General features: G+C 39.3%; 2 protein-coding genes and 1 pseudogene across 7 annotated transcripts in view; 2 read left to right on the top strand and 1 right to left on the bottom strand.

Moving 5' to 3' along the window:
• ascc3 (activating signal cointegrator 1 complex subunit 3) overlaps positions 1-66,157 on the bottom strand; it is a 105,194-nt gene extending 39,037 nt beyond the window's left edge. For all 3 annotated transcript variants that reach the window (XR_014116799.1, XR_014116800.1, XM_027015427.3), the window contains exons 1-14: positions 66,053-66,157; positions 62,220-62,366; positions 60,234-60,384; positions 56,311-56,894; positions 51,506-51,626; positions 43,577-43,775; positions 41,969-42,104; positions 41,209-41,334; positions 27,219-27,422; positions 26,711-26,851; positions 17,654-17,818; positions 8,719-8,895; positions 8,554-8,625; positions 585-719 (exon numbers count right to left, since the gene is read on the bottom strand). Coding sequence is in view for 1 of the 3 variants with exons in the window: in XM_027015427.3 (XP_026871228.2) it covers positions 585-719; positions 8,554-8,625; positions 8,719-8,895; positions 17,654-17,818; positions 26,711-26,851; positions 27,219-27,422; positions 41,209-41,334; positions 41,969-42,104; positions 43,577-43,775; positions 51,506-51,626; positions 56,311-56,894; positions 60,234-60,384; positions 62,220-62,309 (2,301 nt within the window). In the remaining 2 variants the exon portion in view is untranslated. The remainder of the gene's footprint in view (positions 1-584; positions 720-8,553; positions 8,626-8,718; positions 8,896-17,653; positions 17,819-26,710; positions 26,852-27,218; positions 27,423-41,208; positions 41,335-41,968; positions 42,105-43,576; positions 43,776-51,505; positions 51,627-56,310; positions 56,895-60,233; positions 60,385-62,219; positions 62,367-66,052) is intronic.
• Positions 66,158-87,338: 21,181 nt separating this feature from the next.
• On the top strand, positions 87,339-208,237 carry grik2 (glutamate receptor, ionotropic, kainate 2). Of its 4 annotated transcripts, none has more exons than XM_027015447.3 (17): positions 87,345-87,462; positions 90,266-90,642; positions 125,623-125,790; positions 126,316-126,573; positions 131,923-132,104; positions 134,554-134,607; positions 136,467-136,640; positions 153,081-153,224; positions 155,186-155,293; positions 156,070-156,183; positions 162,243-162,449; positions 164,197-164,420; positions 169,194-169,312; positions 171,426-171,643; positions 186,653-186,878; positions 194,407-194,657; positions 206,074-208,237. In XM_027015447.3, the coding sequence occupies exons 2-17, from the start codon at positions 90,525-90,527 to the stop codon at positions 206,236-206,238; spliced, it is 2,730 nt and encodes a 909-aa protein (XP_026871248.1). In that variant the 5' UTR covers positions 87,345-87,462; positions 90,266-90,524; the 3' UTR covers positions 206,239-208,237. The 4 variants fall into 4 exon arrangements, with proteins under 4 accessions (XP_081552345.1, XP_026871248.1, XP_081552344.1 ...); XM_027015464.3 differs by lacking the exon at positions 206,074-208,237 and adding an exon at positions 195,035-195,650 and having other exon boundaries at positions 87,346-87,462; XM_081696218.1 differs by lacking the exon at positions 136,467-136,640.
• A 22,143-nt stretch (positions 208,238-230,380) lies between these two features.
• Positions 230,381-240,536, top strand: LOC145651164 (uncharacterized; annotated as a pseudogene).
• The last annotated feature ends 47,822 nt before the right edge of the window (positions 240,537-288,358 follow it).

Below are 288,358 nucleotides of genomic sequence, written 5' to 3'. Positions count from 1 at the left end.
TTGCACTCTCTGACATCAAGTGCCACTCTCGGCACACTTGGGAGCTCTCTCCCTATGCCACTGCACCTGAATGTTGCCCTCTGCGCATTTCTAATTGGCTGAGCTGGTTGGTGTGTGCACATCCAACAGGGCCAGGACTGATTGGTACTTGCCGCCTATCCCTGCACCTCCCTTGGCCTATGCTTCGCTCTCCTGCGAAAACCACATGGAAGCATGACGCACATTTAGTGGAGGAACAATGTGGCCATGTAGTGGGATGGAGGGAGAGGGGGACACATTGAATATTCAAACCGCACAAGGGACAATGTTAGGAATAAATGCACACTTTGCCTGGCCACTATATGCTCAAAATAAAGGATCTGTAATTCTCAGTCTGGGGGAAAAAAACAACAACAAAAAAAACCTTTTTTTTTTTTTGTACTACAGTTTATGACATTATATGTGCCAGACAACATTCTCCCAAACACACACTCACAAATCCCACATCATGCTACCTCATACATACTTTGCTATTGGAATGGATAGTTTACATTGCATAATGTTTAGGCTTCTCGGTTTAGGCATCCATTTATAAATCACCTCACCTGTTTCTCACACTGGCCATAATCTGGGCCATGCTCTGGCTGGAAGAACAATGACTCGCCTCGATTCTTGGCCATCTCAATCAGGCACATGGCAGTACGCACAGTAGAGTTTCGGGCGTGGACAAACACCATCACCTGAAACAAACGACCAGAAACACATTGCGGGGGGTTACAAAATAGGTCAATTTGCCTCATCAAGTCTGCTGATTGTTTCTGCTTCTTTACTGGCAACATGTACTAATGAGTAAACCAATTATTAGGTACAAGGTAAGAAGGAAGAAACAGTGGGCAAAATGAGAAAATACAGAGCAAAAACGGTGACCTAGACCTTCAAAATGTGATCATTGGCGATATGTTGAAGGTCTCTTATCACTTATTTATAATAATAAAAAAAAAAGAATAAGTGCCTGTGAACCCCACTGTGCTAATGAGAGGTGTCTTGTTAGGTGGACTAACAAACCATGTTGCTCTCTGTGACAGCTGGCTACCCATTTCCTTACAAAAATACAGCAACACTCTGGAGCTTCACTAGTCTAATCAATGAAACAAGCAATAAAATGACCGTCCTGTCTCAGAGAAGCAGTTAAGGCTGGGCTGAGCACAATCTCCTGTAATAATCATGTGATTACCCAGCCAGGCAATTAACATTTGACAAACTAGTAAAAACTGGCCTTTGCCAATGAAATCAAACTACAAACTGCCGCAACTCCTGTGTGTCAGAAGGACAGGAGATGACAAGATGCATGAATCTAGTAACTAACTACAGACTGCACTAAGTAACTACAGACCAAGACCTTTGCCCCCTTCTGTTCACCAATGCAGAAGCCTCCATCCCGTGTGACGTACACAGCTGGAGAAGGGCACAGAAGCAAACAGCCTTTGTTAAAGGACAAAGGAGGAGTGTAATTTTCCTATTATACTTCGGCTGCCCTTGCAAAAACAGTCAATACCCCAGACAAAAACAATCAATAACAGAAATACAAGACAGTTATGAGATGGTAGCCAAAGAGTTCTCTACTCCTCTTCTCCTGCTTGTCCTTTGAGGACATCATAAAGTACTGAAGCAGGGGGTGGGGTGGGGTGGGGTGTTTTGACAGTAAGAAAAAGTGAGAGATTATGTGAGAGCAAGAGAGGGAATAAGAACGGATGAGACAGAGAGAAAATATGGAAAGATAGTGAGAGTCACGTTTATTCTTATGAATCATTTCTCTCTCTCTCTCTCGCAGCACATACAGACTATCTCTGCACCACACAGAACTGTGTAGCTATGAATTCTGAGCTATCGAGTTTTCGATCTGAAGATAAAATGATTGCATTCCGCTCCTTTAAGACTTACCCCAACCATTCCACTTCTAGGTTCTGCTTTTATTAAAATAAATATCAATATAATTTTTTGTAATGTATAATCTCAAATGACATTGCGCAATACCACTAATAAAAGCGATCAAGAATCAGCTAAACTGTGGTTTTGTTTTGACCAGCTAGTTGCTCATTAGATCAGCATTTACCGAATGCACATGAATCCCTGTTCTCTCCAGATATGTGTATATACAAAATACACAATAATGCTAATATTGTGTATGTAAAATTGGTTATATAATGTATAAATTATCCAACAGACCATGCAAAACACATTGAGCTAACCAAGCTTAATTTTAGGTTATTTTTGCCTGCACCCCCCCCACAGAAGCCAAACCAAGAGAAACACAAGTGGATACACAGTGGGGACCAAGCAGTGCTCTGTAATTTTATAGAAAACCCATGTGTTTGTTTTGGGTTTGTTCCCCTTTGTCAGTACCTGGAAACAGACCCAGCACTTTTGTGTTCATCACAATAATTAAGGCCTGCAGATAATTGTTAGCTAATTAATTCATGATTACTAATTTAAGGACTGCTTTAAAAAAAATAAAATAAAATAAAAACCAACCCAAACACATCCTTGAACACCTGCCAACACAGTTCTCACCAATGCCCACAGCAATCTCTATTTTTTCATTGTACTAGGAAGAAAAAGGGAGAGCGAAGGAAAGGAGCTCAAATGAAGAGAGGATCTTGAAGAGATTCTAGCAGCTGTTCAACAAGCTGCTTTGCTAGGACTAACAACTGTGACAAGGTCTGAGGGCAAAAAGTGGGGCATTGATGGTTATAAAATTTTGTGAGGCTTTTTGTGATATTCTGCATCACATCCATGAACAATTCTGCCATCAATGATGTTTAATTGTTCCATAGCCCCGAAGAGCAGGTATTTTCTGGCCTTCAGGCTTGAGTAAATAGACAGCTTGTCAAATAATCCCTTCCTTTTTAGTGCTATTGCTACTACAAAGAGACATACTTTCAGGGAAGGGACAAGAAAACATCCCAGCTGATGAGCCATTTGACAAAACTCTATTATTTGGATAGCTACTCATCATTACTAACCTTGTACCGAAGTACTAAAGAGAGCTGTGCCATGGAACTGAGGCTTGGCATGTCTCTCCAGTAAAGCATGGCAGTGAGACTGCGAGCTCTAGTCTTAGTTTAGGTTAAGCTCAATTCTGAAAATTTAAAAGAGCAAAGCAGACTGAAAAGCACAGAGAAAAAGGCCTCAGACATGAGAGACATTCTGCGGGCATAAGTCTGAGACAGCGCTGCATGTGCTTGAGACAACAGATGCGCAGAGGTACAGTTTAGCTCATAACGAGCACCCACGCTATGAAAGACCACACACACAGCATGACCTTCACTGCAAGTGTGCGGATCTATTCAGGCCAATTAAAAGATGACATGCTGCTCAAGTTGCTTAGAACTCCGGGCTGACATCAGATGCCATGCATGCAACTTAATGCTAGTGACCTGTAAATTTTTCCTTCAGAGTTACCAAAGTCCATCATTGCATTCATCAAGATGTGCATTGTAGTTTAACATATTAGAATCTGTACAACCATAAAATGTGTATGGCATGGTTAAGCAACTAAAATCGGCAAAGTTGAACAGAACCATTGTAATTATAAGATTCAACACTTCTACCATTCTACCGGTTCTAATGGTTTTTAAATGGTTTTACATACAGTGTTTTGCCATAATCACCCTGTCTTGAAACGGTGTGGGCAAAATTCAGACTTGTAGAAATGTTCATGTTTAAAATAAGCACCAAAGATCTGGTTGTGTGAGGAAGACAAGCATGTATGATGGATGATATTTTCATTCATATGTTTATCATAGAATTAGTGTAATTACTAATAAAAGCACACCTAATAACTCCAGTACTCAACAACTCTCACTTATTATCCCTAGACTACATGTTTTCAGGAGTGTACAAAGCAACACAATTTATAGCTCAGATCATCATGTTTCCCATGTCTCTGGAGAGGATTTCCTATATCTTCATATAGCCTCATGAGCAGGACATTAATCTGATGAATCAGCTGAGCTGTGTCTTTGTTGATGAAGAGGTGTAAGGACATCGGAAGCCCAGTCGAGTGTATCGGTGGGACTGGGCCTGTCTGCTGCAGGACGCGTGGTGCTTTGCTGGGCAAATGAACACCCAGTTGAATCAACTGCACAACCCCAGGCTCAAAGGCAACCTTATGAACACTTCATGGCTAGAGAGCTAGGTCAACAGCGATGAATGATGCTGAACCACACTCCCTCTCTGTGGCAATAGCAATGTGAAGCTCCTGGACTCCAAGTCAATTCAATTAAACATTATTCAATTAAACGTTCAGATTTAGACTGATCTTGTTGTGCTGATTAGTTCTCCATGGAGTATAGTATCCATCTGATGAAAGACAGATGGGTGGATGACAGAACAAATTTTGATGATGCTGAGAAAACTCACACATGTCAAAGTTACAAAAAATGGCTTTACCACCACAGGCTTGAAGAAAACACAAGCAGTTTACACATCTGAAAATGAACCACCATGAGTTCTCTGGTTAAAAATGTAGAAATAGTAAAAAGCATCACCACTAAACTGTTTTCCAAATAAAAGTAGTTGACACAGGAAAATATTTGGAGAGATACAGTAATGTAAATACATTTGAGAAACAAACTCTACTTGCACAACTATTTACCTCTTTCTACGACTCATGTTATTTCTTCCTCTTACTCTTTTGCGGGAATAGAAAGGAATGGTTGCAAAAGTCCACAGACGTCTGTAGCATTATTTATTGGATCTTTCTTTTTTTCCCCCCTTTGGTTGTAACATAACTTAGAGGAGCCACAGGCTAGAGCTGCTGCCGGATTCTTCCTAAAGCTTATTAAAGTTCTGCCTGCCTTCTGTCTGCCGGCCCAGGTCCCAACAGGGGGACTAAAGGGGCTATTTCATAAAGAAAATTCTATCCATCATGCTCCCAGATGAAATTAATATATGTCACAGGCAGTTCTGACAATTTAATATCAAGCTGAGAGAGAAGAGGCCCTCCACAGAGCTATGGTACAGATATACTGGAGGCATACATACAGAGTCTAAACACTAAGATTTCCTCAAATGCTTGAACATGCATGAACAAATTGATAATACATATTGAATATTTATGCATAGAAATTACTTTCGGAATTATGTGATGTTAATACTGCATAACCACTATAAAAAGATACAGTTTTAGATGCGTGAGTAAAAGCCCAGAGAACATGAACATTCTCTTTTGAGGTTAACTTGATAGCAACCACAGCTGTCAACCAGAACCAACTGAGATGTACAGCATATAAAATACTCATGCATTATGATATAGTTTCTCCTACTACACCTTAGAGTGGTTCTATATTACACCATTTCCAGGTATGATTTTAGAGTTGCTGTTGGACACTGCAGAATTTCCCTGTCATTCATTCTCATATTATATATATATATATATATATATATATATATATATATATATATATATATATATATATATATATATATATACACACACACACACACATACATACATACACACACACACACACACACACACACACACACACACACACACACACACACACACACACACACACACACACACACACACACACACACAGTGTGCACAATTATTAGGCAAGAGAGTATTTTGACCATATCATCATTTTTATGCATATTTTCCAACTGCAACCTTTATAAACTTGAATGCTTTTTGGATTTAAGCATGTCAGGTGATGTGTATTTGTGTAATGAGAGAGGGTGTGGCCTAAGCAGATCAACACCCTATATCAATTATTAGGCAGCTTCTTTTCCTCAGACAAAATGGGCCAAAAAAGATTTAACTGATGCTGAAAAGTCAAAAATTGGTCGTCTTTCAGAGGGATGCAGCACTGTAAAAACTGCTAAGATATTGGAGTGTGATCACAGAATCATCAAACATTTTGTTGCAAATAGTCAACATGGTCACAAGAAACATGTTGAGAAAAAAAAAAGACGCAAATTAACTGGTAAAGATTTGAGAAGAATCAAACGTAAAGCGAGCAGGAACTCATTATCCTCAAGTGCTGTCATATTCCAAAACTTCAGCCTACCTGGAGTGCCCAGTAGTACAATGTGTTATGTACTCAGAGACATGGCCAAAGTAAGGAAGGCTGAAACCCAACCACCACTGAACAAGACACATAAGGTGAAATGTCAAGACTGGGTCGAGAAATATCTGAAGATTTTTCAAAGGTTTTATGGTCTGATGAGACGAGAGTGACTCTTGACGGATCAGACGGATGGGCCCATGGCTGGGTCAGTAACAGGCACAGAGCTCCTCTTCGACTAATGCGCCAGCAAGGTGGAGGTGGGGTACTGCTATGGGATGGTATTATTAAAGGTGAGCTAGTTCTTGGGTTGAAGATGGACTCAAACTCAACTCCCAAACTTACTGCCAGTTTTTAGAAGACACTTTCTTTAAGCAGTGGTACAGGAAAAAGTCTGTATCTTTCAAGAAGACCATGGCTTTTATGCAAAACAATGCTTCATTGCATGCATCGAAGTAGTTCACTGTGTGGCTAGCCAGTAAAGGTATGGCCCCTTTCCTCACCCGACCTAAACCCTATTGGGAACTTGTGGGCCCTTCCTAAATGGGAGATTTATGGTGAAGGAAAACAGTACAGCTCTATGAACAGTGTCTGGAAGGCTGTGGTTGTTGCTATACAAAAAGTTGATTGTCAACATATTAATAAACTGACAGACTGCATGAATGGAAGGCTTATTGAAAAGAAGGGTGGCTATATTGGTCAATGATTTTTTTTTAATGTCAAATGTTTATTTGTAAATTTTGGGTTATTTTTTATTATTCTCATGGAAAATTTCCATTTTTCATTTAGTTGCATAATAATTCTGCACACGAATAGTTGCCCAATAATTATGCGCACACAGATATTATCCTAATAAAGCCAAAACTTCACTTTTACTTTCTTAAATATTCAGGTTTGTGGTTTATTAACATTTTGGATTGCCCGAGAGCACTGTAGTTGTTCAATAATAAAATGAAGCCTCAAAAATACAACTTGCCTAACAATTGTACACATAGTGTATAGGCCAGAGGTAGCACATGAAATGGGATTCAGAAGACCAGTAGTCTGCTCACATTCTAAATGCACTGTTCAGGTGAATCATCCATTTTAATATGGTATTTTAATATTTCCAAAATTTGAAAATGAAAACTAATCTACCATTTATTTGGTGACTAATATATTCTGTATAATCCATGTGTGGTAGTGAAGTCATGTAAGAAACAGAAGGACACAGGAAGCTCTTTACTCAGAGCAGATGGGCAGAGGAAGAGAGGGCTGAATCCACAGCTTTGCCCCTCCGTTCTGGGCATGTGGGAGATGAAAGGGCATGAAGGGCAAGCAGACATGCAAGTACACACAAGCAACCCACCCCAAACACACAAGCATACACATGTGCATGCACACACACGTGACTAAGTCTAACATAATATAACTATACTGTATGCTACAAATTTTGGAACAGATTTTTTTTTTATATGCAGCAGCTAAAATATGACCAGCAACTAGAAAACAAAGCATAAGAGGATTCTTGAATGGTTAGATTAGGCTGCATCCTGTTGCCGGGACCAAATGATGCCCCAATCACCTGAGAGTCCAAGAGACTCTATCCGTACTCTCACTGGGTGGGAGAGATGCCATAAGTTACTCATTCAATACAGTGAACCTAACCAATCATGAGTGTCTGTCAAGCCACATCTGCCAAATTGGGTGATAAGCTCTCCTATGCTACAGGAACAGCAGCTCAGTTTTGTTCATTGGTTACATGCTTTGTGCTGGAGGCATAAGTTAGCCAGTACCCCTGCGTTCAACAGCTACCATACATTAGGGAAGATAAACTGGCACACTTATAAAAATAAACAAAAGAAAAATAAATTAAAAAAATGGAAAAAAGGGTGTGGTATAACACAAGTTCTTAAAAAAGTGAGTGAGTGAACTTGTAGGGTGAAATTGTGGCAGGGAAACATCGTCTTGCTCAGTGATTTGTACGATTTCAAAATTGAGTTCAGCAAGAAACACATGCCACAAATTGTCCTAGTGCAGTGAGGCTGCTCCAGTTCTGCACACCCTCAGTGGCAAGATTCCAGGGGTAAAAACAGACTGAGCCACTCTGGGTCTGATTAATAAGCCATCACCAGCCTTTGGCGTTTAATACTTTTCAATAAAACCTCATAAAGCCACCAAGAGATGCCCTTTCTTGTCACTTTTTATGACAGTCCTAAGGACACATGACTTAAATTATTGGTGAGTGATGACACACAACAAGAATAATTTATGTTCATCACTGAATGCTAAAGTTGGGCCTACTGGGCTGAGGACATCTGAGAGGTTCTTGGTTTTTCTTTATTTCTATCATCATTTACACAGAACAAAAAAAAAAATTATAATACTACTTTAGTATTACTAGTCTCGAAGGCTGAGAGTTTTTAAACTTGAGAAACTTGTGGTCTGAAGTACAAAGAAGAAAAACATAATACAATAAACAGACACATTACTAAAGGCTCTTAGTTTCCATAAAAATTACCTGGTGTCCAGCTTTAATCTGCTTCAGAACTTTGTCATAGCAAACCTCTTCCATGTCATGAAGCTGTTGAATCTGTAGAAGACACAGAGCACAGAAATCACAGCATGGTAACATGGCTTTATGCCACATTCAGTTAGAATGCAATATGTGGGATGGGCAGGTTACCTTATTTGTGGTCTTAATGCCCACAAAGGTTTGACCAAGGGGAACAGGCCGAAAGCGGCTGTCAAAGAAGAACAGGCCAATATAGGGGTTCACGTGCAGGAAAGAGGTCACGTCCAAGTAATTGGGCAGAGTGGCTGAGAGCCCCAGGATACGAATCATACTCTGAGTTGATTCCACCTGTGCACATGGACAAACATGCACACATGTACACACATGCACACACACACACGAACACAAAATGTAACACCAAGCTCTCAAAACAATTGGAAAACAATGCTTGGGATAAATAAGGTGGAGAACTAGATGTTACTCGAAACAGCCTGAGAATTGTCACTCAAAACAATTAAATAGTTGAAGCCTAATTCTGACTGATAAGGGCACCATTTCACATACTATGTCAATCAAAAATATTTACAAATATTTATCGGACAGTCAGATTATAAATCTCGAAGTCTGATACTAATACCATGCACACACAAATTAACTCATGCCTTGTTAAAAATCATTCTCTCCTAACCCTGTACCAACACACTCACTCACTGACTCAAATTTTTACATGCAAGCTACTTATCCATTGCTTCTCTGTTTCAATCAGTGAATGAGTGATTAAGAGAAAGTCACAGAGAGACATAACTGATTCTTATGTTGTGTGGATAACAGAAGACATTGGTAAGGCTTTTCCTATGATATAGTAGTTGTCTGGACAATCTGGATATCACAGTCACTCTTCGCCAGTAGGTACAAAGGAAAGCTAAAACACTCATTCCAGCAAAAGACAGTCTCAACACCAGTGTAACAGGAGAGCTCAGACCACTTCTGCACCAGGATAACCTAGATGGTGGCAACTGAGGGTCAAGATCTTTTGGAAAAAAATTAATTAGCTATTTCCCTAATCTGCACATCAGCTATGGCTTTCAGTATGATCTGATTTAAGTGTATTCATGTTGGACTATAACAGTTAAAAAAGTTTTATTAGGACAGATGCAATGTAATAAAACATAGCATAACCCACAAAGATGATGATACCTTTATGTTTTCAAACTGGTCCTTTCCTTCTGATGGAGGTTAATAATTACACTATTAACTCACTATTAAGTGTAAACATAAAACTTATTTCCTATGGATCTTCTTTTTTCTCGCGACAGGCCATGAAAGGCTTTCGATCACATTCCATAGACATTTAGCACCATGTGATGGGTTTTACCTAGGCGTGAAATGCAGGGCACTTTTACAGGTTGCCCTCTTTAAACAGCATGTACCCTGCTTTCCTAAAGAGCGCTGCTGAGTGCACTTTTACATATGAATGTAAGCAATAATGATCCTCAGAGGATATTTGTGATTTTACACAAATTGAGGATTCAAAAGAGAGCAAATACCTTATATAAAATAAAACATATTTATTACTTGATAAATACTGTGCAATGCTTTAATATCATTACTATCTGGGTTTTTATCAGCTTCTGTGTAAGCACCGAGACACACTGCAACATGACAGCAGGTTCACTTTAGGAGGGAATTTAATCTTTCCTCTCTTAGGTGCTAGGCATCACATTAAATTCAGTAACAGCTACTTACATATCCCAGCATGAACAATGCTTCTATGCCTGTGATCAGATTGATTAGGAAGCAAACCTAAACTGTAGCATTCCAAGCTTTAAATCAGTCTCCAGCAAAATACCTATGGCAAAGTACCTACTATCCTTTCTCAAAATATTCAGACAGATGCAAAACATGTGAATAATGTAAATATAATACATTGTAATATTTACATGACTGAACTTGATTTCATATTTCAATACATAAATTATTCAGTTTTTCACATATCTGTTAATTTCAAGATACAAATACTGTGTGTTCAGCTAAACTTAGCCATAAAGGTCAAACATTTATGTCACGTTTTTCTTTATTATTAGTATGTTTTTCAGAAGAACAAAGGGGTTGCAAATTAACCACAACTCAAACTTACATAAGAAGTATTCCATGATTAAAATTTGGTTTAAAATGTTTTTTATTTTTATTTTTTTTGTTTTATTAGCTGAGGTGTGGGGGTCAATGCATACCCTTTTGTTAGCATCCACCAATGTAAAGGATTCTTTTCATTGACAAAGAAAAGTTTGGAAGATCACTTCCAAAGTTATAACTCTTATTCTGTCATTGGAAGACCACAGGATTACCTACATGCTAGACAGAATATAGCAATAGAAATCATTTTGCTTCAAAGGCACTGGGAACATTTGCACACACATGCATGTGTTACAACTGAGAAAACTCAGAATGACCTTATAACACAGCTTCAGCAAGCGTAGTCAAAATATCTGCTATGCTTCACTGACTGCAGATTGCACAGAAATATATATGAAATGGATCTGAGGACAGGGGATTGCCTAGACAGCAAAAGATTCTATGAGCATTACATGTGAGCCTTGTTTTTGTTCCTTTCCTTGCAGGTGTAAAGTTATTCTTTGGATAGTTCAGCTTCCCCTCCTCCATCTCTTATTGATAATGCTACTCATTTCTCTACTACCTAAGGCATCAGTCTTGCTTACTATGCATGATCTCAATAATTCAAACTTTGTTGGATCTCCATGCACACGCACACACACACAAAATGGAGAACATAGGGAAGTCAATTTATGCACTGTTGTGGGCAGCCATGGTTCTAGACTGCTTTTGGGGGGGGGGGGGGGGGGGGAAGTAAAATATAATGGGTGGACATGCCTTTAGTCATATTTTGAAAGTCTGAACTATATTCAGATCTTGATTTGAAGAGGTACGCGAGGAGATGCCAATCCCCCAGTTAAAACGGGGACAACCACCTCCTTGTAAAACCTATCATCTCCCTTCCATCTTTTTTTGGATAAATGTGATGTCATTCAAGATGTCATCATTCTTTTCACTGCAACCATTTGTGCGATTTACACAATTTACAAGTTGCCTTGGGCATATCAGGAATTCTTTATGTGAAATATGAGGTGATTCCGTAGTGGGCAATGACCACCCCAGCACCTCCCAGCTCTGGCCCTGGCTGTGTGAGGCAGTATACGTCTGATGTACTTACTAAGCACTCCATCATTTAGGGCCATCTTCCTGTTATACACCTGGATCTTGGTTAGTTTCATTCTGGAGAGTGGCTCTGACGTTCACTAGTCCTCAGACCCCCTCCTTCCACTAGACTAGTGTATAGTCTCAGAGTGCTAGATTCAGGATGAAAACCTCCATGCATTATGAGGAGTTCCTTGTCTTGATGTGGCTTCTATCTCCACCTTTGGGCAGCCTTTGGCATTTCTGATGACTGGTAGAGCATAGGTTTTGATAGCCCAAATCTTGTTCTTTACATTCAGGTTACTTCTCAGGACTTGTCTTACTTGTTGTAGGCATTTGGCTATAGCTGCTTCGTGATTCCCATTTGCCTGTGGGATTCCAAGGAATGTTACCTTCTGGAAGTACAATTCCCTATGTTCTTGCTATCTTACCTCTCTTTGTAACCATCAGAATACACCTATCCAATATGAATGACATTCCAATTATATTGCTGTATCTCCTGGATGGATTAGTGAGTTGATGTCTTGTTCTCTTCTGGCATACAGTTTGATGCCAACCATGTAAAGGAGATCACTGATGGTTGTTCCATTTTATAACCAGTATCCATAGACACTCTTGGAAATTTTCACTGAAGGATTCAGGCCTATGTAGAACAGCAGCAGTGACAGGGCATCTGCTTGGTAAAACCAAGTGAATGATGACTCGTGCTATTGGTCTGAATTTGGGCACATCATAATTGAGTTCATGATGAAGGCTCTTAAGAGTCCTGTTAATGTTATTCAGTATCCATGTGTGGGGCACTGAATCATAGGTTTACTTGAAATCCAGGCAGTGGTGTTTGGTTCCTCTGGTGTCAGTGTCAATGTTCTTGCCCCGCTCATGTAACGAGCCATGTGCCTACTAATCTTAGCCACAATGATGCCTGTACAGCCAGTATTTGGAACGTCCATGGAATTGCCCCTTTCTCTGCGTTCTTCAGAAATGTTTGGCCATTCAGGGTTGGTTCCATTATCAGCTGCTTCATTTATGCCATGCTGTTCTTAGAGTGCAGTTAGCTTTTACAGTCAGTAGGGTCTTCATACTTTAGACCCTTTCTTGGACATCTGCTAGCATGCTCCTGGCTACTTGGTTCTGTTCAAGGAGGATGCAGTATTGTTGATGTTCATCTTGCTTATAGCCACATGGAATGAACCCGAGGACATTTTCAATCAAAATCTGTCTGCCTCTACCAAAAAACTAAAAATGTGGTGTCACTGGATCTTGCAGGAGAACAAGGATGCAAAACATATGACCAAATCAACATGGTTTACTGAACATAAAAACAAGTTCAGCCATAGATCAGTCCCGTGTTCTAAACCCCACAGAAAACCTGTGGGCTAAAATAAAGAGGAGAATGCACATGAGAGGACCTGGATGATCTTGAGTATGTAAAAAGGAAGGGTCTAAAATTCTATGCTTTGTATTCTTATTCCTTATAAGATATAATAGGAGATGACTATACTGTTTTATTGGTAAAGGAAGGCTGTAATAATTGTGACAGATGCAGTTTTGTTAAAAATAATTATTTCTTGATGAGAAATCAAATTCACACACCACATACTCTCACACACATGGTCATGCTGCCTCCTGGTTCTACAGATCAGGATTTCAGTTCCCAGAATCCCCTGGGTAATCAAGGAGAGGTCACCTTACCATCCACCTATCAGGGACCACTCTCCAGATCACCCTCAGAATACCGAACTGTTACATCTGTTTCAAATTCCACATCCCATATATAAAATGTTCACTCCCTTTGCCTTATTGTAAAGTATTGCCCCTGTTTATTCAGTGCATTGAGTAATCAATTCATTATTATTTTCTCATGTTTTTTACCCTGCTGTTAATTTACTTTTTGTATTTTCCATTTTGCCTGGTTTTCTCTCTTCTGGTTCTGATCTGGCTTGGCTCTGTTTTTTCTGTCACTGGATGTCCCCCTGGTTTGTCTGTCACTCTGTGCTGGTTTTGTCCCTCAACTGTGTTGTCCTGTTAAATGCCCTCTCTCACACACACACCTTAACCCTCAACTATTGCCTATATCGCACAGAAGCTTTCAGGCTGCTAGGAAGGAATTTCCAAATTTAAAACCATAGTAAGAAAACGCTTGTGAATTTTTAATCAGGTCTGTGGACCCGAAAGCTCTTTTAGGAACATAATTAATATTTCACAATAAGGCAAAACCATGAAGTCATTTGAAGGTCAAAAGTTGTCAGTGCAGATGTCTTAGATCAGGTAAAATCATGCATGTCAAAATTTTCACTGCAATCTAAAGATCAAGTTCTTTGATAGGCCAGGAAGAAGATCAGTACAATAGTCCATAAGGGTTGACACAAAAGTATGTACAAGTTTTTTTTTTGTTTTTTTTTTACTGTCAGCTGAAAATGTCATGAACCTTGGATATATTTATCATGTGACAATGTATTTATAACATTACTTATATAATTATTAAAACAATGATCAATGTCAAAAGTAACACCCATCTTTTTAAAACCTTTTTAGCCTTCACAGATTGACTAAGTGTGGCAGTGCAAGATTTCTGTTTGCCAATCCAAGTAACAAGGAATTCGGTTTTCTCTTTCTTTAACCACAGAAAAATTATGACATATCTAGGATTTGATGTCCTCCAAATGATCAAACAAGACACTGATAGACCTCCGAGGATCAGTAGCTAGGTTAATAAACAGCTATGCATTATCTGTAAATGTAAATGTATTTATTTATTCTGAATAGTGCTGGTCTCAAGAACAAGCCTTGAAGGACTCCACAAGACAAAGTTTGGCTCAATCATGATGTGTAACAATATTCACAGCCACTCGGGTAGGTCTGAAGACAAATTAGAACCGAGCTGAAGAGTCCAATCCAGGTCTGTAGCCAATGAAGTTGTATCTTTTAGTCATATCTAAAATAACTAATACAGATAGGTTACCTGCATTTTGAGTCACTCTAAGATCATTAATAACAAATAATTTATGTTATAATGTTAGAATGAACCTGTGTTATAATGAACTTGAAATCATTTAAGATGTGTAAATGAACAGAAAACACATTTTTGATGAGGAAAGGAATATTGGAAATTTATCTAGTTTCTTAAAATAGAAATGTTGAGATTACAGGATTTGAGGTTATAGGAGAGGCTTGATATTTTTCCATATTGGTGACTGATGATGCTCACAATGGAAAAAAAAAGAATGCAAAGGATCCAGAGGGCAGCTGGTGGTGGTGAGAAGTGAAAAAAAGTATTTTATGAATAATTGCTAAGAATGCTGACTTTGAGCTTCTAGCCTTACTGTGCACTGGGAGGACTATGACAAGTGAGAATCATTTGCAACACTGTCCCTAGTTGAAAGTATTTTACTACTTAAAAAGACAGCGAAGTAATCAAACGTGTCATTTAGGAGATCAGACTGGATATGGACACTATTAACCAGGCTGTCGATAGTGAACATGAAGAATTACATGATGTCTTTATGACTGTCAAAGAGGCTTGAAAAGTTTCTAGCCATTTTTACTTGGTTGTTAAGTAATTTTAGTTATTTTTCATAAAAGTTAATGTGCCTTGAAAGTAAGAAAGTTTACTTGCGAAAGTAAATTGTCAGTAAAATAGCACTTGCTAATGACTGCCAGTACATTTGCTGGAGGGCATTAGTAATCTGAAATTCCTACAAGAAAAATATTAGATACCTTGGTATCTAAAACAAAGTATCTAATATAATCAGATCTATTCTTGGCTTAGTTTATGTGTAGGGCCTGCAAAATGCTGGTTAAGCTCAAAAGAGCTCACTCAAATTGTAAAATCCTTAATAAGAGGTTCTTGAGGTTTAGGCAAATGTCCCCAGCAAGTAGTAAGTGGTGAGATTCAAAAAGTAAAAAGGGGAGCTGCTTCACGGATGGTACAGTGATCATTATTACCAAGCCAGGTTTCTGTTAAGAAAATTAAATCTAGTTCATAGATTTCAACTATCATACTATAAATGATGCATTGGTTCATGACCTTACATTAAGTACAGGAGGTTTTAGTGCACCAGATAGAGGTTTTTTTTTTTTTTTTGTTCTTGAGATTTTGATTTGCTAAGTTTAAGGGTAATGCATACAACCAGGATATTAAACTGTCATACAGCATAGTTTCAAGGTCGTCAGATCTGTGTGTTATCTCTTTGAGTGCAGTGAAGGAAGGGTCTGACACTGTCCAATGTTCATTAATCTCCTCAGTTTTGTTTCTCAAAATGTTGACAATCGATCTGAACAGATTACAGGCTCTTTCAGTGAACATTGCCATTGTTTGAGTGTGTCATAAGCACATGCATGATGTCCTAAAGCAGATTTGTTGTAAGCAAATCAGGTCCTGATTGATTTAGGATAAAAAATGTATTGAAACAAAGTAAGAAAGCTCTATTAATTTGTGAACTTGCTTTACTATATTGCTGACCACTAAGCAACTTAATTCCAGGGTTCTGAATTAATTTGGCTAGACATTGAAACTTGTTCTATGTTTTGAAATAAACAATAATGGAATACCAGGGGTGACTATAAATGTATTTATATAAGAAATACTGTTGACTGGGGGGGGAGGGGGAGGGGAGGGCATATGCATAGCTCTCTAAGTTTTGCACTGTTGACCTGATGCAAAAGTAGAAGACTTTGATACTGCCTACATAACTGAATTTATTTTACTACGCTAATGTTAGGCATTCAGAAAGCATGTGTGAAAAACATGTAACATTCACTAACAATCACTATCTAGGCAAGATGGGTCAGGATTATTCTTAATCTGGTGTTTGTTCTTAGCCCAAATATAATGACATATGGAGATGAACCCTGGCAAAGCACAGGGGCTGCTGGGCAACAGCACTGCATTGCATCTCTGACACCGTGTCCATCTTAATGAAAGTACGCAGAGTATACAACATTTCAGTTAAAAAAAACAAACAAAAAAAACCCACACAGACAATTTCATGCATATAAAGAGAGTCGATTATAATGACTTAGTATTTTGGTCTTAATAACCTTTCCAATTTTCAGGCATGGAGAAGAATAATATAATGGCATCGTGGCACCCTGATTACAGTCGAATGGAATCACAGGGTGTCTAGAGATTCCCCCCTCTACTGGAATATTATGACTTATCCAACTGGAAGTAATGGTAGAAATATAGATTTTATATGTTTTTGATTTCTATTACTTAGATTTATGGGGTTGCAATCTACATGAAAAAAAGCACTACATCTTGAACTAAATAGAGCACATGAAACATTTGAAGTGATGCTGTATGTCCCTGTTAAACTGTCCAGTAATATCTGGCTGTTGCTGTGGACAGCTTTCATCAAGCTTCATGTTAGAAGTACGTGAAAACATAAGAATATGAAAACACAAATAATGGTCAGATATACAGATTGCTAACCCCACTGAGAAATCCCAAAATCTTCTAGATAAGAATAAAAAATCTGACACTGTCCCAACATACTTTTCTCTCCTTGCTTTGCAACAAAGAGTACGGACACTTCCCACAATGCACCAGTTTAAGCTTATTTATTAATTTCCTCCTTGAGACTGACACTGAAGTGCAGCTTGAAAGAATGGAACATGAACATGGGACTCTCTGGAATGCAGACTCACATCTCTCTGCCTGTCAGGATTTGCATAATCACACTAATATCCCAAACGGCCAGACTGATTCCTGTAAGGCACGGTGCCAATCATCATCACCAGGTCTCTGTCACTCACAAAGCACACAAATGCAGATGTGTATGTGCATGCTCTCATACACACAAATACACACGCATGTACAAGGGCATTCGTGCACACATGAACACATATACATATGCATGTAAATTAGAGAATGTGGGGTGGGGTGTCTAACCTGACGCAGTGTGCGCGCCACCAGGCTCTCCAGGACGGGCCCTCTGTCCTCATGCAGTAGGTGCACCTCGTCCAGGATGAGCAGGCGCACCAGCTGAGACAGTGCCACGTCTCCCACACTCTTCCTTGTCACCACGTCCCACTTCTCCGGGGTAGTCACCAGCATCTGCAGGACACAAGCACATCAACTAGACAGAAAGACAGGGCTTGACCAGTGCTCTGGAGAATGCTTCAGAAAACATGTAAATACTGTAAGTGTAAAACAGGTGTAAATGATGCATGCAGATTGGGTGTGCGGAGCACTTTAGAAAAAAAAATGCATTAGGTCCATTGAGGATGCTTATATTTATATTTATGGCATTTGGCTGATGCTTTTATCCAAAATGACCTACAATTATGATTGAATACAACTTGAGCAATTGAGGGTTAAAGGCCTTGCTCAGGGGCCCAACAGTGGCAACTTGGCAGTGGTGGAGCTTGACCTTGCAACCCTCTTAATTCTAGTCAAGTACCTTAACCACTGCCCAAGCTTTTATCTTTTTATTTCAGATCTGCCTCTCCAAGATGAACACTATGATGGTGGAGTTAAACATGGTCTTTATTAAACACCTTACAGACTTGTGTCTCCCCACAAGGCTTTTTTAGTAGTGCTGTTTGGGAAATGGGCTCCGAATTAGTGACACACAAATCACGCATGACAATTGATATGAATTCTCCAGAACTGTTCTTCAGTAAATTAATCAGAATCCATCTTTATCTCAACAGTTTGGATACTTCTACCATGGCTTCACACTAATGTCAAGTATCTTAGACAGGCATATGCATTTAAGACTCATCTAATGCAGTTATTGCCATGCAATTAAAAAACATTTTAACCAGAAATACACAATAATATATAATTAATAGCCCAAGAGCTGTTTGCCAACATGTCTGAGAGTGTGGAAATTCCTATTAAACACTTTCAGTAAAAGCAGTTCATTAAATCCTTTCTAGTTTGCATTTAAATCAATCTGCCTGGCCATTAGAGACTGGTGCCAGAACAGAAACCGCGCCTCCACTGTTAATTAGACTGCCGCTAATCTAAATGGAAGCCCTGGCAAACAGGTAGCAGGGCCAAAGTGCTTACTTTAATTACAGTACAAAGCAAAGGGGGGGAAGAAAGAAAAATAAAAAAAAATAAAAAACCCTATAGGACTTCAAAGAGGCCAATGCAGTTTTTACCCCTTGTGATGATAACGCCACCCTCACAAGCTAGTATCACAGTGGCTTGCCCGAACATGGTGTGTTTCTTTGGCACGGGGAAATCCGCACAGTTCTAAAAGTATGCAGCGGTTGGGTCTGCAGGCCCTCACCGAACAGCACCTCCAGAGAGAGACAGAACGTGTGTCAGTAAGTGGGCCTGGCGCAGGCGATGCAAGGTGTTGGGTTGCTGGGTGATGTAGAGAGGGACTCCTGTGGAGGCACTGATGTGTGCAGGCGTGTAAAAAAAAAAAAAAAAAAAAAAAAAAAAAAAAAAAAAAAAGCCACTGGTGGCTAGGCATCCCTCCCCAGCACCAAGACTTATCTCTTAATTAAGGCTCTGTCTGTAGAGCTGTCTCGGCATCAAGACGCCTGCCACTCTGTTATTACGCAAGCAGCAAATATTTACCCACTTCCCCTGGGCCAGGGAAGATGTAAATGCGCATGCACATGCACTTACACACACACACAGTCACACACAGACACACACAGACACACAGACACACACAGACACACAGTCACACAGACACACACAGAGAGACAGACACTGCTGCCAAATGCTTTCCTGGCCTGCCCACTGTTTCCATGGTAACCACAATCCGTCTTTAGAGTGGGCAGAGAGCAAGAGAGCTGGGAGATCTTTCACTGGTAGTGATGTGCTGATGGTTTGTAAAGACAATGTATGACCGAAAAAAAATCTTTTTAAACTATGGATCATGTCCTAGTGAAAAAGAAGGCTCCAACATCAGCAAGACGGTAGATGAAGAGAAGGGAGATGAAGGCAGAGGAGATCCAAACACGTCAAATTCCAAACCTGACCTGCACGTTGGTATATTGTAATCGCTCTGTTGTTTTTGCCTGAAAGTATCAATAACTGCTCTATGTCAGAAATAGCTGCATGGTAATCCTTGTTTGTTCACTAAAAGCTCTGTGATGAGACCAGGCAAGACTGCAGGACCTCCACTCCAGTGACGCTTTAAGGAACTTGTCAAGCTGTCAAATGTAGGATGACAATTCAGCGTCACAGACGACAAGCATTCAGTGGCTAACTCCATGTCCGTCATTCTAAACTCACAACTCTTCAACCTGACTTCATCTCACCATGCCCTCATTATAGTAGCCTGATTTTGAGGTCTTTTTTCTTTTTTAGCAAACCTATAATCAACAACATTTTACTCGCAAGCACAGCAAGTCTGAAAAGCTGAACTACTCCCTGGTTAGCATGAAAGAAAATAAATATGGAAAGAATGAATGAATTAATTATTACAGAGGAGTCACGTACAGTTCGGCTCTAAAGCAGGGCAGTGGCCTCCAGGTCAGAGAACTGAACATGCATTCCAAGGTCAGCTTGCCTAGCGTTTTAGCGCTGCCTAACTTCAAACAAATGCAGTCCAAGAAAACACACACCACTACAGAGAGCTACTGTCTAAGTGCATGCAAGCTGGCCTGCTGGTGGAGCCATGCAGCTCAGTGGGACCAGACACCTCACACCTGCCACCAGTGTAGAGTGCACATGCACGTGGGTGTGCATGTGCTTGCATGCACTGGTGGCACATGTGGAGTGCCTATTCCTATCGCTGCTTTTGTGCCTCATCAAATTTGACATGAAAACCATGTCCAATTGCCTCCATCGGAAAGGGCTGACGCAAGACCCCAAGCATTGCATCTGGCCTCTTTAAAAACAGCGAGGCATTGTTTACTGGCTTGCCAGTGCGGATGGGGGAGGGAGCCGGGCTCAGGAGGAGAGCAGCAGCTAAAGGAAACAGAAGGTTACTGTTCGTGCCCTCGCGCTGAGCCTCATTACAGAAGTAGTGTACGAAACACAGGAAAAGAGCCTTGCTTGGCAGGGTCTAACCAGTCTAACCATAGGCTGGCTACTTTTTCTACACAACAAAACAGACAGCAGCTTTCATCAGTCTTGCTAGTTCAGGAGACTAACCCCCCACCCCCAAGTACAGAGCTCGTATTAAGTTAAATGCACTTCCCCAGAGATTAAGAGGAATTGGCCCAATTTCTGAGATTCACATCTCTCTGCATTTTAATACTTAAATGAGCTCTGGGATTAGAAAATATCCTCCCGAGTCTCAGATATGGAATCTGCATTCAGATTTTGGAGATAATATACATCTTATGGATATTTAAATACTTGCAGAGATACTATCTTCAGCTTCTCTGTCATTCACCCATTAATTTTTGTTGTTTCATTCATATGACCTAAAAGTTAAAGTATTTTTCAGTTCTTGAATTTCTAACTACTCAGCATAACATAAAAACAGAAGACTATACATACTGAAATTACAATGCTTTCTATATGTACATACATATGTGGTTAAGAAAATAAAGCTAATACAATAAAAAAAGCGGGGTCTTTCTTAAGCAAACTGCATTTTTTTTAGGCTTTATTTGCTGTGTTTCCTCTGAGCTAAAGGAGCAAACACAAGGCCAATCCCTCTATAGTGTCCAAACATGCAGACCTTGATCTGCTCGTTAGTAAGGCACAATTTGCAATGTTTTGTTAGCATTGCTTATTTTTATATCTAAATGCAAGCACAAATTCAGTGATCAATAAGGACGATATTTGTATAGCTGTGTGTACACTGTAACAGGCATTTTACAGTACAGCAGTTTCTATGGCAACAACTAAATGAGAGAAAAGGAGATATGCTGAAATCCAAGAGCTACAGACTGACAGGCTCGTGGACGGGAGAAAGAAAGGGACACAGAGAAAATACCAGAGAGAGAGAGAGAGAGAGAGAGAGAGAGAAAGAGAGAGAGAGAGAGAGAGAGAGAGAGAGATGGGCAGATAAAAAAAGGAGAGTGAAAGTAAAAGGAAGGACACAATAGATGAAAGAGGTGTTAAGCTGTAACCTGCTGCTTGTCCTCAGCAAGGCAGAGAGAGATGGTGCTCTGATGATCTCCACTGATCAATATCTAATGACCACCTTCAGGCGCTCAATAACGCACAACTCACTCCTGATGCTTCCGATGCCCTTCGGTGTAATTAACCAAAGTGACACAAGATGCCATTTGACAAAGGGGAAAACAGAGTTTAAACCAGATCTGGACCTGAACCTGTGTTTTCTCCTATAGCAACAGCACGGATAAAAGTACACCCGAGCCCCACCGATTACACACTCACATGCGCAAGTCAGGTACAGAAATCGCATACAACTGCAAGCAATAAAATTTCATGTGATGAACCATGAAATTTTAGTCCATTAAAAAATATTTAACACCGCTCCAATTAATGGACTAGTAAACGAAATACTTAATGGACACACCCAATAAACATTATTTGTATTTCAAATCCTTTTTGGCAGAATGTTGGCTAGAAGGTCTATTATTACACCACACATGTCACTGTGTGACATTTCACTTTTCAAACAGTGCAATTGACTGTTTTACTATTAATCTTAAAAATAAACAAACATGAATAGTTGTGTGTTTTGATAGAATAATCAGTGTTTAAAACAATAATGTGAAGGGAGGAGTGACCCACCTCTTTACCCTACCCATATAGACTGGTCAAATAGAGTGACCATGATGTCCATTTCTTAACTGCTTGCTTTGTCATCAACCCTTCATAACTCCTACACGCATTTTCTTTTACCTTGCACATGCAATAGGCTTGACTTCATCAAAATATCTGGGGGTGGGGTGTACTGATGAGAATAAAAGCCCAGCCCTTCTGTGCCAACAACAGTTTCTTATGTATTTCACACTACCTGTGGAGCCCTGAAGCTCTCTAGCACCTCCCCTGGGTTTGGGAAATGGCAGATTAGATAACATTCTGTGTCTGGGCTCCACAACAACCATCACTAGGCTGTGTGTCAGGACCTGGTGCCCCAGCTGCTTCTCCAGGCTCCTCAGAGCACTCTCCAGCACAGAATCGCTCTGTATTCTCTCCGCTACTCACTGCAGAGGCACCAGCCTCATTCTTTACAGAGCCTTTCGCCCCATCCCTGTCACATTCAGCTATGCAGGACTGGGGCTTAGATAAGGGGCTGATTAAGACTGCTCCCCATCGCATATGATGCATCAGTTCAAGCATTCAAGGGTGTGGCAGGGAGGGAGAGTGAGTGAGTAGATGAAAGAGTGAGTGAGGGAATGAAAACAAGGGGAAGGGGCCATCACATTTGGTTGCTTGTAAGGTGCACTAAAGGGTGTAGGTATTTCTTTCATCTTAATACTTCATTGGACATTTTCTGTAATTATATGCCAATTGTTGTAAACAAATTGATAACAGGTAGTAGCCAGTATACAACGGGTTTTATAAACTTGACGGATTGCCTTAAGCAGCTAGAAACATTTTAAAATAAATTCAATAATTTGGTCAATAACATTTACTTGCAAACCTCCCAGACTCCTGAAAAATGTGGATTATGATGCGTTTCAGACACATTATGATAAGTTTGACACCATTGCTGTAACTCAAGACTTAATTATCTTTTTCAGAATGTTCAGTCTGCACTGATGCACAGGGCAATCCTGATTACATGGACTCAACTTGCTAGTGATTTTGTTAAAGTAAAACAAAATGTACCAAGCAGAGAAGAGCAGTCATGCAAGACTGCAAGCATTCGCTCATAAAACCATTAGCAAATCTGACCAAACAAGAGCACACTGAGGAATTTAAGGATAAGGCTCTCAACAGCATAGATCAGAAAAGAAGACAATCATTACCCAAGGGCACTGTAGCCAATTCTTCATTTTAAATTGAAAGCCTACAGTCTTCTAGGTTACAGAGACCTGGAATGATTTCAGGATTAAAGCCAAAAGAAAGAAGCAAACTAGAGGCATATCCAGCAGGGCACATACTTCAGTAAGACTAGAGGCACCACTTCTGTAAGGAGGGGGACACTTTAATAAGAAATCTTTTGCAAAACTTGCCACACACAAGCAAAGAGCAAGCAAATTGAGAAATGAATTAAATCTGCCATGAAGAAAAGGAAGCATCCATCTAGGCATTCACTCATGAGGCAAAGTTTGCTCCGATTAAAAAAAAAAAAAAAAAAAAAAAAAAAAAAAAAAAATAGTAATGATGGCAAAAATTCTGTTTACCTGGTAATAATGGTTTTATGAAATATTTGGATACAAGAGGTGCAATTAAAATCAGTCTCCCCCATCCATACAGTTTTTAACATCATGTGGATGTTAAAAAGCCAGAAATTAAATTATCTGATGTTAGCCTACTCACATGGCGTGAAATCTGGGTTTTGAACACTAGTAAGTGTTATTCATGGTTATACAGGTAATTCAAAAGAACTCTGTGTTATCAGTGTGCTTTCTTCCCCAGACAAATGCAAAAAGAAAAAGGTTTTTGTAGTTAAAAAACAATTCCATTCTTCTAGATCGTTCTCCTAGATTCAAGCAGCTAAGCCATTTTTAATGCAAGGCATCCATAGATCAGTGTACTTCTACAACATTTTTCTCAATTGGAATGATGAGACAGAGATCAAGAGACAGAGACAGAGAGAAAGAGAGAATACAATTTTCAAGAGACAATGAACAGCAGAGCTAATATTTGGCTGAAGCCTGTGCTCAGTGTGTGTGGAGACTGAGCGATTTTTCTGGGTCTGTGTTTAAGAGGCCTGGTTATCTGGCCCTTGATCATGAGAGTGTCTGAACCCAGACTGATCTCTTTACCAGCCTGCCGCTTCTGTCTTCTCTTATCTGAGGAGCTATGCTGTGATGAAAACAACCGCAGCCTCAGCTCATTACGAGCCAAACCCAGTCTGACAGCAGGCGTCCGTCAGCACATACACATTCCCATTCCCGCTTACACACCTACATCCATCCAAACACTCATCTCGCCGTCTCCCTCATTCATCCACGCTAGGGTGTGGAATTGTTTGTTTATTCTGGGGTCAATACCAATTTTGTAAATCGATTACAATTCCTAAACAATGCAGAAGCCCCACCATGAATGAAAGAAAAAAAAAAAATCTAAGCAAAAATATCCACCAGGTGAATAATCATAGTTTTACATTACTGAAGGAAAAAAAATAGTTTTAAAGAACATTTTCCAACTCCACTAATAACGCAGCTCTCCCCTCACCTGCATAGAAAGCAGCTGTGTAAGTGCTGAGTGGAGAGCGGCAGCAGGTGGCAGTGAGACCTCTGTTTCATATGAATCTGAACCAACATGGTTTCCAGTTTTCTGCTAGGTTTTAACAACTGAAGACTCCTTTGTCACAACTCACATAATAAAAGTAACCCATCTTGGCATAATATGTATAAATGAAAATAGCCAATCTTAGACTTATGCCCTTTACATGATTAATATATAAACCAGTATAAATGGCTACATCATGCTGCTGAACAAAGAGGATAGGACACACTGTTACAGTGGATGAGCATGCCTTACAGCATACAAGAAGGAGAACATTAAGGTCACTGTGTAATTTAAAACATTTGATAGGACTGGATATTTTTCCTGAATCACAACAGAAGTATTCTAGATATTTGTATTCTCTCACAAAGTTTGGAAGAGCCATTTTGGTCAGATTCACAACGAATGTGAATGGCATTTATTTTACAAAATGTAATTTGCAAAGCCACTTTTTTACGAGCTGATTGATGTCACACAATACAGTGCCCAGATTAAAAAATAAAAATAAAAAATTAGTTCTTGCACTAATCCTTCCAAATTCTAATGTTATATTGCTTTAATCATGCTGGTACCATTATTGATAATGAAGCATACTGGTTTCTCCACTCTTGGTTTCTAAAAACGCAAGTGCCTGAAGTAATCCCTCTGCTATGAATTCATCTGTGTTATCTGTGGTAGCTTGTTTGAAGACAAGCTGACTTCAGCTGCTAGTCTTCCAAGAGATGTATAGTAATGCTGATTTAGGACTTAAAGTATCTGCTTGACCAAAGATCAGTTGTGGTTGCAAACTAAGTGATTTTGGAGAGCCTGACAGACAGTTGTTCACAAACCCAAACATACAGCTTTGGAAGAGTTTCCTCTGCAAAGAATGTATGGCTTGGTAAATTGTGTCTATAGTCAATTGTCTTAAGCAGCTGTTTGAACCCTCTTTTCACTACAGCTCTGAAAAGAAACAGATCGTTGGCTATTAAATGTGTAAGTACAGCGGTTTCTTCTTCTCACCCACTTCCCACTCTTTTTACATTGCTCTGGAGAAAAGCTCTTTTAGCTTGGCAGTGCAGTGATGTGGCTGTGTTCATGGTGGTGGGAGAGGCCCACATAGTCTGCCGCATCCCTCGTATTGCACACTGCACTGTGTGAAGTGATGCAACATGCTGGTCATGCTGCTAGACTTGGCAGCTATCTTATTTGAGCGTACACAATGTACAAAACACCGCGCTTTGTTCTGTGTATGACCTCAATGCCAAACCATGTCCAGATCAACGGGTGCAATTTCCTTTTAGAGACTGAATCACATTCTCCTTCTTCCTGCCTATCTTTGGTTCCTGAACATCTGGCTGTATTAACAACAAAGTATGCACAGCATGATATTCTCGATGTAGTCTCATTTGGTCTTTTCTACAAAATTATTAGGAATATAAGCGCCAGCATCTAATGGCTCGGTCAGCTGTATGCTCAGCTAGATATAACGTCTCATCACACTGAGTGCTGCAAAAATTAATTCTGCGAACTATTCAGCACAAGAACAACCGAAGGGAGATAAATATCTTCTTTACTAAATGCTTACATTTCAACAATTATAATCAAGGTAAATTAGATCTTATAAGTCACCCTGCATTATGGTCTAATTTCCACAAAAGTGCAAAATATTCCATTTGCCAGTACTGAAATACGACTGAACAAAATGACTGTGTTTGCATGTGTTACCTGCGTGCGGAGAATCTCCACTTTGCTTAGCTGCATGTCCCCAGTGAGCTCTCTGACAGTGATGCCCAGTGGCTCCAAACGCTTACTGAAGTAATTAGTCATTTCAGCAGCCAAGGCCTTCATCGGAGCTACATATACTATCTATAGTTTCAAGGGGAGGGGAGAAAGTGGGGGAGGAAGGAATAGAGAGCGAGCACATGATAAATGAATGAACATCACAGTATCATTTGTTCCTTGGCAACCAGCACAATATAACATGCAGTGAAATATGATGTCGTCCACTAAGTCTGAGAAAGTTTAATGGTGATGTATGAAGACTGCCTATCATCATTCCACTTGGCATTGTTTGTGTGCGCACATGCAATTTACAGGACGCTGCCTGTTTATACCCTCCCATCTATCCAAAAAATCCCAAGGAAGCAGTCAGGCACTGGTTTAGTGAGGAGGCGTGGGATGCAGTGGGGAACAACTCTTGACCTGTGGGCATTAGGAAAGAACACTGGTATACCTTGAACTGGTCCTTGCGTATGACCCCACCGGGCTGCAGGTGCTGGCGGATCTCATGCAGAACTGTCAGCATGGCGATGTTGGTCTTGCCAGCACCAGTTGGTGCACAGATCAGCATGTTCTCATTGGTATTGTAGGCTGTCTCAAACACAATGGACTGAATCCTGTTCAGCTTCTTCATACCCTTAAATACCAGCTGCCCAATCTAGAAAGAAAGAAAGAAAGAAAGAAAGAAGTATGGTATTACAATTTTAATTTACTGGATAAAGCAGACAACTAAGGATACATATATGCACCAAACAAATAATACAGACCAGAAAAAGAAGAAACAATAAATTGACAACATGGCTAGTTTAAACTGAAAGTCTGAAAGAGGCTCTTGGGGAAACTGAAAATCTTCCACATTTTACCAAACTTGTTCACTCCACACCAGCTGGGGTGCAGCTACAAGTGTGAGACACATATGATACAAGGGAGAAAGGAACAGGCCAAGAAGAGTGTTAGCCAAAACGTAAGTACCGTACTACAGTCCAGAGCTAATTAGGCTTCTATCTGGCTAGCATCAGAGGAGTCCAGCCCCTCTCCATTTGCACTCAAAGCAAACAAGTTTGCAAATCTTTACACACAAACAAATCATCTTCTCAACTATTAAACCAGCTACACTCTCAGTTCAAGTATAAGCATGATCCAAAAGCAACATTGGCCTGCACAGAGACAGTTCCATGTCTCATGTCAGACCAATTAATCTCCAGCTAGCATTTCCAAGCCTGCAGCCGGGAGGACATGCGGCACTGGAGTAAGCAGCTGCGTGTCAAAAGACCATCGAGCCTGTGGAGGAGGGAGCAGTTCCGAGCAGCGTCACAAGCTGTCAATCAATCTGCCTACACTGGCCAGGTTCGCCATGACAACACTCTGGGGGTGACAGCCTTCAATCTCACCAAATGCCTGATAAGGAATGAAGGGGCTTTTCTGAAGGCTGCTGCCATGGGGAGCGCACTTAAGCTACTGCTGAGAGCAGATATTTTTCACTGCTTTTCTCCTTCTTGGAGTCTAAGAGTGGGCTGAGATCAGCAGTGACCAAGAGAACCAACATATGTAATTAATAACTCATAAATCCACTCGTACAACCACTGAGACCTGCCTGTACCAGCTCCTAAGGAAGGAGCCGGCAAGAGGACTGTCGAAAGTGTCTATGCTCAACGATTTATGAAGATAGCATGAATAGCACTTCAAAGTACTAACTTGCTCTTTAAGCAACACCCTCTGTCTTCCTCTTTCATGCATCTGGTCAGGAATGTCAATGGCTCAGGCAACAGAGTCATTTATTTAAGGATTCATTAAAAATATCTGATTGCTCTCTTCGCGCCCATGTTTCACTCCAGTGCTCATTTAAAAAGTGTGTGTGTCTTTTTGAGGTTATAAGACAGGAAGAAATAGATACTGAAAGGGAAAAATATTAATGCACCAAAGAGCAACTTTATTAGAGTCCACCTTATCCAGGGAAAGATGAAGGATGCTTGTGAAGTGAGTAAATGAGGGAGCGTGGGTTTTTGACAGGCAGGCAGGGCCACTGAGGAGTATCTCTACTGAGCCTGTGGGGAAAACCTAAAGTGGTCCACTTCAGTGTTAGTGAGGGGGTGTTCTCATCTGCGCTAGATAAAGTCATTGAGTTTTGCAGCTATTATGACAGTCATGCCATCATAATCATCACCACCACCAGCAACAGCAGCACTCTTGGGAGAATAGTGAATAATTACAAAGTGTGACAAATATATTGAAATTTACTCGTCTCAACTGACCTGTCTTTTACTTATTTGTTAATTTTTTTCTCCTTTAAACAGAATAATTTGCTGAGCTGCAGAAAACATTTTAGTAAACAAATATTCTGTTAAACCAAATAGTTTGTCATAGGTTATGTTTTAAGATTTAAAAACTAAAAGATGAATTTTGCATGGGCTCTACTGTGGTAAAACTTGCATAATTGTTTTATATAATATTGCTTTGGCTTCTTTTTTAATGAATACAGAGTGATAATATATATTATGGTTATTACTAAGTAATACAAGGGTTTTTTGGATTACTGATTCAAGTCCACACATGTGAAGCCAGTTGAAGCTTTCCTTTAGTGTTAGAGAGATAAATGTTGGTCTTATTCAGAAAGCAGTCAGGCAGGATTGCTAAGGGATACCACGACTGAAAGAAAAGGTTTCAAAATGTTTTGTTGTACAATCACAGTATTTATTTTATACCAAAAGGAACACTGCTAAAAAGGCACACTTAGTCCCATTAGCCCCAAACTGGCAGCGGGTGTTCTTGCATTTATAAAACTGCTCTTAGTGTGGTATTAGCTGAAGGCTTTTCATTGCCCTTCTCTGTAAACAAATGAAGAGGGTGAATCCTTGTACTGCTCTCAGCAGCCTGGCAATGCCAGCCTCTGCCTGTCCAACCAATTATTTCTCTAAGGGGCAGGTCCTTAGAGCATGGACTTATAAATATTCATACCTGAATTAGGAGCCTGATGCTCTCATCTTCTCTCCTTCACTTCCTGCACAGGACTGTGTCACTGTGCCGACTAAGCAGGCACACTAATTTTAACAGCATCCATCGTTTTGATTTATTGACTTCGTCCGTTTGTAACGAACAGTTGTGGTCCCTGCACTCTTTAATCATTCAAATACATGCAAATGCATGCATGCCCCAATGTTCAACTTGAGGTAATGCAAAAGTGTTGTAAATACAGACTTAGCATCATGTAATGATCACCAAAAAAAAACAAACAAACAAAAAAAAAAAACAGTTTGCGCTTTCCCCTCCTTCTGTTATGTATCCTTTGCATTATTATGCAAATATATGTGAACTGCCACTTAAAAAGTAGAGGCAAACTGGGCTGTTTTTCAGTAGTGCTCCTGTAGCTGCCAATGTAAACTCTGCAAGGTAGTGTAGCCCCCATGTAAGCCATCTGCTGACACATATATAGTGCAACAAACAAAAAGCAGATAGGAAATCTGCCAAAAGTAGTCTTTAAAACTCAAATCATGGCAGGCTTGTTCTGGCTGGTCGAACTTTGGTAATCATTGTACTAAGCAGGCTTTTGATCAAGCCCCTCCTGAATGAGGATACTGTCACGTTGGCGGCCTATTAACATTTGTTCAGATTTAAACCTAACATCACCAGGTAAGACTCCAATTCAATTAAAGCAACAGCAAAGTGTCAAACATACTTTCAGTGTCTGATGTTTCGAAGAGTACCTCTTTTCTCGGGGTGGGGAACGACACCTTACACTTGAAAGCACAAACTTAACTTTATCCATCAGGCTTCACAAGTCACATGTGTTTCACCATACTTCTACAAGTCTTCACTTGGAGAAGTTCACAAATATAAAAAGCAATGCAAAAGAGTATGGATATATATTGTAGTGTGTAACTATTTGGCTAGTGACAATATTTGTCATTTTAGTCATGTACTGTACACTGGATTTGAAAGGAAACAGTAAACATTAAATACAGTACAGAACATCAGCTTTAAGTGGAATTCACATCAACATTGGGTGAAACCGTACAGGAATGACAGCTCGAGTAGATAAATACAAGGTGACTACATTACCTAAAAGCCCAGACAACTTTAAACTACCATATATATGGTGTTATAAGACATATGTACCATATATCCATGGTATATAGTAATATGTACCATATAACCATACTGTCAAATTTAAGGATCTATGGTAAAATACATGTTTAAACATTAGGAATGTTTAAAAATACACCACTATCATTTTTATTAAATTGCATAGCTTGAAACTGCACCTGTTTGTATGTGAATAAGAGGACGCATATGAGTAGGAGAGGGGGAAGAAGGTGTGGTTCCATTCAACCCAAAGCAGTCTTCTGTAAGTCCAGCAGAACCTGACAGTCTAATTAGCTATGTGGTGCACAGGCATCCGACCATATGTGCTGAGTGGGGGAAGAAGGAATACATCCTCAAACCCCGAGTGACTTTAAACACACTAATTGGAGCTTCATAGATAGTAGGAATGATTTTATAGCAACATTCAAAGCCCAGTCAATGGGGCCTCTCTTCCCAAGTATTCTAGTCTTAAAAAGCAAATGAAAATCAGAAAAAAATGTACCAGTAAGTTGGATGCTTATCCTCACAAACTATATATATAGTGCAAATTTCTGTAAGGGTGGGGGTGTGTTGTGTGTGTCTTAGTGTATGAAATTGAGAGGATGCACAGCCATGTATATGTTTAAGCTGTTACAAATAATTAAATTCTCAGCACTGGTAATAGAAAGCTAAGAGATATCATTGTTGTTGTTTGCATGCTATCCATTTAATTACTTTTCGGTTCCATTTCATTCCATTTGAACTGCAGGCTTGATCAAGTTTTAATTGCTAGTCTTAGCAAACAGCTTATCTGCCTCTCTCAAACCCACACAGCACAAAATGACCTGTCTGAGCCACGCATACATACCCACACAGACACACACAAACACAGGAAAATGAATACACACTAGTGCATAAATAAAACTGACATTTTTTTTTATTGAAACACACAAACAACCACCCACCCACCCACCCACAGAAAAACCCGAGACCTAGACAGCAGATGCACCGTATCTGACAGACTGTGAGATGCAGATGCAGCAAACAGGAGACCCATTCATTTCCCTTCAGCACAACTGCAGGAAGCGAGGGAGAGAGGGGAAAAAAAGCAGAGGAAGAGAGGAGTAATTTATCACCCCATCCTCAGGCAACTGTCCAAGAGGAGCCCAAATCCTGCACAAAAACAGGAGCACACGAGCAGCCCAGTGCCACCCAGCAAACGGGCCCACTGCCCCCACCCCCCACAACTGCATAAAGAAAAGAAAAACAACTTTTTGTGCTGAAATAACCCATGTATCTAAAATATTAATAGTGGACCAGACTGTCAAACCCAACTTCAAAAAACAAAAATATGACTGAAAATCAACAAAGGCTAACTTTGGCTGAAAGGCAAGGTCTCTCATCTCTCTCCTACTCGAAACGGAAGCTGCCGGAACAGGAGATTGTTGTAGTGTTCCTCCATATTCAAATATGCATGAATGTTAATTACATTCAGTTCCTTCACACCATCCTCCATGTGAGACTGCCAACACACTCAGATCTAAGAAATAAGTAGAATTCTTCAGAAACTGCATGCTTGGAGGGAAACTGTTAGAAAAAGACTGCACAGTGCCCTCAAGCACACCTGTTGAATAATCTCACTGAACTCTCTCTGTAAGTTACCAGGCACCCTAGCTGGATCCAAGCATCTTTTCGAAACTGCAAGGAGAGCCAGCGATACATTTAATCTCTTCTGGTTGTGGCCAAAAAAAAAAAAAAAAAAGAAAAAGTAAAATAAACAAAAAGAAAAGTAAAAGAAAAAAAATAAAAAGAATTGGCATGGCCTTTCCATCCAACAGCACTTCTCTGGAACTCTGAACTACCAAGGATGCCAGGCACAAACATTTTTTAACCAGAAAAATGTTTGGAGCAAGTGTGAAACTGAAGGTTCAATTGTTCCATGCATTTGGACCAAGTACTGCCCAAGCCTAGGAAACTCTGGTTTCTGAAAGCAATACTTCTGAAATCCTACACATCCTATATCTTACAAGCAGCAAAGCCAGCTCAAACTGGACAATACACTTCCATGTAAGAGAGCAGCTGTCGCAAGCCAACAAGCTTTGTTAGTAGATACCATCTTGAAGTGTAGTGGTTGTAGTGGTGTATCTCTTAGAGCCTTAAAGGTACCATATGTGAGGAATTCCATGGGCATTTTTTAGATGTCTTTTCCCAACTTTGCGATACAAACAAAAATACACTTTTTTGGATCATCATTTGTGTGTTGTGTCGTGGCTTAACCTGAGCGTAAAAATAATGGTGAAGGAACAGTGATGTGCCAAACTCAGTGGACTCTGCAGGAGGTCTCTGTGTGTGTCCATTGCTGGGGGAGATGAATGTGCTCTTTATTCTCACACCTGCTTTGCAAGACTGACCAAAAATACTAAACACACATTTGCTAAGGAACTGTTGTATATACTTGTATATCAAATATCTATCTATCTATCTATCTATCTATATATATATATATCTATCCATATATATATATCTATCCATATATATATATATATATATATATATATATATATATATATATATATATATATATATATATATATATATATATATATATATCTGTGTGTGTGTGTATATATTTGTGTATACACACACACACACACCCACATGCATCTTCCACACTGTAAGAAGTGGAACTATGTAGATAGTTTGCACTACTGTGAGGAACAAGACTTGGCGAGGATATTTGACTCTTTCAACCATCTGTGTCCTTCAAGTACTTGCAAGCTTTTTTTAAAAAGACCTTGGAGTTTCATGTAGAGTGCTTTGTTTGCAGGCTGTTACACAGTACAAAATTGCAGTTAATGACTCTTGCAACTTAAAAACACGAGATATAGTGCATTCTCCTGATGCATGTGGTTTAAGGTTGGAGCCACTTGTTTGCAAAATTTATATGTGCTTTTTGAAATGCATTAAGGTCATTAAACTTCAATACAGTAGGCACAGTGCCTGTGTCTGTTGTGCTGAAAAAGACCCTTATCGGTATCCAACAAATGTGGAACTTTAAGTATTATCATCTAGGAAGGTATTAAAAAAGAGCATAGTGAAACAGTACAAGTGACGGGACATATGTGCTCACAAAGTGGCTTCCAAAAGTGTTTGGCCAGTATAGTCAAAGGTGTTATTTTTATTGTATAATCAAAAAGTTCAGAATAAGGACAATTTAAGACTACTGTTCTAATACCTTTGGAATACACTGTGATAGTACTGTGAACAAATGTTTTACTGCTCCAGATAAATTACCAGATTATAAAAAAATATTATGTAGTGATTATCAAAAGATTATCTTTGCTGCCACAATTAATCCCATTTGGTGTGTGTTTGAGAGTTTATGGACAGATGTGTATGTAGAATTCTGCATTCATCCCAAAATAAGCTCTTCCACATATTTATTGACAAAAATTAAGAAGGCTTTTAGCAATGTGATGAGAGCAAGACGGTAGGCCTCATGATTCATTAGTTAAAAGGGTCCCTAATAAATTCTCCACTTTTAATGTTTCGCAGAGCTATTAAAAGCATGCCGAATTGCTATGTCCCTGTTGCCCATTATAGCTTTCAATAAATGACAATCACACAGTGCTTAAAAAGAAAAACAGACAGGCTTCTTGGCCTGCCTTCGAAAGTAAAGACTTATTAGCCACTCCGCCATGCCGGTTTAGAAGAAGGCAGCACTCTGTTGCAGCGTTCCAGGAGCTTTGCTAAGTGAATAGAGCTGTTCCTCCACTTCCGTTAATTCGCAGAACTCATCTTAAGAGCCTCCATATCAATCTCCATCAAGCCCACAGTAAAGCAGAAGTCTGCTCTGGCTGTAGGAGGATACCTCACAGAAAAGGATTCTTTCATTTACAAATATTTCAGACGTGTTAGTCTTTTTGGCACTCAACTGAACACGACTTCCATATCAATGAGTTCAGTGCAAAAGGCACATCATGAATTGTGCTATAGAAAAACGGCGCTCACTCATTGGTGTAATTAATGGCTTCCTGAGGAGGTGGAAAACACAAAGCTCAAAATTAAGTGCCAGGGGCAGGAGTATAAATCAGTCTTGTCCATTTTTTTCCCCTCACAAAAATAAGGGAGGTTCTGCCTTTATGCTGTCTTCCCCCCCTCTTAACGTATATTCTTTTAGCCTCAGTGCAAACACTGGCCACTTGTGGCAGGTCTGAATAACCCCCACCTTCCATTAGGGAGACTGGGCAACACCTCCCCTACTTTACCTGCTTCTTCAGGCCACTTATTATGTTTGATGCCAGTGTCAGCTCCTAAAAGCTACTGCTTCAAGCTTCACTTGCTCATTCAGTTGTGTCTGCCATTCACACCTGCTCGCTCAAGCGTTTGGGCGGCTAAAAGCCGAGGGGATTGGGGATGGGTGGGTAGAGGGGTGCTAAGGTCTCAATTAAGGGGAAGAAAGAAAGCAGAAGCGACCACTCACTGTGATGATGCTAAAGGCTGAGAGCTTAACATGGATTTACAGTGACTTACACCAGCTTGACATCCCACTGCCAACAATATGTGTATTTATGGGACAGGAAACGGCTGCTGCTCAGGCATGGCTAAGGCGGAGGTTTGGGGGCATATTGTACATGACAGCCTGCTTGGTGAACTGTGCCTTCTCTCTCTCACACACACACACACACACACACACACACACACACACACACACACACACGAGCCTCAGCCAGCAAACAAAAATACAACGAGCATGTCAGAAGCATGACTAATTAATCCGCTCAGACCCTCAGACTCTGCCGGTTGTTGCGTCACACTCTCTGATCCTGAGAATTAGGATGCACTCTGTAAGCCATCCATGATCACATGCCTGTCATTAAGATTGAGGAATCAAAGAAGACTACAGCACTGAGGGGGAATAAGCATAGGAGAATCCAGAGAGGAGGTGGAGCCTCCTATAGCCAGAGGTCTGCTATTGGCTAAGTAGACTGATGTGACCCTGTCCGTTAGCTTATGAGTTTGGTTAAGAGCACACAATAAGGCTAAAATAGGATCCATTAAGAGCAAAACATTTTACACCAATACCACTTCAATAAAACAACATGCTGTAGGCCTCGTACTCTACAGACAACTATTTGCAAACCCCTGAACATACTAATACAATCTCTGCAAAGTAGGGCTATAAATTAAAACAAGAAAAATCTGAGTGCTATAAGTACATGGTACTAAACACTAAATTCACCCAGCAGAAATCTAAGGTGTTTCCGATATGTATGGGAAGAAAACATTACAGAGAGGTTTGATGGGTATCAAACATATGGGTATAGTGGGAAGATGGATATTGGCATGGAAATCACTACAGAGGCAAAATGGTAAAAGTAGCACTGCTGCACAAGTCAGAAAATGCACACACACCCAATTTTGGTGTTAAATGTGTATAATCATGGTAAAAAATACCTGCAGGGTGTGTGATGCGATTGAGATGAGTTGGTATAGTGCAGTGAAGTCTCGCTCGATGTGTGAAAAATGAGTAGCAAAAAAGTAGTTAATGATTGGCAAAAAGGAGTGCTTGCATTTCGGCATGCCAAAGGCCATAGTGTGAAGAAAGTAGCTGAATTTGCAGGTGTACCGAAGCGCACGGTCATACGGGTCTACCTGCAGCGGCAAAAATCCCGTTTCACGGCTTGTGAATAAAAATCGCTTCGCTTTCAGGCAAGAATTGCTTCTAGAAGTCAATGCAGGTCCTTCACAATTTCTGAGCAGAGGGACACGCAACAGGCCTTTACTCAATTCTGTTCACAAAGTTGCCTGGTAAAATGGGCAAAGAGACGCAAAATTGGACTGTTCATGACTGGAAACATTATCTGGTCAGATGAATCTGATTTCTGCCTGTATGTGAATGATGCTAGGCATTGTGTTCATCATAGACTGCATTAAGCCTTCAATAAGACCTGGATCCAAGGTGTGGTTCAAGCTGGAGGAGGCTCTGTGATTTTTTTTTTTGGGGGGGGGGGGGGGGTTAATTACACAGAGATGGGTCTTTTTGTTGCGCTGCTGGAGAAAAAAGTTTTGCCTTTTGCTCTTCATTTTGCCAAGGAACATAATATTCCAATCCCTGTATTCCAAGATGACAATTTTCACATTCCCAGGGCTGACTGACTGGCCTAATAAACATTCAGGAGCATGCACCCATCTGGACTGGCCCGCAAAATCCCCAGATGCCCAGATTCTTCTTGAAAATATGTGGATACTACCTGGAACGACAAATAAGATGCCATAAAATCAGTCCATATTGTGCAATGTCACCTGCATCCAGAAATGCCAGTCCACATCAATCCAGTCCACATCAGTCCACACCAAATCGAATCGCAGCTGTTATTCATGCTCGCTGAGGTAGAACACGCTATTAGGTATGTTTCAGCTACAGCTGACCAGAGATTTTCCTCTCATCTGTCACTGGGATCTGTCACTATGGCTGTCTTCTGCTGTTTATCCACCACTACTTTATCCGGTTGGTTAGCCATTACCATTTTGGTCTGTATCTGGAAGTCCCACAGGATCTTAGCATAGTCATTCTCCATCACCTTTGGGGGTGTATCCCACTTTGACCTTGGAACTTCCAGTCCATACTCAGCACAGATTTTTCGGTGTACTATGCCAGCCATTTGGTTATGGTGTTCTATGTATGCTCTGCCTGCTAGCATCTTGCATCCCACTGTTATGTGCTGTGTTGTCTTAGGGGCATCTGGTTGCTGCCTGGTGTGGTAGATTCCAGATCTCTATTAGTCTTGTATTCAGAGCTTTTTCTTAAGCTGCCATGATTAGTGTCTCTGTGCTGTCTTTCAACCGAACTTTTTCCAGCCATTGGTAGGACTTCTCCATATCAGCCACTTCCACTTTGTGCAGGAGTCTATTCTCCCATGATGGTTCCTGCTCCTCCTCATTCCCATCCTCCTTGGGGTTCTCCTGTTTGAGGTACCCGATAAGCTTGTTGAGCTATTTGTTGAGGTACTTGGTCACTTGGGACCATCATTTACATTTATGGCATTTAGCTGATGCAACGTTTATGACGGTACAATTTGAGCATTTGAGGGTTAAGGGTCTTGCTTAGGGACCCAACATCTTGGTTGTTTCATCCTGGATAGTGGCTCTGATGCTCACTAGTCCTCACCCTACCCCCGCCATGCGGGGGTACAATCGTAGCCAAAGTTTTGAGGCGGACACAAATTTTGGATTTCACAAAGTTTACTGCCTCTGTTTCTTTTAATTCCTTTTGTCAGGTGTTTATATGGTATAGTGAAGTACAATTATAAGTATTTCATAAGTTTTTTTTTTTTTTTGTTTTTTTTTTTTACTTTTTATTGACATATACATCCAGTTCAAGCAGACTTCATATTTGCACTGTTGACCCTTCTTCTTTTAAGACTTCTGCAATTCACCTTGCATGCTGGATATCAGCTTCTGGGCAAAATCTTGACTGATAGCCACCCATTCTAATAAGTGCTTGGAGTTGATCACAGTTTCTGTTTTTGTCTGTCTACCCTCTTTTCTTAGGATTGACCACAGGTTATCTTTGAGATTGAGATCTGGGGAGCTTCCTGGCCATTGATCCAAGATTTCAATGTTTTATTCACTGAGCCACTTGGTTATCACTTTTACCTTGTGACATGGTGCTCCATCATGCTGTAAAAAGCACTGTTCATCACCAAACTGCTCCTGGATCATTGGGAGAAGTTGCTCTTGGAGGATGTTTTGATACCATTCCTCATTCATGACAGTGTTCTTAGGCAAAATTCTGAGCAAACTCAGGGCGTTTTGGCATGACACAGGGCACATGATTGTCCATTGAAGAAAAGGTGAGTGCTACCATTTGTCCAGATGTCCCAAACAGTCTGAAGGGGGCTTCATTAGAGAAAATAACTTTACCCCATTCCTCCGCAGTCAAATCCCTATACTTCCTGCAAAATGTCAGTCTGTCCTTGATGTTTTTATTGGAGAGAAGTGGCTTCATTGCTGCCCTTCTTGACACCAAGCCATTCTCCAAAATCCTTAGCCTCATTGTACATACAGATGCACTCACACCTGCCTTCTGCCATGCCTGAGCAAGCTCTGCACTGGTGGTGACCAGATCCCATAGCTGCATCCTCTTTAGGAGACGGTCCTGGCACTTGCTTGACTTTCCTGGGCACGCTGAAGCCTTCTTCACTGCAACTGAACCTCTCTCCTTGAACTTCTTGATGATTCGATAAATGGTTGATTTAGGTGCTCTCTTACAAGCAGCAATGTCCTTGTTTGTGAAGCCCTTTTGATGCAATGCAATGAGGACTGCACGTGTTTCCTTGGAGGTAACCATGGTTAACAGAAAAAGATTTCAAGCACCACCACCCTTTTAAAGCTCTTCTAATCAGCATGACAGAGTGATAATTAATTGCAATTCATCTGATCACTCTTCACAATCTAGAGTTAATGCAAATTTCCACCATAAAAACTGAGGCAGCAAACTTTATGAAAACCAAAATTTGTGCTAGTCTCAAAACTTTTGGCCATTACTGTATAATCTCAGATTTTTGGATTTGGGATGAAACCCTCCATGCATGGTAAGGAGTTTCCTTGCCTTGATGTCAGTGTCTTTTAGCTCCTCCTGAGGCCAGTTTATTATTCCATTGGGGTATCTGAAGCCTGGTAGAGCACAGGTGTTGATAGCCCAAATCTTGTTCTTCGAACTCAGCTAACTTCTCAGGATTTGCGTAACTCTTTGTAGGTATTTAGCTATAACTGCTTTCCTTGTGGCCTTGTAGCTGCCCTCAACATTTGTATGATCCCTTCTGTTCTAGCTACCTTGCCTCTCTTTGTAACACTTATCAAGTCCAAATGACGATCCAATGTTGCTGCTGTATAACCTGGTGAGATGGATTAGTGAGTCAATGTCTTGTACACTTCTGGCATACAGCTTGATGTCATCCATGTAGAGGAGGTTGCTCCATTCCGTAGCTCACTGAGGGGGGTTCAGCTCTATGAAGAACAGCAGCAGGGACAGGGCATCTCCTTGGTAAAACCCACACTTAATGGTGACTTGTGCTATTGGCTTGAAGTTGGCCTCTAGGGTCGTCTTCAACAGCCCCATTGATTTCTTGATGAAAGCTCTTAAAGACTGTTATACAGCCTCAAGCATTCATGTGTGGGGCACTGAATCATAGGCTTTCTTGTAATCAATCCAGGCAGAGCACAGTTTTACAGTCTTGAGTTACTATTTGGATCCTGTTCAGGGAGGTTGTTGTGGTCTGCTCTCAGTTTCACTAACCACTGGGCATTGTTGATGCGTGTTACCTCCTTCTCTTTTATGCCTTTCCAGTATTTTACAGTTTCCAGCTTTGGTGGCTCTATTGTTATGCTATTAACCTGCCTCTGAGAAATCCTGTTTCTTTTCCTGGCTTCTACTTCTCTTGTTTGCATCTTCAGGTTGGCTCCCAGAACTGTTAATATTTGCTTGGCAGTCTCCAAGGCCTCAGGTATGGACAGCATGTCATACTTCTCACTGTGCTGCACTTATCTTGGCCTCCAACCTACTTCTCCATCTCAATACTGCTCCTTGATGAAGTTCATGTAGCCAAGCATCTCAGGTATCACTGTTGCCGTGGCATATATCAGCTGGTTGGTCTGTGGTAGTAGTCTTGGTAGTCTGTCTAGCACTTGTGTTGCGCTTAGTGCATGGACCCATTGTCTCTTGGTTCCCACTTTTGGGGTGTGGGGATAAGATCTCCCCTCTGACATTTGTGCTGCACCCCATTGATCTCTAGTTGTAACAGCAGTTGCCACTTGTGGATGTTTGAAAACTGAGCTACTAGTTGTTTCTGGGTTAGTATAGATGTTGAGTTTCAATGCATGCATAGTTTCCACATTCTCACACTAGGATTACTTGTGTAGTAGCATTCCAACAGTCCTCTATTCTCCACTCTTGTTCACGAATGTCTTGTATATGTTCCAGTAGCACACTATCAGATTGCCCTGGTCTTCCAGCATCTGACACGAACCTTATTTGCCCCTATTTGTACTGGAAAGTGGGGCATTACCTCAAAACTGTATTACTGTACAAGAATTAACACTACCCAGTTCTAGACACAACTATTTCATAAAACATATTGTTACTCAGTCATTTATAGTACCAACACAAAGTAAGGAATGCCAAAAAGAACTGGAGGACTACAGAGTACAGCATGACAGATTCTCACACAACCAACTGAAGCGTTGTAATCTAGCGGCTACAGCAAATCCCAATTTTAGCATGTAAGTCTGTCTATCGATTGTGAATACAAGCAGTGTACACCATCAGTGTGATGTAGAGAGGAGTGAGATAAGCAGCATGAGACAGAGGATGCACCACAAACCTCATCCAGCTCTGAGATGTAGACTGGCTTCTCCTGGAATCCAATCGGCATGGGCTCATTTGGGGGGATATCAACCTGCTCAAACATCTTATTATTCTCTCTCTGGATGCCCTCAGGCAACAGCATCTGCAAAAAAATAAACACATACACACCACAAAAAAACACACACATTAGCAGGCTGCATTAGCCAAACCCAGTTACAATTTACCACCTGGCAAAGAGACAGAACCATTACCATCCATTAGCTCCCCACAACCCCAATGAACTCAAACACTCACAATCGCAGCCAAGGTCAGTCACCAGTATTCAAAATGACTGGTGCTGGCTGTGTAATACTGTCCTGGGCTGTGTTATGCATTCCTTTTACATATGTAAAACTGAGCTGATGGGTGCTACTGTGAGGAAAATTTCCATCTTTAACTAGGCAGCTAATGCATTCATCTTGAAACACAAACCCATAGCCACACCGCCACATCCTCATACTCTCAGTGCTACTCCAGTTAAAAGCACCAATTAAAACTTGGGTTTTATCCAGATCATTTGTGATCCACTAAGAATTAAAATAAAGCTACTATAAAACTAGCAATCTAGTGGGAGATAATGGGTGATAAATAAGCAAGATGACTTTTTTGAGTAAATGAATGAGTGGAAAACCTTAGAGGTATACAGCAGATTGTCCGTCTATTAAACAATTAAGCAGGTATGAAACTGTCCCTGTAGAGTACAGACTCAGCATGTTTAGCTTATAATAATGTCTCACCTTGCAGCCCCCAATGAAAGCAGAGGTTTTGCTTGCTTCAGCATATGCGTCATACACATGAGGGTAGTGGATGCGTTCATAGTCTCTCTGGCGACCCAACACTGGAGATCGACGAGCAGTCAACAAGGCCTGTTCCCTGCATATGCGCATACGCACACGCACGCACGCACACACACACAAGCATGAGGCCCATCAAACATGGTACAGAAGATAATCTCTACTCTCCTGTATTAGACTTGAAACTGTCAAACACACAGAAACTGTGAAGTACAGTGAACCCACACCAGCAACTACATGCACCACTGAGTGGTTAGTAGCCTTGATTTCTTCACAGTGCCACCCCACTGAAAGGGAGAGGCGATATATAGATGATGTGGCTGTGACTGTGACAAATGGGCAGACATTACACAACAACTGGAAGACTAGCACTGCCTCTAAATCTGACAATTCCTGTTTAATAGGATACATTACCCAATCACTGTGGAAAGGGTTCTATTTAGAGAATGATGTACCTCTATAAAAGCAGCAAAAAAAAACAAACAAAAAAAGTAGTTCACCTCAGGTGACACTGTAAAACTGAAAATTAAACCATTATGCAATGACTAGCTCTGTACAACAAAGCTGGAAATGTTACCACCTCAGGTTCCTTACTCAACCAATCTGTAAACAGGAATGCAATCCAATCCGCCACTGGGAAGCTCATCCAGCTGGTATTCGATACATGATGCTACTGTATTCAGAGATGCATGTCAACACCAAGGCTCAGCTTGGACAGAGCTGAGGGGTGCTGTGGATCAATGTCTAATCTCTCCAGTTACTTTAGGTATCTCTTAGAACAAGGCCACCCATGTTATTTGCTAAGGTGTAAGGACCTCAGTAGGGTCTTGTTTAAGTCATTACCTTAAGGAAATAAGGAAAGGGCTAGTTTAAGATTCTCAGGCATCACAGTGAATAGTTGCATATCTAATGACTATGCAAACATACCAAGCAAAACAATAACACAAAAACTTCAAATTACAATGATGCTTGTGTAAGAGTGGGGAATTTCTCAGTGATGATTAGATATGCAGCTGCTGCATGTTCTATTATTTTGTAGAGAGGCAGTACTAGGATCAGGGGCAAATGGAAAGGATGAAAGGATTTGGAGAAAGGATGAAGAGACAGGAGAGGTGTGAGGTACATCAGTGAGTGTCAGCAAGCCTTACCTCACCACTAAGCTTTCCCTTTATGTTCCAGCAGATTTGGCCAGGCAACATTTTTAATTAACCAGATCGCTGCACTTTTTATCTTCTGAAATTAAACTTTTAGTACAAAGCTCCAGAAGAAAAAAAAATACATGGTAAAAGTTTGGAATGCACATTCATCAGAGAATTATTTTTTTTTTCGCTCTTCAATGCAACACACTGATGAAATATGTAGAGGGGTGCCTGTTCAGTAATGAAAAGGAGGATCAGAGGGACCTATAGAGTAAAAGAGAGCAAGAGAGAGGGAGAATGAGAGAAGTAGGGAGTGCAATAGGAAGAGAGCAAGAGGGAAACAGAGAGGCAGAGCACAAGAGAGAGACAGGGAGAGAAAGAGAGAGAGAGAGAATGGGCCGGGGGGGGTTACCTCTGCAGTCTCAGTTCCTTTGGGTCAAAATGGAACGATGTTTCAGAGGAATCTCCGTCCTCTCCACGTTTCTCCCTCTTTCTCTCCCTCTTCTCTTCCCGCCGGTAAAGCTTCATCATTTGCCTCTCCTGCTCTGACTGAATGGTCACTTGACAACCATAAATGGGCTTTACAGACTCGCCACTTTTAAGCATTCCATCTGGAAAACAAAGTGCCATTCCAGCCACAGTAAGAAAGACGTCAACTCTCAATTTTTTCCTTAAGCACCCTCTCTCCCAAGTTGCTAATTATTTTATTTGTGCAAATCTATTACAAATGAACTGCTTTTATACATTACCATTTCCTTCGCATTCACAAAATAATGCAAATATAATGCATGTCAGCTTTACCGAATTTAATATTTAAACTTAGCATACAAGGGAGCACTTCTACCAAAATTAACAACATACTTCAAACAAGGACCTACTGCAACATTTAGGAACCCACTTGTAAAAATTATGTCCATCAGTTGAGCCAGGTTGAACTGGAATGTTAATAACAAAGAACACAGTGCAATAGGGTTCACCTTAAATATTGTGACCATTTATTTAAGATATAAAATCTTGTCTAAAACAAGGTCACAGCAGCCTATTATGACATGATACAGTCTAGACAAAACCACACAGTTGGGGAAAATGTTTAGGGGTTGTGCAGTTTTTTCTTTTCTCATAATATTTGCATATTTGCACTAGTAAATATGTAACATAATAAATATCACCCAGAAGGCCACTACCAGCCTCTTAAAACAAGTTATGATTGATGTTTTGTAAAATCCAGTAAGGAAATATTAGCAAACAGACCATCAACAGCATTATTACCACATGAGAACATGTCTTAAACAGAGGCTACAGTACTGGCCTTGATGGGCTTACAGAGGCATGCAGAATAAGATCTGAATTATCCATTAGTTCACGTTAGTGTTTAAACTCATCCACTCTTAGGAGCAAAAGAAAAGACATGATTGCACTGGGGCTTCAGCTGGCTGTCTAAATGATCGCTTCTTTGTCTCCTGCAAAGACTGCAGCTTTAAGTAGTTGTTCCTGTCTCTTAGTGAGACTTGCTTATCTTACAATGACAAGAAGGGGATTTCTAATCAGGCACATGTACGCAGGCACTCACCTATGCAGACCACTCGGGTGGCAGACATACTCTTGCCACCACCAAAAAGAACTCATTAATTAGAACAATACTACTAAATCACTTAAGTTTTTTTTTTTTTTTTGCTCAACAATGGTGCACACTCACCAGCCCTTTATTAGAAACACCTACCTTCAACTCACATTCAATGGCCACTTCATTTCCTTTAATTTTAAAAACATCAATTTTCACTGAATGCAATGATGGCAAAGCATGGAAAACCACTTGATCCACATCACCATTACAAATGAAAGGCAGACTGTCAGATTGGCTATTCTCCCCAAGGTGTCACCCTCATTGGCAACCAGCATGGGAACCAAAGTTGCACACTAGCCACTCCACTTACACAGACAGAGGAGGCTCTGCTTTCCACACACATTATTACTGATCTGGCTGATCTAACAAGACACGTTCTATTCACCACAACATTGTTAATTATGCAAAGGTTTGGGTTTCACTGACACTTTTAACTTGAAGCCAGACGTCTTTGTTCCATCTACTTAAAATCTCTTCCAGAATCTTCACAGACTACACTGACAGAAGTCACTGGATTTTATTTATACCAGGTGTAAGTAAAGAGACTTTTATTACATGCACAAACACAACTGAATATTTATGTTGGAAGCAAAATAACAAATAGTACCTCTATTTATAGCACCTGTAGTTTAAGATAGTACCACTATTTATAGAACATAAATAGTACCAATAGTACCTCTCCTCCTTGACAAATGTGTTTCTGGAAAGAATGCATCCAACAATATGGAACTATAACAGGATTGGTGAGAGTGTGAAATTACCCAGGTTTGCAGGTGCAGAGCCCACTTATTTCTCATTAAATTAGCAAATCTGGCACTGATATGCTGCCATTGCTCAAATGGAAGGCTTGAGAACTGTAATCCCTAATCTCATTGACTCTCTAGGAGTGTCAGGTGAAGCAATTTGCCCCAGAGAGTAAGAAAGAACTACAACAGCACAGCACTGAGTTGTAATAACAGCAACAGAATGAAATATACTTTTAGCTGCTCAGTCAAATAAACACCTGAATACACTATCAGAAATTCAAAGAAAAGATTGTGTGAATTTAAAAGAAGCAGGGCTATTATACATGCCCATACACAAGTTAAATTACAAGCAAATTAGGTTTGAAGTCTCCCTAAACATACTCATCAGACTGGATCAATCAATACTACATCACAAAAGTTATATAAATGTATTACTAGTGAGGAGGCCTGATGCATCACCATTCAGGGTAGTAAGAAAGTACCATTTCAAAGACACACAGTGAAATGAAAAGAGACAGATAATAGATAACACTTTCAATATAAGACAAAAGTGTAGAGCCAAAAGCTTAATTATGAAGTCCACAGAGAATAGACAGGTTTGGTATAGCATTCTAGAACATGCAGAAAAGATGAATTAAAAGAAATGTTTCAAAATAATGCTGTCTAATTAATATAGTTCAAAGCAAAAAGGCAACAAAAAAGGCAAAAATGGCAACACATCCCAATAATACTACCCTGAAGAGCCATAGGCTAACAGGAATTAATTAAGAATTAACTTGAGAGTTAGATCATAATTCAAACCTCTACATGCTATGATGCCTTTGACAGACCTGGAAGAGAAATTAAATGAATGGAACAATTTTTAAAATAATTCCACTAAAGATAAATAGAGAATATGTGGATATATGCAGCTTCAGTTTATTTAACAACATGGTTAATTAACCATAGTACTAAGGAAAACTGCATTTTTACATGCTGTTGGCTATAAACAGCCTTTTACTCTACTTGATCCAAAGCTACTGTTTTATTACTGCCATCTTTATGCAATCTACATTACCCAGGGTCACATAACTACATTATGCACACAGCTGTTCAACAAAAGGTCTAACTGACGTGATACAAATTAATTAAAACTTTAATGGCATCTGAGACTGAATCTCAAAGCCTTGCACAGGTTTATGTTCTTATGTAATTGGTGGCTACATATACAATTCTAACAAACATGTCTAACAAAATGTATTGTGAATAGGCACTGATTTGTAGTGGTAATTTAATAATTTAATTTTATTGAAACTGAATTTGTAAATGCATGCTTCTTAAATTATATATAATTTATGCTGCTATCATTCCATCTTGACCACTGACAACCCAGTACATTTTTATCAAAATTTGGTGCTCGGTATCATATTGTACCATAAATTCAGATCCCCATCTGGTTATAATTTACATCTGCAGTTACCCGTAGAGACACCTATTCTCGACAAGCAATCTTTCCCCCCAATAATCTTTCTGGACGAAACATCTCATTCTGAGCATTGCAGTTCTAGGCTTGTTCATTCGTTCGCTCACAGCAATTGCCCATCAAGACTCAAAAGGTTCTTTTAAATTTTTCATACTGTCTCCGACACCCTCTCTACCTCCTTGTGATTTCCATCTCAAAGGTGACTCTTCTCTTTTCTTGGGTGCTGCATTTGGGATACAGTCATGTCTGTATGCCCGCCCACCCCTGGTATGGAACTGCACCTTTTTATTACTTCCACTCTTTGATGTGCCTCTTGCCCACACTTCACACTTTGGCTTCATAGCACAGGAACATGTGCTGGCCATTACACTGCGTGTGACTGATGCTATTTTCACATCACTGTGTTTCTCTTACTACATGCATAATGTTCAGCCACTAAAATCCCTGCAGAGCAATTACCAAACAAAAGCAATAAAATAACATTTTAAAAAATGTAAAAGCAATACAAATTTGTAGCAATTTGTAGCATTCTAACTCTCTCTTTTCATTGGAAGTTACAAAAGGGCAATCTCCCCTTGAAAGCAATCTATCATTCAATCAATAGTTTCATGTGAAAAGCTACAACAAGCATTTGCAATCCTGCTATATTCACTAACAGTGGTGCTATATTAGATATGCTATATCAGATTCCTTATAATTGATACACTGAAAATCAGTTTGTGCACTTATTGACCAGATTTCCCAATCTTCAAGAGTAGCTGCTGAATGACAGCTCCCAGGTTTTATGAGTTCTTCTTGCAAATTGCAAATGCACAACTATATCATCTAACTACCAGGCAATAATGTTGTTGGGTGGTAATATTCATGATATTGTTGTTGACTGTGACAAAGGCTCCTGCAGAAAAATCAATAGGAAGCAAAAATGATACAGGGACAAGGCTGTTACTCCAAAAAAGGGAGCCTTTAGAAGCTACTGAATGTGTCTGTTCAACAACTTGAAAAATTTTTCAAGATTAGTCTTTTCGAGTTTGAACTGTTAAAGTCAAAGCCATGGCCATAGCATGGGATTGTTTCTGATGACTCTTTAGGTTTTGAATGAGCTTAACTGTGTGAAGACTGTGTAAATACTACCACTTTGAAAAGCAGGTACAGTAACAATACAAAATAGGTAAAAAACATTATGGACCCTACCGCAGTTCTGCACTGAGCACTAAGTCATAGCATTTAAAGGTTACAACTGGTGACTCTGCATGTATCTTTCAACAATGACAGAGTAGCTTTCAAAACAGAGTAATCCTAAATATTACTGCAACCATCTTCACATGTTAACCTGTTCATCTGACAGCAATAGCAATAACTTCAATTATAGCACTGGGCAGGCTTAATGCCTAATACTTATTGTCTTATCTGCCATCAATCATGGTTAGCAAACTTTAAAGTTTAACAGGTAACACTTATCCAGCTATTTAATCCAGTTGAGAAAGAGTCTAAAAAAACAGGAAAATGGTGGATAGTTATATAATCAGTTATTTATATATATATATATATAAAATCAGTAAACAAGAACAGGATACTTTTTTCTCCCTGAGAATGTCATTGGCAATATAAGGAAAAAAAACTGCATTTTTGGGGTCCTTGAATACTGGCCATTCATTATACCTTAGCTGGTATAGCAACCAGCCCTGGGTCTCATAACACATAAAAACAATAACATTGGTAACACTTCCTTTGACAAACTTAGTAATTTGGGAAACATTAATGCCATCTTTCATGCTTAATGTCAACTGGATAAAGTGTTCATGAGTACACAATGTAGTACAAGGGAAACTGCACTGCTCTGGATTATCAACACTTCTACTCAAGATGTTATCATCCCAGGGATTGCTGAAAAGTCAAAATATCTGTGAATTGCACCTTACCTTGCATGCAAGTTTGATTCAAAATTCTACACCATAACATTTAACGCTTAGATCCCCGCAAAAAAAGAGCCTGCACTTATATACCTAATCAGCTCTTGACAAACTCACACAATAAAATCCCACCTCTCCTAATGGGATGCAAAGAATGGGCAATTTAATCAGCAGCTTTTAGCCCATCTTCTGACCTCTGCCCATGGTTGTCAAGGTAACTTCTCAAAAGCAGTCTGACAAGCAAACTTTTTCGAATAGCCAGTAGCCTATTATCTCTTTTTGACAGTGCATGTCTGGCACTGTACAACTAAAGTAACAGAAATGAAAAACAGGATAATTTTCTGCACTGAATTATGTCTGAAAGAGAGAGAGTATAAGAATCAAATAAATAAATTGAGAGAGAGAGAATAAGAGAACACGGCAAAAAAAGAGAAAGGCACAGAGAGAAAGAGGGCCATTTAAAGTTTTACCTCCACCCTTCATCACTTTATAGTGAAATCAAAACATAAATCTATAACTCTAAAATGATCTATTAATGCCCATTACTTGATGTTGAACTATTATCTTCCTTGAATACAGTACTGAGTGAAAAGTGTCAAGAGAGGGTAATCCCATCATAATAAGAGTTTGGTAATAAAATAAGTTCTACTTAGGCAGAGTAATTTATCAAAGACTATAAGGAACATTTGGGCTGACTTCTGTAGTGTCAACAAATACAAATATGTTAACCCCAATGATGTTCATCTGGAGATGAGGCTCTACTTAAGCATCATTTCCGTTTCTGGTGGAGTGAATGCATCACTTTTATAACTTATTTGCTTTGAAGCATCATTAATATTTTACTCCTTTATAAATCACTGGCCTTTTATCTTATAAGATTATTCAACAGCATTGTTCTTTAACAATTTGTCCTTTCCCTTTTCTTCTTGTACTTTTTTACAACTTCTACCTTGAACTAAGTCATGTGTGAATGAGACTCAGTATGTGTCATGAAAAACCTGCACATTGAGATTTACACTGGAAAAAATACATATGGAATGGAAAATACATATGGATGCTGGGGTTAAAAATCAATTTATTATCATTTTTGTGTGGAATTTTGATCACTGGTGTGTGTGTGTGTGTGGTCTGTCTGTCTGTCTCTCTCATATATATATATATATATATATATATGTTAAATGTTCCAGTTCCCATTTGTTGTTTTTAGAATAAACATTTTTTAACCAAGCACATTTTTCAATTTCAGTGCCTCAGTGGCAGAATAAACAGATTTTGCACAATGCCCACTTGAATAACTATGCCTGTTCTCAACAACAAGACCTAAAGCACTTCATATTTAGAGCTTCATTTTCAATTTAGGTTTACACATTTAAGGTTCACACAGGCAACATGCCTGCAGTTACTCACAAAAATACACTAAATTATAGACATACATAAAGTAGCTCAAGTCAGCATTAAATACTACATACAAAAGAACTCACCAATATGATTTTACCATTTAATGCACCAATGCTGATTAAGAGAAGAAATAAAAATATTTTCTAAAATATGATAAAGAAAGGGTGGTTGAGAAAGAAGTGAGAATAGCAAAAATAGCAAAAAAGTAGAAATAAGCATTTGATATGATTTCTTCACAGAAACTGCATCAAATATACCTGCTAAAGGCATCAAATAGCTGTGAGCACTTTTTGCAACTCTGCACTCTACCACTGCACTCTAGCCCTGTAAATATGAAATTGTCTGAAACATAATATTGTTCTATAGTACGATTTTTGGTGAGGGTGTTTTGCTTTGTGTGTGTGTGTGTGTGTGTGTGTGTGTGTGTGTGTGTGTGTGTGTGTGTGTGTGTGTGAGAGAGAGAGAGAGAGAAAATAATTTAAGCTCATGTTCATGTTCCATGAGGGCAGATGGCTAATGCATGAAAGACTCCAGGACAACTCAACCTCACGAAAATATGCGCTGCCTTAAGCTCCATTAGAATGTTTTGTTGTCCTGTTCCAAAGGAAGCTAACATATCAGGGCTGACATAAGACCAGACAAATTATGATTTGCTTATGTGCACCATAATGAAATAGAGAGCACATATTCTGGATTTTTAACCATTCAACTTGATTGGCATTGCAGGTGGATACAGTCAGCAGTAAGCTATGTTTGATTTTTATGGAGGACATGAAAGGACACTTTGGCCATGCTCCCACTTCACTTGTGGGAGGAAAGGTTGACTGGGCTCCTATCTATGAAAGTTTGGTTTCTCATCAGAGTAAAGTTTGCTGAACAAGGGCATCTGTTACGTCAGGTATATATAACTAAGCAGTCTTTTCCAAACAGCTGTCCTATATGACAGTTTGAAAATATGTGATGATCACGTAGGAACATTTTATAGCCTTCTCCATGCCAGGCCATGGGGAATGCCATAGGTAGGAACAATTTTGTTCAATTGTGTTTGAATACATTCTAAAAGGACAGAAAGCCTTGTCTGCCATTTTCCTGTGTATACATTTGGGGCATTGCAGTGGAGGACAGCATCACTCTGAATTTCATCAACTTCATGGTAATTTTTTGTGGTGGTGGTACTGCACTATGCTTCTGCAAGACTCACCTGGTGGGTAGCTGAATTTGCTGTCAGAAAGGGCAGACAGAAGAGAGTCCACGATGTCGGGCCTTCTCTGCAGAAGCGTGGAGATCATCTCAAATCCCTCAGGACCAAGTAACTCGAACAGCTGTGTGTATGAGAGAAGGATATGTGATTGGGACATCACAAATAAGCCAAAAATGTGGGGGTTAAAAAAAATCCTATTGCAGTGGGAATATCAAACTCGCTATATGCCAAATGTGAGCACCTGGCAATTATCACCACCCAACAGCTCTAAATATGAAGCAGAGTCTCATCGGGTACTCAGCCTTCTGAACACAGCCACCTGGTACTTAGCACCACAAAAAAATCATAAAACACCAAGCAGACCTTTTAAAGCCAGCTCAGAACACATGTTCAAAATGTTGAAAGTTAAAGAACATTATAGTACTATACTATGCTATAGCCTGAATGCATAAATCAGCTCAATTTATTTATTTTTTAAGTTCAGCTACAATCCATGAATATTTTTTGCTTCTGCTATACTCTGCAGGATTGTGGACATGAATTGAAAAAGTAATTGTAAGAGTATAGTACATAATTTCAGCTTTATTTCAAAAGGTCTTTATATCAGTAGCAAATGAACCATATAGCAATATCAGTGCTTTTATACAATGTGCTGTATATCAGATCATGAGTATTTAGACAACAGGCTGGTCAACTGTTTCTTGGCTAGCTGTGACCTCCAAGTAATGGTCTTGAGTCTAGATGTGACATTTGCATATGGAGCACTTGAAGGCCATCATGTGACAAAAAAAAAATAAATAAAAATAAAAATAAAAATAAAAATAAATAAAATATACCCCCCACCCCCAAAAAAAGCGGTAAATTCAACTTGTACTTTTTTTAAAAAGCAAGAACACATTAGAATACCAAACAAACACTATAAAAAAACAAAACCTTGCAGACCACAGAAGACAACTGTAAATAAAGAAAAGCTTTAATCACTATTATTAAATAAAAGAGCTATATTAGGAACACTGTTATAAAATAGCATGTAGGGGTTTACCACAAATACCTCCAAACATAATTTTGCAGCAGGATTATTATTGGAAACCTCCTAATAAAGCAACTAGGCATTTCCAGGATTTTTACAAGTGGAATGTTCTTCGCTGGTTACATGAATGTGATCACATAAGAAACCCAACCTAAACACATCTGAGCATTTTTTTTACCTAATGAGACTAAAGATAAAAGCCCCCAAAACAAGTAGGAACTTGAAATAGCTTAATTTTAGCCTTGAAAGATGAAAGATATTACAAGTATCTGATGATCTTTAAAGTTGTAAATTATGATCATCATCTGTTCAATTATGTATGACCAATTCCCTGAAATGAGTGGACTATTGTATAAAAAAAAAAGGTTACGATTTCGATAGTTGTATCCAATATAGATTTATCTGACTTTCTGCACTTTAAACTTGTTCCTTTCAAATCCATTCTGTTGGAGTACAGAGCTTAAACAGAATAAATTGCGTCACTGTCCAAAATACTTATGAACAGAACCATAAATAAAAGTGGCTCTCGAAGGTGAAGTAAAAAATACATTGAACAAAAATAATAGATGTGGTAGGCTGAAGCAGGCAATCACTTTTATGTACTGCTCAAACAAACATGATTTTTAAAGATAGAACCCACTCCTGTTCATTCTCTTGTCATTAAACTAGCCAGTTACTGTAGAATAACAGTTGCACCTTTATAATGGTCACTTTAAACAAATACTGCATATAAAAAGTTGCTGAAAAATAACTAAGTTTTTAAAATGCCAATTGATTCCTTTTGCAAACTTCTTAAAAATTCACACTGTCCTCAGTTTAATAACTTGGGGAACTGATGCTTTCTGGAATAACCATCACAGTTTTCAACTTGCACACTAGAAAACAGTGGCCTAGAAGAACAAGGTCTTCAGCATTTTTAACAGACAAAGTGTTGAACTATTCATTCAACAACAATAACCTAAGAATGTAAACAGTATAAAACATTGAAATAAGTTGAACATCTGTACCCTTTTTTATTGCATCTTTTTTTGCTGATATGCAAAACATGACAGTGTGGAGTCCAGACACATTTTGAGACCCTAACACACAATAAGATACGCTTTGATGACAAGAAAGCTGTCAGTATGTATGTGTGTGTGTGTGTGTGTGTGTGTATGTGTATACTGTTGTTCATGTTGTAAATTCCCTTCGCCCTCCTGCCCAGACAGCACATTTTTCAATTCTGTCTTTATTTTGCCCTTTTTCTTTTATGCACCTGTCTAAAAGTATTCTTTGTTCTTCACAATCTCATAAATTCTGACCAAGATGTCTTGGCAAACTCTAACCCTTGTAAGAAAGCACTCCTCTGGGATATACCAGGGGAAGCTTTTCCTGCAAAAGCCACTGTGGACTAAACAGTCTTGTAGTTACTGGGGACTGGATGTCTCTAAGTCAGACAGTGTGTAAACACAAAGTCTACTAAACACAAGCACTCCTCAATTACAAACTCACTATATCATGTAAAGTTAAATTACAGTCACTTATTTTAGACAAGTATTCACTTTGACTTTTTCAAAATATACTTATCTGTGCACTGTACAAGAGAATAACAGGTCTCACTTTAAGAAAATTGCTTTTAAAACCCAACAATAAAAGAAAATAACTTTTGTGCCTGGCAAGATCTCCTTAACACAATTTGTCCCCCTTGTAAATGCTCTAGACTAAATTACCTGTAAGCTCTATCTGCAAAGGGTTCTCTTTTCCTGCTATAAAATATACTGTATTTGCTATTGCACTAAAAGTCACTTTAAATGTACTAATGTGAAGTATTCAAAAGCTGACCTATACCATTGTTCATTCCCCCAACCACTGTCTAGTTTAACTGTAGAAAGTGTAAATTATTCCTTTGCAGGTCACTTTAGAATTACTTGTAGAGAGAAGCATGGAGGACCAGGCCGACAAAGTGGGCAACTTGGGTTCCAAATGTCAATCACATAAAGGATATCACAATAGGGTGTATTTGAGATGCAACACCTTGAACTAAAAACTTTGAGCAGTGGTGTAAGAGTAGGTCAGGAGTAGGTCTAGAAGGTCAGATCATCACACGTGATCAGAAAAAGCAAAAATAGAAGGAAGCCAAATCAGAATGAAGTAAAGGTGTGAAACTGAAGTCACAAAGCTATAGAAACAATGAAAGCCTAAAGACCCTTTCACGGGTCTAAATTATTGTGTACAGTTGAGTGTATTCATTTTGTCATTAGTACACAATTTTGAAAAGAAATCTTAGTTAGCAAGTACTATAAGAGTACCAAATCTGCCTCAACATCGTGCAAGTCTATTAAAAGACACAATGGTAAACGAATGGGCTGCAGTGCAGGTTCTAGCTTTACTACCATTGCTACAAGAATTATCAGGCTGTTGATTAGTTTTTTTAAATTATAGCATGAAGACCACTAAGCAACAGAGGAGCTTATAGACAGCTGGGTTTTCAGTGTGGATGAGCTCTGTTAAAGCTGATGCAGACATTTTCTAATTTAAAAACACTTCTGCTAAACTGTCTCAATTAAGGTACGCCACAATGTGTGTCTATTGTAGTCGTATTGTAGTGTATTTGAAGTTCAACGTCTAATGTAGCATGAACTCAGACAGTGATATTTTACTAATAATGCCATAACCCCTTCTTCAGAATGATGAGTCAGGCCAGGTTGTTATAGGCCAGCCCCTGTAGTAAAAATCAAATTTCATTGGTGAGATTTCCAAGTATTTTGCTAGGGATGCAGATATTTGTAATTGTGGAACATAATTTCTGAAAGTGAAAGCAGTGCTGTTTTATTTTTCGGTAAAAGGTTTTGGTACAATTTTATATTAACTTGCTTCTTAAGGATGCACACAATTCAGGTGAATAAGAACCTTACTCTAAGTCTTATTTTGAGGCAAAGATTTGCACATTAGCAGGAATGTAGCACAACATGCTAGTTAAAGCAGTGCTGTTTATACAAATGTAAAAGGGCAACAAACAAAAAAGATTTTGCTCCTAAAATCAATAACTGACATCACTAGTGAGAAAATTCTAATCTGTCATTTGCTTATGAAAATAAAGTGTAAAGACAAATTTTTGCGATACATTTTTGCAATACTGTGAATTATATTTTATATCCTACTATGTGTTAACATACTATTATAGATCTAATGGTTATAAAACTAGATAAATGTAAAACAAATAATTTGTATAATGAAAAATGACATAATTGGACAGCAGTGAACACTGTTGGGGCACATGGGGATAGGGTGGGGATGGGGTGTAGTGGAGATAAATTCTATAGGAATGGGAAGGGGGGCTCTGTTAGGTAAAGCAGGTATGTGGTGGGGACTGTGTTGAAGCACATGTGGATGGGTGGGAATGGTGTTCGGTATTTTGGGGATGGGTGGAGTGGGGACAAAAGTTAATTCCCATGCAACTCTCTAGTTATGAACAAAATAGTTGCTCTGAGAAGAAAAAAGGAAGGGGAGTCTGAGAGACTGAGCTCTGTAAGCAGAAACAAAAAAATTAGCTGGATCTTCTAAACCAATCAGGAAACCACTCTCCAAGGAGACAGTCCTTCCTACCAGTCAGTCATTTTGTGTTTGTATAAGGTGCATATACAGGTGGTTTAAATGCTGAGCATGGTTATCTTTGGAGAAGGTTTTAGCTGAAGAAAATGACTGAAGGTGGAAGTCCAGCAGAAATCTGGCAAAAACAGTACAGTTAATTACAACAGTTTTAAGCGAGTTCCAGGCAAGCAGGTGAATCTCTCACCTCATTTTGTAATTCATCGTCGCTCTTGGTAGACGCCAGCATTTCAAACAGGGAGGTGCAAAGTTCCTCAGCACTGGACGAGATCATGTTGCCGCCATTCAAGTATTCCTCCACCTCTCTTCTGAGGATAGAACTGTCAGCAGTGCTTTGGGCCAGAGCACCCAATGAGTGCACGCCCACCCTCTCTACCCCAGTGCTCCTCCCACCAGCATGGTTACTTAGGAAGCTGTGGAAGTCCAGGTTTCGGCTCTCATCAGGCTCCTCCTCCCATGGTAAAGTATCCTGGGTATCTAGAACATATGTGTCAAAGGAGAATGCAATGTTCCGTCCAAACGTAGCTCCATGGTCCAGGGATTGGTGAGAACTCTGGGACTGGATGAAAGCCTCTGCCTGTGACTCTCCGATCTTGGCCACCAGTCGGTCCACAGCAGCACAGGCAGCCTCAGCAGCAGAAGCTGGGAAAGGGCCAAACATCTGTTTAATAGCCCGGGTCTCTTCATGGCCAACATGCTCTTTGTTGTGGAATGTCTTAAACAAGAAGACAGCAGCACTTTCAATGATATCCTGCCCATAATCTGTACCAACTGTAAAATAGAGAGGAAACATAGAAAAAGTGGGATTACTGAGTAGATTCTTAAAAATAAGATAGTATACACGTTCTACATTGACCACTTTCTTTACAAGACCACTTTCTACATTGCACATCCTGGTAATTGAGCACCTACGAATGCTTCAAGAAAATCTTGACTAAACCAGACTTTAATAACAGGACAAAGGGCCGACTGTCCAATTAAAGGAAAGATTTGCACAAAAAAGGAGGAGGCAAGGATTTGGACCAATTAAAATTTTTCAAATGCACCATTCTTTGCTGCCTATAGATAATTGCTCATTTTTGTACATTTCATGATCTACAGCATGGCAGAACTCTGGTTGATCCTGGTTAAAACAGACCCTAAACAGCATTCAGACAAGTTGGTTGCAGAAAGCATGTTCTGTAATAAGGCTGTGTGATATGATTATATATCATGTAATGACAGAAAAACATTTATCATTTCATATTATGTTCCATCATTTATTTCAATAGTATAATGTTTACATTTTGTACTTTATATGCCAATATTTATGTTAGGTATGTATATATTTTTGTTTGCTGCTACTGCTCCCTGGATATGAAATGACGTATACCAGGATATGAGATTTTTGGCCATATTGCACAGTCCTATATTGTAAACATACTAGATTTGTCTACAGAGGTTTTAGACTTATGCAAGCGAGGTTTGTTGGGAGTTCAGTTTCTTCAGATGGAATGACTATTATTCAGTTCTAATCTCACCTCAATATAGTTTTAACAAATGATTATAAACCCTTTGAATTTTGCCTAAAATATAATGTGATCCAAGTCATAATACATAAAGTCTGATTTACGAATAAATAAATAAATAAATAATACTTTAACAAGACAAATGGTTTAAACAATCAAAGCCAAATTAAAAAATATAAACCTTTGTGGAACGAACCATTTCGAACAAAGGGCACTAGAGTCAGGTCTGAATGTGGAATTTACATACATACTCATGTTTGAACAAGTAAGAAAGTAAATAAGTATGTAAATAAAGAAAAACTACAAAATTTTGGTTAAATAGTTAAATAGTTGTACAACAAATAGGGGCAAACTTGTATAAAATTGGTCCCAACACCCTCTAACTGCCCTGCAGGATGGATCAGCAGCTAGAGAAAGCATTTGGTTAAGGTTACAGTTAATAAAAGAGGCTCTACTTAAATGTGAGGGCTTTTTGCTTCAATGGCCTTGACTGTTTAAAAAATGTCTTCAAAGGCATGGCATTGCAAAATTTGTCCTGGTTGTTACATAAGAGTGCTCTGAATATGACTTCAATCATTTGTATTATTGTGACTTAAATGACATTAAGGAGCCATGCATTCAGAAATTTTGGAATTTTAATTTTGAAATCAAGGAATTCACAATCATTTATCCCTAATAGTACAGCGCACATTGGATAAAATGAAAATGCCCTGAACATTGTCTTATAATGCATGTAATTTGACCATGAATCCAACTTATTTCCAGGTATGTGACGTTGCTCAAAATGCTGTTTCAGCTTGACTTATGTATCCTTAAGCAATATGCTTCAATTCAGTTTTCAGTGGGATCACCTCAGTCAAGTGTGCAGGTTTTGCAAAAACACAGTGACAGCTAAGATAACAAGCAGACAAGTTTAAAAGCTTTTCAAAGTACACCATACCCAGAATTTTTAAGCAACCTCAAGAAAAATTGTTTATATCTTAGTTATGAAAATAGTAAAAATTTGTGTGTTTCCAATTAGTGGGGAGGGTCATTTTTTATGATCTCTCCCCCCTTCCAAGTACTGCTTATCTTCATAATCTAATCTCATGACTTCCTTTGCAAATATCTTATCACATTTCAAACAAGCTGAATCTCTAGCCTGGCATAGTGAGCCTGGCGCCTGAGAGAAGTACCTCAACCTTAATCAGACCAGGAGTATGGAAACATTTACCAAAACCATACAAAGCCGCACCGTGCTGCTAGACAAAAGTAAGTCTTTTATCAAGGGCAACTCAGAATCCTTTCTGCCTTTCACGGTCCTCATTTCCACCTCAAATGTGGCATCCCTGCTGTGACCAGAGTTTCTCCTGTACTCATGGGCACTATGTTGGGATTAGTGGCAAAGAGAGCACCCTGCCATGTTCCAATCCCTGCCCTGCTGCTTTCCCTGTACCCCCCACACCTCAGCTCACTCCCCCTGCCGACAGGATCAGAACAGTAATATGAACAGTGGGAAAGGACCCAGCATGCGGCCCTGCTTGACTAAGGCTGTATTCTGAGGAATTTGCATCTAATATAATTATTAGGCGCATCAGGACAGCTAAATACTATAGTGGTTGATCTACACAGTCCCATTATAAAATTGGTCACCTTTGTTACTGATGAGGTTGAAAATAAGTCCAGGTTGGTGGTGTGAGGAAAATGACTCTAAGCTAATGGTGGCTCAATTACAAAAACACTTGCATTGGCTAATTCAATTTGTTCTCTAATGGGCCAATATTAGATGCAAAATGGACCAAAACAAATTGATGGAACATGTATTCAGCACAAAAGGCTGTGAATGGTGTGGATAGGCATGCCTTATGACTAAAACAAGCAATCTGCCTTTCATATGTATTCTCCATGACAAAAGGTTTGTGTGCACCTGATCATTACACCTACATAATATTAAGACATTTCATTGCAAATCCATGGGGATTAATATGTACTTGTCTACTCTTCTGCAGCCTTAATGGCCTGCGCGCTTATGGGAAGGCTTTTAACATGATTTTGTAGTGTGTCTTTGGGCATTTGTGCCCATCCAGTCTAAAGATCATTCATGATATCAGACACTGCTATTGGATGATAAGGCCTGGCTTGCAATTGACCTTCTTATTCCAAAGGTGTTAAATACCATAGAGTTCAGGGCTCTGTGCAGGCCACTAGAGTTCCTCCACACCAGACTTGTCAAACCATGTCTTTTTTTACCTTTGCTTTGTGCACAGTGCTTCACTACTCCAATTGTCACTTGGCAATGCACGCAGAGATCTTAGTCTGGTGTGTCTTTTTAGCCATTACATGAAGTTCTTGATTTTGCTTCGAGATACATTTGTTTGCAACACAGGAGAGGTTAGTTTTACACGCTATACATTTTGGCACTTATCTGCATGGTCTACCGCTTTGTGTGGCTGCAAAACCTAATCTCAATACTCAATAATTGGGCGGAGTGTCCATAAACCTTTGGCCACATAGTGTGTGTGTGTGTGTTTGTGTGTGTGTGTGTGCAAATTGTACAATGTATTGTTTTGTAATACTACTTAAAATACAAAACTTTTCTAAAGAAAATAATTGAATACTATACCTATCTGCTTGGCTGCTTGCAGAACACTTTTCAGCTCCTGAGAGGTTGTCTGTTGCTCCCTCTTCTCCAGGTGTTGTGTAAAGAAATGGACAACCTTAGGCCATGTTAGGCCTTCTCTGGCAAACAGCTCTTGCCTCTTCACACGTTTGGCCTGCAGAAGTAACCATGAAAAAACGTAGTTTTTCTTCCCGAAGAAAATGTACCAAATTCTTTTACATGCAGCAACATATTAAAATATTTTCAGACATTAAAGTGAAACATTATTATAAAAGGTACAAGGATAAAACACTTTGATTTAGCACTTTTGATTTAAGGGTAGCAAAATATGTTAGCTACACATCACTTTGGTGCCTTCTAAACTAAGGAATAAAGTGAAATTTTGGAATAAAGTGAAAATGTTACTGCTTTACAAACTTAAATTCTGGGGTGAGAAGCTGATTTCAACAGATATGATGCACAATCTACCACTTGTGCAAAAGATAAACACAAAGTCAGGGGACAACCAAATGAAGAGGGGGAGGGGAGTAGAGAAGAGGGAACCTACCTGGCATCAATGATGTAGGAAGAAGATAGGACTACATTTACAGAGCTCCAAGACCAAGGATATCATACAATAAAAGGCAGCCCTTCCTATACCATTTAGCTGGGTAGAAACTAACAAGAGTTTGGCCTTGATTTTAAAGCCTTCATATCCATTCTAATATCCATGTCTCAAAACATCATTCAAGACAAAATCTGAAACCCATAGTAGTAAGTTAAAGTTGGAAATGTGTGTGTGTGTGTGTGGGGGGGGGGGGGGGAGAAGTGTCAGTGGTGTATTTTACATACACTCGTTTAGGAATTCCACGAATATTTGATGAATGAAAGCAAACTTGATAAATTTTCTTCTAAGCAGCATGAAGATAAATAAAAACATGAACCAAAAGTACAGTAGGTTGCAGGTTATTTTACTGCAATTAAGTATTTTTTTTCCAGGGAAAAAAAATAAAAACAAAGTGAAGTAAAATAAGGTTTGGCATATCCACTGCACATAATTGGCTCTTCTTACCAAGTCTTTGGTGCAGGAACTTTATGTTTTGTGCCATTTCTGACAAATCTGACTTCAGTGACAGACTGCCTTCAAATATTATGTCACTAAGTGAATTATGTGCTTAATCAAATTTTTAAAATGAGCACTGACCTGCCATCTACAACTTTTCTGTGCCATGACGAACTACGTAATTGCATTTAGCTGTGTATAAGGTCAGTCTTGCTGCTCATTTTTTCACAGATCATACATTTGTACATTTCTAAAGTTACTGTTGTGCTCCCTTCTATAATTCATTACATTTTTTCTCATTTTTCTATGAAAACTTCCTGAAATGATCCCCATATATGTGCTTTGCAACTGCAGCAAAGCAAGGTTTGGTGCTAAAACTAACAATACTGACTTTTTGCCCCATTGCCTTTTAAAAAATAAACAACTATATTAACTTGTCATCAAATGTTAGGTCATTAGTCCAAATATTATATTGATGATAAACAATTAAGACTTCTGGATTGTCATGGTGCTCAAATAACAAAACTAAACAAGTTAATTATAAACACAAATATTCAAAATTAGTATACACCTTAAAGTATGAAGTTTAAAGTAAATGTCTCCCCCTTCTATACAAAAGACCCAAGTTGTCTTAGTAGCTTGACATGAATGAGTCAAGGTAGGCCTAATTGATTTCCATAGACCATTAGAGTAGACAGAGTAGCTTCCACTAAACAGTCCATATGTGACACTGCATGCATTTCTAAACCCAATCTAAAAAAATATACAACCTATTCATGAATTCAGTTTTACAGTAATATCAATACACAAAGATAGGAATACTATACTGTTCTAACAAGCTGCACTCTTAAAATAAATAGGCATGGCAAACTTGTACATTTTTATTAGAAATTATACAGTGCAATTAAAACAAACATGTACTCTGGAAATTAGCTTTTACGCCTTGCCTTTAAATCACAAAGCTCGAGATTGAAGTCCTCCTGCTTGCTGACTGTTGAGAAAGAACGTAATGCACCGGTGAGACGAGGAGGAGACATAGCTCTGCCAGTCAGTCAACCATTGAAGGTGAGCTCCACTCATGCAGGAACAAAGGCCTGTTGGAAAAGAACAGCAATGCTGAATTATAGGTTATGGCTGCTGCATAGGGCAACATATAAATACATTCATACATGCATGAGCACACAAGTGACGACAAATTCTGATCTATTTTAAAGAAAAAAAAATCACTATACTAAACTACATGCATATTTACATGAATATGTTAAACTAAATAACTAAATGTAGATGAAGAACTGAAAGGGTGACACTAGGCAATTTTCTAGAGCAACCAACCTTCCCATGGAGCTAGAATGGAGGGGCACATACATATACACACACACATACATACATATATACATATATATAAAAACACACAAATTGTGTGCACAATTATTTGACAAGTTGTATTTTTGAGGATTTATTGTATTATTGAATAACTACAGTGCTCTCAGTCATTTCAAAATGTTAAACCTCAAACCTGAATATTTAAGAAAGTAAAAGCGAGGTTTTGTCTTTCTCAGGAGAATATCTGTGTGCGCATAATTATTGGGCAACTATTAGTGTGCAGAATTATTATGCAACTAAATGAAAAACAGAACATGTTCCCATCTCATTTGTTTATTTTCATCTGTTAAAGTGAGACTAATATAAAAAAAAACACCTCAATTCACAAATATTTGACATTAAAAAAATAATAATAAAAAAATCAGTGACCCTTCTTTTCAATAACAGTCATAAGCCTTCCATTCATTGAATCTGTCGGTTTAAGCTGTTGACAATCAACTTTTTGTGCAGCAGTAACCACAGCCTCCCAGACACTGTTCAGAGAGCTCTACTGTTTCCTTCACTGTATATTTAAGAAGGGCCCACAAGTTCTCAACAGGGTTTAGGACAGGTGAGGAAGGGGGCCATATCATTATTCTTTCATCTTTAAGGCCCTTACTGGCTAGCCACAGTGGACTACTTCGATGCCTGCTATGGAGCATTGTCCTGCATAGAAATAATGGTCTTCTTGAAAGATGCAGACTTTTTCCTGTACCACCGCTTGAAAAAAGTGTCTTCTAACACATGCCAATAGGTTTGGGGTTGATCTTCAACCTAAAAAGGTTCAACTAGCTCATGGTAGGTTGCTGTCCTGGAATACGACAGCACTGGAGCATAATGCGTTCCTGATCACTACATGTTTGGTTCTCCTCAAAACTTTGGCAATTAATTTGCATTTTCTGCATCCGACACTTTGCATTGCGCTTGGTGATGTAAGGCTTGGTGAAGTAAGACTCGGCCATGGAAACCCATTACGTGAAACTCTCTACACACTTGTTCTTGAGATAATCTGAAGGCCACATGAAGTTTGTAGCGATTGACTGCAGAAACCTGCACTATACACCTCAGCATCCACTGACCCCGCTCTGTCATTTTACATGGCCTACCCCTTTGTGGCTGAGTTGTTGTCGTTCCCAATCGTTTCCACTTTGTTATAATACCACTGACAGTTGACTGTGGAATATTTAGTAGCGAGGAAATTTTATGACTGGACTTGCTGCACAGGTGCACATCCTATCATGGTACCTTGCTGGAACTCACTGAGCTCCTGAGAGTGACCCATTCTTTCACAAAGTTTGTAATTGGGCCACAATTTATACTGCAGTTTGATGTAAAACTTGAGTGTACAAAACAAAGGTAACACCATATAGAAAGAAGATTAAAAATAATCACAATTATGCAGCAAGCACACTGGTGGGTTCTATGACGCTGAACAGTTAGTAGTAGCCTATTTAGAAACTATTAAAAGATGTTTGACAATTAACAGAAGCTATATAACTTTAAAAAAGGCTTATGCAGCATACACAGTGAGCAAATAGCAGATGCACTGCATTAGGACTTCTATATTCTTCCAAGGCACACAGCATTGATGAAAGCTTGTGCAGAACATCTGCACAAGGGAACAGAGGTCACAAGGGATAGACTGATACTAATTGCTAAATACCACAACACTATGGTCTCAAATATATCCATAGAATTCAATCAACATATCTACAACCCAGTATCAATAAAACATCATGAGTTTCACAAGCCGGAATTTTGGCATGGCAAAAAAAAAAAAAAAAGTGTGCAATGTGAAAAAAATGGATAAACATCTATTCTAAAAAGGTGGCACAGAAGGGTTTGATTTACAGAGAAATTATGTAGTCCTTGCTGAGATGCTTTACGTTTGTTATCACCAGAAAATCACTAATCACTCCAGTCATGTGGCTTTCCAGAGGTTCAATGTGGTACATTCCATTTTGGTCATCAGAAGCGAAGGATGGATGAGAAATGATTCTAGTTATGAAAAGAAATCTTAGAGGCTGATGACACTTATCTTGTGTAGTAGTCAAAAAGTTAACTAACCATTACTTTTAATATCTGATGTAGTTAGTGATGCTGGTAATAAGGTTTATTTATAATTTGCCTTTCCAGAGCTCAAGGTCACTGTACACTGTTCATCTACAATGAACACAATAAAGACACGGTCGACAAAGAACACTAATTTAAGTGCAAATGGACGAGAAAAAAAACAAAAAATAAAATTAGGTAAAGACAGATTAACAGTGGATAATGAAGAGGTACATTTTAGTTCAGTTTTAAATGAAGAAATGGATAAACAATCATGCAAGTACTGTAGCAGAGATTTCAGAGAAAACGGAATTGCAATAACCCGGCCAAGAGGTAATGAAAACATGGAAGATGAAACTATGCAGTTTTAGTGCACAGGTTTATGTGAGGTGTGAAGGTAAAGGGTCACACAGACAGACAAGATTAGACAGACAGACTATGGAGCTTTGGCAATGGCACTGTCTATATTAAGGACAAAATTAGAGACTTTGGAAGATTTTGGGTGACTAAACAGAACATCTCTTTTATCTGTGCTTAACTTGAGAAAGTTATCTAGCATTCATCCAGTTCTTCAGACATCTATTTGATGAGAGAACAGGGTGACAGATCAGAAGGGGACCTGGTGCCACTGTAACTCGGGATGTCGTCGGCATAATAACTAAAGAAAGCTGAACCTATGACTTAGGTAACAGTGAGCATATAAATTACTTAGCGTATGAGACCAAGGACTGAATCTTGTGGCATGATCATTAACTAGAATGTAAAGACTTTGAAAACTCTAAACTTTGAAGCAGAAACGAAACTAAAACACCGTTACCTTGCTAACGGATTAGCTATCTTAGATTAGCCTGCATTTCATTTAGAACATAATGCTAAGACACCTCTAACTGACGCTAATGTTAACAAAAACATTTTCGCAATAATTCAGATAGGTAGGTTAAGACAGCTAGCTAGGAGTTAGCTAACCTAGCTAAGCTTACTTAGCTAGGTTACTCTCAATACCGGCATTACCTGTATCATATGCAAAGATAGCTAGCACAGCTGACAAGCTAACTGGTTAATTAGGCACGTCTCTAGTGAAGCGTAATTTAGTGTCATTACCATTTTAAACAGCCTTTGAAATCGAAAGGAACATGATAAGACAAGATTAAGGTAGTTAGCTAACTTTATAAACTCACATAGGTGTGCTTAAAGTAGCTAGCTAGCTGTGCTTGATAGCTAGCTAGCTGTTCTATACTTGGTTTGAGGTGGCTAGTTAGCTATCGTTTTCTTTAAAACACATGTTTGGGGAAACTGTACTGTGCCATAAATGACATTGCAACAAAACTACGAATAAGTAATTTAAAAGCCGAAAAGGTACTCAGACCTCGAAGTTGACAATTTTCAGTCAGTCCAATATAAACCCGGTTGGACACACGTCAGACAGGAAACCAGCCAGATGCCTGAGACGGCATAAACGCAAGGTTCTATGGGTATTATAGTGTTATTATGTTTCAAAGAGGCTTAATTTAATATGCTAATTTCAGTTCTACTGCAAAATTCGTCCAAAATTACGTCTGAGGAAAATATAAGGAAAATATCATCAGTAATAATAATATGTGATTAGATTCAAAAGCAGGCACTTTCGACACTTTCAAGACTAGGCTACTTATGATTTTGTACAAGCTTAAAAAAATGTACAGCACCATATATTTAAAACAAACTTTCCCCAGATTTATGTGAAGTGACCCAATATTGAATGTCTTAGTCAGAGTTCTAGTGTGACTAATATTCAGAGGCTTCTTGTAAATGCATATTTCAGGAAGTGGAGTTTGTTTATTTATTCTAAACCTTTTTTTTTTTAAGTATCCAAAACATTTTCATACCATAGGTTTGAAGTGACAAGCATTGTTCTTTTTTGTCATTAAAAAAAACCCTTTGTCATTTACATTATGTATATATAAGTATATGTGTATATAAGCATTACAGGATAATCTTTATTGATCTTTGCTGTGGCATGTCTCAAATTATATGAGGCTCCATGACCCAGTTTGGGTTTTAGAACACAGACAAAAACTCTGAAATGATGCTGTAGAATTCACACTGTTTTTATTAGGTTCCCAATGAGTTCAAACCACCCAGGCCCTAAAGCAACACTCTTGTACTGTCTCCACCATGCTTCACACTTGGAATGAAGGATTTTACTTCTCCAAACTTAATGGTGTTTGTATCTGTCTGTCTGATTGTTTTTTTTTGTTTGTTTGTTTGTTTGTTTGTTTATAACAGAAAGTTCAACTTTGGTCTTATCTGTTTAGTGCTGTAGAGCATATAGGATATCCATGTGGCCTTTAGCAAATTTAAGATGACAGAACCTTTTCCCATGAACACTACTCTTGTCCAGTGGGTTTTTATGGTAGACTCGTAAAACACTCAAGAGATACACTATCTGTCAACCAGCGGTTACTGTGAGATTCTTTGTTTCTTTTTTGTTTTTGTACATATGTTTTTTTTTCTCTCACTACTACAGAGAACAGCTGGTTTTCTATTCTATTGTGTTCTATTTTTCATATTTCGATGACCTGTGAAAACTTGAATAAGGCTGATTTTTTTTTTCTACAGCAGGGCAAGAGTAGGTTTTACTTATGCCTGAATGGAAAAGCTAAAATTAGCATTTCCAGACCAAATTCTGAAATGCCAAAATTCAGTCCAGAGGTTTTTTTTTTATGACTGGTAGTCATAGAATATATGTACCTAAGATCCAAATACAATGGATTTTCAACCCTCAGGAATTAGGTGTGCAGTCAAAGCATCTAATCAGTTACTTTAACTGTTAAAATAACTACCAGTGAAACTAGATTGTATGTCTGGAGTTGAATACCTGTGTCTTAGGGGTTCACATATATTATGTTAATTTGTTTAAACTCTTTATCCAAAAAATGTTAGTGTTGTTTAATAAATAAGATTATTTTAATAAAATACAGATTATTATGCTTTATATAAAAATCAGATTACATTTTAGGTTCCATTAATGCAGAATTCAAAATGATCTCAAAAGGCTTCACAAACTATTCCACACAACTGTATAGCAAAGTTATAAGGAATGTTCAAAAATTATATAATGATAATATTTTTTCCTGTGCAATGCCAATGAGTTGGTCATTTATGGTGAAGTAATTTTTCGTATGCAAATATGGTCTAAATATGAATTTAATGATATATTATTTTCCTTTAGCCAATGTGCTGTACATCTGATCACAGCTAATATGAGTTTGTTCATTTTGATTTAGATCACGTTCATCTGCACACACAGGTAGTCTGGCAAATGCCTATAGCTTTTCTAAACCCATGAATCATATTATATAAAATATAAAAATATATACTGTATGTCATAAGCATGCTTTATATAGCCACAGACTTGAATTAGAATGATAGTGATAGAATAAAACATATGGATAGATCAGAAAATTACTTGTGTAACTTTGCACAGTACATTCATGAACAAAAACAGAGCAATGTTATGACTGCAGGTTGATTTCACAAATATCTAAACAAATTTTATTATATATATATATATATATATATATATATGCGCTAGTTCTGTATCTTAATATGCAATTTATTCTTACTTTCATAGAAATACATAGAATTGTATTTTAAAGTTTGCACACTGAAGACCAGTTCTGTGGTTTTAAACCACAGAACTGCTGCTGATTGGTTATTTTTTGGTTGGTGGACAATTTTCAATATAGCAGTGATGCTGACATAGTAGTGGCATTGTAGTAGGGGTTGTGCTGGCATGTCTGTATCAACAGTGTAGTTAATTTGGTATTAGAATAAACACTTTAACCTTAAAAACTAGTAGCATTTTAGATTGCACAATGTTTCTGAAGCTTTATACGTATATAAGCAATAACCATGAGCAACATCATTCAGTATCACTGGTAGTCCACTCATTCTGCGTATAATGCAAGTGCACACATGAACACATGCATATATGTTTGTATATATTTCCATACAATTTGTTATGTACCAAGTGAATAGAGCCTTACAGCTTAAAGTTTCTCATATGCACGCACCAAAACCAAGAGAGGGAAAGCAGCAGCAGACACATTGTTAGCAAAAATAAGGAGTGTCTCAGAGCCTGCTGTATGGCCAGCATTCTCTCACTGGGGAGCTGTTCATTACCTCACTAAAACAGCAGGAAGTCTTATGACTGGCCTAAAGCTAATTACAGCAGAAACACAGCAACCACCTGCATATCAGGAGAGAGTTTGCCCATTATCTTCTCTCATGTGTTCCTTTTGCTTGCTAGAAAGGCTAGACTCTCCCTCCAGCTTTATGCAGGAGTCTCATTTTCTTAGCTAACCCTCTGACCTAATAAATGTGACTGTCAATGGCACAACTATCTAAAATGCAATGCACTGAAGACCAACAGAAATCATTGCAGCTCTTCTGCAACATTTGATCCTCAAGGCGATTGTCACTCTTACTGTACTGTAAATCTATAACAGTTGGAGTATATTATGATAACTTCCACCTCTGCAGCTCCTCTACAAAGGACACAGATTAAAGCATCATCCTATTGAGATATGCTGACATTGTTCCCATTGTGCCAATTCTAAATTACTGACCGCTTCTCTTCCTTCCTGTTTTTGCAGACCTATTGTTATTTCATTTTGTAAATGCAATGATGTGATCAATATCTTCATTTACCTCATCATTCTAATAAAGATGCATCTACAGCTGGAAGCATCTAGGAAGGCAAACAATGTAGTCTTTTTGGAATCTTAATGAAATTGAAGTAGTACAAGGTAAAATACTCTTTAATACTCTTAATTTTAGCAATAAAGATTCCCAACGAAGAACAGCGCATCATCCATACTATATAAAACATGCAATTATCATTGAACTGAACAATCAGCAATGCCCACCATTCACCCTAATGTTTTAAGGGCTGTCTTTTTGCCTTCACTGAAAATGCTTTGCATTGTCTTTTGATTATCATTTTACTTTTAACATAATTTAAAGGTACAAAGAGTTCATAATGTACAGAGCAAGGCTGACTTTCCCAAAAGCGTTGCAAAACAAAAATCATTGAACAGAATGGGCATTATAGTGCACACCCTCTGTGACGAGGAGGCTGAGCAGGATGTGGGGATGAGTTCGTAGGACAAGCACATACGTTAATTTAGACACGTAAATACGAGCATAGCACACAGGCTATTGGGTTCAAACACTGACCCACAGAAACTCAAACACAAGACTTATATACATACACACACTAACGAAACAATGAGGAGCAGGTGTGAAACACAAGGAGGGCATGGCCATATAGATGAACACACACACACACACGGGGAGACATTTGGGGGTGACAGAGCCCCTTCCTAACGTTGCGGCTCCCAATGCGGCAGCCTATTGGGCCACAGCCCCGAAACCCACACCGAATGCCAAGGCTGGGGAACCGAGCAACCTGACACTGGTCAGCGTGAGCAGGACAGACGGGAGGGAGACAGGGATGGACACACTGACGGGCACGAGCACAGACATAAAGGGGGACAAAGCAACCATTACAGTGATCGGGACAGGTATGAGAACATGACCACATAAAGCACTACTAAACAGTCCAGGGAACATAGCCAGAGCCCCAACTAGTCTTCCATGTGATGGCTGGGTTGGAGTCCACCCCGCCGGCTTGTGTGACGGTAGCTGCTCCGTCTTCAGCACATGTGCATCCGGAGGCGCACCAGCTGATTGGGCCATCTCGGGGGCGGGCTCTGGTGACACCGCCTTCTTGCCTTTACAAGACTTCGGCACTTGAGCTCTGAGGCTGCAAGGCTTCGTGGGAGGAGCGTCCTCACTGGCAGACAACACCTCCCTGCAGGCCCCATTGGGCAGCCTATTTATTCTGGGTCAGCGCCTCCTAGGCGGAACCTTAGGTGGTACTTAAGTGCCGGAGGCTCTTCTCTCACAGACTCTACCGATACGGTGTCCATATCTGAGAGAGAATCCCTATGGAGGACCTCCTCGACCTCCAGATTCTCCACCTGATGGATAGCGGAGTCTGATTGGGAGCTGACAGCAGTACATTCCAATCGGAGGCTGACATCCGTATAGCCGCACCCCCACTTTGTTCATACTCCCTGTAACTCTCCCGGTAGCCCCAGCAGGGGTACTGGGACCCTGCAGAGTCCAGATTTGGATACTGGTCTCCCTTGTACCAGTTCTCATAGTCCATCAGGGACTTGAAGGACTCTGCGGAGTCCTCCCCTGAACTACACCCAGGGCCCGACAAATTTCTCAGGCGCACTCTCCCCTGTCGTCACGGTACTAAGAGTGCCCAGGCATATGGGGGGTTTCCCCGTAAGGGCTGGGGAGGAACGGTTTTGCGCCTTCTTCCCCTTCTTGCTTTTCTTTCCCAGCATCCTTTGGCAGTTAATGTTTCTGTGACAAAGAGGCTGAGCAGGATGCGGGGACAAGTACGTAGGACAAACTTTTTTCCCCCCCTTTTATTTCACCAACTCACATAAAATATTCTACAAAAAATAATCATAAAAAGATATTAAACTTACATACATGGAATTGGTTTCATCTATAAAACACCATATCTCTCTACATAAACAAGAGTTCAAGATTTTTCACCTTAACCTGCTATACCTCCCACCTCTGGCTAAAACACCACTATTGTCTAGGTTCTACATACAAGTTGGTTTAACTTAAAATCCTAAAATTCATAAATTTATAACCCATACATTAAAAAACTATCCCACCTCCAACTCATCCCCCAGTCCTACCAAAGCCTGCATGTCTCGATCTTCCGATAAGGCTTCCTCATCCGAGAAGGGATCCGTTGAGGCCGTCGTCTCCGTGGACTCCTCGTCAAATGTCCCCATACAGATCACTTCCTCTGAAGTGGCAGACTGAGGGGAGTGAGATATCCTGGGTGCCGACCCCTCTGGATGGACAGCCTTCTTTTTAGGGTCCCCTGGGCTTCCTCATCTGCTCTCCTCTTAAGTCCCTGCTTTGGTATGACTGCCGGGACCTTCCCCCTCTTGGGCTGGATCTGTTCCGGACCTGGGGCCACATTCACAAGCGGAAACAGGTTAACATTTACAACGGAGGCCGCACCTGTCAAGTTCTCCATGGGTCCTCCTTTCGCCTCCCGCATGTCTGCTCCATCTCTCAACACGGGGTTCTCCAGTCCGAGCCTCATCCCTCGTACTCCACTCCTTAGGGGTAAAAGTAATGACGCTGCCCATAACTGCCAACGCTAATGCATATGTCCTGGTCATCATAGGACAGGAGCGTGCCAGGTGCCCTTCCCTCTCACATTGTCGGCACCTTAACAGGCCGCCACAGTCTCGGGCCAAATGTCCCACTTCCAAGCACTTGTGGCACCTCAGGTCCGGGCAGTCCTCCTTCATGTGTCCCTGGCCCTGGCAGTTCCTACAACACAGGGGTTGCCCCGAATAATAAAGGTAAGCCTTATTCCCATCAATGGAAAAATACACTGGTGGGGGGGGTGTATATCCACCCCCTTACCATCCTCCTTCAAAAGAACCAGATACTGCCAGCACCCATTCCAAACCCCTAGCTCGTCCTGGACCAGTTTCTCATCAGGGACTTCTCCATACTTCTGCAGGAACCTACAAATGACACTTGCAGGAACATGGGGGTTAAAAACATGTACCATATTCAATGTCTTTTTAACACCCCACAATGGCTCTACCGCAAAATGCACTCACTCCGGATGCCCCACCAACACCTTCTTCTTAAGCATGTCCTTATACAACCCTTCAGTTGCCACAGTTGCGTCAAAGTTGATCTGGGCCCCACTCCTCTGAACACAGGCGGGTTCCTCCAATTTAAGCCCCAGCAATCTGAAAAGAAGCTCCCTAACAAAGGGGACCTTCCCCATGAAGGGCAGCCCCCCTTCCGGGTTCCTCCAACGGAACCTTGCAGTGTTCAATAACCCTCCTTCTCCCCTGTCTTTCTCCCCTGTCTGGCTCCCCTGGGATAAATCTCCCGGATGCCAGAGCTGCAGCGGAGGTCCCCCCTTCCGTCCCGGGTCCTCGACGTCCCATGCTGGTGGTGATCCATCTGCCACAGATGTAGGGCTCTGGAGGAAGATCACGTCTGGTCCCTGGAGATTCCACCCTTGCTGATCCAAGAGGGCCAGGCATAAAACTAGTTATAAAACAAACTGAACAACAATAAAAGTGAAAAATCCCAATAAAAACACCATAAAAACCAACTAATCCTTCTAAAGAAGATCACGGGGTTCCCATGCGGTGGTGGAGGTCAAGCCTCCTACCACTGCACAGCCGGTTCCCTTGATCTCCTAAAACCTAAACCCCCACCACAGAACAAGGTGCAGTATATGTCTTAAAAAACTGATAAGAACAGATACTACACTTGATCACAAGCATAGGACAAACACATACGTTTATTTAGACACATAAATACAAGCATAGCATGCAGACTATTGGGGTTCAAATACAAGACTTATATACACGCACGCTAACAAAACACAATGAGGAGCAGGTGTGAAACACAAGGAGTGCGTGGCCTTACAGACGAACACGCACACACACACAGGGAGACGTTTGGGGGGAGGGGCCATACCGTGACACCATGTCTACAAGATATGATCACTTTATGATGCTTTAAGGAATGCATTGCAAGATCATATTACTGCAAGAAACCATGCGAAATATAATAAAAATGTATAAATAAATGTATAAATGCAATAAAGAAAATTAAACAATCAGAAGGAAAACATTTCTGTATTTTTTTTCCTCAACCTTTACCTCTGAATGAGCAGCAATGGTTAAAGGATTGTGTATCATGAAATGTACTGGAATTGTGGTCAGCTGGTTGCACTTAAAAATTTGAAAACTGGGTAGGTATTAATAAAAACATGCAATACTTACTAAAGTAAATACTACACTCATCTGAAAATGAATGATGTGAGCACTCTCTGGCATGACTTTTGCATTGACATTGCGCATTCACAGCATGTGAAGATAATAGCTATAACATTCGGCACATTCATATGCACAGGGCACACATTGCAGCCTACCGAATACTAAAGTATTATAGTGTCTGACAGAGCAACATGCTCTGCTCATAGCCACAATAATAAAAAAAACCTTGCTACCTGCTGCAGCACATGGGGTCACTTGTTTGGGTCAGAACCCAGTTGAATAGCTGCTAATGCACTTCCAGAATGCTTCACACCACCACTTCCCCCAGGCCTGGATATGTATCCCGATTATTCACATTGTGCAGTATGCTCTGTGGAGAAAGCCTCACACTGTGATGCCGCCACGACTGCATGAATCTTAATAACACACCTTGTGAAATCTGGCAGCTATATGCAGGACTAAAACTTTCACAAAAGCACGTAAATGCATATGTGGATCTATGTGTTTTAATGCTGTATTCAAAAATACTTGGTTTTAAGACTAATGTGTTTATTCCAAGGAAGAATCAAATTAATCTTTACATTAAGTCAATGTAAAAATAAATAAACACTTTAACACACTTTCAAATAAACACTTTAAATGTCATATGGCCCCAGAAATTCTGAATAATCTCCAAATGGAAAAGAACATAGGAGTAGGAAATATTATGGAAATGCATTTTTTCATTGAAACACACACTGAAATTTATCATTCTGTGGTATAGTTGTATAATTATTTTTTTTGTCAAATGTACTTTCACATTCATTTACTGCACTAAATGTTGAAATTAATGCTCATAAACACAAACAGAGCAGCAGTCTCATCTCAAGTCAATGTCAGCAACATTTCTCACTGCAGTTGATACATCACATAAGCGACCTTACAAAGAAAGAAACATTTTATGCCCTTCATAAAGAATGAGGTCACTGTCATTGTAAGAAAGATATCATAACTCTAAATTCACAATTCATTTTGATTTTATATGAACAGTTTAGAGTGAAAAATACTAAACAATGAAAAAAATGTCAACTAAAATAGAAATAGAAATTTTAATTAAAATACGTCTAGGACAAAATCTGGGTAAAGTGAGGCATCAGTTTGGTCAGTGTTACCATAAATATTAGAATTTCTGTCACTGATTATGCTTGCTGATTAATGTAGTCCATCTTACCAGCAGTCATAATTCAATGTGTGTATAAAGGTGACAAAGCTACAACAAATATAAATTCAGAAGTAATTGGCATGGAGCAGCATGTACCACAGCAGGCATTTGTTGCCTTTGGTGATACTGTAATTAGCTCTTGGTGGCTGGAACTGCATTTTTCAGCCAGGCTGGAGGCTGGCTTCATGCCCTGGACTCTGAACCCATTTGCTGTTGTTTATTTGTTTTTCCTCTTTGTGATGATAATATGCTTATCTCAGATTGGATCTTAGTGACAGTCAGAATGACTGAAGGTGAATATGGATACAGCAAGTGAATACTTGCTGTAGCCCATGAGCAGACAGTGTCATGCCACCTCCATCCTTTTCAGAATATAGTTGTAAACATGAAGTTGTTTACAGTTTAAACAGCTCACCTTAATCATAATGGAAGCATACAAATGCTGTCATCTTCTAATGGCTTCCCACTGGTGAAATACTGACTTCTCCTATGTATACAAGGTTTGTCAGTCCTCATTCTTTCTCCTTTGGTCTTTGTTTCCTGTGACACTCCTCACATCTTCAGGAAAGACAGCAACATCTGTGCCATTTCTCCTTGCTGACTAATAAGGTTTTAAATGTGTGTGTTTATGCAGACATGGTGTAATATGGAGTGTTAAAACACTTAACCTGAATATAAGGTATAGGCAAGTAAGTTAGGTAGATGAAAAATAATTACATTTCCACTAATTGTAAAGTGGGACCTGATAAGCCTTGATAAGGTGAGAACAGGTTGTAGAATGGAATACGTTTTCTTGTTAAGTAGTAAGTGGTAGTCTACATTATTTCATCAGAGCTACATTATATTGCATTACATTATTAGCTCATCTACCTTTTAGTCTAGCATGTATTTGGACTGAGGACATAAGATAAATTAAAGGACATAAGATAAGCATTAAAGATGGTGTTATATAATATGGACTGCATCCTGTGAACATAATAAAGGACATTCTCCAGAATAGAGAATGAACTATAATGGAGGAGTTCTAGTTATATATAAAAGGTGAAAATTTTCTGATTTAGTATTGTAGTAAAAGCTAATGCTGTTTATCAGTTAGGTTGAATACAGACACTGCAATGATAAAGCAATTGATAATCTTAAAACAAAACCAAACAACAGCTTCAGTTCATTGACAGCACAACTTTTCCATATCTATTTTTATGAGCTTGATTTAAAAAACATATGAGAACCATGTTTCAATTCAAGCTATAAAATGATTTAAAGCAATGAATACTAAAAGCATGAATGCCTCTGAACAATTTGCCCTGCTTTCGTGGACGTAAACAGTAACAGAGCCCAGCTGGAAGAGTGGAGTTAGGCCTGGTACAGCTAGTGTGCACTTTAATGAAAATGTACTATTCAGAATGGAGGGGCTCTGAAATGTTTGCACTTTTCGATAATCAGTCTGACAGACACACAAATGAACAGATTGATTTAAGCCCTCCAAGTGGCCAGACCCACTGCACTGGAAGACTCTGTCCATCAGCATGACACAATAGCTTTCTCAAGCACGTTGTAGGAAAGAATCACTCCATCAACTCAGGGATGAGAGATGGGGAGCTGAGACAAACTACAAATGAGCTCTCTCTCACACTAAGAAAGTCATCATGGAAAAAGACAAAAAAATGGAGAAACAAAAGGGTGTGGGTGGAAGTTTAGACTTGTGAAGGCTTAGACTACACTGTTGCACCTTTAAGTGTTTTTGGCTAGAAAATTGGTAAAGGGATAAAAAAAGGTATATATGCATGAAAAGCGTTCTTTAACCTACTACCGTATACTACAATATTTTGATAAGCACAATTGTGCTGGATGCTTTTCAGGAAATTGAGATATTGGAAGTACAGATGACCATTGAGACTCAGAAAACATAAACCATAGACCAGTAGGCTTCATCCATCTCAAATTTTACTTGTGTTTACTTGCCCAGTATATAGTTGTTGCATGGTTGTAAGAAACTTTATGGAGCAGTGTATTCTAACTTTCAGATTATTAAAAGAATGTTAAAATAAAATACTATACCAATCAACATCTTCTGTCTAGTATCCATTCACTTCAATTAAAAGATAAACTCAGCTAATTAATCGCATAAGTTTAGAGCATATGAGTGAATTTCTGAGGTCTGAGTAAACCTTTATGCCATTAATTAAATTGCTCATAGGCTGAAAGTACTTGTCATCTCAACATTTATTTTTGTCCTAAAACAAATGTCTTGACTGATAAGCAAACCGATGGTCTATATTTTTAAGTGATTTGCATTTGAAAGTTAAGACACCAGACTCCCAAAGTACTTTTATACTCCTGACGAAGAGAAAAGCACCTAGGACTTTTGGTGGTGGTTGTTTTTTTTAACTCATATATATTTTAATAAATTAGGCATATTTGCCAAAGGCGAAGTTAACAGGGCAACAGGGTAATCTGGGTGATGCACCCTAATAGACTGCAACCCTTATGAACACACTGGGATGGTAGGACCTCCTACATGGACCCAAATGCAGATGTGGTGAAGCAAAAAAGGGAATGGGGAAAAAGGCAAAACAAATGAAAAGGAAACCAAGCAGCAGGATTCAAACTGAAGGTGTGGGGGACAAAGAGCACACAGCTCGGCCCACTGTGAAAGTGTGAGGAACACTGGAAAGTGCTTGGTGGACATATAAGGGGAGGAAGGGAGCTGAAGGTTCATCCAAACAAATGGGACAGGTTTACAGATGAGCAAACCCCCAACCACTTCTAACTAAAAGAAAAATACAGCAAAGCCCCACTTGACTTGTATGGTCCAGGAATCAAAGCCAGGTCTGCCCAATTCAGGCACACAGACTCTAATCACCACTCTGTGAGTGAGAGAGATCAAACAACTGAGACAAAGGTGAACAACTGTAAGAAAGTGGAACACATCCTCCAGAAAAAAACAACATACACAAGGGACAACAATCTCTCCAAGAACAGGTGATAGAAACCACAGGAGCATGTTATGCTTGAGAATATCAATAACCAGTGAGCTTAAGGCACATGTTGCATACTCCAAGACTTCACAAAGAGTGACCTTTGTGGCAGTAAACTTGGCCACAATAGCGCACCTCCACCAGCAGTGTTTGTCTCTGCCAAAGAGACAAACACTGTTGGGGATGGGGGGGGGGGGTGCAGTGGGCACTGCACCCACCCAGGCACAGGGCAGGGCAAGTGCTGTGGCACCCACAGCCTGGAAAACAGTAAACAGAAGGCTCTCTCTGTGTTTATCTTTGCACATTGCCTTTCTTGACTGCCTAGGTCAAGTTCTATAAGTAAGGTAAAGGCAGTGGTAGCTCAGTGCTTATGGCAATTAAGAACTAGTAATTGGATAGTTGCCAGTTCAAGCCAGTTCAAAACTGCTACTGTTGGGCCCCTGAGCAAGGCCCATAACCCTCAACTTGTGTTTTGGCTAAAAGTTTCAGCTAAATATGAAAATGTTAGATACAGTCTGAAATTACTAAAGCCATACTTTATATCAAATGCACTGTAAATTCCTATTTCTTGAAGATTACACAATTTTTAATCAGTACATCATTTTACCATTTTATTTATTTTAGGTTTTCTTTATTTTATTGTTTAGAAGCAAAACAAAAGTAAAACATGTCTTTGAACCTGCTTCTCAATGTATATCATTGTTGCAGTTGCTTTCCAAATTTTGCATGCATATATGCTGGTCAGTATCATGATGGAGGCATATAGGTGCAGCTTGATCTTCACTGAGATCAACAGAGAGAACCTGATGTTCTGTATGCATCAGAAACCTGCAGCTTTTTTCCTGAGATGGCCCTTAATATATATAATATAATACATTTTTTTGCACCGATGCTTAGCCCAGTTTTATTGGCTTTACACAGAAGATGCATCCTTGACATACCCTGGTAACAAGGTTTAAGATTCCATGTACTCAGCATTGGTCTTGATGCATTAACTAGGCTGGAAGTATAGGCTATTGAGGATGCCCATAAAAGCTGAAGGGACCCTGTGTTACCAAAGAATATGCCTAGGTGAATTCTGAGGAATGCTATTAAAAACCTTCTTGAGGTTGGCAAACTTTATGATGAATGAGTTAATGTACCCTATGCATAGTTCTATGATAGTCTGCAGTGTGAATATCTGCTTGCAGCATGATTATCCACTCCAGAACCTGGCCAGCTCTTCCCCTAGTTGCTGGTTGATGACTGCATGGAGCCTTAGTAGGACCACGCAGAAGGTACTGAGAGATGGGTAATATCTCTCCAGATGAAACATTCAAAAATATTGCCTTTCTTTGGTATTTTAACAAGGGCATTCTTCCTCCATTCATCTGGGACTGTTTTGCTGCACCAGCGCTCATTAGATGGTGTTAAAAGTTCCTCCACCACAGCCTATCCACAATTCTACAGTAGTACCATGGGTAGACCATCGTGAGGTAATTATACCCTACTGATGATGTGTTGTTGCGATAGCAATCATCAAGGTGCGTCATCCTGTTTTTCCTCAAGATCCTAATTGCTACTTTAACTTTTTTGCTGGTTATTTCTCTGAGGTTTCCCTGCAGCTCTGCTTTGGCAGTGTCTGTGTCAAAGGTCTAGGTGATAAGCAAGTTCGGTTGGTTAAGAATCTCAGAAAAAGCTGAAGCCAACATCAGTTCTGCTCATTGATGGTGATCAGAAGCTTACCATTTTTGTGTATACATTTTTATCAATACATTGCCTATACCTCATGAAGTAATTGACAATAGAGTGTGGGGTTTAAGTCACCCTAGTTGGCAGCCTCCTATATTTCTTGTATTTTAATTGCTTTAAAATTGAGCAAATCCTTCTACTTTCAACTGCATTTGGACTGTCAGTCCAGGTTGTTATATCTTCTTCCAGGCTCCTCGTGCTTTGTCAGTGGTCTGTGCTTAATTTTTTTTGTTGCTTATGTATTCTCCTTTCACTGATTTTCATCCGAGACTGATCTGTAGTACACCACTCCTTTCACGTTGATCTTTGTCTCCTGATGACCTCTTAGGAGTAACTCTGGATAGTAACTCTAGATAGATCTCTGATGGCCTGGAAGTGATTTTGCAACGTGAAGGCATTATAGATGGCAGAGTCCTTCAGCTTCTTTATGGTGAATGGTAGAATTGGCAGTGGCTTCTTTCAGAGTTTGAAATTGTTTACTCTAATGAGATAGTGAACACAACCTGAAAGCTTTGCACAAGGCTGACATCAATAATCTTCTTGATTGTTAATCCATCAGGTGATTACCTTGTTTTCTTTTGAATTTGCCTATGTTGGAAATTGATGTAACTAATGCACGGGTTGTGCAGAAAGCTACCATCCATTCCATTTTCATTCATTCCATCCAACGGCATGACTGATCAAACTACCTGCTCAAAGCCTTGGAAGGCATCACCCAATATGACATTGTGATCACCCAGGATAATCTTCAGGTATCTCTTTGTATCTCGTCAGTGATGTCTTGGAGTTGGCCGTAAAAATATTCCTTCACCGTTGGGGTGTAAACCTACAGGATTGAGTTCATTGCATGTTTGGTGACACAATGGACCATGAAGATACAATCACTAAAGAGCTTTCACAGTCAAGGTGCATGCCACCTATACTCTAGGGAGGAAATCCACACAATGCCAGTGATTGTGACCTGAATTGGGGATGAGCACTGTAAATGACTATTCCTCTGCTATCTGTCCATCAAACTTTACTGATGCCAAAGACATCCAATCCATACTTGTCAAAATCATAAAATAAATTCACCAGCCCTTCACTCTGGTGCAATGTCCCCATGTACCATGTTTTATCATAGCTAAGCATAACCCAGGCAAATTACATCTTATGCCTCACTACACTTATTCAGTCCCAAATTTAAAGTACATTAATAGCATGCTCAGATATTCAAAATAATCTGTACAGTCAAAGAAAATATTATAGGTGGTGTCACTGTAATCCATGTTTTATTATTATGCTTTGTCAGTGGAATGAATTGTCTTTTTCTTTGGCTCTGAATTCTTTTACATTGAACCCAAACCCCTTGCCAGTTTTTCTATTCATTTTGCTGCTGAAAATATAAATCAGTTTAAAACAATATTGGGCTCTAAATGACTGATTCCACTGTCATAAATGTTTTAGGGAGAGCAAAGTGAAGCAATTTACGGTTCTCTTGCCTGTACAATATCTGTCAGGAGTGGCTGGCCAAGGTGCTAGAGTGAGGGGAGATGTGGAGAGAATTTCAATCTGGACCTCTCCTGCATCACCCTGTTTCAGGGTCATCCTGGCCCCACTTTGACTTGACTAATGCTTTGGGAGCGTGACTCCTTTCCTAACTCCATTTTCACTGTTATACCATTTGAAGTGAGGCCAAAATGCCTGGTTCTGATGATACTACTATAGACTGATAAATACTGGAGAAACACTGTCAGGGACAGTGTGACTTGCTACTTCAAGTCAGAAAATAGAAACACTCCCATCTGATGAGAATGAGGTAAACACACTGTACGCCTTTGGAAACATCTCAAGGGGAACTAAAGCATGAGAAAGCATTTTTTTGAAGTTTTACATTTTAGCTCATCCCCTTTTATTTTCAAATACCTCTTCTTCTTTAAGTGGATTGTGCAAATTGTAGTTCACATTGTAGTTAAAAAATGCACTGTATCTTAAATGTGACCTTTGTGCCACAGAGACAGAATAAAGGGACAAATTATATACATATAAGGATCACATTTTGTGAAAGTGTGGTCATTCCATATGATAAAGATGTTTAACAAATGTAATAATAAATGTAGCTTGCTTGTGAGTGTTAGCATACTATTCCCTTTTGCCTGACCTTTAACTGTATCTGATCACTGGAGGCATGGAGGAGGGAGGAGCAGCAGGCAAGAGAGACAGAGCATTGTCTCTGGTAGATCTGAGTAATATCTGATCACAGTCACTACAAAACAGTGCATCAGACTCTTCCATCTCCAAGAACAAAGCCCACTTCTGTCTCTGTACGTGGCTATCCACACTGGCTACTGCCTCTAGGCTGAAAGCATATCTGGCTAAGCCCAAAGCGAGGAGCAAAGTGATCTTCACTTTGAGCACACAGACAAAATCATTTCAGAGGGTCTTCACCCCCCCCCCCTCTTTTTTTTCTGTTTTTCTGTGTTTCTGACAGCGAGGCTCTGTCCCTTCCTGAGCATGGCGAGCTGCCTATTGGTTAGGCTGTTTTGCTGTTTTCTGCGGTTGGAATATAAAAGTGTGTGTGTGTTGGAGATTTTTTTGTGGCAGAGAAATGGGCTGGTATGAAAGAAGAGACTGGCATCTCTATCTCCATGAAGCAAATAGCTCAGCTCTGCTCTCTTCCATTCCACTCTAACCTCATTCTCATAGTGTTCCCCTTTTACCTCTATCTCTTCTCAGGCCTTGTGCAGTGTAATCCTGAATTAAACATGGCTTCATATAACATGAAGGCATGATGGCAGTGCCAGATCGATAGGTCTTTAATCCCCTTCCCAGAGCTCTCCTCTCTACTCAGCCATTTTGGTCTTCTAGCTAAACGCACTATGGCTCTCATTTCGATATCTTCCATATCCACTTACCTGTTGGCCATTTTGTCCTGCTCCACACTTTACCTGTGTCTTTCTCCAAGTCTCTACTCTTATGCCCAGTGTAATTTTCTCCTTATCAGAAGAATGACTCATTTTGAAACAAAATCTCTCCAATACAAGTTTCAAATTCTTTGGCTTATGGCTAAAATTTTTTTCAGTATAAGCTATTTGTTATTGTGGATTTTATGATACTTACAGAAGTTTTTAAAGTAAGATTCCTAGTATATAATATCAATCATAAAAAAAATGGTTTTGTGCAAGATCTAAAGCTGATCTGATGCTTATCAAGTTCTTTATATAGCCAGGTTTCAAATTCAGTTTTAAGAAGATGCTAAGATTCTTCCTTTCCCATTCTTGCCTGTAACAAAATAGCTTATGTAGGTCTATGTGAAAACAGAAAAAAAAAAAAACCTCTTAATAAAGATGCTTTCCTAGAGTGTTATTTTCTGAAATTTCTCTAAAGGATGTGGCACATTACTTGGTGTTATGATTATAACGAAGCTTGTGAGTCATATGGAAAGGACGAATTTTGATTAAGACGCCAATCCAAGGGCCTTGGGCTTGTTTACCTTCCAGCCAGTGTGTCTCTACATTAAGTGTAACGTGAAGGAGGTGGAGAACGAACACACTTGCGAAGTGCTTGTGCCTTGGATGTGATGCGAAACGGTACTAAGTAGGGAAGCCATAATATGGACAACAGACAGACCGGATAGCAGAAATGAAAAACAAGTTTAGTAACAAACGGACTTACCAGGGACAATACGGAATCGAACAGGCTAACAAAACAATAACAGGCTAATAGGGTTAGGGCGAGACCAAGTTAGCCAATTAACAAAAACTAAAGCACACAGAAAGTATTACAGATGAGAGAACAGCAGGGAGCACGGGGCGAGGAATGAGAAGTGAGATTAAACAGGAATATACAAAATACATACGCGAGCGGAGCATGGACGAACGAAATCATAAAAGAATTAATGACAGCCAACGAATGACCGACAAACAAGAAGCGAAAGAGACAGAGGTTGTCTACACTAATGAATGCTAAACGATCATCAGATGGAGCGAAAGGGGAGGAGACAGGGAACCATGGAGACGGACGAAAACCCGGAAACGACTCGGTTGCCATGAAAACGGGGAACGCTCAGGTCTGCGGACGTGACATTATGACTTGAAAATGTAAGCAATATGAAATATTAGTCCATATTCGCAGTTCAGAAGGTCATTTTTCAGATCTCCTCTTTAGGCATTTTGTGCATGGGGCAGACTGCTTAATATTATGGAGAACACATGCTGATCGGACCCACTGTCAGAACCACTTTCCTTATCTGGACCTGTCTGGAGTTCCGTGCCCTCCGAAATTCCTCAGCCTATCATAAATAGCCTCGGTGAAGAGGAAGAGAACAAAAGAGGATAGTCCTTCTGCTCTAATATGAAGTGGCACCACACTGAGCATTTCTAATTAGTGTCAGGGTCGACTAATTATAGACTGAGAAAACCTTTAATTTTGCATTATTGAAGGGGCTGGTGGGGGAAGGAAAATAATAAATGAAAAATAGTAAGTAGTGCAATTTTTCCATCTCACTCTCTCTTTCTCCCTCTCTCTGTGTCTCGCTTTCTTTCTCTAACACACACACACACACACACACACACACACACACACACACACACACACACACACACACACACACACAAAAAAAAAAACATATCTTGTGAGATTGAAGCTTGGTCCCTGCAGCTGATTCTGTCTGAAAAGATACTGGCTCACTGATATGAAATCCAGTAGTAGGCCAGACTTTACATCTGTCATCTTCTCTAAAGACAACATCAGTTATTCTACGTTTAGTGGCCCATAAGTTCTTTTTGTGTTTTTTGAGTTTAAATGCATTGTCATTCACTTCAGTTTCAAACTGATGTTTGATGACACTCCTTCAAGGAAAGTGGATCTGAATAATATTACTTATTGTCAATAGTTAATTTTTCTTAATATGAAATGAGCAATCATTACATGAAGTAAGGTATCCTTTACTTTTGCGTGGCCACTGAAAGCATTGACTTAGCTGATGAGTTTACCCTCACAGGGACTTCAGGTTGTGCCCTGGTTATTAAATCTGAATTAGAAAACACTAGGAAGCTGAAATTACATAAAACAAAGCCCCGAAGACAGCCACAATCAATAGTCAATATATATTTTTCCTGGCTGGCAAATTCACACAATTATTTGAGGTTGAGACTGATAAAGACACCTAAAATCTCTTTCTCAAGCAATATTTCTCTCTTTTGGCTGTGTGTAATTCAGTTCTCCTCTGAAAGCTACCATCTAACCAGCTTTATTAGAACAAAGAACCTGATAGAACCTAATGGAACCTAATCATAAGCAGCAAGCATCATCCCAAGTTAAGTCAAGGAAAGTTAAAATGAATTTGCCCCTTTTTCTTGTTAGTTATAAGAGAGTTAGTAGCTAATTGTCCTTCTCTTAGGGCACAAGTATCCTGTGTGTGTACACATGCTGCTGTCGCATGGGTATAGTATGTGCTCTGAAATAATGGTAATAGCTTTTCCACAAAAGTGGAGTAGCTACATTAGTACATTTCTTTTTTGAATAAACAACACCAACATAAATAAGAAACAAAAAATATAAATTTTATGCCATGCATATATAGTTGGATTTAGATAGCTCTGGATTTCTTAGTACCTGTTTTTCTAACCATGTCTACGCTATAGGCAATATCAAGTTCTCCCTGCCACATACTTAGTATTCTCACAAAAGTAAAATGTGTCTCAAGGACTTATGAAATGTATCAGGAACCTCTTGAAACTTCTCTCACTTCATGCTATCGTCAAAGTCACTACATTAACTCAATACAGGAAGTTGGAGTTCTTCTGGCAGTAGAGTGAACCAAGTTTTGACAAATTGAAGAAATGACTTCAAAATGTTTCTAAGGTTGCAGTTAAATTTCTTTAACTTGGACTCAAGTCTATACAGGTATTAAGACAGTTACAAGAGAACTGAAAACAAGAGCACTGAAAACAAGAGGAAGTGCCACAGAGCTGTGCAAAAGGTATGTTTAGATGCAGGCCTCACACTTCAGTATGCTAAAGTGTGATGCAATATATATAAATATTGTGGACTTTTAACTGAGTTATCTGATATGGAATCTTTACCTTTCAGACGTATTTAGTGAGCTTTGATTGCTCTTAAAAATTTAATGTTCACATAAGGAAATTAGACAGGAAGAAGTGATTAACACTCATTCAAACTTCAGTAACATCATTTGTGTGTGTGTGTTTCTGAGAAAGAAGGGGGTTAAAAGGCATTTCCTTATCCTATTGGTAAGCACACAACAGAGTTGTCTATTATTGATCTATTACTGAACTCTCTGTGTGGATCTGTGTGTGTAGAGGGAGTACATGGGTAATCAAGACTGCCATCTAAAGATCTGTCTCTTACACTAGTTTGAGAGTTTCCACAGTAATGTTACAGAGCTGCTTTCCAATAAGTTGCCTGACAGGCAATGAGAACAGGGGCTGATCAAGCCTGTAGAGTGCTCCACCTCATTCTTCAGCTGGGACAATGGGAAGACATAGGGCTCATTAGAGACCAAACTTCAGAGGATCTTCCTTGCAAAAGACGTTATTAAAGCTCTCCCATGTCAAAAGCAGCTGAAAGGAGAATAACTGAAATGGACACAAGGTGTTGCAGTGGGAATTTAGATCTTAGGTTGAAAGGGAGTCTGCCCATTGATAACATTATGCCTGTTTACTTAAAAGCAGACTTCAGTAAAGATAGACCAATGCATTATAGACCAGTGCTTATAATCAGAAGAGGTTTTTTTTTGTTTGTTCGTTTTATTTACAATGTTCTATGTGCTAGTTATTTCATTCTAACAAGGAAGTTGCATAGTATTTTCATGACCATATTCACAATAATAAAAAATGGGTTGTACTGTCTTTTGTCCATACAAATGAATATGTTACTTCCTCAAAAGAGTAACATTTATCCTCAGCTATTCTCAGTGGAAAGCTGAACAACATTTCTGAGCCAGAAGCACTAAAACCATTAAAAAGGAAATTTAAGCAAACTATGCATAACAAACTGTGCATTTAGGCTCCTTTGTTTTGTATCTGTGGTGTTTAAGTATTAGTCCTATTCTGGTATGCCGTGGACTTAAGAGCACAGGTAGGCTACTGTGAGCTGGTGTTTGGCAAGTTATTTCAATTCACGTTCATACGGTGCTGTTTGCTGCACTGACTGTTGTTGCGGTTTGGGTATTTCCTTCGGCAGATTAGGTGAATAATTAATTTCCTCTCCGATATGGAAGACTGACTGTAATTAAAGAGACGAGAGAGGCAATAAGAGCGTCTCTCTCTCTCTCTCTCTCTCTCTCTCTCTCTCTCTCTCACACACACACACACACACACACAGAACATCAGAACATTCTCTGGTGTCTGGTAACAAATGCGATGAGGAAACTTTTCCTTTCAGGTGCGTTTATTGAAATAAATAAATGCACTAAATCAATAAACCAACGTTGATATAACCTTAGAATTCGACACGACGGATTTTTGTACTTTTCTTCTCCCATTTTCTCTAAATGTTTATCCTTTTTAATCTGATATTTGCTTTAATTTTAGATAAAATCTTGTCCAGTCATGCCGTTAAATTAATGATAAATTTTATTCGTGTCGAAATATAAACGCCCTTAATTTTAATTTTATGGGAAGATTTAAAGGCGATTTCAGGGTACATCTACCTAATGTGTTCACAGTTTGGCCTGCAACCTTTTATAAAACCAGATGGCCGCCGTAAAAAGAAGACATTTAAAATCTGTGGATCTTTTTTTAAATAAGAAACGCCGATTATCTTTAGGTCCGCCAGTCCCCTGTTTCTTTAAGCAATGCAGTTTTTTGTCCGACAGGAGGCGTGTCTTCTCCACGGCCCGGGCACAGAGAGCCGCAAGTCTGAGAGAGCGGATTTCTTCTCCGCTGTCGGAACAATTGAACTACTTTCTCCGGCTGTTGTAACACCTCTTCAGCTCATGTTGCCTTTATCAACAGAGGTAAGGGTATTTTTGATTGCAATTACTGAATTTTAACGAGTACCAGAACTATCTGTTTCTCTCCGTGAGACTTTAATGCAGGAAAAAAAAAATGTGTAGGCTAGTTTTACAGATAAGGCATAAAAGCATGATCCGAAACTTGCTGTGACTCATCTGATAGCCTGTTTTACCGAATTCTGCGACGCATCCTTTCAAAATGTTTGCTGTTTACACTTCTGATCCAGCATGTAATTTGGCGCGCGCATTTTCTCTTGAGGCCATCTTAAATATCTTGGAAGGTTATGATTGGTAGTTAATAAAACATGCTGAGACGTGACCCCGAGTACCTGCGTGCGACCCTTGTTTAAAATGCGCGTCGCCTAATCCCAGCCAAGATATATGTTGGGTTTTATGGCTGAGAAAGTATGATGGTATAATTAAACGCCTAGCGTACAGTAAGAACCGTCAATTGTCAGTGGCATTGACGTGCTTCGTTATATGAATGATTCATAGATTCACCATCTATAATCAAGCCGGATATAAAGTAAAATAGCATAGGCATGTAGATTTCATGTCTAAGAGTGAAAATCAGTGTACTCAGATTAAGTTTTTAATAATCATGTGGAAATCTTGCTAGTAAGGTCAAAGTTAAATTTCTAGAAGGACTTCTAGAAGCCTGCTAGCAGAAAACTCTAAATCTTATGTTTTAACTGGGATGGTGATAGACGTGATGTTAGCCAGTAGGCTATTATAAAATGAGAGAGCTGCGCCAATAATAATCTACAAAATCATAAAGACTATAATTGATGTCGACTGGAATTTACGCGCGCTCAGTGGCTGTTGTAGCGTAAGGAGATAAACCTTACACTGTGCATCAACGTTTGCGTTATGACATTTTTACAAGGTTACTAGATTAAAAAAAACAAAAAACTTAAGAACGTTGCAGAAGGTAATTGAAAAAGTTATATTCTCAATGGAACAATATGATACGGCGTTTTAAAAAGTGAAGAAACTATACAAGGGACAGAAAGTTTAAAAACACTGCATGACGCCCTGAAACTACTGATAGTAAGAGTAATGAGCTATGGCTCAATTGTCCATTTATGTTATTTATTTATTTTCTGTTGGAGAAAAATAGAACCTCTTTGACGGTAATAGCCTTCAGTTTGTATATAATCTTTCGATAACAATGTAGATTTTCTAGTCTTGTTAATATTAATAATTAGATATGTTACTGATGACTGGACTCACTAAAAGAAGAGGTGTCGTTTGACGACGAAGTGGCAGCTGTGAAATCCTCCCGCAAGGAACTGCCTGATAACAGGCAGGTCCTCTGTTAACGAGCGGCTCGGACCTGGTTAAAGTACATACATCGGCTATTCGCTGAATACATTTAAATGATGGCATATATATATATATATATATATATATATATATATATATATATATATATATATATATATATATATATATAGAGAGAGAGAGAGAGAGAGAGAGAGAGAGAGAGAGAGAGAGAGTCAGAGAGAGAGAGAGAGAGAGAGACCATTGGTCAAAAAATCTTTTTAAAAAAATAAACAAAACAAAACTGGTCTTGTGCAGGCCGCTGTCGCTGACCATGGTCCTGAAACTACAATTTCGTTGCAAGCGCAGGGACTCCAGTTATTCCATTTTAGGCTACATTAAAGTTTTTGGTAATTCCTACACCCAAGAGCATCAACATCTCTAATGTTAAATACAATACTGAATATGCTTCTTTTGTGTTAAAGTGAACGCCTGCCGCGGGAAATTTGTTTATCTGCTAACCCAGGCCTACAGTAGAAAAATCTGAACTGTAGTGAACCACGGCAAAGGGTGAACATCTTAAGATATTCATGCATATTCCAGTAAAATTGTTAGGACATTATGTAAAAAAAAAAAAAGCACATAAAGTACTTGATATACTTAAAAAATACCTGGACATGGAGATGATAACATAAATTGAGTGTGATTACCAAGATAAAAGGCCAGGTGAATAATTGTCATCTAACAATCATAAAGGCATTGACTTTTTAAAACTCACTTAACATGAAGATAGTATAATGTAGCAAATTCAATACTTTAAAAACATACGAAAAACGTACGCTATTTAAACAAGCATTCGCAAAATCTGATTTTCTTTCGTTAATTATTATAGACTTACACCTTCCCGTATCTTACATTACATAACGTTATATGATAATGTAAAATGTTCTCTTGTCTTATACTCAATCAGCAATGAAGCATTTAAATTACAAAGTCACGGTATCTCTCTGTACAGATGCTTGACCGACGTCCTGTGATAGGAAGGCTGTAGAGCAAGCGCAGGAGTAAGATTGTGAACACCAAGACACTATTACAAACTGTTGACATTTTGGCACAGGTCGTCGTCATGATTATGGAGCTGTACTGGATTTGGGCTATCATCTAAAATCCAGAGATCGATTTTTACAGATTTACAACACGCAGAACACAGGATCAGCATCTGATGAGAAATTTGGGAAATTACCGAGAGCACTGGAAGCGACGAGCGACATGGGAGAAAAGATGTGCATTTCAGTGTAATTTATGGACCCGGATCGATATGTGGTCAGCGACACCAGTGAAACATGTCCAATGTCTCCGTTTTCTCGCTCAGGCTCTCGCGCTCACACTGATCTTGGCTCGACGTCAGAAGCTGCGCAGCAGTGCAGTAGAATGCTTGCATAGGCAGCCTGTGTTGATTTGAAAGGTTTTGCCTTGCGCGTTCAGTGATCTGCGACTCGAGCTGGATATCTAAACCCGTTTTCTTTTTGTTCCTCTCTTTCAGGCTGTCCGTGAATGGATTTCGTCTGGATTTCACCCGTCTAATATGGATGCTCTACCGCTCGCTGAGTCGGAAGGTTGTTTCTTGGCGCAGTGAGACGGACACGCAGAGCTTGCTAATGGATCTGGGAAGCGAATGCCCTCTTCCTCAGTGACCATGCCGTGATCTCACGCGTGGGCCGTCACCCTGTTAAACATCAAAATAATAAATTTTGGGGAGTCTTACGATCCAAGGGAATTAAATACTGTACATCACAGGCATCATGAAGATTACCTCCCCACTGATAACTCATGCGAAATTTAGGTGCTCTCTCAAGATTCTACTGCTGCTTCTATTATGTGTGGGATATTCTCGCGGAATGCCACACGTTTTAAGATTTGGTAAGAGCATCTTTTAAAGACTATTTTTTTTCCTTGACAATGGCGAGTTGTTGTGGACGCCATAGTTGTTTTCACTTTCCAGCTCACGTGTTGCTGTGACACTCTCAGTTACTATTAGTGTAACAGCCCGTGTTTACACGCCACATGCTCCCTAGGATAACTGTGACTGTCAAATGTGTTGGCTTTATTTATTTATTATTTTTATACAACAGATTAGGCTACATTAAGTAAGCATATGCTCATCTGAACTTTTGGCTTTGAACTAGCCGCAGAGTTGTTTCGTGGTATTCACGTATTCAAGACTTTTTAGAGTTGGGCAAAGATAAGCAAGGCACGTTTGTACACGCGCGAAATGCTCTTCTCGCAGTAGGTTATTGTTGACTGTTACTGTCCTGTATATGGCACTGGTACGCATTCTTGTGACGTGTCCTATAGCACTGCAGATAATGACTTCTCAAAAGGAACTATAAAAGCATAGACTATCTGTATCTGTTAGTCTATAGAATTAGCGCCAACTATTTAAAAATGTTTTTAATTGCTGGCAGTAGTCTGCGTTGTCATGATTTACTGTTTTGTGTAATGGAACGTTTTGTACATAAGAGTACTTTGTTACAGAACCACAGGAAGGAAGACGTCCTTGGTTTTAAACGCAGTCGCTTTCTGCTTGCATGTTGCTATTAGCAACCGTTTAAGGGATGCTTTATTCGTGCATGTCTAAGCTCACCCTTACCTCTATAACACAGAAACACCCTGGAAGTTAGTGTACTTCTGGTTAAGAAAAATGTGTATTCTGTATTTCTGAAATAATTACTTATTATTTCAGATGGAAGCTATGGTTAGCTACCCAGACAGAGGAGAGGTTCAGAAGGGCACTTTGCAAACATCAAGCGTAGACTAATATCAGCTGCTGTAATGCACCATGCTGCTGCTGTTAGAGGTGGAAATGTCTGAAGTTCACCTTTTTGTTTCAGTCAATGCGATCAGTTTTATGTCAAATACACCTGGGAGAATCACACAGCCCAGGCTGCACTTTTCTTTAATAATGTGCAGGGTATAAAAGGTTTCCTGATATCAAGAAGTGCTTATTTAAAACACTCACACCATGTACAAGAATCTAATTTTCAAATGGCTTTTGCCTCAAAGGGGTTTTACCCTTTTCACAGTGGCACAGATCAGTAGCTTTAGTCTAATTTAGTCTAATTTCCTTTTTGAATGCAAGAAGTTAGATGAGAAAACAACACACATATTTTAAAGGTGTTATAACACAACATAAAGTAGGCCTATATAAACTGTTACATTCATGAAATAGGATGTTTTTGATATTACTCAGCTTTAATAGGACTACTAAGCTATCGAGAGATTCTTTGTATACTTCCTGCAAGAGAAACAAAAACTCGTTACAGAATAAGAGATTGCAATGTAGTCATTGTTTTGGCAACACAACTTCTATAGCAAGGTTTTCACGTCTAGGGCCTGTTTGCCATAGACACAACAAGCTCATTGTACTAAAACGGAAGCAGGGTGTTATCCAGTGTGTTTACAGGTGGATTACGGTAATCGGACAGAGCATTCCAGTATAGCCAACATCCTTTGCATTCTTAAGGAATAAGACCCAAATCTGCCTTTATGGAGCTTCAGACACCTTTTCTTTCTTATTAATTTAAACTTCAGATTGTAAAATAAATAAGATAAACATAAATTGAAATAGAGCTGTGGCACTGATCTGGTGAAGTATAGCTCCTGTTAGTACAGTTGGTAGCTGAGATGAATGGAGTCATTGAGGACCACAAATTGAAGCAACTCACATAGATGGAATAAATTATTTCAATAAAACTGACCAAGTAGGAGCATAGCTGCTGCCTTTTGCAAATGTCATCAGATTCCAGTTCCCATCAGGAACCAGCTGACAGGGACAACATCTAGCAACCCCTGTCATACAGACACACATGATACATAGACGAATTTGACCATCTACCTTTTAGAAGAAAGCAACTCATATATGGGTTAGATGACCCACTTTTTTAATCTATTCGGTTATTAAACGGTTTTCCAACCAGTTATGCTAATATTGTTACCTGACAGAACAATGTGTACAATCCCTACCCCAAACCCGGCTTGTAAATAAGATTTATAAAGAGTGAAAGCTGCTTAGAGACAATGCATGGATAAGCGGCTCATTGAGCAATGATCTCAGGTCTAAAATCAGGATGATAAGTGGGAGTGTCTATATTTCACAAACTAATGTCTCAGTTAATCTGCTTACCCTGGTAAATCATGTTACAGTAAGACAGCATCACTCAGTCATTGAGATAAAGATTCTATTTTTTGGCCAGACCATGTTAAATGCTTCCTTACATTAATTAAGATACACATAAGATAAAAAATTAAGACAGTACAAAATGCATGTAGTGCACTATTAGAATTGTAACACCTGTCCCATTTTAATAATACTTACTACAAATATAATAACTGCTGTAAAGTTTATTGGCAATAGATTACTTTTGACAGACGCATGTCTTTGAAATGATGGAGAAAGCCAAATTGTTTCTGCTTAGTTGTCTATCCTCTGTGGTGCAGACCATTCGCTTGGAACTACACTGACCTAGTGACCTTCCCTCTGCTTCTACCACAGATCAATTACCTTTTGTTTTGACCTGTTTGTGTGTGTTTGTGTGCTTGGGTGCTTTGGTGTGAAGCAGCATTTGCATTGTCCTCAGAACACAGAGTGAAGGCAAGTTCTCTCATTTCATATGTCAAAACGGCCAGTCACCTGTACAGACTTGCCTACACATAGCTGCTATAATGTCATAAGGTGTGTTGGCTTTGGCCAAACATATGATGAAGCTTATAAAAACAGATTGTGATTTTGATTACATTTTTCTATAGACGTAAAAGTATGCAGCACTGGAAGCTGATTTCTTGGAATTGGAAATATCCAAAGTAGTGTGCTGGCTCTTGGTTATACATAGATTTAAAGGGTCACTGAAAATACATATGGGAAACAGTGGTCTGCCGAGACTAACTGATGAGATAAACTCATTGAGTGGATGGCACTGAGTAGATATTGTGACATTTGGCAATATCTTGGAATGCTTATGATATGTTAGCAGAGGATCTCTGTGTGTGTGTTTTTTAAGAATAATTTACCGAAGTCTATTTTATAAATTACATAACCACCCAGTTTCCCCAGTGCTTTATATTCCCAATAGTGGCTGCCCCACCCTTCATATTTTTCTCTTCAGAATTATCTACTGCTTTCTTTGCCCTATGCAATCTCCATACTTTTTCTTTTGGTCTCCATGTACTGGCTTTCTTTACATTATCTGTTCGTGCAATTTTTTAAAGAGGGAAAATAAATTTTGGAAATATTTCAGTTAATTGACTTTATGCTGCTTAGTGCTTCCAGCCTGATTTATCAGCTCTCTCAGAGACTGTAGCATCTGAGGTTTTTTTTTGTGTGTGTGGATATTACACAGTGTCCTGGCCTGGAGCCAGAAGACTGAGTAAATATATTTAAATCATCACTACACTGCTTAAAATATTCATGTTTCACTCACAGCTAGCTACAGAAATGTAAAACTATACCCCACTTATGAATCAGTTTCATGCTTAAAAATATATGTTTTCATTTTTTGAGAATAAAATACAGCAATTGGTACTGGTATTTTAAATGACATGCACAAAGAGGGAGAGACATGCACAAAGAAGGAGAGAGAATGCTAGAGGGAGAGGAGGGGTGACACACCCATACCCAGACAAACAGACAGACAGACAGACAGATAGAATTAGAATTAGCAACAGAGGGAAGGGAATGCACAGATGGTGAGAAAGTTCCTGGGTTGCAGTAGAGTTCACAGAGTTCTGATAATGATAGATTTGTCAATGGTAAGGAATGTACTTTTTTCAAACACTGTAATGATTTGATGCATTAAGTGATTTTATATTAATCACATGATTATTTCAATACAAGGCTACCTTCTCAGGTTTAAACTGGACTAAACCTCACACTGATTGTCTTAGACATTAATCATGCCTATTAGCTGCTGGGTTAACAGTGGCATGGTCACTGTGGCTACTGGTTGATTAGTTACCAGAGTAGCAGGTTCTCAGTGGGCATAAGTTCTTTCCCGTAGGCTGGGAAATTATAGAAAGAATGCAGACTTGCTGAATGACTGCAGACTGAAACATCCCTGCTCTTCCTTTGATCTTACCAATAGTTAACCTCAAATTGTTCTTGGGATGCTTTAACATAAGACTCTTGTTACTTCTCTTACCTTCTCCCATAGTGCTTGCTTGTAAACCAATATGCATTCGATGCACTTTTAAAAAAGATTCAAAATCACATTCTGTTGTAGCCTTTGAAGGACAGCCACTGGAATTAATTGAATTTTGAAATGGCATATGACATTTCAGTGATGTCATGGTAAAATGTAGTATTTGTTGAGATTTTTCATTATCCTTAGGGTTCAGATTTGAATTTTTCATTTTGTTCTTCCTTACTTTTTTCTTTCTTTGTTTCTTTCTAACACTGCTTACCTCATTTCTTTCAGCCTACATTACATCATGAAATATACATCCCATACATAGGACTCACTGAAATTTCTTCTCAGGATGTTAGTTTTCTCAGGACTATGTTAGATTTCTCATGTCTATGTCGGTTTTCTCAGTACCGTTCGGTTTCCCATGACATTGTTTTCTCAGGACTATTTTAGCTTTCTTAGTCTCATTCCCACTGGCAGTTACATTGATTAAATTCACAGCATGAACTGTATCTTATTGACCATTAGGCATGTTATGATTTACTCAGGAGATAATGTTATTGATATCCCAATGTGGGATTCATCATACATTATTTCCACAGTATATTATTCCTAAAGGGAAATTCATAAATGCAGGCTAATCTGATTTTCATATTCAGAAAACTTAGCCAATCAAAACAGATTCGATTAAATCTATATCTTAATTTCAAGAATTTGTGTGTTTCCGTACCGTTTCCTTTGCTTGGGATTGGCAGAAAGTATAGATTTGAAATACATGGAGAAATTATGGAAAAGGCTATATGTCTGAAATATGGCTGAAATAAAGACAGATTACTGCAAGGCATGATCCAAACAGGTTGTGGAAGTTCCAACATGGAGGACCCATGGTAAATTGTTAGAACACACATTCAGGACAAAGCAATTGCTTTCTGGAAATACTTTGTGTTTATAGTAGGCTACAAGACCAGTAGAACATCTCAACAGTTTTAATGCAACTGGTATCATTCCGTTTATTATTGTTTTCAAGAGCTCTACGATTTGGGCCAGATGTGGAAGTCTGCTTACTCAGACATAATGTACTCATACAATTTGGAGATTACCAATATTGCAAATTATGAAACATGAACTAGCTATTTGAAGACTGTAGTTAAAGCTAGGCCTGCTTCTGTTTAACATTTTGTTAGTTTTATCATTTTAACCTTTATCAGCCTCTTTATAAATTGAATTTATTAAAGTGACAGTTGCAAGTAAATAGATATGTATTTATTGTAGGCTTCATTCACCAAACTTCACTATGATTCTATGATTAAAGCTAAATGGAAAAATACCAGTCTTGGGGGTGGGGGGGAGCAAAACTTTTTGTTTTTTTACATAAAACTTCAAAATAATAAATAATATTGGGTCAGTTAACCTTTGAATGAATGCCTCAATGAGGTTAGTATTGCTTTAGTCCAAGTTTTAAACTCATCTTATATCAAACTCAGCTTATATCAATATCGATATCATACACTGGCTGGAGTTAGATTTTCGGTGAATTACTGTACTTTGTTGTCCTTGCATTTGTTCAAATGAGTGAAAAAGATGTAACTTAGACCTTTGTGGAGTTTTTATGGAGTTTTTGTAGAGTAAATGGTGTGTGTGAGCAAGCAGTGTTTGCAGTTTGGCCAGCACAGCGTACAGAGTAGTAAGGTGTGAGGAGGGAGGAGAAGCGGTACGAGGTCTTGGCCCCCACATCACTCTGCCATGGGGCATCTCTGAGTCAATAACTCATTTGCAGGGTTATGAATTAGAATGATCTGGCTCAGGGGAAAGTAGAATTCACCTATCCTGCCCCTCATCCCAAAAGAAACCTGAATAATAATCTACTCTGAAAAAACGTCAAAGTGGAATACAAGGTTGAACTAGATAGATATGATAACTGTGTGTCTCTATTACTTCGTCTGGTGCACCAATTGCGTATGTTTCTGTTGATTTCCACATCTGTAATTTCGTTTTAGATTGGTTTGAATTTTTAGAATGATAGCTATTGTTTTGGGAACAGGGAATAGAAAGCGCTGGTTAAGACTAGGTTGTAAGGGTTCCTTTTGCAAGTGAGGTGTTTCAGAGTACTTTTCCAGCTGTGTGTGTGTGGGGGTGACTTGTGCATATGTGTGCATGTGTGTGTGCCCATGCATAATCGTGTGCCTTTGTGCTCCTCTACATCTGACCTCCTTCTGTATGGCTTATTCACTGAGAGAAAATCTTTAATCCTTTCTTTATTTTCCTCATCCTCCTTTTCTCTCTCCGACTCTCTTCTTCCTCTGCAGTTATCAGCCGACAGAACCCAATCGATTGCGGTGTCGAGCCGTCTGTTTGCCACCTCCTGTTCCCTCCCTCTGAAACAGAATCATTACCGCCTCTCTCCAGCTGATGGAAGAGAGGTCAGGGTACTTATTAAACGCCCGCTCCACTGGGCCAACCACTACCCACTGACATTTTCAGCAAATTTTTCCATAACAATATGACAGGGAGAGGAGCAGAGAAGGAAGAAAAAGAGAAGGGGAGGCTTTGGGAGGGGAGCCGCCACCGTAGCAGAGGTGCTCTGGACTCCTTGGCCATATGGCCTGGTCTGGGATACCCTCGGGCTGGCTTTGCCCTTTGTGAGGGTCTCCACGGGAAACTCTTACACTGGTGGTGCTCACACAAGGTTGGACAAATGTGGGCAGGTCAGCATTCAGGTCCATCACTCCACTCAGCTGGAATGCTTGCACTGTGTCTCACGCTGCCTTACTCATGGCCATGAGCAAGGAGGGTCAGCAGCATGGTGCATGTAGATGTGTGTGTTGTTCTTGGTAGCTTTCTTCAGTCCCTGGAAAAGGGCAGTGATGACTCGTGGTAGCTTTGTTTCTCTTTCCTGAAGGTAACCCACTAGCTCCTCAATGTAACTTAACGAAATGCTTTCGCCTACTGAGAAATAAGTTATACTTAAAAAAAACCACAAATATTTGGCAACAATAATGAGTACAAACTCATATCATCAAATCTTTAAATTGTAAAAAATATTAAATGAGAAAGGATCATAAAGTGACACACTGATGGTATTATTCTCAATGTAGTTGAACTGAATTGTGCTTAAAGGCTAAGCACCAGCTAATATGAAAGTGTTAAATACATAAATACAGTGAAAGCTGAGTTTCTAATTCGCAATGATCAATATCGGTGTGCATGGATGTAAACATGCTAAGTGCAATTACTTCGCCCATTTTAGTTGACATTAGCCAGCCTTGTTAGCTAGCTAGGTTAGTACCTAACTGACTAATTTGCTAATCTTGGTGGTTTAAACGACACTAGGCTTAAACAACGCCATGTAGTTGTATTGCAGCTAGTTATAGAGTATTTTATGAATGAGAATTTGATGTAGATCGCTTTTACAATAACCATCACTGAACATTTGCGTTTAGCCAGCTAGCTACTGTCATTAATATCTGAGTGTGAACTTTCTAATGTTCGATATTTAGTGTTACAGTTCCCATAATGATCCAGCATATTTCCAAATACAAGTGGTTAACACTTGGTCAATTTATTTCTGTTTTTTCAAAGTACAAGCAGTAGAAATTCACTGAAGTCAGCCACGCAGAAGAGAAGGTTATGATAATGCATACAAGGCTAGACACATAGACACATTAGGCCACTAAAGCAAATGCATTAGGTTAGCTAGCTACCGTAACTAAGACGTTGATTATTGGCAAAAGGGGCACTGCTATCTTAAATAGTTAGTTGGCTAAAGCTAGAAAATTTGAAAATATAACCAGTAGCTAGCTAACGCTATCTAATCAAATGCCCCTTCTGTAAATAACTGTTAATAGACTAGATTACTTTTAGTAATACTTTTTACTTTTAGGGTCTGTTTTCAGTATAATGGCTAATATAAAAGGTTTTTACCAGTTGGAATTCCCAATTCAGACGACTGGGTCAGATTGTTCATTGCTATCTGGTGCAGCTTCTTCCATCTCTGGCTCAACTCTAAATGGTAAATTTCACTGTTAGGATATACAGTCACCTCTACTGTTACTGCAGATTCATAACCATCATCAAATTAAAAAATATCTTAAGAATATCTTCGCAGTCCAAGTCAGTCATAATGGTGTTTCGGGTACCATTATGGGGCAGTGGTAGCTCAGTGGTTGAGGTACTTGATTTGTAATTGAAAGGTTGCTGGTTTAAGCCCAACTACTGCCAAGTTGTCACAGTTGGGCCCCTAAGCAAGGCCCTTAACCCTCAAGTTGTACTCAGTCATAATTGTAAGATGCTTTGGATAAAAGTGTCAAGTTAAATGTGATTGTTGTGCACCAGTGATGTCAAGTTTCTGGAGACGTTGGTTTTTATGTCACTTTGTTTGAATTTGTCATTTAAAAAAATATTTATTCATATTTATATTTTTCAGTAGCTAAGATGGTGTGAAATCTTCAGGGAGGTTCATTAGATGGTGCTTAGCCTTTAACGTTTTTGTTCCTGCTAGAGTGTGTGTATATGTGTGTCTGTGGGTGTAGTTGTGTATTAGTTGTATTAGTGTTCACTGTTGATGGGTGGGTGAAAGTGTGCGGTAGGTGTGTTTATGTATGTGCATCTTCCTGTGCAGCAGACACTTATCAAGTCTTCTTGAACTCCCATGGTCCCATGCTCCTATCTGATTTCCCTGGGAGCCCATGGAGAATGCTATCAGACTGAGAGAGGCAGAACTCAATATAACTCCTCAGGGGCTGGGAAGAATCTGGGGATTGAATGCTGTCTCTCTCTCTCTCTCTCTCTCTCTCTCTCTCTTTCTCTCTCTCTCTCTCTCTCTCTCTCTCTCTGTGTGTGTTTGTGTGTGTGTGTGTGTGTGAGAGAGAGAGAGAGAGAGAGAGAAAAAGAAAGAAAAGAAAGAAAGAATAAATATGTGTGTGTACAGGGGATCGCACTACCTTTACCAAAAGGGAGAGGTCGAGCTTTGATTTCCCCTGATGTCACAATCAGGCCTCATCAGTCCTTTGGAAAAAGAGAGAGATAGTAGGATAGAGAAAGGAAGGGTAAGATAAAGAAAACAAGAAAGGATGAGGGAGTGCAAAGGAGAGAGAAAAAAGACAGAGATAAAAGAGAAATAAATAAAGGCTGTTTCCCTTGAATTAAACATGATCCTAAAATGCACTGAGAGGTGACACGGTCTCCTCTCTTCATTCCTTTTTGGCTCGAGAGCACACAGGCAGTTTAGATGCCTTGAGTGCTTAAGATTACCGAGAAATAGTGGTGTGTGTTGTGTAGGAGTGTGTGCGGAGTGTTGAAGTGTGTGCAGTGGAGGTGAATAGCGTTGGGGGAATGTAAATAAGTGGTGTGCACTGGTGGGAATATGGCAGACGACGTGCAGAAAGATTAGATCACAGTTTCTGGGGAAGGCCTCTTGATGATTTAGGAAACACATCTTCACGTGTGGATAAAAGGGCCTGCTGTGTCATATGGACTAATCTGAACAAGCACTGGAACACAAAAAAAAGAGGGATTGGGAAAAGTACCAGTAAAAGGTTATTTGTTGTTGTTGCCTCTTTCTTTTTATTTTGTGTGAACTAAATTATAAAAGGAGATGAATATATGTTGTAGGCACAAAGTCAAAGCTGATGAATTACTCAAAATAGCTAAATTGTTATTTGTTCAACATAAAGGCTTTGACCTATCTTTGGAGCTGATATGAGGAGACATAATTAGTCTTTGTTCTGTTTCAAGAGACATGCTTGTCATTGTGTTTAGAATGCCTTTTCTAGCCCCAAGTCAATTGTGCAGTGTTTCTGAGGTGGCATAATATTCTGTGTTTTTGATCGATCCATTATCATCCATTTTTGCACTAAAGTGTCTGAAATCTAAAACACTCATCAACATCTGCACATCACATCCACTGTTATGAATATTACTGTGCTTTAAATTTGAAGTGAATTGTAACAATAAACCTTTGTAGGCCTTGCTCTCTTATATATGGTATGGTGAGCCCCCTCTCATCTCTCACCTGATGGTTCACCTTTGGTTTCTTGCTACTGGTAAATGAGTGTGACACAATGTTACACACAGGTCACCACACCCGGGAGCCTGCTCAGCTCATTATGACAAGGGTGGCGACACTTCCTACATAATTCAACCACCAGCTAGTAAGCCCTGAGCAGGAGTCTGTCTGTATCTCTCGCTTTCTTTCCCTTTCTTTCTCACTGACCCATAGCCTCTTGCTCTGTCATTCTCTCTCTTTCATACACATACCCACACACTTATGCACACTCACTCTGTCTTTCTGTCTTTTTCTGTATCTTCCACATCAATCAGAACTGACTAAAACACAGCAAGTGCATGTTAAAGATGGACGGGGCACTCTTCAGTAAGACTGTAGACTATAGTATGCAATGACACCTTCAGAACTGAAGATTATAGTGTGTGTGTGTGTGTGTGTGTGTGTGTGGGGGGGGGGGGTGACAGGTATGGAATGCAGATTTCTAGTGTGCCTTTCCCTTATTGAGAGGTGAAAATAAGCAGCTTGATCCTGAGGGGAGCTACGGTATAACAACAGCAGTAAGAAAGAGAAAGAGATGAGAGAAAGAGAGAGAGAGAAAGAAAGCAAGCTCCATTAACTGACAGTGTTGTTTCTTTTTGTCCCTCCACCTATCTGATGCAATGCCAGTCAAAGCAGCAGTGGGTCTATGCAGGCCTATACTAGTACAGTGGAATAGCTGCAACTCTCCCTTTCTCAACTTCTCCACTGTCAGCTCTGTGAGCCAGGTTTCTATAGGCTGAGAGCACAAAAAAGAAAAAGAGGCTGAATTTTCTTTTAATAGCCCCTGCACTCTTGATGGAGTGTACTCAGCTTCACCTTGATTCCACGTAAGAGAGCATTCCCTGCTGTGCTGGCAACCCGTTCACAAGATCTAAGGAAAAAAGACAGAGAGAGGGCACATTAATATTATTAAATCCCCCCCCCCCCCAGGTCCAGTACAAAGAGGTAGAACTTATCTGCAGTCCTGATGATTGCATACTAGCCTGCGTGTGCAATCATAATAGAGTGTATAATAGAGTGTGAGTTAATTTTATGTGATATTAAGTACCCTTTGGTGACGCATATGTTCATGACAATAAAAGGTAACCAGCGGCTGTAGAACCAACTCTTTCTCCATGTCCACAGGGCAAAAATCAACCAAGACTTCCTCTACCTTTGTACGCTTGACCTGTCAAATTCACAAGACAAGTGGATCGATGTAGAATGTCCAAGTGTCACTAAATCAAATTACTTTTGCCTGATTTCTCCCCAAGGGCTGAGAACAAAACTAGAGCTTAAATTCCAAATCTGCCCTATGCGGTCAAATGAACCTTTTCTGGACATTTTCAAAAACTTCATTCAAGCAAATACAGGAACAGTATTGTGTCTTGTCAGCCAAGGTTGTCTGAGTATGTTGCTTGTATCTGAATAAATGTCTCCCGATGCTTCTCTTTACCTCCTTGTGTATTTCCTATCACTTTCCTTCTTCCTCTTGTCATCTAGACTGATTATTCTTTCTTTTCAACTTCAGCTTGTCTGCTGTAGATATTAAGTGGTGTCTCTTCTCCAAATCAACTTTATAGTGCACAACATATTTTTCAGTCTGTAGGAACCACACCATTCATTACACTAACATGGCTCTTTTGCTTCTACTCTGGTTAAAAGTTACCCATCATCAAACAGGTGAGCAAAATCTTCCCAGAGTCTTTATATTTTCAGGAATCAAATCTAATTTCAGAGGCAAATGATCAGTTGGACAAAGCGGAGATTGATTAGTCATCAGGATGGAGATGAGGGCTTTGTGTAGTCCTGTTCTGCACTTTGAGCAAAAATCTCTTGCTTCAGAGTCTCCTGCATAGCCTAAATCTTTTCCCCAAGAGACAAAAAATTGGAACGATCTGTAAGAAATGCCATTCTTACTAACAGTGGCCAAAGATGGATTCTGGCAACTGTCTTACTTGCTTATGCAATATATGGCTTAGGCTGAGTTCACAATGAAATGCTGACTCAAACAGTCTCTATCTTCTGCCTTCAGGAGAAAGTAATGATTAGTTCAAGTCCAGAGACTCAGGAAAGACACTGATATTTCATTGTCAACTGTTTAGCTTGCCTGGAAAGAGCAGCATTCCAGTGCAACATCTGTCTGTCAACACCACACTGAAAACATGGAAATGGAAAAGGCAGTCAGTAGATTAGGCAGGATTGTTCAGCAGGATGGCTAACCTACTTAAGATGTGAACTCATTTAATTTGGACTTTGGAGAACTTTGCAACTCTTCTGTGTCACTGATGCTGCAGTATTTCAGGTTTTTTTTAAAGGTGGCATATACCTCTTTTCCACAAGTTAACACAATTCCCCGTGGCATGCTTTGGTGAAAATATCTTAAGTATCAAACACCACAGCACCTTTCTCACCCTGTCTAAACAGCTCTATTCAGAAAGACTGGTTTAAGTGCCTGTTCCTTTAAATGATAAGACATATATGCAGCCATATATGTTTAAACAAGTGTCAAACCCTGAGCAAGAAGAGGCTCCTGAGAATCTAGGATACAACAGGACATTTCTGAATGGTTAGTTATTAAGTAATGCTTCCTGTCTATAAATCTGCATATACAGTTCAGCAGACAGCAAGTGAGATGTACCTATGGATCCAAAAAAATTTGTGATTGCATTGCTGCAGCTACAATACTCAGTTACATCTGAGATCAGGATTCTGCTTATTCGAGCAGTGACACTCGCTAACATAAATAGTATATACAAATTACAGATGTACATAAAGCACATTTTCCACAAGCAACGCATGCTAATCTTGTTAACACCTAATTATCTGAATGGATCACAGCTGTAACTTGAATGCAAGCCAGCTACATGCGGGACAGAGATGGGGGTGGGATGGGGTGTGGGACAGAGGGGCAGGGTGAAATGGCATCAGTGATTCATAACAAGTCATAAACTTCTTGTGGATCTCTAGAAAATCAGCAGGAGGAAGCACTCTGGAGACATCTACAGCCATTCTCTCATTTCACTTTTACATAATATAGGTGGTGATAAGATGAAGTTCAACTTACAGACATTCAACTAACAAACTAATAGCGTTAATATTATTGTGGATCCTGCAGCAAGTAACGACAGTAATGATCTAATATATTACTTCAGCTGTTAGCATTAGCTAGTACTAAATAGCCAAAAAACATGGTATAATTATTTTTTAAATACTTACAATTATTTTGTCTGTTTTGCCATAGATGGTATTGATGGTATTGACAGATGGTATTGATGGTATTGATCTTTCATTTAGGAAAAGTTTAGTTGCCAGTCCTGCATACTGAACCAGGTTGGGACAGCAGCCAGGCACAAAGTAGTTAAGACATGAGTACAAGTTTATGCCGTCTGTAGCTGGGAGATTGCCATCAAAACTAAACTTTATCCACTCAGCTCTTCTGTCCTCATTGGCTGGGAACTGATGTAGTGATTTGTGCTCGTCTGTGCAGCCAATAACAGAGCAGTTCCTGTGCTTAGCTCTTAGCTTTGACATAATGCTAGCACATCTAGCAATTATGAGAAAAAATTATGCACCTTCACAAAGGTAGCTCTTAAGATGTGGGTGGAGATATTCAGATGGAGGTGGTATAATTCTAATGAACTTGCACCTGACGTAGGAAGGGGAACGACATCTGAAGGACAGTTGTGCAGAAAAAAATTAATTGTCTTTGGAGAGTTTGTGAACAACACAGATGAGACACATAACACTTTTTACAGCTCACAAAATACACTCAGAATGTTGAGATATAAAACATACCATTATTTAAGTACAAGCTAATAGAAATATGTAATGGTCAGTTCCTTTGAATGACTTCAACAGGATAAGTAATGTAGCTTTTAACTGTTTTTTAAAGTAGATTGTATATCATTTTAGGAGTATTTTATATAAAAAAGACTTGCAATCTTTCTCTCTCTCTCACACACACACACACACACACACACACACACACACACACACACACACACGCATACACGCACGCACGCACGCACACACTAGATGTGCTAGTTTAACATGACTACCATTCATTACAGTTATGACCGAAGCAGATTACTGTGCCAGTTGTCTGCCAAAGCCTCTCCGTAAAGGACACCAACAAACATGAAGAGTTTTAATATTAGAAAGACTTTACGTTTACACAAAGGCAATGAGTCCAGACTTTTGTAGAAATGAAACTACATTGAAGCACTAAGAAAAATGTACTATTCTCTGTCTGATTCATGAAACAGTCATACTACATTGAATGCTCTATATTTAGCCAATAAAATCAAAGCATTAAAGAGACACCAAAGATGGGCAATGGAGAACAGAAATTTTATAGGAATACTGGTTGAAAGGTGTAAAGGTACAAAGCTGTACTTTTTAGTGGGCTCAAAATAGGGCATGCTATGAGTGCATGTGAAAATGTAAATTAAAATTAACATGGAAAAAATAAATCTCTCAAGTGTTTAAAATCCTAAATTACTTGTCTATTTACACTCAATAGTTAATTAAAGACCTAATTAGCTAATGAACAACCAATCCAGTGAAATTCCAACTCACATCGACCAGACAATTACTATATTGCCTAGGCCTATATCAACAATTTCAAACTAAATTAGCCCCTTGATATTCTAGTGCTAAGATTCTGATATGTGATTATTACTTTTGTTATTTTCATTTTCTATTTTTGCTGTTACCAATGATGTTATTGATGCTAATGATAATGATGAATAATGAACAAATCAGAGCATTTTCAGGTCAAAATGTTAAATTTACACATTCTTTGCCCAGATGTTGTTTGATTATACAGATATGACAAAGACGACGCTGAGGAATAGCAACAATTTTGTCATATTATATAGGACATATAGGTCATATTATGTCTAGGCTGTTTCCAATCGTAAATATTTGACTGTATTCAGGGTTGGATGAATAATGGCCAGAGTCTGCGTAGAGCCTGAGGATGAAGGAGACTGCTGATAGGACTGATACTGCAGCAGTGTCCTCTAATGAGACATGGGAGAGCAGCAGGAAGTGGAGAGGTCCCCCCAGCCACTTCTCATTATAAAAGAGAGACCTTTCTTTGATGATTTTCTTTGTTCTTGCATCTGATGGCTCCAGTATATACTGTAATCATTCTGTAATCGTTCTGATAATTTTGAACAATATAGATCAATGAGCTAACCTAAAAGCCCTTACATGGAAACCCCCCCCCCCCCCCCCCGGTAAAAAAAAAAAAAAGAACAAAAACACCAGCCTCAGCCATCTAGGAAGAACAGTATGCTAAACTCAGAGAGTATGCGAGAGGGGACAGTGCTGCAGAGGAGGTGCTGAGGAAGAAGAAAGGAGGAAATTAAACAGAGGAGGGGAGAAAAGAGGTGGCTATCATCATCCCACACTCCCTGGAAGTTGTAATCACCTCCATTCTCCGATATTGCAACCTGAGTTTAGGGAATGGCACCATTTCATTTGCAGAGGGCAGTGACGTGCACGGTAAGAAAATGCAGATAGAGATAGGAGTGAAGATGGGCGAGGGAAGCTTTTTCCAGTCTGTTGGCGCCTAATAACACTGCAGTGTTTGTAAGGCTTTTCACATTTTCTATTTAAATTGGTTACATGTCAGCATTAATAATATTTAGCTCTCTCTCCAGTGGTGGAGAGATTTATTCAGTCATACCATATTTCAAGAAATCCCAAGAATCCCAGGAACTCAGATTTCCAGGTTTCTTTTCTTAAAGACAGCAAAATGTTAAATATGTAGAAGTGTATACTTTTTGATTTAACTGTTGTTAGATGTTATAGCGCATTTGAATTGAGGTATTTCATATGCCTCAAAGATGTTTAAAACATATGGTGTGACTGGGAGTTAGAGATCATAATTCTCTCACATTATGACAGTTTGGGGAAAAGAATACTGTATGTCATTCATTACTTAGATGTATGGTTATAATGTTATAGTCGCACGTACCTTTTACTTATACTTTCTTCTTTTACTTATGCTTTATCAAAGTATTTCCAAAGTCTCTGTATCTCCTCTTGCTCTCACCTTGCTCTGGCCAAAATAATCATATAGCAAAGCTGTTAACCTCAATATACATGCTCTAGAGACACTTAGGTTTAATCTACACTCACTGGACACTTTTTTAGATACAAGTACAGATGTACAATTATAGACTGTAACCCATCTGTTGGCATACAGTTTGTCCGTCTTCCTCCTCCCCATATATCACTGGTCTGTCCGTGACCACAGGACCACCACTGGCCCCATGCTTTTTTGGGTGCTGGATCTTTCCAAAAATATCCAGACAACAGAGGGTCTGTGGTGAGATACGGACCACCGATGAAGCGCTAGATGAAAACAAATGGTGTATGGCAACAAACCTGACGTCTGGGAATCGCCACTCTGGGCTTGGAGATCTACTGCCTTGCTAAGTATAATTGTGACACAACTGGCTCTAGTATTCAAATTACTGAAGGCCTTGACTACCTGGATTAGATGTGTGAAATTGGGATTGAAACTAAGTAGTATGTTGCCAGGAATAAAGTAATAAACATATATGACAAAACAATACAAAGAATAATAAAATTGTATTTGTGCACATATTGTAGCTATTAATATTGATATTAATATTAATAGTTACTTTATGTTAAAGTGTTTTAGTATTAACTAGTTTTGAAAAAAAAAAAAGATTTGACCATTAAAGCACAGTGATGTCATATGGTATTTCATTTTTTGCTCCTATTTTCTTTTACATTTCTCTGACTTTTTAAAAAAGTTTGCATAACAACAATATATCTTTTTTTTCTGTGTAGATCTGACAATTGAGTTATGGAGAGATAAAATTGGATACAATGATTGGATAAAAGCTGTTCATTAAAATTTTAATGCAACAGGGTTTTTATTATTTTTTGATTCAAGAATGAGTAAAGAATATGAAAGAACACACCTAACTTTTAGAACTGAGTAAGCAAAACTGTGTGCATGAGTGCATGAGCTGTGGTTGGCGTGTTTAAGAGGGGCCGGTAGTGTGGGTTGGCACAGGTCTGTGGGACTCTTAACTCTTGTTCTGGAGCTAAGCGCCTATTTTGGCAGTAAAGTGTGTGCTCCATATGGCCTGGGCAGAACTCCTCTGAACCCATGCATTGCCTCATTTGCATTCTGTCCGCCACAGGAAATTAGCAGACCTCACACTTGTTTAAGCCTAATAAAAATCAGTTTAGAGAAAGCACTATGATGAGGTCACCATCTGTCACCTTCCTCCACCACTCTGTAAACCTGCCTGAACCCCTGAGGAAGAAGAGAATGCATTGCTTTCCACTACTGTGCTTTTCCAAATTCCCTCTGCAAATGTGAACATTTGCATACTCATGCTTGTATGGAGAGGACTGAGTATTATCCTTTGAGTAAAGCTCTCAGGAAAGACGGCAGAAAGGTCTAATCCACGGAGTCTAGTTATAGGGGCAGCGTGATGAAAACCCACTGACACTTCACAAGAGCTCTCTGTTTTAATATTGCATCCTAAATAGGAAAATTGCAAGAGGAAATTCTTTATGTAGGCTTGGAATAACTGAAATGATAAGGGGTGTCTGGATAGAATTGTCATATAGTCATTGTCATGAAAGCTATTTGTACATTGCATATTTATTTGATTCCAGTGAAATATTTGTAATCATCAGTCTAGATTTATTTCAGTTTTTAGGCAAATTTTTTTTGAAAACTTTAAAATTCCATATTATATATGTATCAAATATTATATTGCATGGTAAACCACTGTTTTGCTTGGAGTTCAGCACCAGAACAACAAGAACCTTGGGTACCCAAGGACACACCTAAAAGAAGACTAATGTGTAATACTCAGAGAGCCAAGCACACACACACACACACACACACACACGTGTGCGTATGCCCATACATGTACAGACACATATACCCCCCCCCCCCCACACACACACACATCTACACACACAAGCAAGCGTGGACACACACACATACACTGCACAGCAGGAGCTTTCTGATGCTTGATGCTGGGACATGAATATAGAATATATGTGTGGTAATGATTGTGAGCCTGCAGGTTTGTTCTCTTTTATACTTTCTACCTGCAGCCTGTCACTTAAGCTTGATATGGCATTTCATCTGCACTTCAGTGCACATTATGAATGTAGTATATAGACTCCAACTGGTAGAAGAGTCTCCACTGTGACACAACAAAATTCAGTTACAGTGTCCAGAGCCATGTTCATGCATCCCAATATTGTCAGAAAGAATTTAATTCACGACATTATCTTAATTTCACAGTGATGTGTACATATGAACTGAATATGAACTTGATTTCTTGAGATTAATCTGATAGGCTCGAAGTTGACTGGATTCACTGTACCTGAAACTGTAACAAAAGCAAACAAAGAAACAAACAAACCAATAAACAGAAGGAAATCTGGGAAATGTGATCGTGTTAGTGCTTTTATTATGGCTGGCATGAGCCAGAGTGATTGCCGGATGATGGGAGGGGACACCTTTGTTACTGTGTTTTTGTATAAACACTCCATTCAGCATTAAGTGCCCCTTCTGCAGATTACAGGCTTTAATGAAACCATGGGTTTTTATACCTGCAGAAGGTGGCTCATGGTATGTAGCACAGTGCAGCTACCCTTATCATGCTACTAACATTCAACCTCCCAAGCTTCTAGCCATGTTTAAAATGACTTCACTGATTTGTACAAATGTTATAATTGCTTAATGTATATATGCATTTATAATGATGATGATCATGATGATGATTATGATGATTATTGTTGATGATGTTAGTGACTTCAGAAAGTTAAAGGTGTGTGTCCAACACGTTGTTACTTTCCAACACTAAATAATGATTAGTGGGCATTTATAATGACAAAAATATATATTCAGGTATTACCCAAAACAAATTATGTGAATTTGTGTGAATTTAGGTTTTAGAAACAGAATAAATAATAATCATAAGCTAATTACAGGTATTAATAGCAGGTAAGAGATTAGAGGAGGCAATGCCAAAAGTTATTCACTCTTAATTCATCAAAACATGGAATATTCTGAATGGAAAACAGCCCATAGTAAATTAGCACTAGTGCATTCCTGGGATCCATTTACACATCCTTGAAAATTAAACATAGTTTTTAGATATGATAAGCCAACTGCAAACAAATACGCTGGACATGCTCGGTGCTATCACACTAACCTAATCACCGTTTCTCCTGCTGCCTACTAACATTTTATTTCTCTATATGTCTATGATATCAAAAAAGGAGTGCTGCTAGTTTATGACAAGAGTTCCAGGTAACAAATGTTTATTCTGCTGGAATATGAGCAAAAGTAATGGTAGCTTCAGCAGGTAGAGCTCTCCGTTTTGCACAACCTAATTGAGATGGAGCTTTGCACAGTGAACAGTTTGACATACAGAAATGACAGCCTTGCAAGGGATAGTGGGACTAATTAAGATGTCATTAGTGATAAAATGGGAAGTATCTATTGCATGGCTGAACCCAAACACTATAGCATTGTTCTCAGGTTAGCAAGTGTTACAAAAGACAATCACAGCACATGCTGCAGATGCTTCCAAGCAGTGCCCTCATTAACCTAGATACAGTGTAGCAGGAAGGAATGAGTATCTGATTATGGGTGCTCTTCTTGTTGCCCTGTGTTTCCACTGCTTATATTAACATCTTGAGACACCTCTGGCTTCTTAGAAAGCAATATGCCACTCGCCAAGCCTCATCAGGTGCACATTTTTGTCAGGAATTTGCTGTCTCTAAATGTGTCTTTCGCTGTCTGTTGGTCTTCCTGTCTGTCTGTTTCTCTCTGCCTCTGTCTCTCTCTCTACATGTCTTGCTGTTTGTCTCTCTCTCTCTGAACTGGCAATGTGCTGGGCTGGGGCTGTAATTACCTGCTGAATTATGAAGGCTATGTCGATATCAATGTCCTGCTCATTGACTCATGCCTCAGGCTTTCATGAGATACACTCAGGCAGGACAATGCTTTGTTTCTAGTGACTTTAAACACACTTGACACAGCAATGGCTCGATCTATTGACTCAATGTAAATTTGACACATTTGCACAAGACTTTTGACAGGACTTGTTCAATTATTCATTTTGCCTATTGAGTTTCCTTGGCTGAACTTCTTGTACTTGTAAAATGTCTTTCTGAAGGGTATAAGAGCATCAACGTTACACATCTCACAAACCTGTAGCCTCCTTTCTGCTGTCAATAAAAAGGTGATGCACAGTTTGTAAAGAGTATGAATGTACTCTCTTTGGAAGATAATAAATAAGATTGTTGTCATAGTGAGAGAATAGGGATATATTTCTGTCAGAGATGATCAGCATGTGAAAAGTGAATCCTGATACAAGCTGGGTTATTTAAAGTCATTTGTTTATCTTTGTTTATCTGAGGGGTCTATTTTACCCATTGTGTGATTAGATTTGGAAGCACTCTTCAAGACACTGAATCCAATCTCGTTCATTTTATAAAAAGCCCCAGGACTATATGTTCTTTTGCTTATGAAATATGGAAGACAATTATGTTCCTTGTAGCCTTCCCACCCTCCTATTCCATAGACCCTCCCAAATTTGTGAGCCAAACTGACTCTATTCTCAGTCTTTTCAATTTTGAAGGAAAATTGGTTTCTGTCTGAAATATTAATCCATTCCCACTGATTCTAAATCCAGTTTTCTAATCTGCGGCTCATTAAAAATGCACTGTGGGACCTGCTTTATTTGAATGGAATGGAGGCTGGAGGCAGGCGTCTAGGGGTGAGATGTGGAGGGGGTAGAGTTGGACTCCAACTGGTGCCTGAGAGAAGCTCTGGAGATGGACAGTGGATTAACACATATTCTCCCACAGTTTTTTAGGGAGAATATATGCTCATAAAAGATTTCCTGAAGACCTTTGAGGATTTGGAGAAAAAGTTGAAAAAATTATATATGAGAAAAATTCAAAAAGCACTGCCTTTAAGATTCAATTAAAGCTTTCCCTCCATGTATTTCCACAGTATTCTGTGGTCTATTTCCATATAGACTTCATTGAAGATGGACTGCTTTTGTCTTAAGCTGCAGGGGCCTCCAAGCTATACTTAAAAAAAAAAAAACCTTTCTATTAATAATGTCTCTTAACCTACATATACTTCATATAAAGTTGGGAGAACTCTCAGAGGAAGTCTTTGTTATAATGCAGTGAGTTTTTCTCTCATTTTCCTCTGTCTTGTCACCCCAAGAAATCTCAAAACTGTCCGTATATGCAGGTCACAAGTCACGAGATGTGTAGTGGATGAATAATTATTGATGAACAAGGTGATAAATGAATTGACTTGCTGTATTGATTGATACAATGACTGATGGATGGAGCTGCCACTGGAAGGTGCACTTGAATTCGGGCAGTGCAGTTTCAGTGCCACTAAGATTGGGAGGCCAGCTTTTCACGGAGGCCACTCTTCTTGAGTGGATTATGACATCTGAGGCTGTGAGAGCGTCATGTGTTCTGAACGGGAATTTCCTCTGGGCCTCTTTTGGAATGTTCTCCTCGGATTTAGCCCTCTCCTTAGCCACTTTGAAATTTGAAAGCTTTTCGCCTTGTGTGCTCCACATGCTCTATTTAGTCAATGCATGCTCTTTCTGAAAGGACCCCTGCCCCCACCCTTCATGTATGGCTCATGTAACATTTACAAAGGTTAGGCTACACTGTCTGAATGAGCAGGTGCTGGTTACAGTTGTGAGTATTACGGTCCTCAATGAAACCGTGCATGCGTGACCATCTACAATAGCTTCTGTATGATTGTCATTTAACAGTACAGCCATAATGAGCAGAATGCCTGTGAGCTGCGAGAGCTGGCAGATCATTTTCTACTACCAAGACTTTTCAAATACGGTATGTCATTAGCTGCATGCAGTTTCACATGCGGCAACACATTGCGACAGTCTGTCACGAGCTCTGCCTTGCTGTTGTATAAAACAATGCCATGGTGCGTGTGTCCACAGGCTGACACACACATACAGACACACATCATTATCTTGCACAGCCCAGTAGCTTACACAGGGTCGTCATTAAACTGTCTGGTTCCGACATGAGCCTCCCTTGGTCTGTGCGTTTCTCAGCTCAGGTTCCTGCTGGATGGAACATGCGAGACGTCTCGTTCCTGCTTTCATATGTGGGTGTGTACTGTGTGGGGAGCAGGAGGTGGTGGGTGAAACAGCTTTAAATCCAAACAGGTGGAGCTGTGTGGGAGGTCTGAGTGGGTACTGTGCTTTGGGGCCTGGAGCCTGCTGTTGACTGTGTGGGCTGTGTTGAGTCGCCTCTCATGAGCTGAGGGAAGAAGGTCTCGCAAACAAACGCCAGCTGCTGGGGTTTGGCCCTGCAGGACAGCAGTAGAGGAACAAAGAGTCCCTGAATCAAATTACAGGATGGCAGAATGTCACAAATATGTAGATTTTATAAGTATGTTCATGTAGATTTTATGAAATGTAAATGAAATGGGAGAGTTTAGGAAAAGAGACAGAGAGGGAATGTGATTCTGTTTGTGTGTATGCAGGTTGGGTGTGTGTGTGTGTGTGTGTGTGTGTGTGTGTGTGTGTGTGTGTGTATTTTTGCTATGCAGATGCTCAGATGTTGATCTCACTCCCACAGACAGTGTGAGGCTTAATTAGGGGCTGGTGTTCTGCTGTTTCCTCATGAATTAGCACCCATAATATGTCTGCCTGACTATGAGACACACTTCTTTGACATGCTACACACACTCACACACACACACACACACACACACACACACTCCAAGGCTTCCCACCTTCACTGAGAAGTCCCAACTATTTAGTGTTTTCCATGCAGCATAGCTTCTGCCTTTGTGTCTGCAGTGCATATTTCATTCCCTCAAACACTGCTCACTCAAACACATTTCTCCACACACAGCCCAATGTTTGAATAAATACATGACATTATGCAGAACGGTAAAAGTGATTACCTGATTTTAAAAGTCTTTATGTTATTTATAAAGGTTACTGTCAATACTTATTTCTGAGGTTATTTTGTTATTCTCTTTGGAGATCCTGACATTTTTAAAGGTGACATACCCCTTTTCCTCAAGTTATCCCAGTTCTCTGTGGTCTTAATAAAATGTCTGTGACATACTTTGGTAAAAATGCTTCAGCAATCAAGCACCACAGCACCCTTCTCACCCTGTCTAAACAGCTCTGTTCAAAATGCCCAGTTCAAATGCCTTTTCTCTAAATGATGATGAGCCACTGCTCACCTCACCCCACCCCACTCGCCTGTGGGGTGTGCTGACGTGAGTATGGCTTTGCGCTACTGTGGCAACTGATGACAGCGAATCCTGGGAGAAACATGTCTGCTGGAGAAAACATTGTGGTGCAACCATATATATTTCAACCAGATTCAGACACTGAGCAAGAAGAGGCTCCCCAACAAGTTTGATAATCAAGGACACAACACTACATATCTGAATGGTTATTAAGTTATTAACTTTATATCACTTTGATATTTCTTTTTGTATGTTTGTACATTGGCTAAGATCAGACGGTCTTGTTGGCTGTTGTATCGAGTACAACCCACTGCTAGTGAATCTTGTATGTGTATATTTATGTACCTGTTATCAAAAGCTAGTGATTCATGGCTAGTCATAAACTTCTTGTGAATTTCTATATAATCAGCAGCACAAAAGACTTATTTTCTCATTTTATGTTATTCATGTATTGATAAGATGAAGGTCACCTTATAGACATTCTAGACATTCAGACTAATAGCAAACTAATAGTATTAATGTTATTATGTATCCTGCAGCAAGTAAGGACAATAACTTTTTAGAAAATTAAATCTATTACTTCAGCTGTTAGCATTAACTAGTATTAAACAGCCAAAATATCATAGTATAATTATTTTTAACCACTTACATTTACCTGGCTGTAGTTTTGCCTCAGACAGTTAGTATTTATCTTTCTTTTAGGAAAAATTTCTAAACAACTTACTGCTGACCTAGGTTGAAACAGCAGTCAGACACAAAGTGATTAAGACACAAGTACAAGTTTATGCCGACTGTAGCTGGGATATTGGCATCAAAGTTAAACTATCCACTCAGCTCTTCTGGCGACAGAAGCTTTGAACTGATGTAGTGATTTGTGCTGGTCTGTGCAGCCAATAACAGCAGATCCTGTGCGCAGGTCTAGCGCTTGTGAGAAAAAAAAGGATGCACCTTCGCAAAGGTAACTCTTAAGACATGGGTGGAGATATTCAAATGCAAGCAATATAATTCTAATGAGCCTACACCTGACATAGAAAGGGGAGCCACAACTGAGGGGCTTGTTGAATCCCATGTTTGCTGACCTAGGCAGTCCACAAAAAAATCACTGGCTTGTCTTGTTTCACAGTTTGTGGGTTGGTAGACACTCCACATACCCAAATGTACGTGCACAAGCATGGAAAAAGTTATTTACATGTGTCCCGTTTAAGTATATCTTTGATGTTCTGTCTCTGGCTCAAGCATTAAGTTAAAGTTGGCAAAGGCGTCATGATATCTCTAAACACCACTGTATTTTGTAGGCATTGAGTGAGAGTGAGAGAGAGACAAACTGACTTTGTGTGGATATCTCTGGGGAAGATGTCATTGCTGGTTAAAAGATTAGTTTATTTCTAGCTCTGCCCTCAAGGCTTTTTCTAAGGCCTTGATCAACAAAGCCTTATGATCCAAGAAAATCTGCCAAAATCAAAATCACAGATCTCAGCGTATATTGAGGAAACATAACTTAGCACAGCTTTAAAGTCACTGCAGTTCCAGTATGATTTCTATTCATACTGACAGTGCGTGTAATCGTTGTTGAGTCTTTGCTGCAGAAAAAGAAGTCTTTACTGCTGCATCTCTGCATATCTTTCTGTAAGTGCAACTGTGTGCATTTTTGGACAAGGTTTTCACTTGTTAAAGTAGGTTACTGCTGCCTGTGCATTTCAGTAGGGCAGCATGAACTGGAGCATTCCTATTGTATGCACACAAGAGGCTGTTCAGCATTTTAAATGGATAGGAAAGGGTTAACTATGCCTGTTATCTGTCCCCATCTGAAAAATCTTATTGAACAAGTTCATTACTGAGGCAGCCAGCTCGTTTCACTGCATCTATCACCCTTTGTTCTATCTCAGAGATTCTCAGAGAACCTTCTAGAAGGAGGGGGCCTTGCCTTAGCCTGCTCACCATTTGATAAAGGTTCTGTCGTTGCCATGGAACCCACCTGTCTGTGACCTTGCGGCTGAGCTGGAGTTCATTAGTCACAGCCATAGACCATTCACCGAGCGGGGCCAGCCAACCAATAGCAGCCCTGCACGGAAAACTACAGCCGTCATCTTGTTACAGAGGAAATGTGTGAGGAAAACGTGAGGTTTTCATCATGTAGGCTAAATGTGCATGTACTCACATGCACCTTTATGCATGCACACACACACACACCTCATACTGACATGTCCTGCCATCACTGAAAGGAGTTGGCCAGAAACAATACTATTTACATTTTCTACTAAAAAAATGCACAGTTGCATCTTCATGTTTTATCACTACACCACAGAAGCATCTGTATCCCAGTCATTTAGGCCTGATATTATAATTCAAGATACAGTTGATGTTTGTGTTTTCTCCAACAGAAAATAGAATTTCTGTCAATTTGATTTGCTACCCTTTGTTATTTTCATTATTTCTAGTGCATGTTCTGGTGCATTCCTCTCTTTCAAACATACCAACTTCAGTTTCATAAAAAAAGATGGGAAAATACTCATTCTGGATTTGTAGCTAAACCCATAGCTCATATCTTCTCAAAAAGGTGCACTGGTTCAATTTTATCCAGCCACCTTTTGATATATTCAAACGAAAAAATAGGGTCCTGCCCCCAATTCACAGGGAAATGAATACTGAACAAGATGACAAATGTGCTGGGAATAATTCCCGACATGATGATGGAAGCACTTCCCTTTAAATAGAGGATAGCTTTCCAGTGTTAACCTCCCTCTTTTTGACTCACAAAACTCCTTGGCACTAGAATTGCTCGTCCCAGTCCGATCACTTTGAGCCTTGGATTGTAGTCTTGGGTCCTCTTGTCTTTTCACAGAAACAAAACTTATTTTGAAGTAAAACAGATTTTAGGTGAAAAATGTAGTATGTGTGATGGTGCAGGATTTTCTTTTTTATTGTTTTATCTTTTATGTTTTTAACTGTTTAGGAACTGAGCCTTCAAGCTAAATGAAGTGTTGGGAAGAGTTTGGGCTAAAGGAGAGGAAAGCTGAAGGAGTTCTCATTCAGAAGTAAAGATTCATCATTGTTCTACTCCCAGTATAGCCCCTCCCCCAAAAGACCATCGTTAATGCAAAAATGCATGCCTTAATTAGTCTCCACCACAGAGAGATGGGCTGATCATTTACTCCGAGCCCCACATGAAGTCGATGAGCCTCGTGAGGCACATACTCATATCTCATTAGATCCAAGACTCATCTCCTAAATGGAAGAGGATTACCACACAATACTAGGGATGTCAGGGGCCAAACCATCTAAGAAATAAAAGAAAATCACATCATGGTACTTCCTTCCAACCACATCTCCATTCCTGCTGAGTTCATATCACACTTTACGAGTGGAAAATCAATATGCCATGGCCAAGTTAAAAAAGAACCCTCATTAAAAAAGGAGAAGGCAGCGTTTTTGAGGCTATTGCTGAGTTGGTCTAAGGTAGGGGAGTCAAGCTGGAGGGCTCCTTAGCATTGTTAGGCAAATCGATCTGCTTGGGGAAGGCATGGAAGAGAAGAGATGCTGTAATAAGATTTATGCGTAAGTGTATTCACAAAGTGCTACCGTCCAAAAACTAGAAATGGAAGAGCATACGGTCAGAGTGGCCAAATGCCCACCTAAGCAAGTATGAAATTAGCTGTGCTAACACCAGTATATTCTGGTGTGCTGAGCCATTTTGCCAGCTCTGTTGCCATGGATCCTGAACTCTGCTCCCTCGTGTGTTTACAATTGTGTAAAGAGAGCTTTTAGCAGAAACACAAAGTTGATCCTATTAATCTATGTGTCAGAGATATTCTTTTGGTTCGGCTTTTTAAAGTGCGGCTAGTGGATATGGCCCTTGAGAGTTTTGTTTTTGGTTAGCATCACCCTTGCAGTTTCTCCATGATTTCAGCTGAAACGTTTTGTGTGCAGTTCTGTGAGAGTAAGGTCTTTCATAATTGAAGTTAAAACAAGGCTTTGCAGAGCAAGCCTTACTTTTATGTGAGGCCAAGCATGAAAATGCACACACAAGCTCTTAGTGAACATGCAGCTTTCAGCAGATGAGCAGATAGTAGCTAGCAGTAGGCAGGTGAGTTTTCAAGGTTTTCCTTTGAAAGGTTCCATTGTTAGAACAGTTACAGAATTTGAAAGGTTCGATTGTTAGAACAGTTCCAGAATTTCTGATTGGAATGGATAGTGCATAGTGAAATAGGCTATAGTTTTGAGACCTGCACATTGAAGAGGATCACTGACATTTCCAAATCTTTGAGAAATTCACAGCGCCTCAGGTGTAGAGGAGAGAAGTTGGCATTTGTAAATCGACAAGTGTTCCACAGTGCCCTGAATGACCATGGAAGGGACTGACATTTTGCAAGCACTTCAGGAGCGTTCTCAAGTCTTATCTCTAATTATGCCAACTTTTGATGAGAAAAGAAATTCAACTCAATATTCTTTAAGGTACTTTTTCTTATATGCTGAAGCAGAAGAATGGGAAACATTTGTTTGTTGTTCATGCACAGCTGCACCCTGATTAGTAAGAGCTTTATTGAAAGTACAGCATTTAGCATAAACAATGAAGTTACAATGATTTTTAATAGTGTAGGCCAAATTATGATTGTTTTTTCAGGACCTTCTGTTTAATCCTATTTGAAATAAAAGTGTTGCTTCAGCAAATGCTATATGTTGTACATAAAATGCTATATGCTGGAAATCTGATTGAGCAGATGAAAACACAAGTTAGGTAATTAGCATTTTATTTCTCTCTTCCTTTTTTCCATATAATCACTGCCTACTGTACCCTGATTGTCTAGTGCTACAGCTATGTTTAACACAAACTGTTGAGCACTTTCAGCTGCCTTCAGAGGGAGACCTACTGTTCTGCCTCTGTCCTCAATCTGAATGTATTACAATATGACTTACGAGTATGTCTGTGATCTGCTTGCATAGCAAGAGACATAGTACAGACATCAGCACACAGCAAATTTGTTAGTGCTAAACAGTGTTGGAGTTTGAGTCCAAGCAGACCTTCATAAACTAACCTACTGAAAGTTTAACACAGGCAGTTTGTTGGGTCTAGTATTGATCTTTTTTAAATATGGACACAGTATTAGATCATGTTAACATGCGGCTTATCATTCCAAGTGAAATCTGCACTAGACAATATGGGTTAAGAGTTGATCTAGCTGTATCAGTTCAGCTTCCTGGCTTTCCAAGAATGTAAGACATGCAGTCCCACTAAATGGCAAGATATATATTATAGCTTGATATGGAACAAGCAGCTATAGTCATTCATGAATGAGCATCAATGAATGAATAAGGTTAGATTAACCATTATTGCACCATTATTCTGTTCCGTTCTTTACCAAAACAATCATTTTAACACACATAATACAGCTAAGAAATTGGTATTTTAAGTTGAAGAAATATTTATCTTAACTGCTGCTTACTAGCTCTGCAGATACTGTATCTATGTACACATACCAACTTTACCCCAGTTTTTAAGTTGTCTGAAGTGAGATTTTAGAATCATCCTAATGAATGATTTTTAGTTAATGACATGAGTTACATGTACAAAGTTCTCTTAAGCTTACACATCTTTAAACTAACTACTTGGACATTTTAAGGCAGTTTCCTGATTTTTTTTCTAAATGACAGAATTTTAAAATGTACATTGTACATATCGGTAGATCCATGGGGCAGATAATGTAATAGGTGGAAGAATCAGACTAGAGGAGATTGATGACAATAACAGAGGGAAACATTCTGGGTGACTAAGTGAGGTGGGTAATATAGCTTGCTCCACTCATATGATCGGTTTCTAGCATCTGGAGAGAAAGAATGGTGTGTTAAGTGCATTATGATATTGATTTCTAAAACAAACACTGTGGAGAAAGAATAAAATGGATTTTGTATGCTATTGCTTATTTCTTTACTTTTTGTAATTTATAGCTACTGATATCAAATGCATGTTTATAGTATGACAATAAAATTGCAATGTGTTTTCATGTGTATCATGACAGGCTCTAAATTAAGTTTCATAAAAAATAAAACAAACTAACAGTAAAACAAAAAAACATGCATAGTAACAAATAGCTGAATATTAGCCAATATGGTATTTCATTATATTTATTGTATATATGTGTTTATTATTTATTTATTTTTTTGTTGAGCAAATGTTTTTTTTACATAAAACATTTAATTAAATACAATAGTTTGCTCATAGTATTTTTTAAAAATGTGACAACCACTATGTTTTAAAAGTGCATTATGGTCAACTTTAACATAACATTCCTATTTGTAATCCATTATACATTACTGAAGATCTTCTATTCTCCAAACTTCAAGTATACATCTGGATATACAACATTCCTTAGAAATATATTGAGCTCTTAAATTTGAAAGGTGACAGATCTGCATTTTGTACATGGAGGTGACGTGAGGGGTAGTGAAGGACTGCACACCTGCCCAGGGCCTGGGCCCTCCAGTTTTGCTCTCTGCCGAGGGTCCCATGTTCTCAAGATCTGCCTTCCACCTCCCCCTTGCAGCCCTGGCTCTGATAAAGATGGAATGTGTCCTACAAGCCTGTTATGCTGGACTGTGCTTCTCGTTCCACTGGGCTGACACTCTTGACACTGATAGCCATCAAGCTGTCACTAACTGGGGGCAGGGGGGTGCAGTACGAGTATCCTATTTTCCACATAAATAATCTATACCTTAAAGCAGCATCAAGCTGAAATGGTGGTGTTGTAATTAATTTATCTAGGTCTGGTTCTATTTATTTATTTTCCACAAGAAAATTGAGATGGATGATATTTTATCTTTGAATCTCTGCCTAGTCACTATGATGGGTGTCAAATGTGGAGAGTAGCTCTGCATGCCTTGCACTCTATCAAGGAGGTGAAAATGAGGGATTAGACAGTTCCTATTGACTTCATGAAGAAGGATTAATCCTACACTTCACGAATGAGGGGAAATATGGTGAGATATTGCCTCTCTCCTCAGGAACTTTCTATGTCACAGTCCAAATTACACTTTGCATCAATAAATTATATAGCGCTACTGACCAGTGATTATAACTGAGACCAGTTGTACAAGGTGTCATATTAAGGTTAAACTTAAGACTTTGGAAGGCAACACAAACTAATGATCTCACATACTTGATCTGTGCCATTCAAGTGGGGGCCATTTCAGCCACAAGCCCTTTGACTGTCAGTGAGAGTACTTTTGTTATCAGTTCTAGGTATAGCTATAAGCTATAATGTGATATCCTAAGGACAAAGCCAGTGTATGTCAAAGGTCACATATAGATGCCATAGCTTTAGTCTGTGCTTTCATTTCAGTGTGGATATCTGAGTCCCACTGGCCTTCTCTTCACTGCTTGAATGGGGCGGTAACCCACAAACAAAGCTATTTCAGAAAGCCAAAGAATGTTAATACCAGTGGTTGGCAGAGTTGCTGAATATATTCATCAAAGATAGCCTTACAAGTCTTCTGGAGTGGAGAGCAGGCATGCAAGTGCATCAATCAATTCCCCAGGAGTGTGTGGAATCTGAACACATGTGCGCAGACACACATACATGCTTATGATGTCTCAGAAACAAACAGATAAAGGGAGAAGGTTCATATTGCTCTAGAATTAATAACGAAGTTTTGTCCAGGTTTAAGAGAACTACTAAATACATAAGGCTTGCTTCTCACTATGCAGTTGGAAAAATCAATAGAAAATTCACAAGAAAATATAGAGCTATCTTCTTAAATCCCTCACTGTTGATTATATTCTAAATCTGTTATAGTCACATTTCTGTCTTCAGTTGGGGATTATGCAAATTTAATCTTATCACAAACTTTATTTCCATGGAGCATTTAACTTTCAGGTTACCTGCAGTGTAAAGCAAATACTGGCACTTCTGCTCAGGCTTGGAAGCTCACTCTGTGCTCATGTAGCCTTTACCTAGCCTTTACACTCTTCAGCGTTGCGCCTAGACCTTTGTCACATTCTTTTTATCCCATAAAACTGCAAACCTGAAATCCTCACCTCGATGGCAGAATTTATATAAATGATAGAATTGCTTCCAATGAATTAAAAAACATATTGGTGTTGCTGATTTCAGTTCATGAATGAGACCCATCTTGCAGAAAAGCTTCTTCTATCTGGACAAAGTGAGTGAAGTCTGATGTTTTCACCAGTTTGGGGCAACAAGCAAGCTGCAGGGACACGGTCGGTTGGATATACACACACACACACACACACACACACACACACACACACACACACACACACACACACACACACACACACACACACACACACACACACACATATTTCAGCGTTTCTCCCGAGTGGATCAGTGGTAATTTATTTTCATCAAATGAAAAATTAATTCAATGAATATTGGTTGAGCGCCACAGTATAGGTTTTAACCCCTAAGATGACGATTGCCCCTGCCTTCAGTCACACCAGCCTCCATTATGCAAGCTGATTTTTAATTTTTGGTTTGTGAAAAAAATAACTGTCTGGAGTACATCTACAAATCAAAATTATTGTTCAGTTACAGTGTTCCCTTTCTGTGTGTCTGATTCTGTATTGTGGTCCATATGCTGTTTGTTTGAGGCATCTATTGATCAGTTTTGGAGGCGATTTCACAGTGATCATAGCTGATTGATCATCTGGCAAGATAAATGGCTTCCACCCTAGCTTACAAATCTACTGCTCCATATTGTCATGCAACTGAACACACTTGTATCCTATTCAAAAAGAAAATGGCTTCAGCTTTCTCTATTACGTGACTGCTGCTGTGTGAAATATTGACATTGGGGAAATTTGTGCCCTCTTTTAAGTAAGTGTTCCTTTCAATGCAGAAATGAGACTGTTGTGCCTTTATCGATTGTGGCACTGCTATGGTTGAGAAGAATATTTCCTCACTGCTAGGTGTATTATTGACCTTTGTGTCATGTATGGGTTTGACACATGCAGTGGGTGAACACAGAGCATGTCGCACACAACTGAGGCCCAGCTAAGCGCTTCATGACAACCCTGGATTAGACGAGGCTGAGCCTGAAGGCTGAGAGGACAGCAAGACATTCAGTGGCACCCAGCACAACACAATGAGCAAGGCATTTTGGTAAAATGGAAGCTAAATAGTGGGACCATAATAAACAGATAAAAGTCCTAATAATCAAAAAATAAATAAACATAAAACACAAAAGAAAGAAAATAACCTCTCAAAAGAATAATATGAAATATTCAATAGAGCAAAGCTGGCTTTTAAATAAAAGTGTAGCTTTCTTAAACTGTAACTTGCCATCTGCAAGGGGAAAATCTTTCAACCGGTCATCCCACAACCTGAGGCAATCCTAACTACATCTTAGGCAGTGCCTTGAAAATTGGATATGATCATTGTATCAGGACTCGGTTTGTTTTTTTAAAATAGTAATGATGAATTATTTCATCCCTATTACTTCACCCCCTACTGTTAATGACACCTTGGGGAGTTTTCAAAGTCACAAATTATAGACACATATTGGTAAGCATGTACTACCTTGTTCTTCTCAAGGGAGCCTTTGTTGTATCTCCTTCAGCCCCATAATTTTGTCTGAAAATAGGGACCTTTATGTGATTTTTAATTAATATGTACTCATTCTGGCTTTATGTGATCTTAGTAGTGATGAACTTTATCTCTTTACCTTCTGTCGGAATCACAAATTAATTAGCATGTGTGACAATCTGAGATATTGATGGAATATTTTATTTCACCAGGAGCAATGCAGAGGATTGTGTGGATAGGAAATTATTTATGTATATCATTCAGAAGTATTATACACAACACATATATTTTGAAAGATATGATGTGTATCTGAAAGAGAGAAAGAAGGAAAAAGTTTCAGTAGTTTTTAGTTTATTTAGTCCTGACATCTCCTCTTCCTGCTATTTTATTCCTAAACTTAACTCTGTAGTCATGTACTACACTTTCATCACTCCTCTTTTCACTTCCACTCACTGCTCCCCTTCACTTTCCCCATCCACACTGCATTATCCTTTCAATGGAGCTGAAGAAAGAGCTTTAGCTGCAATTGTGCTCGCTCTGTGTGAAAAGATGGTTCCAAGTGCTCAGGCTTCCAATTATAGTACATCCTGCTTAACTGATGGTTATTAATTCTTTCAGACTCATTATGACATGCAAAATAGTCTTCCCCCATGGGACGAATGCTAATGAAGGCAAAACTTTGCCACACTTCTTTTAATAGCATGGACCTTCTCTGTTGTTGCACAAGCCTTTACTCTGCTTGTACATTACAAGATGTGTGAAGAAAAAAGTCCACAGATGGGCCAACCACTGTAACACTCTGACAGCTGATGTAGTATTACAAAAGTGTAAACACATTAAACGTTATAATTCTTGATTTCACTTAGAGAAACTTAAGCTTAATTGTGTTAAGAAGGCAGATCTTACCTGATCCTCTCATCTGAAGCAATTTACACTAATGAATGTCTGCAAACAAAACTGAACATTGATAACACAAAAAAGCACTGAAGCAAAACTGACTTTTGATACACTTAGTATGATGTATTGTATAGAAATGTCAGAAGGCCACATGCAGAAGCAGGGAATACAGCTTAAAATGTACAATAGCAGGCAGTGATGTGACACTCATGGATGGAATCCATTCTACTGATGTGAGGGCTTCTCTTTTCCTGAATTTGCAAAGTCCACACAGATGCATTTTACATGTCACAGATATTTTTCCAGAAAGTACATTAAGAAATATGTAAGGTAATGCCACAAGCAATTTACAAAATGCTGAACCCCCACGGAAATGTAAGTAAAGCACTGTGTCCAGCTTTACTCTGACATATGGTGAGCCAACAGGACCAAACCACATGGTTGACCCAAACAAAACACTTCAATCTCTCTCGCTGTGCCTCACTGCTCCCACAGGACTTGATTGATTGAGCTGCCGGCCAATCAGAGCACATCGATCGAAGAGTTCCCCCCTTCCCTACACCGCCAGCATTAATTCATCTAGTACCTGTCAAAAGAGTTCACAAGATGATGATTGTGGTGTAGTCAGCTCCCTTAAACCATACTGCTTAAGGACTACATATATATATATCTATATATATATATATATATATATATATATATATATATATATATATATATATATATATATATATTTATTTTATTTTATTTTTTTTTGTGACAATTTGCGAGGTTATTCTTCTATCAAAGCTGTACTACTTTATGATCGAACTTAAAGTCCTTAAGCTTATGAGAGTCATTACAGGCATGTATTGCAATATGCATGTTGTTCAACAAAAATATAATTCATGCATGATAATATGATGTTATAGATAAATTTGGAAATTATCCTAATTTTTGCTTTCTCTCTCTTTCTTCTAGGGGGAATATTCGAATCTATTGAAACTGGTCCGTCAGGTGCTGAAGAACTAGCCTTTAAGTTTGCTTTAAATACAATCAACAGAAACAGAACTCTACTGCCAAACACAACACTCACATACGACATCCAAAGGATAAACATCCATGACAGTTTTGAGGCTTCCAGAAAGGGTATGACACTCAAATTCTAGCTAACTCGTAAATGATATGGGTTGATGTGTCTGCAAAGCCATATGTGTTCAAAATAAAATGCTGTTTGAGCAGACGTTTGAGTTTTAGAATAATTGCAATTAACCAGGGGAAACATTGCTGGCCAGCTGGTGCATAAACAGAGAGAATTGATTAGTTTTAGGTAATGAGTTAGTGGCAGTAATGCTGAAAGCTACCAATACCCCTGAGACAGGATCACTTGCTGAAATCATCTGTCATTTCGACACTACCAAAACATCTGAATTCTCTCTTCTTGATTATACACACCATTAGCTATTGCCATTGTAATTGAGATTTTCCTCCTGCTATGTTTCTTGATTACAACAGAGCAATAATTGTTGTAGCATACTTTGTCTTATAAAAGAGGACTCATTCCATATTTAAAGTTTTGTCACTGCTTATTATCAAATTAGTATATTTCCTACCATAACATATTTAATGATTGATTAATGAAGTGTTTTTTAAAGTGTTGTATTCCCTCTTTAGCCTGTGACCAACTCTCCCTGGGGGTGGCAGCCATTTTCGGCCCCTCTCACAGCTCTTCAGCCAATGCGGTTCAGTCCATCTGCAATGCTCTGGGGGTGCCACACATTCAGACCAAGTGGAAGCACCAAGTTTCAGACAACCGTGACTCATTCTACGTCAGCCTCTACCCAGACTTCTCCTCCCTCAGCAGGGCCATCCTAGACCTGGTGCACTTCTTCAAGTGGAGGATGGTCACCGTGGTGTACGACGACAGCACAGGTGAGAACCCCCCCTTTGCACCCACAGTGTATGGTGCACTCTGCTGTCCCTTAAGCATACGTTCACTTGCAGCTGCCTGCAGCTTGACTTTCTTCCTGAGCAATTCCCTCGGGTCTCCGTCTGGTGTACAGTGCAGCCAAGGCCCCAGGCTGATGGTCCCTGTTAGAACAGCAGGCAGAAAGCACCTCAGTGGTCAGGGTACATATGCCATATGCCAGGGTTCAACTCAGTAGCCAGCAAATGGGACATTCTGCCAGATTTCCCAGAGCGTTCATTGAAGCTCTCTCGCCACTTTCCACAGCATTTAGTCTTCAGCTGCTGTGCAGCGTGATGCAACTTCTTTCTTGCATCCTCTACAATAGGTCCACTTGTTTAGCACCACAGCATTCTACAGCCCTCCAGGCAGCCTCTCTCAGCTGTGTATAAGAGTGCAAATGCAAGGTCGAGTTGCCTGTGGCTCTTGTGTTGGCTGTAGGCACCGAGGTCTCCTAGACTTGTCGGAACTTCAAGGCAGAATTGATCCCTGTGTTTCTCGATACTTGGATTAATTAAGGGGTGAATGGACATGGCTGCATTTCACAGGGGTTAATAGGGCCTTGATTTTCTGTCACAGAGGTGGAAACTGGAGCAGGACCCATTTGGAGGCCCCAAACAAGGGCCAGATGTGCAGGTGCACTCTAAAACAGAAGCTCCTTATGGACTGTTAAAGACAAAGCAATAAGGATGTGGTTGGCTTGTTTCGGTGCTGAGGGCACCACTAATTCAGCTTTATAAATGAGCTCAGTTCCTTTCACGTTTACTGCTAAATTAATAGATCATTGGAGCATAATGGTTCAACATGAGCAAACAGACAAACAAGAAAATCAATAGCCATAATGATATGGCTCTGACAGCTCGACTTTTTAATGGCAGAGGCCGAGTGGCAGTGAAGATACTAGTGTGGTGGTGGCCACGGCCCGCCATCTCATCACTCAATCATCCATGCACCCTTTCTGAAGTTGTGTGTGCGGGCAAGCGGGCATACAGGAAGAATGGAGGCTGAAGGAGATGGAACCTTTCCAACCCATGCCTTTCTTTCTTCTCCTCTCTCCCTGGCGACAGGTGAGAAGGACAGTTTAGCTCCTCAAACCAAGTATATGAGCCCATCTCCATGACAACATCCTCAGAGGTGGGTAAACGAAGGGTAATAGCCAGAATGGAACCAAAGGTCATGAGTCTCAGAACAGCAATTGCATTTGACATGGCTTAAAATTTGTTTTTCTAAAAAAAATTAAAAAAATTAATTTAGCTAAGAGAGCCTCTGAGAGGAAGGCTGCGGTGCATATAACTATAGGCCAGAACAATAAAATGGAAATGGCTGTATAAACAGCATTGCAGTGTACTTCTCTCCTCAGCAGAAAGGTAATTTACTGTGTGCCCAAAGCATGTAATTCCTTTATGGGGGTGTGCTTGACCCATATGTTTTTTGGTTTTTTTAATTGCATTAGTTTAAAGGTCAATATAGATGGCAGACTAGAGGCTATGTTCAGTGAGGGCAGAGCTTGATTATGTAGCTATTGTCATAATGGAGATGTAGCAATATAAACCTGGGCAAATTTCTCTGGGATGATTTGGAGATTTTATCTATCTATCTATCTATCTATCTATCTATCTATCTATCTATCTATCTATCTATCTATCTATCTATCTATCTATCTATCTATCTATCTATGCACACACACACGTGTGTGTGTGTGTGTGTGTGTGTGTGTGTGTGTGTGTGTTTGCATAGATACATAGATAGACATATATATATATATATATATATATATATATATATATATATATATATATATTCCAGGTGAGCAACTGCAGTATAATGTAGTACCAGATGTAGAGCTATTCAAAATTGTAGTTAACTACACAAATGAACATGGTTCATGTATATATGTAAAAATAAACATTTCATGTGACACATTTTCATGAATAAAGTACTCAGTACAATTAATAAATAAAGTATTAATAATGACACAGACAAATTGTGACCATCTGAGTGTAACATGATGTTCCTGAGTGTCAGTGCAATGTGTGTTGGTTGGTGTGTGTGTGTGTGTGTGTGTGTGTGTGTGTGTGTGTGTGTGTGTGTGTGTCTGTGTGTGTGTCTGTGTGTGTGTGCGTGTGCACATTGACGTGAGTATGTGTGTGCTGACTGAAACCAAGCCGTTGAAACACACTTCAGGTTCGGAGAACCCGAATAGAGACAAGTACTGCTGGAGTGCAAAGCTGCTTCCCCCAAGACCCCTTCGGTAATCTGTTTCAATTTGATCTGTGAGAGTGCACCAAACCAGCAGCCTCATTCGCAGTAATGAAGGAGCTAGGCCATCATATGTTCACCCAGCATTCACAAGATTCTTTAGAAAGTCACATTGCCATCTTTCCTAAGTGGCATGATAATTTAAGACTTCTACATTCGTGACCTAATAAGTGCTTTGGTAATTTCATCTTTGAGAGCTATTTTCACAAATACTCTTAATGACATTATAATAAAGATTCACAATTGGTATTTATACTGTTTTTGTAAATGCAGGCCTGAAAAAAATGTGTTTTGAATCAGTGTGATTATGTAGGTGGTAAAATGATGCCAATTTTAGTTACCACTAAAAGGTCTAAATAAAACAAAATGTCCTTGGAAAACATTCTTACTCTGGTGATAAGATAGTCTAATAAGATGTCTGATGTTTTATTTTACGAAGACCGTACCTTATGGTTATTCTGGCATGGCATTGGTGACTTTGATGGCATGTTTAAGGACACGCCAGGCATGATGGCAGGACACAGATGTTCTTTTAGCCTCACTAAAGGAGTGGTGATTGTACTCACTGTTCCAGGCAGGTTCAGAAGGCTGTGCGGTGAGCTGGAAGTCCTCACCTCCCCCTCATCTGTCTGCACTGCACATTCCCCTGTCCCCCCTTGCTGAGTGTAGAGAGGAGACAGAGATATTACCTACTGACTGCATCGAAGCATGTGTGTAATTCCTGCAGAGTGCAATGTGTCTGCCTTTCACGCTGGCTATTAAAACTTTTGACCGGAAACTTGTTTTAATCCATCTGCAATTTGTTAAGCATGTTTAATTGAACATAAATAAGCCCACCCATGCAGCAAGGGCTACATTAACCTTGACCTGCTTGTCTGGAGCTCTCTAAGTCACCGGCCAGGTCTCCGTGCGCCTCCAGCATCCCAGTGTGCATCTCTGCACCACTGAGTCCTGGAGGAAGTGCTGTTCATCTCACACCTTTGATGTGGTTGGTGTAGCTCCTCTGGAGAGCCACCAGAGTGCTTGGGAGTAATGACCACTCTGTCAGAGACTTGTAGCAGGGAGCACACGAGTGATGTAGCCTCTTCACAGATATTTATCCTGGGCCAATGTAGGCCATGCTTAGGAGCAAACTCCCAGATGGGGCTTTTAATAATTGCTGTGATTGGGTGAAATATTCATGAGTTAATAAAGGGGTGGAGGAGGACTCAGGAAGCATTGGACACACATTGGACACACTCAGTACAGATCAGATCTGAAAGTTGCTCTTTTTCTTCTCTGCTCCTGCCATGTTGGCCATGGACATGCCCATGCCCTGTGTTACAGAGCGAGGGCACACAAGATCAGCAGTCATGACAGGATGACAGCTCAAGAGGCAGAGATAAACAGATAAACAAAAACTGATGATGGAAGTGAATGGGAGCAGATGGAGCTGTCAGAGATAGGTTTGCTAACCAATTGCAAGGCCCGTGGTCCCAGCAGTCACACTGGGTGCAACTCTTTGTATCTCACACAGCATTTGTCTGACACAGCATTAGAGAGTGTTGGCAAATAAAGTGTTTGAAAATCTGTGATTTTCACTATCACAAAAATATTACTTGAATTAGAATATTTTTGTGATATGGAGGCACATGGAGATCTGGAATTTCTTTGGATGTTCAGCAGTAACTAAAAACAAAATCTGTTTTAATTTAAGTCACCTGTAATGGTCATGTCGAGGGAGTGGGATGCTGAGACAAGTCTCCTTAGCTAAACTGATCATTATTAACATGACAGACACAAACCGAAAATAACAACACGATGAACAGAGTAAGATTAAGAAAACTGCAACAATGCAATGACCATCTACATTAAGCGATACTTGTGCTAACTTACGCTATGTGATAAACACATGGTTAAACACCGAAACCAGACAGCAGAACAATAGGGATTTAATTACATGTGTTGACAAGGAACATAACTACAAACAGGTGTGACATGGACAATTAACAAAGCAGGGGCGTGACAATGGACAGACACACACACAAATGGGGAGGAATCTAGGAGATGGGGGCCATGCCATGACATCACCATGGCTTTATAGAAAAGGACATGCCACAATCTGGCATACTTGTCAGGTACACGTATCAGGTATAAACAAAAGCAAAGCATTTCAGCAGGATGACATGAGATGCTATTGAATCTCTTGGTTCTAGGCTTTTGTGGAGGGACGAAATATATCAGCGATATTCTTCTGTGTTGGGTGACCTTCATAGTTATCTAGTCTTGAACTACCCCAGAAGCCAAGCTCACACTCTGATGCTGGAAAGATGCCTCTTGTGAAATGAAATGCTCCATGATGTAAAATAAGCAAGTGTGACTGCATGTTTTAGGGCAGTCCAGCTATCTCCAGTTGTCCTGCTGATAACAAGGCTCCTTGCTGGATGAATCTGAAAGGTTTATGAAGCCCCCCTGGGCTGAATTATGCCGGTCTTCACACTGCAGTTGGGAATGACACTTGATTGATAGGAAGGGTGCAGTGTATGTGCAGGCCAGAAGCTCTAAGCTCTACTTTACCAGAGTAAGGCAGCATTGAGTACAGGAGTGCAAAAGGGGAGGAGCAGACAGTGACAGAGAGAGATAGAGAGAGTCAGAGAGAGAGATAGCGCATGAGAAAAATAGGGAGAGAGAGGGAAAGGGACAGTGAAAGTGAAAGACAGAGGGAGGGAAGAAAACAGTGTGACATGTTCAGAGAGCTAGATTTCATTAAAATTAGACTGATATTAGACATCTATTCATGGGGCTTCCTTATCTTCTCCTAATTAAAACCAAGGGAATCAAATGAGCGCACGGTATAACTTTACTTATCCTGGATACATACTTGTAGTGTGTGCAGTGAAATGGGATTTGCACTGCAGCTGAGTCAAAATTATGTTTTGTATTTCCAGAGAATTGTGCCTATTTTGTTGTGTTTTTTGTTTTTTTTTAAAGTTTTATTTCTCTCTCTCAGACCTTGTGTTTTTGTGTTTGTAAAATGTACTAATGATTTGCTCTCTTTTTGTCTCACATTCTTTCAGGTCTGATTCGGTTACAGGAGCTCATTAAGGCACCCTCTCGTTACAACATCCGGTTAAAAATCCGTCAGCTGCCAGCAGAAACGAAGGACGCTAAACCACTCCTTAAGGAGATGAAGCGAGGAAAAGAATTCCATGTGATTTTTGACTGTGGCCATGAGATGGCTGCTGGCATTCTTAAACAGGTGAGACTCCAGGTTACAAACATGGAAAATGTTTTTTTTCAAGAGACTTAATGCAATGATTTGTATATGTGATGACATGCAATAACATTTTCTGAAGTTTCATCATGCACGTTTTAATAGTTCAAAGTCTCCAAATGAAACTATGATGATTCTCTGGCTTACAGCATTATCAAATATTAAAGAGAGCATGACTCACCCTGCCTCAAAAACTTCTAATCATTTTCAGAAGATTGGTAATGAAGGTGAAGTGTTCTCATCATTAGTGCTCTGTGATGTGTTTCTCTAATGGTAAATAATGAGATAGCAGTCTGGCTTCATCTAAAAACTCCAATTTAATTATGTATGTTTTTGGCTTTCTTTCCTAATTACTGGTCCCTATTGTACATCCTTCCCTTTTTATATGACCTCATGATCAGTGTGAGATTGGGTGTAGCCCAAGACTTTCCTCCTGTGAGGCACATAGCACAGCTGGCCATACAGCATGAACGCAGGACAGTGCAGTGGGCATTCACTGAATTGACTAGGAAAGCACCATAGTAGTAGGAGGAGAAGTAGGAGTGTACCATCCGGCTGTTTAACTGAGAACGTGGCCAGTTGTGTTATCTGAGATCCTAGCTCCAGATGGCACATGCTACAGTCAAGAGTATGCACAGCTAAGCAGTGTTTTTACAAAGTTAGCCAATTCAGGGCTATTCTGCATTTATTTATTTATTTTTAATTTATGCGACTATCAAATATTCTTAGACTGCCCAACCACTGTCCCATAGCCATATGGTACAGGAGAGGCAAGAGAAAGGATGCTTGTAGTTATATCAGTTTGATTCGAGTACTAAATGATCAAAGTCCATAATGTAATTAATGTATTATTAAATTATTTAAGGTCATTTGAGCAAGTTAAGTAACTAGCTTTATAATCTTGGTTGTAAACACATACATGATTAAAATGATTTTTATTCCTTTTCCAAACTGCGCTATTTTGAGGACAGTTTTGTTATTGCTGTAAGCTCCTGATGCTCTCGAAATATAATATAAAATTTAATTTTCTAAAAGATACAAGACTGTGGAAAAGTTCTTTAATCACCATGTTGTGTAGTGTGAGAGGTTTTGTGAGTGTGGCAGTGCATTAGCTGTGTGATGTGTAATGTGCTGAACACCAGGTTTGAATGAATATTGAGATTCATTGGCTGACTAAGAGCATAGTAACGTCCACATATGCAGTATGGTACCAGTGTTCACCTCTCCATCAGTGCGAGTGCTGCTTCTTTATTGGTCCGAGAACATTTACTTTACTAAGATGCAGATTGTTCATGGAGGCCTTCCAGTCCACCTGGATGCTTAGTCTGCTTACACACAGCTGTAATTACTGCCCTGACACCCAGCCATAGGGATTGCCCTCTCCACTTCCCTGCTACAATAATAATCTGTGATTCATAATCTGTTCAGTGCTCAGCAAGTCCCTGCCTTCTGCGCCACTCACCTGCTTGCTGCATGGCATGGGGCCAGACCAGTGGATGGCCGTCCTCTCTATCGCATGCCAGAATTGCACTGATCGTAGTGGCAGGCTCTGTCCATGTGAGAATGGGCACAGGAGCACAGTGTTAGCCAGCTGGTGCACTGTTCCAAGGGTGCACTAGCCCACAAGCACCCTATCCCACTGGCACACGATCTTACTCATGCACTAGACTACTTGCACACTATTCCAACTGCACACCAGTCCGCTTGTGCACTAGCCCACTGGCACACTAGCCCACTGGCAGATGAGCTGCTCTGGCCAGCTGCTTGTTGTGAGTGGAGCCTCCTGAATGTTTCATGCAGCCACTGACATGCAGGAGTGAGTGCATGAATTAGATCAACACTCAAGCTTGACAATGGTCGCTGTACTGTTCCACCACAAAACAGCTTGGCCCCCAAACTAATTAGTGTTATGGATTGACTCATCTTTCAGTCTTTGAGGGATGCTAGCAGTATGCAAGTTTGGGTTAGAGAGTCAACCTGAGAGCTCGTTATCATTATGGAGACATATGGAAGAAGAGCCAAATCAAATCCCATCTGCTGTATTGCTAGATTACTCAGTCCCCACTACCCTCTGGCAGAGAATAGGAAATCAACACTCATACCTTACGTACTACATCACCACCATTTGGAAGTGTACTGGAATACTGTTTGGTCTTGCTAACTCTTGCCATTGCGAGGGGCTTGGGTGGACTGGGAGGAATCTGCACTCAGACTGGGGGCTATGGCACAGTGCCGTATCAAACTCCACTGTGGTCTGAGGCCACACTGTCGGAAGAACTGCACATTATCCCCATCTTCCTCTCAGTGTGTTGATGTTAAGTGAAACATCTGTTTCAAATTCTGTTATATAAATGCATGTGTTTTTGTCTGTTATATTTATATAACCTATCTGTCTTTCTCCCAATGTCTCACTGTCTGCCTTTCTCTCTCTCAGGCTCTTGCCATGGGAATGATGACAGAGTACTACCACTATATTTTTACCACACTGGTAAGATTTCCTCATTACAACATTATTTAGAAATAAGAAATAATAATAATAACAAAAACAATTATTTATATATATATATATATATATATATATATATATATATATATATATATATATATATATATATATAGTGAGAGAGAGAGAGAGAGAGAAAGAGAGAGGATACCCAGAGTTAAAGGGTCTGCACAATATTTTTCCTCCTTACTCAAAATGTTATATTAACAGGAATGTGATATGTGTGTGATTATCATATTTCTGTTTCAGTTTTATTTGGGCAACACTGGTCACTGCATTGGGCACTACAGTACAACATTTGAACAACATTTGGGCAACCTTGGGCAGTGCAGAGTGCATAAAGTAACCTCTAAATTTTGAGGCTGATACTGAGGCTGTCAATCAATTTATTCGGGTCTATGCCCATACAACAGAATTGTAAAAGGTTATGGAAAAAAAAATAAAAATTCAAAACACTCCTTTTAATGTTGTTTTACCGGGAAAATGGAAGGTGATTAGAATATAAAAAATATTAAAAAGAATATAAAAACATTTCTTTGTAGAAATATTTATTTTTCATAAATTTTAAAAAACAACTGTGCTTTAAATATAAAAAAAATGAAATGTCAAAATCTAAGTTAAATTAAAAATGATTGAAACAGCAATGAAAATAAAAGAATATGACTGAAATTACAGGAAACTAGCAATTTTAGCCTAAAAAAACAGGTTCAGACATTTTCTTGTTTCATAGTGTTTTAAGTATTTTGAGAATGCCTGTTTGGATCTGTACTTATATTTATCACTATTCATAAACCCTAAAACAAAGCCTTAGAAAAAAGTGCAATGCGCTAATGTTATGCTGTATAACCTTTGATTTGAAAATGACTGACAGTGCTGATTTGAAGAGAGGAGAATATGGCGCTATTAATTTCTCTCCAAAGAGGGAGAGAGAGAGCTGTGCTCACACTGTCCTTGTGTAAATGCCATGGCCCTTGGCCTAGTTCAGAGGCTTCTTCTCTTGCTGAGATTTTGACAAGTGCTCTCTTGCTCCTCTTCTTCAATCGGTATTATCCCTTCCTCTTCTCTCTCTCCATCTGTCTCCCTCTCTCTCCATCCTGGCCCATTTTTAGGACTTAGACATTATTAAAATTACATTTTTACTAAGCTCATATCTCACATGCATCTGTGAGTAGTATGTGCTCCTCCTTTCTCTCTGCTGCCCATTTTCTAACAAATTAAAAACCTCAGAGTCCCCAGTTTTGCTCTTGATTTTGCACTGATTAAGAAAAAAATATACTTAGTAAAAGGTACCTGCTGTGAAACAACATATTTTATTTCTTATTCAGTGTAAGCAAGCAAACCCAAAGAAATTACTTAGATGCATACGGAGAGGCACATTTAAGAGAGAGAAAGAAGAGAGGAACTGAAGATGTCTGAAGTTTCAGTAATTAGTTTTGCCAATAAAGTGCATGGCAGCTAGAAAACTCAGAGCTGTGAGCTTAATTCACCCAACAGAGTGAACAACCATGCCATGGAGAGGGTACATATAGTGTCCATTTTCTGCCAGATTTCCTTTTGTTAACTGCAGTCAGGCCCCTATGTCTGTCTGCGTGTGTGTGTGTGTGTGTGTGTGTGTGTGTGTGTGTGTGTGTGTGTGCAAGAGAGAGAGAGAGGGAGAGAGAGAAAGAGAGAGAGAGAGAGAGAGAGAGAGAGAATGAGCAAACGAGTGAGTGAGAGGCTTAAAGAGAATGACATATATAAATGCAAGTTCACATAGCAACACAATCTGTTATTTATTAACTGCATTCTCACATTTGTGTTTTATCCAGCCCAGCATAGTGTGTTCTGTATCTTCTTCCTTTTAGGACCTATTTGCTTTGGATGTGGAGCCGTACCGCTACAGTGGCGTCAACATGTCAGGGTTCCGCATTTTAAACACGGAGAATAGTCAGGTGGCCTCCATCATTGAAAAATGGTCCATGGAGCGTCTCCAAGCTCCTCCCAAACCTGACTCTGGCCTATTAGATGGCTTTATGACGGTGAGATTTCTTCTCTGTGGTGCTGATATTGGTTTTTGGATTTTTTTTTTCCTCAGTACAAATGTCACTCATTAAGGAAAATCAATTGAGTAAATAGTAGTAGTCTTTATTGGATAATAGATGTGACACAGCCTTCCTCAGTTGACCTGAACTGCCCACCTCCAGGGTTATGCTGAGTTCTGAACCTGCTGGCAGTAATGGCTTCTCCACAGCTTTCTCTCAACACTACCTCTCTGATCTGGGAATGGTGCCAAACAGTGAACTCGCCAGAGACAAAGAGATAAAGGGTAAACAGAGGAAGAAATTGGATATAGAGTCCACTAGTGTTAGGAATTCTGCCAACACAATTGTTGTAAGTTAGAAAGCAACATGTCTTTGGACTGTACTTGTGACCTCTCAGTTTGGAGTGGTTGGTGAAATGTCCCTGACCTCCATGGAGGAAGTCTGTATGAAGAGGGAAAATATGTTTGATTCAGAGCTTTTGTTATGATGTATAAAACAACAAATTCCTTACAGAGACACAAATAGACACACCAAAATCACATGTTGCAGAGGAGATTTCTGCAAGTCAATTTCATGGCACTGTCTATGGATTAACTGACTCAGCCTTTTGTTGACACATGTACGCACAAACACCCATATGTGCGCACACACAGACACACACACAATATATATCACTATTTAGATGTCTGTTAAAAAGAAGGCAATTCCACTTAAAACTCTTTCTCTTTCTGTCTGTGTTGACATTGTCATCATGGTTATTCTGTTAGAATCAAAACAGCAGTAGATTTACATCATCAGGGGTTTCAATGTGACAGCTCATCAGGAAATAATGGCATGTGCATTTGAAGGTGGAGACTGATTAATTAGACAAATGGCAATCAGTCAGTGGCTAATGCATATTGACATGGTGAAAGGTTCAGTAAACGTTTGATTAACAGCTTCATTTGTTCACTGTATTTATGGCCTTGTGTGCCTAAGTACAGGCCTGCCACAGTGTAATTTATGGACCACAGATCATGAGAAATCACCACTAGACGAAAACAAGGAGTCAGGGATTTTGAAATGGAATTTTTTTGCACACAATTAATTACAAAAAAAGTGAAGCACCGCTTGTGGTGGCCACAGGAAAGGAGCCCTGGTGCCCCACGAGTCTGGAGCTCCGAGGTGACACTGTGAAATGGGTGCTTCCCTGCTGTGAAGCATTTTAAGCAGACTTTGATGAGATGATCTGCCCATTTGGTGTGGCACATTTCTCATTTATTTGGGTTTATTCCTCTCTGCACGCCTGGATTATCTCACATTCTGCAGGCTGTTCATTTGTGCCTTTAAGACTGAGGGACTTTACCATTTAATCTTGTGATTTTTTTCCTGATAAGGCTGTTACTAACAGTTGTTTGTGTACACTGGCTTATGAAATCTAATTCTGCACCTTTTCTCACTGTACAATAATTAATCTTCCTTTGGAGAAACCCTGCCCCAAGTCGAGTCTTAACATGTATAATGAAAATGACCTAACAAGCTCTGCAGGCTCATTAGCATAATTTCTCTCCTTACTAACTGCTTTAGCTTCTGTCTGATTTACTTTAAGAGAGCCAATCTTGAGGAGATTTAGAAAACACTCAGTCAGGGCTGGAGTCTCCTGTCTCCTTGTGGAGGATCTTTGTTAGAAGAGGTAAGAAAATGAGAGAGATTTTTGTTTCTTTTTTTTTTTAGTTGTCAGGGTCAAAGCAATATTGACCATTGTTAATACTGACAATTGTTAATCTCACATTAATGAAAGGCATTGCAAAGCTTCTCATCTTTTCAGTATGTGATTTCATTTTCTCACCACTTAATTATTAGACTTCTGCTTTTATCTTTGAAGTGAATGTGGTGAGAATGTGGTCAAAAAATAGGTTTTTCACTTTTGCATTTTGCGCAGTGGGTGGCTGTGTATGCAGAGAGTGAGACAAAGATGGAAAGAGAAGGAAAGAAATAGTGTGTGTGTGTGCATGTGTGTGTGTGTATGAGAGAGAGAGAGAGCGAGAGAGAGAGAGAGAGAGAAGGAGAAAGAGTAAAAAGTACTGTGAGATTAAGCAGCAGATATAGACCTGCCTTCCAGGCTCTATAGCCCTTGGCTCAGTGCCTTGTGTTGATGGACCTGTCTGTCACGGTGTCTCACAGGAGCTTTGCCTGAATGGCAGTGCTGGGTGGGAAGCAGGCAGGGTACTGCAGGCCAAGCAGTGACCCTCAGCACAATTGGGGCAAGTTGCCCTGAAAGCTCACCCTGCCACAAGTCCCCAGGATCTGAACCCCAGCTTTCCATCTCCCTTAGCTTTAGCTAAACTGGCTATATGAAAACAGATGGCAGCTTTAACTGCTTCTACCATCCCCTGATCTTATTATCTTCCTTTATCCCGACGCCTCCACAGTGCTATTGGACACAGTCTCTGTTTAATCACAGTCTCTAGAGGGCTTGAGCATGTTTTCAACAGCAACTTCGCAAGCAAGTTTTCAGGAAAAATCCTGCAGACCTCAGAGTGAGAGCCTGTGGCATCTGCACCATCTGTGCTGTGCTCACTCTGAATTGAAGGGAAGACGTACCTGAACCAATCCACCCCCCACCCCCATTGTGTGGGTGAGCACAGCATGCAGTGGTGTGCTTGGCCTGGGGCTCTCCACTGCACCATGGCTCCCTCTGCTTCCAGATCTGGGGCATCTAATGGAATCTCCACCCTGACTATTGCCCTGTGCTCAAAGCCCCTTTAAGCTGTGTGCATTTGCCTGCTGCACTGTGCCTGCTTGAAGGGGCTCTGGCTTGTCAGAGGGACTGGGATTTGGCGGTAGCCCTGCCCACATGCTGTGGGAGGTATTTGGCTGCAACTGTTAACGGAGCATTACGGCAACAGCTGGGCTGGCAGGAACGCGGCCTGGCATGGGTGGCACGACTGACCCATGGCATGGGCTGAGGAGTTTTGCTGTGGGGCTGACCCACAGCTAGAGCACACCCACCCTACAACTGCTGTAGAAAAAAAAACAAAAAACGATCACCCTGTGTTTAATGGCTGACTTTGACTCAATTGCTTTTTTGGTCAGAGTGCTTTTTTGACACCCTGAGCTTGTTGTGAAGCCCAACTAAAACAGCTCTGTTTCTTTGAGGTGAGAATATGGCATGAACAGAAGAGAGAGATTACAGGGTGTCAGCATGGCTGGGCCAGGTCATTATTGCATTTTCTTCTGATTGGAGCATCACACAACACACAAACAGATGCGCAAGCTGCGATTAATGATTCTGCCCCACAGTCTTGCCCACAGGTAGCTGGAAAGGCAGGTATCCCAGGAGACGAGTTACCCCACAGACAGCAGCTATCCTGTTGACTTTTGGGAGCAGAGCACAGCTCGTGTGACGCTACCCCCTTCTCATGCTCTGTTATTCCTCCCTTCCTTTCTTTCCTGCCTCTCAAGGGAGCAGACTTTCGCATGCATGCTCTCCTGGGACCCGCTGTGTTTTGCTGTGCTACAATCACATCTGTTCTGGGTGTGTGTGTGTGTGTGTGTGTGTGTGTGTGTGTCTACCACCCTCTCTCTGCCACCAAACCAAGCAGCTCTTTGTCCTGCCTCCATTTTCTGCCTCTGAAACCGACTTGAAAAGATCCTGTCTCACAGCCAGAGTCTGTCTCAGTGCCAAATGATGTTTTCATTCCTGTCCTCTTTCTAAGAAACAGTTGCTTAGTAGCGAGAAGGCCTATTTTAGACACTTAATTGTCAGAATGGTGGAGTGAAGGAGCCGGCTGCTGAGAGAGAACAGGACGTGGTGTCGATAATGAGCGTGCCTGAGCTCCCTTCACTCTCTGCCGTCAGATATCATTAGATCGGCTTCTGACTGGCCCGGGAGGTCCACCTTCCTCTCCGTCTGCACGCAGACAGCCGTCCCTGTCCTGACTGACTACAACTCAGTGAGTGCTGTTCCTTAGTGATCTTGGCAGCTGACACACAGGGCAGGAGAGGGCATGACACATTGGCAGACAGAGCCTGCGTCCTCATGAGGATCGCCGATCTGTATGGCCGGACTGCTGGTCTACATTACTGCCACACTTTTGCATGACCAGTGTGACATTTGAAACTGAAACAGACAGCAAAGAAACAGAGATAAATCAATTTCAGATTATATTGGCTGAAATGTAGGCTAAGAAATATCCTTGTTCATAGAGATATAGAGCAGATTGGGGAAAAAAACACAAATTACTGAGCAGCTGAAGCTAAAATGATCTTCATTTCATTAACATGCACTTTGAAATGTGGTTCATATTTCCCAGAGTGCAGATTCCTCTTTTTCCTTCATTATGTGGGTTGGAGGGAGAGCATCAGATGCAGCAGAGTGTTTAAGGCTATTAGTCCTCCTGACACCGCGTCTTAGTCACACCGCTGTGGGTTCTGCTAGTTAAGCACTCTGGTAAAGGCTCCATTCAAATCCCAGCTGCCTATGCAAGCAAGCAGACAATTTAAAAGAATGTCCATTTATATGCCTGACAGAGTAGGGCTCTTTTTAATTGGAAAAGCTAGTCTTAAAGACTTAAAAACTCATTTATGTCTCCCAGAGAGAGATCAAATGGAAAGCTGGAAGGGGACAGTTCCTGTATTGGTGGGAAGTTGGGGGGCCTCATAGGCCTGTCATAGGCATGCCTCACTGGCCTGTCATAACTGCTCAGAGATGAGGAACAGTGCCTAAGTACCCAGGTTTATAAAGTAAAATTGAGTTCCCATTGTAAATGGGTTCTGTAGATGTCTGTGGCACTGCTATGACACTGTTAGTCTCCCCTTCTCTGCTTTCATAGATGGTACATGCCACTTTTATGTCTGCTGCATAGGAATGAATGACCTTTCCATGACCTTTACTCATCTACTGGTGGTTTTGAATGGAGAATGCCATGTAATTACCCTTACTTTGACCCCACTATATAGCACAAAGCAAAGTGGGTTTGATTTAGCACAAGGCTCAAAGGTGAAAATGCATACAGAGCAGAGTCAGTGTGAAGTCATTGCTGTCCTGGGGATTTGACATTTCTCCCAATCAGAATCTCTCTGGTTTCACCTGAACCTAAAAGGCTTAAACACCTGATGCATATGATAAGTGGTGAAACTGAAACTCAGTGTTTGTTACACATCTTTGTAACATGCATAGGGACTGTTTCAGTAATAAGAAAACAAGAGGCTGCACATAATGCCAGAACCAGGTGGGAGAGGGGAACCTTGAGCAAGCACCTGCGGGTGGCACGTTTCACTGCTCTTATGCAAGGCCTTTATTTGTAGATAGCTTAGAGCACCTCTGTGAATGCTGTCGCACTTGCTCCTCTCGTCAGCGCCATCTCTGCTAATCTCTCCAGTACTCAGTGATGAAATGATTTGAAAAAAATCACAGTGGCACACAGTTCTATTACTCTAAAATGAAATCATTTCCCTGTAATGACAGGGGTGTGTGAGCATGTTTTCCCCCTGCTTTTGGGGTATGAAAAAGCTTTTAATCTCAAACCCCTGCCACCCTCCAACACCTCCTGCTCTCCATCTACTCCCCCCCCCCCCCCCCCCCGCCACTATTTTCATCGTGAATGCCACATTATGTGAGAGAAATGGCTCAAAACATTTACCAGCAGTGATAAATGTCAGGTTCAGGGAGAAAAGGACTTGGCTTTTTCATACCCCTTCCCTAAGTGAGTGGTGTGGCTAGCTGTGTGAGAGATTCGAATTGCTTTCTGCTTCCTGTGTTAGGTTTAGTACATGGAGCTAAAGGTTAAAATCTGGGTTACAATGATTCTGGTTTGGTTTGGATGGTGTACAACACAGTACATGTTTAAATACAGCGATTATTGTACCATGTAATAAAACTTACAAAGATAAAATGACTGATTTACCTAAAAGAAATCACATCTAAAGAGGAGTACAGTTGTGCTTCTGTGAAGCATAAAAGTAAATGGAAGTAAATTGAATCAGCATCATGTAGTCAGAATCATCAAAGATACCTCTTTTAAAGATGCCATTTTCTTCTGTTTCAAACACGACTTTTTGTTCATTGCACAGACCCTCATAATGAGAGGAATTAATTTAAGCAAATTAACCATTTACTGACACTTACAGGAATAATAATACTCAGTGGGAACCACTTATATAAGTGTTTTGCAGATAATCTGTGCGTGTGTGTGTGTGTGTGTGTGTGTGTGTGTGTAGATGTGTTCTTGAATGTGTGCATGAGCAATATATATATATATATATATATAGAGAGAGAGAGAGAGAGAGAGAGAGAAAGAGACAGAGAAAATTATGCAAACATATTCACCCAAGGACATAGCACAATGTCTATGCGTGGAATGACACAACCTAAAGATACCAAGAGACTTTCCACGTAGTGGGTTTTATCAGAACATCTCTCACAAAAACTATTTTTAATTCCCTGTACTATTTGAGCTAACAGCAAGCTAAATCTCTTGCTCCCTGCTCTGTCTTTAGATGATACAAGAGCAGAGGCAGTCTGACGATACAGTGATGGAAAAGGTTTTGGCAAGCCGGAGGCTATCTCTCATGCTAACAGCCTGACCGTAGTTGGTGGAGATCTAGAGGACTATTTATTTATTTATTTTTGTCTTTGTGGCTTTTTTCTTTGGCGGTAGGGATTTGTTTAGAATACATTTTTTCCCTTTTCTTGTACACTAATGGGCAATTTACTTTTTTGAAATATGTCAAAATTTTGGAGAAAAACCTCCATACTACTTCAATTAAATATCTACTGTATCAAATGAAAACTTTAACCATGACACAAGACTGAGTTGTTAAATGGTGTCAACAGAAGAGGGAAATGAGAATTTGCAAGTTATCTGCATTTATGAGAGTACTTGTGTGGATGTGTGATCATCTATTTGTGTGTGTTTGTGTTTGTGTGTGTGTGTGTGTGTGTGTGTGTGTGTGTGTGTGTGTGTGTGTGTGTGTGTGTGGGTGGGTGGGTTGGGAAAAGAGGGTGGGTGAATCTGTATGTCTAATGGAGTTCCCCCTGCTGGGGGAAGGTATTTGTCTCTGGTACTGAGGTAGAGTGGAGCCACATTCCAAATGCAATGGCCTTTTGTAAACACACAGCGGTGAAATGCTCATGGTAGATTAGATAACCCAGGGCCCTTGGAACAACATTGGGCCCATTGTGTGTATGTGGGTGCATATGGAGGGCGCAATGACATTAAAGTAGTGGCAGAAAACTGACGATTTCCCATTTAACACTCCATTGAATTCTGGGTTATTCCAAGTCCTGGCTGGAACAGAGACGGTGGCAGTAGCTCACCCGTTTCACAATAACGCTCCCTCCTCCCTTTCTCTGCATAGACCATAGACTCCATTTGCCCACAATGGAGTCAGAGAGAAACGACATGCTGCTTTGTAATGGGAAAGGACATAGAGTCTGAGAAGAAACAGTGATCCACTTCTAAACCTACTGGCATTATGTAATAAAGGGAGAGACATCTATAGAGCCAACGGGGCTAACCTTGTACAAACAGATGTTTTATGCAAATGAATAAATGATCTGCTGTATGGGAAAGAGAAGAAGAGATGTTAAAAATTAGGGTAGTTAATATAAATAGAAATAGTGCCAGTCTTAGCCTGGCCTAGACCTGTTTGCCAAACAAAGAACTGGCAAACTCAATTAAATGGCCGATTTCCCTCAGGAAGCAGGGCAATGCGAAATTATCCCTGCCTGTTAAACCTGTCACTCCATTTCACTCTCATTATTCCTTCTGATCCCAGGGACCTTTTAGCTAATTGTTTTTCCTCCTTCCACTTCATCATGTTTGATGTGACTCAAAGAGGCTGCTATATTGCTTTAGGCCTCTGGAGTTTACCATCCCATAATACTAAGGTCAGAGGCTTTTCTAAATGTTGATGTACTGGATATATATTTCATATTTTAGACTTTGCAATTAGACCTATCTGCTTTACATGCTTGTATTGTGAGGCTCTTGAGATAGACATGACATGTATTGAAAGTGTTTATTAAAAGCTTCAGAATTTTTTTATAACACTGGGTTAAAAGGAAATGGTGTTAAAAGTACATTAGTTTTGCCTTTTGTTTGTATCATGTCTTTAAATATAGTAAACAGGAAGTAAGTTCCACAGTTACCAGAGTAAAACAGCCTTTTCTCAGCTGTTCTGTTCCTCATGTAACAGTGTCCACTGCTACTTCATCTCCACCTTGATCATGTGTGAGGGAAGAAGCCTGCTGTTGAGCGTGCATTCAACAGTATTTTCCGATGGGGCTCAGCTCCATCACCCCACACACCCTGAGGAAATGTGGGCCTTCACCTGAGCCCTTTTTCATTCTTCAACTGAACCTTGCATCATTGTTTTCAATTAGTCTGCCCTTGTTCTTACATTGCTTTGCAAAATGCCTTAGGATGAAAGTGAGTAAATATATACTGGAAAATAGATTTAAAAAATCTTGCATCTCATCCTGTTAAAAGACCCCTCCTCCTGCAACTGATCTCTCAGGTGTGCAATACAGCAGAGATGCTTCACTCTAGGCTAGTGGGAAGTTCCAGACTGCCATATTGTTTCACTTGACATGGTTTTATTGTTTTGGCAAGACTTTGTTTCAGTGCAGCATGGACTATCTAGCATCATAGGACCAAGGGCTTTATCAGACCTGTGCAAGTGCCTGGAACGGATTAGTCTGGGTTCTGATCACTTTGTTGAGTTGTGCCATTACCATGCTGGGAGAGATCCAGGGAGGGAGGGAGTTTGACCTTGAGCTGCTCTTCAGCAGGAGGTGAAGAACATGCCTGTATGCCGCACAGTTAGTGCATGTATGTAAGAAAATAATCACAGGGATCACACTATAGTATAACAGTATACTTGAGAAAAACTGATGTGTGTGTGCATCTGTGTGTGTGCATCTGTGTGTGTGCATCTGTGTGTGTGTGTGCGTCTGTGTGTGTGTGTGTGTGTGTGTGTGTGTGTGTGTGTGTGAGTTTGCGAGAAAGAAAAGTATGCATAGGTAAGTAAATGTTGAGAATCTATTTCTCAATGCTAAGGATATATTTAATGGTCTTTAGGTGTTAAGGTTTATTCGTTTTCACGTTTCCCAATTTTCCACCCACACATTGTCAAAAAGACTGTGCTGAACAGCTGATTGATTGTCAGCCCTTTGTGTTGTTTAGTCGCATGCACCTGTTCAGCACTACCTCACCTCTCCCATCCTGCAGCCATCCACACTTATTCCCTCCACTCCATCTCCCTCCATCACTGTAGTTCTTCAGGGATCATTTCCCTCTACCATCTCCCAGACAAGCGTGGTGATGAGGTGCACCGAAAGCATATTGTCATTACAAAGGAAAGCCACCCATAATAATACATTTTACACAGTCAATTTCCTTCCCATTTGAGTGCTGTTCTTGTGACAACATTTTAGAACCCTGATAGCGAGGTGTGCCCATCTTCTCCATTTTCCTCTACTTCTTAACGACGTCAGGTGGCATGCTCCTTCGTGAAAAACTGAGCGGCTTCGGGTTTAAGGCAGCCGTTTGTGTGTTAAGAGGCGCAAGGGATGTAGTAGGTGGCAGAGACAGTGGGACCATGGGAGAGATTGCAGCAAATGTGTTCGTTAACACAAAAGACACGAGCGTAAAGCTCCATCTGGAAGATTGCCTCAGGCAGAATCAGACAAACAAACAGCAGCCTGGGGTAGAAGACTTTGGCTCGACGTATATAGGCAACTTGTCTGTCCTTGCCTATTTACATGTTCCTTCATGTTAAGACTGGTGTTTTCAGGTACTCAAGCTCATTATGTGGGAACAACCCCCCTCCCTAAAAAACACAACAAAATAAAAGCCTTATTTATAATAAACACCTTTGATATGTTAAGGTAGACTTACTCTAAATCATTTCTGAAAAATAAAGTATTTTGAGGCTCCCCTGGCATCTTCTCTAAATCCCAGCATGCACGACAACTCCCTATACACAGGTGGATGATTGACAGGTGAGTGAGAATTATTTTGTAAGTGCAGCATTCTGGCTGTCACCTTCACTCCTGCTAGGCAGCCAGGGCCCCATAACGAACTCGTTACCCGTGGAGAAGCTCGCTGTAACACCCACAGCCTAAGCAATTTTATGATTCATTTAGTCCAATAAAGGCCGTTGATTAAAGTTTACTTACTTATCAATAATGGCCTCTCTATTATTGGGCTTTGAGCTGAGGATTGAAGGGGATTGGAGCTGATTGGTAAAGATGGAAATGTAAATGGGAGGGAATGAAAGGGGTATTGGGATGTATGCTGCTGGTCTGGGAGGCAGTCACACAGCTTTGATGATGTGTAGGAAAGGGCTTCATAGCTCTGTCATCTTGTACGATATCTTATTTCGCCATTTAACAAGACTGTAGAGCCATTCTTGTCTGTATATCAGAACCATAAGAATGTATTTGTGTATGTGTGTGTTTATGTACATCTCTGTGTGTGTAAGAGTTGAGATTACAGAATACAGAATGAAGAGACACAGACTCTACACTCTCTGGTCCTAAGAACTGTGTGCACTTTCTAATCAGCCAACCAGGAGAACCAGTGGCCCTAAGGCGCAGACATCACACCTCATTAAACACACACACACACACACACACACACACACACACACACACACACACACACACACACACACACACACACACACACACACAAATACAGCTTGAAATAACAGATAACCCTGTCAAGATGTATCATCATCCACTCCACTGCTGTCTTAATCTGCTTCTACCCAGCTCAGTAATGAACTTAATTGATGGGATAAATGACAAATTTCTCTTCTCTTCTCTTCTCTTCTCTTCTCTTCTCTTCTCTTCTCTTCTCTTCTCTTCTCTTCCTCTCATTCTGTGGGTCATTCTCTTCTCTCACCCTTCTTTTTTCACTATCTGTTGTCTTTCAACTATTTTGTCTTTACAAACAGTTTTGAGAGCCTAGAATGTATTCCCTAAAGCTAACATTAGGGGAAAAATGCATTGGAATCACCTAAGCAGTAGAGCAGTTGAGCTGTAGAGATTCTGGTTTACAACATGTGCTTTCTTTAGCAGTACAATAAACATGCAGAAATGTTAAGAGCGAATCTTTCTTTACTAATTAATTGCAGTCCACATCTTGCAGGAAACAAGCTAGAACACCAGAGGCTAGAACACTGTTTTATTGTACTAAATTATCCTCTGTGACCACTGAGTGTATAAACAAATGAAAAATTATTCCATATTCAACAGTACTATCAAGACAGAAAGTATCCTTAATTCTGTTCCACTGATTATAAAAATCACAGTGTGTGCACACTTTTGCATGCATACATGCACATACACACAAACATGATCTGCAATTCCTATAATCAGGCCCTTCTGTGCAGAGGGGCTCGCAGCAGTGATGCCATGGGTGACAGCAGCACTGATGTGCAAAGAGCTGAGAGCTCCCGATGGAAAGGCTTCTTTTGTGTACGCCTGGACACTATTGATCAACCAGTCACTTTGGGCGGGGCGTTCAATACATTTGGGTAGCACAGGTGTCAGGTGTGATTAAGGAAAGGAGAGCTTGGTCTGTGAGCTGAGCTGCTCTCACTGTGTCCACGCAGGAATCTCTCACTACTGCAGCAGCTCTGTCACATGATCACTCGCTGATCACCTGGGATGATGAGATACCCGTAGCCCTCCAAGGATAGCTCATTTGGACATGGAACAGAGCAGGCTGGAATATTAACTTTCAGCACCATTTGGTGCGCAAACAGATATTCTATCTCTCACTCATTTATTCTCTCTCTCTCCCCCTATTTCTTTCTCTCTCTCCAACATTTAACATTTCTCCAACTTGAGCTATGGGGATCATCTGAATGCACATAATTTCATTTGTTTATCGCTCCTTGCTTCAAGATAAAAAGTGTTGCTCATCAATCTGTGTACAGCATGCCATGACACCCACCCCTCCCCCATCCCAACGTTAATTGCAGTCAGAAGGAAAATTCCAGAGGCTGACACATGGACGTTATCTATAATGTGGAAATTTGGATAGAGAACAACATGGTCTTCTGGAGGTCACGTCACCAAACGAAGAAACAAAATTAATTCTGCATTAATGATTTTGGTCAGTATCACAGATTAATCTGACCTATGAAAGCAGACTGGCTGCAAGGGATTTGTTGCTGAGAACAAAAATTTATTTTTTTTATTAATTCTACTGAGCCTGAGAGAAATGATGTTTTTGCCAAACCCGTGGAGTTCCGGAGTGTTCCGTTGCTCCCTACTGCTCCACCACTTTTTCAGGCTGTTTATGTTTCAATCAAAGGAGCCAAAGTGGTGTGACTGTGAGCAAGCAGTGCAGGTCCCCTTTCCACCAATAAATACTGCAGAATTATACAGACTGAGCCTTGCTAAACCTACACAGAGCTACCTGCGGAGTCAGGGGAATAGTAGCCCAGTTTATAGTATCATAACCTGAAATGCATATTGTTGAAAAGGGGGCTGTAGTTCCCTATGCCACACAGACAGGCATTTTTGGGCTCTCTGTCCTTAAAGAAACCCCACTCCCAGACCACAGGCCGATATCTTTGACTTCTCCCGGCCATCTCATTATCTCCTTGCTGAAATATCCCACACCTATTTCTGATAAACCAATCCATGCACATGTGTACTTCTCAGTTATCCTTGGTGGTTTGTGAAGTCTTATTGTATTATAGTGTTTTTCTATACTAGCTATTCCTATATGCATAACCGTAATTCATAATTGAAAATTACTTATGCTTTTGCTAATTCCTGGTTTATTCATATTCCTCATTCATCTCAAAGTTGTTTTTTTTTTCTATTTCTAGTATGCTTTTTTTAGCTGAATAAATTATAAATATGTCTTTGTCTTTGAAATGCCTGCCAGCATGGGGCTTTAGACTTTTATCATTGCACTGACATTATTTTTTTAATTTCCCTTAAAAAAAGCAACAAAAAAAACCCCTCACAAAGAAAAGTAACACTTCACACATTTATCGTACTAAAGTCTCTCGTGTACTACACCCCCAGTACAGGCCACTAAAGCCACCCCACAAAAGCTGAAGAAAAAAAGGAAAGACAAAGCCATCTGACCATGGAACGAGCAGATGCTCCTCAAACACATGCCTGCTTTAGCTTAGCCAGAATATCTGCACCAGTTTCATTTGTTAACATCTTTTTTTTACCATTCCTTATAACAAAAATTATTTTGTACAGATTCTTTTTTTATTAGTAAAGTTTTAGCATCAGTTAACCGATCTTGATGTTCTTGACAACTGATCCTATAAGTGAGTCATAAGATTATGTTCAAATACCATCTAGCCTACCTCACTACATGGTCTGAAATAATATTCACTACTTGGGTTTGGCAGGTCATTATTTGCTTTATTCTTTTGTAATCTGAAATTTTGTATATTACAAGCAAACATTAACATTCAACAGTTTCCATGTTAAAATAGCCACCATGCCCAAGCAGAACAATTGCTCCATCCTTCTCTACCTACCTGTAAATGAGCTACACGTATGGATTGTAGGCATGGAGGTGGAGTTTGGATTTAATTCTGCAGTGTGGTGCTCTACAGTTCTGTGGGCTACCTGGCTGAGGATATGCCATCATCCATGGAGAGATCATCATCCTTCACAGTGTGAGAATGCAGTTGTCAGCTTCTGCTTCCTGCTTTGTCTGGAAGGTGCTGTTGCAGCAGGCCATGCTGGGCTTGGGAGCAGGGCTGAGCTAAGACAGGGGGCACCTCTCTTCTTCCCAACACTCGGATCCTTTTTCCACGCTTCACTTAACAACCAAGAACCTCTAGAACAGCCACTTCAGGCTTCAGCATTTTAACAATTCATAAAACTGTTGAAATCAATCAGAGGCAAGAAGATTTATTAAACCTCTCACTGCCGGCTGGGAGAGGAAGTGAGAATGAGGCGTAAAATGAGAAAGGCGTAAAAGAGAATGTGTCAGGGGTAGGGCTCACATTGGCTGACACAAGGGAAAAGCAGCTTTTAAAGCATTTAGCTTTAATTTCATTCAGGAGTGACATAATTGATTTTAATGAGATGTTTATAGAGTGAAGTGGCTGTGTTGCTAAATCATTTGCCAGTCTGCCTGTCGGGCTTAGCTGAGCCTCGCACTGGGGAAAAGAACAGCACACTCCAGGTTGTGTCGCCAAAATTCAATGGCATCTGCTCTCTTACTCTTACTCACTCTCCCACTCTCCCTGTCTCCATCTTCTTTTATCTCTTTCTCTTTCTCTTTCCTTCTCTTACTACATCTCTCCTCGCTCTCTCTGTTCTGTTCAGTTTACTAAGTTACTGATATCCATTCTACAATATGCTGTCTAGTAAAGTTTTTGTGTAAATTTGAAGTTTCCAGCCCCTTTTTTTCCATTTGTGCTTTTGCTATAGTGGAAAGTTCAAATGTGTGATACACACGTCCCTGTTCCTCCCTGCACCGTGCACTCTGCTTCCTGTTCCTCCCTGCACCGTGCACTCTGCTTCCTGTTCCTCTCTGCACCGTGCACTCTGCTTCCTGTTCCTCCCTGTACCGTGCACTCTGCTAACTGTTCCTCCCTGTACCATGCACTCTGCTGCATGCTCTTCTATGTTGGTTGTTGGGCAGAGGCGTCATATATAGTGCTAGCCAGGCAACTGGATTCATAAGACTTTGATGAAATTCTAAACAAAACAAAGCTCCCAGGAGAGATGCAGGCACCTTGTGCGCTTTGATTCTGCCCCACTGTTCTGCCCAAGTCGGACTCACAAAGGAGAGAATGGCAGTGTTCACTCAGTATTCAAGAGGAGGCCTTGTCTCCTGTTCTTCTGGTGTTATTACTTATTTATTATTCATTGTGCGTGTGCAGCGCTCATCGACTCTGTGCCGGGACAGAGTGTGACGTGCGCACGCTGCAGATGGGCGATGCTCCAGAGAGCTGCCGCTGTCTCCTCTAAAAGTCCAACAGACACCTCGTCTGGGGCCCATGGTGGCACTGATCATGGGGTGGTCATGGCTGCTGGTGGGATGATTTAGGTGAGAGGGTGTCGCAGTCCAGGCCTCTGACTCATTCTGGTACCATTTTGATTGATTGACAGACTAAGCTTAGTGAGCAAACGATTATGAAGTGGTGCTGAGTATTAGTGACCCAGTGATTGGTAGGCCATCAAACATCCTTCCACATGCACCCACCCATTGCCTGCACCTGCAAGCGATCCTGACCACCAGCTGGTGACCACAGCAACCCCCCACCCCTTGCCCCACATTAGCGCCGCAGCCTGGAGCCCTCCACCCTGCGGCACTTTCACACTTGCTCCCTTTCATCAACACCCTCTCACAGGCAGATTATTAATATCACACTCCCCTCCCACCTACAGCCATCAGGAAGCCGTGTCAAAAGCAGCACAGGCATGCTGGGTGTGAGGAGACTCTTTATCTGCCCATTTCAATAGGTGTCAGCCTACAGTATCTGCCTCAGCTTTGTAGCTCTGTCACAAGGCAAGAATGGCCTTTACGAACGTGAATTGTTCGCCATTTTCCTGAATGTTGTGTGTTATAGTGTTTTTTGTGCCATTTTCAGTAGAGAGCAGGCAGAGAATGTCCTCACAATGCATAACATTATTGGTGTGCTCTAATATTTGATTTGTGGTAAATCTAATCTAGTTATTATTTGGCAACAGTTGTACTGACTATGTTTTGGGCATGACTGACGAAATTTTTGTAAGGGGAAAGCAGTTTGCGCCAATGCTTAGGCTGACCAAACAGATGGAGCAGAGTTCAGCCCATATGCCTGCAATCTTCAGCCATGCTGATTTATCTTTGATTGATATCTCCACAAACATGCAAAACATCCACCAAGCGATTCCACCACATTATTACAGCTGAGCTGTCTTTAGTTCTAACCTTGCATCTAGACAATCATAGAGAAAAGCTGGGAAATGACAGGTTTGGGCATGATTTATTCAATAGGACGATTTCTGGCGCACCCCCAGGCATGATTTCCATACCAACAAATGTTCAGAGTTGTGATTGCTTTTCAATCATCCGAGACAAACACTAATTAGATTTTTTTTTCTCCCTTTTTGGCCTGTGGAATGGGAGGTTTCAGCTATTGGAACATATGAGGCTTCCTGGCAGTCAGCTGTCAGATGCTCTGAGCCATACCCTCACCCTGCTCTTAATTCCAGTCTACTTCTATGAGTGACTGTTGTCCTTTGCCAGTAACAGTAGGGCTTTTTGTACTGTCTCTGTTAACATGAGTTAACAGGTAGGGCCATTATTGCTTTGATGATAGTCAAGTCAGGAGAGATGCACTTAAGGTACCAAGTCTGGGTACCAGAATGTCCAGCTTTAATGAGTCTAATGGGGGTATATCTCTGCATGCATGTTCTTGTGTTTGTGTGTGTGTGTGTGTTTGTGTGTTGCTCTCCCCCAGACGGATGCGGCGCTGATGTATGATGCGGTGCACGTGGTGGCTGTAGCAGTGCAGCAGTCTCCACAGATCACCGTGAGCTCCTTGCAGTGTAACCGCCATAAACCCTGGCGTTTCGGCAACCGCTTCATGACCCTCATCAAAGAGGTACTGCGACATGCCTAAGTCAGGCACTATGCATTCTTAATCAGGCCTTACAGCTTCACAGTCTTTCAGTCATTGTCAGGTTCAAGAACAATATCTTTACACCTCTGAATATAAACCAGTCCAAGTATTGTCCATCCAGTTAAATGAGATAAATGATGAACTCAACAGAAATCACCTGTTGAAGTGTTTTGGCCTACAGCATCACTGATTTAGCAGTTTTTGAGGTTTTAAATAATCTGAGATTTAACAGAGACTTGGGTAGCATGCCTATCTGGGTTGTCTTGGATCTTAGTATGGCACATTGGCAGACGTCACAAGATCATGCTTGACCAGCTGCAGAACTGGCCTGGCCTCTCTGATCTTGCCTTACACCAGTCCACATCCCACCTGGGGGTCAGATTTCAGATTGCCTCAAAGCTAATATTTTGGTCTTCATGGACAGTGACTGCCCTAACACCCACGAACCATCAGTACTATATGCAAAATGGCACACTATCACCTCCATAATATTTCTAAGGTCAGTATCTCCATTGTTGGCAGTAAGAAACTTGACTGGGCTACCGTAATGTTTTCTTATCTAGCCTACTCAAGGGATCTATAACACATTTACTGTGAGTTTAGAATTGTTCTGCCAGAATCTGCACCAGAGTGAGGAATCTCATCACAACAGCTCCTAAATCCCACATTTACAAACAGTATAATTAATTAAAGATATATATAAATATCTTATGACTTACATATCATATCATATGTAAGTATTACAGCAGGTGTGCTTCCTGGGAACAGTCCCCAAGATCTCTAGAAGGAATTTAAATAAAATAAACAAATAAGTAAACAAGCAAACAAAATAATAATAATAATAATAGTTATTATTATTATTATTATTATTATTATTATTATTATTATTATTATCATTATTGTTGTTGTTATTGTTATTATTATACATTTTCTCAATTCTCCTATTGAAAATAAATCTTAATTATTGGTAATTATTCTCCCTTGGGCTAGTGTGAAAAAAAGACAGGGTGTCTAATATGAGCCCTCTGTCATTTAGGATCAGGATTTTGTAGGCTATATTTAGGGTGGCTAAGCCCTAGGAATGTATTTATGTGTGCTATCACAGACAGCTCGCTTCAGCTCAAGGTGCTGCACTGCACAGGTTTCTGATACATTAAAACACCCAAAGACCTGCTTGTCTGTGACTGCAATGCAGATCAGCTCAAATCTCTCCACTTGCCAGCCTGCTCTCTCCCTCTCAGCTACTCCCTCTTTCCCTCTCCGGTATCCTTTTGTGCTTTGACTTCAAGTGGAGCGGCTGGACAGTAACCCGGGCCAGCAGCACGGAGAGCTCAGCTAGAGCGGACGAAAGGAGCTGTTGTTTAGCCCTGGACACCTGCACGTAGTGCATGGTCTCTTTGAACACAATGGAGATTTAATCTAGTTTAACACCCTGGATCAGCTAAAGACACAGATAGAGCATGTAGGATAGAAGTAGTTTCAAGGAAGTGCATTACAGAAGATGAATGCAGTTCAAATTCAGTTTCAGTACAAATACAGTTTTGTTGAATTTATGAAGTGAGGTAAATGTTTGAACACAATTTTACAAAAACACAACAAGAGTACATAAACAATAAATACATAGTAATATGATTATTCCTGATAATACTCACAGGAATCTTACTCACAGGAACTCACAATATGAAGAAACTGCTCTGATACATTCTTGCTGGTCTTTTTGCCTCAAAAAAGTCACAATCTTAGATATCTTAAGATATTCTTAAATGTGTGTCCTTGTGTACATGTGTGGCATATTGTACTCGATGTGTGTGAGACCGAGACCTGTATGGTTCCTGCTTTTGTGACCTGCTTGAAGGTGAGCTATATGTTCCAATGAATAATGAAATGGATTCTTCTTGGACACTACTGCCTAATCATCAAGAATATTTTTCTCACACCTCTAGGCCCACTGGGACGGCTTGACCGGACGGATAAATTTCAACAAAACCAACGGCCTGAGGACAGATTTTGATCTTGATGTGATCAGCCTGAAGGAGGAAGGACTGGAGAAGGTAGCAATGCCAACCCTCTGTGTAGAACATGCCTTAGCCTGAACACAAGTTGGTGTACCAGTACACATGGGCAGCGCACTGTAAAAATGGCAAAACTCTTCATTATTTGCACATCCTTCTCAAGAACACAGAGTACACACTTATGGACCTACGCGCATGCACACCCACACTCGTAGAGTTTCCCTCTCAGCTGCCTGTGGCTTCCCATTTTACTCCCACGTGTGTCTGCACCTCCATGAATAATTTACTCTATTAATAAAAAAACCCTTCAGAAGCCCTCCAGCCTCATGAAGGCGGTATTAAAGAGTTGATTTGCAATTACAAAATACAGCTTAGGTATTTTCCAAAGGCATCTGAAGCACTTTGTTTTGGAATGGACAAGAGTGTGTGGCCCCACTGCTCTTTCTGTGGAGCCCACAACCCTCAAGAGCATCCTCAGGATTTATTATGGAGAGGACACATTCTGCCACCCATGAGCCTCTCTATGTCATTTCTTCTCTGGATTATGCAGCACCTTATCTCTTACATCAGATTCACTCTTGCATCATGTTAACCCTCACATAACATTAACCCTTACATGATATTAACTCTTACATCATATTAACCCTTATATAACATTAACTCTTACATCATGTTAGCTGTTGCTTTACATTAACTCTTACATTACACTAACCCTTACATCACATTAACTCTTACATCATGTTAACATTACATCATAAAGGGTGATGTTTGCTGGGAACATGTGAGGGCACTGATCTCTGGCATGATCTTTGCAGATTGGAACATGGGATCCAGTAAGTGGTCTGAACATGACTGAAAGCCAGAAAGGAAAAACTGCAAATGTCACAGATTCACTGACCAACAGAACGCTATATGTATCAACAATACTGGTAAGTATGGCCTTTGTCTTGTGTTTCCTTTGTGTTGTTTTTTTGGGGTATATCTTTTCAGGTTGTTACTATATATTGTAAACTAGTTATTGTAAGCAGAAAAAGTCATTATCATCAGTTTTATTAATCTAATTTCATAGTTTAGAAAGATGACAAATCTGAGATGCCACCATCTTTGGGTTATACAGACAACAAATTGTCTTCTTGATAATTGATTTGACTTAGTATTGGACTTGTGATTTGAGATCAGAATGTCTAGATTAAATTAATTAAATTAATTGATGAAATTGTCAGAATGTCTTGATTAAATTAATCAGAATGTCTTGATTTTTTACTTTGTGGTACTCTCTATTTCAGATCTAATTTACCACCTTATAATCATTCACTCTCTGTTAAGTTTACTTGCTTTATAATAAATTAGTAACATTCCATTAATTAACAGTATATTAATGCTCTTGTGCAATCACTGCCTTGTTTCTTGATCACAAGCAGATCACAAGCAGATTTGTAATAGCATGCCCTTTTGATAAAGCACATACATAGATAGAGCATTTCCCCATAATGCACCATGCCCCCTAGCGGGCATGCGGGCGTCCCCAAACGGGCATACTCAAATAAATTACTTGATAAAATCGAATATTCTTAAAGTACAGTACATTTATCAACATAACACTTCTATATATATATTTATATACATATATAAATAGGTGAAAAATTAATTTTGAAATTGCTGCACCACTGTTCTAGTCTTCAATAACTACGTGAGGCCCTGTCAGTAAAATGGAAGCAAAGAGGAGTGATAACAGTGATGGTTATAAAAACGCAGCAAGTGGGAAGCTGCTTTGGAATGGATTGTGATAGAATAATAGCTATGGTGTGTTCATGCCACCAGGTTTAAGTGAACAAATGAATGTCAACCCAAAGTAGTGTAAAATGAGTTTGCGTAAAATTTAAAATTGGTTGCATATCCATCAGGGTTTTATGAATGTGCCAGAAACAAGAGTGGAAAAATGGAGGCATGTTTACAGAGTAGTGAGAGCTCCATGACAACAGCATGACTTCACAGCCTTAACCCCATCCCTATCTTTCAGTGTGAAATGTTCAAAAAAAATCTTGTGTCCTAGGAAAGACAAACAACTAATTAAAAAGAATCCAATATGTGCTGTTTTTTTTTTTTACTTTTCACACGCAATATATCAGTGGCCGATCACAATGAATTAAGCAGTACAAATCCTTGCTCTCTCTGACAGATGCCAGAGGATCAAAGGTGTCACAAATGAAAGAGAGAGAGAGAAAAAGAGAGAGATGTGGTTGTAGGGAGAGAGAGCTAGAAGACAGAGGGAACTAAATGAAGAAAGTCAGCGTTTGCATTAAAGTTGAATATGCTCGGGTTTGCTAGAACCTCCACTGTGCAATTCCTCTGTGAAAAGTGTTTTTAATGGGCCTGCAGTGAATATAAACAAGCAAGAACTTTGCCCTGGGGTCTTCTGGAAGTGATAAAGAAGATACCTCCATTTTAGAGGGGAAAACTGTCTTCTGTCTTTTTAAGGTGATCATAATAGTAGCTATATTCAGTAAGCCCATCGATGAACAAGAACACTGAATACAGATTTATTCCACTCAAATTTACAGACTAAACAGAATGCTTTATATTGCAGGTAAATTAATTCATCATTATCTACTTATCCTGCCTGTCTTTCTGTCAGTTGTCTACAGACAGATGCCTAGTCTACTTCAGTGCCTCAAAAGAGCATTATATTAAAGGCTTTCTCTTAGTGGTGAGGCAGTGTTGTGTGTTATGTACTGTATTTTTGTTCTTAAAATCCCTCAGTGCAATCCTATTAAGCAACATGAAACCCTGCAATCAGAAGCATGTGGCTCATTCTTGTTAATTTTATGTGCTATAAGGCTATCACAGAACAACACAGCAGATCACAGCATGTGATCAATTAACCTAAAATAAATTTTAAAATTAACCGCTATCATGTGTATATCATGTCTTTGTGAAAAACAAAATCCGTTAAAGAAGAAAAGGAGAACAACTTTGAGGAATGCATTTCTACTGCTCTTTCTCCCAGAATGCAACTGTTTGTGTAGAACTGTCTCTCTTTCAATAACACTTTTTAATTAAAGACAGAGTAAAATTTCATCTTCTGGGTTTTATATTAATTTATATTTTATGACAATTATATTCACATTCCCCTCACCATTACTACATCTTCTCCCCCTCTTATGGCACGTTACACATTGGCTAACAAAACACACTGGATTTTGGAAACATTTTTTTTTATTTTAGTCACTTTAACATAACTTTTAATTAACTTTAATAAGCAAGTTTGAAATTAATGTTATAGTTTAGACTAGGACCATGCTTAATTTGCATAGTAGAATGATCAAGAAAGCATAGATATAAAAAAGTAATATCAGCTATAATAGCATAAAATCACATTCTCTGTCTGGAGCTTGCAAAAATGATAGGATTAAAAAAATAGATCTAAAATCATGTTCACATATTGGTTACTTTATCTTGCAAACTATAAAATCTAATGTACAGTAGTCTGTGAAGGGATAACAAAAAAATAACAAAATAAGATAAATAAGGGGTCATAGAATGTTTAATGAACATAATGGAATTAGCATGGCCAAAAATTATAAAGCAAATCAGGTATCCCTGGCTTTAAAATGATAGAAATAGCAATATCACTGGGGGATAGCTAAAAAGCAAAGGGGTATAAAGGACTGGTTTTTACATAGGTCTTTTTTTTTTTTTTTTGACATTCCCAAATCACATTCAGTGGCTCTAACTTGAAAACTGCAACTATGGCATTGAATCTTACATGGCCTGGAACAAAAGACAAAGCACTTTCTGAAAAATCTATATTTACAAATGATCCAATAAAGCTGAAAATATTGTCAGATTATCAACATAGAATAAACAGTTGTGCTTTTCATTTTCCTGAGGAGGTGATCCACAGCCATTGCCGGGCCTGGCTCAGGTGATGCTCATTAGTAATAAACAGGTTTGATGTGTTAATAAGCCTCATGGCTGTTTATGATAATTACTGTCTTTCAGAGCAGACAATAGGTGAGAGGTTACAAGAAGTTAATGGGCTGACAAACACAGCATTGTGTTCAGTGTTCATCGAGCGAGCTTGCTTCAGATCTGCGTGCTCTCAGGGCAGGATACATGCGTGATTCCATTGCAGTGGCATGTAGGTATGGTATGTTCCAGATGTCAGAGAGGTGAGGGCATAGACATTCTCCTGTCTCAGGACTTCTTTACTACAACTATCATATGCAAAGTTAAGAAAAGTGTCTATGGTCATATTCCAAGGTAAGAAATATCAACTTATTGAATCCCCTGCGACCATGCATTCTGTGTATTGAAAGATTTGTCAAGGGTTTTTGCGAAAACCTAAATATATATTTGATTTCCTGTCCTTTCATTTTTGGTAGTATACTTCCAATACAAAGCCTTGCTAGGTATATCAAAGAAAAGTTAAATGTTCATGTTCAAGCCAATAAATATAGTATGCATGCAGCATGTGTTTGGATAGAGCAAAGTATAAGAGCAGAAGTGAGAAAGGAAGTAAATGATATGCTCCCTGTCATGAGTTCAAAATTCTCTGCAAATGAATTGAGCTATTCATGAAGTGATCAGGATACAGACTATACTGATATTTTCAGTGCTTTCTTGAACTGCCTGGTGAAGTGTCCTCCATGTCCTAACATTGCTTGGCCTCTTGAATGCTATGAATAAGAATGTTTCCCCCATTACTCTGTCTATTTTGCTGGCAGGTAAGCCCTCTGAATTTGACTCCTTTCAGCTGCTGCAATTGAAATTATGAATAGGAGACAGCCATTGAGCCTTGCCTCTCCAGCATTCTGTATGTACTGTAGAGAGAAGGACAGCACAGCCTCCCAGCATGCACTGATTCCACTATTCAGCACCAGACAAGAGTCACAATACGATGTGTGGATATAAAAACCTTTGACCACAGCAAGTTATTGCTGCTACACCTCACTCAGCCACGAGAGATGCGCACACGAGCGGCAGCACCCGTGTTACCATGGTGATGCACACATGTGCAAACAGGACTTCCTGAGATGCAGTGCACAGTGAAGTTATACTTCATCCAGTTCACAGAAAAATAGCAAAATGCCTTATATTCACCAGTGGAGTTTCAGTATTTCATACCTTTGCCACGAATCATACATTGAAGCTGTGTTATAATTATGCAATATATAATTCCTGGATAATATTAATGCCTTTTTTGTTTTAGCTTATTATTTTTACTATAGTTTTAGTTAATTTTAAATGCAGGTTCTGAAGTCTGAAATTAAAATGTGTGGAATGTACCACTATAATTAATAAGAACTGCAAAGTACAGTAGTAACCATTCAGGATGCCAAATTCTGCTTACACTTTGACTGTGGGAGTCTGCTGCAGAACACTTTCGAAACACACTCTGTTATTTAGTATCTCTGTGTTCTTGAGAGAGAATGCTAGCTACCTGCCCCATGTAAACACCTTTCTGACCCAGTACATCATGAACCTGTACATCACCTCATGAATTATTATTACCATAGAGCTGTTCCAAGAAAGCCAATTGTATTTCCTCTGAAATCCAAGACATAAACTGTGCATAACACAGCCTGGATTCAGGCATCCCTGCATCTCTGATTCTGCTCATCTAAGTACTGTTGAGACTGAAGTCTACTTAAAAAAAAATATTACGGCTACCTTTCGGCTTACCTTTAAGCAGTGCCACTGAATCAAAGTAGACATTATACAATGTGCCAGCGTCTTAGCAAACACAAAAAGTAATTTTCTGAAACTGGTATAGTTTGCTGATAGGCATTCTGAATATATATGCAAAATGCTTCATTTATAGCCATTGAGAACTGGCTAATGTAAAGATTTCATCCTACATGTACGTGAGACACATGGCACAGTCAGTTGTCTAAACTTCTCAGGAAACATCCAGTGAGTAGTAAAATGAAGCCAGATGTTAGTTTATGTTAACTACAGTATGTCATGAAAGAAATTCCTGAATGTGTGTTTGCGAGAGGGAATGCCATAGAAAAAACAACTCAGATATTTTAAAAAATTAATGGAAAATATGTGATCAATTATCTTGTTCAACAACCTAAAGAATTGATGGTATCAGAGAAAAAAAATGTCTTACTGCACAAGAATAATAAGATAAAGAGCAAGGGGTTGTAAGTTCACATATGAAATTAATTGAGGGTGTAGATCTGCTGTGAAATGGCAGTCCCTCATTGGTTCATTTTGTTTATGAATATTCAGGAGCAGGGTGGGGTGGGGGTGGATGAATGCTTATCTCTCTTTGGATATGTTCCACTAGCACAATGTGGATCCCTAAAGTGCAATGCACCAACCTCTGATAGTGTAACCTAAAAGCTTGTACTCTCACTGGGAACTGTCTAATACATCAAAGGCATCAGTATGATTTCTGCAGTCCCCCTCCTCAGCTCACACTGCTGATAATGTTTAAAAGGCTAGTCTTGAAAACAATTGGTTTTTCCAGTAATTAGATTTAAGAGGCACACAACACCTGCTTATTAATATGTTCACTGTTTGTCTTATTCAGAGAGAGCGACAGAGAGAGAGAAGGAGGGGGAGAAAGAGTGTGTATATATTTGTAATCTCCCCAGGTGCTAGTTCCTAACAAAGTGAGTCAGCTGTATCCTGTGCTGCTCACCCTTTATCAGCACATCTTATCTTATTTCAGAAGCATCTGCTGGCAGTGAGCAGAGCAGCCTGAAGTGGTGCTCCTTAGCCCTGGCTGAGCGAGGCGCAGAGCAGATAGGGAGGATTATCTCTTATTATGGCCATGCATCAGTCTCCCCTGCCTTGCCTTGTCCACCATGGAGAGAGTGTGTGCTTCTGTGTGTGTGTGTGTGTCTTAGTCCTCTAAACAGCAGTTGGGTTTCCCTCCCCCCTGTCCCAGAGATCTCGTAGCCTAGTGAGTCTCACCTCAGTCTCCCTGCTCAGAGATGATCCTCCCTCCATCCCTCCCTCCCTTTCCCTGCAGGAGGAGCCTTATGTGATGTTCAAGAAGTCAGACAAGCCCCTGCATGGCAACGACCGCTTCGAGGGCTACTGTATTGACCTGCTGCGTGAGCTGGCCAACATCCTGGGCTTTGTCTATGAGGTGCGGCTGGTTGAAGATGGCAAGTATGGCGCGCAGGAGGAGAGCACAGGCCAGTGGAATGGTCTGGTTCGCGAGCTCATGGACCATGTAAGATCCATCCTTCTGTTAACACACACCTTCTCTCACATCATTAGACTTCCTAAGCCATGCAGGAAAGCCACTATATTTACATTTATCCTTTGTACAAGATTATAATGTGTAAATGTGTGTGAATCTGGCTTTCTGTGAGTGTGAATGCCTGTGTGTACATGTGTAACACAAAGAATAGAACCAAGGACATAATAATTTTAGTAACTCCAGTAGTGACTGCAGACTGGATACGGTATAAAGCTTCTGGCATGAAATTTCCCCCATAGAGCTTATTAAACACTCCCCAAATCTCTCTCGCACACACATACTACCCAAGCTACCCTTGTTAAGCCTGGAAAAATAAGAGCCAGATAGAAATGAGCTCCACATGGGCAGAAAAATAACAGTCTTCACACACTCAATATACGATAGCTGACCCCATTACCGGTGCACACTATCCCATTGGCTGTTCCCACAACATCTCAGACATGCCTTTTAGACACCACCTCTATTGATCATGCAGTTATTGTGTGCGATTAGACTCAAAGCAGTGTGGGGCACGGGGGAGAAGAGCACACCACTGCAGCAGTCACTCGGCCTGCATACATCCCCCCCAGATGAGTGTGGGACAGATTATAATTGGCCTGGACAAGCTTGCAGAATGGTCTGGAGTCTGCAGTTTGCACAGGAGCAAAGAATGCCTTGAAGTGAGGGTAAAAATATCCCATCAAAGGGTTGGAAAATGAAAAAAAATGTAACAGGTAGCAATACAGCATCTGTTCACACTCTGCATTAAATTACCCCCTCTGAGAATAATTACAAGACAATTGAATAATTCCACACACAAACCTTTATTTTGATTAAATTTATGTAAATGGTCAATTGAACAGCATAAATATTAAATATCATTTTGTGGTACTAAACTAGTTGCAGTGGTGTTGTGATGTGGATACGTGAACTCATTCAGATTAGTGTGATGGATGGCAGCCTCATTATGCTCAGAACAGCAGAACAGGGTTGAAAAACATTTATTTGAGGAATGGTGAAAGTGACCTTGCTTTTGGTATCTCACATTAATGGGCAGTGAAGGACTGCAAATGAATTAATCTGACCTAACTGATATGGATATCAAGGTCTCAAACTTGTTTTTTTTTTTTTTTTTTAGTTTATTGCTTTTCTGGTTTGAAATAAATAATAAATGGATAATATGACAAGATAGACAGCTTTAATTTAAAGAAGTCACAAGGCAAATATTTCTTCTCGGTTCTCTGCTTTTTGTATTGACATAAAACATTTTAGTATAACTTGCAGTGTTTAGATTATTCAGGCATGAACCCCCATGTGTTTAAGGGCACTCTGATGTTCATGATTTCATATAATATCTTTATGGCCTTTATTATTCTTTTATCATGTATGAAATAGCAACTGTTCAACTCTCTACCATTCAAAACAACCTGATGTTGAATCCCATGGTGTGTTGAATGCCATAGATCAAACACAGCAGAAACTGGTTCTTAGTCATTAGAAGCCCTGCACCAGTAAACACTTTGCTAACTGCTGAGCTGGTAGCAGGTAAATCAAGCTCTTGGAGGGAAAGCGTGGGAAAGGAAAGATGGGGGAGGGGAGACTTTAAATTTAGACTTAAGTGCTGGTGGCCAGTCAGTGGTGTGTGAAGGTCCTGTTTTCTTAATTTGATTGCCTCTATACGCTGCTGCTGCTCTTGACAACCTGCCCATCCCTCTCCCATTGCATTTTTTATTGACAGAAAGCTGATCTTGCAGTGGCTCCCCTGGCCATCACCTACGTGCGCGAGAAGGTCATCGACTTCTCCAAGCCCTTCATGACACTGGGGATAAGTATTCTGTACCGCAAGCCCAACGGCACCAACCCAGGGGTGTTCTCCTTCCTCAACCCTCTCTCCCCCGACATCTGGATGTATATTCTGCTGGCTTACTTGGGTGTCAGTTGTGTGCTGTTTGTCATAGCCAGGTAACATGCCAGATCTGCCGACCTCAGCTACACATGCAGACATAACCCAACATCTTAACCTCTTTCCATTAACAGTATAATCAGTGTCTAAAAGCATCTGTCCTCCATATGCTGCTATGACATTTGAAGCTCACATCTCTGCTCACTTTAGATTTAGTGCCCTTGACTGAGAGTGGGGAAAGACCAAAATGCTCAAATGCTAAAATGGCATACAATGTTCACATGAAGGCGCCTGATAAGAGCAGGTCCTTGGGGGCTCTTCCCCAGCCAGATCACCAGAGGGAGGAATAGCTCTGTTGTGAACAGGACACAAAGGGAGGGATGAGACATTTGACCCGGGCTGAGAGAAAGGGCGAGCGAGCCAAGTCCTTCTCAGATGCGGTGGTGGTGGAGACGAGCGATGCTAAGCACTTCCTCCTCACCCAAGCGAGCTACTGCCTCAACAGCTCAGTCGCTCGCCAGTGCACGTGTGAAATCAGCCGTTTCCAGACACCATGTGAGAGGCAGAGCGAGAGAGCGCGCACGAGAGAATGCCGGTATGGGAGTGTAGGTGTGAGTGAGAGTGGTTGGCTTTTCCTGGTGTGAGCGACAACTTCCCCCTCATCCCTCGTCATCCCTGGTGTCTCTAGTTTGTATTCGCTTTTTTGTTTGGACATTTTCACACCCTGCTTCAAATGTCCTTGGCAACGTTCCCCATGAATACTGAAACACATGCATTTCAAGTCAACACTGTTCACTCATGTTTCTGTGTTCTAATCCTTCTGGGAATGTTTGTACAGTTGAATTTAAAAGAAGAGGCGATTGCTAGCATTTGAGTTGAATTAAGGGGACATTGGCTTGGTTGAGAGAAGCACTGCTGATGCTAATGTGGCCCAAGAGCTATTTTAACATGGTCCTAAATCCAGATTATTACTACATTGAGACTCCTCTTTCTTACACTAAACTATAATAAGAGACAACTTCTTCTCAAACACCAAACCTTTGCTGGGACACAGATTTCCCTTTATGGACTTGGATAGCTGCTGAGGGAAGTATAAAGTAACTTATAGGCCCAGTTTCACAGACTACGATTAGTCCCAGACCTAGACCAAAAGTTACTTTCAGTGGTGAATCACCACTAAAATTGCAAATTAGTTCAAAACTAGCGTTACTACATGTCTAGGAAACCAGCCCCTATATTCCTCAAAAACAGTGTCTGATTGAAATTTACTAAACAATAGGGCCATATATCAATATCATATTTAATGTGATAGAAATATAACATACTGGTTTTGTGTGTTATCATTGGCTGTAAACAGAATACAAATTTTCAGTTGTGGCACTTCAGGTTGTTCTTCAAATCATATCTCTTATATGCAATGCATTATTACATTTATTGTGAGTACCCCACAGATGAAGATGAAAGGAACTTATCTTTTTTGATAAACTGGAAATAACTGGTCTATTGCAAGCTTATGTAATTAAATGAATTCATTGTATAGCACCTATCTACAAACCAAGAACGGTGTTACTTGCTATTTGTAGATTTGCTCACCATTTGAAGCACGGTGGAGAAACCTCCAAAGCAAAGCCCTTGAGTTAACTCTAAAACTTTTGGGACAGCTTAGCCATGCTCTGTTAGCCCAAGAGTTTTATGGTTAATAAACGTACGTTTTTAAATGTTACTGGCAATATGATCACATGAGAGAATAACAAGCTACAACTGCCATCTAAGTTGGTTCAGAATATGCACCTATCACCATAACTGCTTTAAGTTTATGCTGGGTAAGTGAAAGAATCCTTTTATGTTGTTTGTTTCACTTTGCAGTCCTTTGAGAGAAAGGCGAAGTTAGGGCACACACAGTGGCATGTTGCTGTAGCCACACAGATTTTGACATTCCCCTCAAAACCCTAACACAAGAGCAGCACACAGTGTGGATTTACTATATATGTGTCTGTTTGTACACATTTATTTATGTGTGCATGTATTATTGCTTAGTGTGTATGAGTTACATATGTATGTGGTATATGTGTGGTGTGAGAGAGAGAGTTGGTATGTAAGTGTGTGCTATGGAGAGAGACAGGAGAGAGAGAGCGCACAAAATGACATAGTGGGGGCTAGCTGGTGTCTTCTACGGCTTCGCCATGCAGTATTTAGAACATTTCCTTCTGGGTACAATATGAAAATGAAATATCTGCATTCTCAGAAATCTTTTTTCATATCACCAATTGTTTTTGTTGTTGCTGTTATTGTTGCTTTGTTCTGCTCACAAAGTCTCCCTCTACTTTTCCTCCTTTCTGTGACATAGGAGATGAATCAGTTGAGGGGAGTATAACATGAGTTTGAACAGCCCCCTTTACCAGTTCTTTGGCACATTGGCATATATAACTGTAACCCAAATGATTATTAGACTGTGGCTATCATCAAGCATCAAAGACACTAGCCATTTGTGTCTGCCATCAAGCACCAACGACACTGCACATTCCTGAAATGACTCGCACTCCTGCATGGTCCCCCTAAGAAACAATGCATAGCCATGCCACATTCTCATCAAAGGCAAGCTAAATGATATACCGAGCAGCACAGAGGATCCAGAGACTCAGCTGGATATAGCAGACATGGCCTGAGCTAGCAAGAGTGCTGTCGACTCATCAGTGCACATCGGTCATGCATGCCAAACAGTTTCATTAGAATACCTTCTCAGATGCTTTTAATGTGCTATTATGGTTGCTGCAGTGTGCACACCTCAAGCATAAGAAACAAAAGCTGTAGTTATTTGTTGGAAGAGTAATGCCCTCAGGCAAGGTGCTGCAAGTCCTTATCTGATCTCCTTCATGTCCAGGTGGAATATGCCATAAAATGGGCTGCAGTAAAAGGGGATTTAACAGTGCACCAAACCAAGCATCGGGAGACTTTAAATAGAGATCAGAAAATGGAAGAGGAGACAAGGTCCATAACAAGGGGCAGCCCTACCTATGATTTGTGGAAGCATTTAGGCAGAATCCAATTAAGCTCACTAATTGAAATACAGTATTGTGCACTATATAGAGCAGAGATGAATGACTTTTCTATCATGTAGTGAAATAGTGTAATATCAATTAGGATCACCTTGCTTCCTTGAATTGAGTGGGCATGGGACTGAATGCAAGCGCTGCAACACTGTTTTAATATGCAGAATATGTTTTTTTTTTGTTTTTGTTTTATATGACTGAGCCTTCTGTCACTCCCCCTGATCCGATATGGTAATAATCAGTTGTGATCAATAATTTTTTTAGCAGGCTGGTTCTCGCAGGCTGATAAAAAATGTCCAGTGTTGTTGCCGCCTGCCCACGCACATGTCTCCTTATTCGTGGCTTATCTGTCCACGTTGACCTTGCTCAAAGTTTTTTCTTTGGTGGCTCAGATGCCCTGAGATAACAGAAGGTCATGGTAATTGGATAAATAGCTGCTCCCCATTGCAGCCTGGCTACAGCGCGCCTCTCTCAGACTGCTTTGGAATTCCTCTGGTACTGCGTCTTCACTCCGTGGTGCAGATGATAGCCATGCTCATCCACGTGCGCCACGGATGGTAATTGGCTTTTTGGTACATAATCAGAGGAATCTACCATGAGACCCTTGAGTGAGGAGTCTGGACCAACAGTCCTGTGCATCTCAGCAAGGTCACGATTCGCATGAACTCAATTTGAGATTGCAAATTGACAAGCAAGCAAATCTGCCACAAATTGACAGAGTAGACAGATTGATTTAAGATCAAGGATTCTTTTAAGCACAGGATTCAACGACGCTCAAGGGTCCTTGAGAAACTCGCAAATGATAGTCATGTAGCTTGTCAAATGAGAAGAAAAAGGGCTTGTATTAATCTGGTTTTATTGGCCAGTAACTGCAGCTAGTATAGTTTAAGGGCACTGAGCAGTGGCAATAATGTTTAGTTAGATAAACTGCAGCTGCTTCAGTGGCCTTGAGCGAGACTGTCCTTGTCAGGACTGCTATATAGAATTTTTTACCTTGACTTTATCCAAATATTTGCATTCCCATTTTCTTTCTTCATTGCAGAAAAAATTACATTGGAGTTAAATATGCTCTCGGGTTCCATACTCTTTAATGTTTGATTACTTACTCTTGTCTCACTGTCAGAATTTGAGATTCTTCTTAATTCTACTACACTAGCACAAACCAAATCAGGTCATGATGCTTAATTGTAGTCCAATCAATCTGTCCTAATGCAATGTCACTTTTGTTTAACATGAATAAATGGGGAATCTTTTTTCTCGAGTAAAATGCAGAGAGAAACGACGTGGTGTGGGAAGATGATGGGACAGACTTGTTTGCCACATTTTAATAAGCTTGTAAGATCTGGATTATTAGATTTTTTTCTGGGCATGGAGTGATTCAGATTTCATCGATTAAATTACAGGGTCAGTTGCCTTTGATGTGAATGTGTCAACATGCACAGTTCTATAGGAAATGGAGAGGAAGGAATTACAGTCTGAGTAAAAGGGCTGCTTATATCAGGTTTTACATTATAGTAGGAGCTTTGCAGCATGGGACTGTCTGATTAAAATGGCTCTAACCTACACTAAAGTCCCTCAGATTAATTTACCAATCATATCTCTAACATTTAAACCATCAAAACTCTGAACAGATTAATAGCACTAGATACAAAGCATTTTTTAAAATGCACGTCACATAACCATTGCTGTTAATCTGTCTCTCTTTATATCTGTTTAGGTGGATCTGCCTTTCTTGTTACTTTATCTGTACTAAACATGTGTGTTCTGTTTTGATCACCACAGGTTTAGTCCCTACGAATGGTATAATCCCCACCCATGCAATCCTGACTCGGACGTGGTGGAAAACAATTTCACGCTGCTAAATAGTTTCTGGTTCGGAGTTGGAGCTCTCATGCAGCAAGGTAGACGCCTCTGCCTGCCCACCCTTTGCACATGTCCCACTCTTTTGCTGGGGGAACAAATTGCTCTTATCAGGCCCACAACCATGCATGGGTGCCTCTGTGCATGTAGCTAGATGCAGTCTGATTGCTGGTCTATGGTCTGGATGGATAGGTTTGTGAGATGTAAGAAGTGAATGGAGTGTGATGGTTGGTGAATGTGGATAGAGGAGCTAGGTGCAACTAATCATGCATGCTCTTCCCTCATTATCACTATTGCCATCTGTCATGGTCCTGAGCAGGTAAGTCTAATCGTAGTGCTATAGCATATATCAGAGAGACAGAGGCGTAGTAAGAGACAGACACAGGGTGTTGTATTGTAGCCTGACCCTGTCTGTAGTTGGATTCCTTCTAAAGCCTGATGCCACATCTACTGGATGTCAGTGTTCTGAGACCATGAGATTGAAGACATAGGCTACACTGTGATAATTTTCACAATACTATGAGGTAGCAGTTCTGTAGAAACCAGTGATCATTTTTATGGATTAAGCAGGCGGCATGTGCATGTGTTGATTGTGTAGCAACAAAAAATTTACAAACAGGAGCAGAAATGTTTCATGAAGATTATGATATCTCACAAAATTATATTTTTCTTAGGATGTATTGTCCTGAATTTAGAGCTTATGAACTATGAACACTATATAAATGAAAATTCTGTTTCTGTGTTGTACCTTGTAATACTTTACCATAGTTCATCAAGGTGTGTTTCTGTAGGTATCTTTGAGAGTATTGGGTGATAATGAGAGCATTTCTCATGCTACACTTCCTGAGTGTGGGTTTCAGGATTGGTGTGTGTGTACTGCTTCAGAAGATGTGGTGTCAGGCTGATGAATATGGGACAGGCTTCACACTTTGTGCCTGTTTGCTGAGTAAGTAGCACTACACTGTAGAGAGGCTCCCCTGTTTGTGGCTTGACAGCCCCCAGAAAACTGTGGGATGTGGTGTTTGGACATGACGTTACCTTGGGTACATGACAGTCAGCCCCAACCAGGCTTGGTTAGGTCAGGCCACGACTGTGACCTTGTAGGATCAGACTGGTCCATAAGGTCCAGTGAGGGTAAGCACAAAAAGAAATGCTACAGATTCTATGCTTTGTCTATGCTCTGGCTTGTTGGCCTTTTATTTACTCTGTGTATCTGGTGTCCGTTCCTTTCATATGAGTGTTTGTCTGAGACGTTTTGCCAATGAGTAGTGTGGGTTGCGGAGTGGAAGTGATGATATGGTTTGCTGAATCATGTCTAACTGTGCACTGGACTGGTAGTACAAGAGAGTGATCAAACTCTTTTTCCCATTTTTATCAGCTGTCTAGGCAGGGATCTGGAGTTGGCTGTCATGTCCAAAATCTGGGCTTGAGTGATGGGTCGCTAGGCAGACTTTTAGAAAGTGAGAGTGGAACCATTCGTCAAAGGCCTGATTTAATTTCATTCAAAGCTCTCTTATGATTCATAGGAAGCATATCTTTCCCCAGCCCATCGCCAATTTCAGTTGACTGAATGTGCAAGATCAAAGCTTGCAATTGCTTCTTAATGCTTGAGAAGAAGCGCCACTTAACCTCCCTCCGTGTGCCTCCCCAGCCCCTCTCCAGCTAGCACATGCGTTTCTCGTCACCTATTAACCCACCCCTCCTCTGACATATCCTCACTGTTCTGCATGAAATTTCAAGGACAATAATGGGCAATGCCAGTTTCTTTTAAGGTGTGACTTGTCTCTTAGGAAATGTCAAATAGTGAAAAGACCCTTTGCTGTTTAAACTTTGACATAAAGCAGCTAGTCACTATTTGCTACCATACAACATAGTGGAATGCAGATTGCATGCTAGATAAACACGAATGAGCTTTCCTTCTTATGTCTGTTAGTGTCAGGGTGTGATCAGTGCAGACCTAGTACACAGTTAGAATGGTTGTTTCTCCCAGGCCTTGGTGCTCTGTGCACTGGCAGCCTCATCCTTGCCCTGCAACTCTGCTCTGCTTGGCAGTGTTGTGCTCAGACCAGGACAGGCCTGGTTCACAAGGTGCAAACCCACTCCAGCAATGACTGCTTGTTTCCTCTGACCTCGCTCTCTACTCCTCTTCGTTAGGATCTGAGCTCATGCCCAAAGCCCTTTCCACCAGGATAGTAGGAGGCATCTGGTGGTTCTTCACCCTCATCATCATCTCCTCTTACACGGCCAACCTGGCCGCCTTCCTCACCGTGGAGAGGATGGAATCTCCCATTGATTCAGCCGATGACCTGGCAAAGCAAACCAAGATTGAGTATGGCGTGGTGGAGGATGGGGCAACAATGACCTTCTTTAAAGTGAGTGAAAAGTGTAGTACTCAAATTGTTGTATCTTGTGTTTTATGTTTTTGTGTTTGTTTATTAAATCGTACATAGTATATATTTAAGATTGGTCTAAATATTTTCTTTGCAAAATATATTCACAAATACAGTAAACAGTTTTTTTCATAAGGAAACCTTGTAATGCAGAAAACTGAAGCTTGTTAGAAGAAAGCAAACAAACGAACAAATATTAACATCTGCAAGTGGACCTACAAGATTTATTTCTAAGTAGTTTTGGTGTCTTTCTATTGGTCCTTGTCAAAATGGATAGCAGGGATAGCAAGAAATTAAATGCCAAAGCCTAGTTGGTAAGGTCTTGCTCTGTAAGATTCCCTAACTCTGGTATCGCATCTATGAAATTATTGTTTCATCAGTGGTGAATGCTTCTACTAAATGAACACTTTTGATGCTTCAGAAATAGGCAAACTACATTTAGACAATAACAGCATTCAATCAATCAATAGAGGCAGTGGTAGCTCAGTAGTTAAGGTGCTTGTCTAATAATCAGAAGGTTTCCAGTTCAAGCCCTACCACCACCAGGTTGTCAGTTTTGGTTCCCTGATGAAGGCCATTAACTCTCAGTTGCTCAAGCTGTAGTCAGTCATAATTGTAAGTTTCTTTGGATAAAAGCATCGGCTTTTATCAATCTGCTAAATCAGTCAGTCAATCTTTTAACATTGTATTTGTTCATCTGGTTCGTTCAGGGTTCAGGTAGTATTCTCAATGCATATTTTTCATTCTGTAACCTCATAATAATATTTGCCTAATAGCAATGTGCTAATTTGTTACATATTGTAACAAAAAAACCTCTCAATATTAAATCGATATTACTTTAAACACTTAAGCTGTTTAAACAGCACTGCATGAACTAAAGTTAAACACCATTTAAACAGCAATGTCTAATGTTTTTAGTGTCAAATTTTAGAGTGATCTTGCCTCAGAATTATAAAGAACATATGTTTAAAAAGGCCTAATTAACACTGCCCTGCTCTTCCACCTCAGCTATCAGTTGTAGCAGGAGGCTTATGGGAGCTGCACTGGAGTAGTGACTTGTTTAAATACATTATATCTGTGGCATAGGTGATGTAGTGAATCAGTGCAGGAAATACATTTACATTTACCTGTCAGAGGCAAAACATACAAAAAAAAATTGTTTTTAGTAGAGAAGTAAATGAAGAAGTGGTGATTATTCAAATGCACTGAAGAGACTAAGGACGATTAAGTGTTGCTTGAAAACATGTGTCTTGAGTCTAAGTTTGAAGAGAGCAAGATACTCTGATGTACAGACAGGTAGTGGGAGTTCATTCCACAATGTAAGTGCTAGTACAGAAAAGAGTCTTGAGGCATGTCTTTCCTGTCTCTTAATGGGTATCGGTGGAGGCATGACGGGTGCAAGATATGGTGCGGGTTGAGACAAGTACTAGTAGATGGGAGCAAGAAGACTTTTGTAGGCAAGCATCAGGCTACTACATCAGGCTACTACCTTAAGCTGCTTCAGGAAGCCAGTGGAGGGAACTCAGCCAGTGGAATGATGTGTGTGAACTTGGGACGGCTGAACAAGTCATGTAGCTGCATTCTGTATAAACTGCAAGGGTCTAGTGGCTTGTGCAGGAAGGCCTACCAAGAGTGAGTTGCAGTAATCCAGTCTTGAGATAAAAAGACACTGGACAACTGAATATCATCTCTTGAAAGAAATTGTCCTGATGTTATTATAAAAGAGTGACCTACAAGTCTCGGCCATGTGGCCATGTTGGTAAAATGGGCGGACATTGATATCTGGTTCTTTTCTTGCATTTTCAGTCAGCGTGATAAGTGAGTTGTGACAGGGAGGAATCACTGGGAAATGTAATAGCCGTGTCTTGCTGAGGATCAGTTTCAGAGGATGGGCAGACATCCATGAAGAGAGAGATGAAATAAATTTAAAAACTTTTAAAGGATGAAGGCCACAGATAAAGGTGAAAATAAGTGCTTTTATGTGTGACCTGTACTAATTGGGGGCATTTTAACAGCTTCAATGTCATAATGGTGTGTCGCCACTGACAATAGAAATAATCCAGTCTACCGCAGTACAGTTTCTCAGGTTTGTCCAGTGCCTGTATGTAGGTAACTCCCTTTATTCACCCATGCATACATATATTTAGGCAGCCTTTTATATGAGAGAACTCTGGTTGGAGAGTGTACCCACCAACATTCCTTTCTCATAATCATAAAAGGACAGAGAGAGAGAGAGACATGAAACAAGTACATATTCACTGTGCTAACTGAAACAGCTTTCCTTTCTGCTAGGTACTGATAGGTTCTGCTACTGTTAGTCTCGTCTCTATCCCACTGTCCGTCCACCCTTCTCACAAACTTAAGTGGCTGTTGTAATGTTCATAATCATATAAAACAGAATGTTCTAATCAAGTACTGTAGAAGAAATTTTGTCATGGCATTTCAGCTTTAATATATCATCTTTATTAAACAGGAAAATGCATATTACAAACTTAAATTTCCACATCAACATAATTTTTACATCAACAACTCTAGGAAAAATGATAATGGCTGTAGCCATATCATAGCACTTACTTCCAGTTCATGTTAGTGAAGTGAGGATCTCCTGATGCAGGTGCTGATTTATTGACTAATTGAGTGTCTGTGTGAGTGACTGACAGCTGGATGGACTGGCTGATAAATTACCAAACTGAGAGCATTGACTGAGCATAATGCACAGATGTAGCCACATAATGCCAGTCCCCCCTCATACTCATCAGGAATACAGACAGAATTGAAATCCCAGGAAATGTTAAAATTTGCTTTACTTAACAAATATATGTGATTAATGGCATCTAATTATGTCAGCATATTATAAAACCTGTGAAATTGGAACACACATGTACACATATGCACACACACACACACAAACACACACACCACACCACCATTTCCCATCTTATTCTTGCATCTGCTCTGCAGAAGCCCTTATGGACTGGCCTTTCAGTAACACTGATGATAACACTTATTTAATTCAAATAACACATTCAATAGCACTTATTTAATTGAACAGTCTCTGGCATTATGATTAGACCTGACTGGGACTACTGTGGGAGGAAAAGCCCTGTGCCAGGATGGAGAGGGAGGTCATAGCTGTGGTCATCCTTGATTATTACAGTCATTCTGCATCTTATATGCTGCCGCTGGTTCTAGTCTATTGAATGGGACAAGGGCACCTTCTCGGCTCCTTATTCAGGAAACAAAAATATGCCAATATATAGACAAATATCTGGTGTCAGTAGTGCCCCCCCTGCCCCCCAAAATTGGTTGAATATGTCAAACATCAATTATGCACTTTGAAGCATGCTGCTCTACGAAATAAAGAAGTATAGTCAGTAGAGTCTGACTTATCCTAAGACTCTGAAAAGTTAGAACATCAGGCCACTGTTTCAGTTAAAGCTCTGCTTACTTAGTAGTGTTAATTACTTAGTAGTCACATGCAAGCGTGAGTTAATAGAGGTATATATTAGTTCACACAAAGGATTTTGACTATGTAAACGCCAACAAATTGGTTTTATTCATGACAAAGGTCAGCTATTGTGCTTGCTACAGTTTAACCTACTCTGTGACCACTCGAACAATTTCTCAGATATAGCCCTTCTTTTTGCATGTTTTAAATGTGCTTCCTCTCCTCTGTTCAGAGGCATTTTGACATCTGTCACATATAGTACTCCATGTTCCACACTTCAAAAGCCATTGTGATGAAAAGAAAGGCCGGTCAGCAGGCAGTGTTACTGCATTTACCCCGCATGTCTTCCCTCTCCCTGTCTCAGAGCATCTGCCTAACCTTCACCATCAGCATACAGGCAGCAGCAGAGGCGTTTCGCTGAGCACAGCAGCACTCACCCACCTCTTCTCCCGCAGCCCGCCAGCTGTACCTCTCCTTGCGCTCCTCCACTGGGGTTTCATCCCTCACCTAGCCCTTCTCCTACGTCTCTGCATCTGTCATTGCTCTCATTGCCTTTCTAATTTATTGTGAAGGGTTTTTTTTCTTATGCAAAAGCATAAGAAATCTGTGACTTGCTATCGCTCTCTCTCTCTTTCATACAGACACACACACACACACACACACACACACACACACACACACACACACAGCCTCTCTTTCACGTACTCATGTGCATGTGCCTGCGTATTTCACACATTCACATATTTCCTTGCAGTTTTCCCCTTATCAGGCTTTACTGAGTGTTATTTCGTGGTGGCCCGTGAGGTTCAACCCTGCAGGACTGGAGTACTCAGCAGTGAATTTATAAGTCATCATGGAGAAAGGAGCTGAATCTCTGCCGCTGATGCAATCTAGCCAGCAGGCAGATGGAGCAGCCACAACCACTGGGGAAGTGCAGGGTCTGAGAATAGAGCATCCACTGTGACTCAACCTCTGTATAATTAATATAGCCAATGAAAAGCTCCAAAAACTATTTCAGCACCTTTTAAAGTGCTGAGTTTGGGAGGTAGAATTATGCATATGACTGATATATCCATACTGTAACACTATCCATATGAATGCTCAATATGGCAGGAGAAAACTACACCCAGTGCTCTCCAGCTTCTGTAAGATATATATATATATATATATATATATATATATATATATATATATATATATATATATATATATATATATATATAACAGTCTGTCCAGATGGCCTTATTTGAGAAGTGCAGACTAACCCATGTCTGGTCTACCAGTGCTATGCTTGGGGGAAGAAAGACAAGTAGTTTACAAGAGCTTGCATGTTCTAACAATAAATGTCACACCCTGTCAAACCTGAGCTCAAGCTTAGTCTTCCAAAAGCATGATCTTAACCATTAAAAAGGGACTTCAAAGTGCTTTCATCTTACAAAGATTTTGTGTCTGGTAGCATGCCAGTGTTTGCTTTTAGTAAACTTATTCCTGACCAGGTAGCTTGACTGAAGAGAAATGTCCACCTTTCCTTCTACACCATACTTCCCATTAACCTGAGAGCTCTGTTAAAGGACAGCAGCTGAACTAAAAAAATTGCTATCTGAAAAACTTCATGTACACGTAAAAATCACAAGCATATCATCTAGATTACATGAGTGCACCCAGCTACTATCTTTCTGGTACAGATGATTTTCCTACTTGTAATTTACTGCTTTTAAATTCACAAATTCATTTTCTTTTATACGTTTGACTCTGATTAATTTAAGTACCCATCTATATAAAAAGTAATGTAAAAATAATGTAGGTATAATACTAAGAATAGACTCACATGAAAAATACCTTCTTTGTTAATAACACATCAGCAAAGGTATGTGTGTGGCTATAATAATAATGTTTATGGGGAGATTGTTTTATTTTATTTTTATTTTATTCCCTCACTCAATCCTTTTGATTATAGTCATTTGAAAGATTTGCAAAACACTCTTACAGCAAAGATGTCTTAACAAGAGTTTCAGTGTCTATGGGAGGAAGACCTGAGGGACATATTGCTTCTCAGTCTGCCTCTGTGTATGCTACCCCCCCACCACTTAACTTTTTGCTGGACCACTTAGCTGACCAACTTCAGATTTTGTTGTTGAAATGCACATGTGCATATATGTGCGAGAAGTCTGGTTGACAAAATTTCAATCTAGCTAAGCATGCAATGACAACTGGCAATCTGCATTCATTTGCTAAGTTTCTTCTTAAACTGAGTACTTGCACAGTCAAGAGGCAGGCTATTTAATGTTGTCATTTCATAGTGGTGTGTGACCTTGCTTAAAATATTACTATAACAAGTTAAATGGAGGTAGAGAGGATGTACTGTGGCATGTTCAGTGGGCAATGTAGAGGTAGGAGATGCATGCTTCTCTGATTACAGACCTCTCATGTTCAATGTCACCTTTCCATGTCCACCTCCTAAACACCAGCTGTCCCCATACTGCACATACACTATAATGCCTCATAGGCAGTCAGATTTCATCTGAATTTGCTACTTTTCCTTTAGTTTCCACCACTGCAAATGCCCCTCAAGTCATGAACAGTGATGAGCTACTTGTTTTATTCAATTCTGTATGCACCAACATTAAATATTAAGTTGCTTCTTTAAAATGCGGAAAATCCAAAGAGAAAACAGCCATGTCTCAACAGTGATACCTGTGGCCAGGAATGCAGGAAGACAGAATAAAAATGGAAAAAAGGCAAGCTTCATGTATCCAAATTATGAGACAATGTCAAGCAAATTATCAGCATTCTGTCAAGGGTGCCAGAGCAAAATACTTTGCTGGCATTATCACAAAAAAAGAACCTCTCACACTCCTAAAGCTCTATTTAGCCCAATGAGTACAATACTGGACATTGCCATTACAGCCCTGAGGCATGTGCTGAAATATGTGAGGATTTTATGAGATTCATCATTGATAGAATTGAGAACATAAGAACATATTTTACTTCCATCCCATTATTCTTCTGAATAAAGTGCATGTTCTGCTTTACTGAATCTATGTGGGTCAATATCAATGACCTATCTGAATGGTATCAAAGTCAAGCTCTTGCTCCCTGGATGTGTCTATCACATGGTTTCTTAGACCCATCAGTTCTTAACAATTTTAGATCCATCTAAAGTTACCATTCTAATCAAACATTTTGGAGAAATTTGTGTTTTCTCATCTTTATTAATTTATAAGCACACAGAATATTTTTTATTATAATCCAGTTTTAGAGCACTCATATGTTCTTATGTGTCTGCCCTCCTTGGAGTATCCAGTGATTTACTACAAGCTGTTGACTCTGAAAAGTGTGCTGTTTTAATCCCTTTTTCAACTGAGCGCAGCCTTTGACACTGTCAATCAAACTATCATGTGAAGTGTGGTGTTGGTATCCAGGCTGAAGTTGCTTGACTCATATTTAGAAAACAGAAACTTTTTTATTCTGCTTCAGGATCTATTACATATAGAATACCTTAGGACTCTGTCTTGGGCCCTAACTTGTTCTCCTGATTGCTACTGCTTGATATAAAATATCATATTATTGTTATGCAGTTGATACACAGTTGTAGCTCCAACTTAATCTGGAAGAAAGTGATTCTATAAGCTCATCTCTATTTAAGACACAAAGTGATGGGTGTAAAAAATATTTCTTATAAAAAATATAACTAAACCAAGATAAAAATAGGGAATATTAGGGAATCTTTAATCTGTATATAGCAAGTGATCTGGAGCCAATATCATCTTATTTACACAGTCATGCAAAAATGTCAGTGTTATTTTCGAAGCCACTCTTAAGATTGAAAACCAAATTTGTGAGAAAAAAACTCAAACACATTCTGTCATTAAAGGATCTCAAAAAGGTCATTCATGCCTTCATTTCCTCTCACCCTGACCAGTGCAGGGATGTGAGTACTTGGGTAATGCTTGCTCTCTTTTTTTTCGTGCATGTTAGGATCCTCACAGCTGCATTCTGGAAAAGCTGCAGGCAGGACAAGCATGACCGAGATATTCCTAAGTATAGTGAATTACAGTCAGGTACAGAGTGGAATTTAGGGTTTTACTGTTCATTTTTAAAGCTCTACACAGCATGCCTCAAGCTATATCTCTGATCTTATCAGCCTCCAATCCACCCTTCGAGTCCTACAATCTACCAATCAGATTATTTTAGCTGTTCCATGTTCTTTGTTGAGGTCTAAAGATGGCCAGACTTTTTGGCGGCTGCTCCAAAACTTTGGAACATTCTCCTGTTTTTCATCAAATCATCCCCCACAATAGATGTTTTTAAGTCAAATTTAAAAACCTATTTAATTTCTCAGGCATTTGAGTCCTTTTAAAGATCATGCTTTCAATTCTCTCTGCTGTCATGGTCCTTAGTGCCATGCTGTCAGTTGCTTTGTGTCTTTTATTGATCCTTAATTTACTATTTTATACTCCCAGCATGTTCATTTCCTAGTTAAATTATTTTTAGCTTATTGTGAAGTTTTAAGTATTTTGTAGTGCTTGTTTTTAGTTCATCTATTTTATTTGTTCATTTTAGTTCATCTATTTTATTTGATTCATATATATCATACATAAATATGCTGTATATTTAAATATGCTGTTGTAGCTATATGCCTGTTCTCAGTTGTTAGGTGAATGTGTTTTCTGTGCTTATCTAGATATCTTTCAGTCAAATTTTAATGTGGCTAGCTAGCATTGGTTAATGAGTAGAATGATGTGTATGTAACTGACGTTAGCTAAAGAAGCTTGGTATTTTTTTCCTTTGATGTGGCTATGTGGACTTGGCTGAGGAAGTGTTGAAATGCACAGTTTGTAAATACAAACTGGCTGTTCTTAGCTTGTTATGTGGCTATCTAGTCACATTTTAATGTAGGTAACATTAAAAGTCATTTTAATGTAGGTAACATCTACTAGCAAGCAATGAGTGAAACCAGAGACATTTCGTGATACACATGTATCTGCTGCATTTGTTTGCAAATAAGCAGACCTTTTTAATTGCACAATGCTACTGATCCCCTTTGCTGAAACTCACATGCTGGATACTAGCTATGTATCTAGCTAGCATGATTAATTTAGTGGTACAAACAAAGTGTTTAACACTGAATTATGGTTGATCATATTTCTCCCATTAATTATGTCACAAATTAAATAAAGATTTATAAGAGTGGATTACACCCAATAATGTTCATTTTCACTAGCATTAACTAATGGGTTTATTTGTGTTTAGGATAACCTTCTAACTTTCTGATTTGTAATCTTGTTTCCTTGTGACATTAGTAGTAATGAGAAAAACTGCAGTTATCACTAATCTGGTGTGTCCTGCTTTGCAAAGTGTGTGTGTGTGTGTGTGTGTGTGTGATGTGTAGTCAGTGAAGGTCTGGAAAACTAGACTTGTTTAGTTATGTTGGTTTTCTCATATACATATTCTAGCAAATTTATTTTATTACCTGATGATACCCTATGAGGCATTATACACAAGGAAATGCGTTTAATGCCTATCTAACCACTCAGGAAACCCCATAGGTAGCAGCAGTGTTGTGGATATTCACACTGCATACACACTAAATACATTTTTCAAAACAATCCTGTGTACATCCATCTGTGCAATTGTCTGCAGGTGGCATACACTTGCATTGAAGTAAATCATTTTAGAAGTAAAAACCCTCTATTATAGAAAAGCTGAAAGCAACTAATTCACACACATATAAACACATCTGTGGCCAAAATTCACAACAAGCCATTCTATTAAACACAAATGATCAATGCATACAAATCAAGACCCAGGTCTACTCTTAGAAATGCAAATTTGTGCAAGGTTACAGACAATTAGCAGTGCTATTTACAGGTTATCTACTAAACATTAGCATGCAGATGCACGCAGGCACATCTTGTTCATTTGAATATAGATTATAAGCCTTTGTTGTATGTCATGTTGCCATGTTTACTTCATGGCAATGCAGACAAAAGAAAGGACATCAAAAATGACAGACAAATTGGCTGTAGTGGAATTAGGGATTTGAGTTGATGATACATCCAAAATCACACCATGATGTCTTTGCATAAAATCAGTGCCTGAAATATGAAATATGACAATGTGAGAGGAGTAAATATGAATGAATGAACGAATAAATAAATAAATTAATTAATTAATTGATGCATCAGAGTTGTAAGCTATTTCAGTGCTGAGGAGTCGGCTCATCCATGCTGCTTTCTTTTCAGCTCTGAGAGCTCTGAACTACTCATACACCTGGTAGGCCACAAGTGAGAGTTAAAATAAAAGGGCTTCACTGGTTATTGTTGATTAAAATTACAACAGAATGTTCCCCTTTAGTGTCCTTATTCATCATTGCCACTTCCATTAGCATCACAATGCAAAAAAATTGGATTTACCAGAGGAAATCCAAAGAGCTTTCAATGCCACCTCCATCCATTTAGTTGCTTTACTAGGCACATGCTCAGGGTGTTAGAGACAAATAATGGCATATTATGGTCACAATGAAGGCTTACGGAATTAATTACAAAGCTACTAATGAAGCCTCAAAGCACAATAATAATATTCTGGACTTCTGGACTTATTAAATGTAGACCATTGTGACAGGGAGTAATGAAAATGCCAAATAAAAGGATGGAATTCATATTTTGTTCAACTTTTTTTCTCAGGCTAAAAGCTGCTTGAAACAATAAAGGGTTCTTTTTGCATCAACTGAAACAATAACTTCCTACAAATAAGCATTCTGATATTTATGCCCATCCTTTGGGTCATTCCTTTGCATGTCCGTACCAATTGTTTACACCAGCATGGACGGGGCAATGGCAAAATGACTGGCATTTGTTCTGGGCATAAAAATGTTTGACTCCAGATAGACAGGCTTCAGATTTGTTCTGCAATGCCACAGTTGAATGGATAGCTGCAGAAAGATTCAGATAAATATTTTGTATCTGTAGAATATACAAACTTTATTCTAAATAAAAAAGCTTAAGTGAAAAGAAAAGAGCAATGTGCATGCTGGTAATGAACTGTTCAATAGCATTATCAAAAAACAGAGTGTAATTTTGCTGGACTAGTATTATTTCATTATGAATTCTGTCACTAACCCCTTTCCATAATTGTATTCCTGGTATGAACCTATACAGAGTTCATTTGGGCTCTCTTTGGGCCTTCAAAATTAGTATGTAGGGTTTTATGAATCATGAATCATTTTAGGTGGGCTTTTTAAATATTCTCTAGGGCTTTTTTTCTTCCCTGCAAAGTCAAACTAGGTAATTAGACTGTACCACAGACTTCAGTTCATGTCTTGCCTTATGCTTGACATACCAAGTCACTATAATGAGGAAGCATACATTGTTTTCTTGGTGTTACGGTTATAATTGTGGTGCACTAATCAAAGCCTCAGATCTGATATGAACGCATGTGCAGATTGAAATAGTGCCAATCTGTGGCCACTTCATAATGATCATAAAGGATTAGACAAATCACTTATAATCAGACCCCACAGTCTGAGCTCAGATGAAATAAATCTGCATCAAAGATTAAAATGTGACAGTGCTAGAGAGAGAAACAGCAATGAAAACCATGAAGCTGATAATCAGAGAAGTGAAGAGTCTTAAGGCAGTTTGTTGCCTCACGCCTTGCAGATTGTAAATCTTTTTGAATAGTGCTCTGTGGATGGGTGAGGGCTTCCACACTCCCTTCTCCTCCTCTACCTTAAGCATATTTGATTTACCATTTAAATGACCAATGCACAGAATTTTGATGTTTAAAATAAGATTGCTGTAAATAAATGACATTAATGTCCTTTGCCAAACTGCATTTTAAAATAATATTATACCAATTTGCTAATATTTTTCTTTATTTTGATATGAACAGACTATGTTCCTAAATCAAATCAAAGAATGAACAAAGTAAGTTGTAGGCTCAAACTTTCTGATTCTAATATACCTTTAGGTGCCAAACTTGGTCAAGAACTGTATTTAACTGTATCTGCAAACTACAGGAAGTATTAAAGTGCCAGAAGATTAAATATACTACATATTGTGGACATCACATATTGTGTGTACAATAATTAACCGTCAAGTTCTAATTAAAAAAAAAAAGATTACATGTGATGGTGTTTAGAAAAGTTGTGGTAAAGTGTTCTTTGATTATTTTCTTTTTGAAAAGGACATGTCATGATTATTGGTAAATTAATTTTAAACTTTCTGTGCTCTTGCTCTTGCTCATCCCACAGATATTTAGAAGGTATTTAGGTATGATAAATGAGTCTTTCTAAAAGGAAATTGGAAAAACTTAAATTGGTTTGTCTGTGGATAAAGTAATGAAAGGATGGCACATACAAAATATATTCTTCTTGTGTAATTGTCTGCTAAATGAACTCTTCGGTTAGGTCATTAAAGGCCATTACACAGCATCATTTAAAAATGACATTTGTAATCTTAGATAATTTGTGATAATGTTTTAACTTCTTTTTTGAGATATTTTGAGATAAAATTATATTATCTTCAGCAGCTACAAATCCTCTTACCATTGGCTAAGTGAACTGTGTAAGATTGGTAATTGGACTTAAATTTCACTCCCCTTTATTACTCTGTCTACCGCTCACTCTGCCTTCCTCTCACTTGCATTCAGGCTGGGTGGTTCCACCTTATCAGCAGTCTCTATTCTGTATGCCCAATCGGCTGATTTGTCAAGGGTGACTCGAAAAGATTCTGATAGGCACTGGGCAAATCACCCAGTTGATCTAAAATATCGACCTGCCACAATAAGTCATTACACAGAATAATGGCATGCGAAGACCTTGAAGATGTGACTTAATTAGGTTTCAGATGCCTTCAAAATGCTTGCACAGGGAGAAAGAGATCAAGGGGGTTCAAATGGTCAATAAAAAGATTATTTTGCAAGCACTGCAACAATACTAATGCATCATAAACTGACATATTACATTTACTAATTTGCCCACAAAATGTCAACAGGATACATTCATGTTTCTTATTGACTTAAGTGTCTACCTGGCTACTTAAGTGTCTACTGGCTATCTGTCTTTGAAACCCGGATAAAGAAATTAAATGTTTGTGTTCAAGACAACTTAATCTTGAAGTTAAAGTAGAAGAGACTTTACTATATACACAAGTTATTTGCAATAACTTGCATAACCCAAAGATCTGCACACATGCACATATACTGTAGCATACGTACTTTAAATAATCAGACATACACTACAGACACTAGGCTATGTATCTGTTTCAAAAATGGCACGCAGATGAATTCCATCTCATTTCAGTTTTGAAGTCAGTGAATACATTAGTCATATCCTCTCTATTTATGAGAGTTCCAGAAAAGAAAAAAAAAACTGATTTGGCTTCACAATTAGTTTCCATTAGTTTAAGGGAATAAATCAGTGCATTAATTTTGCAAGAAAGTGAAGATGTTTTCTATTACCAATTATGTCATTTTTTTCGTTTAAATTAATAATGGAAATTGGTATTATAATGGTTAGATGTGATTAACCAGATTCTGTTTACAAAAAAAAATGCTAAAAAATAGATTGACAGGCCTTGCACTTTGGTGTAAAGTCATAATCTGTGTTCTTGTGTATTTTTTTTTCTTTATCATATAAAATGATTGACATTATAAGAGTGCGTGTGTATAAAAACGAAATAAAACCACCCTTCATTTCAAATACCATTAAAAATAATGTTGTGGAATCTGAATATAGTCATTGTACTGGCTATATAGATGATTTATTAGGGACTCTGTATTTCTCTTTATAGGTTGTTTTTGCTACCAGTGGATGAGATTATGGGAAAATATTATTCTCTAATAAACAGTCTTTTTGCATATATTTCTTGACAGAATTTTCAGAAATCCATGCATATCCTACAAAGCCAAATATAAACCAGCTTCACCCTACATGATGACAGTGGTCAAAGTCCAGTCTGTACCTTGAGTACTTCAAACCTCAAGTATGGCTTGGCTTGACACCCTACTTCAAGTATAATGGAAAATAAACTTCGAGACTGTTCTCTGTCCTGGCTCCCAGATGGTAGAACAAACTTACACTGGCTATGCAGACAGCAGAGTCACTTGCAGTTTTCAAATGTATCTATTTGTGGAATATTTAAATGAACATTGATCCTGAAATTTCATACTGCTGTTGAGTAACTTAAACTCTAGCACTCTAGCACTTATTGTATGGTATTGTTTGTTATTGCACTCATCATTGTCTGATATAGAGCTTATGCTTATTTTGCACTTCTTCTAGGTATCAACATAATACCTAGCATAATGCCTAGCATAATACCATAATACCTCCTAGGTAACCTGCATTTCAGCAGTATTATAGTTCAATGGTAACTTGAACTCTAACCTACTGTACTGGCTAGAATATTCTATGAGTAGGTGACAAAGCACTTTTGTAAGTCACTCTGGATAAGAGCATCTTCTAAAAGCTGAACATTTTAAATGTTAAGTTTTCCCATAGAAATCTTCTGTTCCGCCAAAATGATCTCTGATCTGGAAGAACAAAAGCTATTTACACTTCCATGTAGTAGGTGTGATCTGCTGGATTCACTTTTGAACTATGAGCTATTGAGTTTGCTTAGGGTCTTAGTACAATTGGAAAACAAAATGCATAATTTGAGTCAAAACACATCTTTTCTGTAAGCACTATCCAAGCCCTGAAGGGTTTATTTTGTAACACCTCTTTATTTTGCGGATAGAGCATGACTTCTATGAGAGCAGTTCTAGACAAAGCATTTGTGCAGATCAATAGAGCATCAGAATTGCATTCAGAATGTGTTGTCAGCCTAGACCCGCTTGTTAGACAGTGTTTTTACTTATCTGTTGCTTGCAGAAGCCCTTCAATTTCTACTAAAAAGTATACACATCTTACTTTCAACCAGAGGTTGATGAGTTCTTATAGAAGTGAATTTGACAGTGAATATAATTTCATTAATGGAAATGCAACATTTTATTAGTTATTAGAAAGACAATGATGGATTAGTCTATGAAAGGAAACCAAGTGAAATAAGAATAATGATATGTAATTACTTTAACAGTCCATTCTAAAGTTCAAATATCAAATGCACCTTGATGTGAGAATTAAATGCACCTTGATGTTAAATTCAAAGGACTGCACTGGAGGCAGGAGGCAGAGGGCAAAGTGATAATGAATGCAGCCAAAGTGACATTAGCTGCTTTATTTTCTGAGCTGCTCATTCCACCCCAGACGGAGGGATCCTGTGTCCAAATACAAGCTCAAAGTGCATGCTTGGCTCCAGTGTACATGCCTTGAGACTATGGAGAAGAACAGACACACATGCAGCATGTTAAAAAGCATTCAGTACCATCACTCCTCTTTATGTCATCGTTGAACATGTAAATCTGTTTCACATAATGCATCACTCATGCTGGTGAATGATTGTATTAGCCTATTATAGTAAGTAGTTGGCTAAGATAATTTTTTTTTTATCACATAAACCATTCATTTGTTTATTGGTGTGCTAAAATCTCTTCTCCAGAAAACAAAGATCTCCACATATGACAAGATGTGGGAGTTCATGAGTAGCCGCAGACATTCGGTCATGGTAAAGAGTGTGGAAGAAGGCATTCAGCGTGTGCTCACCTCTGATTACGCTTTCCTCATGGAGTCCACCACGATTGAATACGTCACCCAACGTAACTGCAACCTCACACAGATTGGAGGCCTCATCGACTCTAAGGCCTATGGAGTTGGCACTCCTATGGGTATGTAGCAAAATGCACACAAAAAACTGGAAATAGTAGTAGAAATTACATTGTAGTAGGTATTACATTGCTGCACTGTAGATTACAAATTGCTGAGATGAAACTTTAACCCTGACATTACAATATGCCTAAATTTTGACATGAACACATTTCTTAAACAACAGGACAGATTTTGATTTCACAAAACATTTTGTGGACATTTTGTTATGGCCGTTTGTGGTCATTCAATGAAAAAGAACATTCCATCCCTGCACATCTAGAGCAACAGAGATTGTGTAAAAATGCTTTAAAATGTTTACTGGATCTTTTAAATAAATGCTGAAATATATATTATAATATATATATATTAGAACTGGTTTCCATGTTTGGTCCTATAGCTCAGTGAATGGGCATGGGGAAACAGAGGGGGGTTAACATGCAAAAAATGACAAATATATGAAGTAAATAAGTGAATGAGAATACTGAGGAGGACAGGGATTTGATTATCAGGTTCAGTAGCAGATTGACTTAATCCTGTCATTCATTCATACCCCAGCTGCATTAGCTGCAAAAAAGAGAAAAAAAATCCACCACTAAATATCTGAGTCTGGGCAAAAAGCTTATACAAAAAAGCTTATATAAAATGGTGCTGTGGGAATATGAGACATACTAGGTCATTGTTCACATGCAAAGTTTTCACTTAGCACATTTATATGAGAGAATTAATAGAATGAATAGATTCAATTTTTCCATCCAATAGTCACGTGATAACCTGTGTAAAATGCTCAGATAGCACACACTCAGTGGCCTTTATGTCTATGAGAAGCTATTATTCTCTATAGCTGTTGATTGTGTTCACCTGGGACCTGTATTTCTTGCTATGATATTTAGTAATAAAAATACATGGACAAATATCAGGAATAATATCAACCATGTGCAGGCTAAAAATCAGTCAGTATGGTAATATGAATATCACATTTTACTGGTGTGTAAAGCATTCACAATAATTAGCATAATATAATTATACTGTTGATTTTGTATTGCAGATTAATAACGAAAAGTGGAGATTTATGAATAAATATAATACATGCTTATTTCTGAAGCATACATTGTAAAGCATAGTCTTTTTAAACTTTGCAGGTGTGTCCTTATATCATGCTCGAGATCTGTTACCACAATTGCTTACTACACTATATAAGCAGCTCATGAGAACATATTAACTGTCATGCTGTTATTTACCCAGCATAGGTAAATAAGTCAAATGCAAATTGGGAAGTTTCTCTTTTTGTAATAGTTTGGTTTCTGCATGTGCTCCTAACTGATGTGTTTCCATGGGTCTCAGACAGGGATGTGTGATGCATTTGAAGAAGCATTTCTTTGAAAGCACAAAATGAGTGAAATTTGAGGAGGCACCTTGATGTGAAAATCAAAGGCCTTTGGACCACTGCTGGAGGCAGACGGCATAGCCGCCACCGACATTTCAATGAGTCAGATCAGTGGGAGGCAGTCTGGACTCAGCTTGCTGCACTAGCGGGCTGTGAGCTTTGTCTTATTGTTTTCAGTGCACTGCTGTTTACTGTGTCTGGAATGTGTAGAAGTGTTGGGCCACCAGGGGCCTGTATCTCTTTTTGGTGGTTGAGGCCTATGTGCTACATGCTGCTCTGTCAGAGACATATGAATGCAGGCCCCATGTGAAATCTGTTCCATCTCTCCCAGCTGCTTATGCCAGAGAGCCAGTAAATCTACAAGCGGTCATGGAGAGCGTGTAGAGTGTGTGTCCTGGGACTGTATTGTGAAGAACACGCACAGGGCATTCGGAAACGAGTGTTTAGTATTATCTCTCCCCTGTGTGCCATTTGCAGGCAGCTCAGCATGAGGAATTTAAATTGCTAATCCTACCCTTTTAGTATCTGTCACCATAGGATGGCTGTTCTCCTCATCCTGGGCTCCATATAGCGTATATATAATTGGCTTTAACATAGCATGTTTGTCAGGTCACGCTAATAGCTGGATCTTTGATGGTGCTGAATGTAGAAAACCTGGCCAAACCCTCATGCTGTGGACAAGGTTAATGCTCAGACTGCTTTAGGTATTAAAAATTCTATTCTTTAAAAATTTGGTTAAATCAGCACTGACCTATAAGAACAGAAATCTGAAAAAGTGGTAAAATAGGGCCAGGATTAAACAATACTCTGTATCGTACTATAAAACAGTAGTTGTTGTAAACCTGTTCAGTTAGTCATCCTTGCTAAGTTTGGTTGCACAGTTCGAAAATGTCCAAACCTGGTGGCCTACATCAAGGAATGATGGAGTTTTTATCTTTGCAGCTGTTAAAGTATTTTTTGACCTCAAGTGACAAAAAGTAAAAAGCAAACAACACATGCTTTATCTTTACAGTAGTTAAAGCTAACTACTGTAAAGATAAAGCATGTGTTATTTGCTTTTTACTCCACTTATATATTTTAGTGGAAGTCCACTAAAAAAGAATTATGTGATCATTATCTGCATTTTTACAGTTGTGGAAACACTCTGTGACTTTGGACCTTTTTTTTTTTATTTTGCATATATATTTCAGGGGAAGGCCAAGAAAAACTAAGCAAATTGCTTGGTGTGAATCCTATGCATACAAACCAGAAATAAGCCAGAATAGGAGTGATCATAGGCAGTAAGAATAATAGATACATCAAAGTGGTTTGGCAGAAATAATGCTGGCAAAAACCAACAAGTTAGTATAAGTTGCAAAACAGTGAAGCGATGGTGGTAATGCCATGTGGGATCTGGAAAATATAAAATGTGGAGAATATACAGTGCCACCATAATCACTATATATTTTATAAATGGGTGTGTTACATGTTATGTCATAGAGCACACCCTCATTAAAATGCCTTACAGCCTATAAGAGGCAATTCCTTTGAGTAATTGTTATTTTTGTCAAATTTTGGCCCAAGTGCTGCTGTCCAGCTCTGCTCTATCACACTTATCTTTGGAGAGTGAGGGCTCACGCATGCTTCTTTCATGACACCAGTCACCATGCAGCCAGTCATCTAATTTTTTTGAGGTGCCACCTACCCAACATAGGTCAGTTTAACATGCTTGAAGGTGGAAACTAACTGGCAGATTCCCACAGTTGGATGCCTTTGCTCTGATTGTCAGGGAAAGAGGAACTAACCCATCCATCCCACTCATGGAGCATGGCCGGTTGTGTTGTTCTGGACTAATGACTATGAATAGATGTTCCATATCTGTGTGTAACAGACAAATTCAACACTGATTCTGTTTCACTTTTGGTGATTCAGGCTGACATTCAATAAACAACTTAAATTCATTAATACGTACTGTTGTTGTTTTTTTAAATTATTATTATTATTTCAGTTAAGTAACTTAATACACCATAGGGAACAGATGTATCTGCTGATCTGAAATTGTATTCTGCCCAACCCTGAGGACAGAGACTGCATGCCTTAAAGTAAACCTTTACATTCCTTACTTACTTGCATCGCTGAGCATGTTGCCACATAATGTATGCATATCTTACCCCTTATGCTCTTTTCACTCTTTTGATTTTTTTTGTACATGTAGTGATTTTTCAGATGATATTGGGCAGTAGTGTTTGTCCTCTGTGTGTAGTAGAAATAGAAAGCACCCAAGTAAGCTTTCAGAGCATGTGTTAGGCCCACTCCCCAGAGGGGTCATTAGGAGGAGCCATGTACAATACCATGTCATCAAACATCTGCTAGGAGTTTGTTTGTTCAAGACAGAATGCTAGCTTAAGAGTAAACTATTTCCCCCTCTGCCTCATCTCTCTGTCTCTCATGGGGAAACTCTCCCTCTCGCTTTATTTCTCTCTGTCTCTCTATATCATCCTTTCTCTGTATCTTCTCTCTCTCCCTGTCTCATTATTATGAGTCTACATTGGACTTCATTAGACAGTATTAATCACATTCTTTGTAAGCAGTGCATGTTTTGGTTGTCAGCAGGCTATTGCAGGATGTCAGCCTTCCAATGGGTGAGTCGTGAGTTACAGATTCGTGACTTGTAGAGACTAAACTTCGGCATCTAACACCTCAGGTCAAGGTGTACAAGAGAGTTCCACAAGAGAAGCAAAAAGTAAAAGGAACATTTCCCTGGGCCATTTCTAACATAAGAGAGCCTCACCAGTGGACTGTAGGGAGCAATCCATGACATATTTCAGTCAAGTGTTATCATACTGAAAATGTAAACAGATCCTATTCATTCTTTTCCACAGTGTTTATTACATAAAAAATTTGGAACACATTTATATGGAAATTGCTCTTACTAGGCTAAAAATAGACATACATCTTCTCATTGTTGGCAGGAGCTCATCTGAATTACTATGCAGGTTTACTGAGGGACAATACATTAGGGATACATTTGCTATTACTCATCTTTTAGTTGACAGAATACAGCTATGTGTCTTATTTGGAATTCACTCTTCCCTCTCATTTAATTCCCTTGGTTCTTCTGGAGGATCAGGTACTGGTGCACATACTGTGACTGGCTCATTTTCATTACTCAAATGTACATATTCAGGATATCACCACCAGCACATACATTGTTAAATGCTAACTCATATCATGAAATATGTGGTGCAGATATGTGATGTCATGTAGAGTATCAAGTGTTGCTGCCAAGAATAATCAAACAGTCAATTGAATGTACATACTACTCATAAATTACCTCCATTTCAAATGAAAGACTTGGTACCCATTAGGGACCAGTCAAAGCACAAGCTAATGGCCACCACATATAGTTAAGCTCAGATTTCATTTCTGACAGCAGTTTTCATTTCTGACAACAAAAACAAACACAGAAAGTGTGAGGAAAAACCATAAACTACGTATTTATTTCTAAAATGCATTCAGTTTTCAGTTTTTTTTGTTCTGCAGAGATTTTATAAGAGTAAAACTGCAGAAACCTGCTTCTACACATCTGTAAGATGGAAAAAGTCATTCCCTGAACCAAGGCATTGACTATGATAATTTCTGGCCATTCAAATGCCTGGACTCTCTAATATTATGTCAAAATGGTACTGAATTTGTTCTAAATCAATTAGAAATGAATTGCAAAATAATCAATCTGATGTTTATTAATAAACCTGTGACTTATTCTGGGCATCTGGGTAAATTTCAAGAAAAAATAACTTACAGGATATTCCCATTTTACCGCACAGATTTGAAAATTGACGTGATACAATCAAGAAGGATGAAAGAGGGGACTTTGTATGAATTGCCCTTGAGAGTCAGTCAGTCTATCTGTCTAGACAGGCATGCTCTGTGACAAAGTTTAGTTTTTCTCAGGTGTATTGGTGCTTTTCTCAAATTATTAAAATTTACAAAAACAATTAATGTATTTCTTGAAAATATGAATTCAAACAGCACCACAAAATGGATTACCTACAAAAGCTTGTAAATCAAAATTCTTAGTTTGTCTCAAATGTAAATGTTTATGTCACTGAAAATGTCAGTGCCATCGGAATGACAAGTCCTTGTATCATTGTTTGCAAACAAATTAGTTAAAAATCTTAGGCATCAATATCAACATAATTAGTATTGATTATATCAATATAACACTGTACATTGTAGGTATTTTCTGATTGCTAAGGTTTTGATGTGAATGACCCAAAATGACTAAAAATGCACTTTCATATTTCATATATAGGATTCATATTTATGCTTTTACTGTTTGTAATGTAATTTGTCAACAGATTGTATCATTGCAACACAGAAAAGAAAGACAAGGTTGTTGTATAGCAGTCCCCTTCATACACATATTCCCCTTCACTCTTTCTCTCTCTCTCACACACACACACACACACACACACACACACACACACACACACACACACACACACACCCCTACACAGACACACATGCACACTCCCCTTCATACCAACACTCCTTCATACACACATTCCCCTTCATAAGTGAAAGTCAAGATTCACCTGAGAGCAATAATCATGCAACAATCCTGCAATTAACTAATGGCAAAAAGTTTTGGTGGGTAAGATTGTTCATCAGAGAACACTATAATATATTTTGATCAACAGAAGAAATTGATAATGAATGAAACAGCAGACAATTGTACATCATAATTTGCATGAGTGTGCCAAAGGATTTGCTATTTGTTCAAAAGAATGAGAAAATGCTTTTATGATTACATGACTACATGATGGGGAAACTGAAATATGCCCACACATCAAATCACCCAGCAAAACATTTCAAAACTCAAGTACCCGACAATGAAGACTACTTACATTTACATTTATGGCATTTAGCAGATGCTCTTATACAGAGGGACTTACAAAAGTGCTTTAACGTTTATTCAGAGTACATCCTAGCCAGTACAGTAGGTTAGAGTCCAATATACCAATGAACTAGAATACTGTTGAAATACAGGGATCAATGCTAATGCCTATAAGTGCAAAAATACATAAGCTCTATCTTAGACAACAATAAGTACAATAAAGTACAACTATTTGTTGTTAAAACAAAGAATAATAATAGCCTTGCTTCCTTTTTTGGTAGCTGTTTCATATACTGCACTTATGACTAAACTATAAATTCTGCCCCCCCCAAATAAATAAATAAATAAAAATCTTGTGAATTAAATTGACAGTCATTAAATGGCAACAGAGGTCAATGTGTCATGTTTCATACACTAAGTCAACAGTTACGATGCACAGTGATTCTGCAGACAGTACTACTGCTCTGTATATCCATTCATAGTTTTCTGTGCTTCAAAGCATACCGTGATGTGAGCTCTGGGGTAGGTTAGATTTGAGTTTATTAGATGAGGGCAAAAGCACAACTATTTTTAAATAGCCTAGACAAAATTAACATGCTCATTATGGAGGCCCAACTGTAGGAACATTATTATTGTCAGGACACAATAGGGAAGAGTTTGTGTTCTCAGCAGAGATCAGAAGTCGATTGTTCTAATGAATGGGGCGAGGTGGGGGGAGGAGGTCGTGGAGGATTCTCTTGGCACATGCCAGAGCCCAAAACAAGGCTGGCACAGGAGAGGCGAACGCTTCACCGCGCACGCCTTGGGAAGACATTTGTTCATTAAACCAAACAAACCAATGTATACTGTAAACATTACCTCAAATTAGGTATGGCTGCTATCTTAATTAGACAGAAAATAAATAGATAAAAGGGAAAAATGCCAATCCCACGAACGTAATTTGGTTTTATTGGTGTGTTATCAGTGGTGCCCTGGGAGCTGTGTTCCAGCAGGCGGTGTTCAGCCTGAGGGCTTTCTGTGGCTCCCACAGTGCTCCAGTTGCATTAGCTTTCTCGTCTAACCACCAGGCTTGCAGGAAACCTGTGTGTTGTGTAGAACCATGACGTTTCTTGCCATAGCAACAGATTTCATTCCCTCATGTAAACAGAATGTTTCTTTGTCAGCTTTTCTGCTTCCTATCTATTCAGTATCCTCCAGTGTCTGCTCAGTTGCCCACAATTCCTTTCTAGTCAAGAGATGAGCCTTCAGTAGCTGATTGCATTGCTTTGGCCTTTTGACCCTACAGGCTCTCCATACCGAGATAAGATTACCATAGCGATCCTGCAGCTGCAGGAAGAGGGAAAGCTACACATGATGAAGGAGAAGTGGTGGAGAGGCAACGGCTGCCCTGAGGAAGAAAGTAAGGAGGCGAGTGCCCTGGGCGTGCAGAACATCGGTGGGATCTTCATCGTTCTGGCTGCTGGCCTCGTGCTCTCTGTCTTTGTGGCAGTGGGGGAGTTCCTGTATAAGTCTAAACAAAACGCACAACTCGAGAAGGTAAAGAAACCTTTTCCAACTTCTGGACTGCAATGAAAGTGTGACATTGGTTCTGTGTGAAAAACTGCAGCTGATCCTACTCCATGCTGTTTTTGTTTTTTGTGGGTTTTTTTTGTTTTAAATGGAACTTGTTTTCCTCACAAGATTGGATAGGTGCACTAATGTTGAATTTGGTCATTCAGTCTATTTCAAAATTGGACTAAGTTAGCTCACAGCATATAAACAAATTCACAGTAATGGACATCCATTCAAGGAGTCTAGAGCCATCAGAAATTCATCTGACGGGAAAATATACAAATGTGATCTTGTAGAAATCTGTGTCATCTGGGAGTCAGGAATAAAAAGTGAGATGCATTATTATTAATTATATTTTACAGACATTGCCAGTTGGAGAGCAAGCAGCTCTCCTTGATGTATGTCTCTGAAGACAGAGTGGATTTGGTTCATTTGCTCAGATGGCTGCTATGGTTATCAGCATATCTCACCTCAACAGCTCAGTCTCATTCTCCCCATTCCACTTCATTCTTTCTCCCCCTACTGAATAAGGAAATGTGGGGTTAGAAAGATCCATGCTATTTGTTAAGGGATTTGGAACAAGATCAGTAACACCAGTTTAATTGCTTAAAAGTATTTAATGTTCACATAATTATACTCATACACAATGTTGTCTAATACATATTCTTAATTTAATACACTGTTTTAATTGAACAGTCTTCTTTTAGTTTTATCATTTAAATCTTTTTTAAGCTTTGTCCAAGGGAAATATATATTTGTTTACAATACAAATAAATACAGTCTTCCTGCAATAATGACTCTATCCTTGAATCATGAACTCACTGTTCCAAATAACCAAGTCCTTAATTCCGTATTAAGGACTATTTATATTGACTGAATCCCTATTTACATTGAACATACATCACTGTGTTCTATAGATTAACAATTACCATGTCTTTAATAAGGATTTAAAGGTTCATGTCCTAAACATTAGCCAATTTCCAGCTGAACTGATATTTCACCACATTGGTTGACCAGGTCACCATATAACAACATCAAAAACATGAGCATGTTCTTGGCTTTTCTTGTTGAACCTTAGTGAAAGCGTCGACCTCCCCTGTGACAGCTGAGTTGTTAGTCCCATATGTGCGCCCCCACTTAGCCCCTCTCAGCAGGGGGCTGGCTTTAAGAGCCATCTTCAGCACCCTCCATCGATCTCTGCAAGTGATTTTGTTTGTTCGCTGAAAGCTACCATATTGATGTTTTGAGTTATTCTGTTGTGAGGTGTTGCGGTGCAGGCTGATCCTTGGTTACAGTCACATGGAGATGAGAAGCTTCCAGCCAAGGGCAAAGGACAGTGCTGATAAACAGTCACTGGCTGCAGAAACTGAGATGTGTGGCCCAGTAGCTTTTAAGCACTCTTTCTTGTTGCCATGGAATAGGACACATTGGATGTAGGGAAAGTGATGGTGAGAGTGATTATGCAATAATGTGTTGAACAGGAGGTAGCAGGTCCAGACAAAGCCTTTCTGTGTCGGGTTTAAGCTGTGCTTTTCACACCATACAGCACTGCAGAAAATATAAAATGTGAAAACAAACATCACTTTTCTAGCGATACAAGTCAAAACAACAACCATATAACAATTTTTTAAGTGTGAAGTGTGAAGTGTGAATGTTAATGACCTACTTGTTATATTTGACTGTTATGTAACATATTTTCAACATTTTTGCAGTGTTTGCAGCAGTAAAGGACCAGGAAACAGCTTGTATTTAACAAGTGTAACATTCAGCAGCGCTAGGACTCGAATTTAACAGGGGAAATTGGGGAAATCAAAAGATGTATATAACACTACAGTAGTAGGGAATTTTCAAACAGTGCTCAAACTAGAAAAAAATTATTTAATGAAAATGAGACATAACCTAACTAGAACTATAAGCAACAATATTTAGAAACACTAATATTGACTAAATAAAGGCAAGAGTAGAGGCACACAGCCTCCAGGAAATGCTTGCTGTGCTCCTCTCCACCTATCCATAGGACCAGACCCCAAGTTTGTGGCAGATGCCACACAGCTCTCTTCTCATGGGTCAGCCATTCTTGGTGGCTCAGGCAGCCCTCATAAAGGACCTGTGGTGTGCAGTCCTGAGTCACTCACTCTATGGCTTCACCGCGGCCAAAACCCTGGCCTTTTACATTTACCTAAAGCTTTTATCCAAAGCAACTTACAATTATGACCAAGTACATCTTGAGGGTTAAGGGCCTTGCTCAGGCCGAATACAACCTTCTGAATACAAGTCAAGTACCTTAACCACTGAGCTACCACTGCCCACCTTCTTGGGTAGGTGCAGTGCCATTGAATGCCAACTGTGGAGCTCCTCTGGCCCTCCAAAGCAGAAGAAAAACTGCTCGAGTAGCAAAACCACCGCTGTGACCATGCTCTGGTCCAGGACAGCATATGCCATGGCCACTTAATGAAATAATCCATGGCCATGAGTACATAGAAGTTCCCAGTGTTGTTGGTGGGACAGGAGACAGGATATCAGATTAGAGAGACTGAAGCATTCGATTGCTGAATTGGTCTCTTCTTGCAGTTTTTGCACATAGAGTTGCACATCTATACAACCTGGCTAGTAGAATCTGCTGCCTACACTTCAGCACCTTTCCTATGCCAAAGTTCCCCACCCCCATGCTCTACGCTTAGCACAGCCTTCCTCAGACTCTATGGCACCAGCAAGTGTCAAATATGCTATCCAGGCATCAGCTTCTCCCACACATGGCACAGTTGGAGCCATCCACGCACCCAAGAGAGCTCTACATCCTCCTCCTGGGTGCGGCGGAACTCCTCAGAGTCGAGTCTGCTGTTGGGGGTAACAACAACAGTAACAGTGCTTGCCTCAGTAACCTCTGCTCTTTCCTCAAGGCATACACAGAAATGGTATTTTTCAGTGCTACACAGGTGGTAAGACAGGGCATCGGCTTTAGCATGTAAGCATCCAGCATAGTGTTGGATGGTAGAGTGGTAGTCCTGCAGCACTGTGAACTAGCTCGTGCCCTGATCCTCAGGCTCTCTTAACTGCATGTGTCAAGTCAGCAAAGTGTTATCAGAACACAGGATGCAGGGGATACCATAGAGTTAAGGGTGGAAATGGATTAATCTCATCTTGATAGCCAACAGCTTTCTCCTCATGCAGCTCTCTTCACATGCAGAAGTTTACAATGACAGCTGTAATATGCAAAAGTTCTCTCACCCTATCAGGGATCTGACAACCAGCACCGGCACTGTGTTCACCTCCACCACCACTGGCGCTGTGTGTTCAGCTCCTCCAGCACTGGTATCTTCACCTGCATAAAATTGTGCTGTTTCCATCCTGACAGAAAGCTTCACTTGCTTCATCTTTAAACCCAGTGTTTCCTTCTTGAGGCCAAGCATGTCCCCGTTGTCTCAAGGAATCCAAGTTGAGCATTCTTGCATCCTATATAAGTGTGAGCCAATACTCCTGCATTCAGCTCCATGACCAGGAGCTGCTTCCTTCCTCCCATGTCAACTCAAATGCTGTTGACTGATTTGAGTTGGACTTTCATCGCTTCCTAGCTGTTGTTAGTGTGAAGGAGCACGACACTTGTGCCTGTGTTGATGAAGGCAGTAAGGTTTTTCCCATCTATGCTGCACTCAATCCTAAATCTGCATCAACAGTCAATCTTCCCTGCTGCGATGTTGACACTGGGGGCTGTTCTTTCTGGAGGCTGTAGTATTGGCTTTTTTATGGCATTTTTATGGCATAGTTGACACTTTTATCCAAAACAATTTGCAATTATGATGGAATACAACTTGAGCAATAGAAGGCAAAGAGGCTTGCTTTGGGGCCAAACAGTGGCAGTGGTTGGTTGACAGTGGTGGGGCTTGAACTGGCAACTTCCCAATTATTAGTCAAGTATCATAACCACTGTCCATTCTCTCTTCCTGCACCACCACCATACCGGGTTGTTTCTTGTCTCCTCGTCCTTTACCACATAGCACTGTGCTCCTTATCATGGTGGTTTTGCTATGAGTAGTTCTGTCCTCTCTGCCTCAGAGCTGCTTGGCTGGTGCCCTTGCTGCCTCAGCTCCTCCAGCAGTAGAAAGGAAGGAAGTGTTCCAGCGATCTCTTCCTGTGCACTCTAATGCTGGGTATGCCTGCTATGTACAGTACACTTTCCATTCTCCCTGTAGACAACACCCTTCCAGGGGCAGCTGGCTGTCTACAGTGCCATCAGCATCTGTCTGAAATATCTCTGAAGGACTGTGGTCAGTGCTGTAAAGTCATCATGTTACTCTTGCTGCACATCCATAAAAGCGTATAGTGCTTTCTCCTCCAGTGCCAAACACAGTTGTGTTATGGTGATAGCTGCTGTCCAGCCATGGTGCTGAGCAACCACTCACAGCTGTGCAGAGTATGGCTCTCAGGCACCGTCCCCATTGTAGTATGGTAGGCGGATGTGTACTGTCTCTCTTGCTGTGCAGCAGATAGACTATTTTACTGGGCCTTGCCGCGTTGTTTCCTTCACCATCTTACCCAGCCAGCTGCCTCACTCATAATGGTATGTGCCCATCTGGAAAGGGGCAGGCGTAAAGCTCAGTACCCTGTCTTCTTCCTTTGGGCTCCATCTTCTTTGATTTTCTCCAGCTCAGTAGAAAAATCTCATTTCTGACACCCATGTAGCATTGGCATTGAAGAAAGACCAGGAAACTATTTTTTTCCATTAGAAATGCTTTTCCATTTAACTCAGTCTAGTCAATTCAATGGGGGAAATGGAGGAAGGTAACAAAAATAATATACATTAGGACGGTAGAGCATTTTAAGCACTACTCAATACAAAAAAAAAAATAATGAAAATGAAACATACTACTTAGAAACACTAATGTTTAATTAATAATGGCAATGATAGCAGTCTGAGAAAGCATGAGACAATGGGATTGGAATGCTGGGTAAGGTGGGAAAGCACATATACAGGGATCTGGGACCATTACACTCTAGATCCTGGACTCTCCTTTTCAGATCATCCCCCCACCATCAAAAGAATGTGGCTGCCACTGCAAAAACTTGATTTGGTATCAAAGAATATTTCTTTGTGTATTTTTAAGGCATGCTTGACCATGCCTGTCCAGCTGGTATGTTCAGTCACCTTGTTATGTATCACAACAAGATTCTCAGGATCTATACAATTAAAACAGCCTCACAGCTCTGTTATACTTCATAGTAAGGGTTAGGTCCAGCATCATATTTTTCTGTATGACATTCACTCTTTCCTCTAAACCCACCTCTGGTGTTTGTTACCAACAAGCTCTATTTTTGTATCGTCTGCCAATAGGACCCTGCTCCATTCTAAGTTCTAGTGTTGCTTAGTGAACTCTAGGTGCTTAAGTTTGTGGTTTGATAGCAGCAGCAACTTTTTTCTGGCAAGGCTTCCAAATAGTTTGTTAGCATGGAGGTAGCATATCATTATATTTATGGAGACTTTGTGACCCCAGGATGAAACTCCTGCAACTGTCCAACTGTAATACTTGGAAAAGTTTTGCCTCTCAAACTATCCTCAGAACTGTGAACTATGTGTACCTGGCAAAAGGTACTTTTGTCCTCTTCCAGGCAGAATCATCACAGCCCAGTCATTAGGAGCTAAACAGTGCTTAAAGTATGAAGAAAAATATGTTAATTAGATTTTGTTTGGATAAATATATAAGGGTAGCATGACATTAATTGTGATTGCTTGGGTTGGGTTGAACATTTCACTGCCTTTGGTGAATCATCTGATCATTTCACAACCTTACTATTTTCATAATGCTTGCTTCTCTTTAGAGATTCTGTGCATCTGTGCAATATTGACCTCTATTTGCATTTCACACAAACAAAATAAACATATTACAACAATGGTGGTATTTTTCTTCTTCCTTTTTAATGCATTTTCTGCCTCCATGCTTTTCTTTTATCATCCTCCTTGTTGACCACCCACCCGTTTCTCCTGCTGAGTCTGTGCTCACTGCACTCTGAACTGCTGAAGACTAAACCTCTCTCCTGAGAACCAGGGACAACCAGCCAAGTGTGAAGAAGTGAAGAACCTTATTCTAGCTCACACACATGCAGGCAAACAGGCACACATAGGCGCACACACACACACACACACACAAACACACACAAACACACACACACACACACACACACACACACACACACACACACACACACACACACACACACACACACACACACACACACACACACACACACGTAGACATAGTCTATGTAGTATATGTCATATGCACTCCAGGAAGTCCAACTTCTATTTTCATTCTCTGCTGACTTGATTCACTCAGCTTTTTGTGACTCATCTTTCATCTCATGCAACTTCCTAGTTAGACTCTTTCATACTGAAGATTCCAGTTATTGATTAGGTGATGGTAAATTAACATCATGTGTACTTTTGTTTCTGTCACTGTCATAGACATGAACTAAATCGCATAATATGTGTGCTGTACATTTGTACTGTCAGTAATGGAGGAACGTTAACTCTCCAGACATGTATAATATTCTCAGGGTTCTCTGAAACTATGTTTTTTAGATGAATGAACCCAATTTCTTCTTTGCTGATCAGAAAAGTTCCTTGTATTATCAGCCCAGGGCTTGGTTATATAATATTGCCATAATTTGTTATTTACAAAATATAGTGCCAATAAAGAAAAAGGACAAGAGAAGGGCAACATAGCAGTCATCTTGCTCAGATATATAAAAAATAATGATAAATAAATAAATAAAGCATAGGTGCTACATAGGTGTGATATGTAGTGCAGATGTCATTCTCCAAGCTAGAGAAAGATTATTACAGTGTAATAGTAAGTAGCATGTTACCAAATATATTAGGTTAAATTCATAAAACATATCACAATATTTAATGTAGCATTAACAGTAAATAGCATGGCAGTAACATATTTCCTCATTCATAAATGTGGACTGCCAGCAAATTTTACTATTAGCATCCTATATGGTTGCTATGGTTTATCTTCAGTAGCATATGACTTTAGGAATTCCTAATACAACACCACTCCACCTAAATACCACCTGAACCTGTCTAATGGAAAATTTTCCTCAGATGATATTTTCAGATGAAACTATCAGATGATACTTTTTCTATATTATTTCTGGTCACACTTGTAAGTCATTATTGACTGTTTAGCTAATTTACAATTTTATTTAAAAGGTACATTTTTGATATCTTTGGAATGAGCAAAATGGCAAACTTTTCAACTGCAATAGTAATGAGTGCATAATGAGGGAGTTTACTTGATTGAGCAGGATCACAGGATACCTTGAACCTTTGTCATAAGAAATGCAAATTTAGGTGAGAAATTTTGAACGGATATATTTTTGAACAGACTGAGGAATGATAAGTTTTGCTGTTCTGCTGTAATTTAGGTAATCAATTCAGCACAACCATACAGCCTCCATAATGTTTATGCAACTCGCAGTTTTTAGTGTACCACTCATAACTTGGGTTAGTCAGTCATTTGTCACTTAGTACGGGTTTATATACATATAGCAAATTAACCGCAGTGGTAAATTGACGCTGGAGCGTTAATTATCACCATGGTTACTTTGTGAATAGGGATTAAATACCATGTTGCACATTCTGAGCAGAATAATGCTGTCACAGTCTTGTTTTATGAATCTGGTCTGCTGAGTTAACTTCTCTGTCTCTCTTATGTAAACATTAGAGTCTAAATTAGCACAAAATAAAAAAACAAATTTATTGGGTCAAATTCATAAAATATTTCACCAGATTTTGTCAGTTAATGAGTATACCATCAGCTGCAGTAGTGGAGGCCAGTGCTAAGGTCAAGGTTATAAATGGACAAATGACTGAATGAAGTTTTCAATCAAGTTTAACAAATGAGCACCTTGCATCATATGCACCTCTAGCACAGAAGTGCCTCAGTTTAAAACATGGTAAATATTTATTTTCTCCTGGCAACATGTCTTGCTAAATTTGCTGATCAAATTAGCTGATAACATATGATATAAGCTCTATTTTAATGTCTCTTAAACTATATCTTGATCCACTACGTATACAGCATCATTAATTATTTGTATTAATTTGATACATCACTTAATAGATAATCGATTGTAAAACATGATAATGTTGATTCCAATTTGACTCTAATATTGAACATCAGGAACTGTTTTTATAACCTCTTTGCTGTATGCAGCTGTCCAAGTTCTGTGTAGAAATAAATATAAATTTCTCAGTGATTACTTTCAACTCAAAGTTGCACCCCTGGTCACTGTGGAGCTCCTCTGGTACCCCAAACCAGCAGAAGAGCTCCACTAGCTGCACTGCCATAGTGGCCACACTCTGTTTTGTAAACAAGGAGAGAACCGTCTCCATGGGCATGGTGAAGCAGAGGGACTGGAGCAAGCCATGCAACTACTGGAGCAGTCCTTTTTTAGCCGTCCACTCATTCCAGAAGTGAACTATATAAGTCCAGCCAGTAAAACTCCACCATAGCCATTTCAGGTCTTACCCACACTGAAGTGCCCCACACCAGCTGGTTCATGCACTACATCTAGTACAGTCCTCCTTGGTCTGCATAGCACTATCAGCTGCCACACATGCTGCCCAGGCATGGGTTCCTCCCATGGTATAGCTGCCCATCATGCATCCAGAAGCTGTCCCTGTCTGCACAAATTGCTGTATGGAATCATGTCTGCCCAACTCAGATTGGATCTATCAGCATTACCATGTAGGAGTCCAGCTCGGTGTTGGATGGTGAAGCGGCATTCATGCATTGCTGTGATCCACCTCATGACCTGACCATCGGGCTCTCTGAACTGCATGAGCAAGACATGACCAGTATGCAGGACAAGGGTGACATTACAGTGGTAAAAGAAGAAATGGTATGGCCCCCCATGACAGCTAACAGCTCTTTTCTCATCATGCATTAGTTGCATTCTGTACCTATGAGAGGACAGCATTGATGTCGCTGATGTTTGTGCCCATAACAGATTTGCTGCCTGCAGTGGAAAATATCAGAACCAGTATCTCAAGTAGCCAAGCATGGACAGCAGGGACTGTATGCTCAGCCTCCTCGCCCCACTAGAACACATGCTCCATCACTGTGAGTCAGTGTACCTATGTTGGTTAACCCGTGCACAAAGTTGGGTACAGTTGATGGATCGTGGACTTATTATTACCCTGGAATACTTGTTCCAGGTTTGAAAGTGCACCATTAAAGTTAAGCATGAGGGCAAGCACATCTGCTAGATAAACAATGAACCTGCACAAACCAAATGCACAAACGCGGAAAGACATTACTTTAAACTTACACAGTCCTACACCTATCTTGAACGCCGGTTTCTCTTTGGCACCCAGAATGAGTGCCACTTGCTAATGTTCACTCCTGAACCATGTGAGAACTGAGGCGCTGATTCAAAGCATCATTGATGTGTGGGAGTGGGTATGAGTCTGGCTTTGTAACAGCATTGAGCCACTGATGGGCCACACAGAAACACTAGCTTCAATCCCTTTTCTTTGCTAGGACCACCAGCACTGCTCAGAGGCTTTTCGACGGTTTGATGATTCCTGCAGCTTCCATTGCTTTTACTTTCTGCTCCTTGGCTTCCTTTTCAGCCAAGAGTAGTTGGTGGGGACAGAGCTGAACTGACGCAGAATTGCTGATGTTAATGCTGTGCTGCACCAAGTCTGTGTACAGTGTTTCTGGTGGCCACAAAGATGCAGAAGCTCCCACAGTTCTTCGCTTCTGTTTCTCTGTTAAGCGCAACCCACTGTGCTACAACAGTTCACGCACTGCTGCCAGTGACACGCCTCCTCTTTACTCACTGCTGCTGCCCTCCATGCTTTCTCTTTTCTTCTTCTTTGATGCTGATGAGGGAGCTACCCATGTGTGCTGCCCATAGGCTTCTTCAGTCTGTCAACTGATGCTGACAGTTCAGCTCTGGCAGCACTGGCAGCCTCACCCATGAAAAGCCATGGTGCCCCTGACATAACAGCACACCTGGCCCCTGGATTTCCACCAGCCAACTCTGACATTGTATTTTCAGCTCCTTCAGAGCTAGTAGTGTACCTCACTGAAAATGAAGGCAACACTGGAGTATGCCCAGATCCAGTATAAAAATGAGCCAAAACTTGGCTCCAACCCCATGCTTCAACCGGGAGCTGCTTCCTCCCTCTCATGTGGACTCAGCTGCCAGTTACAGACCTTAGTTGGATGGCCTTCACTTCCCAGCCATCCAGTGTGCCATTTGTGGTATGAGGGGTCACGCCTGGTCATAGCAGCGACCCCAGTGAGCCAGTGTCAATGAGGGTGATGAGCTGTTTTCTATCTATGCTGGACTCAACTCAGAAACTGTGGTGGCAGATGATCTTCCTAGCTGTGGTGTCATCTGATCATTGTTCTTTCTAATGCACATTCACAACACTGACTTGCATGGTGTCCCCTCAGCCTACACCACTAGCACACTAGTTGCTCCGCCACCCACTCAACGATCGCTCAGCATAACGTCTCCTCCTTGAGCTCCTCTGCCACATAGTACTGTGTTGTCCACCATGTCATCTTTACACCGAGGATGATTTTCTGCCTCAATAATGACCACTTGGAAGCTGACCTCGGTTTTGACCATGACAGTGAGCTATACATGCCATCCTCTGTCTACAGCATATTCAGGAAGTGTTGCAGTGCTAAACTTTTCCTATCTAACCTTCTTGAATGCCAGGTGAACCATCGTGCTCAGCTCTGCTGCCAGCATGTTTATCTACTTTCCCTTTAGCCTCCATCTCTTCGCAAGTAGCCACCTGATCGATAACACTGTCAGCACCTGCCCAAAATGTTACTGGAGGGCCATGGTCAATGCCATTAGGTCGTCATGTTGTTCCAGCAGCAGATCCATATGCACCTGTAATGTTTTTTCCTCTGGGATCCCTCACTGCACTCTTCTCTGCCCACCCATAGTCCCACAGCCCAAATATGTGGCGAACGCCACAGTATGCATCAGTAAGTCATGCTATTGTGGCAGCCTGGAAGGAAAAGGCAGGGTGAAATCTGCCATAGAGAAATTGCTTTAGTTATGATGCAAGGGGTGTGCATCGAGATGGACAGACGCATTGATCATCACTTCCCTCCTCCCTCCCACCTCCTTCTCTTCTACCCGGCTACATCATTCGCCTGAATGACACCTCAGTCACCACTACCCCCATGCTAGCAACATGGCAGTCATTCACTCTCCTTCACCTCTTTAGTGTCTCCATCCTATCTTATTTGTAGCTCAGTCTCTGGCTGAGGCAGCCAGTGGAAGGTGTGTGTGTGTGTGTGTGTGTGTGTGTTGGGGGTGTGAAGGAACAGCTGATCAGCTGTCTTTTCTTTCTCCTGCCACACAGAGGTCCTTCTGCAGTGCCATGGTGGAGGAGCTACGAGTGTCCCTCAAGTGTCAACGCCGGCTCAAACACAAGCCTCAACCGACTGTCATGGTCAAGACAGAGGAAGTCATCAACATGCACACTTTCAATGATCGGAGACTGCCAGGCAAAGAGACCATGGCTTAAAGTAGACACTTGCTATCTTTTCTTCAAATGGAAGACGGAAAAAGGGAAGAGTGTTAGGGCAACAACTACATTTATACATGGGGGGTTGGGAGACTAGGAACGTGATTGCTCAGAATATTAAATGTCATTATTGTTTCAAAGCAATTAGTTATTGGGAGAAAAAAGAAACCGACATATTTCCTGTGGAAATAACTTGAGTCTGGGCAAAATTAAAGTGAGTTACCTCATCACTCCTGCCACAAGGGCAAAGGCTGATTGGTACTGGTGTTGTGGATAACTTATGAAATAAACAACTGACAAGGGCAGAGGTGTAGGATCAAGATGTGTGTGGTTGGAGTTGGACTGTCCCTTTATTAAGTTCACTTTAGCTTAGGTCTGTGAATCTATAATCTCTTTGGGCAATTTGATCATTCTCTGTCTAGACGCCACATAGAGAATTGTTGAGATCATTAAAGCGAACTGAAGGATTTATGTAGTCACATACAGTATACAAAAGGGACAAAGAATTCTATATGAAGACACAAAGAAAAACATAATTTTAAGGTGTATATTTGTGCAGAATCTTTTTTATGATAAAAAATAAATTAGACAGTTTCAATCCCAGTTAAGAGCAACCAAGCCTAATTGGTTCAGAAGCTTAAAATATCTTTAAAGCCACAGCAAACATGTTCTGTAATAAAGACATTTCTTATGCTGAATCCAAGCCAATAAAGGCAGAGCAGGAGATGTGACATGCATCAGGCAATAAATGTCTTAATTTGCTTGCATTTCAAATCACTACCACTTCCAATGAAGTAGGAAGATTGTTTAAGAGGAAAAAATACAAATGTGAAAATGTGTTGGTTATGAGATGCATTGAGTATATTATGATTACTTAGCTTTGTATCAGATGCATATTGGTAGAGTAAGAGATGATCACTAAATTGAGATGTGCCTGTTATTGGCCCCTGAAGGACCTCTAGATGCTCTTCATCTCTGCAAAATGTAGGTCAGAACTAGTAACTGAAAACAAAAGTCACAGCTGTCATGCTATATTTATTCAAGTATTTATTATTTTATTTATTTTTGTTAATATTTTGATGGACTGAGTCATAGCTATGAACATACTCATTAATTAAACTCCTGTGCATATTTACTTTTTACACTCAAACTGATTAATTTCAATGTCAAGTTAATTATTTGTACTTTTTGTGGATTTGATTTCAGAAACAGGAATCCTCACAAACTTGTGCAAATGCAAAATTTATATAAAAGGTGTTTTTGTATAAAAAAGATTCAAAATTTTGTAATAATTTGTATCAACACAAGATTGACCATGGGCATCTTTGTCTTCTTCTGGTGGGTGGGATACCCTGTGGAATCTCCATTCCAGAGTGTAAAGCTGTGGGGGACCTGGGACCACTGTGTGTCCGCATGGACCAGCCTCATTAGACCACACCAACACACCCAGCATCACATCACCAGACCTCTGTGAAGATAACACAGAGCTAGTGTGCAGGATATATGGCCTCCATGGGCAAGGGACACCTTTTAGGTCCACACAAAAGGAAGAGTGCTAAGTATGCCAGGCAGTGTTGAAGTGACACACACATTTTGGACAGATCCTATTTTTATCATGTAAATGAATCATATTTAAAGAAAGATATTTTTACTTGGGGTAAATGATAGTAACAATGAAACTGATAAAAGACATACATATATATATATATATATATATATATATATATATATATATATATATATATATATACAGAAAGAGAAAAGGATGAGGACTACCACTGTTGCTTCTCATTCTACACCCCGATTTCCAACAGACTGCTACTACACAGAGCAGAGAACATGTGTGTAAATGGTTTAAGATAAGTAAGATGTATTTAAAGAATTTAAAGATGATAAACTAATTTTGACCATGTTGTGAAAACAAAAACAAATGTGCACACAATTTACTGTCTGAAGTTGATGCACAAGTTTAAAGAAAATCATTAAAAAGTTCAACATATTTGCCTCTTAGCCTCATTTCCTACATATACAATACATATACATTATATTACATATCTATATGATGCACAGTAGTGTTAGATTGGATTTTGAACAGTTGCATTACACTTGGAATATTATGTTGCAAATGTTAAAGCTGTGAGGATGGATCCAGATGACCACACATTCTATCTGAAAGAGCAGAGAATGCAAATAAATATGGACATCTCCATTGACACAGCTAAAGTGTGAAATGTGACTAATCAGGTTAATTCCATGGCCTTATCCTAGCCTTTAATTGCTTCTGCACACTGTGACCTCTTTGAGACTAAGCTAATCGTTTAATGCTCTTAAGATGTTTTGAGACTGTAGGGAATGGAATCAATGCAGTCAATCAGTTTAGTGTAATCACAAATTTTGTTTTAACATTGACTACAAACTGTTGATCAATAACATTAAAATCATGGGCTTATAGTGCTAAGATGACATATTTCCCAAAACATTTCCACACATATCTCTTGGTTTGACTTGATATTTTGTAGAAAACAAAATTAGGTGTGCACACTTTTCTACCACACATAACCAGCTCATTAAAGACCCTCTCCCCCCCAACCTAGAAAATGCATTCTGTGGAGAAATAATTCTCATCAAGTCTCTGAATCCACAAGGCTAATGCTGCCATTGTGTAGATCTTTAGAATATAGCCCAGAGTGTTTCACTCAAAGATGTGTGTATGTGTGGTCCATTTTCAGCTATTTCTTTATCAGATTGACAACAAGGTGCTCTGCTTAGTTGGGGTTTAGATAACGAACATACATGCTATCACTAATTGCCTAATTATCTTGGCTGAGGTGGAGGAATGATCAAGAGATAGAAGGTAAGCTTTGTCATTAGTGATTCCCTTCATCTTGTAGAAAATTTATGTTTATCAATCATTTTGTAATAAAGCTATAAAGGGACATTGCTTTTTCTCCTGATAGGTCTGTCCTTGAGAATAATGGCTACAATGGCTTTTTGTGTACTTCAATTCATTAGCTAAAAAAATACATTAATTTCACAAAAGCGAAATAACTTTCCAGTTCCTCTTTGCATTGCTCGGCTTGTTGTGATGGAGTAAGATCGCAGATTCTTGCTGCATTAGTAACCTTAGGAACATTGCAGTAAACACTGGCAACACAGATTTAGAAAGAAAAAAGGTTTATTTGCAGATATGATTACTCAACATAGAGAACAGCAGCAGCATCTGAGGACATACTATAGCAGTGTCTGATTACTGAGTTGGCCTGACAATTTTAAGTGGGGATGTTATGGATAGGCGAGAAATGGTGCTCATATACTCTAGACAGTTGATGGTTCATTAGAAACAAGGTAGTGTCTATTCCTGTCAAATGGTGGAAGAACAATGAGAATGTAATTGAATGTGAATAGAACAGTAGAAAATACACACTCTAACTACTAAAAGAGAAAAAGGGAACCCCTCCACATTGAAAAACCCTATGTGTGCTCCTCATGCTATATTAAAAATAAAATCCTAAAGGCTGTGTCAGCCCAAACGTAACAAATGAAATGGCAAACACCTATAACTGTAACAGTGTGAGCTGATGAAACCCCCCCACTCAATCCCCTTAGGGAAAGCAAAAGAAGACAGTGAGAAATAAAAGACCAACCCAAGTGAAATCTTGTCAAGACTGTTCACTTTCTCACTTTCTTTTTTCCATAGAGAATTAAAACTACAAAAAAATACATACATTTCTTAGGTGCAAAGAATATCAGTCTCTGCAGCATAAAGCCACCTAAGGCTAGGGCTGTGAAAGGAGGAGCCAACAAAAGTGCTGATTCCCTCCTGAAACCAGAGACGCAGGCACGACAGACATAATCCCAAATTACACTTCAGATAGGTCCACCCAGAGCCTGTGGAGTGTGACAGATTAGTCTGAACCTGGTCCACACAAATCTAATGGGGCATGACCAGATTACGCGCAGCTGAGTGCCACTCCAACAGCCCAACTGCAGAGGCAAGAAAAAGAATGAGCCAATGAGAAAGGGAGAGAAAATGAAAGAAGAGATTGGAGTGCTCAGATAAGTAATTATACCTTTTTCTTTGGCATGACTTCTGCACTAGAGAGGCAAGGATATCCTCTCTTTAGAGTAAATCAGAGTAAAGTAAATAGTCATGGTAACGGAGGCAATCTCTTGCTCTGGAAAAACTGGTACACAGAGACAGTTATATTCTGTCAGTGCCAAGTCTTACAGCCTTACTGTTTTGGAGATCAGGGAAAGCTGTGGAAAACACTTGTTCATTTATTGAGCTGTCATATTTACTAGTACTTCATTTGTGTGTGCATGTGTTATTGTGCATGTGATGAACCTGCTTTCGACACTGTGCATGAAACATGAAACTTATTTCTGTATAGCTAGTGACTTATTTAACACCCTGCCCCAAATATATATAATTGATTTTGTATATGTATATATCAATTTTATATTAATATATTAATTTGTATATGTATATATTAACTTACTTGATGGTGATTTAGAGAAACTCAGTCACCAGGGTACACATTTATTGTGGAGTCATGGTGCAAATAAATTATCATCTTGGATGAACATACATGTCTGCTGCCTCACAGCTACAGTGATCTGGGTTCAAATCCCATTCTGGCTGCTGCCTGGGTTTTCTTTGGGTACTCCAGTTTCCTCCTACATTCCAAAGGTGCGCATGTTAGGCTGATTGGCATCTCTAAATTAAATTTGTGTGTACCCTGTGACTAGTGTCCTGACCAGGGTTCCTTCCTACCCTATGCTGCCGAGAAAGGCACTGGCCCCCTGTGATCCTGAATTAGATTAAAAGGCTTAGAAGATGATGAATGTTTAATGCACAGTCAAGGGAGACTGCATAACATTCAGTTGGAACAACTGTCTAAGGTTTGGTTCCATACTGCTGATGCTACCTCTGGCCTTCCAGTCTGGGGATTAGTATTACAATGATAAGACAATCTGGCATCGAAGGTTCCGAAAGTGATGCTGCCGTGAATACTTGGCTGCCACAAGACAGATATCACTGTGGTAACTTTTCTGACACCTCCATCTTAAAACCCAAAATGCCAGAAAGATCCTTAGATCACATTTACAGAACAAGGCAGTTAGCACATTATCTGTCCAATGATGTTGCTCGGGCAGCAGCTTGAAAAGATCTGATGGCTTGTTTTATTAATTTATAGAGAAGCAAAGACAATGAGGCCTTTCCTCTTATGCATCTGATTTTTTTGTGAGGTCATCCTCACTTCCTTACTGTTCTTGAATTTTTGCTTCAACATCTAGAAATGTATTTAAACTACGGAGTGTCTCCTTGCCCACCAGAATCATCCTTTGTATTCTTGTTTTTTTTTTCTTTATGTTCAGTCTTTTTTAATCAAAATGCTTACGGAGTCAACTTTGTAATTCATTTAACTTTATCTTACATATAAACGCACTCACGCACACACATACACAGTAAAAAAAAAAGGTACATAATCATATATGCCTATCAGGAAAGCAGTGAACATAGTATATTGCTCCATGGGGGTTTTAAAGATTGGTTAGGTTAGCTGATCAATCATTAGGCAGAATGTGTTACACTTTAAGAGGATCTTATGATGGAGTATCTCATTTCACTTTCTATAATTTGGGGGTTCATAACAACACATTGAACTCATTTGCTATTTCTTATAGAGGGCTGTCCATGATTCATTTCCTCAAGACCACTCAACCTGAACAGCCTGATTTTTTTTTTTTAATCAGAGGACCAGTAATATGAAGTAATATGAAGAAATATTTTCCGGATGTCCCAGGTGTCTCTTTAATTGAAGACTCTTTAAAAAGTATTTTGCAGGCCAAGGAGAAGAAAACCTCAGAAACACCATGATATGTAGGGACTGTGTCTCTTTAACCTTGTGTCATAACACTTCCTTTTGGCTTTAATCTTGCAGATCAAAAACTGAGGCAAGGATTGCCTTCACCCTGAGGAGATGAATGAGAATGAGAACCCTTGTCCACTCACCAGAACCTTCATTACACACACTATTTTAACACCTTGAACATGGTGTAATTAGAGACTATAAACCATCTGTTGCCATGCACTATTGGTAGGAGCTATCCTCTACTCCAAGAGTTAATTAGTACATTTCTGTTTACAGGACTACTGTTGGCTGGACAATTTTAAATGATGGACTATTTGCCATCCAGTTTTTATATTGAAAACAGGGAATTACAATAGTCTGTGACATTTTACTTGCAGCAAACTATTTCTGTTAAAGAAATATAATAGTTTTAGATATTTGACAAATACCAACAAGCTAGAACAAATCAGTTACAATTGTCACATTAACAGTAATTATTATCAGCATAGACATTGTTGCTAAAACAGCACATTCCTACTCTTATCTAGTATTTAATAAAAAATGATTCAATCTCTAAATATTCATGTACCCATAACAATGGACACTTTGGGTAATTTTACTAAATAAGTGTCACACCTCAATACACAGTCTATTGTACTGGCTTGGAATGTTGGAATGTCACTTGAGTGACAGAGCTTTAGAAATATAAGCATTCACAGTGCAGCAAAACCTGTGGATCTTTCTGTCAGGTCATTTGTCCATTTTGTCTCTTTCCCACGCATCATCCTTGCCACTTCTCATCAGAAAAGAAGGGATATAATCACAAAGTGTGGAAGAAGGTAATGAAAAAACATGTGAATGTGTATCAGAGAGCGGAAGGAAAAGGCAAGGCAGTTGATTGGGTCCTATTGAAGTTTGTGCCCCTTCTGTGTGTGAGGCTGGGTGCTGGCTGCAGAGCCACAATTAAAAACAGCTGTAGCCGATTCATCAGCCTGATATTCACTAACTGTCCCATAAACATAGCCATTACGGTGATGCAGTCCCTCCCCTCTGGTGGACATTTGCATTTTGCTCAAAGCCAGTGTAAGGATAGAGAACACAATGAACACTACTCTGTAATAGCTGCTCCTTTCTAAACATTGCCCTACAGAGGTTAGATCAGCCTCTTTTTATAGCATCAACTATGCTACTTGTGTGTCACATACAACGGAATTGGACTTTAAGCAATGTTTTGCAGAGAAAGACATGAACTAAGAAGTAGCTAGTTTGGAAACATATTAAACTAATATGACCTGTGTAGTATATGCCTTTTGGCATAAAGGCTTTACCAACTGATCCTATTCATATATTTTTAAGAGTTTGTGATATTATGTATCACAGGCTGATATGCAATCACTAAAGGGTCCTAAATGTGACTACAGTGTGAGAAGTCCTCTGTCATTTCTCATTAAATAATAAACATGGTGATACAGGTTAACAGAGTTTGAGCCAAAATGTTGCACTGGAGAAAATAATCTAATCTCCAGCTCTTCGTGCTTTATCGCCCCAAAAGAAAAAAAACCCAAAACTTTTAATATTCAAGCGATATTTATCAGGCGATATTTAAGTGTATCAGCTTCTACAGAATTGCTTTGGCATGTCAATGGCCTTATCTCTACATTGGAGAAAATGACAGCTCTATCATCTGCCGCAGAAACCATGTCACCTGGTTAGTTACAGGATCACACACACACACACACACACACACACACACACACACACACACACACACACAAATGCACACAGTATTGACACTATAAGTACTGATGCCAAGACACAAGTCATGCATAGTAAGCATTCAACCTGCAACCTTTGGCCTCTATCAGATGGCAGGTTAGGCTAATGCCCACATAGGTCATGGTAGACAGCAAATCTGACAGAAAACATGTAGGCTTTCCTGAAGAGATTTTCCTGAAGGGTTTAGCACCCCCAACCCAAGTCTTTGAACTTTGAACATCTGAAAAATAAACATCAGTGCTCCCTAAATGCAAGCCAAATGTTGAAGGGTCAAAATATTTTATATCAGCAATCTGATTTTGAAATAACTGATTTTAAAGACAGTTTTCAATAAATAAATAAGCATGTTCAGTAGCATCTTTATATAACTGAAAACTTTCTTCTACTTATTCAGTTTCCCATGTGTTCTGTCATATGACTGTATTCTGACATAGAAAGTCCTTCAGAGAAACAATTTTGATGTTCTATAGCTCTTGCCATTTACCCCTTTGTAAAATGGATAACTAAGGTGCCTGTGACTGTTAAATTATGACCCCCTGTACATAGAATAATAATGGCATTGTGCTATTGTGTATATTCTGTCCAGACCAAAGAATTTAAGATGTTTTTTCCTGCCCTACGGTCTGTATTACTGTTGCCAGTGCAGACCACTAAGAGGCGATGTGTATAGTTTTGATCCGTTCTTGTTGGAGTGGCTGTTATTAAATATCCATTTGCATGTGAAGGCTGGATTTTAATGCCATCAGACGACAGGGCAGCAGCTCGGTGAGGTGAGCAACAGAGACCCCATTAACCCGGCAGTAGCCCCCATGCAGCTCCTCTCTCCCCTAAAACAAAGGCTTCATCCATCACAGTACGAGTCCTCTCCCTTTCTCTCCATCGCCTCTACCACTCTCTTCATTACACATTCATTTCGGAAAGGCGTTCTTCCCTCATGGCTCTGGCTTCATTCTCCTCTCATCCTTCTCATTCTCCATCAGTTTAATGGGTGTCATTTCAGTATCATTTTGAGGCACTTGACAGAATCCAGACGCTTTACTGTGTTAGCCCAGCATTGCTTTAAAAGTGTCTATAAGACTATAGTGCATTAGAGTAAAGGCAGATTGAGCGGTGTTACAAATACTTTTTCACATTTTGCCTAATTCCTCATTGAAACTATATGCAGCACATACAGAATAAATGAAAAGCTATGATTTCTGTGCTAGCCAAGCCACTCTTTTTTTCTTTTCTTGTGAAATCAATAATAGGGCCAACAGATTTCACTAGTCCAATACAGTATCTGTCTGGCCCATCAATAAGTGGTTGGTGGTGCAGGTTGGCAACCGTGCAGCAGTGCAGCTGAAGCTGTGGAGCACAGCTGTATGTCTGCAAAGCCTGCCATCACAGCTCCACACATAATTAAACAGAAGAGAGTTCAGCAGGGACAGTGTCCTCCTTCCTGATCACTCCCTATTAAATTCTGCACTTTTATCTACTAATAAGGGTGATTGATTAACAAGACAGGCAGCCTGTGGGAGAATGAATGGACACACACACATACACACCCGCATGCAAAGGCAAAGAGGACACAAATGCACAAGCTCATGAATTCACTTATATATGGCAGTTTGCAGCTTCCCACAGTGCTACCCAGGTGATATGATATGTTGCAATAAACCATTTTCCTGAACAGGGAGATATGATAGACTTAAAGAACTAGAGCAAAGAAGAGCATTAAAAGGTTTGTCAGGTGGGAGCGATAGGGACAGGGGGAAATAACGACAGGTAAATGGCATTTTGAATCTGCTGTATGTTCAGGGAGATAGTCACACTTTACTTGTGGTGGAACAGACAGAAATGTGGTGGAATATGACATGAACCCCACTACCATCAACAACAGCAAAACCTAAAAAACAGTAAGCATAGTAAAAAAAAATTCTCCTTCATTTCTCACCTCAATTTCAGTCTATGTTTTATATATGTTTTAACATATTTCACATTGTTTTCATAGTTGAAATGCTTTTGTTCTTAATTTCCTGTTACCCACTAACTACCACTGCCTGTAAATGGACTGGGTGGCACTAGGCTGTATTTAGTTGTGTATGCTACCATGTCAGCCTGCACTTCCGTCAAGCAGCATGGAAGAATGATGGTTTGCTGCTGCTGCCCTTCTCCATCACAGTAATGGAGTGGCTACAGCTGTAATAGGCCTTTAGCTGACGAGAACATATTAGAACATGCAGGGCTCTTCTCCCTTTTTTTTTTTTTTATTATTCTGTGATAATGCACCCTTAGCCCCCCCAAACCCCCACCCCACCCCCCTCCCCCCAGCAACAGCATCGCATTTGCTGTGTCCTTGGGGGCTTGGGCTGGCATTGAGAGCTGATGGAGACACAGCCTGTCTCCCAGCTGATCCACATAAACAGGACCACTGCTCTAATATGTTTATTTACCCTTTATTTAACTGGATGCTAAATCAATCATCAGCCTGCAGCCACTATGACTCAGTGCCACTATATCCATTTAAGTTTCCTACAGGCTGACAGAGAAGTGAGCAGCTACACATCTGTTTGCCATTTAATGTGACTACAACAGGCTGTGCTCTCTTTCTTTCTTACTCTCTCTCTCTCTGACCAAATCTCCCCTTTCTGGCAAAAATAGAATATATTTTAAAATGCATCTGCAATGCTTCCTTTTCTTCACACACAGAGACACACACAAGTATGTACATTTGACCATAGGAGTCTTCAATTCTAGCACTGCACCATGTGAGGGTGAAAAGGTTCAGTTCCACTCCATGAATGGCAGTGTGGGTGTCTCACTGTGTTCCAGCATGGTGCCACCTTCTGCAGAGGTAATTGTTGCGAACAGAGGCATGGTAGAGAACAGCATGTCACAGGATAGATAGGATAGGATGCTGTTCATAAACAGCATGCCTGTCTGGGCGGTAGCTTCTTAACATAATGCTCTTCATGTTATGCCACAGGGTGCATACATGTTCTTAAGTGCCATTGCTGTACAGCACTCTGGAGTCCATACTAACCTGTACTTGCTGGAATATTAGCCTGCTCCGGAATAAACCCTTACTTCTGTAAATAAGTTAATATTTCATGTTGATCAGGTATCAAATAGAAAAGAAACCTTGAAAAACAAACAAAAGAAACCTTGAAGAAAAACAAACACAAAAGAAACCTTGAAATGTTTATGGGTGCATTATGCTCTGTGGCCATATGTTTCACTGTTGTCAGTGTCCTTTTTGTCTATGAGAGCCTTTTCCACATTCCATGCTCTCTCTCTCTCTCTGTCTCTCTCTCTCTCTCTCTCTCTGTGTGTGTGTGTGTGTGTGTGTGTGTGTGTGTGTGTGTGTGTATAATGCCATCATCAGGGGTCCTACTGAAAGATGCTGCCAACAGAAATGGTAAGCTTTATGCCTGCGCTGGGGTTCCTTGTGCTTTGGTTGGTCCTGTTTATATGTAAATATTCAGTTCCATTTCCTGGATATGAACTTTGTGCTTCTAGTTTCAAGATTGCTTTAGCCCCTTCTAGATTGTTTTTTTTTTATTTTTTGTAAATACTTTACATGTAATAAATGTGTAAATTCTCTCTGTTGTACCATTTTTTGTATGATAGTTTTTTGTGACCTGAGACACACAAAGTTAAAGCAAGTGTACTATACAGTATAAAGTATGAAATATAGAATCACAGTTGCATTTTTCCCTCACTCTGTAAATTTATTTTCACTAGTACATATGCACATATACACAATATACAATTTATACCACACCTTTCTTGTTACCTTCTAACCTAGACTGGATGGTAACACACACACACACACACACACACACACACGTGCTCAAACACAAACACACACACACACACACACACACACACACACACACACACACACACACACACACACACACACACACACCTTCAGATGTTTCTCAGTCTGTGGCAGGTGAAGACAGATGTGATATTTTGTGAGATTATTTCTTTGTGGGATGATGAAGTGGCCTGTCTACTGGCATTGTACTCCACCTTGTCTGAAAAGTGCATCACCCATCAGAAGCCAGCAGTCCATACAGATAGATCCAAGAGCTTATATTAAGATCAATGATACAGAGTGAAACAGAGTTTTTAAAACTGCAGTTAGCAATGACAAACTCCAGAGTGGACCTTTATACACATAATCACAACATTTATCACTCTATTCACAGAGAGAAAATGTCTATTGTTTTTATCTACATAGAAATATAAATTTAGCAGATACCTCAATTACTGTGACTCATAGCATTAGGAACTCCAGAAACCAAAGCTAGCTATTAAGCAATGCTTGTTCTTGGTATGGTCAGTATGGTGTTCCTTGAAATGCAGTCATTAATAAAAAAAAAGGGGGGCAATTTGAGGGAAGACAGAACATGATGCGGAAGTACTGCAACTTACAGTGCCATGATCCCCAGTGCACTTATCCCTTTCCTCAATATGGAAATGGGGCCTGGAGTTTAAATGTATTCACAACTTTCTTAAATGTAGAAATATACAAACCCTCCTCTTTCAGTGTGATGTTCCTCTCAGAATCAAGTAGATTACAAGTTTCCCTGGTTTTATGTCAAAGAAAATCACATTAAAAATGACTTTCATTTTACCAAAACAGATGTGCTAGTTAAGCATCCCATCTGAGTTCAGTATAATAAACATACAGAGAAGGGGTTCTTACTGTTATCTGAATAACAGTAAGCTCCTATAGATACTCACTTTATTATAAAGGGAGACAATGATTTATACTTATATATGTGTGGACACAAACATTATGGACATCTGGATACAAATACAAAACAGTTCTCAGGCAGCAAAATGTTGCCACATTTCAAAGCAAAAGGTTTTCTCAATACATTCATAAAATAACATACATTCTATATATCCAGGTTTAAAATAAGCATTTTTAAGTGTCTCTTACCAGACAAAAATCCTTTCCCACTAAATCCATTTTACTACGCAGATGAAAGTTTTCATCCTAATGGAAAAACCATTAGAGTAAATATTATGCAAATGAAGCAGCACATTCCTTTCAGCATTTTTTCCCCAGCCTTAGGGTTTGATAATGAGCCTCTGTGTTCTCAAGGAATGACAATTAGCCAAAAATAAAAAATAAAAAATTCACAGGATGGATGCACATTTCAACACAGACAGGCCTGCAAATGTACACAATTATACATGTAACCAATGCTTTTGAAATGTATTTATCTTGCTTCACAAGCTTACATTTTAAGTTATAAGATGGTTGTATACACTGTATATATAATATGGATTTATTTGACTGCTGAGCTATCATTTCTAAAGGCTTAGGACCATCTCAATGCTGACTATGAATATGATACTTGAATGACCTTAAATCGTATTTTGAATACTTTGAAGGGAACATTACAGTGATTGGGTAAATGATCGTTGTTAAGCATTGCTGCAGATAGTTAGAAACCCAGACTGTGGGCAGTGTTGGTTTATATCCACAGGAGAGTTTTACATGTCTGACCTGGCCCTGAAGAAGATGCTGATTTGAACACATAGAGTATAACTAGCACTCCAACCTGGCTGAGAAGGAATGTGCGGGGTCCCCTTTCCCTTTTGTTTGAGTGCACACAGAAAATCAAAGCACACAACTAAGACTAGTCAGCTATTTAGCTCTGTAATACCTCGTCACCAGCAGGTGCTCATTCTGCAGCACCCTCAGCTGTGATCCCTCTTACCACCTGATGACTGAATTCTTTGAACTATTAATGAAGTAATCTCATCCCATATCCAGTTGGAATGTGTGCAGAGATTTCATAGGTTGGGATGCAAAAAGCAGTTGTTAATTTTTCCTCCTTAATCATGCTTTTCATGGATATAATCACTGACCTAGAAAAGTAACGTTCACTCCTCCCAATCCATTACAAGCACACTTGTAAGCCCATTATAGGCCATGGCAATATGCACATTAATCTTGCTGGATGCTAATTTATCTTTGCAAAACCATATTGACAGCCAGCCACATAATCTTTTAGTTGTGCAATTGGATTCACTCCCAAACTTACTATAGATAGACTCTCTTCTGATGTTCAATGAGGATCTAAGATCGCATTAAAGGAGAAGGTTTTCCACCATACTATCCAAATAGTTTATAGCTACAAAAGAATAGAAAGGTGTTATGTGCCCTACAAGATGGATTTCTACTCCTATCTAAAGGAAAATCACTTTGCAGAAAGAAGCAATGCCACCACAGCAGTTCACTGCTTTCAAATAATGTTGGAAATTTCTGCAAATCTCAATCACTTCTAAAATAGTCAAAAGGTCATGGGAAGTACACTGGTGACTGGATAATGGCAATAACCTCAAAACATGCTAAACATATCTTGCAGCAAAGGTGACTGGATATCAAACAATTTGACAGAAGAAAATAATTTCTAATTGCATAGCAATTGTCTTTGATCTGAGATGAGGAAAACAAAAAGAGAAGATAAGATGAAAATATCTTGAAAATATTTTAAGAACAACTGATAGCTAACAGAATACTTCACAATTCACTTTAAAAAATGTATTTATTTTTTTTACTTTTTACGTTTAATTTTTTACCTAAACTCTATAACACAATTCTATCTTTGCTGTTTCTGTTGGATGAATGGACATTGGCACATGGGTGCTATGGTACCCTGTGCTCCGTGTCAGTCATCAAGAGACTTCTAAAAGCCTCACACATGCTGTTCAGCAATGCCATTAAAATGCAATATCAAAATACAGGCTTTTTGCAAAAATATGCTAGTATTGTTCAATCATTTTAATTTTTTTTTTTCAGACTATCATGAATATATTACTGGGCTACAATCATTAAACAACGGCTTGGAATTATTATATTTAGAAGATTGGAATATAGATAGATATCTATATTTATATAGGTTTCTATGGATAGAAATATGTGCATACTCAGATCCATAGAAAACAATGAATTACACAGATGCCTTTAACTACATGGCAAGAAATTCACATAGTTAATTTATTTTAAAATGTATTGCACAAAAGACATTAATTCAGAAGAATATATACAAAAAATAATGTCCAACAGTACAATTGAAGGTTGATCTGATTGTGACAAAATTAAAACAATTTACACTCATATAGTAATGGATATGTGTCCCCCAGAGCAGAAATGTTTGAAGAATCATACCTCCTGACTTCAAAGGCGATGGTCAAGTTCTACGGCGCATCACCCATATGTCTTTCATGCAGAGTTATCTTTATTATATCTGGCAGAGACTAAAAACCTACTTTATCTTTTCCTGTTAACATATTTTTCTTTTAATCCACAGTCCTTAATTGATCATGATCACTAACAAAATTGTATAAGGTCCCCTGAAAGATAAAATCAAACACTTTCACACTGTGTACATGAAGGGCAGTTTTACTAAGGCTTTTTCTAGCATGTTCTGTTCCTTATTATGCTCCAAACTTGCAGAAAGCACAATTAGAAATCAGGATATTAGTAAACACACTGGTCTAGACAAAACTTCAAAGCCCCAGTTAAGAAGTGTCCCACCAGGCAGGCCAGCTAGTGGGACTTCACAACAGTTACATTTTAGATTATTCTAGTTTTTGCAAAATATATATGGTGTGGATTTGTAGAAGGACTTGTAGAAGAAACCCTGAATGTCAGTGTTGTTAAAACCGAACTATCTAAATGTATCACTCACAAGCATTGATTCTGTTAATATGCCTGTTTTTTTTTGTTTTTTTTTTCATAAAACAATCCCAAACAACTAAAAATGCAGCAGAATTTCCATAACAATAAACATGAACATTTTGCCTGAATATGTTACTGACTGGGTTCTAATAGTAATCTAATTCTTTGACACTACAATTAAAAGGTCAGACGCTAGGCTTTACCTGGCTAATTTGCACCTGTTAGTTTACACCTAAACTGTAACTGCTGCAGTGTATGAGTATCCATTCTTGGTCTTTTTCATTTTAACTGGACATTCACTGTAGTTAATGTTAAACACCAAAAAGTTGATGAGCTTGTTAAGCACAAGTGACAAGCTAGATCGATAGTGAATGCAGAATTACAATGGTACTGCATACACATACCACACTTAATGTAATCACTCGTCAGAGAAAGAACAAACTGTCACAGTAAATACATATAGCTGCTACGTTTGAAAAGGGGTTTACAATGATTTAAAAGAAACAGAGTATGTTAAGGAATGAAAATGAAAAGAAATGATTACATCCCCTGCCCAAGCTGTTCCCAATTACTCATAGCCCTCTTATTCTCTCTTTAATTGTAATACCAGATGACTCCCTCCTGCACTCTAGTGGTGGGTCTCCAGCCCACTGCACAATTTATACATTTAATCTATGCGGTATTTAGTAGCAACAGTAGCTGAGATTAGCTGAGGCAAAAAAGTACAGCAGTTAGCATACAGCTCATCAGTCTAGTTGGCCATGTAATTTGTAATGCACTGAATGAGCATACAAAACAGACTTTATCAGAACTGACACAGCACAAACAAACACCTAGCTAATTTAACTTTCTAAAGAATAGGAACATTTGTAAATAAAGATGTGTGTCACTATTGCTTTATTTAAAAGTAACTACCTGTTTAATTTTCATAAAAGCATCAGCACCTAAGGTTATCAAAGCTAAGGAGCTAGAGAGTTGGACTAAAATTTAAACATTGTATTTTGTTAGGCACCCTCACATAAATGTTATAGGTAGCCCAAATTAAGCATGGAAACTAGGTGGCTGATATTGATATATTTTAAAAGGCATACATCAACCTGCTAATATATCAGCCTGTCTGAATATGTGTTGTCCATTAGTTCTGATGCTGAGTTATTCTTAAATAAACACCCCATCCCTCTTCCCATGTATTGATACATGCATATAATCCATGCACATTTACAAGCCTGGGTAACTCAAACAAAGAATATGAGGCATGTTCAAGCCTCTTTCAGCCTGGCCAAGAGAAATATCTTACATCTCTTTTGAATCAAGGATAGCCTCAAATGGTCTTTGTTGTGCTCTATATGTGTATGTGGAAGTGATTGACTTCTCTCAATAAGTATGCGTAATGTAAAAATGTAAATGTTAATGTAAAAAAACTGCAGACAGCAGTATAACAAATTATACTCAATTCTGATTGTATTACATTTAAAAATCAGTAGGGTAACCACTGGATTAAATAGGTAGCAGGCCCTCACATTTTTTATATTCTTTAGTGAAGGTTGTTTATTGTTTTGACCTCAGCACAGTATTTGCTGCTGTTGCAGCCTTGATCAAGCAATTTGTCAGTTACCTTGGTTACCATTTTTTTCTCCAAATGCTTCTTATGTCAGCAGTTTGAGAAGGCTGTGCTTCCTCCAAATGAAATCCAAGGACTGACTTATTTTCCAGCTAAAATAGGATTTAAAGTTCAATGCTCCATAGAAATTTTTAACATTGGAGGTGCTTTTGTTTTTTGAAGAATATAATTTTGATGTAAAAGCAGTACTTTTCAACACAGCTGTTCTGGCATTTATGTGTCTGCATAAACCCATGATACTGTACATGAGAGAAATGTCTTTGGATTTGAATAAAATCATGAAAAGGCACCAATATGACACTAGTATGACCAATATGGCACCAATATGACACTAGTATGACCAATATGGCACCAATATGACACTAGTCCTAAGCTTTACCCTTCAAAGTGGGATGGACAAATTCTTTCAAATTTACAATTGAGAGATCATGTTGATTATCTCATTTGAAAAACAAAAAAACCCTAAATATTTTGGCCTCCACAAGAAGAACTGATAAATATTGTGACATTTATTTGCAGCGTGGTCCATCCTTATTAGGTCATTATCATAATCATAATCAGAAATTAACAAATATAATACATAACAATATAACAAACACTATAGCAAACACAATAAACATACAAAACTGTTAACAACTGTTAAAGATTAGTTAAGTTGCTAACCAACTGTAAGGCTTGTAGCTTGTACTGTTAGTCTGCAAAATTACAGTACTATAAAAGATTGTAACTTATATTGGCAGAAAAGTGAGCTATTGAGGTTGTGATGTTTGTAAGAAATGCTAAACCTTAATTGAAATTCTCAAGTGGGAGTGTGCATTGTTCTTTATTGTTCCTCCTTGATCTTTGTACAATACTATGGAAGTGACTGGAGTTATTTCTCATTTATTCACCGGAGCAATTTTATAAGGCTACTATTGTATCTCCATATCTTACAGAGATGTGTAGAATCTGAATTTGCAATGGCAGAACCTGCATCATACACCTGCAGTGGGTGAGTAGCTCACCAGGGTCTAGCTGTGTGTGGCCATCAGTAGTCTTAACACATCCTTGTGCTCCAACTGCAATTTCCACTTGCACAGTGACAGAGAGCAGTGATAGAAGACAGAGACCGACAGAGAATTGCAGTAGTCTTCTCAGTGAAAGGTGGTGGTGGGGGGGGGGATGGGGGGGGGGCATACTATTGTAAGACCTGAAGCCTGGCCACTGCACTGAAGAAGGGGGGAAATGGGACCTGGGGCACATAGTAATACAATAAAACCAAGTGCTCTGAACCCATGACTGAATGACAAAAGCCTCAGCCAAAAAATGAGATTAATTTGTTCATGCTCTCATGAAGTAAAACAATTCATTCAGTTCTTTTTAGGCACAGACAATGAGCAAAAAATCACTTTAATACTAGGGTAGTTGAGAGTCACTTTTACTGTTTTGAAATTTTGAAATTTAAGCTTTGAGAAAATAAATACCCCATGTCTACCAATCCCTGACATTTATTATATGACTGCATATTTTAGCCTGATATTGTTATGAGATCAGTATTACGCAGCACAAAAAGGTTCTGAATATTTCTATCTCTGCTGGCCATAGTGGTCATAGTGACTGTATATTTTGATTGTACGTATAATCTACCACATCTCCCCTTTTTCCATCGATTCCAGTGCATCAGACATTTCCTTGGTAATGATTAGCAGGAAGTGCAGGATCTGATTTATGTCAGAAAACATCTGATATAAACTTTTAGCATACGTTAGAATGTACCAGCTACAATAAACCTTCTGGAAATTTCAAGTGTCTTATTGTAACAAATGTGTTTTTCAATTCATTCTGTGAAAATAAGTATGCAAATTTCAAATGGTCAAAATGACTGCTGTAGCCATGCAGTTGGAATCCTGTGATATATAAGTGAAAACCTCTGAAACTTGGTCATATGAAAAAGAGGCATATTAGAAGTAATCAAGTTACTTTTGCTCAGTGTGCTCAATGACAAACAGGAATTTGCCATTTTCACTCTTCTGATTCTACCAGTCTCTTCCCCAGGGCTCTGCCTACACTCTAGGTCACAAAAGACCTTATGGTCATTATTACACACACACTGAAGAAAACTATCAAATAAAGAAGAGCATTTTTCTGCAAAGAGATAACAATTTGATAAGCTGCCTAAGGTTCTGTTTCTTTTTTCTTTTTAATATATGACCCTACCATTGAGCAAAACTGTTCAGCTGGTGGTAGCAAAGAAAACAGACTGAGCACATATGGTCAGCCCTTAAGCCTCCTTTGAGCTAGAAAAAAAAGCAGGGTGCATGATTACAGAAAAAAGAAAATAGCTTTTAGAGAAGGTTGAAGGTTGAGATGAAAAGATTACTGGGAAATGCTTGGTTCTCCTCTCTTTGAACTGCATACTATAAACTTTTAAAATCTGATGATTTTCCCTCATTACAGCTGTCCTTGTGGTTGTGAAACACATTGACGGATAGTTTAAGTCTGTGAGGCTGAAATGAGCCTGACTGAAATGTGATTCTCAACACCGTGAGGATCCTAGAGGTAAAACACAATTTCACTGCCCTGCCATACATTACTGTCTAACAACTCTGCGGCAGAATGTTTTACCTTCATAGCTCAGCAGGGGAAAATTACCAAGAAGACTACTGTCTGCAATACTGTGGTACTCATTAATGCTTGTCTTTCTCCAAGCAAAGGCAAATGTAATGTGAAGAAGCAACATTATTCTTGAAGTAATCTTTAAAGAAAAAGCAAACTTTGCAACCAGTCACAAAGAAAAATATTATATTTAATGTTTTATATATATATAGTGTACTGTAGTAAGAGATGTAGAGAGTGCACTTTGCTTGCATAGTTGAGGAAGTGATGAAGGACCTCTATCCGAAACATCTTGTTTCTTTTGGAAACTTTGAATCTCTCTCTCTCTCTGTCTCTCTTTCTTTCTCTTTCTCTCTCTCTCTCTCTCTCTCTCTCTCTCTCTCTCTCTCTCCCTCTCTTTCTCTATTTATCTATCCATCTATCTATTTTTATGTTTCTTTTATTATTGGTTTCTACCTCATGCATTCAGCTATTCAAGTGCAATGTAAACTTTGTAGAAGTCCAATGTGGAAATTGTAGAAGAATTATACAAATGTATGTGTGTCTGTGTGTGTGTGTGTGTGTGTGTGTGTGTGTGTGTGTGTGTGTGTGTGTGTGTGTGTGTGTGTGTGTGTGTGTGTGTGTGTGTGTGTGTGTAGCTGTGGATTTGAATGTGGCAGGTTAACACCCAGTGGTGTTGGGGCCACTGTGTGCTTTGACCCCTAAGACAGAGGACTGTCTTCTCAGTCCAGAAGAGTATTATCACAGGAATATGGCACACCCTCACACTCCCAGGCCTCTGGTACAAGGCACATGGCAAGGATGACACATATACACTGTATGATTTCAGGCATTCAATTGAACAGTTTTCACCTATTATGTGCACTTGTCTCCTTGTCAAGAACATGGTGAGGGATGACTCATCTGGCCATATCAGTTTGTCCACATCTCTGTAGACAATTGCTTACGATATTTGTATCACTGTTCTGACAAATGGGCATTTGCATTTGTAATGCAGGGTTAAAATAATATTCACCTTTATGTAACCGTTGACAGACTGTTCTGATCATGGCTTGCACTCACCTGAAGAACGATTCTATATTTTCCTGCATAATAAAACAACCAGGACAGAGTTTGTATTTTTAGAATATGGGTACAAGCATAAAAGCCTAGATGCTGGCTACTAAAATTGCATAAAGCTTGCAATACAATGAACTGTAAATTTAACCCCTGGGGGAAAATATCTAAGCAATCCAACTGTAAAAAATGTCACAATAATGAGGCTATATAACTCATTTTTGTATTTTTTTCACTTTGTTGATCAATCAAAATGTTTGTGTTTAATGCAATAACAAGCAGTACTTGGTCATTTATATAAGTGTATCAGACATATTCTGATTGACTCTTGAAAATGCACTGCATGATTCCATAGAAACAGCCCATGCAGCCTAAACAGAGCAGTGGAATCTTTGGATGCAGCATAGCAGCAGCTGTTGGTATTAGCAAAATTAGAAATAAAAATGACCAGAACATCACAAAGACTGCTCAACTGGCTGGGGCATTTTATATATATATATATATATATATATATATATAAAATATACACACACACACACACACCACTGCTACACATTGTAATTATAAAAATAATACTAGTTACAAGAGAAACATGAGTAAACACAATATACCTCAATATACCTCATCTAAGACCATTGCAAGTTTATTTGATCTCTAATCTTGATCTCAAAATTGGACTCATTTTCTAGACAGACGAATATTTCACTGAATCCACAACACCTAACTCCACATTTACATACTTTTCGATGTTGCAAAGAGCACATATCAGTAAGGTGCACCACAGGTTTGATCTCACTTTCTTCGATTGTTTTAATATCTTTCGTAATGATGCATCTGCTCCCCAGTTATTGTTTTACTCCAGTGTAATTATTTCTCTCAGTCATCATAAGACTGAAGCTCCACACCAAATTACAACTTCCAAGGATCTTTATGTCCTGCTGAGAGCTTGATCCTAAGTATGAGTTTGTGAAGAATGACATGACCCTATAATGAACAGTATCTCTAACTGAAACTTTACCTTTGTTTGCATCTGTGTGTTTTTTGACCCTATTTCTTTATAGAGAACACAAGAGAGTAAATAGAGACATATACTTGTAACACAAATTTTGAGAGTATGACAATGTTTAGTGGGCATGTGCAAAATGAAAGTGCTTCTCATAACTGTAAGGGCTTCACAGCAGAACAGCTGAGGCTAGAGAGTGCTTGGTCTTGAAGATGCAGTAATTACTATGAGAAAATTACAAGGACTCACCTCCAGCATGGAGCTCAGGTTATATTTTTTTTCACACAACTTTCCATTTGCTTTCAGCCTTCGTATTGACATGTGTTACCATAGCAACAGATGTTTTCTGACTTGTAAGAGGCCTTTAAAAATGTTTTTTTGAAAATATTGAAATATTGTGTCCGTCTCCCTTTATCAAAATCTTTTTTTTTGTTAACATGTATGTATATGTAGCTAGCCCACTTTAACTTAAATTTTAACTTAAATAAATGATGTAAAATTCATTATGTTTGTATTTCCTGATATGCTTAGGTACTAAAGGTACTATGACGAACATTGTGATACATATTAAGATTTGTGGTTTATAGTTAACATTCCAGTTTATAAAAATTGAAATACAATAAAACAGTTCAACAGTGATTGTATGTGTTAAAAGTAGGTAAAGTAGTCAGCAACTTATTCTTAAACACACTGCTGCAAATAATGCATTATGTTGTTTTTATGATATTTTAGAGTAATGCAAAAAATACCTAGTCCACTGGTTTCTAAACCACCTTTTCAGAATTCAAAGTAGGATGTATTAAACTGGATTGAATGTCATTTGAGTAATCTAGTACATTATACAGTACAAAGCCCATTCCCCTGAGTCACAGAAGATTAATTTAGGTTCAATAATAATTCCAAACCACAGTGGAGGAGACTCTCAATATGAGTTGAGACCTTTATTGACAAGGGGGTATTTAATTATGATAAGCAGGTAAAATCAAATTTGTCATTCAGAAATTTTAATTGATTAAGTTAACTCTTTTTCTCTCTCAGCTGAATAAATCAAAGGTGAATGCCAAGAGGGTGGGAAGAACTTCTTGCATTTTAACCAAGTCCATTTTAAAGGAGCTATATAAGTGCTTTTTCATACAGGCTCCGTCAAGACCCACCTGTCAAGAACAATATACAAAAGTATAATCATTACCTGTAAAATGAATGTGGCATTTGGTGTTATAATTAAAACATGACACAAAATACTTAACGATACTATGAACCTGTCTTTTGCAAAGATTTAATAAATATCATTTTTAAAATGTTATTGTCCCATTGGAAATGATCACTGAATGTTCAACTGAAATCATGTATTTACATATGCCATTATATTGAAAAATGAGAGAAGTTTAGGGCATGCCATTTGTGAAATCTCTAAGAAATATAATGCTTTATTATTTTCATCCATAGGTTTATGAATATAATGAATGCCCTTCTGTTACCTTGAAAGATTTCTTCTAACCTATACAGACTGAACAAAGTTAATACTGCTAATCCACAGTTTTTCCACCATTTCAGAGAGGCAAATTATACATCCTTTTTGTTCCTGTACATGTCCACCATCAGTTCTTTGTCAGTTTGCCCAATGCATAAAGCCAAAAAGGACACATTTTAAACAAAGGCATGTTAATGATTATAAAGTGTTTTCTTCTTTCAGAACTGTGAAAACCTCAATTTAATGGGCTTCAACCTTCATCTTAGACCAACAAAAATATATCAAGGTTATATCAAGTTGGAGGTAATATGAAGAATGTGAGAGTTTTGCTGTTAGATTTATGTACAAATACAAGTATAAAGGAATATGATCCAGGTATCAGAGAGGGGCTGTTCATTTCTGGCTTCATTCTCCTAATTTCCAATGGGTTATAAATGTAATCACTTGACACCTGATGAGGTCACTGAATTCACACTGAGAGGACCTGTTTAATAGCCTACAGAACCAGTTTTAGTGTGAATGTGCTAAAAACTAAAACCCAGATTGTTAAAAACCTAAGGGATGTTGTCCGAAGCCCTTAAGTGATCTCACCAACCCTGATCAGACAGATTAAATATTCTCCCTCCAAAATTCCACATCATTCTCTGGCACAAATTAACCTCACAAATTAAATTTTCAAACCAAGCCAATAACATTACCCTTCCAGTATGGAAAGAAATGAAATGTTTTAAAGTTTGTAAATTCAAAAATCTTTTTATTCTCATTTTTAGTTACCAGGCAGACTGCCAGTTACATATCTAGTTGCATAATTTCCAGCAATTTGTGATCTTCTTATATTCTCTCTCACATACTTCCTCCCTCTCTCTCTCTCTCTCTCTCTCTCTCTCTCTCTCTCTCTCTCTCTCTCTTCCTCTGTCTGTCTAAAACTGCAGTATGCCATCTGTCAGAATTGGCCCCTCATTTTCTTGCAGCATCTTGGCACACAGCTCAGTTTGTTGAAGATATAATGCTTCTCTGTGGTTTTAAGTGTCTGATTTAAACAGATCTTTATGAAGTGAGGGTTCTGTCAGCATTAATGGCTGCTGTTTTTAAAGTGGATTTATGCCCCCAGTTTCAGGGGGACAAGTTCTACATAGGTAAGTGTATTTGTTTGACCATCAGTGTGGGCCACGTAAAACATCTTTCTTTCATCTGCAAAGTCACTGCTTCCGAATATACTACTTTGTAATTAAATAAATTAATGAACAGATTATGTGTTCTATAACAAATCTCATTAATCAAATACAAGTGCTCTACTAGGCCACCTAAGGTTACTTCTGCTTTTACATGTAGTAGTGCTGCTGTTTCATAAGCAACAGGAACCTGGTTTTAGTTTCTTTGTAGAGACACACTCCCTATCAGTAACTGTTGCAGGAAAAATTGTCATCACGTTTAAAACATATTTACAGTGTTTCAAACATTGTGAAATTTGTTCTGCTTTATTTTGTATATGGCAAACACCAAGTTTCTTTGCCATGTGGATGTGAGATAGATAATGGATTTCACATAACATAGCATAACCTCATAAAACGTAGCTGCATGCTTTGGTTTTTTACAGCCAACAAATTTGCATGAATTCCTTTCTGTGTGTATCTGACACCTAAAGCCATATCAAACTTCACTGTTATAAAAAGAAATCCTTTGAACTTTAATAGCCTTATAGGTGTTCAAAGTCAATCTTAAATGTTTAAGAGATATAGGCTTCAGAGCATGTCATAAAAGGCAGGAAGTAGCTTTGTGAGGGACTACAGTGAGTTAGATGTCATGGCCAAAGGAAAGTGCACATGTGCAACGGTGCTCCAGTACTCCAGCAATGCAGGGAAAGGGCAATGCAGGAAACATTAATTGGGTGCTATAGCTGCTTGCTGGGGGAAAATGGCCCTGTACCATGGCTCTTGGCTTTGTTTTTGTACTCAGTGAACATATTTTTATGATGATTACCACCAGACAGGTTTTAATTAGTTGAATGCATATGATTCCAATTGTACAAATGTTTAAAATTCATTGTATATTGAGCTAATCAACAACCAGTGGAAAAAAGCAGAAGAAGAGGAAATACCATGGCAACAGTGTATCATTAGAAAAGTTGGAAGACGAGAGAGGAGGCAGCTCCTCTCCTGAGCCACTGGAGTGTAACAGAAACACATTAATTGGAAGTAAATCTGACAGCTCCATTGGGAAATGGTGGTGGGGAAAGAAGGGGGAAAATGATCAGCAAACACACTTCCCCATGAACTAAAACAGCGACAAGCCTCAGGATCTAAAATAGATCTTTAAACATGTCCTCATTATTTGCTTAGTGTTTGTATAACAGCACATCAGACTTTCTTCATGTATCTGGTGAGGAAAGAGATGCCTATGTCAAGAAATGGACTGCATTTGAGATTTTAGATGGTAAAGTTTTCAAAAATGTCATTAACAAATCTTTGACTGGTCTCACTGCCACCCTCACAGATATTCTGTGATTCTAATCAGATACAAAGGCAATGAGGAGTAAAACCTTTTCCCTGCAAACTAAGGAGAAACGAAAGTGCTGCTTTGAGTGTGCAGGTTGGACTGGGCTTTTTGAAGCTGACAGCTTCCCCTGCCACCTAAAAGAGCACTCCAAGAAGTTGGAGGAAAAAATATTGGGTATGAAAGAAAAAGAGGCTTGTGCTGAAACCCACAGCCAGAAAAATATGAGATAAAAGCACCAGGAGCCATTGCAGAACCAGCAGGGGGGAGAGTAAGCCAAGCCGCCAGATAGCCACCACTGGGAAAAATAACACGGCTTTATGTAACTTTCCGCATGAAACATGAATTCACTCATAAAGGTCTCCATCTAATAAACAGGACTAAATTTAGTGCTTATTGTTCTTAAATAAGTAGTTTAAAAAACGACTGAAAGAGATTCTGACCGTAGAACTAAGTACTCAATTACAGATGTGTGTTGAAAACATGAACCTAGCTAGTGAAGAAGGTACAGAAGGTACAAATTAGAACACCTGCTAATACACCTGCTAATACTCTCCTTCTTAAAAGAAATTTCAGTAATTATATGAAGTAAAATACATCAGTGCTTTGCTATCTTTAATGAATCAAGTGAATCTAGGATTATCAGCCAGTTGGCAATCACATCTCTGGAGTGTACAGCAGGTGAGGAAGTAGCCAAAGGCAATTTAACTGACCATGCTTAACACTAACCCCACAAGTTTGTCCTGCATTATCCAATATCACGCTTTTTTTAATTACCCTTATGAGTAATTAAAGTGGTGCATCGTGGGATTGTCTGGTAGCTATTTCGGCTCTTAGTAGTTTTTTTGTTTAATCATTGGGAAGAACAAAAGTAGTGATGAGAGAGAAGATGAAGGACATTTCAATATCATACTAAATAGAGAGCTAGCAGAGTAATCAAATGGTCATCAGATTGCAAAAAAAGAGGAGCACTTTTGTAAATCTCAATGCAAAGGGGAATTTGAATCCCTCTTTGACAACTGTCAGACTTATTACCCTGTGAGATAGAGTGAGGCAGAGGGAAGCACAAGGAAAAGACACATTGAGAACATCATGCCCTTCCCTTCTGTTGCTAAGCAGCAGTCAACCGACCATGGCTGAGCTGACAGGCCCGACACTTCCTGAATATTATCATGGGGCTGAAACAGAAAGGGTGTGTGTTGGCATGAAATATGGGCTCAAATCATGCCATAAGAGAGGAACAAGAGAGGAACCATGACTTTGAAGCTCCACACATTCCTTGAAAAACAAAGAACTCAACAATAGAAACAAAAAGCATAATTTAGATGTCAAAATGGAATTAAACACATTAATTTTAGTGATCCAGTGACCAACTGTGTTTAAATTTTGAATATTGACTAAATTAATTTGGCTACCTTGCTAGCTAGCTTTAAACCATTTATTCTGACATTGTTTTTTTTTTTTTTTTGGTTCATAGTTGACTAGGCATTCCTTAGATGTTGTTAGAAGTCACATTACAAATGATATGTGACCATATGTATCCCTGATGAGCTCAAATTGATTGTGATCTGATCATCAAAGACAAATGTTATCCCAGGTGTGCATAGTGTTGTAAAGATGAATTCTAAGTTTTTTTGTCGGGCAATGAATAAAGAATGAATAAAGTTTTCACCTCAGAGCACACTAGGGATATATTGTTAAATATAAACCAATTTCAGCATGGAAACAGCTCCTATGTTGCTTTTTTCAGTTAATATTAATCCAAAATCAGTTTTATGCATCAGCTTCATTTGAAGTTATCAGAAGTACATGGAGGTGAACTGTCAGTGGGATGAGAAGACACCAGTGGATGCTTTTCTGAAATTCAATTTGTACTACAGTGGCCCATGACAGCATTACATGGGTGTGTGCATCAAGTTATACTTGTAACCACTACAGTGAATCCCCTGATTTTGTTCACTAAAAGTTCTCAGTGGCTTGCAGTTGGTACGCTTCTCCTGCTGCAATGAATGAACCAGTTCAAACACAGACAAGAAGTCCCTATGGATGGGGCAATTCAAACGCACAGTCAGGGAGCATTAAAAATAAAGCCATATGACACCAAACACCCTCCCAGCAGCTTATATTTGCTTCAAATAACCCTTTCCCCATCTGTGCTGGGTATCAGAGACAATCCATCAAAAGGCAGATCTGTGTTTCTATCAGTAAAGAGGTTCATGCATTTTTCAGCATTCAAATACCTTCGAGCTCTAGGGATGGATGCGGCCTGTCTATCAGCTCCATGACAACAAAAGTATGATTCATAAATATAAGAGAGAAATGGAGTCAAGTGTTCCTTCTCCCACCACTTCTTCTGAAACCACCTTGTTAGTGCACTCTGCTTCTGCTGGAGCTTTAGTCAGAATGAGTCAATACATAGCTAGCATTTCCTCCCCTGAGAATTTGGCTCTGTTTACTTTGTGCTTTGTGCACAGTGGCAGTATGCAAAGTAAAAGGCTGAGTGATTTGGATGCAGAAGCTTATCAGCGCCAGGGAAATCAGAGAACACTTTGTCATATGTTTAGGACTCAAAGGCAAATAAACATGTCTGTGAAATGCACTGGAATATGCAAAATATACAAAGCCACGGATCCTGAGAGGAGAAGGGTACATTCAGATGACACGTTTATTGACATAGACTATGTTAACAATCTCATATTAATCAGTTTACACACACATATATATATATATATATATATATATATATATATATATATATATATATATATATATATATATATATATATATACACACGTGTGTGTTTTTGGAACTTTTAATACTGCATGGCTTTGATAGTGCTGTCTTTAAAATAGCTGCTAGAATTTAAACCATTCCTCAGACAACATGGCTCTTCATTCTTCAAGAGGAAATTACTCTGTAGCATTTTGCATGCAAAAACATTGCTATTTTTTGATGAATGCTTGTTTGCTTTGTTATTTTTAATGCTAAAATGGCAGGAACAACAAGACAAAATACGTATAGTCTCAGCTGTAAGGCAGTATTGTTATTTGTTTTTGGCAGTCAGCAGATGCCACGCGATTCATGGGAATTTCTCCATTCTCTGAGAGAGTATGATAAACAAATGTGTCTTTCTTTTTCCACAAACTGCCTACATATTTCCTATTTATCACCACAGCTGATAAGATAAAAGATGACCTGGGTGCCTTTTACTAGGGGAAGGCAGAGGACTGATGCATCACTCTAAACTTGTGTAAAATGTCACAGTTAATGGACATGTTTAGGCTGGACCTGCTGTTATGTGCTTACAAACATATACATACCTTATTTACAAATTATCATTGTCACTTCTCTGCTGAACTTACATGACTGACTGAATTTTTTAAACAACTGTAAAACTGTAATGATTCATATAAAATATAACAGTTTTCATTTCCCTTCACTTGAATGAGGGGCCATTAAAGTGCTGACTACTTGGCACCCAGTATATATTTCATAAACTACCAGACACACACTCACAGAAACAAGGTTTGCTGTTGAAACCTCCTACACTCATTGTACAGTGAAGAAATGTGCCTATTTGTCAAGCAAAAGTGTGTTTCACTAGAAGGAACTATTTATGTCCTTCACAATGACAGAACCTGCAGTTCAGTTTGACTCTACATATTTATCTTTTTCTGTGGCATAGGGATCAGCAGATAACTTTCTGACTACAATAGACTAGCTGAAACTTTTAATTTTAGACCAAACAATTTCCCTCCTCTGTCTTTCTGTCTGTCTGCATCTACTCACCTTTCTAAATAAAGCAATGAATTGCATTACTAATTACATTAATATAATTAGTCAAAAGTAATGAACTAAGCAATTACCATTTCTGGAACCACAGAAATCGTCCCTTCTATGCTAAAAAAGTCAGTGTTTGACAAAGCAAGCATTCATTTGTCCATCCGTCATTCATTATTTAGACACCTAAACATTTGCATTGAAATACAAAATATCAGCAGGAAACAGCTTAATTGAACATTCAGGTTATGAACCACTCTTCAGCAACGGCTTTCAAGATCTGTCCAGCAGAATTTCTGATTGAAAAGACAATAAGAGGTTGTACAGTCTCTGGCATTCAATCTTAAGCTCTCATTGCATTCTCTCATCGGAAAGCCGTCTGTATAAAGGCCTGTGGAGGGAGGACAGGAATACAGAGACAGACGGTTTATTGTCAGCAGCCAATGTGTTTAAAATTCAAATGGCCTGTTACAGCAACTGTTCCATCCACAGATCATTGCCCAAATGATTTGGCTCTATTTACCAATTATCTGGATGGGACAAATATTGAATTGATTGAATATCTTTTGTTGACAGCTATGAAGCAAAAGGTAAGAAAGAAAGAAAGAAAGAAAGAAAGAAAGAAAGAAAATGTTCCTCTTGTAACAGAATTGTCATAATCTGCAAAAGAATGAAGGTATACTGCCATTTAAAATGGATGTGGATGGACAGATGCTTGTCCTCACTTTGACATACTTAGCAGAAAATTAAAACCGATGTAACCTTTATATTGTGATCCTTATGATTCATCACTTTTGAAACTAAAGAGCAGCTAACAATTAGCATAATGGCACATACTGTGAGCACTCAATATCCTGCAGTTTCACATCATAATGGCAAAAGCATGAACATAATCATTTAAATATTGTATGTTCTATATTGTCCACCGTATTGCATGAGAGTGAAATGCATATTTGCAATCAAGGATTGAAGGCTGGAGACTTGGAGGCCTCCTTTTTCTCACAGCTCAAAAAAGGAGTTTGAGCAGATAGATCATCCCACATTGGAATCACCCATATATGTCTTTAGGGCTTCCCTCTTTAGATTGCAAAACCATCAAAGCAATGTCAGGTGTGTGTATGTGCAGGATTTGTGTCTGCTCTGTTTTATGGTTGCATTTTTAGTGGGTACCATTTAATTTTATATTTATAGACCCAAAAGATATTTTGTCTGCTAAAGCAAGTGTATTAAAGAGTACACTAGCACATGGATACACAGACACACTACTGCTTGCTGTATGACATTTCCCAAAATTTGGTGTCAATGGCACACACATTAAATGAATGTTATTCTATCAAATATATTTATATAACTGCATATGAAAATAACTTTCATGCTCAAGAAAGACGCATTCCCAAACATTCAGTCAAAGCCAAGTGGTTTTATCTTTAAGACACAAATGAATCATTCTCCAGCATACCCAGTACACCTGTCATGTCATGGTTGTTTTGTGTAAAAATCTAAAGGTGGCTATGATTGGATGTTCTTATAACATCTTCTATATGTCCCAGCCTTGAAAAATGTGACAGATTTGAAGTGCTTGGACTGCATATCCCTGTAAGGCAAACCAGCCATCAAATGCTATTTAGAAAGATATAATGCCTCCCACTTAATGTGATAGTGGACATTTATTAACAGATTGTACAATGTCGGACTCTTTTTTTATTTTATTTGGCCCCCTTTGGATAAATTGTCTTCAAATTAAAGTGTTTCAAGTGTGTAAGTGTGTGTTTAAAGTGTTTGTGTATGTATGAGTGTATTGGTGTGCATGCATGTGAAAAGGAGAAAGGACAATGTGTTTTGTATTTTAGTAACTATATTTCCTTCTGTTCATGAAACTCATTATACTTTTTCTCTTCTGAAGACCATGCCATGAAATGCTCCACAAATGACATGACAAACAGCTACCTGTTGGCATTATAATATCCATCTTCCAACTGTTTAGACAGAGCTATCCTATAACATTGTGGTCAATATATTCAACCAAACTTTAAAATATATGGTAATATTCCTTTAGCTGCAAGAATGCCTATGAGAAATTCTAGTACATGATGGCTTAGTGACTGCTTTTAATAAGGGCTGTATCTCCAACCTAAACTATATTACTGTTAAGGATGTACGGAAGAGAGTTGCAGTCCTCTGCAGGTGTTCCAGTTTGGAGTATGGAGCTGCACTATGCTTTCCTCCAGATACCTAGCACATTAAGTAATGCACAGAAAGCCTATTCATAGCTCCTAGCTCCTATTGTATTCCATTTCAACTGAAGGTTCATATGGAAACACTTTGGGATAAAAAAGTTCCTTTTTTCCCAATCTCAGCTTCCATATTTATCATACAACAACAGTTGGTATCCTATTTTCCCATATGCTTTGGTCAGATGGCATGACCATAACATCTGGTACTATAAGAATAATTTTTCTGGCAACACTTACAGTAGATAACATTCTACATATGCACTATGTGTATGCGGTCTACCCACATAGATTCAAAATCTTTTAACATTGCTGTTCACATTTGTTAGATTTTACAAAAGATGTTAACAAATTTGTACATGTATCCCAGTCAGAGGGGAATTATAAACTAATCTACCTAAAATTTTATGATGCAGCAGGAATTGCTAATCAAGCTCACAGTAACATCAGTGGTTATGTGAACTTCCCCTGCAGTATTTACATTTATAAAACAGATCCTTTTATCTGGTGATGTTTGTGCAAGTTTCATGACTGAAGACACGATGCACACTGTTTCTGAAAAATAAGTAAAGTGATTTTAATCCCTCTAGAGGGATCTATTTATACTGTTGTATAATTCATTCCCTTCCCAAAGGGAGAGTTTGATATGTCAGAACTGGCTCGCTCTGAGGAGATTTTTTCAGACTGTGGTTCAACTATGCCATCCTTCTAGAGCCCCTAGCAGCAACATGCTACTTCAGAATGTGGCATTATCATTGAATTATTAATGAGACTGCATCAAGTCAAAAAGGGATATATCTATTTCACTGTAAGAACAATAGATCACTTAGAGGTCTACAAATGCTTGTCAGCAATTTAGATGTGTTACTGAAATTCATGAGCTTTACATGTAACTTAATGAATGCAATGGGAGGGAGCTATTTGAGATTATGCAATGTAATACTACACTTTCCCACACATCATACACATGTTAAATGACACCCATCAAAATCTCAAAAAGCAAGAGTCTGTAATGACTCAGGTAGGCTAAGACACAAAGTTACTACTATTCAGGGTAGGCTACCACTACTGCTAGGAACAGAGTTGTTAGGTTCAATGGATGGCTTGTGCACAGTTAAGTGAGTGCCCAGGTGAGGAGTGTGCACCTGAAGGTTATCAATACATACAACTTCTTGGTGGAGCTGTGATTTGGACTGGAGTCTCTAGATTCTACATCCATGATGTCCTTATCAATATTAACAAGGACAAGAGTAACCCAGTGGAATTCAGCAATTCAGTGGAAGCAGTTCCAATATTCATGCACTAGGTGGCGAGTTATGTGCCCACATCCCCTTTTTGTATCTTATGTAGCTAGTTCTACTGTAGTGTTTAAAAACCCTCAAGAGCTGTTGCATGAAAAACTTTGGCTGCATCGCAGTTGTGTAATTCACACGAATACTATAAGGTATATACTATATACTGATCTTAATAGTTCAGGTTTGGCGAGTTAGAACACAAAATGTTAACAAAACACAGAATGTTTTGTACTAACAAGTAGCGATGAAGCCTTGCTATGCCAACATATGTAATTGTAAGCAACAACTTGTCAACGATTTGATATGTTCAAATAAAAAATGGAAATTAATGATAAAAAGTATCATACTGCGTTGATAATCCCATAGAAGAGTGCAGCTTTATTTACTAACCTTATGTTTAATTTCCAGTTTTCTTTTTAGAAAGTTGTCTTTTTGTAACTGTCTCTAGCAATTTGTTCCTTGCATGTATTTACATTCTACCTGGAAATGGACCACTTCCACTAGGCATCAAAGACTACTTCATTACCAAAACGTCATCTAAAGAACTACCTAAACATAAGTAATGTTTTCTTTTTCTACCATGACCACTTCGATTCTTCTTCTATGTGCAGATTGCAACATGTTTAGCTATTCTTCATCAATCCTTACTGAGTTTTATCTGTGAGAAGTATAGCTTGATTGCTAGCCTAACAGAAGATTCTAGTGCTAGATGTGCACATCCAGACCTTAGAAAGTGTTAGACCTATAGAGGAATTAGAACTACAAGCTCTGCATGCCTTAGGTAAAGTTAACAAGCCCTCAACCCCAGCACTACAGCCCTCGCAGTGGGGCGAATGGGTGACATTACAGCGAGCACCACATCACTCCCATTCACGTGTCCAACAGGTTTGCCCCGCTGAGCGAGGCACCCACTGAGAAGCTTTTTGAAAGGGCTCTGGTTATAGGGGACTCAATTTTGTGACACGTGAAATTAGCTAGGCCTTTATGGACACCAGCGGCAGTAGTTAACAATATATAGGGGGCCAGGGACCTGGACATTGCATGTAATGTTAAGGACTTAGGCAAGGATATGTTCTCTAAGATAGTCATTCACATAGGAGCTAACAATAAATGCCTTCGCCAGTCAGTGAATACTAAAATAATAATGCAGAGGTGTGCCAAGTAGCGAAGGTGATGTCCAGTGCTGTAGTATGCTCTGGTCCCATGCCAATACAGCATGGCTATATAATGTACAGCCAGTTATCTTTGCTGAACTGCTGGATGTCCAAGTTGTGCTTACAAAACAATGTGGGGTTTATAGATAATTGGACCACATTTGAGGGCAAGCCTGGCCTTTTAGGGTGGGATGGTTTCCATCCTACCAGGGAGGGTGCTGCTCTCCTTTCCTGTAATATTAGCCACAGTCTTATGACAGACATAGTTAATATATGACAATCCTGAGTGGAGACCAGGAAGCAGACAAAGAGGCTAAACCAATCGTCTGCTGTTTGCTATGTGATGTCACCTGAGGTTCATCATATTGACACTGTGTCTGTTCCCTGAACTAAGCAGAAGTACTGAAAACAAAGAAAAACATGTCTTAATAACCTAACTAGCATTAGATCTATCTAAAGATAGGTTTACAAAATCTTAGATCCCTAACATCTAAAGTGCTCTTAATAAATGAAATCCTAACAGATTATAAATTTAATGTACTTTGTCTAACAGAAACATAGATCAAGCCAAATTTGTACATAGTTTTAAACAAAGCATGTTCTCGTCTAACTGGCCATGGAGGTAGCATTGCGGTTATTTATACTGACACATTAGGTATAAAGCAGTAAGATGTTTATGATTTCGAGTCCTTTAAAATTATTTTTACAAGCATAAGTGATGTAGTCATCAATAAGAAGCCCATCCACCCTCTTCCACTATTCAGCAACTACAGGCCACTAGGACTCTATTCAGAATTTATTCATGAGTTTGCAGATTTCCTCTCTAATCTAGTCACTCTAGTAGAAAGAGCCATTATTGTTGGTGATTTCAATATTCACTTTGATAGTGCCCAAGACCCTCTGAGATCGGCCTTTAGTTATATATTAGAATCATTTGGTTTCTCCCAGTGTATAAGAAAACCCACACATTGTGGTGGACATACCCTGGATTTAGTACTGACATACAGTGTAGACATAGAGAACATAATCATACTACCTCAGTTTAATGCCAACTCAGACCATTCCCTCATTTCATTTAAACTACATATAAGCTACAATATAGTAACCTTGCCTTGCTGTCACACTAGATGCACAATCACATCAGCCACTGCATCTAGATTTCTTGCGAATCTCCCAGACTTATAATATGTGACTAGGATACCCTCAAACCCCAAATGACTGAATGCTTAGAATCAGTATTCCACTGCACACTCAATGATGTTGTTTCACTTAAGAATAAAAAAATTAGGGACAAAAAATGTGTACCTTGGTATAATGATCACATTCACAATTTAAAACAAAACACTCAAAAAATAGAACATAAGTGTTACCACAATAAACTTGTAATCTTCCATCTTGCATGGAAGGAGAGTATTCTCAAGTATAGAATGGCACTTATTACGGCTTGAACAGCTTGTCTATTGACCCTTATAGAAAATAATAAAAATAATCCTAGATTACTATGTAGTACAATTACACATCTAACTAGGTATAAAACTGACACCAATGCTCAGATTACAACATCACATAGTAGTAATGAGTTCATTAATTTCTTCAATAAGAAAATTAAGAACATTAGAGATAACATTCAGAGTATTATTGTGACATTGTGCAGCTACTTAGAGATCAGAACAACCAATCCAAAAAAGACTGAAGTCTCCTTTACACCTATCAAAGAGCCAGAACTTACATCTCTGATCTCACACTCAAAATCCTCCACTTCCTTACTAGATTCACTGCCCACACACTTTCTTAAGGGAAATTACCTGATGTAATTGAACCTTTACTAAATGTATTAAACTGCTCAATGAACACTGACTACATACATAAATCATTAAAATTAGCAGTAAACAGACCACTTATCTAAAAATCTAACCTCGACCCATGTCAGCTGCCAAACTACAGGCTGATCTCAAACCTTCCAAGATCCTAGAAAATGCTGCAGCTCAGAAATTAAGCTCATACCTGAATCAGAACCAGATACATGAAGTCTTTCAGTAAGGGTTTAGTCCTAATCATAGTACAGAGACAGCACTGATTAAAGTATTTAATGACCTGTTGTTGGCTTTGATCAGGGTTATGTCTATTTGCTTTTATTACTTGATCTGAGAGCAGCATTAACACTATAGATCACAACATTTTACTAGATAGATTCAAAAATGTTGTTGGGATTAGGGCAATAGCCCTTTTCTGGTTTAAATCTAGCCAGTCACTACTGGTATATTAACATAAATGGAGACTTCTCAGCAAAACAACAAGGTTAGCTATGGTGTCCCACAAGAATCTATTCTACAGCCTCTGCTTTTGTTTTTATATATGCTACCTCTAGGTGGTATTATACATAATCATTGCGCTAATTTCCACTGCTACACTGATGATACTCAGATATATGTCTCAGCCAAACTATAGGACATATATAATCTTAGTATTGTTGAGCAATGCATGAAGGACATCAGACACTGGATGTTGAGGAACTTTCTCTCACTTAATCCTGACAAAACAGAGGTGCTTCTAGTAGGCCCAGAGACAGCTAGGTCCTTGCTCTCTAATTACTCAGTGAACCTTATTGGTCTCTGTCACGGAACACTCTCCTCCCACTAGTCACGTGGTTTGGCCCGCCGCATGCAGTGGGAGGGTCTTGTTTGTTTATCATGTTTGTAACCATGCCTGCACACACCTGCACCTGGTTAAGTCTCATTATGTCTATGTATTTAAACCCAGCCTGGTGTGTGCGGTATTGTCGGTCATTGTCCATGTTTGTCTTTGTTTATGTTTGTGTTGTTTACATGTTATTCACAGCGTTAATGTTAAACGTGTTTATGTTCATTTTCACTATGTTCATGTTTATTGGTTGTATGTGAGTGCCGTTGTCTGCCATCTTTTCCAATAAATGTTTCTTTACATCGATGTCTGTGCATCCTACTCCTCGCCCTGGAGCACTCAGGCCACTAAATTCTCCCAATTACATCTTCCTTAACAGTTAAAGATCTTGGAGTAATTATGGATCTCAGTCTCTCGTTTGAAGCTCATGTAAATAATATTTCTAGGATTGCCTTTCTCCACCTCAGGAACATTGCAAAGATTAGGAACATACTCTCCTCACATGATGCAGAAAAGCTAGTCTATGCATTTATCACTACAAGATTACTACTATAATGCCTTACTATCTGGTTGTACCACTAAGTGCCTAAATAAGCTCCAGCTAATTCAAAATGCAGCAGCCAGAGTTATTACTAGAACTAGAAAATCACTCCTATCTTAGCTACTTTAGTTTGGTTTTCCTAGTCTTGTCCCAATGGTATGTACTGAGCCTCAACCCATCTCAGCTACCATGGCTACTCATCCCACCCCTTGATATCCCTTGCTGTAGCCCACCACACCTCCACCCCAGCCAAGTACTTCTCTGTTGCCCTTGATGGACATTCTGTTCCGGGATGGGTTTTGGACACATGCACATCATTGGGACCTCTAGAAAACTGGACTAGACATTAATTGCTTATTTTTTTTTCCATTTTATTATCATTAATTTATTTTTCTCTTAAAATTGTTACTATGGTGGTGACCGTTGTCAGCCAGAGGAGGATGGGTCCCCCCTTTGAATCTTGGTTCCTCTCATGGTTTGTTCCTCATGCTCTAAGGAGTTTTTCCTTGCCTGTGTTGCCCTTGGCTTCCTCAGTGGGGGCTTGGACTTGGACATTTGTAAAGCTGGACATTTGTAAAACTGCTTTGTGACAACATGTGTTGTAAAGAGTGCTATATAAATACATTTGATCTGATTTGATTTGACTTCACTTTCTCTCACACAGCAAGTTATCCAACCAAATAGCCAAGGAGATGAGATGGTCTAGGAATAGAGAATCATCACAGCTGGTGAGTTTGGTGAGTACTTATTTGCATTGTCCTCAACAAATAGCAGTGATCAGTGCATGGTTCTTCCACCCCAACAATGCTGCCCAGGTGTGAAATTACGTAGCATACTCAGTACTGTTGTCTTGTTGCTTTTTTTATTTGATACATTATCTTCCAGTCAGATGTAGTGGATTAAACAGTGTTCATGGCAGACACTCACTGTTTAGTAATCTGGAAAATGTAACCATTTATACATTGGTGGCTGACAATGTGGTCTCCGAAGCTTGCTGAATTTTTTAAGTTGTAAGAAATATAACAAACAAAACTACATTTTCCTTCACCATTCACATATACATCACTTGTCAATGTATTTATGAGGTGAGAAATTATGAGTGACCTTTCACAGAAAACATTTGATTCTACAAGCTACTTGCACTTGCTGTTCAATATAATGTCACACTAAGCAAATATTCCACTCCACTTCCACTCCATGGTCATCGTTGCAATTTGCTGCAGAGCTCTCCACCACTACACAATGTCCACCCCACCCACCACTGAGGAAACCAATGATTACTGGTCATTATTATACAAAATCAATGCCCAGAAAACGACATTTTGTTTATAGTGAACAATATGACAATGAAGAATGAACCAAACAAAACCTTAATTTGAGTGTTTCTTTTCTCATATTTTTCATAGATGTCATCCAAAAAGAACAAGGAACTGTGCACAAGGAATTGTGGAAAATGTCTTCTTTCATTTACTCTAACAAACAAGTTACAAATGCAGGACTTCATAATCAAGTTTTAAAACTGATGAATAAAGCATTAGAATAAAGCATATTCTCTTCACTTCATGTTGTAAACACAACTATAATGTAAGACAGTTGTAATTAACTTTGTTCACACTAGGAACTTCTAGTTTGCTATAGTATTATAAATATTTCTAAATTAATGTCCCTTATGTATTTGTTATCTGAAAACAATAAGCTTTGCTGCATTTGTCTCATCATGTGATATTTCAATCATGCAGACTAATAAATGTTTCATCTGAGCAAAGCACATGCATATGCAGAAATCTGGCTTTAATTACACATTAAATGTGAGAGATGAGCCCCTGCAGCAAGGACTGTCAGCAGCAAGGTTTACCTCTGCATGTTATCTATGGGGAGATATCTATCAAGAAAACCTCCAGCTCTGTCATTTCACATATTGTGTTTGGTGATGTACGTTGGAAGCATTCAAACACCATTTCGATACCTCAATGAGCTGCTTTGAAGAGCAGCACAACAGCACAAAAGCAATGCATATGCTGTATTCATAGTTCTATCTGAAATGGGCTCTTGCCATTTGCTTACTTAAAACAGTGGTCTTTCAAAAGGTCCTGATATACAGTACATACTCCTTATGGGGAATCTTTAGCAGCCATGTATGGATCACAGACACACACCCAGCCTTTACCTGCGCATCAGGGGGAATGTTCTGACAGCTACACTAACACAGCAAGGGCCTTCATCTCCCTAATAGGAACGGATCCTTACACCAACACCTGTCATCAATTATAGAGTGAGATGAGGCATGGAGGAGAGAGATACTCATGACATTACTGTACCACAGTGGCAGTTCTGACAACAGGAGCCACAGTATAGCCTGACTCTCAGCCAAGTACTATGTTTACACTCTTTACCCAACCAGCAGCTGAACCACAATCATTTTGGCATAATGCATTGCAGATCATCTACCTGGTTTGTGTGGACCTACATGTGTGTGTGCGTGTGAGATATCAGGTTCACAGCTTTGCCTGCCTGCTGAAGATTTTAATGAGCAGCTTGTACAGGTCATTCACCCCTTGTGAAAGACAGCAGTGGGCAGTTTTTAGGGGTCAACAGTCCATCATTAAAACTTTAAACATTGTGATCATGCAGTTCACTGACATCACCATTCGGAACTGGCCTTTTACACACTAAAAAAACCTTCCTGAAGAGATGAAGCCCTCTTGAATGTGATTTATGAACATGTTTCACCAATACAATCAAAGATGGATGAGATGAAAGGTATGTGGAGGTACTGAAAAAGAACTGGAATGTCCAATGTCTTATAAAACCTAAGAGCCTAAGTCTTTATATGTAAACAGTGTTAACACAAAATGGAAAATAACTGACATTCATGTCAATTTAGTAAATAGTACAATTTAGTCATTAGAAATAAGATACCTTTATTTACATCCATCAAATGAAAAAAAAACAAACCAAAACAAAACAGGTAACCTATAAACCTAAAGGTACCTGATGAAAGTAGAGAGTACAGCCACACCCCCCTGCACACACACACTCACATCCTTGCTCATCTTCCAGCACCCTCACAGTAAGACGAAGTTAACCATTAGTGACTCGCTGTGCAGGTACTTTTTCATGCGTCATTTGATTAATAGATTAATTTCCGGGTAACACGCTCTTATTCATTGTTTTCTCTGGTGGGACTCAACAGGGAAGCCTTGATTAATGAGACTGAGCATAGAAATGGTAATCTGCACTTTTGAAATTCATGACCTACTTTTGTGCACTAGTTTAAAATTCTAGCATTTCCTCTGGCCCAGGCCTTTCAAATAATATCCTTAGTAACAGACTATACAATAATAAAATATGGTATGCCTGAGATAGAACAATACATTTAGGTGAGTATTTTATTTGTGTGCCCTTTAAATCAAGTTTAATTTAAGGAGAAGTCATTTGTAAACATGCTGGATAACAGTTAAACCAGATTATTCTGGTTTCAAACTTGTCTCTTGCTATGTGCATATTCTATTGCAGCGGAATATATTTTGAATCTGTACTAGATCTTGCATGTAGAAAGCAATCAAAATCCAAAATACTGAACAATAACTACTTGCTCAAGATATGTTTTGATTTAAAGAGTTTTCTTCTAGAGCCTGTATTTGCTCATTTTGATTTGAGAGATGTTGTAAAATACATTTCTGCCCTCCTTAAACAGCACTGATTTCCAAATGGACATGGTTTCTCTAAAGAATGTACAGACACTTCTGCCCTTCAGCATCAAACCCTTTTTTCTTTAGTCCCAAGAAATCTTCAAACAGTGTTTTTGTGTGTGAAGGCAAGGACAGCCAGCGACTAATTCCTCCACTCATTACCATATGAATTATGCGAGGAGCCTGAGATGCTATGGAGTTTAAAGAATGCTTATTTATTGCAATGACTGGATGTTCCATAAAGGCTGATGAAACTGAGAAGGAGTTGTGGCTCTCTCCTGACCTTGGACAGTGTTCCATCCAACCCCTCCTGACAACATGCTTTTGCATTGCTGGATTTTTCAAGCATTGCCTGTAGCCATGTCTTTGTTCATTCTCTACTAGGCTTGAACATACCCAGTGGTGGCTTTCTGTAGAGTTGAAAATGCCAAGACAGATACAAGCTTGTTTAAACATATGAGGCTTTGATGGCTATACCTCGGTAAAGTATGTGCTAGCTAACTGGATTACCTTCCATTTTTACATAACATATTTTCCACAACATAGAGTAGCAAACTATTTATCTGACAAATTGACATGATTAGCGTATGTTTTGTGATTATAATCATAGTTGTTTTGTGTACTTTAGTCCCATTGTGTCAATACCTACCTTGGGAGCTTTTTTCCCTGCCAATCAGTTTTTATTTTTAGAAAAGCCTCTTATGTATTTTGCCTTTGTTCTCTTCACAGTGTCTGTGCTGCCAACCATGAAACCTTCCCCACAGCAGACACGTGCTTCTTTGACTAAAAGAGGAACACAGCTCTCTGGCTGCCTAGCTCACTGATTGTCCCTCACTCAGAACATGGCTGTATCGATGAGAGCAGCGTTCATACAGCACTCTTCTTCCAAAAGCTAGTCTTTTTATAGAGGTGTAGGAAGTACAATCCATTCAAAACCCTACTTCATATAAGCCATGCTTGCCATAGATTGCCTAGACAGAGATCGATACTTCCTCTCTGAGGCTTCCAAGCATTTCAGGACTTGAAGCTAATTAAAATTCCCAAGAAACTGCCTTCTGACATCTGCAATATTATTTTAGATCACCGTAACCTGCATTCTGTGACCTTTTTTTGCAGGGGAATATGGTCTGAAATTGATTCTGTTTCTCTGCATTTGAAGCTGAGGTAAACAGTAGGGAATTGCATCAGCTGGGGATGATGATAACTTTCAGTGCTGGCGAGGACACTTTGTGGTCTGAATATGTTTTCAAAGTAGTTGACAAAGTATGCTGCATGGAAATTGCTGCACTGTTTTTTCACACCCTTTACCTTAAGGAGTAATTATTCTGTTTTTACTAGTGGGTATGTGTGAAAATCATACTGTCACATAAACCAGGTTTTGCTTTGGAAATGGCATACCTTAAAATGCATGAAAGCGCATTTTTAAAACTTCTAACTCACATTTAAAGGTCATCAATTCTAGTTCTGGCCATGCTATAGCCTAACAACAGCAGCTGTAGGCAACAATTTGTGCAGAGTGTGCACCATAGGATTATATATGACCTTTGTGTGTCGTGTTTACAATAGATGAGGATGAACTTTGATGTAATATTTATAATATTATTTTATTCTGACAGCTATTTTCGCAAATTACTGGTCAGGCATTATAATATTGAAACTATAGGGGCTAGACAATTAACACATTCAAAAAGAGGAATCTTGTGTTTGTTCTGGCAGAGAAATAGACAAATGTGCGCCAAATGTACCTTTTAATGTCATGGAATGCTCCTCCCCCCACGAGTCATGTGGTATGGCCCGCCACGTGCAGGTAAATTCACATGTGTATTTGTAACCACGCCCCCTGGGATAGCACACACCTGCACAGGGTTTACTGTTGTATGTTTGTCTGTCTATTTAAACCCCTGTCAGTGTGTTTACCCTTGTTGGTCATTATTGCTACCTAAGTGTTAATGGCAATCGTTGTGAGACCCACTGTAGCCGTAACGTTGGTTTGTGTAGTTCCCGTTAATGTGTATATGTTCTTTGTTTAATGTTAATTGTATTGTCATGTTCACGGTAGACGTTATATGTGAGTGCCACCTTTGTCGTCTGTGTTTTATGTTAATAAATGTCCTACACCGCCGAGAGAGACTGTGTGTCCTTTCCCACGCCCTGCAGCACTCAGGCCCACAGCGTTACATTAATTCTGTGATGTCTGCTGAATGAACTGGAATTTTAGGTTTTAGACTCTATAAACTTGAAAAACTTGATGCAAAGTTAAGAATATTTAAATATTACAGAACTATTACTTGCAGTATTATCTGTGTTTGGCTATACACAAATGTCTACACATCATTTATATCTCTAAGTTAGAATAATTTGCTTATCAATGCTGACAGAGTTTTTGCTCTCAGTTGCTGTCATCTCACACAACACCAAATAAATTCATGGGAAAAGCCAGATGAGACATCATACTATAGAATATCATTACATTAACAAAATAAAATGTTCATGATACATCTGTTTCAGACATTCATTAGGCCCTATTTTCATAACAAAACATATCATATCATCCATGGCTTGATTTTAATGGAATGACAGACCTTGACATGCTATGTTTCAATTTTTCCCATATGGATGCCCAAATGCTTCAAGAGTTTGCTATTTATAACAGGAACAAGCTGCCAAACATGTCTTCCATGCTAAAAGCATGAAGCAAGTTTAGCAGTGGCATATTGTCTTACAACTACAGCTGCATTAGGGCCAAAAAAACAAAGTTTACAAAACAAAGTTTATTTCACAAGCCAGTTTACAATATTCACTACTGTAGCATTAGAGAGAAGATGCTTACAAACACCTCATATGCACATTCAGACTTTAATTCAGATGGGTGCTCTGCTCTGATGCCCCAGAGATGACAGTCATGGCTGACAGGAGACAGATGGAGCAAGATCACATCAGGCTCAGGCATCCGTGCACCGCAGATGCACCAACATCTCATGCCCAGAGAAAGATGCAGTCAAAACGTAGCCGGTGCTATCAAACCAGACACTTAGCTATGTTTATCATTTCTACATTATTTAGACTGAAGTTACTAGTAAAGTTGAAAAGGCTTGAGCTGAGGCTTCAATTCCTCGCACAGATCTGGTGGATGGAAACTTGTTCATCTCCACTGGATATGGCATCTCATTATGCCAGAAGCCTCCTGCAGGCAGAGCGGATGGCATCACCACTAGTCGGTCTCTAAGCTGAATCTGTTCAGAGTCTCTAAAACAAACTCATCTACTGCCAAATCCAGCACAGCCTGTCACACAGGCCCCTCAGACAACTCCACTCAACACTATTATCAACTCCTTAGTTAGCTAAGAAACTCTCCTGCTCTCCAGTGGAGCAGGAACAAAACAATGAACAGCAGGGAGAGAGATGCCTCTACTCAGAACAAACTCATGGCTGGCCTGAGCAGATAACGGATAGATTGACCAATCAATCGTGAGGACACTGTTAAGCACACACACACACATACACTGCAGTTGGTCAATAAGGAGATTAGGCCCCGGGGGATGGCTAGCTGTAAAATTAGTGCTTCAGGTTTGTCACCGTCACATGAGTAACAGCCTGAGCAGTTATTTAACTAGACCCAAAACACTGGGAAACAGAACACATAGATCCTCAGAGCAGAAGTTAATCTATCTCAATAGCTTTGATTAGTCATTTGAATATGCTCCTCCTGAAGTTTTGTTATCAGCTTTATTGTTTATAAACAATAATTCATAGTGAACTATAATTCATGTCTTCATTGTAGTGTATAAATTGTCAAAATCTGATATGTACACTATTATTTGCCTGTTTTTGTCATGGCTGAGATGGTAATCCAAACAAATATATTTAAGCAGATGAAAAATGCATTTTAGTAATTACATGGATGTTAATGTTAGCAATGCTGAATGAAATTAAAATTATGTCCAGAAACCAATTTATTCTTTGTCTTTTTACACTCTGTCTAAACATATTTAACATGCACAAAGGCCGGGTTCTGTTTGTGTGCAAAGGAATGTAACTTCAATGTATCCTATCTAGATTTTACAGCAGCTGGGCATGAAGCCCAAGGAGAGAAAAAGTAACATCTTGTTTCACACAAAATACCAAATCCAGTACAATCTTGCTTATAATTTTATAAAAAGACGTCAAAAGAACATCTTGGATTATATCCCTCTAAGAAGAGAAATGTTGCAATGATCCTGCTAATCTGTAAATATGCTGGAATGCTTTCAATTCCATTTCTTTAAAGAGTGAAACGCCCAAATCATCTTGTTGCTGAATGTAGTTTTAGGCAAAACTGTGTTGGTTTCCTTCGATTTCCTACTATGCACATATTTTCATTTATTTCCAGAGGCAGTCCTAAAATAAGAGTGACATAAATAAGAGCTGCAACAGTAGAAATCCCCAGGCAGGGTAGAGGGGGGAGAGGAGGGATTTGTTGGGATTGATTAGGTCCATTTTATCAGTCGCATATCATAGTACTCAGCATTTATTTTACAGTATTAATGTAAACAATAAAAAATAAAACGCTTCTGTATAAAATTTTGGCACAGGTGATATTAAGCTTTCGCAGCATAATGTTGATGAATGATTAACAGAAGTGTTAATACAAAGCGTATAAATGTGCTTAAGCCATTTCAGTGCTATGTCCAGAATTCTTAAATTTTGTAACAAATGAATAAATCAAAACTCTAACTGAAATCAAACTACCTTAACTAGCTAGACAAAAAAATGACAATAGACATTATCACTTTACATGTATATGGTGGAACAAAACAAACAAACAAAAAAAACCCAGAAAATATTTAGCTTTTTCTTAAATAATGCAAAATGAAATGCATGTGTCATCATTTCATATTTCTTTTAAAGTACATTTATGCATGCCCTTGAAAGAGATTTTCCATAAACTAGATTAAAAGTATGATGTCCTGACCTTTGCAATTTGCTGACAAATTCACTTGCTGACAAATTCACTTGTATTTGTGCTTTAAATATTAACATTCTGATGAATTATTAAGAGGAAAGAAAGAGCAGAGGGCCATGAAACAGAGTGTATCCATTTAGTGTTATACTGCTAATGCTCAACATCACTTTGCTAGTGGAAAAGTCATTAATGTTAACATAACTAGAAAAGCTGCAGACTTTTGAAGCACCCGCTTTTGTAAATTGTGAGCACATGAGCCCTAGTGGAAAGTCACTACATAGGCTTTAGTTCTTTAAAGAACTGTTAAAGAACTGATTTATCTGGTTCTTTAAATGGTTAAATGTTACTATGAGGCTCATGACACAGGTCACTATGGGTCCACAAAAATTCTCTCTCAAACACACAGAGAGAGAGAGAGAGAGAGAGAGAGAGAGAGAGAGAGAGAGAGAAAGACAGAGAGAGAAGACATGCCTCTATAGTCTACATGGATCCTTCAAATTTCACAATCAGCCAGCCGTTCCTTTCTGTGCTCTCACACCAAAACTCCCCACTCAGACTTGATGTTGATCTTCTCTTTACATTCTCTACTTCCTGTAATGCTGCTGGTGTGGTAGATAGACAGAGACTAAATTCATGTTTGCTATGTGTGAGTGCAGTCTAGCAAGCATGCCCTGCTCTACAAAATCACCTAGGACAGTGGTGTGAAAAAACTCCTTTATGCAGCTCCATAGGACTAGCAATGAACTGCCATTATTAAACAAAACAATATGGCACATTCTTCTACCAAGCCAAATATAATCATTCATATAAGGGAACTTAAAAACATACTGTTCTTGTAACAGAATATGTGATAGAGGTGCAGGTGGATTTAAAATAGAAAAGTTATTTGGAATTCTGTGTTTTTGTTTGCTTTGACTTTAACTCACTGAATTCATAATTTTGTACTAAAATTTTAAAAACATGGTAACATTTAGCCCACCTCTTTGTGAATGCAAAGTTATGTCATAACTGCAGAGTGTCAACCTCTCACCATAACTGTAGTCCTGCACTCAACAGTGCTTCTGTCTATTGGCCACCAGTTTCACCTGCTTACCGCATACTTATCACTGGTCCCCATCAGGACTTGATTCATTTAGGGCCTAGTATCTGCTAATTTTTGTTCCCACCCTGCAGAGCTCTACCACTTGCACTAATAACCACATCTCTTCATTCAAGGCAGGTTCCTAATTATTGATATCAGGAGATTATTTGAAGGGTTAGCCACAAAACCTGCAGACAATTGTTTCCAAGCTGAAAGCCCTATGCTAGTATAACAATCCCTATCTTCATCACTGGTGTCTGGCATCCATCTAGAAGGACATGCCCACTGACAGACACACACACACACACACACACACACACACACACACACACACACACACACACACACAGCAACTGCCCTGATCCCAATCACCTGATTGCTAATCATGAGAACCTGTGCCTTGTTTGCTTATCCCCTATATAAGCCAATAGGTACTCTCCACCAGTGCAGTTGTAGCGAAGACAGACTGCCACTTATTTCTCAGATGAAAGTTTGATATGGTCAGAGTGGACATTCTCTTACCCATGGACAGGAACCAGGACTCCTCTAGTTATGATGCCTAGCAACAAAGCCTAAAATGGCCTAGCTGATTGATTATCACATTGGCCTGACTTTCTGACCCTGTCCCCTCTTCGTAGGTGTCATAAATCTACAGGTTGGAATGCAGGAACCTGTTAACAACTTGGATATACTTCAAGGAACCAATACCTAAATTCCATCAGACTTAAAATCTTACCAGGACAACAAACGTTTTCTCATCCCACAGAGATATGTTCACAGATATATATGTTACTTTTCCCCACAGCTTCACAAAGTAATAACTTGTTACTTTAACCTACTATGATGTCAAATGGTAATCACCCAGTAATGCATGGCTACTTGAACATAATCTTCAAGTTGTGATGTTTGCTTCTATCATTTGATGTGTCAATTGTTTCATTATTCTCTTCATTATTAATTTGTATTATTCCTCATAATCAATTACTTTCTGTCTTGCTTACCTTGTGTTTAGTATAAACAAATTTTTAAGTCCTTCTAATTGAGTTTACTAGAAATCTTATAGGAACCAATTAGACAAAATATATTAAAGTCAGATTATCCCATCACCTATCCTAGGGTTTAATACTTTGTAAACTTTATTCTAGGACCATGAGCTTTGAATTTTTTTTTAAATAAGTGGTTACTTTCTTTTGTTTTATTGATTTGTGGTGAACCTTCCTAGAATGTCCTACAGGAGTGCCTAAATGTGTTTATTAACAGACACAGACTAACAATACCGACTAGAACAAAGAATAAAAAAGACAAACATAAGAGGAACAGGCTAACAGAACAATAACAGGCTAATAGGGTTAGGGCGAGACTAAGTTAGACAAAATAACGTTAACTAAAGCACACAGAAAATATTACAGATGAGGGAACAGCAGAGAACTAAACAAGGAAAGCAACATGGACAGCAAGGATAACTAAACAGGGAGCATGGGGAGAAAACACATGATCGCGGGGCGAGGAATGAGATGCAAGTTTAAACAGAAATATACAAAATACATATATAAGCGAGAACAAATGAAATCTAAAGAGAGGCAAACAAGATCAAGGACAAACATATGAACGCGGACCGTCGACTTGTGAGACCTTACCAGAAACAATGAATGACAAAGAATAACCAACAAACAAGAGACGCAGGAATGGGGTTTACATAGGAATGCAATTAGGGACAAACTCGGAACAGCTGGACACAAAGGGGAGGAGACATGGAGACATGGAGACTGACGAAAACCTGGAAGTGACTCGGTTGCTAGGGAAACAGGGAACGCTCAAGTCTGCGGACATGACAGTACCCCCCCCCCCCCTTAACGTGCAACTCCTGAAGCGCAAAACTAACCAAAGAGGAGGAGACAGAAGCTGGAAAAAAACAAAGGAGTAGACACTAGCAGTAGACATAGGGGCAGAGACAAAGCGAGAGGCAGACACAGGAGACACAGGAGTAGGGACAGGTCAAGGGGCAAGACTATGGACAGGGTTCGTGACAAGACCAGGGGCATGCATGGGACTCAGGACCAAACCCTGGACAGGAACAGGGGTCGTGGCTAGTGGGAGGGAAAAGGAGCGGGACTGGAGACATGACTGGGGCTGGAGGTGGGCTCTGAGACACAAGAGGAAAGGAGAGAAGAATTGCTGGTCTGGGGCATAGCTGCAAGACTGGGTTTCGGGACAGAAACAAAGAGAGAAGAAATGGGTACAGGAACAAAATGTACAACAGGCATGGATACAGGAACTGGGACAGGCAGGGTAACTCAGATGCCACAAGGTAACAGGTTTTAGCACAGAAACACAAACAGGCATGGACATATGGACAGGAACATAAAGGAAACCAGGAACAGAAGCAAGCAACACAGGAGCTGAGGTAATAACAAGAGAAGCAGTCACTGGGGCAGACAAAACAGCCTCAGGGAGCAGAGGAGTCTTAGGCATCTCAGGGAGTCCACCCATAGCAGCCTTCTTGGACACAGGAGAGTTAAAAGGAGGATTAACCACAGTGCTAGGGACAACATGAGACATGAGAAATGGCCTGGCTACATTCACTCCGTGAAGAGGACCAGGCTGTGAGGTGTCCGTAGCATCATAAGCAAAACCTGGCTGGACTGGACTGGACTGCTGCGACATTATATGGCAGATACAGGAGTACAGCAGTCAGTGGCGGGTCTGGGGAAGTAACAGTCAGCGGTGGGTCTGCGGGCGTGGCTGCAGCAACCAGCGACCGCGGGTCCGGGGGCACAGCAATCACACCTTGGGTGTGGCTGCGGTGACCAGCGGCAGTGGTTCTGACAGGCCCAGATGTTTGGCCACAGGAAGAGACCTGGTAACAGGATGGGCTGCATCCATTATGCCGGGAACAGGACCAAGATCAGGACGGGCGGCTTCTCCTGCGCCGGGAACAGGACCAGGATCAGGACGGGCGGCATCTCTCACGCCGGGAACAAGAACTGGATCGGGATGGGCGGCATCGCTTGCGCCGAGAACAAGATCAGGCTCGGGATGGGTGGCATCTTCCATGCCAGGACAAGGCTCAGGATGGACAGGGTTTTCCACGCCGGAGGCAGGGACTGGCTGGGCGGCGTCTTCCTGAGGTGAAACTGCTGTAGATGATTTGAGCGTGCAGTAGGGTACAGAGATGCTCCTCCTGGGTGAGGGGCTTGTAACCTGTCGCACAGACGACAAAGCCTCGGAGAGTCCGCCGACCTAAGGCACAGGATCTAGCAGCCTGGTAGAGAGCACATTTATCTGGGCTGGAGGTTTTTTTCTCACTTGCGCTACAACAGTTCATATTCTGTGTAGCTGTGAAGCTGGGTAATGGGTAACTGTGCTGGTCTGAGTTAACATGGGAGTCTATGAGTTTGGAGCTTGAAAATCTGGCCCTTAACTGATCAAACAAAACCTTCAAGGTACTTATTTCTTTAGTTCTATGAGTCATGGGAAGGTCTACCCATTGTAAGGCCTTACCCTCTAAAAATTGCAATATAAAATGTACTTTGAGAAATTCCAGAGGATCTGGATAGAGATCCTCATAGACCTTCTGGGAGGAGAGTTCAAGACTCAAACCTTTCTTTTGAAACTAAGTCAACTGCCTGTCACTATGTGGTTAGACCAGACTCAAATTCCATGTTATCCTATTTTATTCTTTAAATTTTCTTCCATTCCAGAATTGTCATCAAAAGCAAGATGGGATGCATGATTACTTATGTTACCAGTTGGTATCACTAGTAATTGTAACAAGAGCTATTGTTTTATATATCAGAAGTAGATCAGTAACTCTTTCCTCCCCTCTACGAGGCAGCCTCCTCAATCCTATAATTCTCCCTCAGGCTGTTTCACAACATTTTCTCTTTCTCACCTAAGTCTTTCTGTTATACTTATATCAAATTATGTCACTAGTGTTTTCCAGACAGGCAGCCCTTTCAACGAATTCTTCTGTATTAGATGAGTTCAAATGGAACCTAGATGATGGAAAAAAACAAATGTGAATAAATGTCTTGGCCCAAGTGTCTGCTTCAATTTCAAACCTGAATGATCATTGTGCTATATGTACAATTTCAGATAACTAGTGTTATAGTGTACTAATAATTTAAAAATGAACTTAAACTTGGAAGTGCACTTAGAAGTTAAGGAAGTGCAGCCAGGCCTATGAATAAGCAAATAGTCTACATCCAGTCTGATTGTTCATTTGGTTAATTGGGCTTGACAGCTCGCCTATATATCAATCACTGTGCAAAAATGCTATTCATTTGATCTGACTTCTCGTTCTACTAATTATTTAAAGTTTGAGAAGTTTTCCCACAGGAGCATGTGTCATACTGCCTCACAGCTCTGCAGCCAAACTCCACTCCTAAACAACTACTGGCCCAACTATTGGAAGACTCGCCACCTGCTGCCATTAATCTTTCGCTATTTCATAGATCGACATCGTCAGAGTGCTGAACATCCACACCTTCTCTTCATTACACCTGATATTTGTATCCATCTCTCCCATGATTCTTCATTAAGTATTAACCAGATCCTTCCAAATTTCACTGAACAATAGTTTTCCTGTGCTTATTCTGATTGTGTTGTGACCCTGCCTTTGCTCATCCCTTGAAATTTGGTTTTAGATCCTATTATTATTATTATTATTATTAATATTATTATTATTATTATTATTAGTAGTAGTAGTAGTAGTAGTAGTAGTAGCAGTAGTAGTAGTAGTAGTACCATCATCATTGTTACTATTACTATTATTCTCACAGTAATGATTGTTACTAATAACACTTATTAATTGTTGATCATTATAATGATCAACAATTAATAAGTGTTATTATATATAATATGTCCAACTCTGTATCTGAACAGTGACATGGTTTTTGTGGTTTTCTTTTGTGGGAATGACAGATAGTAGTGTTATGAAATATCTGGTACTATTATCTGGTACTATATCCGAAATATCTGGGATTACTATCAGGTAATAAATAGGTTTATGCATGTTAACAAGTTTAATTTCTGTCTCAATTGCACCTACTACTTGCTGCCTGCCACTAGAAGATGTAGTAAATCAAATCTAGTTGGCATACCCAAGGTTCTGCGATAGTCCAGGGCATAGTTGTTTCAACTGGAAATTGCTGCGAGAGTCTGGGTTTTCCAGAGAAGTCTCGAATCATGAGCTATAACTGATATCTGAAGAGTCAGGTGGTGTTTTGGTGAACTGACAGATATCAGTTGTGTTTTTCCAGATGTGACCATGCTCTCAATTTCCACTGGATAAAAATTATTGTAAGAGCTCTCAATGTCCACTGGAGTCATTTATATTTTATTATGGGCAACCATTTAATGCCTCTAGTTGTTTGTAATGCAAGTGAGGCATATTTTATTTTGAAAACTTTGAATGTATAATTCTCCACCCCTTTATGGGGCTGAGGAAGGAAATATCAGCTGATCTTACTAAAGATCTGATACCTAGCTCCATCTGATACTGATCTGATACTGATCTCCATAGCATACAACTCTGTGACATGACATCACCAATGTTAAATTGTGGGACCTCCTAAACAATCATATTAAATCCCCATGGGACTTATCGGGGACGCCAGTATTTGGGCTAGGTTGTAAGCAAGTTTGAAAAATCCAACATACACTGGCATGAATTGCCAGGAGCCAGATAACGTGGTTATACCCAGTAGACATATACTCCCTTTAGAGGTTAAGCACACTCAGTAATAGTAGTAAAATATTACAATAGTCAACATGGCTTTAAGTTAGGTCTTTGTACTCTGATACACTTCACCCTCTCTTATTCCTTTTCTTCCATTAAAGTTTTGATTATTAAAATTATGTTACCTAAGAGGTGTGGATAAAAAAACAACAACTTTTTGAGACTCTGAATAACACAGTAATTTGCAGTAACCTTAACCCTGTGTGTCTCTCTCAGTAGCCTAGGTGCACCAAGTTCTCATGGGTAATTCTTAGGATATGCTAATGTCTGACAGCTACAAGACAAAAGGGCCTGCGCTAGACAATCCAGTCATATGAAAATGTGTGTGTGTGTCAGGTTTCATGGGACAGAGATGCAGTCGATTGCAGGTTTGGTTTAATTATACTGGGATAACCCAAAGACGTAGTCATAAAATGAGCAGAATTCACAATCCAGAGAGCAGTAGTCAAACATACAAGAACCAATACAGGGGCAGGCAAGAGAGCAAAATCCAGGGAAACTGTCAATAGTCAAGTCAAATAACCAGAAAGACAGAGTAAATATAACAAAAACAATGGCTCATAAACAAATGACTAAGCAAACGAGACTTCACAATGACTGAATTATCAGTATGGCTTTATATAGGGAAACACAAGGAAAAACGAGACAGGTAATACTAATAATCAGGGGACTGGGAATAAACAAGAGGTTTATGGGTATTGTAGCCTGTTGTGTGTTGCATCCTTGAAGAAGACGTGACAGTACCCCACCACGAGGAGTCTGAGATAGCAGGCAGAGCCAAATGGCTATGAGGATGACCATGAGGATGAGGAGCTGGTCTATTAGGGTGTGCCTGATGAAACTCCAGGAGTAGTTTGAGATCCAGTACATACCTCCTGGGGACCCAACAATGTTCCTCAGGTCCGAATCCTTCCGAGTCTATGAGATACTGGATTTTGGTTCCTCGTCACCTAGAGTGTAGTATCTCCTGAATGGCGTAAACAAGTGAACCTTCAATCTTCAGTGGTGGGGGATTGTTTTCTGCACTCAGAGTATTCAGATGTCCTGTAACATATGGCTTCAATAAAGATACATAAAAGGATGTTGATATATGGTAAGTGCAGTGTTGGCTTAACCTATAAGTCACGTCACCGATTCTCTTCTCCACTAACAAGGGGCCCAGGTAAGAAGGTTTTAACTTGCTACTGCCTTTAAGGTGCAGATCACAAGTCAACAACCAAGCCTATCTCTGGGTAGATATGTGGGGGTTGGTGCTCTTCTACAATCCATGTGGCACTGGAAACAACTGATAGCTGGTTGTAAACATTGATGAGCATTTTTCCAGATGGCCTTACTTTTCCTCATCCACTCATCTACTGTGGGTTATGCTGTGAGCTCCGGGTTTCAGGGTACAAATGGTGGTTAGTAACCCAGCACTGAAAGGGAGTAAGACAAGAGGCAGAGTTTAAAATTTTAACTTTGGGCCATCTCAGACCATATCACATATCATGCCCAGTCATGCTGTTGAGCATAGTCGTAAAACTTTCCCAGTTCCTGATTAACACACTCCACTTGAACATTACTCTATAGATGATATCTGGATGTCAAGCTGACATTCACCCTAAGATTCTCCATAAAGACTTTCCAAACTTGCAAGGTGAATTGCTGTCCCCTGTCCGACACAATGTCCTCAGGTATCCCATAATTCTTGAACATCTGCCGAAGCATAATCTCAGCAGTTTCAAAAGCTAAGGGTAGAGAAGGCAACAGCATATACCAGTGGTAGGTCTGTTACAAAGCCTATTACGATATGTGGCTATGGTCTCTCTGGAATGGGGAGAGACATAATCTTAGCAGCAGGAAGTGTTCACAGGGTTTTGGATTGGGCACATTCCGAGCAAGAGGTGATTTGTGTGTGTCGTGGTTCATAGTTTTCTAACAATACCTGTGTGAGATTAGTTGCTGGGTCTTATTCTCTGGATGACCTGCAGCGAGTGATGAATGAACCCAGGTAATAAGTCTGTCATGAAGATCCATCAGTACATAGAATTTCCCTTCTGGAAAAGACAGAGGGACCGGGGCTTCACGAAGCTAACCTCTTAATTCTTCATCAAACTCCCACTGTAAAGCTCCAATGATGCATTCTGTGGGTAAGATAGGAAGAGGGTTAGTCTCCTTCTCTGTGTCACTCACTTCATGGATCCATGACAGAGCAGCTTCTTTAATATGTCTTGTTCCTGGTCAAAAAGTAATCTGAAAATTAAAACAATTAAAAAACAATGACCACCGAGCCTATCGAGAAGTAAGATGTTTTACTTTCTGCATGTACTCTAGATTTTTGTGGTCCATCCATACTACAAATGAGTGTTTAGCCCCTTCTAGCCTGTATCTCCACTCTTCCAATGCTTACTTGACAGCCAGCAGTTCCGTTACCCACATCATAGTTCCTCTTAGCCAGTGACAGTTTATGTGAGAAGTAAGCAATGTGATGTTATTTAGGCTTACCAATCCATTAATGCAAGACAGCTCCTACTCCTACCTCAGAGGCATCTATTTCCACCATAAAGGGTTCCTCTGGGTCAGGGTGTTTTAACACAGTATCCTCAGTTAAAGCTGCCTTCAAAGCCTGCTCGGCTCACAGGTTCCAGTGCAGGACTTGTGGTTTCCCTTTTAGTAGAGAAGTAAGGGGTAAAGTTATTGTGCTGAAATTTCTTATGAACCGTCTATAAAAAATTTGCAAAGCCCAGAAGTCTTTGAAGTTCTTTAGGTATCTGTGGGACATGCCAATTCACTGCTCATCTACTTTCGTATCTTCCATTGTTACTCCAGTATCACTAATGATATATCTGAGAAAGGATTTTTTGAAGGTGGAACTCACATTTTTCAATTTTCACATACAAATTGTAAATCAGAATGTTGTCTATGTAAGCTATCACAAATCTGCCAATCATGTACCACAGTACATCATTAATAAAAGCCTGAAACACTGAAGGTGCATTAGCAAAGCTATAAAGCATAACCTAGTACTCATAGTGTCCAGAGTTGGTAATGAATGCTGTCTTCCACTCATCCCTCTTCCGAATTCTGACTAGATTATATGTGCTCCATAAGTCCCACTTGGTGAAATACCTGGCTCCTCTCAGCTGTTCCAAGGCCGAAGGCATAAGCAGTAATAAGTAGGGATATTTTATAGTGATGTTATTGAGACCTCTATAATCAATGCAAGGATGACCTCTGTCTTTCTTGAAAATAAAAAAACATCTGCAGTTTCTGGGTATTTTGGATGGTCAAATATACCCCTATGCTAATGCCTTGGTGATATAACAAATTACCTGATGCGACAGTTCCATAGAACAAGCATAAGTAGAATCAGAAAGACAGAAGTCTCAGAAATTAAGGCTAGACAAATGAGACTTCACAATCACTGAAAGATCAGTATGGGATTATACAGGGAAACATACCAGGGAAAATGACACACAGGTGATACTAAAAATTATTGATTATTATATATTTATCTGATTATAATCAGAGGACTGGGAATAAACAAAAGGTTTACTAGTCCATAGTGTGTTGCATCCTCGTGGAAGACTTGACAGTGTGTGTGTATGTGTTTGTGTGTGTGTGTGTGTGTGTGTGTGTGTGTGTGTGTGTGTGTGTATTATTCTTTATTCTTTATGTTTTCTTTGTTTGTTGGTTCTGTTGGTTAATTTCTTACAGTTCTTCTGACTTTATTTTTTCAGAATTCTCTCATCACATATCAAGTAAACTCACCTTGCTGCGTTAATTGTGACTGAAGTTTATCATGTGGCTGGTGATAAATCATTCCAGAAATGTCATTAAAAGCAAGGATGTGATGTATGACCACATACCCAAAACTCCTACTTCTGAAAGGCCTACCCAAAAAGGCCTAGGACTCTCTAACTGAGTCAGCTCTGAAAGTCCAATCCCACAGATCAAGAAGCCTAGTTGTCTCTTCATCATCTGCTTACATCACTTATGCAGGATCAATCCAGCAATGCTACAGAAACAAACGCTCTCTCTCAGTGCCATTCAGATGGTTTGATGGAAAACGGATACTCTATCTCAGTGCTTCCCAGACAGTTTGACATGGTCAAGACCAACAAGTCAAGGACAAGCATTTCCTTTTTTATGCTACTAGTTGGTATCTATAGTAAGGCTACTGTTTATATATCAAAATTAGATCAGATCCTCTCCTATGTGATGCAGCCTCCTCAATCCTGAAATTAGTTATCGCTCAGGCTGTTTCACAATGGTTTCTCCTTCTCCGAGTCTTTTAGTCATGTTCTCTAACAATTTAATTTGATTAATAAGTTTCCTTTGTTGGTCTTTGTTTGTTTTGATAAGAAGATTACCTGCTTGGTGATTCTCACAGGTTATGTCATGGTCGGTCCCTCCTATTGTCCGTCTCTATGGTTTCCTTGTCTGATGTTTCACTTTTCCAGTCCCATTCCAGTCCTTGTTTTGGTTTTCACTGTTCATTTTTTGCACCTGTGCCTTGTTTAGTGTTCATTAGTTCAAGTATTTAAACCCTGTCTGGTTGCCTTGGAGTTTTTGGCAGTTCATTATTTGAATGGTTGTGTTTATGTGTTTGGTGGCTGTATGAAAGCCTGTCTGTGTTTCAAAGCTTTCATTTATGTTATCCTGTTTTGTTATCATAGCCTTCGTGTTTCCTAGCCTATGTTATAGCCTGCTTCCCTTGTTTGCCTTCGAGTGTTTGTTTGTTTATAACATATCCCTGTTGTCTTCGTATTGGCTCTATGACCCTGGACTAATCCAACGACTACGACTCTGGATTTGCCCATAATAATTCTCACTCTTCTCTGAACATGCATCTGCCTCCTTATCGCTCACTGTTACAGATTACTTAACAGATTTTCTTTTTTTTCTGTTTTTTTATTTTTCTTATTTATTAGTCAATTTGGTCTACCATGAATTTCATTTTGTGTTCATTTTGGTTTTGTCACATTTGTACGTTTGTATTATTATAGTGATTCCAGTGAACTCAATACCTCTAGTTATTAGTAGAATCTTAGTTAATTATTTCCATGCATGTTTTCCCTATCTGTTTATTCAATAAGCAAACCTCAGTTATTACATCTGTGAATCAAGTGCAATATTTTGATTTTTGGTAGACAAGAAATAATCATGTTGTCAAACTTACAACTTTCATGAGATGAGACTGAATTATTAATAATGAATCAATTAGTTCTAATAACTTAATTTTTCTTGTTAATAAGAGGAGTGCCCCAATTAAACTTATCAACTATGATTGATAATTAATTCAAGTTTTAAAACCACTACACTGCACATTGCTCACCCTTACCACATTAGGGTTGACTACAAAAGAAAATAGCCTGCTTCAGTGTCCATGTGCTTTGAGTAGTCCTGGTTTTTCTTTTGTGCTTTTAGCCAGCTTGATGCTGTGGTCTTTGGTTATCTTTATCCTCATTCACTATGGAGAATAAAAACACACTTTACTTGCATTTCCATCTCCCTCCCTCCCTCCCTGCCCATATCACAGTTGGGCTTTGAACTCTTGCATCTGACCTATTCCTAATTATTGGCTGCGACTTATGTGCTGTAGCCATTTCTTCTGTGTTAATCCTTGTAAACAACAGTGATAACAAGAAACATGGAATGCAGTACATACATCCAGTTTCCCCAAGTTACAACACATGATGTAACACATATTTACCAAAATTACACTTTCACAAGCAGCTAAAGGTCCTTTTCTGCTCCTAAATGTGTGATTTAACTCAATAAAGATTGAGATAAATGAACATACGGCAACCACTCCCATGATGCTGTGTGCCTCACCACATACTGTAATTACTTTATATTTAATGTCTTAAATGTTAGTAAAAAATAAGGGTGCATGTTTTTTGCTATACTCCACACAGCTGCAAGTGGAGCATCATGGCTGGACAGCAGCTGTCACTGCAACACAGTTGTGTCTGGAGCTGGAGGGAAAGGCACCACGGGTGCTCATGGATCTGCTGCCAGAGCGGCATGACAATCTCAAGGCACTGACCATGGCCCTCTGATGATGTTTCAGGCAGGTGCCATTGGCACTACTGGTCAGATGGCTGCTGATGGAGTGGTGGAGGCTTCAGGGAGAGCAGATAAGAGTGCTGGCGGTGGAACTGAGCATGATGATTCTGCAAGCATACACAGCACTCAAGAAGCCTGCACAGAAAGAGCTGGCACTAGCAGACTTCCTGAGTACGTTTATGCCAGAGGAGCTGAGGCAGCATATGCATCTCACTACAACAGCCAGCTTCCAAGCTGCCGTCACTGAAGCAGAGAAAGCAGAACCCATATTCAGCACTGGTATAGCACAGCAAACAGCACAGGACTAGATGCCAAAGGGGCTTCATGAGAGTTGTACTGACGTTTTAGTACCATTCTGCTTGTTTGATGTGAGTGAGCCTTGAAATAAGATAAGAGCTGTTTGCAATCTGAAATTCCTTCCACCACTTCTTCTGTGTAGACACCATAATGTGTATTAACAGAAAGTATTTATGTACAATCAAAGAAACGTGAAAGAAAAATATATACGTGTCAAAATCCTGATGAAGGAATATGTTTCATTCAACAGATTGTTGCATGTTGTCATTTGCTACATGTTGTACTGATCAGTGGTAAAAGCTGGAGCAGATGCATGTGTTTCTATTAAAAAGCTTTTCCACACACACTACAGAGGTGTCCTTTAGATAATAGCTGTTGCTGGTATGACATATTTGTCATGGAAACAAGCCAGAATGTGTAATACTGCTGATGGCCTGTGACAATGTGCTATTAAATGCCAACAATTCATTTCATACCATTGTTCAGGAAATTACAGCCTCCCATCCCTATGCTGGGTACAATAGAACCAGTGTTTGAAAGCACTGAAGCAAAGTTTGCAGGACACAGACGCTAATGGGAGGAAAGCTGTAATGAGTGAGATGCGCTTTTCATCAGTTCTTCTGAGCCATACTCTCAAGTTTTAGGGGTAGTTTTGGCTTCCTGGCATCCTGAGGTAATTTGCATCATTATTCCATCCTGTTCAATCACCTTATAATTCCGGCGCAGGTTCTTATTGAGGACCTCAATTTCAATCATTGCACTAGTGATAGCAATCAGAGACTCTGCTCTGATTAACTATCCACCAACTACATTTAACGTGGCCTCAATAAACACATCTGAAGGTGAAGAGACTTTGTACGCATGGTGCATTGCCATCATGGTCGCCATGTGAGGTAAAAGCCCCTCTCCAATCCCTCATTAATATGTAAATGTAGGCAATAAGTGTGTCTTCCTGTCATTAACGAGTCATCAAACTTCTTTTTACACATTATGTTAATGAAGCGTGGAAATTACAAAAGAAAAGGAAACAACATTAAGCTGCAGGGGAAAAGAAAGTAGCCTATTCAGCCTTGCTTGAGGTGTTACTGAAAAGTGCAAGTCAACACAGTAATGGCACAATCTACTTCAAGAGAGATGAATCTGCATTTTGCAGAACTGAAATGCTGTCAAGTATGTGCATCGGCTAAGGCTAAATGCCACACATGATGTTTTTCCTCACTGCTGTCATTTAGCTGTCTGAAATGAATGTAGAGGCACTTGTAGTGAGTAGAAGATGGAAACAACCTTCACTGATGGTTGGAGTTTGCATGGCTTGACATATGACATATTGTTACATTTCTGTATTAAATAAGCATTGTGGTGATCACTTTCCAATATTCTATGAGAAGTCTAAATCATAACATAACCTTCTTTACCTTGTCTTATTGTGAGGTGCTCATGATTACTTGTGCTCCACATTAAATCCCCTATCGCAGATATGACAAGTGACAAATCCAGAAGAGACTGATTTTAGTCATTTGTAATATGCAACAATAGTGGATATTATTCGTGGTGAGAGGAACACTGTATGGTAGATTCATCACCTTATCTTTGCATCCTTTCATCTCACTATGTAACATTCCAAGCATGACCAGAGACAGAGTCGAATGCAGTGTGATGGCGAATGCAGTTTACTAGAGAACAGGGAAAGTATATAAATGTAATCCAAATACACTTGTGAAGGTCAAAATCCAGAAAGCAGTCATCAAGGCAACCAAAACAGACAGGGCGCAAAGAGGGTAATCTATGGACATGAGCATAAATCCAAATAACCAGGAAAAACACACAAAGACAAACTAGAGCTCAGAAGTGTAACACAGGTTGATGAGACTTCGCAAAGACTGATAACAAACATGGGGTTTAAATATAGAAACTAATGTGGACTAACAAAATACAGGTGAATACAACAACAGACATAGATACTAACAAGGGGGTGAAACCAAAAAAAAAAAAACACAACAAGGAAACACAAGCTCTTGCTTGGGAGCTCTTGCTGCTGGCTTAGGGAGGTAAATGGTTATCCTCTTTAGTGAGAGCCAGCCTTGTCAGACTGGGGAGCCCCACCCTGCCACCACATAGTGAACAGCTGTGCCAAATGCGGGTGCTGAAGTAGATTGAAGGATGAGACTTCAGCATCCTGGAGAGCAGCCAGCTGCCCTGGAGTGACAGTGATCTGTATTTCTGAGGATGGCACTCAGACCCACTGTCACAATCTATATTGCCTCAGGGTAATGTACCAAATTTCCTTTAAAATACACAAGCAATAGATAGTTCAGACTGATGAAAGGTTAAATAACCAAATAAAATAGCTGTGGAAATATGCAGTGAATTAATAATTTCATTTATTGATGTCAAGCATCTCATCCTTAGTGATTGTGGCTCAAAACAAATAGCTGACATTTTCATAATGTGAAAAAATGCTTTTTTTAATCAGCATGTACAGCCTTGTTCATCTCTCTATAGCAAAGCACTCATCTAAAATTTGTATAATCACCTTTAAGACAGAAAGCAGATGTGTCAAAGTCACACCTCAATGCCTAGAGATGAGAATGACGATGGTGCAAAACAACAGGGTTGGGGTCATATAAGTCATATAAGTTTATATATAAGACATATTATATATCTTATGTATATTATATATCTTATATATGTAAGACAAATAAACTATATAAATGCTACTTTATTTAGGTGCATTATTAAAAATCCACTCAAGAAATCCACCTTTCAAATAACATATATGCACATAGAAAGGAAGACTAGACAGATTATTTTTTTCAGTTATATATTGCTTCCTTTGTCTCTCTTTTTGTGTCTCAAAAGGTGTGACTTGCAGAACAGAGATAAGATTATCTAAAGATCTCAACATAATTATGTGAGCACTGGAGATTGGAGACTGGACCTTTCCATATCTGGAGATCTCTATTACAGATTAAAGGAAGGTAATCAGCCCAAGACCCACCTTTGAGCACAGAGATTAGACCCCAACAATATGAGGACATTTATGTTGTATGCACTATAGAAATATTCAAAAGTATGCAGTTATTTAATATACGTTTGAAGGAACATCATATATGTTCATGCCTATGTACGTGTTAGTGAAAATACACCTGCTAAACCATTTTGTAATCTTGACAATTTGCCTCAATTTGCCTAAAGCCTATTTTGAACACCCATGCATAACTGTATTGAGGATGCTTAGCTGTGAGCTGTAAACCTTCAACATGCCTGAATGACAAACATTCATTCTTTCATGCATACCTCTTTCTAGAGGCCATGAGACTAATGCATTTTCTAGAATTGCAAAGCTTACATGCTGTATAAATAGAATAGTTTTCATGTTTTTTAAAGATGCACCTCATATTCAGGCACATCAGTTCCTCATAACATTTCTCGGTCCACTGCTTTGAGACTTTTTCTCTTTATTGATGGAGGAAAATGCAAACACTTTTTCACAAACTAAGGGACTCTGTTCATGCATCTAACATCATCTCTGAAGTTGTCCATCTTTGCAACAAAACTTTAACTTTGTTTCTTTCGTGGATCTTTAAATCTCCTGGTAGTCCACCAGTTTCACTAAAGTGAATCATTAACTAGTTCAATAACTGCACCAAGAATGTAAAGAGGAATATGTAGAAATATTTTTGTTAGTGCACCACATACAGTTATTCTCTTAGTTCTGAATGACGACGGCAATTTGAAAGACTTGTCACACTGCTTTAACTCTATAATTATAGATTAAACTGACACAAATAATTGCCAACTAATGGGAATAATTTATGGTGCATATAAGTGGAGCTCATTCATTTATCAAGGTCAGGAAGTTCTCTGATAGTCAAGAATAGATGGTTGTCCATAAAGACCAAGGCAAGTCACTTTTGATCACTGTAGCTAGCTGTGTGAAAAGTCATGACCATGGCCACTGTTTATCTGTCTTAGACATTTTTCCTTCTAAGCCATTACAAAACAACTTGTAGCCTTATTATGGACATAAGCACTGCCTCATCTGTTGTGGGGCATCTAAAAACAGAGAGATAAGAAAATAATAGAAGCCTAAATTTTACCAAGCATACAGATTTAGGAGAGGCATCATTGCTTTCTATTAAAAAGAAAGAAATCTATACTGTTATATAAACTTATTAAACTTATTAAACTGCTTCCCTAGTTCCTGGATTTCAGGGCTTAAATTCCTATGCAGCCGTGAGATTTCCCTTACATGAGAAATAGCATATCATGGATCAGCATCATCACAGCATCAGCCTTTCTCACCCACAAGCTGCATGTGCTGGACATCAAAAGATTTCTCATCAAATTTGGAGAAGCATATTAGTAATAGATATCTATTCATTGCAGTCAAAGATTTTAGAATTTACTTAAGTTAAGGATCATGCTATACTCTGTCATCATTAATAAAAACTGAAATATAGCTAACACATAGCTTCAAGTAATGAATTAAAACCCTGTGATAATTGTTTCATTTGTCCTTAATTTCCCCCAGCATGGGCAAAGAAGAGAGGCGGGAGATGCTATTGTCAATGATTGTGCTTTAATAAGTCTCTTCACCATTACCTCACTTGGATGGGTTTGAAGTATTAAGGTCTATACGCCCCTATCCCTTTAGGTTCTCAAATCAATTTATATGTAGATGATGTCCATTCTGCATCTTTCTCTTTCATAATTGGGCCCATAACCTATAAAGGAGTGTGAAGTGTATGTATAAGAAGGCCACTTCTCCAAATACAGACTAGAATCCATAAGGAGATAACAAGTACTATATGAGAGACATGTATGCACATGTCTCATTTAAAAAAAAAAAACTTAAAATGATTAGGATTTTCAGTAGATGCCCTTCTGCAATGTTGGTTAAAGAATATATGACATCCATAAGAGATACTTAGTTAATTTCTGTCCTGCACCTATTTACGTTTGAAGTGGAACCCCCACATATCTTAGGGAGGCTTTTATTTATTTGCTATCTGAAAAGGGATGTCTATTCTTTCCACTCATATTGAAGCATACATGTCATGCCTGTTGTACATCTGCAGAATTGACACACTCATTTGCATTAAGGTTTTAGAAAGACACACATGTATTTAATGCACCATTAACTGTATTTCAGATGCTCTATTTTCAGAACTGTATTTTCAGAAGTCCTATCTTGATTTTAAATTTGCTTTAAATTGTCATCAAATTTTCTTTTTTTCCAGGTTCGATATCACTTAACTGTGTGCTCATGCAGTTCCAGTGTTGAAAATCAATAAGAGTTAGTCGTCCCCACAAAAGGCCATGCATCATGGCTCAATAGCATGCTGGGTCTGTTTGGCCATTCATATTGCTAGTAAAGACGTCCTTTAATGCTTCAGTTAACCACAGCTCAGGGAGCTTAGTTTCCTCGAACATGTATGGAAAGGTTGCATTTGATGTTTAAAAATATTTTCTACTCTGAAATTCTGTTAATTTGATACAACAGTACATTTTGTGAATTGTGTGGATCTCTTGCGCAATTGTGAGTGTTCTGAATATCATGTGTTCCAAATGAGTTTTCCTGGATTGTATTTTCACTCCATGATTCTAAGGAAATTTTACATGAGTCTTCGCAAAGTAAAAGCGTTTCTCTGTCCCAGGGATAGGTTAAGGCTCTGTGAATGCTGTATATAATGTCTCAGGGTGTTAGAAATGTTTCAAGCAAGTAAATCTGTGTGGTGGAAAAAAATTATATCAACTTGTTTAAAAGTGAGAAACGTTATTTCTTTCATAGATTCCATTCATAAACCTCACTAAAAATGGATTTGAATTTCAGCTAAAAATTTGTTTCCCCAAATATTTCCAATAGGTAACAAGGAAATGATACAAAGTGACAATTTTCCTTGAGGCCTTATGAGTGAAATATGTTTTCTGAAACATAATGTGAATCATGATTTACAATCTCTTAACTTTTTTCAAAACTAAAATTGTTTAATGTGTACATGTTATTTAAGGGAGAGTATGTTTTTGACATTAGATACTCCAATTCAGACCTTTTTGTAACATAATTTAGTGTGTATCTGGTACAGTTTTACTGTGGAAATTAAGTGGGTACAACAATGGGTAGGTGTATGCGCCATATGTTGCTGAAACAGCAATATGGCTTGCCAATTTAGCACTCTATAAACTTCAACTGAAAACATGTTTTTCATTCGAAAAGTGAAAGCGTAATTACAGTCAACCAGTATCCTGAGCAAAGAATCTTGACAATTAGTACTGTTAAAGTAATGATAAAAAGTAATAATTTACTTTAAGATGCTTTCTTCAACTGCCTAACAGAGTTGCATCTCATCACTGAGACCAAAGTTTGAATCTCACTGATATAGCCTTCCTTGGTTGTGCTGCTTTCTGAGTAAGAAAGATGGCTTATTTATTAAATACTTTCTAAAATTCTTCAATTGTAATATTTGCAAATCCCGCAGAGTCTTTGGTTCTCACTTGTATGATGCTCATTCCACAGCATACTGATACAGAACTATTATGTCTTTATTATTGTACAACAATTTAAAAAAAATCTAATTATCATTTTTGTTCAACTATATTAAAGGTGCCAATAATTCTGGAGGGAACTGCACTTATACAGTGAAGCAATGAATAGCTACTAGTTGTTAGGTTATTCTGATTAGTTGTTTCAATTTCTTGTCTTTAATTAAGTCTGTCATCATTGAGAAACTACATAATGTCAAATTTGTTGGCATGGAATTATCCAACAAAGTTTTTTTTTTTTTTTAATGCTATACTTCAGGCTTTCTCTGCCAGTCAACAATTTAACTACACTTGGACTTGCTGTTCAAAATGAATCTCTTAAACTAGTGACGTGACCTCAGCCCCGCCCCCACCCTGCAGCACTCTGTCTCACCTGCCTACTAACCACCCACTCCCACAATTGATCTCTATCACCTGTTCTCAATCCTGACTTCAGTAGTTTTTGTTACTTTAGTACTAAAACAGCCCACGTCTGTATATTCACAGAGCAATAAAGCAAAGGGAAACTATTCAAGCAGGCAGTAGACCATTTCTAGACCCTGCCTGAAATCAGAACAGCAGCATGAATACTAGCAACCAAGTGATTTCACTAAAACTTTGTGCAAATTACAAGACACTAGTTGCTCAATTCCATGAAAATGATAAAAGCCATGAACATGAAACTCAATACTACCCCTAATCTTCATAATTTTACATATTAAACCTTTCATATAAATTAGGTTTCCACTGTCCCATATTCTGTGATAAATACAGAGGGTCAAGGGTTGATATCTGAGGGTTATCCATCTGAAATGGGGAAGTTTAAAAAGTCCTGCTTTCATCACAATCTCCCGTTTATGTTCACCCTCACACTGACATCTTTGTCTCCATCTTTTCAGGCTATTGTTTGATGCCAGTGTGAATAATAGTTGTCATGGCTCCTTCTGGTGTTATTCCAGCTCTGTGCAGCGCTGTGGCTCATGGCCTTTTGTATGTGTCTGTTGTGTGGGATGTTACCTCCAACAAATGTGTTCTTAATTAGAAAGGCTCATCACTGACTGCTCCATCTGTGGCTGCATATCTGCTCTGTGCCTCAACAAAGCCTGTGCAGTTCACACAGAATGAGTGAAAGCTACATCTTCACCCTGGGGGTTCCTCTCACACTATGCTATGGGCAGTTTGCACTCTGGCACAAATAAAAACATTTTTAAGACATGTACAGTGATCAAGCCCTATGGCACCATTCTATTAGTACAGTAACCTGAATTTTTCTATGGTCTTTATATTTTGCATTGATTTTCTCAATAGGTTCTTCCCCAAACTCATTGGGCAACCATAATTTTAGTATCACAGCAACATAAACTCTGGGTCAAAGAGACTTCATGTTTTGTGTACTCAAATTCATAAGCTGTGTCAGGAGGCAGCAGCTATCATGTCATAAAAGATGCATCTAATTTTGCTGAATCATTATCTAGGGGGCAGGGTTCAGTGTGAATGCAACAATGCATGGCTTTTCATTTGTTGTTGAGTGTTTAGAAAGGAAAGTGCTTTGATGGAAGTTTTGAGTTACCAAAGTGTTTTCCAGCCTATTGTAAAAGCTACTTCAAGAATCTTTGTTCAGTCACATAGGTTATATGAGATTACATTATATAGTATACTGTAGCAATGATAATATAAAGATATATTATCTATTTGCAATATGTTCTTCAACATAAATGGATATATTTAGAACTCCACATTTATAGCGATAGAGATATATAAGGGAGTTAAAGTTCATGATTAGAAACCAAAGCATAGCTGAACAGAAGCCTTACATTACAATAATTTCCCTGAAGTAAACAGAGCAATATAATATTTTTGTGAAAAACATGAGAGCTTCCCATTAGTCTAACTGAAATAATTATAGAAAGCTGATGTTTGGCTCAGATGTGTGTTGCTCTCCTCTCCTCTGTGTAGCTACTGTTAGTCTTGTGAGGCTGAGGATGTTTGGAAAATGGAAAGAGGGAAAAAGAAGATGAGACATTTTCACTATGCATAGGAACTTCTCAAAAAAAAATTCTTGAATGCTTGAACGTGAGTAATTGAGATATTATCACTAAAATAGCTAACATTTTTTAAGATGCAATCCACCACTAAAGATGTGTTTTGTTTTTAAAAAAAGGCTTTGATCAAAATGTCAGCTTTAGGTGAGAAAAGAAAAGTGTGTGGACAATTCAGTGCATTTTTTAAAACCAAGCACACTTATGTTCTTTATTTAAGAATTGGAACAGTACAGTATCTCTGGTAAGAGCCATGCTCAGCAGGTACTCTATTCTTGAGGTAAACTGCAACTGGTAGAATGTGGCATGAGAATTAATGCAAGCACAGCTTTAGAGGAAATGTCAGTACTTCTTCCATGGCCAAATTATACTTTCTATTTTATATTTTAAATTTTGCACTCACCAGGACATAATAAACTATGTTCATTATGACTACTGGTATGACCTTCTATGACACATACAACACATACAAATATCTGGATTTAAGAAAGTCAAACTGACATTAAAAAGTAATATGGTAAGGGCATTAGTGAAATAGATTTAATTTATATTTGAGTTGCACAAGTTTAAACAGTAATCATCATCGGTGTTGTTGTTGACCATAATATCTGTCATATTGTTCAACTCATTTTTGGTTCATGAATCCTTCCTCAGTAAAATGCAATTTCTCCACAAATCTTTAGTTGGTTTAAGGTGAAAAGCTCAAACCTGTGGACAAAAACGAATGATTACAAACATTCCCTCTGTGCAACTGCATTTTGCAATACCTCACATATTGCACAGTTCACGTTCAGATGGAAATTATAACTTTTTGGGAGACACATTTTGTGTCTGTGGAAAAATAACTGATTCACTCTTTTAATATTCCACAGTAATCTTTGACTTTCACATTGCACCCACCATGATGCCTGTGGGTCTTTATGCTGTTAGGCAAAGCTCACTTGTGAGATTGTCTCTAAAGCTACTTACACTGACCAAACATTTTACTTATATTAATTAATTAGCCAATAGCCATACATCTATAATTCTTAGTATGTCAAACTACCTTTATGACCATTCAGTTTTAGTGTTTTTCAGCTGTACATTTATGTACTGCCTCCTGGGAGCTGAAAATAGTTGCTCATTCTATTAACATGTTCTTTCCTCAGTAACCTTGACTCAATTACCAGAGCAGTTAGCACCATCTTGGACTCTATTATCACTAAGTGCTGAACAATTGGCACAGTCCGGGGAGTGCCAACACTTTCAGAGATTAGTGATGACACACCAAAGAGTTATATTCACTGAAGAATAGGCTAAAAGCATATTTTTCAGAGGATTCCTGAGACAAAGTCAGAAATACCGAAGGTCAATATACTGAGTGATAGTCATCAATATAGAAACCAGAGTTTAAAAAATGTATCTGTCATGCTTTTAGAACTATAGAAAGTTATGTCTTTAAACTGACATCTACAGCTGTTTTACTGACTTCCTTTTTTCTAAAAGGAGGTTGTTACTTAAAAAGCAATAGTTGTTCAGTTTATATTTTTAAAAGGATATTTGTGTCTGTCTCTAAAACTTTGTGAGCAATTGCATTGTTGAAAGCACATGAATTCAACATGGGGAGGATGCAAGTCTGCAGGAAGTAAATATTCAGAGGATAATTAAACTACGATCTTTTTGCCGCTTTCAATATGGTGGCAATCTGCTGTGCATTAACAGTTAGCCCTGGGTGATCATTACCCAGGAACCTCCTCAGCAGGAGCCTAGTGCTGAGTAACTGACATCTTTATATAAAAAAGGATGAAAAAAGCTGGAGGAAAAAAATTAAATCAAATATATTCAACATTGTCTGCCTGTATCTCTGGTAGCCAGTAGCTATGAGTTGGTATGATGCAATTCATTTCATAAAGTTTTGGAAATAATAATTTAAGTCAAACATCTTCAGAAATGCTGAAATATGAAAAATCTGAATACTGTGCCTTTGTTTAGAGAGGCAGACATAATTAGTCATATCGTGTCTTGGAGAGCTCTAGACCATTCTAGTACATTTTCCTTTCAGGCCTCTTTTCTCCACCTGAGAAAGAAACTCAGAAACGAATGCTGATCAATCATTATGCCTCAACCAGACTGCAGGTGACAGGCATGCCAGGTGAACCTTTAAATATACATGCAGCCATATATCAAGGGCATGACAGGTACATTAGAGAATGGCACTGGGGTATGGCAAAGCCCATGTTCATGTCAACTTTCTTTCCTGCTGGCCATGAGTGCATGGCTAACTGAGAAAACACGAGGAATAGATCCCGCTCAACTTCTTTTATCTTTCAGTCCCTTCATTTGCGATTAGGCTGGCAGAGGTTGGACATACAACATATATGTGTTTATTGGACACTGTCCTGAGACAAGGAAAAAGTGGGAAGATACACTTGCATATATATATATATATATATATGTTACTAAAATGGGACCATCCTATGCAAACCTCTTTGGACCATCCTATGCAAACCTCTTTTTTGAACAGTATACTTTTGAGACCTGTACCCTTACAATTTCTGAGATACATTGATTTTTGGTATTGCAATGTGCACATTAGAAGCCCTCCAACTGTTCATTTCTTCATTCTCCAAGTTCCACCCAGCTGTTGAATATACATGGAGTATAGTACATCCTGGCATGAAATTTGCAAATTCTTGTTTAAATACCACCATCTATTATAAACCTACAGACTCTCATTCCTATTTACAATACAATTCTTTACATCTCGAGGCCTGTAAAATCTCAATCCCTTACTCACAGCTTCTTAGATTTAAACGCATTTGCAGTAAAAAATGAAGACATCCACCATAAAAGCATGGAAATGTGTGACTAGCTTAAAAACTGGGTTTCCTGAGGAAGTCGTAGATGATGCCTTTGCTCATGTTTTACCTGTTAAGAGAGTGGACACACTGACCTATAAACAATCTGCTGTTAAGAATACAAAAATTCCTTTGGTGCTGACTTATCATCCTACTGTCACGGAACGTCCCCTTGCCACTGGTCGCCTGGTAGGGCCCACCGCATGCAGGGCAATTCACATTGTCTTGTTTGTAACCACGCCCTCCTTGATAGCATACACCTGCACATGGTTTAGTGTTGTATGTCTGTATGTATTTAAACCCCTGTTGGCGTGTGCATCATTGTTGGCCATTATTTATGTTGCCGTTGTTATTGTTGACGTTGTTTGTGCTAGTTAGATGTGTATTTATGTTCACCATTTATGCTATGTGTGAGTGCCATCGTCGTAAGCTTTGTATGTTAATAAACGTCTGTCAATGTCCAGGGAATCTGTGCGTCCTGCTTCGCGCCCTGTGGCACTCGGGCCATTACACCTACAAATGAAACAGTGGCTGATGTTATACTTAAAAACTTCAGAATCCTTCAGGACAATACAGAGACCACATCCGTTTTTAAGGATCCTACACTAATCTCCTACAGACAAGACGAAAACAAAAAAGACATGCTCGGCCAGAGTGAGATAAATGAGCATTCAAATAACGGCTGTAGTATTGTAGCCTGCAACTGATCTAGATGTGCTACATATAAATATATTAACACAGCCACTGAAATAACTGGCACAAAAGCATCAATTATCACGAATTCCTCCTCATGCATCACTGCAGGAGTTGTCAACTGTATTGCTTGTATAGTAATATATATACATACACATACATGCATACACACACACACACAAACACTGAATAACATCAAGAGTGGCTAATTGCCAACATAAACAAAACCCACACTACCAAAAGAAACACCACAACTAACTACACTTTACAGGACAAAAATAAAATACAATCCTACACTAACTCCCTGACAATAAACAGACCCCAAACCCAAACAAACAGGCACCATTCCCTACAATCAGTAATTATACATATAAACATACACAAAAACCTTTCATCTATAACAGGGATCACAATAAGAAACAAAACACAGGGAATGGTCACATACAGTTCTACACATACACAAACACAAGCACAAGCTAACTAGGGATATCACAAGACAAGATAAGCTAAGCACAACAAAAATTACAAACACACAAATGACCACCAATACAAGAATGAGCTTGGGCAAGCCACCATCTTCCTGCAGGGTCCTTATATAAGCCACAGCAATCACTCAGGGAAGGGCAGGGCCAGCAACGAGGGGCACAGACAGTCCCAAATCCCGAACTATATATATATATATATATATATATATATATATATATATATATATATATATATATATATATATATATATGCATATGTAGAGGACTTGTATAGATATAACACAACACACACACACACACACACACACACACACACACATACACATACACACATGTAGACAATGAACTTAACAATGAAACAATCAAATGATCCAAAGAATTTTAGGCTAATTTTATTTTTTATTTTAGTTTTTTTTTTTCTGGAAGCTGTATTGCATGCTGTTCGAATATACCCTGCAGAGAACCTGTTTTGTCATATAGCTTTTGGTATTACTAATACCTTAGCTGTGACACCTGGCCACCTCCAATCCCCCATGTCTTTACCGTCTTCCTCTACATTTCATAAATTGTGTTTCTTTTCATTCTCCCAATATAAATCACCACAACCCCGTTATACCATCAGAAAACATCAATCAGAAAGACTTTTAGAGTCAAATTGCTGCTAAAAAGAATTACTGTTCCAATATGGCACATTAGCATAATAGAGAAATATTCAATGTGATTTAATTAAGGGTATTACTGAGAGGGGAAATTACTGAAAGCATCTTTTTCTATTCAGCAGTGACAGATGTGCAGTGATTGTGATGGCAGGGCCTTGGCTGGAATGCAAGAGCGGTGTGGTAGCAGTGTCGGAGCAGTGCGGAAGTGAGGCACTCATTCTCCTGTTCTTTCTGCCCTTCTGCCATTGACTGAGCCGTGGAGTCCAAGAACAGCTGAGTGAACTCAGGCCAATGGAGTCTGATGGTAATGACAATATTATTTATTTAAAGACTATGTCTCACTTCTTCATTCCTCATGTGGAATCAGATGTCTAACTAAAGAGTTGTAATTTTGTACAGGTAATCTTGGTTTGGTGAACATCATTTTCAGCATTTTCTACAAGGAAACAATACCAGCCTTTACACATTTAACAACTAATTACCACCAGTAGAGCACCATTATCTACTGACCTGGGTCCACCTCTAAAATGTATTTCTTTTTCCAATGCAGTAATCAGTTTTAATGAGTCCTCATAGACTTACTACATCCATTGGCCTTCTCATGGGCCTTGAACTACCCTGTTCACTCAGAGGAGAAATATATACACAAAGTCTACCATGTAATGTCAAGATAAATGGTGCTTTAGATAGTGTGTGATATATAGAAAAAAACACCCAACTAATGCTCTTTGCTGCTAGGGCCACAGCCACACTTTTGAATGCTAATGTATGCAGGTCTTGGCATTTGGCCATGTATGCTGGCTTTTTAAATGTAAAAAAACTAGCAAGAGGCGATATTTTATGCAAATAACCCGTTTATCTGCTGAAGGGCTCACTGTCAAAGAGGGTTCAGTCCAAGCAACAAAATGTAATACATGAAGTTCCCTTTAAAAAAAAAATTCTCCTCTGCTTGGGTATGAAATAATATCATACAAGACAATACCCTCTGGTTCAGTTAGAGTAAATCTTTTTCTAGCTTGTGTTGCTGCAACTCTGCTGCAAAAAAAAAAAAAAAAAAAAAAAAACCTGAAAAATGAACTTTTTTGTATTGAAAAGAAGTAATCAATATTTAATCTTGGTCATCTGTTGTTGTTTTTTATTCATGGATCCTGACCTGTCACACACCCCTCCTCAAAGCCCTCACCCACATTATGGGTCTTTCCACATGGCTATTGTTTATGTTTCTTTTCTGTCAGCATGTCTCCATGTGCCCTTTGTTCTCTGACACTAAGCATACTCGAGAGGCTAAAAGGCGCTCGGTTCATAATCTGGCCATTATGCTGGACGAGCTCATTGGGAGAGATTCCACCAGCTGGAGAGATCATTGTTTGGCCTGCCTGCAGACCTCTCTATGCTCATAGACAAGTATTAGGCAGGCATGCTCAAGGCAGGATCTGCTCCTCTGGTTAAGAGGAAGTCTGGAGTGGCGACTGCCCCGCAGCTCAAACAGCCACCACCTCTTGTTACAGAGCCCAAGGGGGATGACCCCGATGCTCCCAACCAGTGATGCTATAAGCACAGAGGAAGGAAAGCAGCCCGAGCCTGCTCCCAGGCTAGAGCCTCCAGGCACCCCTATGCTGGTGTCCCAGCTCTCCCTGTACCTGGAAGTGGGAGGCCCCTCTAGAATTTCTTGGTGGGGGCTAGGGGCTCCTGGGTCATGTCCTTCTGTGGTCAACCAGTCCCTTCTAGTCCACCACCTGGGTGATCTTGATGGGCATGGGGGGGTTCCACCCAGCTCCCTGGAAAGCACCCCCATCATTAATCCCTTTAGCAGTGAACCCAAGTGGTGCTGCCTCTCAGTCTGCTGCCAGACCCATGCCCCTTTCCTGGGCCATTGCCTTGCCTCCTACCCTAGTCCTAATCATAGTAGGTGTTCCTTTCCCTGTCACCATTACCCTCACTATACTCATCTCTCCCTTTGTGTCACTTCCTGTCTGCATCAATGTGCCCATTCCCATCACTGTCCTTGTCCCTGGGGTCCCACGCCTGGTCCACCCTGTCTCCCGGACCTTTCCAGTCCCCAGCCTGTCCCAGAGAAGAAGCCATGCATCCGGTATGGGGGAGATAATGTCATATTGCCCTTCCAAAATCCCTTGGACATGCTGTCTTTCCACATTGTTGTTTGTTTCTTTTTTGTCAGTGTCACACAATGTGCCTTTTGTCTTTCTGTGCCTTTCCACATGTTGCAACACCCCCTTGTTACCCATTGCACCTGGACCTTGTTCTTTCCCCTAATCAGTAAACATATATAACCCTTTGTAAAATGTGTCTGACATCGACTATTGGGTGTGGTACCTTCAATGTTCATGCATGTTTGCTGCTCTGATGAATGTCTTCACTTCACTGTCTGTATTCTGCCTGTCTAATTCTATTTTCATTAAATTCTTTCATTTTGACCCATGCATCTGGCCCCTTTTTTGCCCACCCACCTGACCCTTTATGTTTACTTTTTTTTTAAAGGAAATTAAGTAATACATTCAGAAAAGACATCCATATAAAAATAAATTTAAAAAAAAAACAAAAAAAACTGACTTGCACTAGGCCTTCTAATCTAGTTAAGGAATTTGATCTAAAGTTCTGTCTAACCTTATGTGACTAAGTAACAAAGCAATGAGAATGCACATGGACCAAAAATTAATTTTTAAATTTATTTTTACTAACTGGATGCCTGAGTGGAGTGCTCTTTTTAAATCTGTCCTGAGTGACTGTTACTGAGTCTGGGCCTTGTTATGCTTCCAATAGGAACAAGGCAAGAGGTAGAATGCAAAATGCAGTTTATTTCATGAGTAAACACGAAGGATAAAACAGAGGCTAAGGGGTGCTGAGGGTAATCTAACATGGCTGGAGTACACAGAAAAACAAAGACGACAATAACAGTAAAACAAGCATAAGGCAAACCTGAGAACTTACCACAATAACCAAACAACCAGAAGACAAAACCACAGGGCTTAAATAAGCCAGACAGGAACATGGGAACAATGGAAACTAAAATAAGGAGTGGCATAGAGGAACAGATGGGGCAGAGAAAATGAAACTAAGGCATAGAACCAGGGAGTGCAGGAAGACAGGGAAACTGACAGGGACGTGAGGAGGGTGGCCATTCTTGACAGCCCCCACCCCCTCTGTAATGCGTGCAACACCAGGACAAGGACCCGACAACACAAGGAGCCAGGACAGGGACCAGACCAGACAGGCTAGAAACAGGGGTAGAACACAGGACATGACAAGGAGCAGACACACAAAGACAGAGACCAGGGAAAAGGAACAGCCAGAACAGGACAAGACATAGAAATAGAGGCAGGAGATCAGGGAAGACAGGGCAGGAAACAAGGGTCACAGAGACAGGGACGATAAGACAGGACAGGAGATGGAGCAAACAGAGGCAGAAGCTGGGCCAGGGGTAAAATTACAGACACAGGAGACGGAGCAGGACTGGTCGGGGAATGCTATAGGACCATGGGAATGTATGGGACTCGGGGGCCAAACCCTGGACAGGCAGTGGAGTAGGGAGAGAAAAAGGATGGGGAAAGGGAGTCGGACCAGCAATGCAGCTGGGAGAGGAGGTACACTGGGAGTGGGAACAGGGACAGGCACTGGGGCAAGGGTAGAGGTGAAAAGACATGTGAACTAGGACAGGCACAGGAACAAAAATACATGACAGTCATGGTACAGGTACTGGGACAGGCAAGGGAACATTAATACCACAAGGCAGAGTAACAGAACAGAAAATCTTCACGCAAATGGAGTGACACGACGCCGTTCATCGGTGGCAGGACAAAGGGCATGGCTGCAGCAGTCAGTGGTGAGTCCAGGAGCTCCTGAGGCACAGCCACAGCATTCAGCAGCATTGTGGGGAGGTCCAGAGGCGTAGCTAAGGCTGCTGCCGACCACAGGTCCGGCAGCGACAGGTCCGGGAGGTCTGTAGAGTGGGGCTGCACTGTTCAGCGGTGCCGCAGGGTCTAGGTGCAGCTGCAGCGGTCAAGGACAGCAGGTCCGGAGGCACAGCTGCGCCGGTCAGTCTCCTGAACCGTGTGCTGGAGGATTATGTTGACCCATTGGAGCACCTTACCTCAGAGAAATGTTTATTTCACACTACCTTTACATACTCCAGGGACCAGGGCAGGTCAGGTTCTGAAGTAGTTACAGCATTGCATGACATGTTCCCATTGACATACCCTCCCCATTACACTTACTGGGTGTTGCCATACATGAGGATAGAGCCAAGGGTTTGCCCTCCCAAAGCATAATGAACAGGGCCCTGATGTAATCCATGTCCCTGTCTGAGAGAAAACCATTGTGTGTGGCGGTGGCTGGGCTGACGTAGACTGAACATGATGTGACAGAGGTCCTCCTGCTGCATGTTCAGTTATTCTGTTACACTTCCAACAGGAGCAAGGCAAGAGGTAGAATGCAAAATGCAGGAGGCAGTTTATTTCATGAGGAAACACAAACATGAAGGGTAAAACAAACAGAGGCTAAGGGGCACTGAGGGTAATCTAACACATAGCTGGAATACACAGAAAAACGATGATGATAGTAACAGTAAAACATGCATAAGGCAAACCTGACAGAAAGACCCAACTTACCACAATAACCAACAATCAGAAGCCAAAACTACAGGGCCTAAATAAGCAAGACAATCAGACGCTAAACAGATACAGGTGAACATGGGAACAGCAGAAACTAAAACAAGGAGTGGCATAGAGGAACAGATGGGGCAGAGAAAATGAAACTAAGGCATGGAACCAGGGAGTGCAGGAAGACAGGGAAACCATGATATCAGGGACATAAGGAGGGTGGCCATTCTTGTGCCATGTCATAAAGTAAATTCATTATCTGCTTTATTCACCACACTGCAGCAGGGAGTTAAATATGTAACACTGCAGTATACATGATAAAAGCTCAGTTTTCAAAGCATCAGTTTTCAAAGAAGTGTGATTTCTCAGTAGAATTGAAATGGTTAATTATTTCACTCCTCCAAGAGGTCAGGAACCCCACTACCTACAAATGTAAAGAGCAGGACTGAAACATGGATCGGTTTGGTAGCAAATGTGCGGGGATGCACCTCAACATCTCTGTAATGTGTGAAATGTATCATTATTTAATTAAAGGTGTACATCTCCCTCATCATTTAATCTCTCAAACCACCACTGGGAGTGAAATGCAAACCTGTGTGGTGCCATCATGTAGATTTACTTCTGAAATTTTTAGCAGAATAATTAATTAAAGGGGAAAGGATTACAGTGGTTACGAAAGCTCATCATGCTGACTGGAAGGGTGATACCATAGATCTGCAATCAGCTGCCAAAATGGAGGACTTAATTACTGGTGTATGGATGGTATACTTGCCAGTTTCTTTCAACACAACTCAAACCCCTCTGAGAGCTAATATACAGCTGGCATTATATTGTTGAAAAGGAAGAGAGTGCTAAGTAAGAGCCTAACAAGAGGACCACATCTGCTATGAGAGAGAGAGAGAGAGAGAGAGAGAGAGAGAGAGAGAGAGAGAGAGGAAAGATCAGTGACCTCATAGCTCTGTGTTGTTCCTGGCTGTCTAGTCAAACAGCAGGGCCTGCTCAAGCTCTGCTGTATTAATATGAGGCCTTAATGTAGACACACACAAATCTTATTGGGGTTCAGAAGAGCACCAAGACCGTCAGCTCTTCCAGACCTGCTGATTTGGTGCATCATTCTGTTAACAGCACAGCCATAATGATGAGAGACAGTGAAACTTATTCAACCGAGGAATTCTAAACCCTGTAAACATGGGCTAAATGAACATGCACATGTGCGCGTGTGCACGCGCACACACACACACACACACACACACACACACACACAATAGAAGGGCAATAGAAGGAGGACAGCTATAAAAAGTAAACATGGTTAAAACAGCACCATGTGTACAAAAAGCAGAGTATATCTTAATACATCATTTAAACATTCTGGTGACTAATGTAAATAAGATAACATTCCAGATATACTTACAGAATACATCAAATACAGCATAACCACATGCAGAAAGTAAGAACCACAGTAAGGCAAAGCATTGGCATATATGATGGCTTGCCTTTTTGCGGGGGATGCAAGATTCATTTGATCTTTATGTTAGATTATTTATTACAGTCTGCACATAATAAGTCTTTTCCGGGAGTGTAGTTCTGGATTCCACCAGTGCCAGTGTCCGCATTGTCACATCCCTCATTGTTAGTGGGGCTCTTTTGTACTGCTGTGCATTCATAGTTCTAGCCACTGAGTGCATCCTTCATCATTAAGCACACACACTGTTTCAAGTCCAGCTCTAATGCTTTTACTCTACAAGATTCATTTGTCGCTTCAACAGTCAGCCTTGTGTGCTGTATGTCCATGGCATTATCAGCTAATTGCATTCGCCTTTGTTTGTTTGTGGTCTAATAAACGGACTGGCAGTGAAACTGGGTGTGTTACCTACCTCAGTAAGGACTGCAAGCTGTAAAAGTTCATTCGGAGCTTACATGGGGCAGTACAATAACTCAAACACTGTACATTGTCTCTGGACAAGAGTAAGAGCTGAAAGGAGTGGTTTTGCTGTGAGATCAGTGGTGTAGCTGTGAGGTTCAACTTATTTAGCTGTCATCAGAACAAAGCAATCCCACAAAGTGTCTACAATAGTGTCCACAATGACAAGCAATCTTAAAATCTACAAACCTTTAAATAAAAGGACATAATTTTGCATGTCTTTAAAGACACAGATTTTCACAGACCCAGACATTTATAGCAAATTTCAAGTTCAAGTTTGGTTTATTTCTACTGACCATAAGTGAATAATAACTTGTCTTTTGCCAGAAGGTTTATCACAACTTTTACCAAGAAGCCAGTCAGTAAGATTTTATAAAATTATATTTGTTATTTAAATCTGTAAACTGGCTTGTAGACAATCTTTTGATGTCATTATTTAAGAGGTTTGTGGTGCAAATTTGTTTCTACATGTAATTATATGTCAAAGAAAGAAATTCTCACTTGACTAAGGAGATGGCTAAATAGAGATAATAGGGTATTCAGTTATATATGAACATATCATGTATCATTCAAAGTTACAGTCAATTTAGTGATACCCGTAACTCGGCAGGGATAGCTCAGTGGTTAAGGTACCTGTCTTGTAATTGGAAGATTTCTGGTTCAAGCCCTGCTGCTGTTGGGCCCCTGAGCAAGGCCCTCAACTTGCACTCAGTCACAAATGTAAGTTGCTTTGGATAAAAGCATCAGACAAATATACAGAATGTTTTTGTCATTCCTATTTCACATTACCTGTTTCCAATGTCCTCAATCTGCCTAAACATATGAAAATGCACTTAGATTACAAATATGTTAATTAAAAGTCAACCAAAATCAAATTTATATATATATATATATATATATATAAAATTCTTACTTTTTAATAATAATATTATGTATTATTATTGTCCCAACAATTGACTATTATTATTATTACTATATTATATATATTATATTATATATGACTATTACTATTATTACTATATTATATTATATTACTATTATTACTATTACTATTATTACTAATATATTATATTATATTACTATTATTACTATATTATCTTTGCAAATATATTATATATTACTATCAGGTTACTATTATATATAATCATGTACAGGAAATAATGTCATATAATGTTTGAACTGAGCTTATCAGCAGACAAGTACCTCCTCTTCTTCATGGACTCGAGCAGGTGGACAATGGGGAACAATTATTTTTTGTCTGTCCCAAAATAATACATACAGATATTGTTATCATCTAAGAAATTAGGCCCATATAGTGTTAAAACATTTTGGATTTCTCTAGCAAAATAACTATATATTTACGGTTACATAATATATACTTATGTACCTTTAAATGGGATAGTATGCTGTATTTATTAATATGTAATTAAAAAGAAGAAAAAAATACAAAAGAAAAATTTTAAAAAGGAAAAGGACAGGAAAGGTATTATTACACATTATAACATTATACTATTGATTGTTGCTGTTTTAGTAAGATAAACAATTGCTAAATATTTGCAATATATGCAAGATTCATTTGTATTTGTTTATTTGTCTTGTAACATACATTTCCAGCCTGGTCTCATATTTGTAAAGTGTGAGCTTGACTTTTTAGCTTTCCTTGATTAAAACCTACTACGGACCATAAGACACTGGACTGAGTTCTTAGAGATGAAGGGTTTTGTGTTGTCCAAAATATTGATAAAGTGTCTCTGAAAGCCAAGAGGAAGCTTCAGTCCTGGAGTACCAGTGTAGTACTACTACATCTTTCTTCCACTCATGTAAACTCTTAGATCTTTTCATTGCAATTGGAGAGCTGACCCTTGTGTCATTCACTGATTGCAATTAAAACATGCTCAATGCATGAGCAAATCTCTGTCTTCCTGTTTGTATTCTTTCTGGGTGGAATGGAAAGAAAAGATTACATTTCCTTTGAAAAGTTTCTAAAAGGTGACCAAATCTTTGCAAATATTTGTATACTTCATAAAGAGTCTTAGAGCAGTATGTGGGTGTGCATGTGTGCATAGGAATGCGAGTGTGTCCGGCTATTGGTGAAGATGAAGAGAGGTCAGTGTTCTATAATTCATGTGAATTCATAAGCTATAACTCATCTCTGTTTGCCTCCTCTCCCCAGGAAGGCTCCAGCCTTCAGGAGCACACTGAGTGGTCCTATAGTTCATAGGTCATGGCACTGGTGGGGTATTATGTGCATTTAAGTGCATTATATAATATGAGTCCTATAAATAATCTAAGCAATGATGAGACCTTCATGAATGTGCAGTATGACATTCAGATGGATTATTTGGTAGCACAGGTTCATACAGCATCTTAAAGACTACTGTGATCAGAGAGAGAGAGAGAGAGAGAGAGAGAGAGAGAGAGAAAGAAAGAAAGAAAGAAAGAAAGAAAGAAAGAAGAAAAAAAGTGTTCAACCAAGATAACTCAATCCAAAAAATAGTTTATGAGTACTAGATTATTCAGATTAATTCTCAGACTGTTTCAGCACAGGGACCTGCATGTTCTAAGTGTCAAATATATTTTGTCCTCATGTAGTGTGATTCAGAGGTCAGAGGGAATTGCACTTCCAGCTAAGCAAAATGTTATAAAAAAAAACAAAACATGCTATTATTTAATGATATGTCTTTATTTAAACTTTGAACTTAAATGTTTGACCACACGAGTGGCTATTCCTTCATCTTGACCTTATCTACAGGCATTCACAAAGGGTCAAGTTATTTCAACCTTATAAGGGAATAAGGGAAGTATAATTACAGGTCTTTGAGATGATCTGTCAGACCACAAGAAAAAAACTTTAAAATGCAAAGTTCAGACCTATGTCAATCATGACCACAAATAAAGATCACTTCTTTTTAATGATTTTGCAGTTGAGAACACACTAGTATAACTTCAGAGGGTTTACCAAAAGATGAAAATAATCATTGATAAGCCTTACAAACACAGAATCCATATTACAGTTTTTTGTTGTTTTCATTACCAGATGAATCAGAACCAGAGTCATTTAAAAATGAAAGGTTGAAGGGACAAACCTGTTTATGATTCAACACACACTAACAAATCTGTGAAGCAAGATGGCTTGTGCAGCCAGTGAAACTGGATCTCTTGTCTTTACTGATGATGTGACCAGCAGTAATAGAATGAATTCTGAATTATACAGAAAAAAAATGCTTCACTGGATCACAATTCACCTTGCTGTAGCATTCTGCTAAAGCAAATAAGCAGTTTCATGGCACAAAAGTGGCTTGTGTGTGTCTGGTCAGTCAGCTTACCTGAACCCCATTCA

This window comes from Electrophorus electricus, chromosome 14 (assembly GCF_041902795.1).
Source record: "Electrophorus electricus isolate QZ-2024a chromosome 14, ASM4190279v1, whole genome shotgun sequence".
Classification (NCBI taxonomy): domain Eukaryota; kingdom Metazoa; phylum Chordata; class Actinopteri; order Gymnotiformes; family Gymnotidae; genus Electrophorus; species Electrophorus electricus.
This window is presented reverse-complemented; position numbering and strand designations above follow the sequence as displayed.

Bases quoted from the DNA above. Each gene is read 5' to 3' on its own strand.
- grik2 (XM_027015447.3), top strand. From the start codon at position 90,525: ATGAAGATTACCTCCCCACTGATAACTCATGCGAAATTTAGGTGCTCT. The intron at 132,105-134,553 runs GTGAGACTCCAG...TCTCTCTCTCAG, and splicing joins CTGCTGGCATTCTTAAACAG to GCTCTTGCCATGGGAATGAT. The intron at 169,313-171,425 runs GTAGACGCCTCT...CCTCTTCGTTAG, and splicing joins TGGAGCTCTCATGCAGCAAG to GATCTGAGCTCATGCCCAAA.